The 288,358-nt window shown below is 32.3% G+C and overlaps 4 protein-coding genes, 1 long non-coding RNA gene and 1 pseudogene across 11 annotated transcripts; 2 read left to right on the top strand and 4 right to left on the bottom strand.

Moving 5' to 3' along the window:
* Positions 1 to 38,863: 38,863 nt before the first annotated feature.
* On the bottom strand, positions 38,864 to 39,193 carry LOC134687726 (uncharacterized). The gene has a single exon (XM_063548184.1). It carries the CDS (start codon positions 39,191 to 39,193, stop codon positions 38,864 to 38,866), a length of 330 nt encoding a protein of 109 aa, XP_063404254.1.
* A 1,488-nt stretch (positions 39,194 to 40,681) lies between these two features.
* On the top strand, positions 40,682 to 90,860 carry LOC134686949 (tubby-related protein 3-like). Of its 7 annotated transcripts, none has more exons than XM_063546819.1 (15): positions 40,682 to 40,823; positions 61,265 to 61,315; positions 64,308 to 64,359; positions 65,445 to 65,607; positions 66,657 to 66,785; positions 71,172 to 71,423; positions 75,688 to 75,902; positions 79,245 to 79,265; positions 80,623 to 80,829; positions 81,216 to 81,328; positions 81,780 to 81,879; positions 83,190 to 83,288; positions 83,727 to 83,814; positions 85,005 to 85,088; positions 85,829 to 90,860. In XM_063546819.1, exons 2-15 carry the CDS (start codon positions 61,296 to 61,298, stop codon positions 85,960 to 85,962), a joined length of 1,677 nt encoding a protein of 558 aa, XP_063402889.1. In that variant the 5' UTR covers positions 40,682 to 40,823; positions 61,265 to 61,295; the 3' UTR covers positions 85,963 to 90,860. The 7 variants fall into 7 exon arrangements, with proteins under 7 accessions (XP_063402889.1, XP_063402888.1, XP_063402886.1 ...); XM_063546818.1 differs by lacking the exon at positions 40,682 to 40,823 and adding an exon at positions 51,854 to 51,955; XM_063546816.1 differs by lacking the exon at positions 40,682 to 40,823 and adding an exon at positions 54,952 to 55,320.
* Positions 41,250 to 42,303, bottom strand: LOC134686950 (uncharacterized). The gene has a single exon (XM_063546821.1). It carries the CDS (start codon positions 42,261 to 42,263, stop codon positions 41,391 to 41,393), a length of 873 nt encoding a protein of 290 aa, XP_063402891.1. The 5' UTR covers positions 42,264 to 42,303; the 3' UTR covers positions 41,250 to 41,390.
* A 3,224-nt stretch (positions 90,861 to 94,084) lies between the features above and the next one.
* Positions 94,085 to 177,724, bottom strand: LOC134686951 (nuclear pore complex protein Nup205-like). The gene is made up of 41 exons (XM_063546822.1): positions 177,564 to 177,724; positions 169,117 to 169,259; positions 168,117 to 168,288; positions 167,370 to 167,591; positions 166,114 to 166,199; positions 161,919 to 162,144; positions 160,564 to 160,728; positions 160,074 to 160,186; positions 155,867 to 155,929; positions 154,050 to 154,166; positions 151,467 to 151,583; positions 148,950 to 149,100; positions 148,433 to 148,623; positions 147,661 to 147,843; positions 139,761 to 139,811; positions 138,203 to 138,412; positions 137,205 to 137,387; positions 130,048 to 130,105; positions 128,915 to 129,104; positions 124,798 to 124,918; positions 123,670 to 123,769; positions 122,107 to 122,265; positions 121,126 to 121,359; positions 120,052 to 120,195; positions 118,765 to 118,872; positions 117,800 to 118,047; positions 116,285 to 116,476; positions 114,964 to 115,219; positions 114,629 to 114,718; positions 112,084 to 112,241; positions 110,915 to 111,103; positions 107,273 to 107,388; positions 104,882 to 105,026; positions 103,257 to 103,389; positions 102,185 to 102,433; positions 101,613 to 101,693; positions 100,960 to 101,114; positions 100,534 to 100,648; positions 98,174 to 98,308; positions 97,353 to 97,519; positions 94,085 to 94,256 (listed from the first exon to the last, which is right to left on the bottom strand). The coding sequence occupies exons 1-41, from the start codon at positions 177,592 to 177,594 to the stop codon at positions 94,173 to 94,175; spliced, it is 6,051 nt and encodes a 2,016-aa protein (XP_063402892.1). The 5' UTR covers positions 177,595 to 177,724; the 3' UTR covers positions 94,085 to 94,172.
* LOC134686360 (uncharacterized) lies at positions 141,853 to 146,249 on the top strand (annotated as a pseudogene).
* Positions 176,564 to 177,537, bottom strand: LOC134686952 (uncharacterized). The gene is made up of 2 exons (XR_010101705.1): positions 177,299 to 177,537; positions 176,564 to 177,108 (listed from the first exon to the last, which is right to left on the bottom strand). It is a non-coding gene; the product is annotated as an uncharacterized LOC134686952 (long non-coding RNA).
* Positions 177,725 to 288,358: the final 110,634 nt, after the last annotated feature.

Below are 288,358 nucleotides of genomic sequence, written 5' to 3' on the forward strand. Positions count from 1 at the left end.
AATAGGTAGGTTGATACAATAGAGGCCATTTGGGATGATGGTCGGGAGAAATTTGGACTGCCACCGAAAAAGGAGGCTATATTGGATAGGGACAGAAATTTTGCCTTGCAACAGGCCACCTACAGACCCCTCAAAGAGTTGTTGCAAGGGTTCTTAACGTGAAAGAGCGTGGCATTCTCTTTACACGAGGCATCGGATTTAACGTCCCCCTTCTGACCGGACGTGACTGTAAACTTGATACATCCCGCACAGCCAAACGGACGCCCCACTTCGGCAAGCGTTTTACTGCCGGCCGGGAGAAGACCAAGTGACCATATTTCTATACCCCAGTCACCCTTGGAGATTTATACATAATACACAGAGTATAACCCACCGTTACCTCAAACCTGACAATATAAAACAAATCTTTATTGTTCACCCCCATGAAGTCATTAAGATTAATTATCTCCCCTTTATACATAATACTCAAAGTATAACTTACCATTACCTCAAACATAACAGTATCAAACAAATCTTTTTTTCAACCCCTATGAAGTGTTTTGAATTAATCATCTCCCCTTTATACATTATACACAAAGTATAACCTACCATTTTCTCAAACCTGACAATAAAATACAAATCTCTATTGTTCACAACATATGAAGTAATTTCAATAGATTATCTCCCCTCAATACATTATACACAAAGTATAACCTACCATTACCTCAAACATAACAGTATCAAACAAATCTTTTTTTTCACCCCCTTTGAAGTGTTTTGGATTAATTATCTCCCCTTTATACATTATACACAAAGTATAACCTACCATTACCTCAAACCTGACAATATCAGTATCAAATCTTTATTGTTCATTACATATGAAGATTAATTATCTCCCCTAATACATTATACACAAAATATAACCTACCGTTACCTCAAACATAACAGTATCAAACAAATCTTTTTTTTCACCCCCTATGAAGTGTTTTGGATTAATTATCTCCCCTTTATACATTATACTCAAAGAACAACTTACCATTACCTCAAACATAACAGTATCAAATAAATGTTTTTTTTCACCCCCTTTGAAGTGTTTTGGATTAATTATCTCCCCTTTATACATTATACACAAAGTAACCTACCATTACCTTAAACCTGACAGTAAAATACAAATCATTATTGTTCACTACATATGAAGTCATTTCAATAAATTATCTCTCCTAAATACATTATACACAAAATATAACTTACCATTACCTCAAACATAACAGTATCAAACAAATCTTTTTTTTCACCCCCTATGAAGTGTTTTGGATTTATTATCTCCCCTTTATACATTATACTCAAAGAATAACTTACCATTACCTCAAACATAACAGTATCACATAGATCTTTTTTTTCACCCCCTATGAAGTGATTTGTATTAATTATCTCCCATTTATACATTATACACAAAGTAACCTACCATTACCTTAAACCTGACAGTAAAATACAAATCATTATTGTTCACTACATATGAAGTCATTTCAATAAATTATCTCCCCTAAATACATTATACACAAAATATAACTTACCATTACCTCAAACATAACAGTATCAAACAAATCTTCTTTTTCACAACCTATGAAGTAATTTGGATTAATTATCTCCCCTTTATACATTATACACAAAGTATAACATACCATTTCCTCAAACCTTACAGTAAAATACAAATCATTATTGTTCACTACATATGAAGACATTTCAATAGATTATCTCCTCTTAATACATTATACAAAGTATAACCTACCATTACCTCAAACATAACAGTATCACTATCAAACAAATCCTTTTTTTCACCCCCCTATGAAGTCATTTGAATTGATCCCTTAATACATTATACACAAAGTAAAACTTACCATTACCTCAAACATAACAGTATAAAACCAATTTTTCTTTCACCCCAAATGAAGTCATTTGAATTGATTATCTCCCCTTTATACATAATATTGATTGATTGTTGGTTGCTTAACGTCCAGTGGCAAATATTTCATGCATATTTAGGACAAGAACTAGTTCACAATAAATACAATAGGTAGGTTGATACAATAGAGGGCATTTGGGATGATGGTCGGAGAAATTTGGACTGCCACCGAAAAAGGAGGGTATATTGGATAGGGACAGAAATTTTGCCTTGCAACAGGCCACCTACGGACCCCTCAAAGAGTTTTTGCAAGGGTTCTTAAAGTGCAAAGAGGGTGGCCGGATGTGACTGTAAACTTGATACATCCTGCACAGCCAAACGGACGCCCCACTTCGGCAAGCGTTTTACTGCCGGCCGGGAGAAGACCAAGTGACCATATTTCTATACCCCAGTCACCCTTGGGGATTTATACATAATACACAGAGTATAACCCACCGTTACCTCAAACCTGACAATATAAAACAAATCTTTATTGTTCACCCCCATGAAGTCATTAAGATTAATTATCTCCCCTTTATACATAATACTCAAAGTATAACTTACCATTACCTCAAACATAACAGTATCAAACAAATCTTTTTTTCACCCCCTATGAAGTGTTTTGGATTAATCATCTCCCCTTTATACATTATACACAAAGTATAACCTACCATTTTCTCAAACCTGACAATAAAATACAAATCTCTATTGTTCACAACATATGAAGTCATTTCAATAGATTATCTCCCCTCAATACATTATACACAAAATATAACTTACCATTACCTCAAACATAACAGTATCAAACAAATCTTCTTTTTCACAACCTATGAAGTAATTTGGATTAATTATCTCCCCTTTATACATTATACACAAAGTATAACATACCATTTCCTCAAACCTTACAATAAAATACAAATCATTATTGTGCACTACATATGAAGACATTTCAATAGATTATCTCCTCTTAATACATTATACAAAGTATAACCTACCATTACCTCAAACATAACAGTATCAAACAAATCCTTTTTTTCACCTTCCTATGAAGTCATTTGAATTGATCCCTTAATACATTATACACAAAGTAAAACTTACCATTACCTCAAACATAACAGTATAAAACCAATTTTTCTTTCACCCCAAATGAAGTCATTTGAATTGATTATCTCCCCTTTATACATAATATTGATTGATTGTTGGTTGCTTAACGTCCAGTGGCAAATATTTCATCCATATTCAGGACGAGAACAAGTTCACAATAAATACAATAGGTAGGTTGATACAATAGAGTCCATTTGGGATGATGGTCGGAGAAATTTGGACTGCCACAGAAAAAGGAGGGTATATTGGATAGGGACAGAAATTTTGCCTTGCAACAGGCCACCTACGGACCCCTCAAAGAGTTTTTGCAAGGGTTCTTAACGTGCAAAGAGCCTGGCACCCTCTTTACACGAGGCATCGAATTTAACGTCCCCCTTCTGACCGGACGTGACTGTAAACTTGATACATCCCGCACAGCCAAACGGACGCCCCACTTCGGCAAGCGTTTTACTGGCAGCCAGGGGAAGACCAAGTGACCATATTTCTATACCCCAGTCACCCTTGGGATTTATACATAATACACAGAGTATAAACTACCGTTACCTCAAACCTGACAATATAAAACATATCTTTATTGTTCACCCCCATGAAGTCATTAAGATTAATTATCTCCCCTTTATACATAATACTCAAAGTACAACTTACCATTACCTCAAACATAACAGTATCAAACAAACCTTTTTTTCACCCCCTATGAAGTGTTTTGAATTAATTATCTCCCCTTTATACATTATACACAAAGTATAACCTACCATTTTCTCAAACCTGACAATAAAATACAAATCTCTATTGTTCACAACATATGAAGTCATTTCAATAGATTATCTCCCCTCAATACATTATACACAAAGTATAACCTACCATTACCTCAAACATAACAGTATCAAACAAATCTTTTTTTTCACCCCCTTTGAAGTGTTTTGGATTAATTATCTCCCCTTTATACATTATACACAAAGTATAACCTACCATTACCTCAAACCTGACAATAAACGTATCAAATCTTTATTGTGCACTACATATGAAGTCATTAAGATTAATTATCTCCCCTAAAGCATTATAAACAAAATATAACCTACCGTTACCTCAAACATAACAGTATCAAACAAATCTTTTTTTTCACCCCCTATGAAGTGTTTTGGATTAATTTTCTCCCCTTTATACATTATACTCAAAGAATAACTTATCATTACCTCAAACATAACAGAATTAAATAAATGTTTTTTTTCACCCCCTATGAAGTGTTTTGGATTAATTATCTCCCCTTTATACATTATACACAAAGTAACCTACCATTACCTTAAACCTGACAGTAAAATACAAATCATTATTGTTCACTACATATGAAGTCATTTCAATAAATTATCTCCCCTAAATACATTATACACAAAATATAACTTACCATTACCTCAAACATAACAGTATCAAACAAATCTTTTTTTTCACCCCCTATGAAGTGTTTTGGATTTATTATCTCCCCTTTATACATTATACTCAAAGAATAACTTACCATTACCTCAAACATAACAGTATCACATAAATCTTTTTTTTCACCCCCTATGAAGTGATTTGTATTAATTATCTCCCCTTTATACATTATACACAAAGTAACCTACCATTACCTTAAACCTGACAGTAAAATACAAATCATTATTGTTCACTGCATATGAAGTCATTTCAATAAATTATCTCCCCTAAATACATTATACACAAAATATAACTTACCATTACCTCAAACATAACAGTATCAAACAAATCTTCTTTTTCACAACCTATGAAGTAATTTGGATTAATTATCTCCCCTTTATACATTATACACAAAGTATAACATACCATTTCCTCAAACCTTACAGTAAAATACAAATCATTATTGTTCACTACATATGAAGACATTTCAATAGATTATCTCCCCTCAATACATTATACACAAAATATAACTTACCATTACCTCAAACATAACAGTATCAAACAAATCTTCTTTTTCACCCCCTTTGAAGTGTTTTGGATTAATTATCTCCCCTTTATACATTATACACAAAGTATAACCTACCATTACCTCAAACCTGACAATAACAGTATCAAATCTTTATTGTTCATTACATATGAAGTCATTAAGATTAATTATCTCCCCTAAAGCATTATAAACAAAATATAACCTACCGTTACCTCAAACATAACAGTATCAAACAAGTCTTTTTTTTCACCTCCTATGAAGTGTTTTGGATTAATTATCTCCCCTTTATACATTATACTCAAAGTATAACCTACCATTACCTCAAACATAACAGTATCAAACAAATCTTTTTTTTCACCCCCTTTGAAGTGTTTTGGATTAATTATCTCCCCTTTATACATTATACACAAAGTATAACCTACCATTACCTCAAACCTGACAATAACAGTATCAAATCTTTATTGTTCATTACAAATGAAGTCATTAAGATTAATTATCTCCCCTAATACATTATACACAAATTATAACCTACCGTTACCTCAAACATAACAGTATCAAACAAATCTTTTTTTTCACCCCCTATGAAGTGTTTTTGATTAATTATCTCCCCTTTATACATTATACACAAAGTAACCTACCATTACCTTAAACCTGACAGTAAAATACAAATCATTATTGTTCACTACATATGAAGTCATTTCAATAAATTATCTCCCCTAAATACATTATACACAAAATATAACTTACCATTACTTCAAACATAACAGTATCAAACAAATCTTTTTTTTCACCCCCTATGAAGTGTTTTGGATTTATTATCTCTCCTTTATACATTAGACTCAAAGAATAACTTACCATTACCTCAAACATAACAGTATCACATAAATCTTTTTTTTCACCCCCTATGAAGTGATTTGTATTAATTATCTACCCTTTATACATTATACACAAAGTAACCTACCATTACCTTAAACCTGACAGTAAAATACAAATCATTATTGTTCACTGCATATGAAATCATTTCAATAAATTATCTCCCCTAAATACATTATACACAAAATATAACTTACCATTACCTCAAACATAACAGTATCAAACAAATCTTCTTTTTCACAACCTATGAAGTAATTTGGATTAATTATCTCCCCTTTATACATTATACACAAAGTATAACATACCATTTCCTCAAACCTTACAGTAAAATACAAATCATTATTGTTCACTACATATGAAGACATTTCAATAGATTATCTCCTCTTAATACATTATACAAAGTATAACCTACCATTACCTCAAACATAACAGTATCACTATCAAACAAATCCTTTTTTTCACCCCCCTATGAAGTCATTTGAATTGATCCCTTAATACATTATACACAAAGTAAAACTTACCATTACCTCAAACATAACAGTATAAAACCAATTTTTCTTTCACCCCAAATGAAGTCATTTGAATTGATTATCTCCCCTTTATTGAATGTTGGTTGCTTAACGTCCAGTGGCAAATATTTCATGCATATTTAGGACAAGAACAAGTTCACAATAAATACAATAGGTAGGTTGATACAATAGAGGGCATTTGGGATGATGGTCGGAGAAATTTGGACTGCCACCGAAAAAGGAGGGTATATTGGATAGGGACAGAAATTTTGCCTTGCAACAGGCCACCTACAGACCCCTCAAAGAGTTTTTGCAAGGGTTCTTAAAGTGCAAAGAGCGTGGCACCCTCTTTACACGAGGCATCGGATTTAACATCCCCCTTCTGACCGGACGTGACTGTAAACTTGATACATCCCGCACAGCCAAACGGACGCCCCACTTCGGCAAGCGTTTTACTGCCGGCCGGGAGAAGACCAAGTGACCATATTTCTATACCCCAGTCACCCTTGGAGATTTATACATAATACGCAGAGTATAACCCACCGTTACCTCAAACCTGACAATATAAAACAAATCTTTATTGTTCACCCCCATGAAGTCATTAAGATTAATTATCTCCCCTTTATACATAATACTCAAAGTATAACTTACCATTACCTCAAACATAACAGTATCAAACAAATCTTTTTTTCAACCCCTATGAAGTGTTTTGGATTAATCATCTCCCCTTTATACATTATACACAAAGTATAACCTACCATTTTCTCAAACCTGACAATAAAATACAAATCTCTATTGTTCACAACATATGAAGTCATTTCAATAGATTATCTCCCCTCAATACATTATACACAAAGTATAACCTACCATTACCTCAAACATAACAGTATCAAACAAATCTTTTTTTTCACCCCCTTTGAAGTGTTTTGGATTAATTATCTCCCCTTTATACATTATACACAAAGTATAACCTACCATTACCTCAAACCTGACAATAACAGTATCAAATCTTTATTGTTCATTACATATGAAGTCATTAAGATTAATTATCTCCCCTAATACATTATACACAAAATATAACCTACCGTTACCTCAAACATAACAGTATCAAACAAATCTTTTTTTTCACCTCCTATGAAGTGTTTTGGATTAATTATCTCCCCTTTATACATTATACTCAAAGAATAACTTACCATTACCTCAAACATAACAGTATCAAACAAATCTTTTTTTTCACCCCCTTTGAAGTGTTTTGGATTAATTATCTCCCCTTTATACATTATACACAAAGTATAACCTACCATTACCTCAAACCTGACAATAACAGTATCAAATCTTTATTGTTCATTACAAATGAAGTCATTAAGATTAATTATCTCCCCTAATACATTATTCACAAATTATAACCTACCGTTACCTCAAACATAACAGTATCAAATAAATGTTTTTTTTCACCCCCTTTGCAGTGTTTTGGATTAATTATCTCCCCTTTATACATTATACACAAAGTAACCTACCATTACCTTAAACCTGACAGTAAAATACAAATCATTATTGTTCACTACATATGAAGTCATTTCAATAAATTATCTCTCCTAAATACATTATACACAAAATATAACTTACCATTACCTCAAACATAACAGTATCAAACAAATCTTTTTTTTCACCCCCTATGAAGTGTTTTGGATTTATTATCTCCCCTTTATACATTATACTCAAAGAATAACTTACCATTACCTCAAACATAACAGTATCACATAAATCTTTTTTTTCACCCCCTATGAAGTGATTTGTATTAATTATCTCCAATTTATACATTATACACAAAGTAACCTACCATTACCTTAAACCTGACAGTAAAATACAAATCATTATTGTTCACTACATATGAAGTCATTTCAATAAATTATCTCCCCTAAATACATTATACACAAAATATAACTTACCATTACCTCAAACATAACAGTATCAAACAAATCTTCTTTTTCACAACCTATGAAGTAATTTGGATTAATTATCTCCCCTTTATACATTATACACAAAGTATAACATACCATTTCCTCAAACCTTACAGTAAAATACAAATCATTATTGTTCACTACATATGAAGACATTTCAATAGATTATCTCCTCTTAATACATTATACAAAGTATAACCTACCATTACCTCAAACATAACAGTATCACTATCAAACAAATCCTTTTTTTCACCCCCCTATGAAGTCATTTGAATTGATCCCTTAATACATTATACACAAAGTAAAACTTACCATTACCTCAAACATAACAGTATAAAACCAATTTTTCTTTCACCCCAAATGAAGTCATTTGAATTGATTATCTCCCCTTTATACATAATATTGATTGATTGTTGGTTGCTTAACGTCCAGTGGCAAATATTTCATGCATATTTAGGACAAGAACAAGTTCACAATAAATACAATAGGTAGGTTGATACAATAGAGGCCATTTTGGATGATGGTCGGAGAAATTTGGACTGCCACAGAAAAAGGAGGGTATATTGGATAGGGACAGAAATTTTGCCTTGCAACAGGCCACCTACAGACCCCTCAAAGAGTTTTTGCAAGGGTTCTTAAAGTGCAAAGAGCGTGGCACCCTCTTTACACGAGGCATCGGATTTAACATCCCCCTTCTGACCGGACGTGACTGTAAACTTGATACATCCCACACAGCCAAACGGACACCCCACTTCGGCAAGCGTTTTACTGCCGGCCGGGAGAAGACCAAGTGACCATATTTCTATACCCCAGTCACCCTTGGGATTTATACATAATACACAGAGTATAAACTACCGTTACCTCAAACCTGACAATATAAAACATATCTTTATTGTTCACCCCCATGAAGTCATTAAGATTAATTATCTCCCCTTTATACATAATACTCAAAGTATAACTTACCATTACCTCAAACATAACAGTATCAAACAAACCTTTTTTTCACCCCCTATGAAGTGTTTTGAATTAATTATCTCCCCTTTATACATTATACACAAAGTATAACCTACCATTTTCTCAAACCTGACAATAAAATACAAATCTCTATTGTTCACAACATATGAAGTCATTTCAATAGATTATCTCCCCTCAATACATTATACACAAAGTATAACCTACCATTACCTCAAACATAACAGTATCAAACAAATCTTTTTTTTCACCCCCTTTGAAGTGTTTTGGATTAATTATCTCCCCTTTATACATTATACACAAAGTATAACCTACCATTACCTCAAACCTGACAATAACAGTATCAAATCTTTATTGTTCATTACATATGAAGTCATTAAGATTAATTATCTCCCCTAAAGCATTATAAACAAAATATAACCTACCGTTACCTCAAACATAACAGTATCAAACAAATCTTTTTTTTCACCCCCTATGAAGTGTTTTGGATTAATTTTCTCCCCTTTATACATTATACTCAAAGAATAACTTATCATTACCTCAAACATAACAGTATCAAATAAATGTTTTTTTTCACCCCCTATGAAGTGTTTTGGATTAATTATCTCCCCTTTATACATTATACACAAAGTAACCTACCATTACCTTAAACCTGACAGTAAAATACAAATCATTATTGTTCACTACATATGAAGTCATTTCAATAAATTATCTCCCCTAAATACATTATACACAAAATATAACTTACCATTACCTCAAACATAACAGTATCAAACAAATCTTTTTTTTCACCCCCTATGAAGTGTTTTGGATTTATTATCTCCCCTTTATACATTATACACAAAGTATAACCTACCATTACCTCAAACCTGACAATAACAGTATCAAATCTTTATTGTTCATTACATATGAAGTCATTAAGATTAATTATCTCCCATAAAGCATTATAAACAAAATATAACCTACCGTTACCTCAAACATAACAGTATCAAACAAGTCGTTTTTTTCACCTCCTATGAAGTGTTTTGGATTAATTATCTCCCCTTTATACATTATACTCAAAGTATAACCTACCATTACCTCAAACATAACAGTATCAAACAAATCTTTTTTTTCACCCCCTTTGAAGTGTTTTGGATTAATTATCTCCCCTTTATACATTATACACAAAGTATAACCTACCATTACCTCAAACCTGACAATAACAGTATCAAATCTTTATTGTTCATTACAAATGAAGTCATTAAGATTAATTATCTCCCCTAATACATTATACACAAATTATAACCTACCGTTACCTCAAACATAACAGTATCAAACAAATCTTTTTTTTCACCCCCTATGAAGTGTTTTTGATTAATTATCTCCCCTTTATACATTATACACAAAGTAACCTACCATTACCTTAAACCTGACAGTAAAATACAAATCATTATTGTTCACTACATATGAAGTCATTTCAATAAATTATCTCCCCTAAATACATTATACACAAAATATAACTTACCATTACTTCAAACATAACAGTATCAAACAAATCTTTTTTTTCACCCCCTATGAAGTGTTTTGGATTTATTATCTCTCCTTTATACATTAGACTCAAAGAATAACTTACCATTACCTCAAACATAACAGTATCACATAAATCTTTTTTTTCACCCCCTATGAAGTGATTTGTATTAATTATCTACCCTTTATACATTATACACAAAGTAACCTACCATTACCTTAAACCTGACAGTAAAATACAAATCATTATTGTTCACTGCATATGAAATCATTTCAATAAATTATCTCCCCTAAATACATTATACACAAAATATAACTTACCATTACCTCAAACATAACAGTATCAAACAAATCTTCTTTTTCACAACCTATGAAGTAATTTGGATTAATTATCTCCCCTTTATACATTATACACAAAGTATAACATACCATTTCCTCAAACCTTACAGTAAAATACAAATCATTATTGTTCACTACATATGAAGACATTTCAATAGATTATCTCCTCTTAATACATTATACAAAGTATAACCTACCATTACCTCAAACATAACAGTATCACTATCAAACAAATCCTTTTTTTCACCCCCCTATGAAGTCATTTGAATTGATCCCTTAATACATTATACACAAAGTAAAACTTACCATTACCTCAAACATAACAGTATAAAACCAATTTTTCTTTCACCCCAAATGAAGTCATTTGAATTGATTATCTCCCCTTTATACATAATATTGATTGATTGTTGGTTGCTTAACGTCCAGTGGCAAATATTTCATGCATATTTAGGACAAGAACAAGTTCACAATAAATACAATAGGTAGGTTGATACAATAGAGGGCATTTGGGATGATGGTCGGAGAAATTTGGACTGCCACCGAAAAAGGAGGGTATATTGGATAGGGACAGAAATTTTTGTCTTGCAACAGGCCACCTACAGACCCCTCAAAGAGTTTTTGCAAGGGTTCTTAAAGTGCAAAGAGCGTGGCACCCTCTTTACACGAGGCATCGGATTTAACATCCCCCTTCTGACCGGAAGTGACTGTAAACTTGATACATCCCGCACAGCCAAACGGACGCCCCACTTCGGCAAGCGTTTTACTGCCGGCCGGGAGAAGACCAAGTGACCATATTTCTATACCCCAGTCACCCTTGGAGATTTATACATAATACACAGAGTATAACCCACCGTTACCTCAAACCTGACAATATAAAACAAATCTTTATTGTTCACCCCCATGAAGTCATTAAGATTAATTATCTCCCCTTTATACATAATACTCAAAGTATAACTTACCATTACCTCAAACATAACAGTATCAAACAAATCTTTTTTTCAACCCCTATGAAGTGTTTTGGATTAATCATCTCCCCTTTATACATTATACACAAAGTATAACCTACCATTTTCTCAAACCTGACAATAAAATACAAATCTCTATTGTTCACAACATATGAAGTCATTTCAATAGATTATCTCCCCTCAATACATTATACACAAAGTATAACCTACCATTACCTCAAACATAACAGTATCAAACAAATCTTTTTTTTCACCCCCTTTGAAGTGTTTTGGATTAATTATCTCCCCTTTATACATTATACACAAAGTATAACCTACCATTACCTCAAACCTGACAATAACAGTATCAAATCTTTATTGTTCATTACATATGAAGTCATTAAGATTAATTATCTCCCCTAAAGCATTATAAACAAAATATAACCTACCGTTACCTCAAACATAACAGTATCAAACAAATCTTTTTTTTCACCCCCTATGAAGTGTTTTTGATTAATTTTCTCCCCTTTATACATTATACTCAAAGAATAACTTATCATTACCTCAAACATAACAGTATCAAATAAATGGTTTTTTTCACCCCCTATGAAGTGTTTTGGATTAATTATCTCCCCTTTATACATTATACACAAAGTAACCTACCATTACCTTAAACCTGACAGTAAAATACAAATCATTATTGTTCACTACATATGAAGTCATTTCAATAAATTATCTCCCCTAAATACATTATACACAAAATATAACTTACCATTACCTCAAACATAACAGTATCAAACAAATCTTTTTTTTCACCCCCTATGAAGTGTTTTGGATTTATTATCTCCCCTTTATACATTATACTCAAAGAATAACTTACCATTACCTCAAACATAACAGTATCACATAAATCTTTTTTTTCACCCCCTATGAAGTGATTTGTATTAATTATCTCCCCTTTATACATTATACACAAAGTAACCTACCATTACCTTAAACCTGACAGTAAAATACAAATCATTATTGTTCACTGCATATGAAGTCATTTCAATAAATTATCTCCCCTAAATACATTATACACAAAATATAACTTACCATTACCTCAAACATAACAGTATCAAACAAATCTTCTTTTTCACAACCTATGAAGTAATTTGGATTAATTATCTCCCCTTTATACATTATACACAAAGTATAACATACCATTTCCTCAAACCTTACAGTAAAATACAAATCATTATTGTTCACTACATATGAAGACATTTCAATAGATTATCTCCCCTCAATACATTATACACAAAATATAACTTACCATTACCTCAAACATAACAGTATCAAACAAATCTTCTTTTTCACCCCCTTTGAAGTGTTTTGGATTAATTATCTCCCCTTTATACATTATACACAAAGTATAACCTACCATTACCTCAAACCTGACAATAACAGTATCAAATCTTTATTGTTCATTACATATGAAGTCATTAAGATTTATTATCTCCCCTAAAGCATTATAAACAAAATATAACCTACCGTTACCTCAAACATAACAGTATCAAACAAGTCTTTTTTTTCACCTCCTATGAAGTGTTTTGGATTAATTATCTCCCCTTTATACATTATACTCAAAGTATAACCTACCATTACCTCAAACATAACAGTATCAAACAAATCTTTTTTTTCACCCCCTTTGAAGTGTTTTGGATTAATTATCTCCCCTTTATACATTATACACAAAGTATAACCTACCATTACCTCAAACCTGACAATAACAGTATCAAATCTTTATTGTTCATTACAAATGAAGTCATTAAGATTAAATATCTCCCCTAATACATTATACACAAATTATAACCTACCGTTACCTCAAACATAACAGTATCAAACAAATCTTTTTTTTCACCCCCTATGAAGTGTTTTTGATTAATTATCTCCCCTTTATACATTATACACAAAGTAACCTACCATTACCTTAAACCTGACAGTAAAATACAAATCATTATTGTTCACTACATATGAAGTCATTTCAATAAATTATCTCCCCTAAATACATTATACACAAAATATAACTTACCATTACTTCAAACATAACAGTATCAAACAAATCTTTTTTTTCACCCCCTATGAAGTGTTTTGGATTTATTATCTCTCCTTTATACATTAGACTCAAAGAATAACTTACCATTACCTCAAACATAACAGTATCACATAAATCTTTTTTTTCACCCCCTATGAAGTGATTTGTATTAATTATCTACCCTTTATACATTATACACAAAGTAACCTACCATTACCTTAAACCTGACAGTAAAATACAAATCATTATTGTTCACTGCATATGAAATCATTTCAATAAATTATCTCCCCTAAATACATTATACACAAAATATAACTTACCATTACCTCAAACATAACAGTATCAAACAAATCTTCTTTTTCACAACCTATGAAGTAATTTGGATTAATTATCTCCCCTTTATACATTATACACAAAGTATAACATACCATTTCCTCAAACCTTACAGTAAAATACAAATCATTATTGTTCACTACATATGAAGACATTTCAATAGATTATCTCCTCTTAATACATTATACAAAGTATAACCTACCATTACCTCAAACATAACAGTATCACTATCAAACAAATCCTTTTTTTCACCCCCCTATGAAGTCATTTGAATTGATCCCTTAATACATTATACACAAAGTAAAACTTACCATTACCTCAAACATAACAGTATAAAACCAATTTTTCTTTCACCCCAAATGAAGTCATTTGAATTGATTATCTCCCCTTTATACATAATATTGATTGATTGTTGGTTGCTTAACGTCCAGTGGCAAATATTTCATGCATATTTAGGACAAGAACAAGTTCACAATAAATACAATAGGTAGGTTGATACAATAGAGGCCATTTGGGATGATGGTCGGAGAAATTTGGACTGCCACCGAAAAAGGAGGCTATATTGGATAGGGACAGAAATTTTGCCTTGCAACAGGCCACCTACAGACCCCTCAAAGAGTTGTTGCAAGGGTTCTTAACATGCAAAGAGCGTGGCACTCTCTTTACACGAGGCATCGGATTTAACGTCCCCCTTCTGACCGGACGTGACTGTAAACTTGATACATCCCGCACAGCCAAACGGACGCCCCACTTCGGCAAGCGTTTTACTGCCGGCCGGGAGAAGACCAAGTGACCATATTTCTATACCCCAGTCACCCTTGGGGATTTATACATAATACACAGAGTATAACCCACCGTTACCTCAAACCTGACAATATAAAACAAATCTTTATTGTTCACCCCCATGAAGTCATTAAGATTAATTATCTCCCCTTTATACATAATACTCAAAGTATAACTTAACATTACCTCAAACATAACAGTATCAAACAAATCTTTTTTTCACCCCCTATGAAGTGTTTTGGATTAATCATCTCCCCTTTATACATTATACACAAAGTATAACCTACCATTTTCTCAAACCTGACAATAAAATACAAATCTCTATTGTTCACAACATATGAAGTCATTTCAATAGATTATCTCCCCTCAATACATTATACACAAAGTATAACCTACCATTACCTCAAACATAACAGTATCAAACAAATCTTTTTTTACACCCCCTTTGAAGTGTTTTGGATTAATTATCTCCCCTTTATACATTATACACAAAGTATAACCTACCATTACCTCAAACCTGACAATAACAGTATCAAATCTTTATTGTTCATTACATATGAAGTCATTAAGATTAATTATCTCCCCTAATACATTATACACAAAATATAACCTACCGTTACCTCAAACATAACAGTATCAAACAAATCTTTTTTTTCACCCCCTATGAAGTGTTTTGGATTAATTATCTCCCCTTTATACATTATACACAAAGTAACCTACCATTACCTTAAACCTGACAGTAAAATACAAATCATTATTGTTCACTACATATGAAGTCATTTCAATAGATTTTCTCCCCTAAATACATTATACACAAAATATACTTACCATTACCTCAAACATAACAGTATCAAACAAATCTTTTTTTTCACCCCCTATGAAGTGTTTTGGATTTATTATCTCTCCTTTATACATTATACTCAAAGAATAACTTACCATTACCTCAAACATAACAGTATCACATAAATCTTTTTTTTCACCCCCTATGAAGTGATTTGTATTAATTATCTCCCCTTTATACATTATACACAAAGTAACCTACCATTACATTAAACCTGACAGTAAAATACAAATCATTATTGTTCACTGCATATGAAGTCATTTCAATAAATTATCTCCCCTAAATACATTATACACAAAATATAACTTACCATTACCTCAAACATAACAGTATCAAACAAATCTTCTTTTTCACAACCTATGAAGTAATTTGGATTAATTATCTCCCTTTTATACATTATATAACATACCATTTCCTCAAACCTTACAGTAAAATACAAATCATTATTGTTCACTACATATGAAGACATTTCAATAGATTATCTCCTCTTAATACATTATACAAAGTATAACCTACCATTACCTCAAACATAACAGTATCAAACAAATCCTTTTTTTCACCTTCCTATGAAGTCATTTGAATTGATCCCTTAATACATTATACACAAAGTAAAACTTACCATTACCTCAAACATAACAGTATAAAACCAATTTTTCTTTCACCCCAATTGAAGTCATTTGAATTGATTATCTCCCCTTTATACATAATATTGATTGATTGTTGGTTGCTTAACGTCCAGTGGCAAATATTTCATCCATATTCAGGACGAGAACAAGTTCACAATAAAACCAATAGGTAGGTTGATACAATAGAGGCCATTTGGGATGATGGTCAGAGAAATTTGGACTGCCACAGAAAAAGGAGGGTATATTGGATAGGGACAGAAATTTTGCCTTGCAACAGGCCACCTACAGACCCCTCAAAGAGTTTTTGCAAGGGTTCTTAACGTGCAAAGAGCGTGGCACCCTCTTTACACGAGGCATCGGATTTAACGCCTCCCTTCTGACCGGACGTGACTGTAAACTTGATACATCCCGCACAGCCAAACGGACGCCCCACTTCGGCAAGCGTTTTACTGCCGGCCAGGGGAAGACCAAGTGACCATATTTCTATACCCCAGTCACCCTTGGGATTTATACATAATACACAGAGTATAAACTACCGTTACCTCAAACCTGACAATATAAAACAAATCTTTATTGTTCACCCCCATGAAGTCATTAAGATTAATTATCTCCCCTTTATACATAATACTCAAAGTATAACTTACCATTACCTCAAACATAACAGTATCAAACAAACCTTTTTTTCACCCCCTATGAAGTGTTTTGAATTAATTATCTCCTCTTTATACATTATACACAAAGTATAACCTACCATTTTCTCAAACCTGAAAATAAAATACAAATCTCTATTGTTCACAACATATGAAGTCATTTCAATAGATTATCTCCCCTCAATACATTATACACAAAGTATAACCTACCATTACCTCAAACATAACAGTATCAAACAAATCTTTTTTTTCACCCCCTTTGAAGTGTTTTGGATTAATTATCTCCCCTTTATACATTATACACAAAGTATAACCTACCATTACCTCAAACCTGACAATAACAGTATCAAATCTTTATTGTTCATTACATATGAAGTCATTAAGATTAATTATCTCCCCTAAAGCATTATAAACAAAATATAACCTACCGTTACCTCAAACATAACAGTATCAAACAAATCTTTTTTTTCACCCCCTATGAAGTGTTTTGGATTAATTTTCTCCCCTTTATACATTATACTCAAAGAATAACTTACCATTACCTCAAACATAACAGTAACAAATAAATGGTTTTTTTCACCCCCTTTGAAGTGTTTTGGATTAATTATCTCCCCTTTATACATTATACACAAAGTAACCTACCATTACCTTAAACCTGACAGTAAAATACAAATCATTATTGTTCACTACATATGAAGTCATTTCAATAAATTATCTCCCCTAAATACATTATACACAAAATATAACCTACCGTTACCTCAAACATAACAGTATCAAACAAATCTTTTTTTTCACCCCCTATGAAGTGTTTTGGATTTATTATCTCCCCTTTATACATAATACTCAAAGAATAACCTACCATTACCTCAAACATAACAGTATCAAACAAATCTTTTTTTTCAACCCCTATGAAGTATTTTGGATTAATTATCTCCCCTTTATACATTATACTCAAAGTATAACCTACCATTACCTCAAACCTGACAATAAAATACAAATCTTTATTGTTCACTACATCTGAAGTCATTTCAATAAATTATCTCCCCTTAATACATTATACACAAAATATAACCTACCGTTACCTCAAACATAACAGTATCAAACAAACCTTTTTTTTCACCCCGTATGAAGTTTTTTGGATTACTTATCTCCCCTTTATACATTATACTCAAAGAATAACTTACCATTACCTCAAACATAACAGTATCAAACAAATCTTTTTTTCACCCCCTATGAAGTGTTTTGGATTAATTATCTCCCCTTTATACATTATACTCAAAGTATAACCTACCATTACCTCAAACAAAACAGTATCAAACAAATCTTTTTTAAAACCTATGAAGTGTTTTGGATTAATTATCTCCCCTTCAAACATTATACACAAAGTATAACCTACCATTACCTAAAACCTGACAATAAAATACAAATCTTTATTGTTCACTACAATAAATTATCTCCCCTTAATACATTATACACTAAAATATAACCTACTGTTACCTCAAACATAACAGTATCAAACAAATCTTTTTTCACCCTCTATGAAGTGTTTTGGATTAATTATCTCCCCTTTATACATTATACTCAAAGAATACTTACCATTACCTCAAACATAACAGTATCAAACAAATCTTTTTTTTCACCCCCTATGAAGTGTTTTGGATTAATTATCTCCCCTTTAAACATTATACACAAAGTATAACCTACCATTACCTCAAACCTGACAATAAAATACAAATCTTTATTGTTCACTACATAAGAAGTCATTTCAATAAATTATCTCCCCTTAATACATTATACACAAAATATAACCTACCGTTACCTCAAACATAACAGTATCAAACAAATCTTTTTTTCACCCTCTATGAAGTGTTTTGGATTAATTATCTCCCCTTTATACATTATACACAAAGTATAACCTACTGTTACCTCAAACATAACAATATCAAACAATTTTTTTTTTTACCCCCTATGAAGTGTTTTGGATTAATTATCTCCCCTTTATACATTATACACAAAGTATAACCTACCATTTCCTCAAACCTGACAATAAAATACAAATCTTTATTGTTCACTACATATGAAGTCATTTCGATAGATTATCTCCTCTTAATACATTATACAAAGTATAACCTACCATTACCTCAAACATAACAGTATCAAACAAATCCTTTTTTTCACCCCTATAAAGTCATTTGAATTGATTATCTCCCCTTAATATAGTATACACAAAGTAAAACTTACCATTACCTCAAACAAAACAGTATTAAACCAATTTTTTCTTTCACCCCAAATGAAGTCATATGAATTGATTATCTCCCCTTTATACATAATACACAGAGTATAACCAACCGTTACCTCAAATCTGACAATATAAAACAAATCTTTATTGTTCCCCCTTTATAAAGTCATTAAGATTATTTATCTCCCCTTTAAACATTATACTCAAAGTATAACTTACCATTACCTCCAACATAACAGTATCAAACAAATCTTTTTTTCACCCCCTATGAAGTGTTTTGGATTAATTATCTCCCCTTTATACATTATACACAAAGTATAACCAACCATTTCCTCAAACCTGACAATAAAAAACAAATCTCTATTGTTCACTTCATATGAAGTCATTTCAATAGATTATCTCCCCTCAATTCAATACATTATACACAAAGTATAACCTACCATTACCTCAAACATAATAGTATCAAACAAATCTTTTTTTTCACCCCCTTTGAAGTGTTTTGGATTAATTATCTCCCCTTTATACATTATACACAAAGTATAACCTACCATTACCTCGAACCTGACAATAACAGTATCTTATCTTTATTGTTCACTACATATGAAGTCATAGATTAATTATATCCCCTAATACATTATACACAAAATATAACCTACCGTTACCTTAAACATAACAGTATCAAACAAATCTTTTTTTTCACCCCCTATGAAGTGTTTTGGATTAATTATCTCCCCTTTATACATTATACACAAAGTATAACCTACCGTTACCTCAAACATAACAACATCAAACAAATAATTTGTTCATCCCCTATGAAGTGTTTTGGATGAATTATCTCCCCTTTATACATTATACACAAAGTTTAACCTACCATTACCTCAAACCTGACTATAAAATACAAATCTTTATTGTTCACTACATATGAAGTTATTTCAATAGATTATCTCACCTGAATACATTATACACAAAGTACAGGTATAACCTACTGTTACCTCAAACATAACAGTATCAAACAAATCTTTTTTTTTTCCACCCCCTATGAAGTGTTTTGGATTAATTATCTCCCCTTTATACATTATACACAAAGTATAACCTACCGTTACCTCAAACATAACAACATCAAACAAATAATTTTTTCATCCCCTATGAAGTGTTTTGGATGAATTATCTCCCCTTTATATATTATACACAAAGTATAACCTACTATTTCCTCAAACCTGACAATAAAATACAAATCTTTATTGTTCACTACATATGAAGTCATTTCAATAGATTGTCTCCCCTTAATACATTATACACAAAGTATAGCCTATCATAACCTCAATCATAACAGTATCAAACAAAAATTTTTTTTCACCCCCTATGAAGTGTTTTGGATTAACTATCTCCCTTTTATACATTATACATAAAGTATAACCTACCATTACCTCAAACCTGACAGTAAAATACAAATCATTGTAATGAATTACCATTACCTCAAACATAACAGTATCAAACAAATCTTTTTTTTCACCCCCTATCAAGTGTTTTGGATTAATTATCTCCCCTTTATACAGTATACACAAAGTAAAACCTACCATTACCTCAAACCTGACAATAAAATATAAATCTTTATTGTTCACTACATAAGAAGTCATTTCAATAAATTATCTCCCCTTAATACATTATACACTAAAATATAACCCACCGTTACCTCAAACATAACAGTATCAAACAAATCTTTTTTTCACCCTCTATGAAGTGTTTTGGATTAATTATCTCCCCTTTATACAGTATACACAAAGTATAACCTAATATTTCCTCAAACCTGACAATTAAATACAAATCTTTATTGTTCACTACATATGAAGTCATTTCAATAGATTATCTCCCCTTAATACATTATACACAAAGTATAACCTACCGTTACCTCAAACATAACAGTATCAAACAAATCTTTTTTTCACCCCCTATGAAGTGTTTTGGATTAATTATCTCCCCTTTATACATAATACTCAAAGTATAACCTACCATTACCTCAAACCTGACAGTAAAATACAAATCATTATAATGACTTACCATTACCTCAAACATAACAGTATCAAACAAATCTTTTTTTACACCCTCATGAAGTGTTTTGGATTAATTATCTCCCCTTTATACATTATACTCAAAGAATAACCTACCATTTTCTCAAACCTGACAATTAAATACAAATCTTTATTGTTCACTACATTTGAAGCCATTTCAATAGATTATCTCCCCTTTATACATTATACACAAAGTATAACCTACCATTACCTCAAACATCACAATATCAAACAAATCTTTTTTTTTCATCCCCTATGAAGTGTTTTGGATTAATTATCTCCCCCTTATACATTATACACAAAGTAAAACATACCATTACCTCAAACCTGACAGTAAAATACAAATCATTATTGTTCACTACATATGAAGTCATTTCAATAAATTATCTCCCCTTTATACATTATACACAAAGTATAACCTACCATTTCCTCAAACATGAAAATAAAATACAAATCTTTATTGTTCACTACATATGAAGTCATTTCAATAGATTATCTCCACTTAATACATTAAACACAAAGTATAACCTACTGTTACCTCAAACATAACAGTATCAAACAAATCTTTTTTTTTTCACCTCCTATGAAGTGTTTTGGATTAATCATCTCCCCTTTATACATTATACTCAAAGTATAACCTACCATTACCTCAAACATAACAGTATCAAACAAACCTTTTTTTTCATCCCGTATGAAGTGTTTTGGATTAATTATCTCCCCTTTATACATTATACACAAAGTATAACCTACCATTACCTCAAACCTGACAATTAAATACAAATCTTTTTTGTTCACTTCATATGAAGTCATTTCAATAGATTATCTCCCCTCAATTCAATACATTATACACAAAGTATAACCTACCATTACCTCAAACATAATAGTATCAAACAAATCTTTTTTTTCACCCCCTTTGAAGTGTTTTGGATTAATTATCTCCCCTTTATACATTATACACAAAGTATAACCTACCATTACCTCAAACCTGACAATAACAGTATCTTATCTTTATTGTTCACTTCATATGAAGTCATAAAGATTAATTATATCCCCTAATACATTATACACAAAATATAACCTACCGTTACCTCAAACATAACAACATCAAACAAATAATTTTTTCATCCCCTATGAAGTGTTTTGGATGAATTATCTCCCCTTCATACATTATACACAAAGTTTAACCTACCATTACCTCAAACCTGACTATAAAATACAAATCTTTATTGTTCACTACATATGAAGTTATTTCAATAGATTATCTCACCTGAATACATTATACACAAAGTACCGGTATAACCTACTGTTACATAACAGTATCAAACAAATCTTTATTTTTTCACCCCCTATGAAGCGTTTTGGATTAATTATCTCCCCTTTATACATTATACACAAAGTATAACCTACTGTTACCTCAAACATAACAGTATCAAACAAATCTTTTTTTTTTCACCCCCTATGAAGTGTTTTGGATTAATTATCTCCCCTTTATACATTATACACAAAGTATAACCTACTGTTACCTCAAACATAACAGTATCAAACAAATCTTTTTTTTTCACCTCCTATGCAGTGTTTTGGATTAATCATCTCCCCTTTATACATTATACTCAAAGTATAACCTACCATTACCTCAAACATAACAGTATCAAACAAATCTTTTTTTCACCCCCTATGAAGTGTTTTGGATTTATTATCTCCCCTTTATACATTATACACAAAGTATAACCTACCATTACCTCAAACCTGACAGTTAAATACAACTCATTATTGTTCACTAAATATGTAGTCATTTCAATAGATGATCTCCTTTTAATACATTATACACAAAGTATAACCTGCCGTTACCTCAAACATAACAGTATCAAACCAATTTTTTCTTTCACCCCAAATGAAGTCATTTGAATTGATTATCTCCCCTTTATACATAATACACAGAGTATAACCTACCGTTATCTCAAACCTGATAATATAAAACAAATCTTTATTGTTCACCCCCTATGAAGTGTTTTGGATGAATTATCTCCCCTTTATACATTATACACAAAGTATAACCATCCATTACCTTCAACCTGACAGTAAAATACAAATCTTTATTGTTCACTACATATGAAGTCATTTCAATAGATTATCTCCCCTTAATACATTATACACAAAGTATAACCTACCGTTACCTCAAACATAACAGTATCAAACAAATCTTTTTTTCACCCCCTATGAAGTGTTTTGGATTAATTATCTCCCCTTTATACATTATACTCAAAGTATAACCTACAATTACCTCAAACCTGACAGTTAAATACAAATCATTATAATGACTTACCATTACCTCAAACATAACAGTATCAAACAAATCTTTTTTTCATCCCCTATGAAGTGTTTTGGATTAATTATTTCCCCTTTATTCATTATACACAAAGTATAACCTACCATTACCTCAAACCTGACAATAACAGTATCAAATCTTTATTGTTCACTACATATGAAGTCATTTCAATAAATTATCTCCCCTAATACATTATACACAAAATATAACCTACCGTTACCTCAAACATAACAGTATCAAACAAATTTTTTTTTAACCCCCTATGAAGTGTTTTGGATTAATTATCTCCCCTTTACACATTATACACAAAGTACAACCTACCATTACCTCAAACCTGACAGTAAAATACAAATCATTATAATGACTTACCATTACCTCAAACATAACAGTATCAAACAAATCTGTTTTTTCAACCCCAATCAAGTGTTTTGGATTAATTATCTCCCCTTTATACATTATACACAAAGTATAACCTACCATTACCTCAAACCTGACAATTAAATACAAATCTTTATTGTTCACTACATTTGAAGTCATTTCAATAGAGTATCTCCCCTTTATACATTATACACAAAATATAACCTACCGTTACCTCAAACATAACAGTATCAAACAATTTTTTTTTTTCACCCCCTATGAAGTGTTTTGGATTAATTATCTCCCTTTTATACATTATACACAAAGTATAACCTACCATTACCTCAAACCTGACAATTAAATACAAATCTTTATTGTTCACTACATTTGAAGTCATTTCAATAGAGTATCTCCCCTTTATACATTGTACACAAAGTCTAACCTACCATTACCTCAAACATAACAATATCAAAAAAATCTTTTTTTCATCCCCTATGAAGTGTTTTGGATGAATTATCTCCCTTTTATACATTATACACAAAGTAGTACCTACCATTACCTCAAACCTTACAGTAAAATACAAATCATTATTGTTCACCACATATGAAGTCATTTCAATAAATTATCTCCCCTTTATACATTATACACAAAGTATAACCTACCATTTCCTCAAAATTGAAAATAAAATACAAATCTTTATTGTTCACTACATATGAAGTCATTTCAATAGATTATCTCCCCTTAATACATTATTTACAAAGTATAACCTACTGTTACCTCAAACATAACAGTATCAAACAAATCTTTTTTTTTCACCTCCTATGAAGTGTTTTGGATTAATTATCTCTCCTTTATACATTATACTCAAAGTATAATCTACCATTACCTCAAACATAACAGTATCAAACAAATCTTTTTTTTTCACCCCCTTTGAAGTGTTTTGGATTAATTATCTCCCCTTTATACATTATACACAAAGTATAACCTACCATTACCTCAAACCTGACAATAACAGTATCAAATCTTTATTGTTCACTACATATGAAGTCATTTCAATAGATTATCTCCCCTAATACATTATACATAAAATATAACCTACCGTTACCTCAAACATAACAGTATCAAACAAATTTTATTTTTTCACCTCCTATGAAGTGTTTTGGATTAATTATCTCCCCTTTATACATTATACTCAAAGTATAACCTACCATTACCTCAAACATAACATTATCAAACAATTCTTTTTTTCACCCCCTTTGAAGTGTTTTGGATGAATTATCTCCCCTTTATACATTATACACAAAGTATAACCTACCATTACCTCAAACCTGACAATAACAGTATCAAATCTTTATTATTCGCTACATATGAAGTCATTTCAATAAATTATCTCCCCTAATACATTATACACAAAATATAACCTACCGTTACCTCAAACATAACAGTATCAAACAATTTTTTTTTTTCACCCCCTATGAAGTGTTTTGGATTAATTATCTCCCCTTTATACATTATACACAAAGTATAACCTACCATTACCTCAAACATAACAGTATCAAACAAATCATTTTTTTCACCCCCTATGATTTTGAATTAATGTTACCTGATGCATTGCATTTCTTTGTTTGCATTGAACATGATGTCATAACTTATATAACGTCACAAGTAAAATCTCTAACAACAGAACCAAAATTGAAAACGTAATGTATTTCCGTTTCTTTTTTTTAACAATAATGTAAGGTACAAAAAAAAATAATTCATAGACTTCGTCCCCATTTACAGGCATGCCTCATATTATGATATAAATAGATGATACATGTAACTGTAATATTAATCTAGTATATAACAACAAACCAGTGTATTCTCTGGGACTATTATTATATTAGTATAATAGTCCGAGGAATACTGATTTGTATCACTTCAATATGATAGTTACTACAGTGAGCTTGAATTTCCTGTCATTTATTCATCTTCCAAGCACGAACTTGTATCAGAAAAAAATGTCCGGTGCCACAAATTTTCCAAATCATTTAAGACCTTTTAGATAATGTATGAAATAGTTCCAAAAAGAAAAATGTCTACATTTAATGAATAATACATTTAACCAAATATTTACTTAGAGAAGAATACAACAAGCTAAAAACACGCTTAAATTGGACATCTTACCATGAAAAATGTTTGTTTTCAAGTTGGGGTACCACATTGGTGGAAACAATTTAAAATAAACCGTAGCTACCCATAAATATATGACTCTACATGTAGATATCCAGCAAAATAAATAATTTCCCCATTCCGTGACATCAAGCTTATTTTGAAATATCAATTCTGCTTTAATAAAAATTGAAAGAAATAACCACTTACACCAAATGTTGTCACCTGAAAACATAACAGAGGCGGATTTAGGGGGGGGCAGGGGGGCCCGCCCCCTTTTTGAGAAAAAAATTGGTTGCTTCTATAGGGAATCACTGAAGCGCGAGTTGCTGACCCCGATTATTGCGGAAACTCCGAAAAAAACGATAATTCCGTTTAGACCATTCTACACCGTGATATTGTAAACATCAAGATTTTGTTTAAACTGCTTTCCATATTTTTATGTTTATATGCTTTTAATAATTGTGTTTGTTTATCAACTTGTACAAACAAATGAGTAGAAAATGAGGAATATTGTGATATTCCGATTTTTGAGACTTGTTAATATTTTGAGAAAGTTGAGCACAGGCACTTGTTTCTATCCATACGAAGTTCGACTATCCATCCATCTATTTATATGGATAGTCGACCTTCGTATGGATAGAAACAAGTGCCTGTCATTGCCTGTAAAGTTGAGTCTAAATTTCCCGTACTTTTTCATCTGTAACTTTTTCTTTAGACATACTTTCTGTCATTTTTGGGCAATGACAGCCAAACTTACACTCTTTTCTAAATTCGAATTGAGTTCTAGAATTTACTTTTCCCCACTGAAGGTTGTGCATTTTGCTTAAACTTGTCGATCTTCGTTTCTACAGCATGAGCATGTATCGCCATTACTTCAGATGAAAGGCTAGCGATTTCATTGGTTGATGAAAAGAATATAGTATTTTACCTTTTTTTTTGTGAAAATTGTTACAGAGATGTTTTATTTTACGACTAATGTTAGAAAATGTAAAAGTTTATATTTTAATAATTTTGTATTCTTTGTCGTTTCAACTTGATAAAGAATGGAGCTTTTTGATTGGCTATTTGTTACGAGTTGAGACGAATGTTGTTAGTCTGTTCCCCGGTCGTTATTGAAATTGTTGTTAGCCTGGGATCCGACCCAATCTTGCTGTGCGTCGTACTGACAAGAATAGCCAGGAACCCAGGCTAGAATGTTGTGCACACATTCGGCAATCCTCGGTAGAATCCGCTACTCTCCTTCTGTCCTTAGATGAGGGTACGGAATCCGCAGTGGCGGATCCAGACGGGCGGCCGTAGAGGGCGTACGCTTCCCTTTTGCTTAGCCTTTTTTTTCTTTTTCTTTTTTTGTTACTGATCATAGATCCTTTTACTTACATGACAATGTTAAGAAATGAAAAAGTTTTTAAAGTGATACAGAACATTATAGATCCAAAATGTAGGCGATTATGTTACAATCTCCATTGTGAAAGATATAGACTGTTGCAATTAGATGATATAAAGAAAAAGAAAAGAAAGTAGATAATAACATTTTATGAATCCTAAGTGTCGATTGGTTGTCTACTCTTAAACAGTGATATCTTTAGATAACTATTTTAGATTTGAAAATATTTAATGATTTGATAATACCAGAGACATATATATGTCTCTGATAATACTGACATTAAGCCCAATTTTATCGTCAAGAATATGATGTACAATGTATATAGTGTATAGTGATATACAAAATTTGAAAATAAAAATATGTTTCTATTATTACAACACATTTCAATATCCTCATTAATATTTTCATAATTTTTTTTTATTGTCCATTCATGTAAGTGTTATACCTTTTTGATACAGTTAATGACCAGTTTAATAGTTTTTTATAATTACTTAATAGACTTTTAAAATACACATGTAATAAAAAACAGTTGAAGCAAGTTCAGAATCAAAGAAACCTGATAGTGAAGACCTTTGTACGGAACATAATACGTACCGACAATGAAACCAAAACTTTTTTTAAGACCATTGGTTATCCCGTTTGAATGGTTTTACGCGTCTAGTAATTTTGGGGCCCTTTATAGCTTGTTTATCGGTGTGAGCTAAGGCTCCGTGTTGAAGGCCGTACATTGACCTATAATGGTTTAACTTTATTACTTGAATTGTTATTTGGATGGAGAGTTGTATCATTGGCGCTCATACCACATCTTCCTATATCTAAAACAATGTCAGAGACGGACTTGACTACTGACACATCCACTGAAACTGATGGTGAATTGAGTGGTCATGATTCAGCAGACTCTATAGGAACAAACTATTGAGTTAGAAACAAAAACAATGGTAATTGAATGAAGTAATTCTAACATGGTTGTTGAAGAAGTATCAGCATGCCAAGTTCTGGTATACTTCCACGAAAGAGGGCGCTTTCTGGTGGTGATATACCTACTGTCAATACAAGTGAGGGTTTGTCTGTTCAAATACTGACATCATGCGTGCACAGAAGAGGGCCCTTTCTGGCCAGCAGGTACAAGCTGAGGCCTTGACAAAAAACTAGATAAACTGTTCTCTTCAAATGTGATAACGTTATCATTCCTATTCCGTCCATTGATATGGGCTCTGCCGATGAGAAAAACATAACAGGCGTGATGATGAATGTGAATGTACATGGCGGCTATAAAACTGAAACTAAAGACTTAGTTGGACAAATAAAGGGACACTTGAGTAGAAACCAGGATCAATTTCTTACAAATGGAACTTTAAATGAAATGTCCCAATGTCAAGTGATATGATTTTGAGAGAGATGGTGCGTAAGATATCATGAACTAGGAAAAGCAGTTGAAACTATAGAAGAACAAAATTTGTGTGCAACTTAAAGGTGTCACATGTCTCTGTCTTGTAGCATCAAGTAAAAACCTATTTCTTAAATGTATAAAAATGAGGTATTTTATGTAATTTGTAACTTTTGCATTTGATTATTTTCTTTATTATTTGATAAATTTCAATCGTGAATGTATATTCTGCTTTAAAAATAATTTTTTTAATTTTGTACAGGTTAAATCCGTTTTTAAGCAATATTTTGTACATGGTAAACATGTACGAGGTACTTTTGTACATGTTATAACTTTTGTTTTGGCATCGTACAGATTATAATATGTACAATGTTTTTGTACATGTATTAACCTGTACAAAATTGCAACTTGTACACGACATATATATATGTTTTGATGGTTCATTCGTTTCCGTTAACAGTTTTGACGACTCTGTACACTACAAAATCACACAACCTTTATGTCAGTCCGTCCCTCCTCCCTTTTATGAAAAGTTCTGGATCCGCCACTGATGAACGTATGTTGTACATGTATGTGTTATTGTAAAAGCACTAATTTATATACGATTCGTGTTACAAAATGTAGCTAATTGAACTTATGCTTAAAGGTCAATAGTTTAAATCAGTAGTAAAATCCTCAAATATAGTTTTATTGGTACTGATATTGATTATTTTTTTTACTAACACATAATTGAATAATACTTATTGCTATATATAGATTCTTACATTGATACCAGTGGATTATCGGATTTATCCAATCGAGATATATAGATTCTTACACTCACTGCAACAAGTGTATTACGATATTTCTCCACTCGAGACAGTTAAATTTTATTATTTAAAGCGCGAGGCTTGCCGAGCTCTTTAAATAATAAAATTTAACTGTCGAGTTATAGTGTCGGAATCTGTTTCTCTAATGCTTTTTATCGTTCTTTCTCAACGATTTTCAGAAACTTGTGCTTTTTATATGCGACGTCATCAGGCATTGTCGCCTTTTTTCATGACGTCACAATAGGAAAATTCAGAAGAAAACAAAACATTTAGACGTCATAATCAAATTTCGACTAATCATTTGCCGAGAACAGATTTTTCACTAGTGAGGAGAAATATTTTCTCACACCGGTGAGGAAATGTGAAAATAGTACAAAAATTAGAGAAAGTTAAATTATCAATTTTAAAGTCCGAGCCGCCACTAGTAACTATGTAAGAATCTGTTTCTCTAATGATTAAAAAGACATTTTCTTTTTTTGTTAACCGAAAATCCCCTTCGAGTGCCTTTCACATTGCACGAAGTTGTCAATTTCATTAACACCTGTTATCAAATTTTGATTCATCCAGTTAGCTGAAAAGGTCATGACCCTTAAAATCATCCAATGATCTTTTGAGATCACCAGCAACCACACGTTGATTACATTTTTTTTATACAATGGGTTCGGAAAGGTATAAATTTCCATAGAATTAGAGAAACATATATACAGTAATGAAAACTCATTTGCCTACAGCTTGTCGATACTGTTTACTTATATTTTGGCATTGTAAAAAGTTACATGTGTTTTTCAGACTGCTAAGACTAACTTAATTGGTGCGTTTGGTGTTTATATCAGTGGCGGATCCAGAACTTTTCATAAGAAGGTGGGGCGCTGGCTGACCAAAGGGGAGCTAGCTCCAGTCATGCTTCAGTGATTCCCTACAAAATCAACCAAATTTGTTCCACAAAAAAGGGGGTGGACCCCCAGGGTCCCCTTAGATCCGCCTCTGTATATATATAGCTACTCAAGTCTGAGTTTTTTTTCATATCATTAATTTTTGTTATTATAAGAAATAGACTAACACATCACATATAAACCAAGGTTTACAGGGTCTCATATTCACACAAATGAAGGTTGCAAGCTGACTTGCTCAGGCAGGAACTCAAAATTCTGTTTGTATGCTGAGTGTTTCTCAAGGGCCAAACTAAATTAAATGATATTTTAATAAATATTATTATTTATTCTAACTGTCTTACTGCTTTGAGCCAGTATGATTTTCTGAGTCTATGTTTTGGTTTACACACAGAAACCCCTTATATTGGCCTTGGTTGCAGTTTGTTTTGGAGCAGTTATGTGGTCTTTTTTGCTCATTTATGTGGGCTAGCTATCATATTGTCATGCTGACTTTAATTGAGCTTTGCTATATCAGGATCCCTCAACAGTAACACAAACAAAACATTACACAACCTCCTACTAAAACTACAGAAATAATATTCCCACGATGAGACTACAAGAAATATATAATAAGAGGCTACAAAAAAAACAACAATATGAGACCACAAGAAAATACAATATGAGATAGTAGAATACAAACACCTTTAAAGTTTGTACAAATCATAAAATAACATCGTATGTCCAAGACAATAAATCTGGTGGCGTTGGAGAAAATTTAGTGGTGTTGCTTTGTATTTGCAATACATTTTTCACTTTATGTATCTCCTTTACTGTAAATAACACATGTAATACTAGTAATACTTAGTTTGATCGAAAACCGGCGCTCACCGTATCGACGTGTTATAAGGCATCCTTAGGTATGACTAAAGCTTATTAATGTATTCAATTTCAATAGCTGTATAATATTCTATTTGACATAATTCCTTATTACAATGTTTATCACTATTTCTTATGGAACCTTATCCTCATTTTCAAATTTAGAAAGTAGTCAAGTCAGTAATTACTTCTTATTGTGGATATTATTCGTAGACTAGTCCTTTTAAATTTTGATGTTTTGTGACTTGCGTCTTAAAGTCTGAAAATAAAACCTCGTTACTAAGGGTATTAATAGTACTGTATTTTTTTTTGAAAATGTTTGCGACTTTTGAAATATTTTTGGCTAATATGGTTTGTGTTTCATTTTATACACTGCATATACAGTTTACTGGACGACCCAAAGCTTTGCAGGGGTGTGAAGACATCTGCTGATTGGTGGAGACTGAAATGTATTACCTCCTGAGAAACTCAGCTGCACTCCTAACAATTATTTAAGTGTCCCGAGAATACCTTTAACTGTATTATGTTTGATTGTTGTCTTCTTGTTTTTATATCTCATATTGTTGTCAAATAATCTGGAGACTCTTGTTGATACTTACTATGGTGGCTTAAACTGTTGCTCTCCACGTATTGCAGTTCTTTGGAAATTATGAATCAATTGCACTTTTTTTCATTATATCAGAATGCTCATTTTGGATACATACACTTATAAAAACATGTGATATAAAATAAAGTGATTTAATGTGATATACCAATTATACCACTACCTACTATCAAACGGCTAACAAAGACGTCAATGGACATAATTGAAGAACCCTTTTTTGACTTCAACAATGACAATGATAGTTCAACCAGAATAGCTTTGTCTGGTAGTGTTCATCTAACCTTGACATATTCACATTGTTCATTAGGCAACGGGGCCTCAATAGGTAAGTGATCTAAGAAGTTTAATTTCTGTATCAATAGTCAGCATAAGGGTCGTAAATTCGAATCCTGTACATAGCAGGAGGACTCCATCCAAATCTTAATTGGCTAGTATTGTTAGTTTTCCCACCGAAGGTTACTTAGTGGTTCTCTCACAGTACCCTGGCTTCCTCCACCAATAAAAACTGACCATCACGAAATAGCACAATAGTTCTATAAGTTGTGTTCAACGAAAATCTATCGATCAATAGACAATTTAAGGTTTCATTTGGATGTTTGTTTATTAGATTCTATAGACAAAAGGTCAACTGTACTATACTCAATGGCTGAAATGATTCCTTATAGGCATTGATATATGTTTCTTGGATTCTGTAAACAATTCGGTCAACTATATTTGGTGTATTGAATAATTGTACATTTTGTTCAGTAAAGTTTATCTGACCTTGGCCATATTTAACGTATATCAGTCAATAGATATAGGAAGATGTGGTATGGGTGCCAATCAGACAACTCTCCATCCAAATAAAGGATTTCAAAAAGCCCCCCCCCCCCCCCCCAAATAAGCATTTTTCTTGGTTTTCGCACAATAACTTGAGTATAAGTAAAAAGAAATCTATGAAATTTAAAATAAGGTTGATGACCACTAAAGAAAGGTTGGGATTGATTTTGGGAGTTTTGGTTTCAACAGAGTAGGAATTAGTGCCCAAAAAAGGTCCAAAAATAAATTTTCTTGGTTTTTGCACAATAACTTTAGTATAAGTAAATTGAAATCTATGAAATTTAAACACAAGGTTTATGACCACAAAAGGAAGGTTAGGATTGATTTTGGGAGTTTTGGTCCCAACAGTTTAGGAATTAGGGGCCAAAAGGTTACAAAATGAAACTTTGTTTGATTTCATCAAGAAATTAATCATCAGTAGGGTTCTTTGATATGCCGAATCAAACCGTGTATTTAGATTCTTAATATTTGGTCCTGTTTTCGAATTGGTCTACATTAAGGTCCAAAGGGTTTTAAATTAAACTTAGTTTGATTTTAACAAAAAATGAATTCTTGGGGTTCTTTGATATGCTGAATCTAAACATGTACTTATATTTTTGATTATGGGCCTAGTTTTCAAGTTGGTCCAAATTGGTGTCCAAAATTAAACTTTGTTTGATTTCAACAAAAATTAAATATAAAGGGTTTTTCAATATGCTGAATCTAACCATGTATTTAGATTTTGGATATTGCCGGACCATAATAAGTAAATGTCCAATTTAAAATTTTAAAGTTTTTAAGTTTAAGTTCTTTGACCACATTCATTCTGTATCAGAAACCTATGTTGTTTCAACTATTTAATCGCAATCCTAATTCAGAGCTGTATCAAGCTTAAATGTTGTGTCCATACTTGCACCCGTGAACTGTTCAGGGTTCAGCCTCTGCAATCGTATAAAGCTGCGCCCTGCGGAGCATCTGGTTCTTCAATTATTTTTTTAGGGGATTAATATTCAATAGCATAGTGTTGCTCAATAGCAAAAAATTTTTTTTTTAAGTTCATTAGACCACATTCATTCTGTGTCAGAAACCTATGATGTGTCAATTACTTAATCACAATCCAAATTCAGAGCTGTATCAAGCTTGAAGGTTGTGTCCAAACTTGCCCCAACTGTTCAGGGTTCAATCAACGCAGTCAAATAAAACTGCACCCTGCCGAACATCTGGTTCAGTAATAAAATTACAATCATCATTTGTTTTGGATAATTTGAAGTTCAATGTTGAATTTTATTTATTTTTGAGAACCAAAACAATTTTCCAATTGTTAGCTGGAAAAAAATAATATTGGCCTTTGAAAATTACTCATTATCATGATTCTTACATATTTTCAAAAAGAGCTGAGTTGGCAGTTTTTGTGATGTTCTAAGAAAAAAATTATTTTATGAATGGATATCATGTCTTGACATTATCATAGAATAAAGGTATTTCTTAAATGATATTTTTTTATTGGAACCACTTGTGTCCCTTGGAAATATTAAATTTATGGAAAATTAATATTAAATAAGTGCAACAACAGAGGACAAAACAAAACGATCATCCACCATTTCAGATCTGGCAAGAATAATATCTATGAGAGCGCTTAAACAAGACCCTGACGAATTGACAGACATTTCCGCGATGCGCGAGTGACCAAAAAAAATAATCATTCCTCCATTAAGTACAGTTTATGGCCAGCTAAGCTTAAAAGACTGTATAACCAGCATCATATCAGCTAAATATGTGAAGGCATTTAGAAAAAAAGACTATCACCATTGTTTTCATGAAAATTTTAACATTATAAAGTTTCACATTTTCTTTAACAGAAAATGTATTTGAATTTCAATTACTGTATATTCAGAAATTATTGCGAGGTTTTAATTTTTGCGAAAAATTCCAGAAACTTGTAAACGCATTATTTAAAACTAGCATTTTGAAATATTTTATATGAACTCAACAGGATTTTTCACAAAATCGTAAAAATTACAATTGCAATACAGTCTAAAACGACAAAATCGTAAAAATTACAATCGCAATACATTTCTAAAAAGACAAAAACGAAATAATAAATACATGCAATAATTTCTGAATCTACAGTATCTGGCCCATGCTATGTCAAATTTTCCAGATACACAGCTTTGACAGTAGTCAGAATAAATATTAAGGTCATTTAGTCATTTATTATACATAAATTCTAAGCCAAAGGGTATATGTTTTGCTTCATGTTCAGTGGAAAATATTTCATACATATCCAAGATAAAAACCAAAAGTACGTCCTTCCACCAGAAAGGATCTATTTTGATGTGAAAAATATCAAAATTAGGTTTTAAATGTCCCATGACAGCTTAATGTACTTTGATTCCAAAAATATATGGTTTCTATACAAAAAAATATAAATATATATTAAGAGAGATATTTTTTTTTACTTCAGGTTTGAAAATGTCACTTCCGTATTGTTTGATAGTTAACTTGACACTGATTCCAAAAATATGAAGTTCATCTATATACTTTTACATTAATTCAATACAAAATACAGCTACTTCTGGTTTAGAAAAGGTCACTTTCGGTTGTCTTTTTCAAGGTCAAATGGCTTGCTACCTAATGCAAAAAGTCTCATTGCTTAATCATGTATTGATATGAGGTAAAAACAAAGGTCAAAATATAGAACATGGAATCAGCTTTTGACCTTGCACCCAATTTCAAGGTCATGAAACAAGGGCTTCAAATCAAAAGACCCTTAGGCTAGGTCTCAATGATATATAATGAATGAGTTGTGTAATTTTTTATGTATAAGGGGAGAAAACTCCCATTTAATGTCTTTGTACCCTTTCAACTCAAATTAACGTGTTACGACATGTCCTAAACAACAACAAAATTGCCTGAAAAATAGTGATAAGCCAAAATCATTTTTTTTTTAAATGACCTTGACTTCATTTTATTTTTCTGGACCATAGAACTCAAATAAAAAAAAAAACTAGGCCTATTTCACTTATGGTTTTCCAGTTACAAATACATTTCACATATATCAAATACAAAATGGGAAATAACTCTCATATGGAGTCTTCGTAAAGCTTTGGTCATAATAAAACCTAACATTCTGAAGATATTACAAGCAATTTGGAAAAATAAATTTGTGGCTTTCTCTCACAGTTGCGGAGAAGATCTCATAAAAAGAAAAACAGTGTTTGGGGAGATAGCGTATAGACAGTATGATATCATATACAAAACAAAAAAACTAAGCGACATCTTTTGAGACAAAAATACAACGAAAGAAAAAAATCAGGCGGAAGAAAAAAACAAAATAAAAAAAATTCTGCAGAGCACAACTGAAGGTCTTTCCACCTCAATAATAAGAATGAAATTTAAAAAACAGTGTTGGAAAATGTCACTCCTGGTTTATGTAATTTGTTTCTTTTTCTTTTACTTTTCCATAGGATTAGTCTATAATAGTCTACTTCCGGTTGAAATAGGTCATTTCTGGTTTACCTGATAAATGATGAAATGTCTACAACCAAATACAGAAGGTTTCATTGTTTTATAAGGAAACAGTAATAAATTTTAGCGAAGGTCAAAATCTAGAATGTCAAATTGGCCTGTGACCTTGACCTCAATTTTAAGGTCATAGGTCAGTTATCTGAAATTGAAAGAAACCAGGTCAATCACTTGTATGGTTGTGGAGTAATACTGATTTCAAATACATAATTGGAGAAAACTCCTATAAGAGTTGACCAAAACACTTCGACTTCAATGGGTCGTAAAAAATACTAATTTACCAAACACATCATATCATTACTTGTTAAAAGTTTCTTTTGAATAAAGAAAGATAACAAGCAAAACTAGAATTGCCATTGCAAGCAATAGCGGATGTCACCCTTCCCCCATTGCCACTAAGCGGCAGCCATTTTAAAATAATCAAACTGAATGCAGATCTATTAATTGGGATATATCTTTCTGTAAATTTTTCAGTACATTTAGAGCATTGTCAGAAGTTTCCCATTTCTGCTGTTTCCATGGCAATGGCAGCCATTTGAAATTTCCAAAGTCAAAAGTCTCATCTATACATGCCAGTTAACAATAATATTAAGTTTCATTAAGTTTGAAGCATTTTGAAAATATTTGACATTTCTGCAGTTTCCATGGCAACGGTGGCCATTTTGGAAATTCCAACTTCAAAAGTCTCATGCAGACTTGACAGTCAACAAATATATTAAGTTGCATTAATTTTGGAGCATTTTGAAATTTTTGAAATTTTTGACATTTTGGCTGGTTTCTATGGTAACAGATACCATTCCAAATTTCTAATGGCAGATACCACATTGGTACATGGGAGGGAACATACCATCAAAGTTTCAATGGATTTGACCTACCATTTTAAGAAAGTAAATCATCCAAAACCAGTATATCCCCGGCACCTACATTGTATCAAAATATAATGATTCTATGTTAAAGCAACTCCAAATAATTCATTAAAACCAAAAACTGGAATTTTTCACAATTGTTCCGTTACAATGGTAAAGGCAGCCATTTTTTATGGTCTTGAGACCTACAGCAACCCGAAATTTTGTGGTCGTCATTAACTATCATTAAGATTGGTTCCATTGGCTCCGAGAAAACTGCCGGACAAAATAGGTGGAAGAAAAATAATAATAATACAGAAAAAGAAACAGAGGAAAAGCAATATGTCACCCGACATTTTCGATCGGGTGACATAATTCTAAATTTAGAACATGACCTTGACCTTTGACCTTAACATCAATTTCCACCAAATGGACCAAGGACTTCATATCAAAAGACTTATGGCATTTACGACTTATAATGTATGAATTTATCCAATATATCACATATTTTAAATTTTCTAAGGGAAATAACTCCCATTAGATGTCATCTGATCACATCAGTTGAAAATAATCAAGCCATTCACAAGAGTAGACAAACAATTTGGTGAAAACAGTTTGTTGAAATCATTTACGATTTCAGAGATATAATGATAACAAGAAAAAGGGGACGTGGGGAGATAACGCCTATGCTATAGGAATAAGTGTTTGGTTACACAGGGTGAGTTTTTACAAGTGCAATTAAAATTGGATAAAAACAGGTGGTTTCTGTTTACAGCTGCAGTCTCCGAAGTTGCTCCTTGAAGCATTCCAGAGATGTGGCTTGGAAGGCTTCGAGAGGTAGACTGTTCCAGTGGGTGATGGTGCGTGGTATGTAGCTGTATTTGTAGGCATCTGTGGAGGTACTGATCTGAGTGAATTTTTCTGGATGGTATTGCCTTGTTGAGGTAGATGGTCTCCTCACGTATGATGTTATGTTGACTGCCGCCTTTCCATGTGTTGCTTTGTATAGAACATGCTTAGTCTACTGGATTTCCGTCTAGTTTCTAACGTTTGCCATTCTAGGGTTTTCATGATGTTAACTGTCCCTCGTTCTCGACTGTATGTTGATGTCGCAAATCTGGCAGCTCTTCTTAGGACCATTTCTAGGGAGTCGATGTGATGTTTTCGATACGGATCCCATACTGCAGAGGCGTACTCGAGATGTATATCAAGAAACAAAGTGGTCCTAATACTGTACCCCTGATCGTACTGGTTTGTTCTCACTGGTTTCTCCATCTAGACATACTCTCTGGTGTCGCTGAGTGAGCCATGCAGAAATCAATAGTAGAGTGTTGTATGTTATCCCATAGTGTTCCATTTGCTTTAGAAGTCTTTGGTGGGGAACTGTATCGAACGCTTTCGAAAAATCAAGGTTAAGCATGTCTATTTGTCCTCGAATGTCCGGTTCTCTTGCCACTGTTTCTATGGTGTTAATGAGTTGTGTTTCACATGATCGGTTACGTCTAAATCCGTGTTGGAAGTCGGATAGGATTAGATGTTCTTCAAGATGTTCCATGATGTGCTTGTAGATAATGTGTTCCATGACTTTACAACACATGGTGGTTAACGATACAGGGCGGTAGTTTACTGCTTCACTTCTGTCCCACTTTTTGTAGATGGCTGTGAAACATCATGGTATGGTTCAATAAATGTCATTTTAAAAATACTTGGTATTGACTATACAACTGCTATAAATGTTCCATTTCAGTTGTGATTCGTTATAGAGAGTTTAAGAAATATATACACAGCAAGCTATCAATATTGTTTATTAGCTGCTAGAAAAATACAAATCGATGAATTTTCAGACAGTAAACTGTTATATAAAACAAATTGTGGTTTTGAAGATTAGTTGAAGAATTTGCAATTGATTGGACATCGATAAATATATATATTCATCTTAAGGAGGCTCGCGGGTATAAAATTTTCAGAAAAATAATAAACTTTTATTTTACATTGCAAATTTTATTAATTACCTTTAGTAGTTCTTACTTTATCATATGGTACAAATATCATTCCAAAAAATCAATTCGTGTTGACCCCAGGTGACTTTTAAAATGTCGATATCATTGAAAAAGTTCTAAATTATCTGCCTTTGGTGCAAAAATGCCAATATTTGGCATTAAAATTGAAATTCCTTTTTTAACTCATCGGTGACCTATATTTTTTTATTGATTCCGAATAAGCTGTACATAAACTAAATAATTGTAAAAATTAAGCGATTTCTGTAATTTAATTCTTTTTTTATTTCGAAATTCCCGCTATTTCTCCTATTAGTTCAACAGAAAAAAAGGACATCAACAAAAATGTATGCTTCTTTAAAAGGCAAATTGTGAGCGTAAATGCACGGTGACCCCATTTTTTTATTTCATTTTCTATTAAGAATAAGATAAAGTTCATTTATAGAAAAATATAGCGAAATCCTATATTTTTAAAAATGAAAAAAATCATTTAGACCCGCGAGCCTCCTTAATATCACAAACATACACAGATATACAGTGACCTATAATTGTTAATGTTTGTGTCATTTTGGTCTTTTGTGGATAGTTGTCTCATTGGCAAGCATACCACATCTTCTTTTTTATACTAGCCGATTTAACAGAAAAAAATATGTTTAGATACATTATTTATTCAAATGATCTCACGAATATCCTTGTGGCATCGTCCCCTGATATCAATTTTATAATTTTGTTTGTCTTCATCGGTTATTCAAACCAGCACCAGCACTTAACAGATTTCTTTATTTTAAAAAGCCTTTTAACGGTAAAATATTATCGGTATCGTCTCCGTTTCGACTCCGTTTTTTTTTTGGTGAAATTATCGTCGAATCCCAAGCAGACGAATTCTGCATGGGATTGCATTGCATTGTTTGTCTTTATTTCTTTTTTGTTTTAAAGCACTCATTAAATTAAATATCGACATAAACATGCAAGATATATCCTATTAAAAGTATGAAAGTTTGGCATTACACACGGAACCGAATATATTTTGCTATATCTACATTCTGATATCTGATTTTTGACCAATGAGAATAGTGGAAATTATCTAGTGCAGTTCTATTGAGCATCAAAATATTTTTGTCTGCAAGTCGGATCCCGTAGGAATTCAGCAGCTAAAAAGTGACCAGTTCAAATTCTTTAAAATTTAGTGTAAGTTCAATCAATCACAACTTTCCAAAGAAGAAAATGTCAAACAAAGGATTTGATCCTGTTCCAATGTTTTTTAGAGAGTTTAAATTAAGAAATAATTCGGGCTTGAATATATCGTAATTTTACCATGTACTGTAGGTTGTCCATTTATACAGATATTTTACTTATATGTACATCGTGATTTTAGCACGGGTTGTCCCTTTATGCCTATATTTTACTTTATATATCGTGATTTTACCACGGGTTGTCCCTTTTTCAGTTTATTCAAAATATCGACATACATGTCGGAAAAAAGCTCTACAGAGCTTATGTTGTATTGTTACATGTATATGTATAACCGACTTTAAGTAAATCTTTTATGCTTTATGCTTATGCAACCGGTGTAAAATCACGATATAATTTCAAACCTCCATGAATAATTTCAGTCTTTAGTCTTTAGTATGCGTCATCTTGACACTGATTTTCTCATATGTAATTTGGTCACTTGCGCGTTTGTATACATTAATCACGTTTGTATTTTCTCTTTGTACTTTCACTTTAATTTAGGTAGGCGCTGTTGATACTGATTTATAAAAACAAATGATCAAATCTTTGAGTATCGTCTATAAACTCGGAAACTGCATATTGTATGTCTGCACTGGCTTCGGTGTTAAGTAATTCTTCTAGATCTAGATTAAGTGTTCCGGTTTTGAAATATAATGACTGGCGGAGTTTTTCTCTATCCAAACTGTAATTGTCACAAGATAATAAAAAATGTTCTACAGATTCTATTTCTCCGCAAGTACATTTGTTGTCTTCTACATGTCTGTTAATGAAATGTTGATACCCCTTTAGTTTGGAGTATCCTGATCTGAGACTGTTTAGAATATTGAAGTGTTTTTTTGATGGGAAGTCGAGTTTGATTTTTTTTGATGCATCTGGGTGATGATTAAAAAATCTTCTCCCAACCTCACTAGATTCCCATTGTGTCTTCCATTTTTTAATGACTGATGTTCTCGCTGCTTGTTTGATGTCCTGTTTTGTTGTGATTGAAGACATTTCCTCCCTATTATCTGCCTCTTTTGCCGCTGCTTTTGCCAGACGGTCAGCTTGTTCATTTCCCTCTATATCAGAGTGCCCCGGTGTCCAAATGATGTTGATAATAAAACCTTTTTGTTCCAATTTTTTTTTCCTGTTTTTGATTTCTTGTATGGTTTTGTGATAATTTTCTGATTTCCAATTTAAGGTTATAATGCCTATGGCGGATTGACTGTCAGAGTATAGGTTAAGTTGTTTTACATTGCGGTAATTATAGTTGTCTATTTTTTCCAGCACAAGTTTAATGGCTACTAGTTCTGCTAGTAGTATTGATCCTCTGTTTGATACAGGGTACTGTATTGTTTCCTCCTCTTCATTATTGTATATAATGGCTCCTGCACCACAAGGCCCAGGATTTCCCATGCATGAGCCATCTGTGAATGCCACTGTTGTATTTGGAGGAAGTTCTTCTAATTCTTGTTTTATAAGTCTTTGTCCTTCAATGGCTTGTTCACTGGTTCTTGTTTTGGAACTTCCCAATGTGGTCCAGTACTCCGGTGCCCTTCTTATTGCACACATGCCACGACATTCATATTGCTGTTCAATATTGTTTACTTCAATTGATGTTTCCTTTTTCATATCATCTGCCTGTAGTATCATTTTTCCAATTGGAGAGATGTAAGTTTCCGGATTAGATTCTGTTTTCCAGTTTTCTAGCTTTTTTTTAATTGGGACTGTTGTAAAAGATGAGGTAATTTTTGCCAATTCTCTAATTGCTATTTCTTCTCTTCTCAGTTCTAAAGGTAAGACTCCACCAATTATCTGAAGAACTTCAAGGCTGGAAGTTGAAGGCATATTAAGGCATAAGGCAAGGCCATGTCTTTGAACCTCATCTAACTTGTGTAGGTTTGTTGAATTTCCAATCTGCCAAACACAGCTTGCATATGTGATGGTTGAACAAACAAGACTTTGGTAAATTTCTATTAGTCTTTTTGTTGGAATATTAGCAATACCCTTAATTTCTCTAATTATACCTAATGATCTTTTTGCTGTTTTCAGTACATTATCTATATGAGTATTGAAAGTCAGTTTTTGGTCAAGTGTAACTCCAAGAATTTTAGGATTGTTGTTGTGTTTTAAAGTTCCATTACCAAGCTTAAGTAGAACGGATGTAGTATTTTGTATACTTTTACTGAAAATACAATATTCTGTTTTTTCTACACTCACTTTCATTCTCCATTTGTTGCTCCATTCATTCACCTTGTCAATATCTGTTTGAAGATCTTGTTGTAGAATATTGATGTCCTCACCTGTGTGCCATATGGTTGCATCATCTGCAAATTTACATTTCTGTGCCAGAACGGTCTGAAAAATATCTGCTATAAAGATGTTGAACAAAATAGGGGACAAGACTGAACCTTGTGGTAATCCTGTATGTGTTTTAAATAGTTCTCCTTTTGTGTTGTTGATGTTGATTACTGCTTCACGGTTATTTAAAAAAGAATGAACCCAATTCCAGATTTTTCCTTTGATTCCATATTGATAAAGTTTTACTAATAGTCCTTCTCGCCATATACTGTCATAGGCTTTTTCAAAATCAATGAACAAAGCAAGCGTAATCATTTTCTTGTTGAATCCCCCATATATTGATTGGATGAGTGACAATAAAGCATTGACTGTTGATCTGTATTGTCTAAATCCTTCCTGTTCATTATCAATGATGTTGTTGGTTTCAACATATTCTTCTATTCTGTATAGAACTATTCTTTCCATCAGTTTGGATACTACACTAGTTAAACTAATTGGCCGGTATGCTGAAGGGTTATTGTAACTAAGTTTGTGTGCTTTCTTCAAAAATTTTACATTTGCCATTTTCCAATTTTGTGGAAGTATTCCTTCTTCCCATGATCTGTTCATAATTTCTAATAATTTGTCTAAAAATTCTTTTCCAGCATTAATAAACAGCTCTGGAAAAAATCCATCTGGTCCTGGTGCAGTTTCTTTCTTTAGTCTGAAGATGGATCCTTCCAATTCATCCATGGTAATACTTTGGTTATATTTGTCATCATCCATTTCTTGGTTGTCACTATCTAATGTTATGTTGATGTATTCTTTAGTTGTTTCCTCATAAAACTTGTTGTCAAATTTTCTTGGGTCTAGGTGTTTTCCTCCAAAAAATACTTTTTCCAATTCCTTTGACTTTTCTTTCTCCTCGAAAATTACATTGCCATCATATTTTATGAAAGGAAGTACCTTGTTGTCTGAGGTTTTCTTGGTTAATTTTTTGAAAGCTCCCCATCTTTCCTTTGGTGTTTTTCCTGATCCTATCACGTCACATTCTAATACACCTTATCGTTCTTTCCGGCTGACCCGTCCGCTTGTACTTTTGGCGTCAACAGCAATCACTTTTCCATTGTTGCATCAGATATTTTGTTTTATATAATGTCAAAATTTTACGGGAACCTGTGTGATATCAAGTAATAGCAGACAAATAGTGCTGAGGTGTGTAGGACAAATACAGCAATTCTTTTGGATCAAAGCGCTCTAGGTGGAGGCAAATATTTGCCATTCTCATGAATAAAAGCACTATTAAATTGGCGTTAAAGAAAGGAGCAAACTGAAATAGTGACATGCTTAAACTATTTACCATTACATATTTAGACAGCAGTCAAATCATAGTTTTTTTTGTATACTGGCCAGCAGGACCAGTGGACTGAAAAATCTACTGGTCCTGCAGAAATTACATTCATTTGACAATCACTAATATAGTAATAATCTTTATTTGTCATAAAAGTAACATTATACTTGTGACATAAACGAAAGTAACAACATTGAACAACAATTAAATAACTGAGTTGAACACACACATGCAATGACATCAGGGCTCACGCTACCAGGTGACTTGGGCGAAGAAGTCGCTTTCCCGACCGTCACTTTGCTTTCCCTGACCCCCAAAAGCGAAGACAAGTCACCCTGTTGTTTACGATACTCGCTTTCAGTCGCTTCCGTCATCCGACATTTTCAATTTTTACCAAGTTGATGAAACATCAACTTTTTATTGATAATTAAAGAAATTCAGACATAAACTATTCATTATCTTATGAAAGACGTTGAAGCATTGTTTTTGCAGTGTGTAGCAAGTTATTTAATAAAAATACAACTTCTTATCACTTCGTGCACTTCCGAAAGTTCCGGTGCTTGTTACTTGAAAACGTACATCAACCTAACTTTCGGCTGCAAAATAAGTTTATTCATTTAAACCTGATAACAGTTGCCTCCAGTAAATGTTCAATCCATTTATTGCATTAAAAACGTCATGATCCTTTCCAAATAATTTGTCAAACATTGTTTATTTTTGTTAATTTTCTTGCAACGGTCTGCCATTGACCGATTTCTAAACTACGGATCGGAAACGGACAAGCTATGACCGAAATCCGTATTTTTACAAAAATTACCACGAACGCATGGATCGAACAGCTGACAGAAGAATATTGATCCCAAAGTGAAAACTAACGCATTCCACACGCATTAAAAGACTTTTGGTTACATCTAAATAAACTCATCATTGATTGGTGTATATAATTCCCTATAATTTATATGGATTGTTGTAAACTATTGTAAAGTTGCTTAACTCTTAGACTATTACACTAATATCAATATATTATGACCCAGCTTACCTTTATATATCTTTTGATGAGAAACACTGAATTTCATACACAAGATAGTTTTTAATTGAATTGTTATTGATATATTATAATTTCTTTACCTTTTTTAAAAAAAAATTTTTTTTTTAGTGCTAGATATTTAGTTGGTAGTTTCTCACGAGGACCTTAGTAAAATTAAAACAACTTTTAATTTTGAAATGTTACTTTAATATACTTTAAACAATATCAAAAGAACATTATTTACAAATGACTGTTTATACTACATTTGTTGTACAGTAAAATCCAAACATTGTTGCGCACCGCATGAATGAGCACTTCTCTTTCAAATCTCACCACTTCTCCCTATCAGTTTCAAAAAGAGAAGTCACTTCTCCCTATAATTCTGAAGTAGTGTGAGCCCTGGACATGTATCTATACATACATGTATATACAAATGGAATATACAAGTAAAACTAACTAAAAGTCCCCTGTCCTCAGCTTTTAAGACTTGTTTTATAAAGGAACCTGTTTTTTTCACTTGGAAGGATTTAGTAGGTCACTTCTAGTTTTTCAGTATCTGATAGATTTGAAAACATAAGATTATCTATTGCCATGTCATTAAAAAGTTTTATATGTAAAACATTATTAATTTGACAGTAGAAGAGAAAGTGATTTTTTTTTAAGGTTTTATAAGTTGGACATTTTCTATTGTCTCGAGGTATTTTTATATATCTGCCCTTCTCAATGAGCAAATTATGGTCACTAATTCTAATTTTGGTAAATAAATGTCAAGTCTCAAAATTTGGATATCTTAGATAAAAGTCTTGGTCTTGTTTGACTTTAATATTTCTGTAAAGAAAAGTTTGTTATTTTCGTTCAAACTGTTTACTTTATTTTCCAGTAATTCTGAATAAAAGTTGCTTGTAATATTCTTAATTCACGTCTTTAGTTTGTTTATACTTGTTCCATATTTTGACAGGACATTTTTTTTTGTATATCAATTTTCATTTCTTGTGTTGAATTTTTGATAAAAGTGGACCAAGTATAAATTCTTGTGAATCAACTTTATTTTAGTATTGGGTTTATGTTTTCAGTATTTACATGTTACAGTACTGTAAATTCAGAAATTAATGCGAAGTTTATATTATTGCGTAAAATGCGACTGAGTTGTAAAGGCAATATTTTAAACTTGCATTTTGAAATATTGAGTCACAATAATAAATGCACGCAATAATTTCTGAATTTTCAGAAATCTAGCCCAATAAAGAATTGCTTGTGTTTTTATATATATTTTTTCTACTGGTTGTCTACCAAGTACAGCTTCAACACCTATATGACCTAAAAAATGTAAATTAGCAGATGTTTTTTTAGTACTACCTAGAATATTTGAAAATTAATTACAATGTCGTTTTTTTTAGAACATTATTTTTGTACAGAAGTCCCAACTTTCCAAAATTGGTTTCCATTTCTCTGTCTCTTCAGTGATGTTAGGGATCCCTAGTTAGTCTGTGCGTCTGTACAGAAGTCCCAACTTTCCAAAATTGGGTTCCATTTCTGTATGTCTCTTCAGTGATGTTAGGGATCCCTAGTTAGTCTGTGTGTCTGTACAGAAGTCCCAACTTTCCAAAATTGGGTTCCATTTCTGTATGTCTCTTCAGTGATGTTAGGGATCCCTAGTTAGTCTGTGTGTCTGTACAGAAATCCCAACTTTCCAAAATTGGTTTCCATTTCTCTATGTCTCTTCAGTGATGTTAGGGATCCCTAGTTAGTCTGTGCGTCTGTACAGAAGTCCCAACTTTCCAAAATTGGGTTCCATTTCTCTATGTCTCTTCAGTGAAGTACGGGATCCCTAGTTAGTCTGTGCAACTGTACAGAAGTCCCAACTTTCCAAAATTGGTTTCCATTTCTCTGTCTCTTCAGTGATGTTAGGGATCATTGTCCAAAATATTAAATTTTATAATCTCCCTTTGATCAGATCAAATTTTATGTCTATCATGACACTCAATCGATGAAATATTATTTCAACATACATGTACTCAAAATAATTTTAGCTAAGCTGCCTTCAACAAGACTAAATTACATAACTATCAATTAATGTAATGTAAAATATTGTAGGAACTCCTTCCCCCCTCTAAATAAATGTCATTTGAGCTCTAAAAGATCTAGTTAGCTATTATTACCACTTGGCTTCCAATGTTTTCCTTTGTTTTTGTTCTCCATTGTTGACAATGCTGAATAAACTAAGCCAAATTTGACCAAAACTAGGCAATAATCATCAATAGAGTTTTTAGTTTAAAAAAATGTTTGTAATGACATTGCCAAAACCAAAGTGGCTAAAAATAGAATATACATGTAAAAAGTTTTGTTTTATATCATCTAATAAAACCCAGTATGAATAGAGAAAATTTGACAAGGTCAAATTTTTAGAACAATTAGATCTACCTACCTAGTTTATGAACATGCATAAAAAAAACTTTTGGATGACTTCTTATAGTTGTACTTAAATTACGTAATGTTACATTTTTGGGATACGATTGCTTTCAAGCAATCTGTAGGCTTTTACCGTTGACTCAGAGCTCATTCCCTCACGTCAATCGTTTTATTCTAAACCTTCAGCAACATCTCAGATTCTTATGATTGTCTTGCTTTAAAAGGTAAAAACAAGCAAAAGGATTGAACATAAACAACTTTCCTGTAACGTTCTTCTCATAACCTTCATGCTTGATATTTCCCTTGACTTATATGCGTGTTTTTAACAAGACGGAAAATCATAATTAAGCAGTATTTATATTTGGTGTTTTTTATAAATTTAGAAACACGTCAGAGGGAATTCCCCAGTTTTGATAAATTTGAGAGTTCTCTGAATTCCGATAATTCTATTTCTGTCATATAAAAACTGAAGTGAAGTTTTTCTATATTTTACCGTAATGAAACTGATACTGTACTCTCATAAAGGAAATGGAGACCCATCATATCATTTAACAAACGTTCTTGTGCCAAGTCGCAAGTCGCGGGTTTGTTTATGTTTTAACGGTCGCACTAATTAGCGACAAGAAGAATTTTAGCGACAAGAAGAATAATATTAGCGACAAGAAACTATTTACCGACAAGAAAACATTATTTTTTTTTATTAAAATTACTTTTTCCAAATAAATATTAAAAGAATATGCAAAAGAAAACAATTTCAACAACAGGAAAGTTAATATTGATAGAAAAAAAAATGAAACTTTAATAGATCTAATTCAGTTGCTACATTTATTTACATGATATTTTATTAGGTATAACAGCAAGTATTACGTTTACCCTGACGTATTACAGTATTACTTTTACTTGTGTAATATATTAATCTTAAAATATTTGTGCAACATTGTCCAGAAAATACATACACAAATTGTGAAATACAAAGAACTGAAATCAAACAATAGGAAAACATAATTAAAATGTCAATATTTTCATCATTTTATTTAGTGTATTGCCTCATTTAACGATATTTACCATGTTTATGCATATTGATTGAAGTTAAAGGAAATTGATGACAATCTTGAGTTTTCAACAGGCGTTCACTATTTACATATGATTGTATATGCTGGATCGTGTAATTGCATAGTCTCACATGTGAACAAAGTTGAAGGTGTTAATTGGATGTTATTGTAGCAATAAAACAAGGGACATGCAACTCGTTAATCTCATTTTATGTTCTACATTGTGTATTACCTTTTCTTGTCGCTAAATAGCTTCTTGTCGCTAAAATTATTCTTCTCGTCGCTTCTTGACGCTTCTTGTCGCTAATTAGTGAGACCCTGTATTAATGCGCATGCATATAGTTTTTTTTTTATTTCAAGGGGTATCAGATTCAGTGGTTGCTTGGGATTCCCCGCTTATTAATTCATTTGAAACTCATTGGATTCTTTCTATGTTGGTCTGCTGTTGAGGGTTTAATAATGTTGTTGCATAATTTAAAATCATATGCATCATTTAAATTAAAATCAATGTAGTTTTACCTATAACACCCCTTCAGCTGAAATGGAGTCTTCCATATTATCGTTTCAAGTTGTCTCTCTTCCGCAAGTATTTCCCATCAAAATGAGGTCAAAATCGAAATACTGGTACATTACGACTCGTCAAGAAAAATTAACTCATTAGATGTCGATAAACGTCGTATTATATTAAGAACGATCTCATTTTAAACAGGAGTTTGTACGGAAAGGTGTCATACCCACTGACCCAAAGGAAATTAATATTTAAAGAGTTAGAAATGGGCTTCCTTCTAGAATTAACGGTGAGAAGATACAAAGTGAAATACCTTTTCTGATCTTAGTCTGAGCTCTCAGTGACTGCTGTGGAAAGTAAACTTGGAATTGATAGTACACAAATAAAACACAATAAGTACATTGCTTATACACTTTTATACGGGATTGGCTTTTTTTTTTTTTTTTAAAGTTGAGTGACTATTCAGATTATTACATTAAATGATTTGCATGTGCAGTTGAATTAGTTTTGACTGAAATAATACTATCCAGCTGTACCAGGATTTGCGGTCATAAAACTTTCGAGTCAGATGTTTGTACTCATACTCGAAAATCAACCAATGAAATTTCTTGATTTCTTGTTTCGAGCACGATTTTTGTGCTCCAAGCACTGAGCAAAGTTTTATGCCTTCATAGCCAGGGTTGCCAAAAAATGTGTGAGACTCATGCATGTTCATGCTTTTTTGCAGCAGTATCCTTGAATCTTTTTTTTCCTCCTTGATCTTTTCAATTTTGGCCAAATCTCACGAATTTGTTTAATGAAAAGTTGGCAGAACTGCTATACATGTGTCAATGAAAACTATATGGCAATCGTATCCCTCAGAGCATTCTGCTCTTTGATTTTTTATGCCCCCTCCATAGTTTAGTTTTCATGTATTAGTTTGTGATAAGGTCAGTTTATGGGGAATCAAGTTCCTGATAATTGGTATGCAGTTGTAAAAGCATTTAAATATCTCATTTCTATGGAGATTTGTTAGCCCTCCCCTCAGTCACGGTCAATTGACTTTGAAACTTTTGCTTAGTTTTCATGTATTAGTTTGGATTAGGTTGCAATTGGTTTATGGATAACCACTAGTGGTACAATGTAGGTCAATGATATTTGGTATGCAGTTGAATAAGCATTGGCATATCTCATAACCATGGAGATTATTCTACCCCCCTTCCCCCTCTCCCCCTCAGTTATGGTTTAATGACTAAAATTTTGCTTAGGTTTGTGTTTAGGTCTGTTTAAAGGGAAGTACTTATGATAAGTCAATGGTGTTTGGTATGCAGTTGTATAAGCATTGGCACATTTCATTTCAATGGAGTTTGTTTAGCCCTGTACTTTCAGTCAAGGTTCATTGACTTTGAATATTTGCAAAACTTACATGTTAAAGTGTTGCTATTTTAATTTCAACATTTGCATTTTCTAAACTACAAAAAAGCTAGAGATATCTCAGTTTATTACCTACATGAAAGACTGATTTTTTGGGATCAAATCAGTCTATCAATGAAATTGTTAACCCTTGTTTCACTTTAAATGTTGAAATTCTTTTCTTTTTGATAACTGATCAAACCTAATTCATGCGTAGCTATGGGGTTAAATGTATACATGTAATTCATCTGAAATGTTCATTAGCTTATTTGAACAAAATGGAACCAAACAGGCTAATAGAGGTGAATTATTATTTCACTTTCATTCATGAGTTTGCACAAAAAAATATAATCATATTTTGATTTTTTTTTATATACCTGTATCTTGTCATACCCGTAGCAAGGGGGGTTCGGACCTTGAAAACAAATAAGCACTGTTAAAGTCAATGTTCTGTTCGAATTGTGACTGTTAAAGTCGAGTTTGTGAGTCCAACGAACCCCCCCATGGAAATTTCTGGCTACGTGCCTGCTCGTATACATAGCTTATGCCCCTGCAAGGGCCTCTAGTTAAATTTAATTTAAGAATATTATTTATAAGATTTTTTATCAATATAACTCTTTGCTAATTATAATTAATTGACACTAATATCTATATCAATGTGATAAACTCCATGATACACACACAGCATTGTACAAGGTAAACAATGTTCATCATGTTCATCTAATGTTCGTTTTTGTCTCAAGATGATTTACTTTAATTCTCCAATGGAAATCAATTCTGTATGAGAATATATAGTTTGGTCTCCATTAATGGTAAAACCTTTTAAATATAATTTAATACGCTTGCTTGTTTTGACCTGAAAAGAGTCATTGTTAACATTAAAACAATTTAAAAGTGAAATTAATACCTATATACCTATTGTAAACAATAACTAGTGTATTTATGTACACTAACACCATAGGATTAGAGGAAAAGCAGATTATAATGATCCATCATATAATATTGACTATTTCTACCTGGTATTGATTTGGAGTAATTATTGTCTTTAACACAAGATAAATCAGACATGTATGCCGGAGAACCTCCAAGGTAAATATTTATTGTTGTTTCTTATTTATTAAAAATTAGCAGGCAATTCAATAATGGATTTTTTTTTTCATTTTGAAATGTTTCCATGACAATAAGCCACAATGTTGTATATGGAAGCAGCAGCCATGTTTATTGTCATGTCAATACCGTAGTTTTATTATAGCAGTATATCTTACAAAATACTGTCAATAGTAGATTTTGCCTCTGTATGATAGTCTGGAAATTTAAAATTTTATTTAAGATATTTTTTACCATTCAGCTGATTTTTTTTTTTAAGATAAACTTATGTATCATCCTACTAAATTGTTTTTCCTTCAAAACTTAATGTTAAAGCAAGATCATAGTACAGTATATAAATAACACATAGCTGAGAGGGTTGTATAGCAGACTGTCACCCTGAGAAAACTGTCAACTGTGGTCAACTGTGGTGAAGCCAAGGTTGACCATGCTTTTTTGAGGGGTACGTTCACCCTCTCAGCTATGTTTTATTTAATGTATTATATTGAATTTCCTAGTATTATTGTCTTAGATTTTATCTAAAAGTATTTTCAATGACCTCATGTACATAACAACAGTATGCATACAGGTATTTGAAAAATCAACAGAAGTGAAGCAAGATGTTTTTTATTTTTTTATTTTGACAGTTGAATAGTAAAATCTGAGCCAAACCGTAGAACTTAAGCATTGTCTTTAATAACTTGATGTAAATTCAATTCATTGTCTTTTAAATTATCGATAATTCATTGGTCTGGACAAGAGGTTGACATTAAAAAAAAATGTTTCGGTCTCAGCAAATAGAGTTAATTATCTCCCTCGTATTAGCTAATTAAAATATGGCTTTGTGAAGTATAATATCATTTGATGTATAAACTTATAGTAACCAAGAAAAATTATCTTACTGATACATACATGTACAATGTACCTTGCATCTCCAAAGATAATACATTGTGCTTATTGTTTGTGTATATATAATTCTGATGATATTTTTTTTCACTGTTGAAGTCATATATGCAGTGACTAGTGAAAAATTATGTTTTATCAAATTTTTGAACCAATGCATGAATATATCATAACCTACGTCTTCTGATGTTCTATGCACAATATTATTATTTTTTAAGCATCCATAGTGTATGATTGTCAAACAAAAATTCTTTCTGTCTGTTATGATGTGAAAATATGGCAGCTAATTAATTGTCATGATTTGAAGCCATAGTTTTAAGGATGGTCATCTTAGTAAACAATTAACAAAGAAGCATGGATATTAAGTACATGTACTTGTATATCATGTACAATCAGATAATATATAGTTTATTTAATCCATGTGTATTGTGATCACTGGATTTTTACAAGAAAGGTCACACTGAGTTCACTACATAAGGAAAAAATTGACAAATTGTACTGGAAGCAAGCAATTAAAAAAAAGTAAATTTCTTCTAAATTTAGACACATTATAGAATTTTCTTGAGAAAAAAGTATATATATAGCTGTAGCCCCTTTTGTTGCCAGTACTAATAGATTATGATATATACACTCATTGGTTGCCTTCAGCTGTTGTCTGCTCTATGGTCAGGTTGTTGTCAATTTGACACATTACCCATTTACATTCTGATGAAATAACCTTATTTTGAGTTTGATTTATTACTCTTGGACTGGTGTGAATATTATTACAATCAAATGTTCCTAATGCAATAAATAAGATTTTATATTATTGTGAAATATTTTATCAGTACCAGGATGTTGAACTTGGTGACAACTGCAAATAACACAGTTAAACAAAATTAAAATACCATATAACTGGAAAGGTGAAACACTTTGACTACCCATTCAGTCCTGCAATTGTAGGAAAAAAATTAAAGATAAGATCATCATATGTAGTTATTGTTGAATTTACAATTTCTTGTGGTCATTGTGTCTTTTTGAAATTGTTGTGCTGTTGTTGCCCTGGCTATAACAGACATCACAACAATTGCAAGTTTTAATGTAACATCCATGCATGTTTGTCAAGTTTAAAGTATTTGGAACTATACTCATCCATTTTGAAGAGCAGAGGGGGCATTATCCATATCTAGTATTTTATGCCTTGAGAATTTTTTGAAGCACAGGACCAAAATTTGCAATTAGTTTTGATGGAATTATGGTCTCTTGAAGTTTCATTTCATTGTAATGTAAGTACATTTATTAATGATACAATTTGCAGTTACTACTACATGTATGTACAAAATTGTACGTTTACATTATTTTTATAAGTCACTTAGTGAAGTGTGCAGGTTTTTAAATATATGCTAAAAAGGTAAAGATTTAGTGCTGAAATGCTATGAGAACAGCATTATACATTTATTTTTTATATTTTTTTGGAATTATTTTAAATAATGAAATTTGCATAATTCCTTGTACTCGAAATTTAAAAAAAATCCATGTTTATTCTGAACCTTATTGTGCTGTGCTGCGCACAACACTTTCTATTACAAAGAAGATAGTACATTTTCAATAGAATGTACTGTGCTGCACAACATTATCTATACAAAATACATATATTGTATAGAAAGTGTTGTGAATCGTTCAAAACATTATACTAAATAAATATAGATTTTATAAAAAATTTCAAGCACCAGAAATTATACAAATTGCATTCTGGTAATTAAAGATAATTCCAAGTTCAAATAATAGCTTGTTTTCTTTTAACTTTTCGATTAACATTCAATGTGGATGGGTGTTAAACTCTTGTTACAGTGTAACAGTTACACTGGTATTAATTATTTTTGTCTTCAGTTCAGCAAATGTAAAAATTACATTGTATAAGCTATTTAAATTGACAATTATTTAAACCGTTACCCGTTACATTCAAGCACTGTTAGTATTCATTGCAGTGACAAGTTCATTATTGTCCAGTTTTTGTTTACTTTATAGACTATTGTTATTACACATGGAAATATGTGACAAAGTAATTTAAATGAAACCTTTCATTGTGTCTATATATATATATATATACCTATACACAGGTATATCAGACCCGTTATTATTTCTATGTTATATGAGATATTGAAGGAGTATCTTAATATCTGTATTTATACTAAGAGTGCAGGATAAGGGATGTGAATTGTTCATTGTTATCAGCTGATACTATAACAGAATCAATAAGGACTGGATCTCTAGAAGGTTTTGATAAAGTAAATACCTGGATCAATAGAGTTACCTGTAATAGCATGTTGACAACCATTTAGCGTCACAAACTAAGATGGCCGATTACACTTCCTGATCACTTGTTTTGGGGTTTTGTCTCAGATTTTTTGACAGTTGTAAGATTCTGTTAATAAAATGGAACCCAGCTATAAAATGGGTAAATGGAGTCCCCAGGAACAACACAGGTACATGTTAACTCTACTTTAGTCTTGTGATAGCTTTAATTTGGAATATAAGTGTTAGTTAACCTACATATTGACATTTTGACATTTCAAAATCATTTTTTTTCTCCAAATAATCAGTATTAGTATTTATTGTTGTGTGAATAGAAAAGGTTAGAAGAGTTTCTATTATTCATTATTAATGCAATATAATTTAAAAATTTTATAAGGTTCGTTATCACTGACACAATTTATTGAAGTGTATAATGTATAACAATGGGCTGAAAATGCCAGCCATTCCAAATGTATACATGATCTAATATGATGACACTTATAAAAAATATATATATATATAGGGAATGTACTGGTTTTAATTCAAGTGGGGGAAAGTAAATACATTAAAACGCAAGTCCATACAAATGTTTGTATAGATATGTAAAAAAGTGACCATTTACATGCACCCTTGGAATAGTACATTTTAATCCTCAATTGGTATCTTGTAGAATTGAAGCTGTTGTATTGAGATTAAGATTGATTGTTGTTGTTTGCCCTATGTCCAGTGGCAAATATTTCATACATACAATGTTTTCATGAGGTAAACAAAGAAACAATTTTCATAAATGTATTACAAGGGGTAGAACCTTGAATAGGGTGTCCACTAAGATGAAGGGTGAAACACTTAAATGTAAAACCAGGAGTATAAGAACCTGGAATAGGGTGTCCACTGAGATGAAGGTAAAAAAGATAAATGTAAAACCAGGAGTATAAGAACCTGGAAAAGGGTGTCCACTAAGATGAAGGGTAAAAAAAATAAATGTCAAAGTGCTTGGAAATGAAGATATAAAGATAAGGTAGGGATAGAAATTAAGCATTGCAATAGGCCAGCTATTACGGATCCCAGAAAGAGTCACAAGGAGGAGTCACTCAATCTGCTTCTGCTGAGGAATTATTTCCCTACTTTTGTCAGAATTTGATTTTGAGAAAGAAATCCACTTTGTTTAAAAGCAGACCATTAAGACGACATCTGTGATGTAAACAATCATTTTAATATAAACATTTTCCTAACAGTGGCAGGATACAACGATACAATACATGTAGCATGATTATATTTATTGCCTACATGAAGGTCTATTCATACACTTGTATTTGCACAGTAAAATGGTCTAAGTATCGCAGTTTTATGAAAATTTAATTGCATAGTGGTTCTGATCAATATAAAATAGTTTTAGTAGCAAAGTTCTTAAAAATATTCTTATTGCTACTACCACATATTTAGAATTACAGAGAACTTTTAAGAAAAATTAAGTATTTTGAAAGTTTATTCTACTTAGAGACTTGGTAACTTAAGTTCAAGTTTCACACAGCCTTGGTCAAGGTTTTCAAGTTTTTTGTCGAAGATTATCATGATTCTAATTGATTTGATGAGTCAAGATAGTTCTTACTGATTTATGTGATTATTGTCTTGCAGTATGAATAAAATTTGATTAGGTTATTTTAAGGGGAACACTAGTTGAGGGTTAAGGATTTTTTGTGTGCAGTTGAATTTTATCATTTGCAAGTCTATAATTTCTAAGGAGATTTTTTGGCCTATTAGGGTTCTCAGTCATGGTCCATTGACTTTGAAAACTTTTGGAAATTAAAGATATTTGGTATGCACTTGTATTAGCATTTGGAAGTTTCATTCCAGTTGAGATTATATAGCACTGTCCTCTCATCAGGGCTTTGGTGCTGGTTTGTAAAGTTATTAGTTTGAAACACTTCAGCCTTTTACCACACACAATCTCCTCTCTTCAGTTGGTATTTATGCCTCATTTGTCAAAATCTGAACCTTTTGCTGATAAACGATAATACTTTTATGTAAAAATGATTATCTGTTTGAAGCAGTATTTGTCTGTTTGATATTGATTTTTAACTGCATTAGTTACTGTATTAGTTCTTATAACTCACCTTTTGTAATAGAATGCGTCATATACAACTGGGTAAAGGGTTTTAATGACAAAGACAAATAGTCAGTGCTGTATGGTCTAAAGAAATGTATTGGTATTTTTAACTTATCTTAATTGAAAAGCATATATATTTTAATTATACATTGGGGCCTTTGGCTGTTGTCTGCTCTATGGTTGGGTTGTTGTCTCTTTTACACATTCCCCATTTCCATTCTCAATTTTATTTTATATGCTCCTTAAATAAAAATTCTGGAACATATAGATGGTTCATTAATTTCAGAAATTATTGTGTGCATTTATTATTGCAATTTTGTCATTTTAGATTAAATTGTGATTTTAATTTTTGCAATATTGAGCAAAATCCTGTTTATTTCAAAAAAAAAATTTCAAAAAGTATAAGTTTAAAATTATTGGAAGTATAACCTGTTGCATTTTTGGTAATAATAAAAACATTGCAATAATTTCTCGTAGTCACTTTCAGTGGCAGACCCCAGAACTTTTCCTAAGGGGGGATCCGCTGACTGACCTAAGGGCCCACTCCAGTCATGCTTCAGTGTTTCCTTACATAATCAACCAAATTTTTCCCACAAAAGGGGGGGGGGGCTGGGCCCCCAAGCCCCCCCTCCCCTATGGATCAGCCTATGACTTTGTCTCACCTTCCAACTATCAATGTGTTAGAAACAAAGGGTTTTGGATAAAAGCTAGAGTATCCCTTGACGGATTTAATGAAACATATACAAACGGAAGGGGGGGGAAGACTTTTGGTTTTGGGGTCAATAGGTCACTATAACTGACAATAGACAATTTTTTTAAATGGTTTGGGCATGTAAACTTGCATTATGATTTTGCCAATTTTTTGGCAAAAAATTGAAGATATAGATTGATAGAGTGAAAATTATCAACAAGACTAGATCAATCAAATTGTGAGTCAACTTCTAATAAGATTAATGGCCCATAATGACAATTTTTCCAATCGTTGCCTTTCTGGCAAAAAACTCTAGTAAAAATAAAATGTAGATAAGAACATACAATAATAATCATCAAATTTTTCTGCTGAAATAGTGTGTTGACCAATTGTAAGAGATATTGCCTCTAATTTAAGTTTTATCCATTTTTCAAATTTCCTGTCAATCATCTTTGTCTACACCCTTTTGCAGGACCTACTCATTGTATTTATTGTTATTTTTTCTCATCCTAAAAGTGCATATTGTAAGCCATACAATATTTGTTCACTGGACATTGAGCAATATCCAATTACGACACATTGAAAGGGGGATATGATCCAAAATTGTAAGGTTGAAAATTATGTAAATCTCCCAACTTACAGGGTCATAATTGTTTGATTTTACTTACAAATATTGGCCTCACCAGCAGCGCTTAAAAGGGTTATGGACTAGCTGTTTTTATTTGTCTAAGTTATTCATGGGTCCTACTGATTTGAATGAAAATTTCTGAATTCACACCTCATGATTTTTATTAGTCAAAAGATTTATTCAATTGTACTGTGAGGTCTAACAATAACAATTATTCAATCAATCAACAAAATGTAATATAAAATTAAATCTCTTGCACATACAATCAATTACCTGTTGTAATCCTGACTTTATAGCAACTAAAACATCATGATATCCAGCACTAAGATTCTAGGTTTTTCTAGGAGCTTTAAAGAAATAAAAATATTGCATAAATTCCCATGAATAGAATAACTCTGGATTTCATCCTTTGTGTAAATGTAAATTGATATTGTATTTTCTTTTTTATTTCATAATAAAATGACACAAATTAAAATAACAGTACTAAGAATTGACAGAAATATCAAAGTATGAAAATTGATAATGTTCAGGTAATAAATTTTAGATTTGCGATACTGCGGCTGCACCATTAAAACACACTTTTTGGAATTAATCCAAATTAATTTGCTTAATTACTTGTTTTAACACTAATGTTTGATATGTCCAGAGAGAAGATATTGTTGCATTTTTTCTAAAGAAAATGTAATTACCTAGTTCTAAAAGGAACACTTCTAATAATCTTTTTAGTATCATGTAAGGTCAGTTTACACATATATAATTATCTTTTTTTACTTTGTCATTAGTTTACAATTTCAGTCAAATTTTATTTCATGATAATTAAAAGTTAAACAGAAAATGTTAATTACTTTAGTTCATTAGCACTCATATATAAAAACTAACATGACATATTACCTTTCAACATTGATTTCTTATCATATGACACATATAGACATGTAATTAATGAAATTAAGATAAATCCAATTAACCTATGGGTATAACTATACATGTGTAGACTTGTTGTCCATTTAATGATAAAAGTTAATGACAAATTCATCATGGTATCTATATTTGACAAAAAAGATTTAATCAAGTAAGTGTACATGTATATATAACAGGCTATTATTATGTATAAATATATATATAGTATATTTTAATCAACTTTTCTTAATATATCTTTTTATATGTATTACTGTGCTTATCCACTGACCTTTGGGGTATCACATTAGCCAAGACCAAAACAGTTTACCAAATTGCAGTCAGATTTTTACTCCAACTAACTGATCAACTGGTAAAATATTTTAGCAGATTGCTCAAGTGAAATGTTGTTAGTTTGAAGTGAGTGCTGTAAAATAAAAAGTTATATTTACCATCCAGATCCAGTCAGTTGATACCTTTGTCAATCATTTCTAACACAAATAATATCTTACTATAGTATGAGTCACTGAATAAAATGGTCTAATTTTAACATGGAAACTTCTATCATAAATAAATATTATAAATGAATAGTTCAAAACGTTGTTTTGTAGGTGTATATTCTATAGCTTTGTCTTCTAAGATGAAGTTATTGTGCAATTGTGATTCGAATAACATTTTGTATACAAATTACTGATCTGCTGGCAATAAAGGGAAATAATTTACATTACAAATAAGCAGCAAAATTTTGTTCTGTCTGACAAATATGCCCTTCAATTTCATACTAATTTTGCATTTCATTTTTTTTTTATGAATCTTTTGTAGGCAAAATCATAAGCCTGGTATGTATCATTGATTAAATTTTATGTGTACATTTGAACTCAATATAAATTATTTCCCTTTAATGACAGCAGATCAGTAATTTGCATAGAAAATGTTATTCGAATCACAATTGCACAATAACTTCATCTTAGAAGACAAAGCTATAAAATATACACCTACAAAACAATGTTTTGAACTATTCATTTATAATTTTTATTTATGATAGAAGTTTCCATGTTAAAATTAGACCATTTTATTCAGTGACTCATACTATAGTTAGATATTATTTGTGTTAAAAATGATTGACAAAGGTATCAACTGACTGGATCTGGATGGTAAGTATAACTTTTTTATTTTACAGCACTCACTTCAAACTAACAACATTTCACTTGAGCAATCTGCTAAAATATTTTACCAGTTGATCAGTTAGTTGGAGTAGAAATCTGACTGCAATTTGGTAAACTGTTTTGGTCTTTGCAAATGTGATACCCCAAAGGTCACTGGATAAGCACTGTAATAAATCCAATAACACACTTCTGAGTTTAGGTAAGTAGTAATAGTACAGTCCAAACAAATCCATAGTCTGTTGTCATTAGTATTAAGGTAGGCTTTTTAAAAAAAGGCACTTTGCACTGTCTCAGTTTGCTTTAAGATGTCATTTACAAAGATGCCAATGACTGGAAAATATCTTATTGGGTAATGCCATGGCTCATTTTAATTTAGAATGCAAACATGTTTATGGATTAGGATCTTTTGGCAGCATGAACTATTTGTTTAAAGCTTTATATTTCAGAAATTGTGACATTGTTTCAGTCAACAATAGTTCAAATATATTTGGTGTATGGAATGATTGTCTGTTTCACTGTCTGACTGGGTGGCCTGACCTTGACCTCATTTTAATTGTTCATTGTCCAATGTTCAGTTATGTATTTTTTCACATAGTACATGTATCCTTGTTCATATTGTGCCATAACATTTTTCTTCTTTCTTTTCCAGTCCATCTGCAGATCCTTTTGGAGACAACACCATGAGTGGACCTCCTGGAAGGTAGGATCAGATAAACTTCATTGACAATACTGTGGATTCATTTATATTTGTTGGAAACCAATTTTCTTGGATTTCGTGGGTACAGGTTAACCACAACTTTACATGTTCAACGAATTGTAAATTTTCTGTATGCTTTGTATGCAGAGATATGCGAAACCATGAAATCAAATATCCACAATTATTTAAGTTTTCCTCAAACCACAAAAATTGGTACCAACAAAAATAAATGAATCTTCAATATTTTACAAAATTTATTTCGGGCTAATAAGAACTGGTAACATATATATTAATTCAGTTTATCTCATATATTATATACAAATAAATTTCTGTTAATTGAAACTACTTAGCAAGTTTTGACATTTCTAGCTCACCTGGCCTAAAAGGCCAAGTGAGCTTTTCTCATCACTTTTCTCATCACTTGGCGTCCAGCGTCCTTCGTCTGTCGTCCGTCGTCCTGCGTCGTTAACTTTTACAAAAATCTTCTCCTCTGAAAGTTATGCAGTTTTTGGCTTATAACTCAAAAACCAAAGCATTTAGAGCAAATCTGACATGGGGTAAAATTGTTAACAGGTCAAAATCTATCTGCCCTGAAATTTTTAGATGAATCAGACAACTCATTGTTGGGTTGCTGCCCCTAAATTGGTAATTTTAAGGAAATTTTACTGTTTTTGGTTATTATCTTGAATATTATTATAGATGGAGATTAACTGTAAACAGCAATAATGTTCAGCAAAGTAAGATTTACAAATAAGTCAAAATGACCAAAATGGTCAGTTGACCCCTTTAGGAGTAATGGCCTTTCTAGTAAATTGTTAACCTTTTTTCATAAATCTCCATGATCTTTTACAAAAATCTTCTTCTCTGAAACTACTGGGCCAAATTAATCCAAACTTGGCCACAATCATCATTGATTTATCTAGTTTAAAAATTGTGTTTTTTTACCCGGCCAACCAACCAAGATGGCCGCCACGGCTAAAAATAGAACATGGAGGTTAAATGCAGTTTTTGGTTATTACACAAAAACCAAAGCATTTAGAGCAAATCTGACAATGGGTAAAATTGTTTATCTGGTCAAGATCTATCTGCCCTGTAATTTTAAGATGAATGGGACAACCCGTTGTTGGGTTGCTGCCCCTGAATTGGTAATTTTAAGGAAATTTTGCTGTTTTTGGATACTATCTTGAATATTATTATGGATAGAGATAAACTGTAAACAGCAAAAATGTTCAGCAAAGTAAGATTTACAAATAAGTCAACAGGACAAAAATAATCAGTTGACCCCTTTAGGAGTTATTTTCCTTTATAGTCAATTTTTAACCATTTTTCGTATAACTTAGTTAACTTTTACATAAATCCTCTCCTCTGAAACTACTGGGCCAAATTTTACCAAACATAGCCAGAATCATTATTAGGCTATCTAGTTTAAAAAATGGTGTTTTGTGACTGGGCAAATGAGCCAAGATGGCCGCTACGGGTAAAAATAGAACATAGGGGTAAAATGCAGTTTTTGGCTTATAACTCAAAAACCAAAGCATTTAGAGCAAATCTGACATGGGTTAAAAATGTTTATCAGGTCAAGATCTATCTGCCCTGAAATTTTTAGATGAATCAGACAACTTGTTGTTAGGTTGCTTCCCCTAAATTGGTAATTTTAAGGAAATTTTGCTGTTTTGGGTTATTATCTTGAATATTATTATAGATAGAGATAAACTGTAAAAAGCAACAATATACAGCAATTTAAGACTCAAAAATAAGTCAAAATGACCAAAATGGTCAATTGACCCCCTAAGAAGTTATTGTCCTTTATAGTCAATTTTTAACAATTTTCAAAAAAATGTAAATTTTTACTAACATTTTTCACTGAAACTACACGGACAAGTTCATTATAGATAGAGATAATTGTAAGCAGCAAGAATGTTCAGTAAAGTAAGATGTACAAACACATCACAATCACCGAAACACAATTTTGTCATGAACTGTCTGCTTCCTATGTTTAATTCACATATACCAAGTTGAGCGACACAGGCTCTTTAGGTGTAATACCACCATTGATTTCCCCCTATTAGTCTTTGTTAAATTTGCACTTTTCAAAAAATTGTGCAGAATTTATCTTTGTTTCAAATAAAGAAATACTTGGCATGAGTAAAAGTTTTATCCTGTCCAGTTCTATAGAAAAAGTTTCACATAACATTTCATTGCATATAAGAAAATAACCATCATTGGAAGTTAAACAATCAAATTTCTCCCCTTATTCTATCCGTGTACAAGGTTTAGTCACCATGTAAACTCAAGATTACAAAATTTTCTATAGAAATCACAAATAAAAAATAATGGTGTTTTGAAATACCCAAGACATATGTTTATGACCCAGAAATAGTTTTACTGCAATAAAATGAAGGACTAATTACCTACAACGATCAAATTCAAGGGAATATTTTTTTAGACCTACTTTCGTATGCAACCGGATGTGGCGTACCATGATTTGGTGGTATTACACCTTTAGAGCCTCTAGTTTTTTTACCCGCCATAGCGGAGGGGTCATTTAGTTTTACCCCTGTCCATCTATATTTTTGTCTCAAAAATGGTTCTGTTCTATAACTTTGTTTTGCTTCAGTCAAATTTCATGAAACTTATACACATAGCTGATTGCCACATAACACATCAAGTTTAAACTTTGGTGGCATCACCCGTTATAGAGTTATATTATGCCCTTTTATGAGTGGAAAAGCTGCTGAATTTTTTCATTTCCATCCTCTTACTTAAGTTTGTTTTAACTTAATGTTATAAAACTTATACACAATACTTATGACCACAAACTATGATCATATACAAATTTGGCTAGTGTCAATTTTACTGTTCGTCAGTTTTTTATGTAAACAATACACAAGTGCTCATTTCTAGTTTCTCTCTTCTATTTAATCTACTGTGGATTCATTTATTCACTAAAAATTAGTTTATATTATACAAAACTTATTTATTCTCTTTATTTCAGTGTTGGTGATGATTATAATAATGCAATGAAACAACAAAAGCTTGAAAAAGAGGTAAGAAGAGCGTGTTAAGAAAACTTGACACCTCACTGACCTCAGAACTGTAGGATTTTCCCCTTCCCTTAAGCTTTGAGACCATTCAATATTTTCAGATTTGTTACAAGACAACTGGAAGTAGCCATTATGTATCAATTTATTACTTTAATTTAATACCATCATTGTTGAACTCAATATTTTACACCAGTATTTAAGTTTTCACAATCTGTAGTAAATGTAATGATAGAATTATTAGAAAATTGTATAACTTATTTTTATCAAGAAGCAAGAAAGCATACCAAGCTGTCTTACCAAAATCATATTTTATGTAAAAAAGGAGCTTTAGATACCAAAGGGACATTCAAATTCAAGGTAAAAAAAAGTAACTGACAAGGCTACGGCTGAAAAAGGAAAAGACAAACCACAGTAAACAAAATAAAACATAGAAAACTTAAAACCGAAACATGAACCCTACCAAAAACTTTGGGTGATCTCAGGTGCTTCTGAAGGGGTAGCAGATCCTGCTCCACATGTGGCACCTGTTGAGTAATCGTGTTAGTACAAACAGGTTATAATTAGGTAGATCACATTGCGGGAAAGGGGACAGGATTGTAGTTATGACAATTGGATCATATCCATTGTCATCTGTGAAAAGGATATTCAATAATGGTCAATCAACTTGTGATGGCGTCTGTAAATATTTACTAAGGGATGATTATGTATACGTAGGATATTCATAATCTCAGATATTTCTCTTGTTTTGATTTTATCAATATATATGTGCATTGTTTTTAAAAAAGTAATTATACCCACGCTTTAAAAAAGGGGGGGTATACTGTTTAATCTCTGTCTGTCCTTCCGTCAGTCACAATCTTATAAATATAAGTATACTCAAATGCTATAACAGTGTTTGAATTAAAACTGAAATTGATTATTTTGTAATTTGAACAAAAATGAAATAATCAGAATCAAACTTCTCAGTCAGTCCCAATAAAGAACGAAGGGTAATAGATACATTTTTTTTCAACAATGGTAACAAATGAATATAATCTCTAATTTGCTAATTCTTGCCTTTCAAGTTGACAAACTTTTTACATTTTCAGAGAAAAAGAATTGAAGACCAAAACAAGAAAAAAAGGCAACAGTTAGGACTGTTCCAGCCAAATGAAGATATTGGACGACCTAATTCTGGGGGTCGTAGGAGAGGTCGTGAAGAACATCGCCCTTTAGTGGGTAATTCTAAACCATCCACACCCACAAGTTTTGGTAAGACATAAAAGATAAGGGGTGTGTTGGGGGCCTTCATTGCCAAGAGGTCTAGGTAGTTAATCGACTGTATCACTAGCTGTCAAAAATAAGGTTGTGAGGTCTAACCCTGCATGGTGTGTCTGACTGCTACCTTAACTGACTCGAATTGTCTGTTTAACTGCTTAAGGTTGATGGTTATCCCTATGGACTCTTGGTCTTCTTCAACCAATAAAGAAACTGATTCCCACTATTTAGACAATAGTGCCGAAAGTTGCTTTAAACACTATCACCAATCAATCAATAAACTAATGTGCTATTTTTGACACAAGTTCAGTTAATATTTCACATTTACAAACGTATAATGACTTGGGATAAGGTGCCCAAAAAAAGGGTCAGTCAGGTAACCATAAACAGACCTATATTGGTTTTGGCCTTAGAATGTCCCTCACACTGTTCTATCTTGTTGCATCATTATTTATCAACAGAAAAAAATACTTTGATTTCATTGAAGATCGAGATTGAAACATTTTACATCAGCATTTAAAAAAATCAATGCATGCCACCATCATAGATGAAACAGGCCCGACTAAAAATATGTAAAATTACAACTTTTTTGTTTGATATTATGTGTTTTCCCAAGAAATTGATATAAAGATCTGGGTATATGCAATAAGATTGAAATACACAGTTATAAAATTATGTACTGTGGATTCATTATTATTCGTTTGATACCAATTTTTGTGGCATTCGTGGGTACTGGAGAACCACGAAATTAAATGTTCAGCGAATAACCTGTAAGTTTTCCTTTATCCACGAAAATTTGTACCCTCGAAAACAAATGAATCCACAGTACATTAATGTTGATTTTGGTTTGAGTATTTTTGTCATGCTAGACCAAGCCACAAAGGCAAGATTTAGATGGTGTTGGTCAGTGTCATCAGCCTCAACAATGTAATTAGTTTTAGATTCTTTTATTACTACAATATGTGGATAAAAAAAGCACTGTTAAAAAGTTAAGAAATTTAAGATGTTAATGATTGTTTGATATTAGGTTGTGTATTTTTCAGAATATGTTAATCCAGCTGCATATGAGGATGAATCATTTCCGGAACCACAACGTGACACAGTTACTGTGTTGAATGTTACAACAGACAGTCACAGTGATGGTGATAGTGATATACCAGAAATATCTGCAGGTCAGTCATAATACTTACTTAGACAAATCTCAGGTTCATTGAACACTTTATTCAACCCACCTAGTATCAGTAATGGGTGGTTGCTAAGTACCTTGAGACTGCTGTCTGATATCAACAGTATGAAGTTAATCTACAGTTCTGTTGTAAAGGATATTTCTGAAAAATTAAGTACAATATCTACAGTTTGATTGTACCAGTATATATATACATACGATATTCTGTGGATTCATTATAATCCGTTGTTTTTGTGGATTTCATGGGTACAGGTGAACCACAAAAGTAGATGTTCAATGAATAACAAATTTTTCATAGGTTTGTATGCAGACTTTGTCAAATTACGTAATTAAGTATCAACGAACATGCAAGTTTTCCTTAATCTATGAAAATTGCCACACACAAAAATAAATCCACAGTATATAAGTTCTTCTGAACCAGTTACAACTTTACAAATTTTTTTATCCATCAGGTCACCAGTGATGGTGATACAAAGGCAACAAAATGCAAGAAAAAAGTGTGAAAAAATCAGTTGTAATGACTTGACTTATCAGATAAGCAAGATGCACATGAAAACAACTAGCGTTAATATAAAAGACACAAAGTACCTACCTAAGGCTAAAGAGTACTTGCAGTTACTGAAATCTAGTTAAATTAAGCCATTTAAAACTAACAAATAAATTGTGTTCTATTTGAAGGTATCCAAATTGAACATATTTTGACAGTTTTTTCACCTATGTTTATTTATGATACAGACAAAAGTTTCCATTCTGGGTGTTTATATCGAAAATATTTCTTTATTTACTATATGGCTCCATCAATTTAATTTGAAATCCCTATTGAATCATGGAAAAAGGGGTTTGAACTGACCTCAAAACGATCAAGGAATCTCTAATGAGGAGTACCCAAATTGCATCCATGCTTAAATTCGCATCCTTTAAAGTCAAATTACAAATATTTTGTTTAAGTGGTTTGATTATTTAAATAAACTGATGTTTGTCCATGCTTTATACTATTCAATTTTTAAGAAATGGATGGTTGTAACATATTTAGTATGCTCATTTTTTAACATGACTTTTTATGAACGTCCCCTAACTTTTTTCAAGTGAATGCTTCATCAGTTGATCTTTACTGTGAATGTTTTATTTATATTTGATTATTTTTCCCTATGAAGAAAGATGTGTATAATGTCAACTAATAAAGATACAAACTATTTAGTCTGAAAGAAAATTTATATGAAGATTTCCCATTGGATTTTTTTGAATGGTACTGTGACGTTAGACAGTTAAGAAATAGTTCTTTACATTTTAAATAGGATTTTAGTTAAGCAATGTTGTCTTTACTTAAACTCAATTGGAACATTTCAGCTAATTTCATATAGTGTGTAGGCAAATGTAATATCTTTGGTTAGCTTGCTTGCTAGCTGATCCGTGAAGTCACTATTAGGTTAGGTAAACTACCCTCCTTTAAGAGTAGACTAGTCCCACAGATAACCAATCCATCTGTCTGTTGGACTAGATTACTTTGAAAGGAGGGTAGTATACCTGACCTAATAATGACTTCAAAGTTCATGGTTCAGCTAACAAGCAAACTAACCAAGGATATTACATTTGCCTACACACTCAATGAAATCAACTGTAAAAAAAAGATAGAAGTTGAATATATACATGGTTTCCTATTTTTATTAAGACATTTGTCTCTTGCAGGGTAAGTCTTAATCAACATTTCAGTAAATGCTTTATTCAGTACCTTTTCAGTGTTGATATTTTGTAAAACTATTGTTTTTTTAAGAGTTATTTAGTAGATAGATTTATGGTGTTGTCTGTAAAAAAAAGAGTGGACATTAAGTTTTTCTATTATCTATCTCTAAACGTACTTGAGATTTTGAATCATTCTGAACCTGATTTAAAATACAAGATGGCTGCAACTATAAAACTAAATTTACACAGGGTCCTTATGGAAATAAATATGATTTTTTTTTTCAATGAGTCTGTATTAAGCATAGATAATGAGGTAATGAGTACACTGCCAACAGTCTGAGACACTCATGAATAGTCAATTTTTTTAAACCTGGCATGGCCCCTAAAAGTAGTAGCCTAAACTGACTAATTCCAGAGTATGTTTTTCATTTGGTGTTTTATAGAATGAGATAAGCATAGATCTCTAAAACAAGCTCAAGCTGTTTAGGAGAATTCAGTTATCAAATTAAGTATAAGATTTGATATGATTTTTGGGTGTATTAATTCCACTTTTAAGCACCGCATTCAAGTATAAGATGAACTGAGGACTGATGAAAATCATTTTTTTTTTATTTGCTAAAATTGTTTCCTTGCTTTTTTTTAATATGCAGTGTCAATGTTTCCTGTTTCATTTGTCTGTGTTATGTTGTACAGGAGCTAGAATGTTTCCTGTTTCATTTGTCAGTGTTATGTTGTACAGGAGCTATAATGTTTCCTGTTTCATTTGTCTGTGTTATGTTGTACAGGAGCTAGAATGTTACCTGTTTCATTTGTCTGTGTTATGTTGTACAGGAGCTAGAATGTAACCTGTTTCATTTGTCTGTGTTATGTTGTACAGGAGCTAGAATGTTTCCTGTTTCATTTGTCTGTGTTATGTTGTACAGGAGCTAGAATGTTACTTGTTTCATTTGTCTGTGTTATGTTGTACAGGAGCTAGAATGTTTCCTGTTTCATTTGTCAGTGTTATGTTGTACAGGAGCTAGAATGTTCTCTGTTTCATTTGTCAGTCTTATGTTGTACAGGATCTGGAATGTTACCTGTTTCATTTGTCTGTGTTATGTTGTACAGGAGCTAGAATATTTCCTGTTTCATTTGTCTGTGTTATGTTGTACAGGAGCTAGAATGTTACCTGTTTCATTTGTCTGTGTTATGTTGTATAGGAGCTGGAATGTTCCCTGTTTCATTTGTCTGTCTTATGTTGTACAGGAGCTATAATGTTTCCTGTTTCATTTGTCTGTGTTATGTTGTACAGGAGCTAGAATGTTTCCTGTTTCATTTGTCAGTGTTATGTTGAACAGGAGCTGGAATGTTACCTGTTTCATTTGTTAGTCTTATGTTGTACAGGAGCTAGAATGTTTCCTGTTTCATTTGTCTGTGTTATGTTGTACAGGAGCTAGTATGTTACCTGTTTCATTTTTCTGTGTTATGTTGTACAGGATCTGGAATGTTTCCTGTTTCATTTGTCTGTGTTATGTTGTACAGGAGCTGGAATGTTACCTGTTTCATTTTTCTGTGTTATGTTGTACAGGAGCTGGAATGTTACCTGTTTCATTTTTCTGTGTTAGGTTGTACAGGATCTGGAATGTTACCTGTTTCATTTGTCTGTGTTATGTTGTACAGGATCTGGAATGTTCCCTGTTTCATTTGTCTGTGTTATGTTGTACAGGATCTGGAATATTTCCTGTTTCATTTGTCTGTGTTATGTTGTACAGGATCTGGAATGTTCCCTGTTTCATTTGTCTGTGTTATGTTGTACAGGATCTGGAATGTTCCCTGTTTCATTTGTCAGTCTTATGTTGTACAGGATCCGGAATGTTCCCTGTTTCATTTGTCTGTGTTATGTTGTACAGGAGCTGGAATGTTTCCTGTTTCATTTGTCTGTGTTATGTTGTACAGGATCTGGAATGTTCCCTGTTTCATTTGTCTGTGTTATGTTGTACAGGAGCTGGAATGTTTCCTGTTTCATTTGTCTGTCTTATATTGTACAGGATCTGGAATGTTCTCTGTTTCATTTGTCTGTGTTATGTTGTACAGGAGCTGGAATGTTTCCTGTTTCATTTGTCTGTGTTATGTTGTACAGGAGCTGGAATGTTTCCTGTTTCATTTGTCTGTCTTATGTTGTACAGGAGCTGGAATGTTTACTGCTTCTGTTCTGATTTATACATTTCATAACAAACAATGTAGGAATTTGCTGTTCTCAAATGTTTATTTATTGCACAAAATGTTTGCCGACAAACAGACAAATCATATACACGTATTTTGAAAAAATAGATTTCAATGTGAATCAATTTAATTTAGAATATAGTGTTACAACACTTTTGTAGTATTGAAATGTTGTTTTTTTTGTTCTGCTAGAGGTCTTTTGTGCTTTACAAGTGAAGAGTACATATTTGTGTATGTCAATTTGAATTTTCTCATACTGGTCTTATCAAAGACTAAAATAATTTATTGTTAGTATGTTTTGATCAATATTAATGCATATGTAAATTTATACGGCATTAAAAAATGTTTAAAATAATAATACTTTGTCACCAATAGAGGATACAATCATATGTGCATGCTAATATTTATAAATGTTGTACAATGAAAACCAGTCTTGCGATACATTTGCATGGTAATATTATTGCATGTTTGTCCTCAATATTTGGTGCAGGTGATGATATTCATACTAAAAAAGGAAAGAAAAATAAACATGCTGGTCAATGGACATTACCGCCACCAACATATGATAGTGTTTCTTCACAAAACCCAGATCCTCGTACAAGGAGCCAAAGTAGGAGTCCTATTCCTCAAAACACATTTGAAATACCAAACATTGATCATCAGCAACAAAAAACAATGGAATACTCCTCCTCACCTCAGGATTATAATGGTGATAATGATGTCTCTATTCCTATGTTAGAAGGTATTGGCTAATAGGACGTTCTTTGTTAAAACACTTGTCATAATGCTTCATTATGTATTCATAATTACAGCTAATTTCCTAATGCTTGTAAAGTAAAACTTGGTTGGCTTCCTTGCTTTGTTTGTATAAATGGTTATTCAAGATTTTTAATGAAGATTGACATCTTCATAAATAGATAGATGTAAACCGGTATACACATGTATATGATATTCAAATTCAATTGGATGTCATCCAAATATAATTCTACAAAATATACAAACAAAGCGTGCAAGCTAACCAAAGTGTTGCTCTACATGCAGTAGGAAATTAGCTTTAATGTAGATCCAAAGAAATTATTTTTCTACTCAATTTTCCAAAAAGGTATCATTTTATTTATGCATGTTATATACTAGAAAATATGACCCACATGACAGGTGTTTATATCTAATAATCATAATCATAGTTATATATACTACTAATTTTAGTTATTAGGTTTTAAGCTTCAAAACTAACTCTGCTAGAATTTTTGGTGAAGGTTTAAATGGATGTTGAATCAAAGTCAGTTCTTTTTGTACATTTTGAGCACATGTTATGAAATTGCATGCTTAATGTTAATAGGTTAGAAAATAGTTTGTTTTCTACTCCAGACGCATCTTGTTTTTAGATTCAAAGTGAACAAAATTGGCCAGTAGTCTTAAGATGGTCTGTCTTGTTAGAATTAAATTGCATTTCCAGATAGCTATTGCTGTCAGCAATAGTTTTATCATACCTGAAATATTGTTTTTTTGAAATCTTTTTTGAAATACTTGGTAATTAGACATTGGTTTACAACTGTACCCTTCAGAATAGAATTGATCGACATTGAATTCCAAAATCAAAGATTACTTCCAAACAAGACCATAACTATTTGGAAAATTCTACTAACTCTCTTTCAACTTTTACATCCAAAAACGTAAACATCCAAGAAGTAAATCAAGTTTTGTCTTGCATGACATTGACAAAATTGAAGAAAAAAGCAAGACCTAGTTGTGCTGATCCCATGCATGCAGATTGTATGGCCTCATCCCTCATCAGAGTTCATTGACTAGAAAGTTTTCCATAGTTATTCAGAAAAAGTGAATTTTACGGTTTGTAGTCCTGCTTACCAAACATTTTTTAAATTAGATGATGTAGGCAGTAAGCTTGATTATGATATAGGGAATTTTGACTTGTTTTATTTCTTTACCATAACAAGAAAGAAGACTTGAACGCTTGGATGAAGGCCCTGTATCATGTGTTGATAGCAGTGCTTTTCACTTCTAGCTGATATTCCTGACAAAAGTGTTGATATCTTAAAAGTTCTGAGTTAAATTAGAGACATTTGTTCTGTTTTGAACTTCATGAACTTTGTGAACTCATATTTATACAATTTCATGTGTAATATTGATAAATATTTTTTGTAAGTTTGTTGATATGAATAAAACCCAATCTGACATGCATGCAATTGTGATAACTGAACATTAAATTTAGATAAATCAGACTTTCAGGTAAAATAAGGTAGGGAAAATCTAGAAACTCAAAATATCAAAATGATCTTCAGTTTTGAAATAAAACAAAAAATATTTCAGACATAGATTTATAAGTTTTGCATTTAATTTAATGATTGCAGATTGAGATATATTTACCTTTTGTTTTATAATGAATACACGTTCTTGAATAGAGGGTTGTTATACTCAAGTCTGTACATGTTCTTAGGATTCTTTAAATCTTGGGGTTTACTATATGAGGTATATATACAAACATGGCTACTGCAAATCAGTTAGTAGTGAAAGAGTTGAATGATTTGTCAGGTGACTTACAGTCCGTGACAAACCCTGGATTTTACATGGAGGATCCAGATCCCTTTCATTTAAATCTTGGTAAGACTTTTGTAATGCAGATATAGATAATAAAAAAAAAAAGGTTAGCGAGGCCGGGATAAAGTACCGGTATTTGTTGTATCCACTAACAATGTTAACACTATCAATAATGTATGCTAAATACTAAAAAAAATAAGATATAATAAAAAAAAAAAATATTTTAGTAATTAACTCTTGCATAAGATTTAATTTAGTATTATATTAAAAAGTTTCCAAGAATAGAAACATACATGATTTATGACATGAGAAAAAAACTGCCAGCTTATGTGTCAATCTTCTTATCTTAGTTGGTGTAGCATAGTGGCAGAGATTGAAATATTTATAAATAGAAATAAGTTATTTCTTTTGACAAAATAAATAAAGCATTGTAAAAAGTGGTTTGTGAAGACAACACTAATATACATGATATATTGGATAACTTTTATTAAAACATCTTTTTAATTTTTATTTTACAGCTGACTATCTGTCAGAAATCTTTATTACTGAAAAAGTTATTTTGTAGTGCACATTTTTGTTCTGATGTAATATTATAATAAATGTTCTTTGAAGGTTTGTTTAAATGGTCAATATGTTATCTTCTTTATTCAACTGATATCAAATAAAGTTTAAAAATTTGGAACAATATCAAAAAGTCTGTGTAACTTCAGAAAAACAATCTAATTTACTATAGGTTTTTGCTGTCCTTAATTTCTTCTTTAATTTTGTATTTGATTTTAGAGTCTTAAAAGTGATATATCGACCACCAAAAAAATGGTTGTAGTTAACATAACCAATTACTGGACAATATGGAACCTGGCCATAACTTGATGATGAAATGATCTTACAGATGAAGGACTCCTCTGGGTGCGGGAGTTTCTTTTTGAATTGAAGACCTATTGGTGGACTTCGGCTGTTGTCTGCTCTACGGTCGGGTTAATGTCTCTTTGACACATTCCCCATTTTCATTCTTGATTTCATTAGTTCTTGTAACTTTGTTTAATCTTCAAGTGGGTGACATTGGTAGGTTTGATTAAAGAAATGGAAATGTACTATTCAAAGGCTTTCCTATATGCAAGTTACTGATATTAAAAAAATGGTGGCTTTTTTTTGGTTGATTGAATGATTTGGTAAAACAGTAGTGGTTAATGATATTATTTTTCAAAACATTCAAGTGATGAAAAAAATTATGAAAAAAAAAGATATGTATTCGTTTTTGTCTTGCCAAGATAGAGTTAAAAAACATGACAATAAAGTATGCTGTTTTTTGGTGGCAGGAGCATCAACAATGCATTAGCCTGTGTTTAGGTCAGTTTATGGGGAACTACTTGTGATAGGTCAAGTTATGAAACTGAAAGCATCAAGCGAAACTCTTTATAGTTAATATTTGCTGCCTCTTGGCTAAGCATACATATTAAGCAAATCCTAGTCAGCTCTGAGTCAAATCAATTGTCCTTGTGAACTGACATGTTAAAAATCCTGCTCAGCATGTCAGGCTAGTTGAAAGCAGGGTTCAAATTCATAACACATTTACATCTGATCTTGAATTTGCATTTAATTTTCTAGATATGAAAATGTATAAGAAGAAGAAAAAATATTACCAAGAAAAAAAGGTCCATATGGCATTGCTGTGAATAAGTTGTTTCTGGGGACAATTACTCATCAATAGACCGTTGATATTAAATAAGATTGTTATGATTTGTTCAGGGACTGATCAGCTTAATACATTGATAATATAAAACATCATCATCAGCTTTTACTGTTTGCAGAGCATGCTAAGCAGGACACTCAAACTTCAGATGAAGTCGTTGGTAGTGATTCTCCTATTACGTCCACACATGTAATATCCCTTGTAGTACTACATAGTTTTGCTTCCATTTATATAAAATAATACTGTTTATGTTTTACTAAATTAGCTTAGTAATGGTGTTGGTTATAACCAGTAACAGTAACATTAGGCTAAACAGTATTTATTATTGAAAAATTACAACAATATAATATTACAATGTTACATGAAGTTTAAATATTTGACAGTAACACTGAAAACAAATATCTTCTCAAACCTATTTTTTTGTTATATATGATTTTTGTCTTGCACAAGGCTGATAGTAAAAAATATGTGCAATTAAATGTACTTCAACTTTGTCTTCCTAGATAAATATTTTATAAATATAAATTGGGAAAATCTGATTCATTGCAACTCTTCAGTTAATTTAATGATTATGAAGAAAACACACAATTTTATATAAGATTTTTGTCTGATTGTAAAAAAAATATGGGCAATTGAATGTGTTTCAATTTTGGTAAATTGCATAGTTACATAATGTATGTAAAAGGATTTTTTTCAGCTGTTAAATATATAGTAAGCATACAGAAATTCAAAAAAATCAAAATACTATGTTTTATTGCAGACACAGGAAAAAAGAGCAAAAAGAAAAATAAGAAACCAAACCGACCTCCCCCTCCTCCAACAACACAGAATGAGATGATAGCAGGTGGTAATCAGGGCTCTATGGGGAGCTTAGAGGACGACAATGAGCCTGATGAGATCAGTGTACCAGTGGCACCACTCTCCATGAAACAGTCTCCAAGTACAGCTAAACTGAAAAATATGTACAATAGTGAGGTAAGTGTCCAAAAATAGTCATTTACCTTAATTATATAGGGTATTGGTCTATTGTCAAATGTTGTCTCATTGGCAATCATACCACATCTTCTTTATTATATTCATGTTTCTGAACCATTAGTCAGTTAGTTCTCTTCTTGCATCTCAACAACTCTGAAATTACACAACAGAATTTTATGAAACTAAGTAGATAATTAGAACATACTATGTAGATGTGCATATCAACAGGAAATAATGATTTTTAGCTCACCTGGCCTAAAGGACCAAGTGAGCTTTTCTCATCATTTGGCGTCCTCCATCCGCCGTCCGTCCCCCGTCGTTGTTGACTTTTACAAAAATCTTCTCCTCTGAAACTACTGGGCCAAATTAAACCAAACTTGGCCACAATCATCATTTGGGTATCTAGTTTAAAAAATATAAGGCGTGACCCGCCAAACCAACCATGATGGCCGCCATGGCTAAAAATAGAACATAGAGGTAAAATGCAGTTTTTGGCTTATAGCTCTGAAACCAAAGCATAAAGGGCAAATCTGACATGGGGAAATTGTTAACCAGGTCAACATCTATCTGCCCTGAAATTTTCAGATGAATCGGACAACCCGTTGTTGGGTTCCTGCCCCTGAATTTAGTAATTTTAGGGAAATTTTGCTGGTTTTGGTTATTATCTTGAATATTATTATAGATAGATTTAAACTGTAAACAGCAATAATGTTCAGCAAAGTAAGATTTACAAATAAGTCAACATGACTAAAATGGTCAGTTGACCCCTTTAGGAGTTATTGCACTTTAAGTCAATTTTTAACCATTTTTCAGAAATCAAATATATCTTTTACAAAAATCTTCTCCTCCGCAACTACCGGGCCAAATTAAACCAAACTTGGCAACAATCATCATTTGGGTTTCTAGTTTTTAAAATGTGTGGCGTGACCTGGCCAACCAACCAAGATGGCGGCCATGGCTAAAAATAGAACATAGGGGTAAAATGCAGTTTTTGGCTATAACTCAAAATCCAAAGCATTAATAGCAAATGTGACATGGGGTAAAATTGTTTATCAGGTTAAGATCTATCAGCCCTGAAATTTTCAGATGAATAGGACAACCCGTTGTTGGGTTGCTGCCTCTGAATTGGTAATTTTAGGGAAATTTTGCTATTTTTGGTTATTATCTTGAATATTATTATAGATAGAGATAAACTGTAAACAGCAATAATGTACAGCCAAGTAAGTCAACATGACCAAAATGGTCAATTGACCCCTTAAGGAGTTATTGTCCTTTATAGTCAATTTTTAACAATTTTCATAAAATTTGTAAATTTTTACTTAATTTTCCACTGAAATTACTGGGCTAAGTTTATTATCTATAGAAATAATTGTAAGCAGTAAGAATGTTCAGTAAAGCAAGATGTACAAACACATCACAATCACCAAAACACAATTTTGTCATGAATCCATCTGCGTCCTTTTTTTAATATTCACATACACCAAGGTGAGCGACACAGGGTCTTTAGAGCCTCTAGTTTTTATAGGAGGTACATGCCCCTTTGAACTCTTGGCCTAAATACACTCTTGCAACAGTTTGTTTTGTTAAAACTCCTCTGAAACAACAAAACAATATTTTATGAAACTTGGTATAGATAATGAGAACATATAATGTAGATTTGATGCACAAAAAAAGTATCAATGCGGGGGCATGGGGTAAGTGAGCCTGCTCACAAAGTTTCTATAACTCCTTAATGTGCTCTTTATGTATGTAAGGCTGCCACCAGTGTCATATGCTACATTCCACTGAAAAAGTGAAAATAGAAAATAAAAGATTATAATCTTCGCACGCATGAAAATACTAATATTGATACAACTTAAACTAGGATGACTGAGGGAATCTGAAGTCATGCTATCCTTAGAAGAATTTCCTTGACCGTTGCCTCATTTTTAAAGTATTTCACATATTATATTGACCTTTATCACTCATTTATCAAGTTGTTAATAGGTCACTTTTTTGTCTTAGGTAATTAAATGTCAACTCTGATTTTATAGGTGTGTTGTTGACACCTTGGTTCTATGATTCGTGTGAGGTTTGGGCTATTAGGCCAGTTTCTTGGTTACAATAGATCAACTGGGACTGTCCAATAATCTCTTTTTAAAATATGAATTTAAATAAGATATTACCACACTATCCTAAATTACCAACCACAGCAAAACTTACAAAAAATTGCTTCAATATGTACTGAAGGTATTTTGAAGCCATAAAAATTCAAGCTATTGCTGGTCAAATTTTGTTTTTAGTATTTGAAGATAAGTAACTTACCCGTAGTATTTAATATGTTATAGCATAAAAATCAATACACATAATTAACAGCGCCTGGTGATGTTTTATAGCCTGACCGGTTTCAGTCCATAAAGGACCTTCATCAGAGGCAGAATGGTGGATTAATGTTTGCACCCTATTTATATAGATATGGTAACCGGCGGTTGAGTTGACCAGCGGTTGAGTTAACCGGCGGTTGAGTTGACCGGCGGTTGAGTTTACCGGTGAAAAATTCCAGTGGGATTTTCCATGGTTACAATTATCTATATTTAGCTAATGTTCATTTTACAATAAACTTTTTGACATGTTACGGTAAACATTTTTACACTATACAGTAAACATGTGACCTGATGATATAACCATATTTGGGCTTTAGCATTGGATAAAGGGTGTTTTAATAATTTAAGAAGTACATGGTAATCATTTAGTCTTGATCTTATGATACACCTAAATATCAAGTCTTGGAATAGTATTTCATGGTAGTTATGTGATCTTGATATCTGGCTTATGATACACCTAAATATCAAGATTTGAAATAGTACTTCCTAGAAGTCATGCAGTCTTGACCTCAGGCTTATGTTACACCTGTATATCAAGTCTTGAAATAGTAATTCATGGTAGTCATGCAGTCTTGATCTTTGGCTTATGATACACCTAAATATCAAGTCTAATAATAGTATTTCATGGTAGTCATGCAGTCTTGACGTTTTAGCTTTTGATACACCAAAACATCAACTCAACCGCCGGTTACCATATCTATATAAATAGGGTGCAAACATTAATCCACCATTCTGCCTCTGATGAAGGTCCTTTATGGACCGAAACCGGTCAGGCTATAAAACATCACCAGGCGCTGTTAATTATGTGTATTGGTATATATACTATATTTTTATGCTTTTACATTTTTCTCACTGATACACATAGTTAATATGGCTTCTACTAACGAAAACTCCATTTGGAGTTAATGTGTTTAGAGACTACTTATGTCAGTACACCTTTCCTATATTGCCTTTAATATGTTATAATTTGGTCTTTCAGCAGGCAGATATATCCGAAGGAGTAAGTGAATTATTGTGATGACCTTTACACCCTGTATATTCTAATATTTGCTGCTATTCACTGTTCATTTTTGATATGTTTATTCACAGCTTTTTAGCAATAACTTATTTTTTTTCACATGGGGTATCCCAGTAAATTACAACTGATCGAAAATTACACTGTCACCTTGGATGATTGGTTGTTGTATGTTGTTATTATTACTGCTGGCATTTCTGAAATCATATAGCACTTAAGATTACATAGTACCTGGTTCCAGTCCAATAACAAATATGGCTGCCCGAGACAATCTTTGACTCTGATTGGCAATTTTTTTTAAATCTACTTTGCAGAGTGAATGATTTAAAACTTTATAAATTTATATAAGTTATCTTCTCTTTAGCAGGTGGGTTTGAATCCAGTATAATTACAAACATTACTCAGCTTTTTCAAACCATTCGTATATACCAGTACATAAATTTAGATCCAGGGCATTGCAGTATTGTGACCGTCTGTTATTTCACATCCCATATTTTATTGCAATATTCTATAAAAAAGCACAAAATGTCTCATCATTCACCATAATAGCTATTACTATAGCAGGATATTAAAGTCTTAACAAGAGGGATTGTGGATGATTTTAATATATAATCTTTCAAAGGGTGGGCAGGAATTTGCCCTAAAGTTGGTCTTTGTGAGCAAAAAGTGTTATTTTTTCCTTTTTTGTTCATTTTCCAGACCTGCAAGTCTGAGGGAAGGTAATAGATGCATCCCACTGTAGTTTGCATGTAGAGTGAACCCCAGTGGTGAACACATTAATCACAACAGCTGTTAGGTCAGAGTGAAATAATCTGGGTACACCAGTCTTAAGAGGCTCATTTGCACCATAATTCAAAAATATTCCGATCTTTTTCGATTTTTTACTTTAACTGGACCTTAAACCAGAAGTAGTCATTGCCTAGGTGTATTTTAATAATAAACAGGATCAGTCGTTATATGCCCTCAGGTTTACACTATTTGTCAAAATTTGGGGCCTCATAACTTCTTCTTTCAGATCTCGAAGGTAATCCCACCCCTCCGAAAAAAAGAATATGTCTGATTTCAATTTTCGAAATTCGTATTTGACCTGAAAATGAACATTAAAAGTGAGAAACAAGACAATTAATAGTGTTATGAAGATTGAGGAAACATGCAAACACTTCGAATTAAATGGCATTACATTGACCTCCAAATGTATTGAGTTCCATTGGTGCCAAATAATGGTGTTTTGGGTACGGCTTTAATATAAACGCCCCTGCATTGTAAAGGTTAATAATTGCTCATTTTCTGTTAAAATCCTATACAACACCTACTATATAGTTAATAATGTTTTATATTTAAGGGAAACACAAATGGTGATGATTCTGAATTAGGAGCTACTGGTCGAAGCTTTACACCCGAAGGAATAGAAAAATTAGATGACTATGTATTACAGCCAGCACCTCAGGGTCAAGTCATCAAATGTCGAATAACAAGAGATAAAAAAGGCATAGATCGAGGAGTTTATCCCACATACTACTTACATCTAGAAAGAGAAGATGGCAAAAAAGTGAGTAATATAAGATGGTTTTTGTTTATTTACAAATGCCATTAAAAAGACATAGCTCAATCAAGATAACACATTCGGGTACATGGCATCAAATATTTTGGAAGAAAAAGGGAATGGTGCTGTGTTATGCCAAATTGCTTTAGATAAAACACTACAGGTGTTGAAGGAATTTAAGATTTTTTGCATCATTGTAAAGTAATATGTAATGACACTCTCAGACCATTGATATTTCTCCCTCATTGTAAATGTGTGATGGTAATTCAGTATGTGAAGACATTGTTAATAGACTAGTACACTGTTTTGTTAAAAGTTACAAACATTTGGCTATGATGCTGATGTCATATTTGTGACATGTACTTTTATGTAAAATTATTTTTATTTTTCAGACATTTTTATTAGCTGGTAGGAAAAGGAAGAAAAGCTATCCATCTAACTATTTAATTTCAACAGATCCAACAGATTTATCTCGTGGTGGAGAATCATATGTAGGCAAATTAAGGTAGGGATTAAGATGGTGAACTTTTTATACCCCTTTTCACAGGACTTATTATGGTATACTGTTGTCCTTCCATCTGTCAGTCCATCGTCAACATGTCGGACATTAACTCGAAAATGCTTTAACCAATTTTCATGAAACTTCATTGAATTGTTTATAGCTCAATATTGTTTTTTATAAATTTTTGATTTTACTCTTTTGAGTTATGGGGTTTCATTCCTAAAAAAAAAGGGGGGGGGGGTTTCCAGTTTTTCAGACCATAACTCAAAAATGCTTCCACCAATTTGCAAAAAACTTTGACACTGTTTAATGCATTTTGATCATTATGTTTTACACATCACTATAAAGGTTCATTATGTGGTTACCCTACATAATGTGGTGATTGGATTTCACTTGCCAAAATATAATAATGGATTGGTTATAAATGTTTGTATTGCTTAACTTATAATTGTAGGTCAAATATATTGGGAACACATTTTACGTTATTTGATCATGGATGCAATCCTAAGGATAATTATGAAAATGCAAGGAAAGAACTGATTGGTGTAGTTTATGTAAGTAAAATGTAAAATAACAAAAATTGTGAAATTCAAGGAAAATTCAAAAGGGAAAGTCCCTAATCAAATGGCAAAATCAAATGATAAAACACTTCAAATAAATGGGCAATAATTGTCATATTCCTGACTTGGTACAGGCTTTTTTTTATTTTTATGCCCCACCAACGATAGTAGAGGGGCATTATGTTTTCTGGTCTGTGCCTCCGTTCGTCCGTTCTTTCGTTCGTTCGTTCGTCCGTTCGTTCGTCCCGCTTCAGCTTAAAGTTTTTGGTCATGGTAATTTTTGATGAAGTTGAAGTCCAATCAACTTGAAACTTAGTACACATGTTAACTATGATATGATCTTTCTAATTTTAATGCCAAATTAAAGTATTGACCCCAATTTCACGGTCCAGTGAACATGTAAAATGATAGTGCGAGTGGGGCATCCGTGTACTTTCCATTCTCAATTTTATTCTCAAATGTAGAAAATAGTGGTTGGAACCTGGTTTTATAACGCTTAACCTCTCACTTGTATGACAGTCACAACATATTCAAATATATCTTCAACGATGCAAGAACAAAACAGACATACTGGTAATAGGTTAAATTGACAAAATAGGGATACAGCCATCATCACCGTCTGACAATCTCAATCAGAACAAACACAAATAAATATATAACAATGAAACACAAAGAAGGAAATATAAAATTTAACAACCACATGCATTGATACTTATATTTGTATTTAAAATCAACCAAAATGACTGCATGGCAAGTTTATAAATTCTTTGAAGTTTACTGTTCTGGTCTCAACCAAGAATTTACTTTAAATAGTATTTACATCACTTTGAATATCAATATATATATATAACAAACATATTGATATAAGTTGCTGTACTTTTTTGCTTAAATTCTTTTTGCTGAGGTCAGTTTTTAATAATGGGTTATTTCAATTGTTCATGTCTTCATTGTTTTGTAATAATCAATAAGAAATAACTAAAATAATGAAATAACAGCAATCCCAATCCCTTGTTCTGATTCTATTTGCTCTCAGAGTGTACTTGTGTTGTTTCTGCCCATTGATTGGGGGTTGTCTCTTTGACTCTTTCCCTGTTTCCTTTCTCAATTTTATATATCTGAATGTAAAAAATAGTTTATAGAAAAATTTATTCATCAATAAAAAGTCCATCAAGCTGAATATCTCCATCTCTCAATTGATGAAGATTCTCTTATAAAGTTCCGAACACATTTTGTATGCTTTTTTCATGCTGACAATTTTGTTGTATTGCAAATGTTATAATTAATGTCATTTATTGTTTTAACAGGAAACCAATGTGTTAGGATTTAAGGGTCCAAGAAAGATGACCATTATTATACCTGGTATGAATTTGGACCATGAACGAGTTGACATTAAACCAAGAAATGTAAGTTTTGTACAAACATTTGACCCAAACAGTCAGAATGAGAATTGTACTATCAATTTGTATTAGTTTTGCTTTAACTTTCATCATCTCTTCTGTAGCAATAAGTCTTATTTCATAGTACTGTATGGCTATACAGCTGGTGTTGTATTTAACAGCTAGATTTTGGGTTTTGGTGGATTCTAAATTTTCAAATGACCTTATGTATGTGGAACTAAATGTTAGTCAAAAGTAAGGTAAATCTTCAAATGTGCAAATCAGACCACCATTTGGTATACAAATAAATATTATTCTTTTAAGAATATTTTAAGGAAAACAATGTATTTAAAGTAAAACACTAATTGATATTTGGACAAATAATACTTAAACCTATAAAAGCCAAGATGATATTGTTTATAACTGCTGACAAAATAATGTTAGTTGTTTACCATTCTATTTTAGGATAATGATGGTTTGATAAACAGATGGAAAAGGAAAAACATGGAAAATATACTTGAGCTGCATAATAAAACACCTGTATGGAATGATGGTGAGTAAAGGATTATAATTTAAATGTAAAAGCATAAAAATATAGTATATATACCAATACACATAATTAACAGCGCCTGGTGATGTTTTATAGCCTGACTGGTTTCGGTCCATAAAGGACCTTCATCAGAGTCAGAATGGTGGATTAATGTTTGCACCCTATTTATATAGATATGGTAACCAGCGGTTGAGTTGACCGGCGGTTGAGTTAACGGGCGGTTGGGTTGACCGGCGGTTGAGTTAACCGGTGGTTGAGTTAACCGGCGGTTGAGTTAACCGGCGGTTGAGTTAACCGGTGAAAAATCCCAGTGGGATTTTCCATGGTTACAGTTATCTATATTTAGCTAATGCTCATGTTACAGTAAACTTTTTTGACATGTTACGGAAAACATTTCTACATTATACAGTAAACATGTGACCTGATGATATAACCATATTTGGGCTTTAGCATTGGATAAAGGGTGTTTAACTCAACCGCCGGTCAACCCAACCGCCAGTTAACTCAACCGCCGGTCAACTCAACCGCCGGTTACCATATCTATATAAATAGGGTGCAAACATTAATCCACTATTCTGCCTCTGATGAAGGTCCTTTATGGACCGAAACCTGTCAGGCTATAAAACATCACCAGGCGCTGTTAATTATGTGTATTGGTATATATATTAATATGGCTTCTACTAACTAAAACTCCATTTGGAGTTAATGTGTTTAGAGACTACTTATGTCAGTACACCTTTCCTATATTGCCGATTATAATTTAAATGATCTATCAAATTAGAAAATCCCTTTATGTTTTATTAAATCAAGATTTTCAGCATTGTTCCTATTGCAAATTAAAATGGAAAATGATATTTAAATAATTTGTATTTATTAAATGGGACAATAGAACTGACAAAAGTTTAAATAGTTTGAACAGTAAGAGATGAATCTGTGGAAAAAAAACCCATTTCTTCTCAATAATTCGTAATTCTTTCTTAAACAATAAAAAAAATAGATTGCTGTGAATTTGGCTTAAAAGGGCATCTTCTAAAGTAAATAAAGTATCAGTGAAAATATGTTGGTTAGCAGTAGTTGTTAGATATGAGATGCATTTGAAGTGGTTTGTTTCTGGCTTTTTACTTTTATAATTGAATTGAATTGAATAATTTGAATGTACCTGTATTCAGTAAAACAAATTATGTATATTTCAGAAACACAGTCATATGTATTAAATTTCCATGGAAGAGTAACCCAGGCTTCAGTGAAAAATTTCCAGATAGTTCATGATAATGATGGTAAGTCAGAAAACATATTGGTAAATTAACAGAAAGTCATTTTCATACCTGCCAATGATTTAGTTGATGACTATTATATATTCAAAGTCCAGTTTCCCTGAAAATGCCATGTACAATTTGATGTTTCAGAATCTAATGCATTCTGGGTAATATTTTCAAAAGCGTACACCAAAACATTGTGATTGGTTTAAAACTTTTCTAAACAATAGAAATCCATCCTATGACTTAATATTTTTTCATTTTGGTGTAAGAACAATGGGATTACCGATAGTCCTTTAGATTCTGAAAAGGCGAATTAGTTAAGATCGGTGTAAAAAGGTTGTTTATTCACAATTAAGCCTCGTTTTTAAAAGGGAATGCTTTAATCAGTGCTCAGCTATAATTACAAATTTTTAGCTGATGAATGTAACTGACATTTACAAAGACAAAACTTGTAGACAACAAAACTTTCATCATTTTCCTTATAATGCTGGTAAACACACTTTGACTGAAAAGTAGTTTTTTTGGCATACTGACAACAGCTCAGATATTTATATAGTCAATGGTCTGGTTACCTTTAACTTCTTATGTCTATCAAATATAAATGAAAAGAGATGAAGGATGTATGTTTGCATTGTTGCCAACAAGTCAGCAATCCCATGACACAAACAACAAAAACACACAAATATTGTCCTAACAATATTCTACGTTCTAGATTGACACGAGTATAATGTTGCAATAAACCTTTATTTCTTTTTCAGTTGAATATATAGTGATGCAGTTTGGCCGTGTTGCAGAGGATGTATTTACAATGGATTTTAATTATCCTTTATGTGCATTACAAGCTTTTGGAATAGCAATTAGTAGTTTTGACAGCAAACTTGCCTGTGAATAAATTCAGTATGAATGTATAAAATATCAGCTTTAAACATATTAAAAGTGCTCATCTCCAGAGTTGGATACAGGATATGCATGAGGAAACGTTTCTTTATTTAAAAAATTGAATTATCCGTTTATTGTGTGAAAGATTAAATTATGTGTCTTATTTTTACATACAATTTTATCGTTGGGTTAAACGATTCAGCAACTTATGTTTTATTTTACGTTCTGATAATATTAAGCAGAATGAGTTGGAATCTGTTTAGCAAGAGGCTATTGATAATAGAACTATCTGCATTGCCAGCATTCTAGAAATTGATAATTGGAAGCCATTTAACTTTAGGGAAATTTCGATGTAGTTGTAAAGTAAATTTACAAGTTTACCCCTTCCTGTGTATTTATTAGAGTGACATTAGTTGTAATTATTTTGACATCCTTCATATATGCTGTTAGAAGTGTTAAGAATATATCAGAGAATATTAGAGATTTACTTAAGAATTGAGGTAAACTTGGGTGTTAATTGGATGTTATTGAAGACCCCAAAGTGTTAGATTTTTTATTGATTTAAGTTTTTTTTTCTTTTTACTCTACTTAATATACTAAATAAAATTCAAAATTGGAAAGGATGGAATAGATTGTTAATGGATTGTACCTGCTAACTGTCACTATTTGTGGGGGATTTCCTCTCACTTTGAAATTTTGAAAGTACAATTTTGTTTAAATTTTCAAACAAAACAATTATTTTTTTATTATGCATATAGGATTGTAAAAGTATGAAGAAGCAAATAGACATTTTTAAAGATAAATTTGAAGGCCCCTTTAAAGGTTTTCTAGGACTATGAAAACCATCTTGCACGGGACCCCCCCTTGGCATTTTGAAATGTTGGCAGGTATGATCATATAGCAATGACATCTGTTGATACTCCATTTTTAGTCTCATTAGTTTGTTGTAGTAATGTGTACCCCTATTATGTTTTAAAAAGTTGAGATTTACAGAGATTCCAAATTCATCAATTTCATTAGCATCTATAAATATTAAAAGATTAGGTTTTATTTAGCATGTGAATGAGGTTGTATGAAATTTAATACATTATTATGTTTGTTCTCTCGTCACTTTTTTAAATGTTGGTTATGTGCAATTATTTCATGTAAATTTGTTTTGTGTAAATAGCCTTATTTTCAATTCTTAACTGGACAAAGTTGTGGGGTTTATTGTTAAGGGGGGCAAATAAATTCTAAACGATTGAAATATGGTATATATTTGTGTTTATAAGTGATATAATGCAGTACTTGTATATGAATTATCAGCGTGTGAAGTCTATAATAATTTGCCTTACTTGCAATTACTCTGGTCCAATTTTTATTTTGAATTTTAATTCTGAAAGTAGAGGAGATATACAAAATAAGAGCTGAAAATAAGGTCTCTTTAAGGACTTGATGTTCAATTTTTTTTATTGATGTGCTTTATCTTGTTGATTCTCATGATTAATTATATTATTATATAGTATTTATTTTAAATTATAGATCAAATTATATGTAATTATGTAAACATTGTAGATAATTTTATATTGAAATGTTGTTGCATGTACATAGATGTAAATACAGATGTCACCCCACAATAGTTTTCCAAACATACATATGAAAGTATTTCCCTTATATCAAGCTTCAATGCACTAAATGAAGAAGAAAAGTTATTGCTTTCACTGTTTTTTTTTATAAATTTGAATTTTCGCTTCAGAAATCTGCCACATGCATGAACTAAGATAATTTTATTATTGTATGTTTGAAAATTACATGATTTTAAGGTATTTTGTAACCCAAATAATTCAGTCTTAATAGTTTTGCTGCTCTATGGATGATATATCTCCCAGTCAATGAAATATATTGTTAATTATTTTCTTCTTTTGTTAACAATTGCATTTTTTTTAATACCATTGTTTGAGAACATAGTATTTTACTTTGTTGGTATTTTCATCTGTCCTCTAAAGGGTACATAGTTTGTCTGCATAACTCGTAAATATTTCTTACTGTTAAGATTTTTTTAAAGAACTCTATACAAAATTTGGAATACCTCGTCGAGTTTCGTTCAATTTTGAATATGCTCTACTGCCCATGCACAATCTGTCAGATCAACTACTTAAATAAATGAACTAAGTATTGATTAGAGGAACCTTGTCTCTTGTCCACCAATGTTGGTTAGAAGAGCATTATCTCTTGCTCATTTTCTTCAACTTTTCAGAAGTTTTTGTTACAATAAAGTTGATTTATTTTGCATTATGAGACACTGTTTGTCTTCTCCTCTCACAACTTGAAAGCTTTTGTAGAACACACACTAATGAAAAGCATATTGTCAGGAATTAATTTGGTTTAATAGGAAACAGTTGAACTTTTAGGGTAAAAATTTCATTGCTTTTTTTCTCTCCTCATTACTAGAGTTTCAAGGCTAGAATAATTTTAATTTCCTTAATGTTTGTTTAGATATATCATAGTAATATTGTTGAATCAATTCATTCCTTTATTAGAAATAGGCTAAAGCATCATTTGTGTAAAGACACAATACTTGCAGAGCAAACAACCTAAAACTTGAAAGTCATTAAAATTTATTGCCCATATACTTAGTTGGTGAAATTCTTATGTTTTATCATTTATGTTGACATTCTTTCCTAGTTTGGATTGACTGAAGGATACATTATCCATCACTAATTAATAAATGCTAATAATTTAAGAATCATACTCAGTGTTTGATTTGAGTACATTCTCTTCAACTTGCAAAATTTATATAAAAAAAACAACTGAATATGTACACAAAGTCTATTTCAATTGTTTGTACACAAATTGCAGAAAATTGAAAGTTTCATTCATAATCATTTAAATTCGGTTTTCATATAACATTACTATTAGTGCTTAGTTTTGCCAAATTTCATGCATATTTGATTGCCTATTCAAAATGTGTTATAGCTGTGAATGACACTTGATAATTTTTAAAGCACAATTTTTTATATGTATAATAAATGATTTTTTAATCATTCAAAGGACCAACAGACTATATCGTGCAGTTTAAACCGCTATCAGAAGATAGGGTTGTGAAAATGTTTTGAATCTAGCTAAAAAGTCAAGGTCACAAAATTGAAAGTTGCCCGTCCTTGTTTATAAATAATGTCAATTTGTCAATGCCACATCTTAGATACTAGTACCTCTTATTAGGATTTCTTGATGCATACCACACATGTCCCAATAAACTTTTTCAAGTTTTAAAAATCTGAAGGTTGTAAAGATTGTTAGTGATGCATAATTATGAAATGATATGCCCAAATAATTACATTAGATGTTTGTTTCATTATAATACGTTATTCTGATTGGCTAATTGTGCATCACATGTTATTCCGTAAGCAGTTGCATGAGACAATAACATTTCATTCATGATGACACGAGGTCCCACAATAAAGTGCACAGGTGAATTTAAAAATTTAACTTCATGAAAATCGTGTTTTTATAATCCTAGCTAAAAAATGTAATTATAAGTATTGAATGCTTCTTTTTGTAACTTTATAGGGTTGTAAAAGCGTTGACTGTGCGTACATTTTTAGAATGAAGCGCTTCCGCGCTTCATACAAAATGTACTTCAGTCAACGCTTTTACACCCCAATAAATTTACAAAAAGAAGCATTCAATTCTTAAATAAACTTAAGGTAAAAAATAAACTTTTATCAATAATTCATTAGGCTGGGATATACAATAGCTATACAGGAAATTGCACCTGATACTTTAAGGTTGTTTCAAGTATTTCATTTTCTGTGTTAGAAAAATAAAAGAAATTTGATGCATTGAGTAGCAGAATTAATATCAATTCCAAACATATCTAATTGATTTTCACCTTTGAAGTAACCATGGAAACATGTATTATCAATCATCACGGAGAAAAAAATCAAACTCGACTCAAAAATTGATCATATGATTTGCATTATAGTTTGTATTTAATTTAATTTTGTTTTCTTATCTAGTCTTTAATATCCCACCACTCTAAATATCCGTCCTATTTTGTGAGATTATTAATATCTATATAATTTATATTTCAAATATGGTTGTTATCATCAACTCTTACCTCTAGATCAATCCAAAAATCAAATAATCCTTTCATACCAAAAGAACGTTAAGTGTAGGTTCCTTATGAGAAATCATGTAGGAAAAGTTTTTAAACTTAATTGAAGAGAAATGTAAATTATAAGAAAATGTTTGAAATACACTGTGCAGTATTTTTGTACACAAGAGGCAGAAAACCTTATTTTCTTATATATATCCTCTTTTATAATGTTTAAAAAAAAATACACTTCTGTGGATTCATTATTTTTCGTTGGATACCAATTTTCATGGGTTTCATTGGTACAGGTGAAACACAAATTTAAATGCTATTAAAATTACTATTTTTTTTTAAAGCTCTGTATGCACAGATTGGCAAAGCCATGAAATCAAATATCCATGAAATGCAAATTGTTTGTAATCCACGAAAATTGATACCCACAAAAGTAAATGAATCCACACTATCAAGTAATACCAATTACCATATGTTGACCATTCATCTATAGATGATTTGTTATTTTATTTTATGTTTTATCTTATATTGAAGTAAATGTTTATAATAATAGTAATGGTACTAAGATACATGTACTAATTTTATGTTAAGTTTTACTTTGGTTTTATATCACAAGCAGGAAACTGAAAAAGTTTCTTACCTTATTTTTGTGATTTTACTTTTTTCATAGTTTAGGTATAATTTTGTCAAATATCTCATTTATATAAGATAAAGAAATAGTATAGGGAAAACTGACATTCCATCAAACACCGTCCATGTTATGAAAGTGCTGTCTTGTGAACTGTCACAAGATGATCTGAGGATAATAAAATGTTCACATAATTTGTCTGGTGTTACTTGATAATTATTGCATCTGTTGCTTGAAACATAATGGATCAGACACAAATTAAAAATTACTTGACAATCATACCACATCTTAATTTTATGCCCCACCTACGATAGTAGAGTTGCCTTATGTTTTTTGGTCTGTGTGTTCGTTCGTTTGTTCGTCTGCCCCACTTCAGGTTAAAGTTTTCGGTCAAGGTAGTTTTTGATGTAGTTGAAGTCCAATCAACTTAAAACGTAGTATAAAATTGAGAATGGAAATGGGGAATGTGTCAAAGAGACAACAAACCAACCATATAACAGACAACAGCAGGTCACCAATAGATCTTCAATGCAGCAAGAAATTATACATGTATCCTATGACATGATCTTTCTAATTTAAAAAAAATGTTAAATTAGATTTTTTACCCCAATTTTGCGGTCTACTGAACATAGAAATGATAATGCGAGTGGGGCATCCATGTATTATGGACACATTCTTGTATATTATGTAGTCTTCTTCAGAGTACAATATATTTGCTTTACAAAATTAGGGAGCATGCATGATATACTAAACTGGAAAGAATATGAGAAGTTTGATAAGACAATGATGACCATATGTGTTTTATCTTTGTTGATAAAATTCAGATAATATACCAGTGGCGGATCCAGAGGGGGGGTTCCGGGGGTGCGCACCCCCCCTTTATTTTTGCCGATCAATGCATTTGTATCGGGACATATGTTTTGCACCCCCCCCCCCCCCTTTGCCCTGGGTTAGCACCCCCCCTTTCGAAAATTCCTGCATCCGCCCCTGTATACCACAAGGTATAAAGATTTCAAAACCTATTGGACAATTGAACATTTTGGTCATAGGAAAAAGCATCTTTTCCTTAAAGCAAAAACTTTGTGTCCATCCTACACATATTTCCCTTTTATTTGGATATAGCAAAGGGTTTGAATCCTTAATATCCAACCCACATTGACATGCTGATCAAATATAACCCCTAATAAGTCAGTTACAGGAGACCAAAATGACACAGAAATAAACAACTATAGGTCACTGTACAACTTTCATCAATGAGCAAAGCCCATACCCCATAGTCAGCTATAAAAGACCTCAAAATGACTAATGTAAAACAATTCAAACGAGATATAACTCAAGGTTTAATTTATGTACAAAAATTAACGATAAACAAATAAGTAACACATCAGCAAACAACATGCACATACATATAGAATGTGGTGTGGTTAAACATGTAAACAGGATCCCAACCCTCCCCCCCTGGGACAGTGGTGTAACAATACAACATAAAAATTAACTATAAAAATCAGTTGAAAAAGGCTTAACTCATCAGATGGATACAAATAGAAATACTAGACAGAGCAGATGTGTCCGGTACTTGTATATCCCAACAACAAAAAACACTAAGTACAGATCTGAGAGTACTCGCAGTTACTCACAAATAGTTCAAAGCCACTAACAACTTATATCATGCATCTAATATAGTTGGTGTAAGGTGTACATGTCCAACTGGTAGGTGTCATCTGACCTTAACCTCATTTTCATGTTTCAGTGGTTGTAGTTAAGTTTTTGTGTTTTGGTCTGTTTTTCTTGTACTGGATGCAATAGGTCTACTTTAATTGATGTATGGAATGATTGTAAGATGTACATGTCAAACTGGTAGGTGTCATCTGACCTTGACCTCAGTTTAATGGTTCATTGGTAAAAGTTAAGTTTTTGAGTTTTGGTCTTTTTATGCCCACTCCATAGTCCCTTGTACAGACAGGTATGTCCCAAAGTTGGTTTCTGTTCTCTATCCTTAGTTTACCTCAATCAAATGTTATGCAACTTATATATAATGTGTGTTACCACAAAACACAGATCAAGTTTAAACTTTGGGGTGTCATGTTTATTGCTCTAGAGTTAGTTATACCCATTTACAGATGGAAAAATTGCTGAAATTTTCATTTCTGTTCTCTAAATTAAGATTGCCTCAACCAAATTTTATGAAACTTATACACAATTCTTATTACCAAAAAAATTAGATCAAGTACAAATGTGGGTAGTGTCTCTTTCACCTTTCTTCAGTGATGTCCCTTATTTTATAACTTAACATGATATACAAGCGAGGCATCATCTGTCTCCCATGGACACATTCCACATTTATTTTCAAATACTATATGCAATAGGTCAACTATATTTGGTGTATTGAATATAAAAAAGAAGATGTGGTGTGATTGTCAATGAGACAACTGTCCACAAGAGACCAAAATGACACAGACATTAACAACTATAGGTCACTGTACGGCCTTCAACAATGAGCAAAACCCATACCGTACAGTCAGCTATAAAAGGCCCAGAAATGACAATGTTAAACAACTCAAATTCTAAATTAGTTTTAAAATATAATGATACACTGTTTTAAAGAATTCTTCAACATCTTAGTATATAATGCAATTAAAAGTAATCCCAAGTAATAATGATAATTTTAAAGAATCAAAAACCATTTGAATTTATGTAATGTACATTGAAAGAGCAAATCAATTGTAATTTAATCACATTTTTAAGTAATCCACCCTACTTTGGGAAAATTTAACCATTGAATATAAATTAAAACAATAATTATTTAAAAATTTTCACAAAACCTGTATGGGACTTTTCTTTCATAGGAAGAAATGTAAGGCCTAAACACATTTGAAATCAGTTGTTGCAGTCTATAAGTGTCATATGACATAGAAGTGTTGATAGCTGGACAATAAGGCAGAATGATTACTAAGGGAATCAGCAACAAATTTACAGGCTCCCTAATTACAGCCAGTTTCTCTGAGTGTGTAGGCAAAAGTAATATCTTTGGTTAGCTTAGTTCCTAGCTGAACTGTGAAGTCATTGTTAAGTTAGGTAAACTATCCTCCTTTAATACTAGACTAGTTCGACAGATAAGCAATCTATCTGTCTGTAGAATTAGGCTACTTCGAAAGGAGGGTAGTACACCTTTATACATAACAATGACTTCACGATTCAGCTAGGAATTAAGCTAACCAAAGATATTACCATAACCTACACATTCATTGAAATTGGCTGTAACAAACTCAGAAGTTTACTAACAACCAATAATCAATCGGTTAGCAAGCCAGCTGGTATAAACTCCATTAGCCATTGAGAAATTTGAACTAAAAAGTATTTTGTATAAATTTACTATAACAATACATGCAATGCCTTTTTTCACAAATAATAAAATAAAAATCACATTTTAATTTTAATCAGATTCAGACCAGAAAAATCAGAAAAGACGATAAGTATGAATATTTAACAGCATGAAAGTTCAACGTGATCAAGTATGTAATCGTAATAATCTTCTCAGTCTCCTGATCAGTGCTTCAACAAATCCATAGTGGCTTCGGTTTTTGCAAAAACTCTGAAAAAAAGTTGGAAAAATCAATATTATATGCATATGTAATAACTGTGACTTGATTATAAGTGAAAAACTATTTTTTGTTGATCATTCCAAAAATCTGACCCCTATTCCATCAAATATATCAGAATTTTGTGATCTAGCCATGTCCGGACAAATAAAGGCATGAGTATTGAGAGCACTTACAATGATTTTCAATATTGTATACTTTCTACAGCCATAACTTATACCAATATTTTTAATCCTCAAAAGATTTATGATGTTAATAGATATAGGAAGATGTGGTGTGAGTGCCAATGAGACAACTCTCCATCCAAATAACAATTAAAAAATTAAACCATTATAGGTTAAAGTACGGCCTTCAACACGGAGCCTTGGCTCACACCGAACAACAAGCTATAAAGGGCCCCAAAATTACTAGTGTAAAACCATTCAAACGGGAAAACCAACGGTCTAATCTACATAAACAAAACGAGAAACGAGAAACACGTATATATTACATAAACAAACGACAACTACTGTACATCAGATTCCTGACTTAGGACAGGTGCAAACATTTGCAGCGGGATTAAACGTTTTAATGGGCCCAAACCTTCTCCCTTTTTCTGAAACAATAGCATAACATCACAACATATAAAAACATACGATAAAATATCAATTAGCAGACTTAACTCAATCAAAAAACGTATGATTACACAAAGAACGAATAAATTTGATCTGCGATATCTGAATACAAATGCACAGTTAATTAAATATTAGAGACAAACAGTCATGACCAAAAGGCTATCAAACAAATTCAAACACACTGAGAAATATTTAACCAATCAATGTTCACTTTAGAAAAAAACCGGTTTTTTATAATCTTGAAGTTTATACAAATGTTGTAAGAATAAGTGAAAAATTGAAGATATTACAAATAATCAAAGCTGGTATACAGCCAAGATCCATATAAATAAAAAATGACAAAAAAGCATTATAAACAGTATCAACAGGTCGAATTAACAAGAAAATACGATTTGAGAGTACTCGCAGTTACTGACAGCTAGTTAAAAGCCAAAACCAATTAATAGTAAAAAATCATGCATCAGAGACTAAAATCGACTAAAACACATCACAGGGATTTAGTATTTTAACGTCATTAATAGTCAAAGAAGACATGACTTTTTAATGAAGAAAAGTAACAGCTACTGCAATGTCATTTTAATCTATTATTTACATTTCAAAGATAAATTAGTGGTAATACATCTGAGTTACTGCTGTTAAACCATTTATCATTTCTATATTTTATTGATGAGAAAGATTGGGGCAAGGGCACTCTCAATTTACCATAGTATATTTCCAAAGGCCATTACTATAGAAAAGTTATTGGTCATTGCTGATTTTCAACATGTTTTAACAAGTGTTGGTTCCATTGATTGTAATTCTGTACATCCTTTGATTTTTTAACTTAAAAATGTCGGCTGGTCATGTTTTTGAATTTTTGTCAGATTTTCGAAATTCTCTGGTTTAATCCATTTGAATGCCTTAAAAACTAGAGGCTCTCAAGAGCCTGTGTCGCTCACCTGTTACTGTATTTACTGATGTCGGTCATCTTAGTTGGTAGGTGGGGTCATTAAACACTTTTTTTAAATAGATACCATAGTGATGATTGTGGCCACGTTTAGTTTAATATGGCCCATAGTTTTAGAAAAGAAGATTTTTGTACAAGTTACAAAAATGACGAAAATTTGTTCAAAATTGACTATAAAGGGCAATAACTCCTTAAGGGGTACTCTTACAATTTTTATCATGTTGACTTATTTGTAGATCCTACTTTGCTGAACAAAATTGATGTTTACAGTTTATCCCTATCTATAATAGTATTCAAGATAATAACCAAAAACTGCAAAATTTCCATAAAATTACCAATTTTAGGGCAGCAACCCAATAACGAGTTGTCAGATTCATCTGAAAATTTGGGAGGGGATCGATCTTATTCTGATGGACATTTAAATCTTGAAAGATTTGCCCTAAATGTCTTACTTTTAAAGATATAAATCAAAAACTGCATTTTACCACTATGTTCTAATTTTAGCCATGTCGGCCATTTTGTTTGGTAGGCGGTGTCATCAGACACATTTTTCAAACTATATACCACAATGATAATAATCGCCAAGTTTGGTTTAATTTGGCCATGTAGTTTCAGAGAAGAAGATTTTTGTACAAGTTACAAAAACTGATGAAAATTTGTTAAAAATTGACTATAAAGGGCAATAACTCCAATTTTGGTCATATTGACTTATTTGTAGGTTTTACTTTGCTGAATGTTATTGCTGTTTACAGTTTATCTCTATCTATAATAGTATTCAAGATAATAACCAAAAACTGCAAAATTTCCTTAAAATAACGAATTCAGGGGCAGCAACCTAACAACGGGTTGTCCAATTCATCTGGAAATTCTAGGGCAGATAGATCTTGACCTGATTAACAATTTTACCTAATGTCAGATTTGCTCTAAATGTTTTGGTTTCAAAGATATAAGCCAAAATATACATTTTACCCCTGTGTTCTATTTTTAGCCATGGCGGCCATCTTGGTTGGATGGCCAGGTCACCGGACACATTTTTTAAACTAGATACCCCAAGGATGATTGTGGCCAAGTTTGGTAAAATTTGGCCCAGTAGTTTCAGAGGAGAAGATTTTTGTAAAAGTTTACGGACGATGGACGCCAAGTGATGAGAAAAGCTCACTTGACCTTTCAGGTCAGGTGAGCTAAAAATCCCATTGACCCCCATTTTTCTTTTTATAAATCCTTTCCATGTATGATTATAAGCCATTTGTAAAAGTCTTGCAAAATCTTATTTATTTTTCAATAGGTTTTGAGAGCTTTTTACTTGTCGATAAAACTACGAAAAATCAAGAGAGAACATTTTCCTGCCAAATTTCCATGGCTAATATCTCGAAAAGAGGTTCATTGACCTCAATATTTTTTTTGCTTTTTTGCTTCCCGTATGAAACCCCTATCAATATAAACCAGTGTTATAGAAAGCTATTATATTTTGATACTGAGTAGCGCTTAATTAAAAGAATGTCAACAGATTTACAACTTTGACAGATTACCTGATTGATCTCCTGTATTTTTTTCAGAAGTGACTCACTGACAACATTAGTTACATTACTCTTGAATGCTGCCAATTCTTCTCTAGAAACAATCTTTGACATCTCATCTGGGTCCTGTGTATACTGTTGTTGTTGTTCTAAAATACTTCTTGGTGATCCAGTTAAATCTAATATTCATTAGAAACAGAAATTTGTTTAACATTGATAGTCAAAAATATTCAATCTTTAGAGTAATAACATCTACAATTTGTAAATTGATAAAATTCGTTTAAAGACTTTTTGACCTGGAAAAATGTGCAAACCTCAAAATTTACATTAAAATAGATACAGTAAAGGGTCTACTATGTGAAATGAGAAATAAATACTGTAAAATAAACTTTTTTTCACCGAAAATTTGGAGATAACTTTGTAAACGTTGAAGGAAAACGATAGACCCTAAGGGATAGAAAATTCACAATGGCCCAAATGCCAATGCAAGCTCAAAATTCCAGTACAGCTTCTTCTATGACTTTTTGTACACTAAAAATTAGGCATTTTACAACTTATAGTCATAAAATTCAACTGAACAAAAAATAATGCAATTTCAAAGAGTGAACTTATGTTTAGAGTAATGTTTGTAATTTCAAAAATTATTGGGAGGTTTTTATTGATGTGAATAATACAACTTGGTGAGTATTGCAATAATCTCATAAGGATATCGAATACAAACATGTGTATGCAAATTTTCCCGCGCAATTATTAATCTGTCCATTTAAAAAAAAATTGCAACAGTAAATACATGCAATCTTTGTGAATTTATATTATCTTGACCATAATCTTACCTTGTAAACGTCTCATCTGTTGTTGACGCTGAATATGAACTTGGTAGATAGAGGGCTGCTGGTCAGTTGGAACACAGTGTACTAAGTAATATTCAAGGTGTCTCCATAATATAAATATACAATTCTCTATAATATCTGATAATTGTTAAGAAAAATGTACAGACATTTGAGAAAGAAAAATAAGACTTACCATGACTTTGCAACTGTAAACTGCTCCATAAATTAACCACACGATTCTAATTGTAATAAAGGGGCTTGTGGGTCTAAATAAAAAAAAAATTATAATATAGGATTTTGCTATTTTTTTCTATGATTAAATTTGATCTTATACCTAATAGAAATATTAAATATAAATATGGGGTCACCTGTCATTTAAGCTCACAATGTGCCTCTGTAAGAAGCATACATTTTTGCTAAAGTCATTTTTTTCTGTTGAACTACATTTTGTAATAGCGGAAATATTGGTAATATTGAAATAAAAAAAGAACTAAATTACAGAAATCGTTTAAATTTTACAATTATTTAGTTGATGTACAGCTTGTTTGAAAACAATAATAAAAAAATATAGGTCACCAATGAGTTAAAAAAGATATTTCAATTTAAACATAAAAAAATTACATTTTTGCACCAAAGGGAGATAATTTGGAGCTTTTTCAATGATATAAACATTTTTAAAGTCATCTGTGGCCAAACCGAATCCATTTGTCTGGGTGATTTTTGTACCATATTATAAAGTAATAACCAATAGTGTAATAAATAAAATTTGTAATGAAAAAACAAATGTTTAATTTTTTGCTGAATTTTTTATACTTGTGAGCCTCCTTAAATACAAGTTTTAACATAAAGTAGATATATTTTGTCATATTAAATACGAGGCATTTTTTAAACACCCTGTTTGCATTTTGTAAACCTTCTGTGCTGAAATGAATGCAAGTATAACAAATTTTTGAAGTGACAGATTACAATTTCTATACACTTTAAGGTGGTACAAAACACTTTTACTTAAATTAATTTACTTAAATTAATTTGGCTTATTTAATTTTGACAAAGTATTTAAGTGAGTATATTTTTAACACTTGTGAGCTGAAAATTAGTCCCCAAACACTATACAGGCTAGCCATGTTGGATACAGAAGTTTTCATAAGTGGGAACCCATTAGTTTCATAAAAGGGCTTCAATGATTCCATAAACAATCAACCAAGTTTTTCTTATAAGAAACAAGGAGGGGTGCCCCCTTCCCCTAAATAAGCCTCTGTCACAGATTACACTTACTCAGAGCTGGTATTTGGTTTTTTTCAAACCATTTATAGTTTTCTTTTTTAAGTCTACATTTCATGGCTGGTAGTGTTATATTCTGTGATGTAAGATAAAGTATAGAACTAAAATACTTTGGACAGTTCTCTTCATTAAAATTGAACAACATCTTGATTATTGGCGGTCTTTCTGATACCATTTGCGGTGTTCTTCTTTCTTTTACAGACCATTTGAAACAATTCACCTTTTGAGAAACTAGAGGACTATGGGTTGGTTATCTCATTGTTCATACACCAAAATGAAAATATTGTTACGTCATTATATGTATTGTTGAATTTCAATTGTTTAAATTGTTTTTAACCAATCACAACGTTTTGGTGTACGCTTTTGAACATATTATTAAGAATGCATTAGATTCTGAAACAGAAAACTTGCACAATAACTTCTGTGAGTTAGTCTCATTTAGATATGCAATAGCAGTACATTTGCTTGTTGCTTAGGGTCAACTTATTTTTCATCTCTATTTATGTAACTTTTACCGTTATTTCATATTTTATCAGCGTAAAAAGTAATATACCAACTTTATTCTATGTAATATTAATACCTTTATATATAATATGTGCACTTTCAAATTAAATTATCATAAACAAAGCTACTCACAAGGCAATTCATCTTGAGAATGGCTGTCAGAGAAAAACAATCATCTTTTAATATTTTGTCATTGTTTGTCATTTAAAATACCAGAACAAAATCACTGCACTAAATTGTTCCTCGATATGAAAACATAACTATCTTTAATTTATGAAAGTAATTTTTACAGTAATGCCCCCAAAAATATTTGTTGGACAATAACAATGGTGTGAAAAGAATCTTAATTAAAATTAAAATAAATACATAGTGAAACCTGTGTTATCCCACACACTGGGGGACCAGAAAAAAATATCGAATTTAGCAAGGTGTTAGAGTACTAAGGGTTTTTCTGCAAGGATAGACATACTTTGAAACAATGAAAATGTGTGGGTTAAATCAGTATAGCCTGAGTATTGTTTTTGTCAGATTAGACAGGTTACACTGTATATATAGCCTGAGTATTGTTTTGAGGATACATGATAACTGTTGCATTTCTCTCCACTTATCATTGACAATTTGTGATAATCTTCTCCTGGCTAACTGCTGTCTTTGGTGTGAGGCAATCTTCTCAGTCATAGGTACTCCAGAATACTGAAAGAAAAATATATAAACATGATAAAAGAATATAATACCGGAGATATTATTCATAAACAGACCTGACAAGAAAACTTTTAAAGTCACAGGAGCAAGACACTGTGTTTTTCAATATACTACATGCAACTTAAATCCAAGGATACTGATGTAAATGTATACCAAATCATTAAAACAAAATGATGCCAATGACTCACTATTCTTTTTAAAGACTTGGTGAACTACATACTTTTTCTGACAAGTAACACATGCAAATTAGATACAGTTTTCTACAAAGATTAACATAGGTCTATTTCGGTTTTATAAGTTACCTCTTTCAAGTCATCTGTACTAAGACTGCTGTGCTGTTTGCGTTGATGTTGCTGGTGACTATCATAGACATACATAAAATTACTAGCACACTGACGCAGCTGATAAACAATCACGCCAAGACTTGGAGTAAATGTTAAACTAGATACAGAATAGTCTGAAAAGAAAAAGAAAAAAACATGTAGGTATATAAACCAAAGCTAGAACAAATTAAAACTTTTCTGTTTCTGTAGACAGGTAGTGGATTAGAATCCTTGCCCCTTCAGTATTTTGTGTGTTTACTTTTTGCAACAAGCATGCACACCCTGAAATATTTTTCAATTCACCTAAGTTTTATTGGAGTTGGTTAAAGCTTTTTTGAGTTAATGTCTGACATGGTGATGATGGACTGATGGACAAAAATATACCATAATACGTCACGTAAGCGGGATTATAAAAATTGGAGATTGAATATACAATCCTAAAGTGTCATATCGAGAAAAGGCCATTGTTGGAAGTATCTAGTTTTACGCAAATCTCATACAATATTTCACGCATTCCAAATTCATGACAGAATACTTGACCTCTGAGGAGTCAAATCATGGGTACTTTGGTCTGGTCCCTACAACTTATATGGAATTAACTATTGTGCAATATACTATCTCAGTATTTTCACCTTCACCACTCCTTATATCCCTAGACAAAGCCTCTTCAAGACTTGGACCAAACAGAATTCTGCAGTATTGGGATGATAGACCTAAAAAATAAATAAAGTTTGTATTAAAGCATCATCTAGCTATATAACCACTCAGTCTAAAAAATCCGTTTTATTGTGACCTAACTGTATGCATATCCTTTTTTCACACATGCACTGTACATTATATTGTTGTATTTACTTATTGTCTCTTTTAATACGTCATTAAACATAAGAATAAAATAAATTGCTTTGCTGAGTGCAGCTGGATACAACCACAGAGCTCCAACCATGAACAGTTAGGGCAAAAATGGATACAATATTCGTGCTTGATACAGGTCTGAATTTGGAATGTAATTGAATATTTGAAACATAATAGGTTTCTGACATAGAATAACTATCAAAGAACTTAAAATTGATTATATGATTTTAATTTATATTCAATATTTTGCTATTGTGCAATACTCTATGTTGTTGCGAATTCATCCCCCTTTTGTTTTGCTTTTGTGCAAAAATGTTCTCAATTCTCAGATGTTTATGGTTATGTTGAATACCTGATGCTGAAATGACTGTCCTACAGTATGAAGTGACATTAGCTGATATTTCTAGGTATGTCAGTAGTAACTCCACTCCAATATCTCTCCCTTCCTGGCCATTCTCAAAGTTCTTCCACTGCTTCGTCAATTTTTCAGATAAACAGAATTTTGGGAACAGGGAGATCATCTGACGTTCAATCTGCATCTTATGTGCTCTGAATTCAATTGCCAATGTGTCAAAGTCATTAAATTCAACATCAGGTACACCTGGAAAAAAATAATATGATTTTACTCGCTCTTAACACCAACACAAAAGATTTAATTGTTTGACTAACAGTATTTATAATATTGAATGAACTGAGAAAATATCCCATGAATAATATAACAAGATGAAGCCTGGCGCCTTGTATAAAGAAGATATGACTTGCAGTTGCTGAGAAAATTGTTACAAAGCTGTATAAATGTGCATGCCATTTTTTTAAAAGACATAAGTTTGTGGCAAACAGACAAAGAGAAGTAAACATGAAACTCTGTACTGGTATGTTCATATGATTTGTTGTTCATTAAGTGTTGTTTGTAAAAATACAATATAATGATTCATAAGTGTGTTGTTTTCATCATTTGATTGATTGATTGGTGCTTGCTTTACACCCCATTTGTTTATCATACACATATCCTGCATATGTACCATTTCATTGTGTACTGGGTCACTGAAGATCCTTCCCAGTAATGGAGTCTAAACTTGACTAGGGTAACAGTTATTGTCCTTTGATTTTCAGTTGTCTACAAAAAGAGTCCTTGGTCTGTGTGGACTATGATTAAAATTTATTTTTCATACACCTCCAAATTTATTTCTTTATATTTTCTGCATATAATAGTATGTAGGGGGATGGAATTACATGTAAAATGTATATATCATTGTTGACCAAAATAGTTTCTCAATAAATTTACCTAATCACAAATTAATATCTTTTTGTTGACCAATAGTGATTCACTATTAACTCACTTAATTTTGGGAACGGACATTTCTGTTCATTATCATTTTATCCCCTTCTTTGAAATACTAAACAAATGCATTATTTCTTCCTACCTCTTGACTGGGCTCTAGCTATCACAGCAGTGGTCAAAGACAACTCCTTCAAAGCTTGAAGATCTTGTGGTGGCTGTCTGTCTCTCAAAATGTTTAGGAATATTTCTCCATGGGAAAAAACAAACTGCAACACCTGAAAATAATTAAATTAACATGGAGTCTACTATATATCTATTCCTATAAAAATCAAAAAAGAATAACAAACAAAATTATAATTAAGAGATAACTGTATTGTATTTGAAGCTTTAAGGACATCCATCGCTAGTTTTACTGTTGCAAATTTAGTTTACCTGGCAAAGCTTAGCCGAGACAGGTAAACCGGTATTTGTGACAGTAAAACAAGTTCATAATAAAATTTCAATCATTATTTCAGTGTAAAATCTTCTTTATAAAGAAAATTCCGCAAAAAGATGTTATCTTCTTTGGTCCCTACACTAGATGACGTCATAGGTATGCTTTTGGCGTCAAACATAAACACCAGGCGTTTTCTGTCCTTTTCTGGCTTCTGTGCTGCTTTAAAATGTAATAAAACTTGATAAAAAGAAGATCTTTAGGTGCAACATGTGAGTTTTTTGGCTCATTATTGTATAAATTACATGTCAATACATTCAGCAATTCAAAATGTTGGCTTCCTTAGTTACAGACAAGGAGATAGAGAATTTTACGATAACTGTCATCCAATCATAACCATTGATACAAAATAATTGCATTAGAATTAAAGTTGTCCCACTTAAAAATTTATGATTTGTACTGTGTGAAAACTTGTGAAATTAAGGAACTTACCTTTGACAGTTGAAAAATAAGGTATTCAAATTCTGATACTTAATCAGAAATTTTATTTGACTTGACCAAAATTATTCACCTAAGTAAAACATATCCAAATCATCATTCCATAAACGATTCAGACTATAATGAAGTTTTTAAAGAAGAAATTTGAAAAATTGTGAATTTCCAAATTTCTTTTTATCAATTATCTAATAAATACATTTCTTATATTAATTTTAAGACTATACATGGAAGCTTTGCTTTTTTGACCAAATTACCTTGAGCAAAAACTTTAATCTGAATCAGGACAAATGGACAAGCGAACCAAAGGACCCATAGACCAGAAAACATTATAAACTAATATTTTAGGTGGTAGATGGGGCATAAAAATCTTACTTTTTTCCCCAAGTGGTCACTGAACCATGAAAATGAGGTCAAGGACAATGGACATATAACAGATGTAAACTTTGTAACATAAGGCATCTATATGCAAAGTTTCAAGAACCATGTCTTCCACCGCCACCTGATCACTAAATGTCAAGCCTCTGTAACAAAAGGTGTAGGCTTGACAAAAATTCAATGTGATACTGTATATTGCAATCATAACAAAATATTATATCATAAGCACATCCTGTGGATTCATTTATTTTCATGGGTACTTGCCAATTAGTGGATATCTGATTTCATGCATATACAACACCTATTGAAAATATGTCATTCATTGAACATTTGAATTCATGATTCACTTGTACCAAAGAAACGCATGCAAATTGGTATACAACGAATAATAATGAATCCACAGTAAAATTAAAAGCTTTCGACCCATTACATTATAAATGATCCAATTCCTAGATACATACCTGATTTCCAGCATCTTGATTCTCTATACCACAGGAGGTAAGTATAGCTAGACACAGTTTTAGACAGGCAAATAGTAACAGTCTATATCTGGCCATAGGACTAGGAATAAACTCATCTTGCGTCAGCCCTAATTCATTCTGTAACCTATAATATGACATTATCTATCAAGCAACAGTTTGTATCATGTGCAACATTTATTAAAAGAAGCAAAAGAAAATTACAAAAATGGTAGTCTAAGGATCATAAAGAGCTATTCACTCACATGCTGTAAGGCAACAACTGCTTTCACACTTCATACTTTATTTAGCCCTTTTATTTTTTTTCATCATTGATATAGTCATAATCCTAAATTGCATGTTTACAAAACTTTGATTTTTTTAATACTCAGGCTTTTCTACCTCAGGAATAGATAACCTTAACTGTTTTTTTTAATTTTTATTCAAATGTCACTGATGAGTCTTTTGAAGATAAAATGCATTCCTTTCAATTCAAATCCCTACTTAGCAAAAGATCAAATTTACTTTATCACTATACCTGCTAGTCTCTGGTCTCATATCAAAGTAGTTACATGATGACAGTCTAATTTATGTTATCACCTTAACAGTGCTCTAGCTAGAAATCAAAAGGGGCAGGGTGCCAGTGGCGGGCAGGGCACTTTTTATGATAAGAAAAGGCACTGTTAATTTTTTTGTCTACGTTTCTGTGTGTATCACGAGTTAACGAATCTCTTTTTTTTGGACTTTATATGTTTTTCTTTTAAATAAGGATGCATTTATAGTCTTTATTTCATCGTTTGTGTAGTTATGAATTATAAAGTACATCTTCATCAACATATTATGTTATTATAGTTTAACTTCACTCTACCCATTATCAAAAAATATGGTTTGTTTATCTATATTTTATGTAATTACATATGTGGCCAATTGCAACAAATTGAAGTTTTAATGACCTTGACTGGCTGCACAGCCTTGCTCAGTCAGGTGGCTACTTGATGTGTGTATTACTAATTTAACAATGTTTAGAACATGGATTGCTAAAAGTATAATTATCAGATAGAAATTGCAATATATTTTTTTATATTTTCAAAGACAGTTAATATCCTTAAGGTCACATTATTATGTTATTATATATTCAATTGGTAATTTATTCCTTTTTTTGATAATAGATAATATTTTTAGAGCACAAATTTGTAATAAGCTAAAACAGGGGAAGCAACTCCACAATCAATTTCCACCACATTTGCATTAATTAAAAACTGTGCTAATTATCGCTAACAAGTTCAGATGGAAGGCATTTCTGTAAAGGCATAGTTTTATTTTGATGACTTAAATTCAATTCTAAAGTCATGAAAGTTTTTATTTATACACTCTTTCATTGTGACTTTATAGAGATAAAAAATCCCGACCCAAGCTAAACACACTCGCCGACACATTCATCAAATGTATGACAAAAAGATACATTGTCCTAATTAAATTACCTAGTTACTAACACCTTTGAAGTCTTTATCATTGTAATTGAATGTAATGACATGATTAACCTGGGGGCAATCACACAGGTGTCATATATGTAATTAACATGGAGATCAGAAATCGATTAAACAAAATTTTACCAAAACGGCACAAGAGAATTTTGGAAAAAGACGTCAGGGCAGAAGGGCGCGGATGAAGGCACCCAGGGCGCGGCGCCCTTCTATTTTGGGCTAGCGAGACCACTGCCTTACCTGCTAGTCTCTGGTCTCATATCAAAGTAGTTACATGATGACAGTCTAATTTGCTTAATCACCTTACCTGCTAGTCTCTGGTCTCATATCAAAGTAGTTACATGATGACAGTCTAATTTACTTTATCACCTTACCTGCTAGTCTCTGGTCTCATATCAAAGTAGTTACATGATGACAGTCTAATTTACTTTATCACCTTACCTGCTAGTCTCTGGTCTCATATCAAAGTAGTTACATGATGATAGTCTAATTTACTTTATCACCTTACCTGCTAGTCTCTGGTCTCATATCAAAGTAGTTACATGATGACAGTCTAATTTACTTTATCACCTTACCTGCTAGTCTCTGGTCTCATATCAAAGTAGTTACATGATGACAGTCTAATTTACTTTATCACCTTACCTGCTAGTCTCTGGTCTCATATCAAAGTAGTTACATGATGACAGTCTAATTTACTTTATCACCTTACCTGCTAGTCTCTGGTCTCATATCAAAGTAGTTACATGATGACAGTCTAATTTACTTTATCACCTTACCTGCTAGTCTCTGGTCTCATATCAAAGTAGTTACATGATGACAGTCTAATTTACTTTATCACCTTACCTGCTAGTCTCTGGTCTCATATCAAAGTAGTTACATGATGACAGTCTAATTTACTTTATCACCTTACCTGCTAGTCTCTGGTCTCATATCAAAGTAGTTACATGATGACAGTCTAGACATAATTCCTGCTCTTAGTAAAGCATGAGCCCCAGCAGTAGATTCAGCTATCCTGGTCAGTAGACTCTGAATTAAAAACATGTACCATAAAGTGATGAGTTATATCTAATACTAAATAATGTTGATGCTTACAAAATGGTAAATCAGATGCTCCGCAGGGCGCATCTTTATCCAGCCCCAGCTTGTCTGGCAAAACAGCCGTCGGACGTCAGAGTAATCTCGTACTAGGGTCTGGCATGAAAATTTGATAAATTTAATTCCAAAAGATTGCATTGTTCCAACAGTTGTGTTATTGTTATCGATCTCGGTACAGTCATTTTTGCCGGTAGCAGAGCACAAAATTTGTGTTGTGTATTTTTTTTTCATCGATGTTAGACATTGGATGAATTTCATTGCTACTGTCAAAAAAGGTGTTACTTTCTGTAAAATTTAGAAATATTTTTTCTCTCCGCGAAATGGTCACACTTTCCGCGTTGAACATTGAATAGGACGCGTTGTGTTGCCATGTTCAAACACTGACAAACAAAAATATCTACTGCGCATGCTCCGGCATATATAATTAGTCAAGAAGATTCCACTTTCCAGTACATTCTAAAAATAAGCCTGGAGTTTAAAATTAGCGTTGTTTTCTTTTGGGGCGATAAAAAGATCGAGGGACTTAGAATTTTTTATTTTCTTTCAGAAAAAACGGTCGGTGGGTACACAAATTATTTTTTTTCCCCTCATCAGCTTTAAAAACTTTTGAGTCGGGGGTCTGAAGGACGGTCGGTCAGGTGACCGGAAACAAAACATTTTTTTTTTTAGGCCAAATGGAGTTTGCAATAATTACTACTCATTTAAATACATCATAAAATATTAAGATGTACAAAAAGTGCTTGTTATCAATGAATGGTAAATATTGTTTTAATTTATCAGTTGGTAGTAAAAGTGAATATACATTGTATATTGTATAAAACAATGATTTAAGTTGATTCAACAACTATTCTGGACAAAGAAAGATAACTCCAATTAAAAAAATTCTTGCTATTGCACAATATTGTGCAATTAGATATTTCTTGCTATTGTGCAATACTGTGCAATTGAAAGGACTTGCTATTGCACAATACTGTGCAATTGAAGATTTCTTGCTATTGCGCAATACTGTGCAATGAAATTTCTTGTTATTGCACAATACTGTGCAATTGAATATTTCTTGCTATAGCTGAATACTGTGCAATTGAAAATTTCTTGCTATTGCACAATACTTAACATAATAATTTTGGATCCTGATTTGGACCAACTTGAAAACTGGGCCCATAATCAAAAATCTAAGTACATGTTTAGATTCAGCATATCAAAGAAGCTTAAGAATTCAATTTTTGTTAAAATCAAACTTAGTTTAATTTTGGACCCTTTGGACTTCAATGTAGACCAATTTGAAAACGGGACCAAAAATTAAGAATCTACAAACACATTTAGATTTGGCATATCAAAGAACCCCAATTATTAAATTTTTGATGAAATCAAACGAAGTTTAATTTTGGACCCCTATTCATTTGGACCAACTTGAAAACGGGACCAAAAATTAAGAATCTACATACACAGATAGATTCGGCATATCAAGGAACCCCAATTATTCAATTTTTGATGAAATCAAACAAAAATTACTGTTGGACCCTTTGGGCCCTGTATTCCTTAACTGTTGGGACCAAAGCTCCTAAAATCAATACTCAACCTTCCTTTTTTGGTTATAGACCTTGTGTTAAAATTTCATAGATTTCTATTTACTTATACTAAAGTTATGGTGCGAAAAAGAGAAAAATGCTTATTTCAGCCACTTTTTGGCCCCTAATTCCTAAACTGTTCGGACCTCAACTCCTAATCCTAATCTTCCTTTTGTGGTTATAGACCTTGTGTTTAAATTTCATTGATTTTTATTTACTTATACTAAAGTTATAGTGCGAAAAACTAAGAATAATGCTTATTTGGGCCCCTAATTCCTAAACTGTTGGAACCAAAACTCCCAAAATCAATCCCAACCTTCCTTTTGTGGTCATAAACCTTGTGTTATAATTTCATAGATTTCTATTCACTTTTACTAAAGTTAGAGTGCGAAAACTAAAAGTATTCGGGCAACGACGATGCCGACGATGCCAACGTGATACCAATATAAGACCAAATTTTTTTTTAATGCGGTCGTATAAAAAGTAGGATGTTTGACAAAAGTAATTATTAGGCCTTGAAATTGTTAGAATTTAAAATTCTTCCACCCTTTTAGATCATGTTCATTTTGTTAATGAACGAATAGGTCCCTGTAAACATTTCACTTCAGTGTAAAAATGTCATATGTCCTGTCGCTAGAAAACTCCTTGTTCAGATTCCTAAATAGTTGAGAGGTGAATAAATTTTAAAACAAAGGATGGAATAATATCAGAATGAACATGTTGCAATATAACCTACTTTTCTTTTACATTATAGTTTGGTTAGGTGATAAGTTATCAAAGTATGATATAACATAATATTATTAATTCGTATTATTTAACAAATTTGATTCGTTTAGGCATAGTCACATGTTAAACTATATTTTCGAAGGTAGAGAGAAAACGGCGTATAGCAAAAAGCATATTGACCGGCAAAATGCATATCGCACGGTTATTTTTAGAATATCTAAAAACCGATATACTTTGTGACGTCATGTAATGAATTTCAGGATATTGTTTAACGTTTTGAAACACATGATATCTGTGATCAATAATTTGACGGAAAAAATCTTCAAATACATAAGAAGTCAAAAAAAAAGTAAATTAAATAACAACTATTATGTTGTTATTGTCAAGGAGACAAATTGATGTAATATTTATTAAATTCCAACAAACCTAAATGACGATTTTGATACAAATTTGGTCGGAAATTAATAATATAACAAATATAGCCTTTGTATGAGGTCAATACAGGATATATCGACCCAAAGAAGTATATCGACCTCGGACTTCGTCCTCAGTCAATATACTTCTTTCAGGTCAATATATCCTTGTATCGACCTCATACAAAGGCTGTATATGTATAAAATTGCAGATAATAAAACATGGTTTTCCCAGAAGACACATTTTAAGCAAATAACTTCATTAAATCATATGTCTTGGGCTAAACCTATGGCAATTTCGATGAATCATGGTCACTACATCAAATTCTGTATCAGGCTTAAATGTTGAAACCTTTCTTGCCAATAACCTCTGTTGTTGTGTCAAGATTTGTTTTGCTTTGATCTTGTCATTACTTAATCAGGGTGAACAAATGAAGGAATAAAATACAAACAAATAGCTATATCCCATACCCAACTTTGTCATGGGGATATACACCTACACAAGAGTAGATTATTGAGTTCAATATTTTATAATTGTTTTGCAGAAAATAACAATACTTTTTTTTTTTTTATTTAAAAAAAATGCTCTGCAGGAGTCAGTGGTTATGTTGAACCCTGAACAGTTGGGACAATTGGATAATGCTTGATATCAACTCTCATTAAGATATTGAAATTAAATAACTCAAGTTGATATTAAGCAACATCCAATTCTCACTCATTATTGAACCTATAAATATATGAAAATCTAACCATTTTAGATTCATATATATAAAGAACTTTAAGCTGTGGGTTTGAACCCAAGAGACTCTGGAGCTGGTTATCATCATTTATCAAACTATCCACCAAATGTTGTAAATATCCTTTTGATGTCATAAAATTTAACCACTGCTGGAATTTGTCCATAGATAATATTTTGTCCAAAACAGATAATGCCAGCATCTAGAAAGATAAAATGTCATTCTACAGAATATTAGTTACAGGAAATAAACTCTTATCTAATTTGTTAACCTAAGGGATGACATCAAAAGTTCAATGTAGGATAAAATACTTAATTCACATAGTTTTTTCACTGACCCCCACAAACCCCTCTCAACTTAATTTGGGAAAAAATTATTTACCAATAGGGATCTATTTTAGATATACAAAACTTGCAGAATTTTAACCCCCCCCCCTCCAACTATTTGATTTCAGTTTTTTATCCTACATCGATCTTTTGATGTCGTCCCTAAGTGGATTGTTGTCAGTTTGCTTAGTTTCTTCTCTAACCTATTCTAAAAACATAAGAAGACTTCTTTTGAACAACTGATTTTAAGTTTGTGTATTATTGTGTGTTTGTTTAATTAACATTGGCTAGATATATAGAAGGAGGGTTGAGATCTTATAAGACATGTTTAAGTCAGACATTTTTGTGCCTGTCCAAAGTCAGTAACCTCTAGCCTTTGTTAGTCTTGTGTGTTGTTAAAATTCTGGTTCATTTGCATGTTCTTGAGTTTAGTGTGGAGTCAGTTTTGTTGAACAAATAAACATTTTTGTTTAGGTGCCAGGCTGGTGTGAGATTTTCTCACTGATTGTTGATTCTTCCGTATCTCTATTCTTTTTTCTATCTGACCAGTGGACATATTTGAAAATTATAGTATGTCAGACTAAGAAATTGCTCACCTTGAAAATATATACTCTCATGATATTTATTTTCAATTTTTTTCCCTGTATTATATATTGCCCAAAATACACCTTTTGGAGTTTGTCCCAGGGTAGAAATGAACCACAAATTTAAATGTTCAACGAACTACATATTTTCTATTAGGTTGTATGCAGACTTTGTCACATAAATCACATATCCACGAAAAGGCTTCAGCAATCCTCGAAAAATAAGAACCCATGAAATTAAATGAATCCACAGTATTATGTTTTTGACCTACCCTTCCAACATCATGACCATCACATGCATCTCTACATACAGTATCCATAAAGTGATTGCCATAAGACAAAATGGTGGCTACATTCTCCTTGGTCAGCTGATCATATTCAGAATCTGTGCCAGATAAAAGTCTTTCTCCAATTCCTTCTACTGATTCTCCTATCATAATAAATAAATAAGCCATCAGTGTACTGTACAGTCCTTCAATTCAATTTAAAGGATAGTCTGTACCAACATTTTTACAGGTGAGCAAACAATAAAGGCACTGTCCATGTGACTAAATTGTTTCTCTATTGAATTGAAAACAAAGTGATGATGATAAGATGGACTTAAGACCTGTTGGGGTCTGCTGTTGTCTGTTATATGGTCGGGTTGTTGTCTTTGACACATTCACCATTTCCATTCTCAATTTTATTAATAATCAGGTTTTATTTGGCAATTTGTGAAAGAAGATAGAAGAAAAGGGCTGCTTTTTGCAGAAGTAAACTTCATTGGATAGTTAAAAATTTGTAAGGGTTCCACGGAACCCAGTGTCTCGCCTACTTTTGCTGTAAATTGCAGGCTCAACAAAAATGAGGGAAAAAATCAATAAAAATATTCCGCCTGATACTATTTTATGATTGTAAGAAGCTTCTGTTCAAGTTTGGTAAAAATCTAGGATAGTTAATGAATCTAATAAATGTTTTGAAAACTTTAACTGCAGACTGTATGTAATATTAACTGGAAGAAAATCTAAGTCCATTTAAAAGTAAAATACAGAAAAAATGGAGTTATCTTTTTACAAAATTTACTTCTGGATACAATCTTATGATCATAAATAAGCTTGTGTCCAAGTTTGGTACAAACCCAGGATATTTTAAGAAAGTTAATAAAATTTTAAAAACTTTAACCACAGAGTGAATGTTATATTTACCCACAGAAAAAACTAAGTCAATTTAAAAGTAAAATACAGAAAAAATGGATTTATTTATTTACAAAATTTACTTCTGGATACTATCTAATGACCATAAACAAGCTTCTGTCCAAGTTTGGTACAAACCCAGGATAGTTTAAGAAAGTTATTAAAATTCTAAAAACTTTAACCACAGAGTGAATGTAATGTTTCCCCGCAAAAAAACTAAGTCAATTTATAAGTAAAATATGGAAAAAATGAAATTTTATTTTTACAAAATTTACTTCTGGATACTATCTTATGATCATAAACAAGCTTCTGTCCAAGGTTGGTACAAACCCAGGATAGTTTAAGAAAGTTATTAAAATTTTAAAAACTTGAACCACAGAGTGAATGTAATGTTTCCCCGCAGAAAAAACTAAGTCCATTTATAAGTAAAATACGGAAAAAATGGAATTTTATTTTTACAAAATTATTACTTCTGGATACTGAGTGAATATTTGTGGACGCCGTCGCCGCCGACAACAACGGAATGTAGGATCACTTAGTCTCGCTTTTTCTCACTAAAGTCGAAGGCTCGACAAAAATCAGTGGAAAAAAGTTATATTTCAGGGATGATTCTACTATATAGTTAAGGGACGCTTAGCGGCCCCAAAAAATTGTGTGAAAAAAAATTTCCAATTCAGAAAAAAATTAAAAAAATTGATTTTTCCAAAAATGTTTCCGTCCCCAATTTAGGCAATAACAATTTTCCCCATTTGTCTTCAAAGTGTTTTAAGATCCGAATAAGAATGATGTAAACAGAAGATTGCTAGGATAAGGTAGGTTATCATAATTGTTATTATGTGGTTATCTGAGACGTTTCTCTATACCTTTGTTCTCGTAAAAGCAGACCTTTAAACGAAATATGCTTTTACTATATCAAATACTCCCATAGCATTTACTTCAATTTCACTTTGATCTCGTTAAAGCATATCGATAATAGATGCTTTTTGTCAAAATAGGTTACGTAAAAGCAGACCTCGGCAGGGAGTAAAACTTATAAATTTTGATTTTATTGGGCGCCGATCTCGTAAAAGCAGATGATCGCCCAACAGAACAGGTTCTATAATATGTTTATAAAAAATATAAATCAATATTTCTGCCTGGCTCTCAAATCAAAAGTCTGACTGTCTGAAGACTGCACATTTTAAAAATACATGTTGATAGATCATTCATGATGAAAAAGGATATCCACACATTATGGAAAAGGTGAAACGTGATACAATATCCGTTTTTACAGGAAAATAATATTATTTCATCATAGATTTTATGCGGGAAAAAAATCCCAATTTTGATGGTCAAGGGACCCATTTGAAAACAACTGGAATCATCCCTGTATTTACAAATGAGATGATGGTTGTGATAAAACCTGATAGAACACTTAAAGTTTGGAGGAAGTCATTTGAAATATTAATTTCCAAAATATCTTTCAGCATTTATTGTGAAAAGAACAGTGCATGTTGATCTTTCCAAACTTTATGTGCAGTTTAAGTATGCTGTTAAAATTTGTGACAGATGGTATTTTCCATTACATCGTTCTGGTTTACTTAGGATAATTCCTCGCTAGTCATAGATTTCACCTCTGAAAAAGATTGTGTTGTGAACTATATACCTTTCTGCTGACTTTTAGGTTTCTCTGCAATCTGAAGGTAGTACAGTAGGGCTCCATATAAGTTTGCCCTCACCCTCTGTTGACCCCCACCTAAAAATGAAAATATACAAGACTGATCACTACCAACAACAGCTAGTTTTCATAATTGAATAACTATATCGTCTGGAAAATCAACCCTTTTTATGAATGAAATCCCATATCTCAGAAACATAAAATCTAAAATTTATCAAAATAGAAAAAGGGAGCTCATGTCAATAGATATAAACAATTCACCACAGTTACTAAGTTGCATAATGCAAAAAAAAATAATACAAGATTTATGTTGATTAACTCACCAGAACACATCACATGATCAATTAACCCTTTCAATACAAGCTGAAGAGAGGTTGCAAACAGTGTTCGTGAACCAGAACTTTGAACCCATGGGGTTTTACTTCCTGGGTCCTCTAACATACTGGAGTATTTTGAAGAGCTTTCCCTGTTTCCTTGTGACTGCTCTACAACAAAACATTGTTTCAAATTGGCCATCAACGTTAGAAAGGTACCAGAAACAGGAGCTGTCAATTCAGTCAATGCATCTTCTTCAGCCACCTAAAATATACAATCATATACAAATCAGAATTTTCTTGGCTATTGTGGATTCATTATTACCAAGTTTTTCTACAGTACCCAACTATCAGACAAGCTTTATATATTATTCAGTGTATATGCATAATCATTTGATCAAGCTGAAGGTACATAAATAAGTAAACAACTGCTATAATTGTGGATTGTAGTTTGCTTTTTGCCCAGTAACAAATATTTCATGCATGTTTAGGGTTGAAACAGATTAACAACAAGTGAAACTGCGAGCTACTGCTCACTGATGATACCCCCGCTGCAAGTGGATAATATTAATAGTGTAAAAATATGCAAGTGTTCGGTAAACAGGAAGTTGTCGAGTGATGAATCTGAAAACGCATCACACAGTATAGCTGACTTATATAAATCCTGAAACCAAATTTCAGAAATCCTTGTATTGTAGTTCCTGAGAAAAATGCGACGAAAAATATTCATGGGACGGAAGGACTGACAGACAGAGGTAAAACAGTATACTCCCCCTTTTTTAAAGCGGGGGTATAATTAATATATATATAATAGGTGGGTTCTATTATAGGGGTCATCCAGGATGAAAACTTAAAATTTAAAAGGCCCCTTGAAAATGAGTTTAAATTGGATATGCACAGAAATGTAGCCTTGCAACAGACTATGAGGCACCTGCAGAATCCTAGGGACAATCAATGGTGGCATTCCCAGATTTAGTGTCCACATTATGACTTGACATTGCTGAGAATTTATAAATGCAGTTCAACCAAAGTGACATCTTAGTAAAAGTTTCACTATTGGTCAAGGATACAGAGGAATGACAATATTTCTACATGTTCTACTGGGGATTCATATATTTTCGTGGGTGCCAATTTTCATGGATTGAAGAAATCTTGCATTTCCATGGATATTTTATTTCTTTGTTTTGGCAAAGTCTGCATATGTTCCTTTAGAAAATTTGCAATTCATTGAACATTTAAATTCATGGTTCCACTGCACCCACAAATTCCATGAAAATTGGTAGCCAACAAATATCAATGAATTCACAGTATATGAAGAATAATGGCATACTTTGCTGAGTAATTCTTGTAGAAGCTCAAACAATACAGTTTGTCTAATTTCCCTAGGCATCAGATCTTCTGGACAGGAAGTTAACCAGATTTCTGCAACTTGTCTCCAGGCATCATAGGATTGCTGCTTTACAGACAAACTTTTTCTCACACTATTACGGGAAACAACATTCTTCAAAATTCCTTGAACTTCCTAAAAAAAAAATCAAATTAAAAGTCGATGTGTAAAATCTTTTTATATCAAAGCCAGTTCAAACTGCTGTAAGTTCAGAAATTATTGTGTGCATTTATTATTGCGATTTTGTCATTTTAGGCTAAAATGTGATTTTTATTTTTGAGATATCGAAAAAAATCCTGTTCTATTCCTATTAAAAAAATCAAATTGTGAGTTTAAATTATTGCTATTATAACCCTGTCGCAAATTTGAGCACTTACTTATCTAAAAAGACCTTTGAGTTGAATTAGGTTCAAAATATTGGATATGTCAAAGCCCTAGTTATCAAATTACAGTACTTTAACTATCTAGAGTCAAAATCAATTAATTTTCAAAAAATGGTAACTTAATCATATTTTTAAATCCCCTCAAAGAAATTACCAAGATAATATGATGAATAAAAATATAATTTGGGGAAGAAAACAAAACATTTTAAGTTGGAAATACTGAGTAAAATATTAATGTTGGATCTTGTCAAAGACATTACAGATATACAAATCTTGAGAGGAACTCACAAGAACAGCAGACAGACCAACAAAATGACACCTGGTATTGCAATACAACCTCCCTTCCATCAAACAAATGTTCTCGAAATTATCCTTCTTATGACTGAGGTATATTGCCACTTTTGATTCTTTTAAAAGACGACATTATCAATTTGATTCATCATGACTATAATAATATTGTCATTATCATAAAGGCCTACATTTAGTAGATTAAAAAAGTAACCAACAAGTGAAACTGGGAGCTACTGCTCACTGATGATACCCCCACGCAAGTGGACAATATTAATAGTGTAAAAATATGCAAGTGTTCGGTAAACAGAAAGTTGTCGAGTGATGAATCTGAAAACGCATCACACGGTATAGCTGACTTATATAAATCCTGAAACCAAATTTCAGAAATCCTTGTATTGTAGTTCCTGAGAAAAATGTTACGAAAATTTTCAACTTGGCTATCATGTGTAAAATCATACAAGTGTTCGGTAAACAGGAAGTTGTCAAGTGATCAATCTGAAAACGCATCACACGGTATAGCTAATTTAGATAAACCCTGAAACCAAATTTCAGAAATCCTTGTATAGTAGTTCCTGAGAAAAATGTGACGAAAAATATTCATGGGAAGAACGGACTGACTGACGGAAGGACAGACAGAGGTAAAACAGTATACTCCCCTTTTTTAAAGCGGGGGTATAATAATTGTATCATCCAATTATCTATTTTTTATCAAATTTACAGGGCCACATCAGCACAATATTTTATCTAGTCCTTTACTTCAATTTCGACACAACTGATATTTTACCTCTAGAATTCTAGGTCTGTTGGCCACCATAACATTACTCTGGACATTAGACAATTCATTGAGTAATATACTGTGTAACAATTTAACATTACAGTAGATGGTATCATCTTCGGTCTTTGACTCAGTTTTCTGTATTACTTGTTCTATCATACCAGGATCAAAATACTCAAGTGTTAGTGGCTGAGGATATACTTGAGTAAATTCTACTGAGTCTAAAAGGCTTAAGATCTTCCTTCTTATCTGACGACCTAATAACAGAAACAATTACTACTTTATATTCGATGTGTTTATTTATTATATATCATGAAATAAATGGTATAAATATAACCAAAATTTTTCACAATTTGTTTGTGTGCATATTTACGTGAAAATGGAAAGTATTGGGAATCACATTTCAGAATATATAGGTTAAAAGGCAAACTTTGGTATATCCTATTTTTTTTATATGATTATGCTAGGTGAGAATTATAACTAGAAAACTGACATGTAAAATTAAGAAGATATGGTATGATTGCCATGGGACACTCTCCACAAAAAGATATAGAAGCTTAAAGAAGATCTCACTTGTGTCACAAAAGCTAACGAAGACATCATCTCAGAGTACTGTCAGGGCAGCTATGTGAAAGGGTTAATATCGAAGAAAAATGAGCAAAAAAAGAAAAAGAGAGTAATTGGTGATTACAAATTCAGAATAGAGAAAACTTGTATATATATATAAAAATATGAAAAATGTTTGTCAGTTAAAATGACAACCCGCAGTCTTTGGAGGTCATCTTGATAAATAATTCATTCTATGGTGTCTAGTGTATAATAAACACAAATGCTGATACATTGTAATGAGTCAATGCATTGTTTCTTTAGGACTTTTTGTAATTAGAAAGAAAATTTCAGTGTTGGTTAACATGAATTTGACAGCTTATGCCTCTTTAATGTAAGTTAGGTAAATTAAGGGTAGATTTTCTCACCTTGAAGCTGTTTGGTTGTGTGTGAATGAAATGATGACTGGAAATAGGATGTGTCAGAAAACTTATCAAATCCTGTGTCTACTGTCTCATCAATACCCGGAAGTATACCTAAAAACAAAGTCACATGATCAACTTATCAAATCCTGTGTCTACTGTCTCATCAATACCCGGGAGTATACCTAAAAACAAAGTCACATGATCAACTTATCAAATACTGTGTCTACTGTCTCATCAATACCTGGAAGTATACCTAAAAACAAAGTCACATGATCAACTTATCAAATCCTGTGTCTACTGTCTCATCAATACCCGGAAGTATACCTAAAAACAAAGTCACATGATCAACTTATCAAATCCTGTGTCTACTGTCTCATCAATACCTGGAAGTATACCTAAAAACAAAGTCACATGATCAACTTATCAAATCCTGTGTCTACTGTCTCATCAATACCCGGAAGTATACCTAAAAACAAAGTCACATGATCAACTTATCAAATCCTGTGTCTACTGTCTCATCAATACCCGGGAGTATACCTAAAAACAAAGTCACATGATCAACTTATCAAATCCTGTGTCTACTGTCTCATCAATACCCGGAAGTATACCTAAAAACAAAGTCACATGATCAACTTATCAAATCCTGTGTCTACTGTCTCATCAATACCCGGGAGTATACCTAAAAACAAAGTCACATGATCAACTTATCAAATCCTGTGTCTACTGTCTCATCAATACCCGGAAGTATACCTAAAAACAAAGTCACATGATCAACTTATCAAATCCTGTGTCTACTGTCTCATCAATACCCGGAAGTATACCTAAAAACAAAGTCACATGATCAACTTATCAAATCCTGTGTCTACTGTCTCATCAATACCGGGAAGTATACCTAAAAACAAAGTCACATGATCAACTTATCAAATCCTGTGTCTACTGTCTCATCAATACCCGGAAGTATACCTAAAAACAAAGTCACATATATACCTTGTTCTTAATACCTCCCCTTTTGAGATGTAAACTTTACTCATATATACCTTGTTCTTAATACCCCTCCCCCCTTTTGTGATGTAAACTCCACACATACCTTGTTCTTAATACCTCCCCCTTTTGAGATGTAAACTTTACACATATATACCTTGTTCTTAATACCTCCCCCTTTTGAGATGTAAACTTTACACATATATACCTTGTTCTTAATACCTCCCCCTTTTGAGATGTAAACTTTACTCATATATACCTTGTTCTTAATACCCCTCCCCCCTTTTGAGATGTAAACTTCACACATACCTTGTTCTGGATCATCAATATGATCATCAAGTAAGAGTTTCATCAGCCTCTGTGTGTGTGACCTCTGACGGTTTAAAGTTGTCATACGTAACTCTATAGCTACAGTTCTCAGTAACCAAGACTGGTGGTTTGTCACAAAAGGACCTAAAAGATCAGACAAAAATAAAATGCAGAGAATCCACAAAAGTGGCACGCTTGACAAAAAAAAATTAAAAATGTTTTAAAACATTAACCGGGGGTAACGTCGCATAAGGCAATCCCTACGTTCAGATAGGAATATGAAGATTTGTTCCAAATCATGTGGGAAAGTTTCAACCAATCAAATGTTGATTTTGCTATCAAAATTACCATGCAGTGGAATATTATAAGTTATTGAAATTATTGTCTTTGAAAAAGCAATGTTTCTTCCCAATTTTGTGTTATGAATTTGTCATGCAGATATACCACATCCCTCTTTTCCATAGTATTTCAACCTTGTTGCCTTTAGACAAATTTACAGAAACACGACTATTTTCAAAGCATTTCCAATAATAACTTAATTTGGTAAATGGCAATTAAATATGCTAATATAGATCAATATTTTACAAAATAAATTATAAATAACTATTAAATGGCAGGTGCTGGAGGTGCCTTTACAGAAAGTGCCAGGATGTTCTAAGATATCTTAAGATGGCTGCTGATGTAATAAAATATAACTAACTATTAAATGGCAGGTGCTGGAGGTGCCTTTACAGAAAATCCCAGGATGTTCTAAGATATCTTAAGATGGCTGCTGATGTAATAAATTATAACTAACTATTAAATGGCAGGTGCTGGAGGTGCCTTTACAGGAAGTGCCAGGATGTTCTAAGATGGCTGCTGATGTAATAAATTATAACTAACTATTAAATGGCACATGCTGGAGGTGCCTGTACAGAAAATCCCAGGATGTTCTAAGATATCTTAAGATGGCTGCTGATGTAATAAATTATAACTAACTATTAAATGGCAGGTGCTGGAGGTGCCTGTACAGAAAATCCCAGGATGTTCTAAGATATCTTAAGATGGCTGCCAATGTAATAAATTATAACTAACCATTAAATGGCACATGCTGGAGGTGCCTGTACAGAAAATCCCAGGATGTTCTAAGATATCTTAAGATGGCTGCTGATGTATCTTTGTTTGCAGCTAACATATAAACCAACTTGTAGAAAAGTTCTGACAATTTTGGGGTCTCTATCAATGCTTGTGGTCCTCCAAGTGTTCCTATTCCTTTATCCAAAATTGTCAACAATGAATGAAGACAAGTCTTCTGGGATCCAAGAATACCTTTTTGAGTAAAAAATAAAACAAATCTTGTTACTGGTTATCACAGTATATCCCTGGATACATGTGAATGATGCTCACTGAATTGCACATTTCTTCAGTACTATACATGGTTTAAAATGCTAGTATGCTCAGCTCCTAGCAAGAATGAACTATTGAAAATGTTAACCTATGTAATTGTGTTACAAATCATAATAGGATACTTGATTTATCTCCAAAAGGCGATATGATGACTGACAGTGAGTATGTCCAAGGAAGTATAAGATAGCAGGTGTCTAGAAAACAAAATTGTTACTGATACTTTCTCAATAAGCATCCTGAGAGTATTGCATGGCAATACATAGTCCCCTATCTCAATAAACACATACATATTTGTAAAGGGTTCCGCAGACCATGTGAACAATAAGAGATTTGATAGAGTCAAGAATTTTTTATTTTTATTTTTCATGCATATCCATTTGATAACAAGTGAATTTGTTGTCTGCTGCTCACTCATGATACCCCTGTCTGCTAAAATTATTAGGTAAACAAGAAGTGGTAGAGTGATGAATCCTAAAACGCATCACATGGTTTAGCTGACTCATATAAACCCTGAATTCAAATTTCAAAAATCCCTCTGGTAATGGTTAAAATACATGTCAAGTATAAACTTCGAAATCATAACGTTTCTTTAGCTATAAAGAAACATTCAACATTAAAAATTTACCTACAAGGTTAACAACATTTAGTGTAAAGATGTTTACTACTTACCAGGGTCTTGTAAATTTGTTTTGTTGACAGGTTTGGAAAGTTCGAATCCCAGCAGGTAGTGAGCAAGATTTGGTGCAGGTTGTTCTAGAGAGTAAATTATTGTGTGAAGTAAATACTGTCTTGTAGAATTTCTGACACCAGATAATGACACCTCTTCATCTAAAAAACACAAATCTTACTTTCAATATAAATCAAAGATTTTCAAGTTAAAAATAGTTCATAACTCTAGATTATAAAGTGACTTGATTTTGTTCCATTTCTTTTGAAAACTTTCTTGTAATCCAAAATTTGTCAATATTTTACTTTTGCTTGATAAAGAATTAAGTGTATCTTACGAGTTTTCTTCCAGGTGAAACTGTCCGCCAGAAAAGGTTTTGATTTAGCACCGCTTTAGCCCAGTTACATCATCTTTAATCTTTTATGTTGCATTACTGCAGTTTCCAAACTTGTTATCATTAAAATGTTTTCTTTATAAAGATCTACTTCCACTTTGAACATATACATTTGTACCACCCATGTTTTCAACACTCCCCTCAATTTAAGCTCAAATTTCTTTTCTAAATCATTTTTTCAGGGGCAATTCACAATTGCATAACAACTACCTTCTCAATTAACTGTTTATAGACTTTTCAAATTCATGATAAAGATGACGCACAACTTCTTATAAACTGTTAAGAACCATAGCAGTTTAGGTGTAAATTAACTCATCATAGATACCACAATTAATTTTTTTATTTAGGCCAGACACGCTTTTCGTCTACAAAAGATTCATCAGTAACATCGAATCCAAAAAAGTTAATAAGTAAAATCAGTATTAAAGTACTATTTATAATGCACCATAATTATAACACTGTTTAGACCAATAGGATACTTTTGGAGACTTCATAAAATTGAAAGTATTGCTTGGTTTAGAATTTTTATGAATCTTTCAAATTTCAAATTAAACCTGTAAAGCTATATCAGTCAAACATTCCAATGAAAGGTAATATAAGTAAATATGGTGATTTCCTTATGTTGGATACACAGATCTAGAACAAAATCTGGAATAATTCTGAATTCCTGAAAATTGATAAGCTATGTATCATGAAACTTTAAACTTACCAAACTTTCATCACTAACCATCCGTAAAGAGGTTAGTTTTCATCATACAATTTCTGATCAATTTTCAAGAATTCATAATCATTCCATATTCAAATCATACTACATGAGTAGCTCAATATAGTTTTTGTCTTCCCTGTGTAGAAAGTCTCAGAATTAGAGACATGGAGATAAAAACCTGGTGACAAAGGTGTAATCTTTTTGTTTAAAGCTTAAAATATTTTCAAAGGTATATAATATCTAGAAAATGAATTTAATACAAATTTCTGTCTAACAATAGCTGTCACATTTAACCAAATATCAATTGAGAATTTTCTCACCTAATGGCACAAGAAAAGGCAAAGTTGGTCAAGAAATGTCATCCCCAAACAAAAATGGATGGCATTAATCATATTTTTAAGTTGAGACTGATTCTTAATAAACACAAAGAACATGAATACAAATGAACAAAATCACAAAACAAACCTTTTTCTTTGTTCAGAATGATCATGTTGTCTTGTGATACTTCTGGGTCATCAACTTCTAAACATTCAACAAATCCATGCAATAATTCACTTTTAGTTTTCTGTAATAAAAACAATTTGAAATTAAATGAAATATAAAAATATAGGAATGTAGAAGGGACAAGGACATACTTGCCAGCCTCTGATACCATCTAAAAAGGGAGATCTCCCCCTCAGCTATGACAGCTCCAATTGGAGACTTAAAAGAGGGAAATAACCCCTCAGCTATGACAGCTGAGAGAGAGACTTCAAAGAGGGAGATCCCCCTCAGCTATGACAGCTGAGAGAGAGACTTCAAAGAGGGATATCCCCCTCAGCTATGACAGCTGAGAGAGAGACTTCAAAGAGGGAGATTTCCCCCTCAGCTGACAGCTGATTGAAGTGAGAGACTTCAAAGAGGGAGATTTCCCCCTCAGCTATGACAGCTGAAGTGAGAGACTTCAAAGAGGGAGATTTCCCCCTCAGCTATGACAGGTGAGTGAGATACTTCAAAGAGGGAAATCTGTCCCTCAGCTATGACAGCTGAGTGGGAGATTTTGCGCCAACAACATTTTCTAGTGTACTATATGACCTGTTCATTTATTCATCTACAAAACACTTATAAGTGTTAATGCCTATACTTTATTTATTTAAATATGGTTATATGATATTATACAAGGTGTGTTGACTCTTTCCTTTTACATCATCTTTTTTTGACATATGCATCCCATCAGAACAACTGTTCAATCTGATATCTCTGTTTCAAGTGATCAACCATATTGTCACAGATGGTGCATGAATTGTATACACATTCACATTACATTTAATAATCTTGTACAATACATTTCTTATAAATTTCAATTCAAACAATGAATAGAAGTATAATTTATGTTTACATGATAAAGGTTTGCATCAAATAGTTATAGTCTGACACGCAGAGAAGAAAAAGTGTTCCTGACAATAGATGGCTTCAACTAGTCATTGTGTATCACCATATCAAAACAAATGATATCGTCCATCACTTTATGAACTAATAATATACAACCAATAGAAAAGATCATCAGCTGTGTATAGATTGACGAGATTTAATAATATACAAGTATTAGAATACCTGATCAGCTGTGTATAGATTGACGAGATCAGCTTGTATGCCTGCAGCTCTGCTCACACTGAATAAAATCTTCATAGCTGACATAGCGTGATAAGGCATAACTTGGTTAAAAGTTGTGTATCTGCAAAGTAAGTAATGTATATAATAAACTATGAAAAGTTGAAGGTATCTTGCAAGTAAATAGTATTTATAATATACAGTGTACTATGAAAACTTTAAGGTATTTGGAAAGTAAAAAGTATTTATAATATACAGTGTTCTATGAAAACTTTAAGGTATTTGGAAAGTAAATAGTATTTATAATATACAGTGTACTATGAAAAGTTTAAGGTATTTGAAAAGTTGAAGGTATTTGGAAAGTAAATAGTATTTATAATATACAGTGTACTATGAAAACTTTAAGGTATCTGGAAAGTAAATAGTATTTATAATATACAGTGTACTATGAAAACTTTAAGGTATTTGGAAAGTAAATAGTATTTATAATATACAGTGTACTATGAAAAGTTTAAGGTATTTGGAAAGTAAATAGTATTTATAATATACAGGGTACTATGAAAACTTTAAGGTATTTGGAAAGTAAATAGTATTTATAATATACAGTGTACTATGAAAACTTTAAAGTATTTGGAAAGTAAATAGTATTTATAATATACAGTGTACTATGAAAAGTTTATGTCTAGACAGTAAGTGGTCAATGTGTCAATTTCTGTTTAAAAAAAAATGTAAGATAAGTATTGCCTGATGACACAACTATTGCCTTGTGATTACAGTTTTCTACAAATAATATCTTTAGTGTGAATAGTGATTACTTGTAAAATTTTCAAATACCTTACAAATTTATTTTTGCATTGTAAGTAACCACAAGAAAACTATGTCTGGCTTTCTGTGACAGAAGTAGGCTTGACAAACTAGAGGCTCTAAAGAGCCTGTGTCGCTCACCTTGATATATGTGAATTAAACAAAGGAGGCAGACAGTTCATGACAAAATTGTGTTTAGGTGATTGTGATGTGTTTGTACATCTTACTTTACTGAACATTCCTGCTGCTTACAATTATCTCTATCTGTAATGAACTTGTCCGTGTAGTTGCAGTGGAAAATGTTAGTAAAGATTTACAAATTTTATGAAAATTGTTAAAAATTGATTATAAAGGACAATAACTTCTTAGGGGGTCAATTGACCATTTTGGTCATTTTGACTTATTTTTGAGTTTTAAATTGCTGTACATTATTGCTGTTTGCAGTTTATCTCTATCTATAAAAATATTCAGGATAATAACCCAAAACAGCAAAATTTCCTTAAAATTACCAATTTAGGGGCAGCAACTTAACAACGAGTTGTCCGATTCATCTAAAAATTTCAGGGCAGATAGATCTTGACCAGATAAACAATTTTACCCATTGTCAGATTTGCTCTAAATGCTTTGGTTTTTGAGTAATAACCAAAAACTGCATTTAACCTCCATGCTCTATTTTTAGCCGTGGCAGCCATCTTGGTTGATTGGTCAGGTAAAAAAACACAATTTTTAAACTAGATACATCAATGATGATTGTGGCCTAGTTTGGATTAATTTGGCCCGGTAGTTTCAGAGGAGAAGATTTTTGTAAAAGATCATGGAGATTTACGAAAAAAGGTTAAAAATTGACTATAAAGGGCAATAACTCCTAAAGGGGTCAACTGATCATTTTGGTCAAGTTGACTTATTTGTAAATCTTAATTTGCTGAACATTATTGCTGTTTACAGTTTATCTCCATCTATAATAATATTCAAGATAATAACCAAAAACAGTAAAATTTCCTTAAAATTACCAATTTAGGGGCAGCAACCCAACAATGGGTTGTCTGATTCATCTAAAAATTTCAGGGCAGATAGATCTTGACCAGATAAACAATTTTACCCCATGTCAGATTTGCTCTAAATGCTTTGGTTTTTGAGTTATAAGCCAAAAACTGCATTGTACCCTATGTTCTATTTTTAGCCATGGCGGCCATCTTGGTTAGTTGGCCGGGTAACATAAGGCAAATTTTAAACTAGATACATCAATGATGATTGTGGCCAAGTTTGGTTTAATTTGGCCCAGTAGTTTCAGAGGAGAAGATTTTTGTAAAAGATCATGAAGATTTACGAAAAAATGCTAAAAATTGACTATAAAGGGCAATAACTCCTAAAGGGGTCAACTGACCATTTTGGTCATGTTGACTTATTTGTAAATCTTACTTTGCTGAACATTATTGCTGTTTACAGTTTATCTCCATCTATAATAATATTCAAGATAATAACCAAAAACAGTAAAATTTTCTTAAAATTACCAATTTAGGGGCAGCAACCCAACAATGGGTTGTCTGATTCATCTAAAAATTTCAGGGCAGATAATTCTTGACCAGATAAACAATTTTACCCCACGTAAGATTTGCTCTAAATGCTTTAGTTTTTGAGTTATAAGCCAAAAACTGCATTTTACCTTATGTTCTATTTTTAGCCATGGTGGCCATCTTGGTTGGTTGGCCGGGTAACAAAACACAAATTTTAAACTAGATACATCAATGATGATTCTGGCCAAGTTTGGTTTAATTTGGCCCAGTAGTTTCAGAGGAGAAGATTTTTGTAAACGTTAACGACAGACAACGGACGACAGACGACAGACGCCAAGTTATGAGAAAAGCTCACTTGGCCCTTCGGGCCCGGTGAGCTAAAAAAGAAAACAAAATTTCAGCATTTTCTTTTTATAAACGGATAATAACTTATGAACGGTCAAATTGATGCCACCCAATTTGGAACTTAATCTTTGTTTCATGGTAACTAGAACACACCCGCGAAATCGCGGGCATTCAGAGCGTAGTTTATAGTATGTAAAGTGTTGTTGGAAGAATTATGTAAAATATTGAATGAATGGAGAATTTCAGCAAAAGTATCATAAGTCAAAGGTTATTGGGGACAGGAAAATGTGTTTTTTTTTATCCCTCCTCCTTTATTTCCAAAATTCCCAATTTTGGTTTTCTATCAATTTCAATATTTAGTGTGGAATTTCAGCAAAAGTCATAAGTGATAGGTTATTGGGGACAGGAAAATGTTTTTTTATATCCCTCCTCCTTTATTTCCAAAATTCCCAATTCTTGATCAATTTCAATATGAACATAATACATTGAGTATGTTATGAACATTTAAGTAAGGAGCCTGTAATTCAGTGGTTGTCGTTTGTTTATGTGTTACATATTTGTATTTCGTTCATTTTTTGTACATCAATAAGGCCGCTAGTTTTCTGGTTTGGATTGTGTTACCTTGTCAGTTCAGGGCCTTTTAAAGCTGATTATGCGGTATGGGCTTTGCTCGTTGTTGAAGGTCATACAGTGAACTGTAGTTGTTAATTTCTGTATCATTTTGGTCTCTTGTGGAGAGTTGTCTCAACATGGCTATCATACCACATCTTCTTTTTTTGTAATCAATGAATTTTGTAAAAGATTTAATAACTTGAGAATTTCAGAAAAAGGTATCAAAAGTTCACATGGATAATTTTAGCGCTTATATAAATCTGTATATTATGAACATTCATTACTATATAAATATAGTGTATTTACTATTAATTTTAAGTTTACTAATCGATCCATGGTGGTCATTGATATAGAATACAGACCCTCTCTATTTAATAAACTATGTGACCGCCGTGGATAGTAACTTGAAAATGATAGCAGATAGAATTCTTAAAATACAGTATACAGAAAAACGCAAACCGGAAGTCTAATCAGACTTAAAATTTTGTCCAATGACGGGACAATATCCGGATGCCTTTTTTCTCGTTTTTCTCCCAAAATAACTCAATCTGAATAATCATATGAATGGATGACAAATGCGACTATGCACTGTACCTATAAGACACAGAGGCGTGTTGATTAATTTATTGTGGAAAGAAGAGAAGCGACACCAAAAATGAGGTCTTCTCGTTTAATAGTATAGATAAGCATTGTGTATTAGTTTTTTTAACATTTGGTTGAAGCAAACTTAAAAGAACAGAAATCAATTTTGGTGAAAAACATGACAATCAAACAGGACAGTGAAAGGAAACACTGTATTTTCTTATTACCATCGAATCAGAAACAATTAATGATAAAAGACTTACCTAGCCACATTAATTAGATGGTCAGATTTTCCTGTTCTTGGGTTTATTCCTCTTAAAAGCCTGTCCATTTGAGAAACCATTATCGAAACTCCCATTTCTCTACAAGCATCAAAAAACTCCTCTGCTTTGTCTAAGGTGAATTCAATCAATTGTAGACAACAAAGTGAAGCTTTTTCCATGTACTTCTTTCCTGAAATATAACTGAAAGCTCATTTTAAATTGAATACGGATTGAAATTACAACATATGATAAAACAAACAAGTTTTTTACATAAATGGAGATGATTGCTGTGTCATTTTGGTCTCTTGTGGAGAGTTGTCTCATTGGCAATCATACCACATCTTCTTTTGTATATGAAGGTTATGTGTCATGAGAAAGCAAACCGACAAGCAAAACCAATAGTTCAACAATATTCAGATCTATTTTCAACATAAAAAGATTTAAATTCTCTAAGCTATTATTGCTCACCTGGATTTTGCCATTGACAACAATGAACCCTCTTGAATCCAACATACAAGTATTGAATTCATTAACTCAAATCTAGACACCACAATCACCATTTGTTGACCAGTTTGGATCCAATTAGCTCAGTTGTTTCAGAGAAAAATTTTGCAAAATGTATGCAATTAACAAGTAAACATTTTCATAAACTAGAAATAACTAAATGGTTGAAAAATTAAGCCATTTGATTTAATTGAAGATTTCACATTCAATGGGGATAATTTTTCAGATTGAGAATGGAAATGGGGAATGTGTCAAAGAGACAACATCCCAACTACAGAGCAGACAACAGTCGAAGGCAACCAATTGGTCTTCAATGCAGCGAAAAACTCCCCCCCTCCTTTAGGAGTCCTTCACCTGGCCCCTAAAAAAATATGTTGCTAATTCATGTCTATCTTGTCTTTCTGTTATAGTTTTTATAATCTAGATGGTATCTCTTAATTAAGAAAAAGCTTTTGTAAAATTTAACATAAATGTTGAATTAAAACTGTACAATTGATATTAAAAGTTTCAGACAATTTGTTTACGTCATGTCTTGTTTCCTTGACATTTTTTTTTATACTAAAAATGATCTTCTAACCCCCTTTATACAACAGTCCCTATGTTCTCATTATCAGAGATCTAAATCATACCTGGAGCATTTGTATAGGTCTCTAATACTTTTGCAACATCATCAAGAATTCGTAAAACCTGTAAATGGAACATAGAAATCAACATTAACATGTTAACTTATAATGTTAATCCCAAATTATCCCAAAATATTTATTTTTTATTGGGAATCAGTTTTTAATACCTCATCACAACTTACCCGTCAACTGTTTTTCAAATTGTAGCTCCAAAAGATGATTCTTAAAATTTGTGATTTTTTTTTAGGAAAAACTAAGATTTTACCACTTGTAAGTATTGTTTAAATTTCACAAAAAAGAAAAAGGACCCTCCTTTGCAGAGGGAAAGAAAAAGTCAACATAGCCCTTTTCACAAAAAGTCTTAAGTGTAAAATTATTTTTAAAATAAAAATATTTAGTTGAATTGTTAAGAAATATTTTAGACTTAGGCCACACCAATTTAATATCTTGTTCTACGGATTTTTGGACTCCAAAAATTGGGGCGAGCGAGCGATTTGAAAAGGAGTAAGTTCGGTAAGGGCCATATTTGGCCCCAATTATAAAGTCCATAGTTACAAGATAATAAATGTTTAAAGTTGCCTCAAAGACATGTTAGAAAGTTAAACATGACTGTTTTTGTCAAAGTTTAATTCTAACATGTTGATTTTTACATCCAAAAAAGGTCAAGATAAGGGATTTTGGTGAAATGTGACAAAATCAGCTAGATTTCAACCAAATAAAGGACCAGGAAACATAGAGCGCATGCGTCGACAAGCTTAAGATTGAAACAAGACATGTGAAATGTCTTCAATTTTAAAAGATCTTTGTTGTCGACGTATGCGCTCTATGGTCCCTGTCCAATAATTTATGGAAATTCACCCATTTTCATTGATATTTTCGTGAAAAAACAATATGAGTACATCTTGTGACGTCATAATGAAACGCAGAAACGTAAAATTTTCAACAAAATGGTTTATATCCTAGCTAGTCAATGTATTGGATATAATTTAACGTGATATTGGGCTATAAATCCGAATTTTAAATTTACGCAAAAAAACAGGGCTATTTTAGGACCTTTAAACACATACTCCTTTTAATAAAAAAAATATTTAATTTGAAAATTTTTGAGGCGAAGCTTAAAAAGTAAAGGCGAGCGATTATAATTTTTTTTTGTAAACATAAAATAGTAGGTTTCGACTATATTAAAACTTGATTTATCACTTTTTCCTTGACATTTCTTCAATTTATGAAGTATTTTTTCCCTGTTCAACAAGAAATAATTGAATAATTAAATCTGGTCTGTGTATGTGTGACTGACAATGAGACAATTCTCTATCCAAGTCATAATCAGGTTCAGAACAACCTTTTAATGTTATGAATATCCCTTTTATGAGGGGTCAATATAAGTTATAATATGTTTTTTTTTTGTAAAAACACTTGACCATGTTTACATACAAAAGGACTAATGTTTTCCCAAAGAACTATAATATTTGGTATTAAATGGTCAAAACATGTCCAAGAATTTTGTAATATTCCTGGACTTTAACCATGTTAACACATTTACTTTAACAGTTTAATATTATTCAAAATAAGTGGACCCATCCCTCTTTTAGAAAAATTGTTTAAAATATCATGTATTTCTCCTATTTTTGAGTAAAAAATTCTAAGTTGTCAAAGGTTTTGTATAGTAGCACTATACAAATCCTTTGTATTTCTATTTTCTTTTCTACAACAGTAAACATTGTAAAATGACCCCTTCAAGACCCTTGTCTGAGGAAGGGTTGTTTCCCAACCTGATAATGACAAACATAGGTCAAAGTACGGCCTTTTACACAGAGCTTTGATCCAGATCAACCAGTAAGCTATATTATAAGGGCCCACAATTTAGTATTGTACACAATTCTTACAGGAAAACCAACGATCTAATTTATATTTCCAAACAGGAAAATACTGATGAACCACATCAACAAACGATAACTGCTGAACGACAGGTCCCTGAATCAACCAGGACAGGTGCACAAACCTGCAGCGGGTATGACCGTCACCATACATTATAATTGCAGTTGAAGGCAAATCCTTCAAAAGTTCTTTGTACTTTATTTTAACAACGAATTTTTTTTTATAGGGAATATAAGTTAGGGGGAAAGAAACCAACGATTTGTTCTGTACTGGTATTTCCGCTTAATTATATTTTTTGGAAAACTCCCACTTGGAATAAATTGGTGTAATCAAGGATTTGTATACAAATCCTTGGTGTCATGCTGAAACAAATATTCTCACAGATATTTACAGTGTTGTGGGGTGCTGATAGGTTTAAAATCATTATATAAAGCCAAGACTGTGATTTTAAAAACAAATGTTGAGATCTTTTCATAATATTTACAAAAAAAAAGGTACGGGAAATGGACATGACTTCATTTCCAGATGCGGGAAGGGGAAATATAATAAAAATAAAAAAATTCTGTTTTGAAAAAGATAGGTGCGGGCGGGTCCGTCAAACAAGGAATTAAATTGGTGTGGCCTTACAATAAATTTTACACTTGAGTTTTTTTGTGAAAAGGGCAACAGGTCCTAAATAATCCAATATACAAATTTACAGATTGCACTACAGCATACAATTGAAAACAAGGGTGCTATAAACAGTTTCGTATAAAAAAAAACTAGGGGTTATTAAAATAACCATGGAGGGAAACCCCTGTTTATTTACTCAATTGGTGCAAAAGTATCATGTTTTTTGTGTTTGATTGTAAAATTAGTTAATTAGCTTTCAATTAAAACAGGTTGAATGATTGAAATAATTTAAAAAAATATATTAACTTTACATGTTTTGAGGGGAGACAACACTGTAAACATCCTGTTTTTTTGGCAGTGAAAATTGAAAACTTATTTGCAGCCACTGTAGCTCTTTTCCAGGCAGGAAACCGTACCCTGAAACCAGATTTTTTTTTAAAGGCCAGGTAAAAACCAACAATTTTCATACAGTTTTGATTATGAAAAATGTGCATGGATCATGTCTTCATGGCTGTTGGCTGTGCACATGACCTGGTTTCAAGTTTTTTTCTGTTAAAATTAGACCTTTTTTCCCCCATGTTCATTGGATGGAATGTTTTTAATATATCAAAAGTACACATCATTTTTATTTCATTATAAACTAGAGAACATTCTGATTCCAGTGATATCTAGTTTTATACAAGTATCTTTATTAATCAGTCCACCACTAAGGGTCACTTATGCATGGTCCCTCAAAATGAGACGTCATAGAAAAAAACTGTTGATTGCACCCTTAAAGGGACAAATATATATTATAGTGATGTTTTAGCATAGAAATGTGCATGCGAATGGGGTAAAATAATTCTGAAAAATATTGTACGGCATGTATACTTTAATTTAAAAGCATCAGTTTGGTATATTTAATGCAAATATTACAGATTTGTACATAGCAACCAGAAATAAAAAAACCAGACTCTGTGCAAATATTGAAGTTTTTTGCATCTTTTTGCGACGTCATGATATTTTATTCAATCTCTCATATATTTGGAACCAAAGGTTGCACATGTAAAGTGTAGATTTTTTCTACTTTGACCTTTACTACTGATCAGTGTGACATAAATTTAAATTCATTATATTATATATTTGGTACTTTTTATAGTCATAAAGGTACATGTGCCATTCCTAAGAAAAACACTATTTCCATATTTTTCTCATCTCAGCTTTAACTTAGTTCACATAATACTAGGGACAACATATATTTCAAGTAACTTTATTCATGCTTATTTCATGGTTTTTATTCTATTTATTCAAAAGAAACTCTATTTTATGATTTATTTTCTTTGTAAAACTGATGAAAATGAGATACAGGAAATGTTTGGAATTTGCTGGTTAAACTGTTTGCCACTGGCCAATATGCCAGTACTACGCGACATGAGAAAAGAGCTGTAATCGGTATAGTGTACAGATTCAGAAAAGCTAAGAAATTTTAATATATTGCATATAAAGCTTTGCCTTAAGGGTGCTATAAACAGTTTCATATAAAAAACTAGGGGTTATTCCCCGACTAAAAATAACCATGGAGGGAAACCCCTGTTTATTTACTCAATTGGTGCAAAAGTATCATGTTTTTTGTGTTTGATTGTAAAAATTAGTTAACAAGTGAAGTAGCTCACTGATGATACTCCCGCCGCAAGTGGATAATATTAATAGTGTAAAAATATGCAAGTGTTCAGTTAACAGGAAGTTGTCGAGTGATGAATCTGAAAACGCATCACACGGTATAGCTGACTTATATAAATCCTGAAACAAAATTTCAGAAATCCTTGTATTGTAGTTCCTGAGAAAAATGTGACGAAAATTTTCAACTTGGCTATCAAGTGTAAAATCATACAAGAGTTCGGTAAACAGGAAGTTGTCGAGTGTTCAATCTGAAAACGCATCACACGGTATAGCTGACTTAGATAAACCCTGAAACCTAATTTCAGAAATCCTTGTATTGTAGTTCCTGAGAAAAATGTGACGAAAATTTTCAACTTGGCTATCAAGTGTAAAATCATACAAGTGTTCAGTAAACAGGAAGTTGTCAAGTGATCAATCTGAAAACGCATCACACGGTATAGCTGACTTAGATAAACACTGAAATAAAATTTCAGAAATCCTTGTATTGTAGTTCCTGAGAAAAATGTGACGAAAATTTTCAACTTGGCTATCATGTGTAAAATCATACAAGAGTTCGGTAAACAGGAAGTTGTCGAGTGATCAATCTGAAAACGCATCACACGGTATAGCTGACTTAGATAAACCCTGAAACCAAATTTCAGAAATCCTTGTATTGTAGTTCCTGAGAAAAATGTGACGAAAATTTTCAACTTGGCTATCATGTGTAAAATCATACAGTGTTCGGTTAACAGGAAGTCGATGAATGATGAATCTGAAAACGCATCACACGGTATGGCTGACATATATAAATGTTGATACCAAATTACAGAAAGGGTGGATTTGTAGTTCCTGAGGAAAATGTGACGAAAGTTTCATGGGACGGACTGACAGACAGAGGTAAAACAGTGTACCCCCCTTTTTTTAAAGCAGGGTATAATAAAACAGTATACCCCCCTTTTTTAAAGCAGGGTATAATTAGCTTTCAATTAAAACAGGTTGAATGATTGAAATAATTTTAAAAATTATATTAACTTTACATGTTTTGAGGGGAGACAACACTGTAAACATCCTGTTTTTTTGGCAGTGAAAATTGAAAACTTATTTGCAGCCACAGTAGCTCTTTTTGAAGCAGGAAACCGTACCCTGAAACCAGATTTTTTTGAAAGGCCAGGTAAAAACCTACAATTTTCATAGTTTTGATTATGAAAAATGTGCATGGATCATGTCTTCATGGCTGTGCACATGGCCTGGTTTCAAGTTTTTTCTGTTAAAATTAGACCTTTTTTCCCCCATGTTCCTTGGATGGAATGTTTTTAATATATTAAAAGTACACTTTATTTCTATTTCATTATAAACAAGAGAACATTTTGATTCCAGTGATATCTAGTTTTATACAAGTATCTTTATTAATCAGTCCACCACTAAGGGTCACTTATGCATGGTCCCTCAAAATGTGACGTCATTGAAAAAAACTGTTGATTGCACCCCAATACATATCTATAACACTCATATATTTTATGAGGTATTTTAATAGGATATCTATAATTATTGCATTAAAAACATCGCCATAATTTCTGTATTTACAATATATGGATTTAAGCAGGCTAAAGCTATTTATACAAACCAAGAAAGCAAGGAATCTAATCCTTTAAAATATAACATTACTTTTAGTATCTGGGAAGCAGACCTATCCACAGACACTTACAATCGTGTTTCCAACAGGAAATTGTGGGAAGGACAGCCTGAAGGTACTGCCCCCTGCCCCAATATCTATGATGCCAAGCCCTTTTTGTTAAGAAATATTTGGCATCATGTCCTTACTGACATATATGCATAATAAGTAGAATCATCTTTTAGAAAGACCATTGTTCACTCTGTAGAAAAAAATGCAAAAATATCTGAATTTACAGTACTCTTATTTATGAAAGCCACTGGAAACATTGTATAAATAAGCCATTAAAATGAGGAAATGGTCAGATGAACTTATTTAAATCAGACAACTCCTTCAAAAAAGCTGTACAATATCTAACCTTCTTTAAAAGTCCTGAATGAGTGAGCATGTGTATAATGAGAGTTATCTAACCTTCTTTAAAAGTCCTGAATGATTGAGCATGTGTATAACGAGAGTTATCTAACCTTCTTTAGAAGTCCTGAGTGATTGAGCATGTGTATTATGAGAGTTATCTAACCTTCTTTAAAAGTCCTGAATGATTGAGCATGTGTATAATGAGAGTTATCTAACCTTCTTTAAAAGTCCTGAATGTTCGAGCATGTGTATAATGAGAGTTATCTAACCTTCTTTAAGAGTCCTGAGTGATTGAGCATGTGTATAATGAGTTATATAACCTTCTTTAATAGTCCTGAATGATTGAGCATGTGTATAGTGAGAGTTATCTAACCTTCTTTAAAAGTCCAGAATGATTGAGCATGTGTATAATGAGAGTTATCTAACCTTCTTTAAAAGTCCTGAATGATTGAGCATGTGTATAATGAGAGTTATCTAACCTTCTTTAAGAGTCCTGAGTGATTGATCATGTGTATAATGAGAGTTATCTAACCTTCTTTAAAAGTCCTGAATGATTGAGCATGTGTATAATGAGAGTTATCTAACCTTCTTTAAAAGTCCTGAGTGATTGAGCATGTGTATAATGAGAGTTATCTAACCTTCTTTAAAAGTCCTGAATGATTGAGCATGTGTAAAATGAGAGTTATCTAACCTTCTTTAAGAGTCCTGAGTGATTGAGCATGCATATAATGAGAGTTATCTAACCTTCTTTAGAAGTCCTGAATGATTGAGCATGTGTATAATGAGAGTTATCTAACATTCTTTAAAAGTCCTGAGTGATTGAGCATGTGTATAATGAGAGTTATCTAACCTTCTTTAAAAGTCCTGAATGATTGAGCATGTGTAAAATGAGAGTTATCTAACCTTCTTTAAGATTCCTGAGTGATTGAGCATGCATATAATGAGAGTTATCTAACCTTCTTTAGAAGTCCTGAATGATTGAGCATGTGTATAATGAGAGTTATCTAACCTTCTTTAAAAGTCCTGAGTGATTGAGCATGTGTATAATGAGAGTATGTCCAGGAGACTTGTTAACAGCTACAGTTCCTCCAGTCTGTAACTCGACCATTTCATCTGTAAAGTCTTCAGCTCTTATCTCATGGCATTTCAACAGTTTAACAAATATTTCCAAGGCAGCTGAAGCAACTTTCCACTGAAAAGCAAAATTATTTGAATATTTCTACATGCAATTTGATTGTGCAAAGAATTATCAGTTTTATCTCCTTTCATTGGAAGAGAAGCCACTTTGTGTGCAAAAAAAACCCTAAAAAAATGTAAAGCAAAACAACTGTTTTTATTGCTGTTCTTCATTTCAAAATCATCAAGAGACTTTCAATATGAAGCAATTTTTTACACCTCCAACAAATGAAAGACTGTTCTTATCACTGGTTTTCAGTGGAATTATTTGTTAGTTGAAATTAACATTACAGAGTAATATCAACAAATTACAGACTACAGACGTATAAGAAGCAAAAATATCAGTCTCATTACGTCATAAGGTTTTCAATTGAATTGTAAAAATGAAGGATTTTTGACACAGGAATATTTCAAAATCTCAAACAACAAGTAATAATTAACACCATTGTGAGAATAGCTAATCTTAAAATAAAGTCAGTTGCCGAAAATTTGTAACTACAAATAGACATACTAAGTTCTCAATTGACAGAGAGATTTCTTATACTTATCAGTGTACTATAATAATTTGGTGATGGATGAGACATTGAAGAAAGCAAAATGATATACTGTGGATTCATTTATTTTTGTGGGTTCCAGTTTTCGTGGATTCTTGAAAACTTGCCCTTTTGTGGATATGTGATTTCATGGTTTGTCAAAGCTGACATTCAACCTGATAGAAAATTAGAAATTCACTCATCCTCTGAATTTGTGGTTCACTTGATCCTCACGAAAAACAAGAAAATTGGTATTCAACCAATAATGATTTATTCACAGTACAGATACATGGTTTACCTTTTCAGCTGGATCCTTGTATGCTCTGGTATCAAACTTTAAAAACACATCATCTCTAATGAAACTTAGATATGGATCAAAACCTGGAGATCTTAGCCCTGTGACTGATCCTGCTGGCACAGGAATATCTGACAAAGAGTTTATCAGACCAAGGAAAGCCAGGATCATTGGGTATTCTTCATTTCTAGTCTCTATCTCTTCTAGCTCTATCTGAAATATAAAAATTAATGGAGCATGTTCACTATATAGAAATATAAATATTAATGAAGCATCACTATATAAAATATTAATGGAGCATGTTCACTATATAAAATATTAATGGAGCATGTTCACTATATAGAAATATAATTATTAATTGAGCATGTTCACTATATAGAAATATAATTATTAATTGAGCATGTTCACTATATAGAAATATAATTATTAATGGAGCATGTTCACTATATAGAAATATAATTATTAATGGAGCATGTTCACTATAGAAATATAAATATTAATGGAGCATCACTATATAGAAATATAAATATTAATAGAGCATCACTATATAGAAATATAATTATTAATGGAGCATGTTCACTATATAGAAATATAATTATTAATGGAGTAGTAGTTGTTAAATTCCTGTTCACTGATTAAAAAGATAAATATTAATGGAGTAGTAGCTGTCAAATTCCTGTTCACTGATTAAAAAGATAAATATTAATGGAGTAGTAGCTGTTAAATTCCTGTTTACTGATTAAAAAGATAAATATTAATGGAGTAGTAGCTGTTAAATTCCTGTTCACTGATTAAAAAGATAAATATTAATGGAGGAGTAGCTGTCAAATTGCTGTTCACTGATTAAAAAGATAAATATTAATGGAGTAGTAGCTGTCAAATTCCTGTTCACTGATTAAAAAGATAAATATTAATGGAGTAGTAGTTGTTAAATTTCTGTTCACTGATTAAAAAGATAAATATTAATGGAGTAGTAGCTGTTAAATTCCTGTTCACTGATTAAAAAGATAAATATTAATGGAGTAGTAGCTGTCAAATTCCTGTTCACTGATTAAAAAGATAAATATTAATTGAGTAGTAGCTGTCAAATTCCTGTTCACTGATTAAAAAGATAAATATTAATGTAGCATTATCATTTTCTATGTTCAGTGGACAGTGAAATTGGGATAAAAATCTAAATTTGAATTTAAATTAGAAAGATCATAACATAGGGCACATGTATACTAAGTTTCAAGTTGATTGGACGCAACTTTATCAATAACTACCTTGACCAAAAACTTTAACTTGAAGTGGGACCAAAGAATGGACAGCCTAATGAATAGACGAAAGAACAATGAACAGAAAAACAGAGGAATGGACACATAGACCAGAAAACATAATGGCCCTCTACTATCGTAGGTGGGGCATAAAAATAAACACAGACTGAACCTAAATATTGATTCTGAGATTAAATCTGACACAAAAAAATCAACACTTGGGAAAAGATAGTTGGGAGAGGGGCAGGGGAGGAATGTTTAAAACTATAATTATAAAGTGATCATATTTGAGAGATAAATCTTACTTGAAGTCCACTTGGCTGTTTCCCTGATCCAGAACGAGTTGTTGGTATAATCTATAAAAATAACAAGAATCATTGTCATGCTATAAAGCAATCTCTATGTGTTTTTTTTTTAATTTTTATACTTGATAGGATGAGACACAATATACACAACTATAAACTATGAAATTAATCCTCTCTTAAAAGAATCCTTTATTTTGTCTCAAAACTTAGACTTGGCAGGAATTTATTGTTGGTTCTCATATGTAAAACATATAGTAGAAGAAACTGGTATGAATTTAGACACTTTGAAAACATATTCCTCACAAAAGATAACTAAAAATATATGAGAACAAAAAATTGAAGCATTTTTATGAAAATCTAGTAAACGATAAACTATTGGATAGAAAGGATAACAGAAACTTGAATTCAGAAAATTGATGACAAAATTTACACAATGTATGTTTCTTTCTTATGTATACATGTATATATTTTAAATTGCGCTATAGTTCCGTTACTTTATATCCAGGCGTATAAACGAATGGTCGACAAGTGCAGACATTTTTTTAAATCAATATTTCTGTTATGTTTCAATCTGTCCTTCACTATTGACAACGAGTATATACTTTTTCCCAAATTTACTCTTGAAAAAAATATGTTAATAGATTTTTATTTACTCAAATCTTTTTTTTTTTGGTATTATTTTAGATTTTTATTCATAATATTCTTTACACCAGAAATATTATTTTTAAACAAGTGTATGAGTTTAGTAATGACTAGTATATCACTTTAGGACATGCAAGACAGAGATGTATATTATACACCTAATAGTTAAAAATGGAAAGTTACAAGTTATCGGCCGTGTACACTCCTCAATACCCTCAGAAGTGAACCGATGAATGAACTTGCAAGTCTGACAGTAAATTATTTGAATACCTGGACTAGTCACCTCACAATACCTTTGGGGGTAATACCTTTAGCCATGCTGGTGATCAATTGAGGGAAGATCCAGAATATAAAAGAATGTCATTTTAAACAAATTAGATTTTCAAAAATAATTTTCACGATACACTTATTTATGATGAACTATGACTTTCTAACTAGTTCCAATATAAAAAGTTTAAAAATGACAGACCATGGTTATTTAAAAATTAATAACATTTTCTGTATCAAGTTAGTTAGTCGGATAAAAGATCCGTACGATTGACAAGATATCGGCACGCAGTTACGACTACATCAGGTTACTATAGTTTTGGTCATTAGACATATTCTGGTCTCAAAACGGAGGAGATGACAAAATGGCAGCACTCAGGGTTTTGACACTCTAAATTTAAAATCGATTGTGATCTCTTATCTAGCCGAATAAAACTTTAATATCTATGAATTTGAGCATTTTTATACAGAATGGACATAATATCAAATTTGATTTTTTTTGTTAAGTTTCCCTTTAAGTGACCATAATTCATTAATAGAAAAGGTAAAACCTTAAAAAACCAAGAAAAGAATAATTATGTAAAAACTGTAAACAAATTGAAGATGAAATTCATTTCTTTTAAATTATTAGAAACCATAATAATAGAAAAGTTTATTTTGATTTTTGGTAATTTAAAAATTAAATTATAGTTTATACATATTTGATAAATTCCCATGGTTAAACTTCCCCTGGTTTGTTTTCATTAATGATGAGGTCAGCTTGTTAGCTTGTCAGTTTTGTTTTAATTGAGATTAAGGGATAGGTATTATATCATAGATGGGAAACAGTTTGATGACAGCATGGGTGTTATCAGAGAAACGTCTGTATATAATTTTGATAGGATGGTCAGTTGTCGTTTGAGCATTGCACTGTTAGCAGTCATATTTTTACTTGTGGATAATTTATTCAGACAATTTTACTTTTCGTTCTCTTCAAGTGTACAGTTTATTAATTGTGAATCAATACTGGAAATTATACTTTAGTGGATTAATACGTTTTTCATTGGACTTGTCATCTGGAAACATATTCATATAGGAGTTGCGCTTACAATGGATAATAATTTTTGTACCTGTTTTTAAGTTTGGTTAATAACGACTTTATTGATCAACTTATCCTAGTGATTATTTTGAATTTTTTGCTGTGATGGGTCCGGTCAGTCCCAGACCTACGGGACAACCACAATACGACTCGGTATTGAAAGAAAATTGGACTCTATTAAGACTTCGTCAAGAAGTTACTAGATTAAAACTTAAAGTGCCAAAAAACGCTAAAAGGTTGACCTTAGTGAGAATTCTTAATAGTGTTGAAGACTCTTCGCAAAGTGACAATACTGCAACGGAAACAGTGGATACATCAGACATAGCAGATGAAGCAAATACCATATATGGTGGTGCGCGATCCAATAATGCACCAGTTCAGATTCAAGAGGATCACATGGCTCCAACTACCACTTCATCAAATGAGGGAAGAACTCTTATAAACTTAGTTTCGAGACTATCGTCGACCGTACAGTCTCTTCAGCAAAATGTGTCGGCTTTAAACAGGAAGGTGAACTCTCTTTTAGCGGTAATACTCATCAGGAAGAAGTAGCTGTATCTACTTTCACTTCAACCGAAAGTTGGCATAGTGAAGATATAAACAACTCAGGGAATTCCCATAACTTGCAGTCGGCATATGCGTCTTTAAATAGAACCACTATACCAGCAGCGGCAGCTGGAAGTGAAAACCAGGAAGCGAGAAGTGTGAGAACATCTAGGGGATATTCAGCGGAAACTCTGCCATTCGTGGAGACTATTTCTCCCCAGCTGAGGAAGAACATAATATCAGGTTTGGACATTAACCTTGCATCCCTCCTTATTCCGTATTACATGGGGTCGGGGACTAGTGAAATGTTTGATGGGGATGATAAGAATTACAAAACTGACCCAAGGCTAACTAGATCTCTTTCCATTGGAGAGTTCATCCAGGCGTTTAGTATATATAAAAGTGTAATGTGCTCTGCCTTTCCCCACAGGAGAAGTGAACTCGATACTTATGAGAGGGATATAGTCCATATGGCCGCTCGCTACCCAGGTAAGGGCTTTTATGAATACCACAGGAGATTTTCGTTAGATGCCGCAGCTCATATGTGTTTTAACAACATAGCAGTGGATTGGTCTATTAGAAATAATACTCTATTGTAATATATTTGCTAATACACGTCCGAACAGCTGCAACATTTGCGGTAGCACTTTCCACACTTCTGGTTTTTGTAACCAAACCAGTCATAGTAGCAGAGTAAGGAATGATGAATCTGTAGACTCCTATGGAAGAAACAGATCATTTCATTTAGGTCGGGAAATTTGTAACAATTTCAATGGCATTAAAGGATGTTCAGTTATAAGGTGTCGCAATAAGCATGTTTGTTTGAATTGTCAAGGGGAGCATCCAAAAACAATGTGTATGCAGTCAAAATACGGAAACAATGGGCCTCAGAGGATCGGGTCCAACAACCAAAAGAAATTTTAGATCCCCAAGTCAACTTGGACTTTTCAGTATCTACACCTATTAGAATTAACATGTTATCCAAATATTTGAGTGATCATCCTGACTCTGATTTTAAGCAGTATTTAATTGACAGATTAAGTTCAGGTTTTCATACAGGATTGATGACTATACCGTCTAGCTCGATCATTTGTAAAAATCTGAAATCAGCTTTATCAAACCCATCATGTGTATCTGAATTATTATAATCTGAGGTATCTAAGGGGTATTTGCTGGGACCTTTTGATAGTATTCCATACACAAACTTTTGTATCAATCCTATTGGACTCGCCGAACACAAATACAGTAAAAAAGAAGCGTTTGATTGTTGATTTGTCAGCACCACATGAAAATGCGGATCACCCTAGCCTTAATGAATTAATCAACAAAGAAGAATTCTCTTTACAATACTTTACTATTGATGATGCAATACATTTAATGAAGAAATAGGCTAATTAAAACCGATATAACTGACGCATTTAAAATTATGCCTCTAAAGCAGGACTTGTGGCCTTTTCATGGGATACAGTGGGATAATAAGTTCTATTTTTTCAAAAGGTTATTCTTCGGATGCAGATCTAGTCCAAAAACATTTGACACACTTTCTACAGCTATATGTTGGATTGCACAAAATAAACATGGTATTAAAAATATACTGCATCTGCTAGATGATTTTCTAGTCATTGAACCACAAGCAACTATGACCAGATTGTTAAATATGTTCAAAGAATTGGGTATACCATTGTCAGCTAAGAAAACAGAGGGTCCTTGTGTATATCCTTAGACACAAGTAAAATGGAAGCTTGTCTACCTAGAGAGAAAATTGTTAGAATTAAAGAGATAATTGACAGTTTTAGTAGGCGAAACAAATGCACAAAACGAGAACTATTGAGCCTTTGAACTTTGCTTGCAGAGTTATTGTACCTGGGAGGTCTTTCGTATCACATCTGATTAAGTTGTCCACTAGGGTTAAAAAACTATCACATCATGTGCATATCAAGGCTTGCAGACTCGATCTAGTTATGTGGTCAAAGTTTCTGAATAATTGGAATGGAGTTTCATTTTTTCTGAATGACAACATAGTTAAGGCTGCAGACATGCAACTATTTACAGATGCAACATTAACTTCTTTTGGTGGATTCTACCAAAATCATTGGTTTCAATGCAATTTTCCGGAAGATTTAATATTGACAGAAGAATCCTCTATTGCATTTTTCGAACTTTACCCAATCGTTATGGCTTGCGTACTTTGGGGGCATTATAGGTCTAGAAAACGTATACTTTTCTATTGTGATAATCTAAGCGTTGTCAAAATTATTAGTAAAGGTCGTTCAAAGATTCCAAGTATAATGAAGTTAATGAGGAAGCTAACTTTTCATTTCGCCATGCATAATTATGTGGTTCATGTACGACATATTCCTGGCACACAAAATTCAATAGCAGATTCAATTTCTCGTTATCAGATGAAGAAATTTCGAAAGCTGGCACCAAACGCAGATCAGATACCCACACCTTGCCTAGCTCCAGCTCATTTAATGATGGTCTAACTAAACAAGTTGAAGAACTATGGAAGGCATCCTTATGTATAAGTACTAGAAAGACTTATAATTCTGGATTTCTATGTTTCAAAACATTTATGGCTATGACTAATCAGAATCATATAAATAGTGTGCCTATAATAGATGAAGATTGTTTAATTTATTTTGTAACCTATTGCAAGAATTCTCTTAAGCTAGCCCATGCTACAATTAAATTGTATTTAGCAGGAATTAGGCATAATTATTTAAGAATAGGATATCCTGATCCTTTGTCAAATTGTGCACGCTTAGAGTGTATATTGAGAGGTATTAAAAAGTCTCAGAACAATGTTTAACAAAAGAGATTACCTATTACATCTCAAATTTTGAAACAATTGTGCTGTATGTTACAGAAAGGAGTTTTTTCTCCATTCGTCGACTTAATGTTACAGTGCTCTTTTAATCTAGCTTTTTTTGGATTTCTCCGATGTGGTGAATTTACGTATAGTAGTAGAATTGCCAGGCAGGACCCACTATTAATTCAAAACATTGATTTCGATATAAATTTTCAAAATTTCACAGTACATCTGAATTCCTCCAAATGTGACCCATTTCGAGAAGGTATTAACATTACTATTTTTGAAAATGATATTTTCAACCCAGTTGATTTGATGAGAAGATATATACAAGTAAGAAAAAATTATGGAGCTAGACCAGATTCTTATTTATTTGTTAACGATGATTATAATAAAGCTCCTTTGTCTAGAGATACATTTATAGCGCTGCTTCAAGAGTCCCTGTTCAGATTAGGGTAAAATGATAGTAAATTTTGTGGTCAATCTTTTTTGAATTGGTGCTGCCACATCAGCTGCAGCGACAGGGGTCGAGGACCATATTATTCAGACTTTAGGTAGATGGTCATCCGATTGTTATATACATTATAGTAGAACGGACCCAAAAACTGTTTGCAAAGCACAAAGCAAAATGTGTTGTTCCTAAATTTTTTATACATATTGGGTACTACAATGTATATCAAAACTACATTTTTGTTAAATCTTTTAGTATGGTTTTTTATTTTATTTTTTTATATGTATATGTATCATTTCTTGGGGGCTTTCACTCATGCTACTCATTTCAATTTGGCCTACTTAATTTCAGGGAAATTATTTTCCCCCAATTCATTAATACATTTTATAATTTATTTAGGCTTTGTTTTATTTTAGGGTGATAATTAAGTTATTTTTTGTACCTGTTGGAATATACTGCAGGAATTCTCATTTTTCAAATTTATACTTGTCTGGGCTCTACCAGTCAGGTTCTAATAGTACCTGTTGGGGTCTACCGCAGGAATTCTCACTTTTCAAAATTCATACTTGTCTGGGCTCTACCACTCAGGTTCTAAAAGTACTTGCTGGGATCTACCGCAGGTATTCTCATTTTTCAAATTTATACCTGTCTGGGCTCTACCAGTCAGGTTTCTTAAATTGATTTTTCACCTGTCAGGGCGCTACTGCAGGTTTTTAAATTGCATAATTTAGACATTTACTTTTTAATTAATTAAAAAATTGTTTTAAGTAGGTAGTGTTTTTCATATGGTTATTTTTATATGTTTTATTGTAAGTTTTAACGAGTAGCCCCCTAGAAAGCCAAATGATACATTTATTATTATTTTCATATTATATAGTATAATAGATTTAGAAATGATTGTGAATATGATTTTAGTATACTGTGTATACATGGTGTCTTAGTATATTAGTTTATTAATAAAATTAGAATAGTTAATATAAAGTTTTGGGTATGATATCAAGTATCCAGTACGGCAGGATAAATGTTCCATCTTAGTTGAACATTTCCTTTTCTACTCTAAGCATCTATAGTAGTAAAGATAAATGTGGTATGATGCACGAGACTAGTTATTGTCTATAAGAACACATCTACTGTTCTTGTGGTATGGTATATGAGACTGGTTAGGTTTCAGGCGGAGATTTCTACTTGTTCTATGTGGTATGGTATTTGAGACTTATTTATGTACTTTAGAGACATTTACATTTCTATGTGGTATGGTGTATGAGAATTGGTAGCATTTATTAGGAGACATCTATTGTTTCTTGTGGTATGGTATAGGAGACGTGTTAGTGTGCTTTAGAAGACATCTACTGTTTTATTGGTATGGTATATAAGACTTGTCAGTGTTCAAGGAGACTTCTATTGTTTCTGACAGTTAAAGGTATAAATTGATAAATAAGAATATCCACTTTATAAGTTTTTTAAAATGACATAGATAAAATAACAAATATACTCAACCCAATTTCACACATTCAGGTAAATAAGCTAGGATCCTTTTTAAAACAGTCTATTGAATTGAGGACAGGGGACTCTTAAAATATTTACTTTTATTGTGTACAACAATGATCTTGTTAATATTTTTTATTTTCATTTTGTTTTGTTGTGTCACACACTATAAATATGTATTTTTATGGCAATAAAGATTTGAATTGAATTGAATTTAAAAAAATCCTTAAATACAAATTGTAAAAGGTAGTAAAATGTCAAAAATGTTAAAATTAACCAATTTTTCACATAAAAAAAAATAAAATACTTTGGAAACTTGTGGTATAATTTCAGAAAGATCCACACACTGTTCCACAAGTTATTGTCTGGAAACCAGAAAAATTATTATTTGTGTCCCTTTTTGGCCTCTATTCCTAAACTGTCAAGACCATAACCCCAAAAACCAATCCCAACCTACCTTTTGTGGTTATAATACCTTGTGTTTAAATTTCATAGATTTCTATTTACTGATACTAAAGATATTGTCCAGAAACGAAATGTCTTGGGACAATGTGATAACAATATACTGCAAATTTTGCAATCATATAAAAAACAAAATTAAATCATATATGTATTGTACCTGAGAAACTTCTAATGTTTGCCACAGATTAGCAGCAATATCAGGTGTTTTAGCTATAGCTGATAATGTGAGTAGTATCTGTGCTTTAAGACCAGGTGGTACACTGCAGGTTAAAAGACCGAACAAGCAGACAATCAAGGACCACTGTTGGTTTTCACAAAAGGCTATTCTGCAATTCTCATTCTGTAAATAAATAAATACACAAAAAAATGCAAATAACAAGAGAAGACACTCTTAAATTTCTTATAAACAAATAATAACTAAAGCAACAGATTCATTCTCTTCATGAGGAATGTGTATGTGTAAACAAAACTTTCACATGCACACCGACTTGCCTAATAGTATGTACCACAGACAAAACTGTACACTTCACCAACATCACCTTTCATTCAAAATATATTACATGCATATAAATTATTCACAGACAGACAAACAGACAGGCGCAGACGCCAAGAGCAGCTCGTTACAACTGCAGCCCTGAACAGTTGGGGGCAAAAAATGGACACAATATTCATACTTTATACAGGTCTGAATTGGGATTGTAATTAAATATTTGACAAATAATAGGTTTCTGACACAAAATAACAGTTTATTTGGGCCCTGTTTTGGCACCTTATTCCTAAACTGTTGGGACCACACACATCAGTTCAATTTATCATAGTTTTTCATGAAGTCTGTATATAAGCACATATCAGTTAAGTTAATCATAGTTTTTCATGAAGACTGTATTCATTAAGAATAACATCAGTTGTGTCATTATCACTGTATTTACCTTCTCAGCAATAACATTGGCAAGTCTCAAGACAGAAACAAGTCCCTCCAATTCCTTTAATGTTATGCCTCTGATATGGGGAGCTCTTTGTGACACCTCTGAGGAGGTTGGTGTCTCTCGTCTCAAGCTGGAGTAGTATTGGTTCAGAGAGACAAAGATATGGTTCCAGGATACAGAACTTGAGGGACCACCTGTCAATCGTAGAAATCCATTACAGTTTAAAGTTTGAAAGCATGCACAGCCAAATTATAGACCCTGCTTTTTATTTTTAATTTTTTACCATTATAACATGAACATGCATCCAATGTTTTTAATTTGTAATGAAATAAATGTTTTGATGTTTAATGCGATACATAATACTATATTTAACCATATGGCATGTGGAAGATTATTTATTTTAGGTGTTTTACCATCATGGCGTGCAGAAAGTTTTTTGTTTTTTCTAGAATCATGTGTGAAATGAAATTAAACTATTGAAATGATATTTATGTTTATCCCATTACATCTATCTGAATACCTGATGCTAGACCATTTGCTTTCAGTAGTTCAAAACAATGGAGTGCTGATTGAGTGTTGCTGGCTAGCCCCGTCAACATGTTGATATAAGGTACATACAATGAAGGTGGCAGTAGGTCTCCAGCTAGACGTACAAATTTATTTAGAGACACCTGAAAAATGAAACATAATAAATAAAAAAAGCTTTTTTCCCAGAAATAAGAACTTATATAAAAACAAGAAAAACTTACCACAATACAGATCTTACAGTTGCCAGTTTGGACAGTGCATATTTTTTTTAGCCACATAAAGATAAATATAGCCCCACAAAAAGTACAAAATAATAATATGTAAAAGTAACTAGAGGCTCTCAAGAGCCTGTGTCACTCACCTTGGTTTATGTGCATATTAAACAATGAACACAGATAAATTCATAACAAAATTGTGTTTTGATTATGGTGATGTGTTTGTAGATCTTACTTCACTGAACATTCTTGTTGTTACAATTATGAACTTGTCCCAGTGGAAAATATTTTCTAAAAGTCTACAAAAATTTATGAAAAATGTAATAAATTAACTATAAAGGGCAATTACTCCTAAAGGGGTCGTGTTGACTTATTTGTAGATCTTACTTTGCTGAACATTATTGCTGTTTACTGTTTATCTCAATCTATAATATTAAACAAGATAATAACCCAAAACAGCAAAATTTCCTTAAAATTACCAATTCAGAGGCCGCAGCCCAACAACAGGTGTTAGATTCATCTGAAATTTTTAGGGCAGATAGATCTTGACCTGATAAAAAAATTTAAGGAAGTACACCACTAATTCATGGTCCCATTGCTTTCTATGTTAAATTCCTCCGTTTCAAGCAGGCACACCTCTTTTATTTTAAGTTCAAATAAAGTGGCAATCATTGCATTTCAAAGCAACACCTTCTGGTATCCTGTACTGAAAAAATCAACATACCTTTAATTGCATATAAGAAAGAACTGGTTCCCGGAGCTATGGATGTACCAAAACAGGTACTTCCGATCTGACAAAAAGGCAAAATGTACCCTCCTTTTTAAATTTCATGCCATTTTTTTATTATTCAAATTTATCAGTCAAAAATTGTTCTACAATGATCACCAGTTATGCAGCTTTCATTTGATACCAAAATTAATAAAATATTCTACACATTTTGAAAGATATGTCCATGCGTAGGAACTATTTTGTGTTAAATATGTACTACTTTCTGGTATGTGCTTTCTGGCCGGGCCTGAATTAGTGGTGTTACACCTTAACCCTGTCAGATTTGCTCTAAATGCTTTGGTTTTTGAGTTATAAGCCAAAAACTGCATTTTACCCCTATGTTCTATTTTTAGCCATGGCGGCCATCTTGGTTGGTTGACCAGGTCACCGGACACAATTTTTAAACTAGATACCCCAATGATGATTGTGGCCAAGTTTTGTTTAATTTGGCCCAGTAGTTTCAGAGGAGAAGATTTTTGTAAAAGATTACTAAGATTTACGAAAAATTGTTAAAAATTGACTATAAAGGGCAATAACTCCTAAAGGGGTCAACTGACCATTTCGGTCCTGTTCACTTATTTGTAAATCTTATTATGCTGAACATTATTGCTGTTTACAGTTTATCTCTATCTATAATATTATTCAAGATAATAACCAAAAACAGCAGAATTTCCTTATAATTACCAATTCAGGGGCAGCAAACCAACAAGAGGTTGTTCGATTCATCTGAAATTTTCAGGGCAGATAGATCTTGACCTGATAAACAATTTTACTCCGATGTCAGATTTGCTCTAAATGCTTTGGTTTTTGAGTTATAAGCCAAATACTGCCTTTTACCCCTATGTTCTATTTTTAGCCATGGTGGCCATCTTGGTTGGTTGACCAGGTCACCGGACACAATTTTAAACTAGATACCCCAGTGATGATTGTGGCCAAGTTTTGTTTAATTTGGCCCAGTAGTTTCAGAGGAGAAGATTTTTGTAAAAGCTAACGAGGGACGACGGACGCCAAGTGATGAGAAAAGCTCACTTGGCTCTTTGGGCCAGGTGAGCTAAAAATTCAAGTTTATGAAGGCAAATACATATTATAAACAGCTAAAACATGAGTGCATGATACACATGTCACTTTTTCAGAGAATAAAGTTTAACACTTCTCAATGTTTTATGATGGAGACAATATTGAGAATGCAAACAGGAATGTGTCATAGAGACAACAATCAAACCAGAAAGCAAAAAACAGCCCAAAGCCACCAAAGGGTCTTCAACACAGAAAGAAAATCACACACCTGGAAGCAGACTTCAGCTGGCCCCTAAACAAAAATGTGTACTAGTTTCAGTGTTCTCCACAGGGCCTTTTAGCATCATGGTAATGTGTTGCTATATTGCTAGAATGTGATGCTATCTGAAATTATTTTCTTATAGATAGTAGTGTTATGGATGTGATATTATTTCAAAATTTCCTGTTCACCAGGATGATATAAGATATTTCTAAGGAGAATAATGCTAGTTTATATAACTATAATTACCTGTTTTTGAGGAGATCTGTAATGGTAAACAGATTCATGCATATTACTTTCTTGGGGGAACCAGTATTCAACTGATAAGTTCATTCCAAGAGGATCTTTACCATATATATCTCCTATCTGTAAATAAACTAGAGGCTCTCAAGATCCTGTGTCGCTCACCTTGGTCTATGTGCATATTTTAATATGTTTAAAAACAAAGGACACAGATAAATTCATAACAAAATTGTGTTTTGATGATGGTGATGTGTTTGTAGATCTTACTTTACTGAAAATTCTTCATGCTACAACTATCTCTATATATAATGAACTTGGCCCAATAATTTCGGTGGAAAATATTTTCCAAAAATCTACAAAAATTTATGAAAAATGTAATAAATTAACTATAAAGGGCAATTACTCCTAAAGGGGTCGTGTTGACTTATTTGTAGATCTTACTTTGCTGAACATTATTGCTGTTTACTGTTTATCTCTATCTATAATATTATTCAAGATAATAACCAAAAACAGCAAAATTTCTTTAAAATTACCAATTCAGGGGCAGCAACCCAACAACGGTTGTTTCGATTCATCTGAAATTATCAGTGTAGATAGATCTTGACATGATAAACAAATTAACCCCATGTCAGATTTGCTCTAAATGCTTTGTTTTTTGAGTTATAAGCCAAAAACTGCATTTTACCCCTATGTTCTATTTTTAGCCATGGCAGCCATCTTGGTTAGTTGACCGGGTCACTGGACACAGTTTTTAAACTAGATACCCCAATGATGATTGAGGCCAAGTTTGGTTTAATTTGGCCCAGTAGTTTCAGAGGAGAAGATTTTTGTAAAAGGTGAGGTGAGCTAAAAATAATACTGACCAATAAAGCATACACATGGTTGATTTGTACTGACCAATAAAGCATACACATGGTTGATTTGTACTGACCAATAAAGCATACACATGGCTGATATGTACTGACCAATAAAGCATACACATGGTTGATTTGACCTTTTGACACAATTTATAACGCATTTTTGTTATTCAATAATTGCTTCCTTTGAGTTATATCTTGTCTAACTATTTTTAAATGTACCAACTTTGAAAAGTGTTTAATATTACGATAAACTTTCACTTCTGTTCTTGTACAATGTACATTAAATCTATTTTGTTAAATATATTTCAATACTCCTAACTACAAAATTATTATTTAAAGTACTGTTAAATTCAGAAATTGATGCAAGGTTTTTATTAATGCCAAAAATGCGACTGAGTTGTAAACGCAATAATTTAACTTGCATTTTCAAATATTTCATATGAATTAAACAGGATTTGACTCAAAATCGTAAAAATTAAAATCGCATTTAAGTCCATGAATACAAAATCGCAATAATAATTGCACAAAATAATTTCTAAATTTACAGTCACATGTGTATGTTATTTTAATCAATGCCATTTTGTCCGAGGTTAATGTTACTTTTTTAACATTGTTTTACATGTTGTATTTATATTGTGTCATAGATCAAATTAATTAGTTCAGTGTATGTTGTCTTGTTTTTGTTAATATCTCTTTTGAATAGAAAGACATTTCAATTGATATTTCATATATATAGTGTTTCTTTCTATGTTGTAATGTTATACCACTGATTCCAGTGAAGGTTGGCACCTGCTAAAACATTTAAAACTGCTGCATTTGTATGCACCAGACTGTCCTTAGTCAGGAACCTGTTGTTCAGTGGTTGTTGTTTGTTTATGTGGTTTATGAATGTTTCTTGGTTTTTATATAGATAAGACCATTTGGTCTTCTGTTTGAATAGTTTTACATTAGTCATTTTTGGGCCCTTTAATGCTGGCTGCTTTGGTGAGATCCCAGGCTCTATGTTATAAACCTTACTCTAACCTATAATGGTTTTCTTTTACAAATTGTGGCTTGAATAGAGAGTTGTCTCTTTGGCACCCATACTACATCTTCTTATATTTATATACGAGTATTCTAGATATATTAAAGTCATATGAAACGAGTGAGTGGTGAAAAAAAATGTTTGTCCAATTCTTGAACCAATGCATGTACATACATCATAAACTTAGTCCTCTGTGCACGATTTTACATTATTTTCGCAAATATATCATATAATCGTCATTTTTTTTCTCTCTGTTTGTTATGATTTAACAAATATGGCTGCTCATTAAATGCCGTGTTTTGAAGCTGAGTTTTACAGATTGTCACCTTATAGTAAACAAATCACAAAAAGCATGGGTATTGAGCACGCGTTCAACATGTATAATCCGATATTTGTTTATTTCAATGACAAATCCATGCGTATTGTGGTCACAAGATTTTTACGAGGAGGTTTACGCTCGGGTCACTATGCATACGTAAAATATGTCGGCGAATTGCTTCCTGGAAGCAAGCAATTCAAAAAAAGGTAAACTTCTTCTAAATGTGGACAAATTAAAGAATTTTTCTCAGAAAAAAGTATATGTACATAAGTTGTATAATGAAAACTATCCATTTAGTTATAAAAAACATATGCATAGGTTTCTTATGACTTTAAGTTGTGAATGTTACTATAAATCTGACATTTAAATCGTATTTCATGTTTTACCAAAAGTAGAAGATACTCAAATCCATGGCTTGCTGATACAACATCTGATTCTTCCACTAAATTCTGTGATGCCGACAACCTTGCTACCTCATCACTTCTATTTCTTAATTCCTTTACCTTAAATCAAATAATTGTCAATATGTGGATATTTGTTATCTTTCAATCAATAAGTACCATTAGATAAAATCTTGTCTTATTGGAAAAAACATTCGAATTTCTTAAGAAACAATGAAAAACTTAGAAGAAGAGTACTCTGCAGTACTCTGGTGTGTAGTTTTTTCATTGACAAACAATCTCCACATCTTCTTAATTCTACATTGATTGCAGGGTTTGTCACAGTTTGTGACTCCTACTGTGGGGATGCAGTAGAACCCTGTTTTTGGTATATTTTCAGTTATGGGGTTTTTGCTTGTGAAAGAGCTGTCGAATTCAGGAGATTAACTTGCTACTTCATCACTTCTATTTCTTAATTACTTTAACTTTAATCAAATATTTGTCAACATTTGCTTATTATATCATTCAATTAATAGTATATTTTCAAAATGTGTCCTTACTTTACAGTGGTTTGATGTCATACAGATTACAGACACGGTTTCATAAATCTTCAACTTTAATACCAATTTATAAAAGTCAATATTTTTTTCTTCAGATATCACTATTTATATCCCATTCTATAAACAATTTCAGGTCCTTTGAGCTCATTTCCAACTTTTTTGGGGTCCTTAGTGCTCCTTTGTGCACAAAGAAGGTCCTTTGTAGTGTTTTTAGAGACACAGGTATTTGTCGGTTATAAAAGCTCAGAGAGCTTATGTTTATTTGTTATGTAACATGCCAACTATAAATAAAGCTTTGAATTGAATTAAACAGGAAAATATAAACTTAATAAACAGCTGCGCCATGAGCGCATGATACGCCCGACGTCTTATCTGGAAGTTATAGGCAATAATCATATATAGTTTCTGCGAAAGTTTTAAGCAATAACTATATATACATGTAGTTTTTGAGACACGTCGGGAAACCCCCCACCCTGGTTTTTTTTTTACAAAAAAATAAATATCACTAAAATAAAATTTTGAATCAAAACCAAAAAGTATACAGATCTTTAGATTAATATAACAAAAAAGTGTTAAGTTTTAAGCAATAATCATAAATTATTTTTGAGATACGGCACAACATGTAAAAAAACCCTCCCCCTTTTACAAAATACTCAATCACTCAAAAATGAAATTTTGAATCATCATCAAAAAGTATACAGATCTTAAGATTAATATAACAAAGACATGTGTAAAGTTTTAAGCAATAATCATAAATGGATTTTGAGATATGGCGCGACATGTAAAAAAAACCCTCCCCCTTTTTAACAAAATACTCAATTACTCAAAAATGAAATTTTTAATCATCACCAAAAAGTATACAGATATCAAGATTAATATAACTAAAAAGTGTTTAAAGTTTTAAGCCATAATCAAGAATCGTTTTTGAGATACATTGCGACATATGAAAAAAAAAACACCCCTGTTTTAGTTACAAAGTGCCGTAAATCAAAAAGTTTAAATCTAATTTTCACCAAAAAGTATACAGATCATTTGACCATCATAAGAAACAACTATAACAAGTTTCATGAAATTTGGATAAGTTGTTCTCAAGTTACGGTGCGACATGTTTACACTGGACAGACGGACAGACAGATGGACAGACAGACAGACGGACACAGGACATGTGTATACCATTATACTTCCCGTTAAAATTTTGACGGGCGTATAAAAACATGTACTTCATAATCTCAAAAAGCAATTTCTAAAAAGATATTTGTTTACCTTGAGTGGCATAAAGAAAATAAAGTCTGTAATTAGTCCATGGATTTTCCTTAAATAAAATTCCTGAAAAGAAACAGAACTGAACATAAGTTTAATGATTATAACTAAACAAAGAGTGCACATGCAGAAAAGTCCTACCTGCTTCACTAGTCAATGATTTTATGTTAAAAGTCTTAAAGATAAAGGTTTTACTACAAGTAATCCTATAAATTTCACATTTTTCAGATCCATGACCATGAGGTCAAGGTCAGATAAATCCAGTCAGATAGACATAAAATTGAGAATGGAAATGGGGAATGTGTCAAAGAGACAACAACCCGACCAAATAAAAAAACAACAGCAGAAGGTCACCAACAGGTCTTCAATGTAGCGAGAAATTCCCGCACCCGAAGGCGTCCTTCAGCTGGCCCCTAAACAAATATATACTAGTTCAGTGATAATGAACGTCACAATTATTTCATACACCAGATATAGCTGACCTTTGCCAACATGTACCATACCTGTCAACTGATCCATATTCTGCAAGTCACAACTCCAATTTCACCCTATACCTGTTTTAAATACATGACAGGTCGTCAAATTACCTGTGAATTCGTAAATGACCGCTTTAATCAGGATTCTTGCCTGACAGACTGATTGCCAATTAAAATTCTTAATTCTTCCTAGACAGCGGACGTTAAAATTTGTAATTCTTCCTAGACATCAAGTTCAAATAGCTGTGATGACTGTCAAATTATGAGACCCATTAAAGTGCATGGCTTCACATGACAGCTTTGGTGTCAAACACATTATTAAATAACACTAATTACTGTAGCTTTAGGTCATAAATACTTTTGTCTATTTCAAAATTGTTTAACAATAAATTTGAGTTACTTCCCATTTTTTGTCACCTTTCACAATATATACTTTTATTTCATGGTTTATTTTTGTGCAAAGATAAAATATTAAAATAACATTGAATGCAAGTACAAATCATAATATTGAATTCTTTTCTTTTTCTATCATCTTTATATGTTCATAATAACATAAAATGTATATTCACCAAGTTTTATAGAGTATAAAATCGATGTATCAATACTTCAATGTTTGTTTTAATGAGCAATCTTTCAAGAACCATAACTCCTGAACAGTAAAAGTCAAAATCGTCATTATTGAACTTGACCTCTATTTTGTCATCAATAACAACATATATTAAAATTTGAAAAGCTTTGGTTGAATGGTTCATGAGAAAATGCACGGACACGACTGGAAACACCATTTTTCAATCTTTCAAGAACCATAACTCCTGAACGGTAAAAGTCAAAATCGTCATTATTGAACTTGACCTCCATTTTGTCACCAGTAACAACATATTAAAATTTGGGAAGCTTATGTAGAACAGTTCATGCGTAAATGCACGGACACGACTGGAAACACCATTTTTCAATCTTTCAAGAACCATAACTCCTGAACGGTAAAAGTCAAAATCGTCATTATTGAACTTGACCTCCATTTTGTCACCAGTAACAACATATAAAAATTTGGGAAGCTTTGATTGAACTGTTCATGCGTAAATGCACGGACACGACTGGATACGTCATTTTTCAATCTTTCAAGAACCATAACTCCTGAACGGTAAAAGTCAAAATGGCCATTATTGAACTTGACCTTCATTTAGTTGTCAGTAACAACACATTACAATTTTAAAAGCTTTGGTTGAACGGTTCTTGTGTTAATGCACGGACAACATTTGATTGCCGCCCGCCCGACCGCCCGCCCTGCCGCCCGCCTGCCGAGCATCCCCAATTTAATAACCGACATTTTTGTCACAAAAATCCGGTTAAAAATCTAAAATTGTGTTTTTGGTCATTAAATGAACCTCTTTGTTATTCATATTTGATAAATTTTTAACATGCTATTAAAAATGGTTTGGTTACTTTACTTTACTTTTACTTCAGTAAAAAATAAACTAGTGTTACAGTATTGAAAAGTCATCATTAGCCTAAGCAGAGACATATAGTACAATTATATACCTTTTATCTTAGTTAAAGATATTGTACATACATGTATATTCATCATTTTATAATGATCTTTATATTTATATTTGATTATAACTGTTATATATTTAAGTAATACTTTTCTTTTGTTAATTTTTGTGATTTTTGTCAACTTTGAATTGACAGGCAGGAGATTAATTAAGGTTTGTTTGTATTGCAATTACCAATTGAGTATAGCTGTAGGGAAATATACATGATAAAAGATAAATCAGACATGAAAATTTATCTAATTAGCACAAACTAAATTAAAAGTTGGACAAATATGTTGTTAAAATTTTTTTTAAATGTATTTGGACTGGACATGTAAAATGCAATGATTTTTAGTACTTACATATTGTATACAATTTGATTAAACATTTTTATTAAAATTTAACATAGTTTTAACTGGTAACTTTATTTCATCCGGATCCATATTTAAACTTCCATAAACTGCACCTTGGAATACATATAAATTATGAAAGAGGTCAGAAGACAAACAAAAAACTCTGGATTATGATATTTATTTATTTATTAGATTTAAATCAAAATAATTCAGAGATCATTGGTGATAATGTACATATGTAGTGAAATTTGGTATTTATAATATTTAAATAGATGAAGTTTAATTTGAAGTTATCATTTTATAATTGAACCAAATAAATTACTTTCTCAAAAATGCTATAGTTATATTGAACGTTTATTCATTCATTGTCATTCACATCATTCAAAATGTTATGTTTTTAAATTCATTGTAATCAGATGTAATCATGATTACTTTGCCAATGTAATCATTAATTTAAGGTCAAGTTACAGTAAATGGGCTATGTCACAGATTTCTTTAAAATTTCGCATATAAGTCTGGCTCGATGAACTTCAACTGAAAATCGAAAAAAAAATGCATTTATCTCAATTATCATTTGAAATATTACTGATTGAATTCTTACAAAATGGGTTAACATTTGTATAGAAAGCACATAAAATCGTCGAAGACCCTTCTAAAATTTGTCTTAAAATCCCCAAATGTCTAATTCTACTCCATAGATTTTTCTTAAAAAACTATATGTTGTTGGTACATAAATTTCCGTTATGATGATGCAAAATAAAGATAGGGTCACAGACTTCGTTTTTACGGTATACATCATTCAAAGTTGCATTCTTTGTGAAAAAATCCAACAAAACGTCGAAATAATCGAAACGTTATCGCGTTGCAGGCCGTAAAACGTTGATTTTTGACGTTTTTCACTACCAACAAGGTAACAAATTGATTATTAGACAAAAAACGAAGTCGGTGACCCTATGATTATTTTATATCATTACAACAGAAATGTATGTGTCAACAATATATAGTTTTTTAAGAAAATTCTATGGAGTAGAATTAGAGATTTGGCGATTTTAAGACAAATTTTAGAAGGTTTTTCGCCGATTTTATGTGCTTTCTATACAAATATTCACCCATATTAAAAGAAATCAATCGGCAATTTTCCGATAATAAAAGAGATAAATGTACTATTTTTTCGATTTTCAGTTGTAGTTCAACGAGCCAAGGTTGTATGCAAATTTTTAGCAAAATCTGCGACATAGCCCATTTACTGTTCCTTGACCTTAATCAGATACTTTCAGAAATGATGTAATCATTAATTTAATTTAATCGTACAAATGACAAAGTAATTGTAATTTAATCAATTACAATGAAAGTAATCAGACCCATCTCTGGTTTTCAAAGATATGAGGACAGTTGTGTACTTTTTTCATGATGTCATCAGACATGGTGTCCTTTTTTCATGACGTCAATATAAGAAAATTCAGAAAAACAAGAAAATGTAACGTCACAATTAAATTTCAACCAATCATTTGCAGAGAATATATTTTTCACTAGTGAGGAGAAATATTTTTATCACACCGATTAGGAAATGTGAAAATAGCACAAAAATTAGAGAACAGCTGTTTCAACAGCTGCGGAAATTTCTATCTCTATAACATCTTTAGATATGTAATTTCTGTCACTGCTCATTCAAGCACTTTGATGTAAAAAAAATTACTCTAAAATGGAAAGGAAATTGTACTCGCTTGGATTAAATTTGTGGTCTGTATTTTTCATTCAAAGTATGTGTAAAATACAAAATATCTGTAGTAAACCCCTCAAAGGGATGGTTTGTGACTATTTGTAAGGAACATCTATTCTTAATATTTACCTCATGATGAAAATTTTCAATAGCCACCACAGCATTATCAAGAAAGTGGAAAACATTATTGTCTGTTGCCATTGAAATGACTATTTCATCTTCTTCACAATATTCATTTACACCTTTAAAAAAACATTAAAATGCAATGAACAGCAAAAAATAAAATAAAGGCTCTAAAGAGCCTGTGTCTCTCACCGTTTATCTGCATATTAAACAAAGGACACAGAAGAATTCAGAACAAATTTGTGTTTTGATGATGGTGATGTGTTTGAAGATCTACTTTACTGAACAATATCGCTGCTTAAAATTATCTATATCCATATTGAACTTGGCCCAGTAGTTACAGAGGAAAATATTTTCGGGCCAGGTGAGCTAAAAATGTTATGTATATATGCCTAAATTTTACCTTACACTTGTTGCAATTATAAAAGATAAAAGTTTTTAAAAGAAGATCTGGAATTGTAAAGACAGATGTATTATTTCCTAACATGTTTTATACCTGCTGGTGTTTGGTACTGTGATAACTGTCTCAATGTCAATCCCCAGGACAGTTGAGCCACACCCTGAAGACCAGGAATGGACCATGTCCTGTCATTGGTTAACTCTTTGTGGACATCAGCTATATATGTTCCATCAGTAATAAGAGGTAATCTTCGTATGTAATCTGGAAGTACACATCATTATCCCTGCTATAAGAACATGTAATTGTAAGCAAGCACAACAAAACATATAACATCAAACAACAGATAAGTACTTTTGATGTAACAAGATGGCTGTCAATAAAACAATTCAACAGTAAGTATTTGGATTATGGAAGTTGATGAGCAATCACACAGTATAGCATGCTCATGTAAAGCTGGATACAAAATTTTAGAAAGTTTCCAATAATATAATGGCACAGTTTCCTTGAAAGTGATGGTAAAATTATTTGGCATTTAATTTTTTTTTTCAATATGTTCTAGTGTAATTTGTATCCCCGTTCCAAATCCTAAATTGAATGAAAATAAGTATGGGTTTTGCTCATTGTAATAGGCTGAGAGGAGACCTATATGTATTAGAGTCATATGAAACCTCAAATTATAATTAAAAAACATGCATATATTTTTTTTATAACTAAATGGATAGTTTTCATGATACAACTTATGACACGTACATTACATTTTCTTTTTTTCTGAGGAAAATTCTTTAATTTGTCCACATTTAGAAGAAGTTTACTTATTTCTAATAGCTTGCATATTTTCCGTATGCATAGTGACCCTCCTCGCAAAAATCTGGTAATCACATGTTTTTAATTGCATTATGCAGATTCTCATGGTTTACAGGTTGTCATTTAGAATTAATCAATTGAATAAATAATTGTGAAATATTTGACAGAAAAATACACAGAATGCATTTAAGGAAATAGTTGTCAAAAGAGAACAAACACTATTACCAATAATTAAATAAAACATACAAATTTAAATAAACAATTTCTCCAAGCTTGCTGAATATTCCTTTTGATTCTGTGAGGAGAATGCTATAAATTCATGGTTCATATTCATATCGCATTAATATATTCCGGTCATGATATGCCTTTAATACTTACTACTAGAAGACATGGCCTAAACAAAGCAATGTTTTAATCTGTGCATGTTCTTTTTCTCATCTTACAAAGGTTATGGTCATTTGGTAATACAGTAATACATATCAATTAACTGGACCAGACATTTACTGGACTTTGCCCAATGTCCGGGGACTCCCGCGACTTTGGCAACAACTTCTGTTACACAAAATAAAACTTTTATAGCCATGTTTGACCAAACCATAAGATAATTCAGAAACTTTATGTTATCTTAAAATGCGCTAGGTGTTTACCTGAATTATTGTCATCTTCTAGAACACTGACATCAAAACAATACAACAAGGTTATGATTAGGCAGAGAGTTACTAGATCCAATGTCCCGTCAGCAATACAACTTCCATTCTGCTTTAGGAAGGCTATTAAACGTAAGGTGTCTTCTTTCTCTAAAGGACGTTGTGAGGCCAAGCAAAATAAACAATCTGCCAGAATAAGTTTGATCTCGCTGTAAATATCTTGTAGCTGTAATAAAACAAATAAAGAATCAAAACACAAAATATCAGTTTTCATTTACTTTAAATATGTTGTCATCCATGCTAATTTCTTTAATTGCACAGAAGGCTAACAATTTCCTCTTTTGCCATTCTAAGCTCAAACAAGAAAGAACACAACAGACATGTGAACTTCCAGCAATAGTCAAAATCTGTAAACTTTTAAGCCCTCTTCCATCCCTCCTGTTAATATTTCAAATCTCAGTTATTGTTTTTTTGTGTCACTGATAAAGGTAACTTTTACCTGTAAATCTAATTTCTAGTAGAATCTTAAGGCCTCACTTGACAGCCTGTGTGTAAAATATACTATCAATTAATTATTTTGACCTTAGACTGACTGCTGATATGTAAGAAAGGCTTTGTAAATTTGAAAACATTTGAAAGCTGTTATCCTAATGCGAGCAGGTCAAAGGTTTGGTTGAATTGCTTGCTTTGTTGGTACATGTATATATAAATGTTTGCTCAAGCATTGCAATTAAGATTGACATCTGTTATCAATGGATAGGTGGGGTTTCAGCTTGTATACAATTACATGTACATATACTTATAAATGTTATTGGAAGTTCAGTAATGTATACAAGTTGAAGCCCTGTCTATCTATTGTTTGCAGATATCAATCTTAATTACAATGTTTGAGCAAACATTTAAACAAACAAAGCAAGCCAGCCAACCAAACCTTTAACTTGCTAGCATTAGGATAACAACTTTTAAGAAATGTTGGCTTACAATGTACTTCCCTTGCTTTATCATGTTTTCAGATTTCCTGCTTCACCTACTGTGGATTCATTCTTATTTATTGGATACCAATTTTTCAAGGGTTTTGTGGATAAAGGTGAACCACAAATTCAAATATTCAACGAATAACATATCTTCAATAGGAAAATGAGATTGGTAGAACCACGAAATCAAATATCCACATATATGAAAGTTTTCAGCAATCCACAAGAATAAATGAATCCATAGTAATGTAAATAGATAAAAGAGTATAAATGAAATACTAATTGAACAAAGGATTATATAAGGATGGCATTTCAATGATTTATCATTATAAACATGTTTAGGACAGATAAGAGAATATTTTGAAAATTATTTTAAGGACCTGTACTTCTTTTCAATGTCTTAAATTAAAATTTATAAGATATGTATTGACCTATAGAAATGGTATTAATGACTATTAAAGACCCTCATTCCAAACTCAAGACTATGAAACTTATCAATTACAATTAATGTGAAAAGGAAGTAGAAAAATCATTAATTTATTTTTATAATGTTCTGAACAAGTAAAATTTCACATGTTTGTGCAACAAAAGTTGTTATTGCGAAACCTATCATAGTTTTCCATAGATTCACCTGCAAGTTACCTGTCCATTTAAACTTTTGTAAGTTCTATTGTCCCATCTAACAAATACAACAGGTATTGTTCTCTGTATAGTTTATTTGATGGGACCTTTAAATTTCTTGCAAGAGAAATCTATCACTCACTGATTAATTTACCTGAACAAAAAATTGAACTGCCAATGATGGAAATACATGTAAAAATAAACAATTATAAAACTGCATGTGATGTTGTATTTATTCAATCAATAACCCACTTTCAATTCGTTTGATATAAACACTGATTTAAAAATTAAAAGTTGATTACTGATCAAATTTCAACATTTTACCTATTAAAATTTGCTATTTTTTAGTCTGTTCACAAATAAAAACTTAAAATGATAATGTTTAAATAAAGGTCTTCCTGAATGTATTCTTTATAACTGAAGAACCATGAAAAACATGCAGATTCTTTGCAACATAAATGCATGCAGTACTTAAAAAAAAATCAGAAATAAACTTTTTATAATTAAATCAGTGCTTATATTGAACAGATTGAATATATATTATTGATATTGAATAATACTGTATCACATGCAGTTTATGTGAGTTTATACATGTATTTCAATCAACAAAGAAGATATTTTTTTGGTCAGGCAAATTAATCAATGAGTGAAAGTTTCTCCTAGAAGAAATTTAAATGTCCAAGTGAATAAACTACACAGAGAACAATATATATTGTATTGATTCAATGGGACAGGTAAACTTGCAAAAGTTTAAATACCTTGGTAAAGAGCAGACGACTCTGTGGAAAACTTTCATTTGGTTCGCTATAATTTTGTTTGATAATGTCGACTCTGACAAGATTAATAATGTAGTGTATGAAGTGTCATAATCAGTAAATTCATAGGATATTACTGTTTCCATGTATCAAATATCCATGATTTGTAACAGGCACATTAACTAGTTGTTTTATTTTTAAATCTGTACACCACCCACATTTTTTTTTTTTTAATTCAGAGGACTCACTACAGAAAAGAACAAGAATGTGTGCCCAGTACACGGATGCCCCATTCACACTATCTTTTTCTATGTTTAGTGGACTGTGAAAATGGGAAAAAATCTATCTTATTTGGCATTGAAAATTTAAAGATCATATCATAGAGAACATGTGTACTAAGTTACAAGTTGATTGGACTTCAACTTCATCAGAAACTACCTCGATCAAAATTTTTAACCTGAAGTGGGACAGATGAACGGACAGACCAGAAAACATAATGCCCATAAATGGGATATAATATTTTATCTGTTTAAGGATAAAGGACCAAAATTCCAATATATTTTATTATGGAAATTTTAAACTTTTTCATAAATATCCCACAAGTAATGATGGCTTTTGTGTCCAATTTACTTTATAATTTTCATTTCAAATGGGCATTTCTCCTCTCAAATAGTTGATTGCCTGTGATTTTTATAACTTTGTCCTAGTTTGGTTAAATTTGGTCCAGTTGTTTCAGAGAAGATTTTTGTAAAAGTTACCTGACGACAACAGATGCAAAGTGATGAGAAAGGTGATGACCTAAATGAGCTTAAAATAATAACAGAAAAGTCATTTACTCTTTATAAGCTGTAGAGTGGGGTGCTAATTTTCGCCACATCTTTTCATGTTTTCTACAGTTTATGTTCAGGTCTAAATGTTTTTGAAGTATAATGATATTTCTATATGAAGATAACTTCAAACGCAAAATATTCTTAAGCTTGAAAAAGTGTTTGTTTGAAAATATAAATCTAAAAAATTAGATTAAAGGGTGTTTGAAATTTCCTGATTTTTTGTCAAATGGGGACACATATTCGCTGTTTTTACATATCTATTTAAAACCAAAAAAACGCAGCTTTAAACAACATTGATCAAATCAATTTCATTATAGATGAATAGCAGACATCAAAGGTGTTAAAAGAACTGAAATTTAGGGCATTCAGACAAAGAATTACTAAGAATTACTTCTTTGAATTCGTGTATTTTCTTCATGAAATTGGCCGAAAATCGTTGTCCATTTTTCGGTCCTTTTCAGTAGGTGCCGCAATTTTGTCTCAGTTTTAAAAAATAATCATATTTGTTATATAATATCATTTACTGGTATATGTCTTTCATTTCAGCCATCCCTTGAAGTTTTTACACCTCAAAATCATAAAACGGCGAAATTGTGTCCCCGGCGAATATGGGCACCCCACTCTATAATATGTAACAAACTGAGATCAGATTTGCTTCTTTTTTTTTCATCACTTTTCCACTTAACCCATTACAAATATAAATATAAGAAGAATGTGTCAGAATAGACAAATGGCCCAGCTCTATAACGGTTTTAATGACTCTCTGCCTTAATTCAAACTCTGTCTACAGGTGTGTTAAGTACTAGCATTGTGTATAATTTTCATAAAATTTGGATGAGAAAATTTTATTCTAGCATACTGAAACAATAATGGGACAAATGGAAGGATGGTCATAAGTGTAGCACTTAATGCTCTTTCGCACAGTAGTGAGGAATAAAAACAGGGTTAACTGCATGAGATGAATTGACTCACATGAAGCTACAGGAGTATTCCTCAGATCTCTGGATTCTCTTACCTGTTTTTTATGCTTGGGAGGCCCCACAGCTCGAGCTGATTGTAATTTGATAAGCTGTTTATTCCAATCCATCTCTGTTAATAAATCTAAAACAAAAGTATATTTACTATGATGATACAATTTAATATTTGGTTAAAGTACTTAGGCAAAGAAGATGGTGTTATATGTAATAAGTAAATCATAGTCACTGTAATCACAAACTAATACTTGTTATCTGAGCAAAGTTTTCAAAGTCAATAGACCGTGAATAAGGGGGGGATCCAAATAATCTCCATGGAAATGAGATATGCAAATTGCTTATACAAATGAATACCAAATATCATTGACCCACCAATAGTGGTTCCCAATAAACTGACCTAATCACAAACTAATACATGTAAAATAAGCAAAAGTTTCAAAGTCAATAGGCCATGGCTGAGAGGGCAGGGCCAAATAATCTCCACAGAAATGAGATGTGCCAATGCTAATACAACTGCATACCAAATACGATAGACTTACCAGTTGTGGCTAACCATAAACTAAACCTAATCACAAACCACAAACACCATCACCATAGTAGCAGCTGGAAACAGCATACATATGTCTTGCTTTTTGACTCTGTCAAGGCGAGACAAAAAATGCAATAAATTGTCTATCTTGATCAAGTGTTCTCCTGTCAGGTGTGTCAATCTATCTGTACAAGTGATAAGCAATCTTAAACCAATATCCCTAAGGGTTTTAAAACTGTAATCAGTAGGACCCTTTGGATTAAATTTAAAAAAAGCCTATAACACTATATAAAAGAGTTATGCAATTACATGCAATTGAATGTAGTTGCTAACAAAATTGATGGTGGCTAGAGAAACGAAAACAAATTGTGACAATGCCAGGGACCAATGGCGGAAGATAATTTAACAATGACGTGGATCATTTGACAAATGGCAGAAGATATTCTAAGGATGATGGTGCACAATCATCAACAGGTAATGGAGATCCATGAATTATAAGCTAGTAAACTGCAACGAACCACCCTACATTCTAACTAAAGTGACCATGTTTATAGTAAGTTCAAACCCTAGGATAAATTTTTTAATTTCATAAGAAATTTTCAGATTTGATAAAATTTAGCTGAGTTGTTTCAGAGAAGTTTTTAAGTTGTTTTTTTAAGTTTACAATATAAGATAACAATAGACCGAAGTGATAGCCAAAGCTCACAGTAGAAAATAAGTGTATTCTTATGACATTCAGAACCATCCTTTTTATTTTCACCTTCATACCTAAAATCTTATTAACAAGTTTATCTTTGACAATCAACTGGTCTGTGTATTGTGTGATCTTATTTGTGAGGTCAGATGAAAGCTCCATTGTCCATGTACGGCCCTCTCTGCACTGTAATAAGGTCCTTAAAGAATTAACTATACTTTTCTGACCATCAAAGTACAGCAACACAGCTATTAAGCCTCTTGTTAATTCAGGAAATTCTGATTGTTTACGGTCACCTAAAATCATAAAAAGAAAAAGTTAGATTGTAAATTAAGTTTTAATTCTCCATTTCCTGATTTTCAGTTTCTACCTGAGTATCTCTACTGGGGTGCATACCAGTTATATAGTGTGCAGTGCTACACCAATTATTGTGGCTTTTTCGTATTAAAGGCTTTTTACTTTAGAAATAATAGTGAATAATAGAAATAATAGATATATACTTGATCGCTATCATTTTGCCCTTTAAAGAGTGGCTATTCCCAGTCAAAAAAGCGCCTTTTAGACCCCTGTTAACTTAAGCAACTATGATTTTTTTCTGGATTGTAAGTAATCCATACTTTTTCATGACGAATTCGTATTGAGTAATTTTACTAAAAAATCTGTGTAAAATACGGACAATCCGTACAAGTAAACACCTCTGCAATATGCAAGCCTTGTTTTTGTTTTTGATGTTATTAATAGAAAGGACCCAGTTTATCAAAATAGTTTTCAAGTTTTCTCACCAAGTTTGACGAGGGGACATAACTGTACAGTGAACTTACCTGCCATTAACAGTTCTACAGCTGCTATTTCACTCATGTCAAAAAGGTCACTTATAATCAGAGCTTCCTCTATAAATTCTCTGGGGAAAGTCTGCTTTATCTGTTCACCCTTTACTGGAAGGCCATCAATGTGGGACTTTTTAACTGCATCTCTGTACAATGTACTCTTTGGCTAAAATATTGGATGTGCAAAATATAGTATTCATAAAATAATGGAGTTTCCAACTAAATTTACAATAAAAGAACAGAGTTCCAATACCCTTCATAAAAGGGACTAAATTGATTTTGTGTAGTCATTGATCATTGATATGGAGATAATGTCTGTGTCATTTGGTCTCTTTTGGAGAGTTGTCTCATTGGCTATCATACAACATCTTCTGTTAATATATATCATATAAATCTAAATAGACAATCATAACAATACATGTAATGCAGTGTACTAAATCCCTCTGAAGGAACATTAACCTATTGTTGTTAATTTCTGTGTCATTTGGTCTCTTGTGGATAGTTGTCTCATTGGCAATCATACCACATCTCCTTATTTTTATTTTGTGCCAATGTGTTGATGTCAATAAAACTTACAATTGGTTGAAAATTAGAATTGACAATGGACTACCACATAACTTTCAAATGAATAGGTCAAATGAATAGTTGTGCTCTTACAATGTATACACTTAAGCCTCTGCATGTCTGTGCACCGTTCATAGTCACACACTTGTTGCTCAGTGGTTGTCGTTTGCTGTAGTGTTCATAGGCTCTTCTCAGTTTTTTTATATACTCAGATCAATGATGATTAGACTGTTGGTTTTTCCTGTTTGAATTGTTTTTCACTAGTCATTTTGTTGCCTTTTACCCCTTGCTGTTAGAGTGAGCCAAGACTTTGTGTTGGGGTTCATACTTTGAACTAAAATTGTTAACTTTTCATACATTTTAAAAGACTTTGATGGAGAGATGTCTCTTAGGAACTCAAACCACAATCTCTTAATATTTATATACATACTGGATTTTTAAGGAGAGAAATAAAATCAGGTTTGTGTCTCTTCAATGCAACTTCAAGGTCGTGCACTGCATCCACCTGCTTCCTTCGAACTGCTGCATCAACTGTTCTCTCCAGTTCTTTATATGGTCCCCATAGTTGGGCCTCTGCAAGAATATATTGCTTTTAAATTATAATCAATAAGATAAAGAGAACTGTTTTTCAATGGAAAGGAGCCTATATAAATGTGTAATGTGTTTTTTTTAATTATATTTATATTATATCAAGTCCATAAAAAAAATGTTTTCACTGGCCTGTACAGTATCATTTTTTCTAACTTGTTCATTCCAACAAGTGTTCATTCAGACAAGTGGCAAGAACCATCTTATATGCCCCATCCAACCTCTTAACTCACTTGCCCTAATTAAAAGTCACAAATCTTGCATATTGACATTGTTTACAGTGGCATTTTGGGCTTTTATTATACCAAAGGATTCTGATGACATTTTTCACCTACTTTTGGTCATTTTGAAGTTGGTGCCCTTTTTCAAAAAAAATATTGTCAAAATCACATTACTGAGTATTCTTATACTCATCATGCTCAAGGCATCAACAAACTAGTTTTAACTGCATTTACTTCATGAATTTCTTACCAGCAGGAAGGCAACAAATTGAAAGTGAAATGAATTGAAAGACTCAAAATGATAAATTTCTCAGACATTTCTTCTGGTTTTGAACTGGAAGTTTTGCCACAATACTAAAGCAAGTAAATCTGGACTCATTTCCGGGATTAGTTTTGTTTAACAAATGGACAAGAAATCATCAGCTTTTATTTTTTTTTACCTTTGATAGTATGAATATTAATGATATTACATTGCAGTTGCACTTTGTTTTATTTAGCCTGAAATCATATTAGGGTAAAGTAAAGTAGTCATTATCTTTATTTAAAGTCGGGTTGCATATATGGACCATAATTTGCTATTGGGCTCCGTTTCCTATAACTATAGAAAAGGGATAAAATGTGAATTACTGTAAGAAAAGTTGTAACTACATCTAAAGATGCAATTATTTTTATCAACATACAAGTGTATGCTACTCTTCCCTAGAAAAAAAATTAAAATATACGAATTTCAAAGATTCTACAACCGTATTTTTGTGTCGTTTCTCGCATTACTTTTTGCTTCCGAAGAGCATAACGCTGACTGATTTATAGATAATCGTCACCGGCAAATTCGTAACTTTTGCTTTCAAATAACAAAGAACATCGACCAATAAGAATAGTGAGAAGAAAATGCCGAGAACTATAAGTATTTATGTAGCAGATGTAAGAACAGTGGCGTGATTTTTGTGTCCGATTTCGTAACGCAATTTTTAGATGATGTAATCTGCTTTGTTGTAATAGAATTCTTAAAAACAATATGCAAATATGAACTCTCGCGAGATGTTCAAACAGGTAAATCCGAGATGATTTACATTCTTGTTTTGATCTTCGTAATAATTAAGTAAGAAAATTACGTTATCGTTATGCGTTACATTTCACACGAAACAGAAGTCCAGTTATTTATTAAAATTGTTATTGTCCTTAAGTTCTAATCATTTCCAGTCATACGTGAAACATGTGACTAACATGTGATAACGCCATTACGGCCGGATGTACGAAATACTAGGTCTAAACATTGATTTTGTTTCCAACGGGATGTTAGCAAACATAATCTGTAGACTTGTTTCATCTTGTTTAAAAGAGGAAAATACAATTGTCAAAGAGATTGCGCCGATGGTCTGTTATTTTTTCTATGTGCATAATGTTACATACCATCCTGTGTGAAAATAAATGCCCAATGACTTGACAAAATCGATTTCATATTTGACAGACGTTAGAACACACTTTGTTTCCCGATAATGACGTGAAGAGTCATTGGAAAAATCAATCGAAAATACGTCTCTTATCATTGTACCAATGCTCGTTGGATAGATTTAACTTCAGCAGTAAATATTACTGGATATTTTAGGTGAATAAATATAATTTAATAAAAAATACATGTTAATATACTGTTACACTTGGAATGTACAAAGTTGGAATCTTTGTCACAGTTTTTAATTAATATTTTTTATTCATGTTCTGCAAACACTTATCAGAAACGCAATAAACTTGTCAAAGGAGAAGTAAACTTTTACCATGCATGACTTGAAAGGAAGAACTTTATTGATTTTAGCCCACTAAAGTTAAAGTTAAAAAAATTTAATCTTTACTGGATTTAAAGAATGTTACATTGCCAATGATTTGGAATAAATTGTATATAACTGGAATATCAAAACCAAATATAAATACATTTTTTTGGCTTAAACATCAAGATACAACAATTCTGGTATCCTGTATCAATGAAGAAAATATGGAAAATTCTGAATAAATTGTACTAATTGTTTTCAAAACAAGCACATATTTAGGAGTTTTAGAATACTGTTACATTTAAGATGGATTTTAAGAAAAAGTATACTGTTCAGATTATTTTAAGCAGATTTTGCAATAAAATAAAACTAAAAAAATGCTTTCTGTTTCTTATGGTTTCCTGTCAGGTTTAAAAAAAACTTTAATATAACATTGAAAATAGATTTTAAATATTAACATGAAGCAAGTAACACTAGTAATGGTGTTTATTTATGCCTTTTGAATTATATTGTGCAAAATAAAGAAAATAAAGATTGGTTTCCTGTTTGGTTTCATGTCACGTAAACGGTGAATCAAAATGTATTAATTTTTTCTCAAAAAACTCAATTGTTCCATTCATACTATTCTAACACCAAAACAACCCACAAAATAAAAGTTAAAATTTTAGAACTTATAAAAAAGGATACAAAAAGAAACCAAAGGCCGAATACCAAATTATGGTCCATATACACAAAAACAATGAATTTATATGATTTAAGTGTCTAATCTGTGGAAGAAAATTTCATGCATGCACATTAAGTAGTAAACAAAGCATGTGTATTAGTAGAGAAAAACTACCTGCTCATATATTGGTGAGTTTTGGATGTGTCTATGGGCCACTCGATATCTCTCGGCCGGAAGTCAGAATAAAATTCTTGGAACGTCTCGAAAGTTTTCAGTCATTTGTACAGGTCTTAACAGGTTGTTATCTACGTCTTTGATATGGTCCCTTGATGACCCATGTCGACGCAATTATATTTGTTTTAAAACGACCATTGTACACTGTTTGTATCTGGGTCAATTATAACGTGGTACTGTATGTTGTCTCCATAACATGTGAATTTATTATGTTTGAAGATTTAACCACGGGATACTGAGTGTGTATTTCATCATAGACTTACGGGAGAGAAGAATCTGATTAACATATTGATATTTGATCGAAAAACAGAAAGATGATCTTCTTATCAAAAGTATTCAATTCTATCGGAATCAAAGAAATATATGCAAAATATATACTGTATTTATGTTTCTGAGGAAACTAACAATCATGATTAAAATCAGAATATTTTCAGAGTTGCAATTAAGAAATAAGTATTTTATATTACAAGATATTCTGCTTTGGTATTTTTAAGTATTCATTTGTAAAGGAAACATAAAGATTAAATCTAAATAAATTCTTCAACCTACAAAAAAATGTTTGTAAACAATTAATCATTATATTTCGACGTTAATTATTTCATACCATTTTACAGTATTTAGGTTTTATGAGTAATTATTATTTATTTTTTTGTATTGTAATATATCCATAAAACGGAAAATAAGATAAAAGTAAATATTTGAATTTTAAACAGTCGTGAATAAAAATACTTGTGTGTTTTCAATTCATAAAGCATGGTTTTAAATCCTTGCAACTCACAACTTTACAACAATCACAACAAAATTTAATTACAACCATAATGTTGATTATTTTATATCGTTTTAGTATAACATAGTATAAAATTCACTCGTGATAGCTTATTTTCGTTTTTGTTATCTAAATTCAGGACACGGCAGAAAGAGCTTCATATGTGACTTTCAAAACGGTCATCATTTCTAACAGTATTCTGACCTCGAGCTGTTTCTCTTTTGTTTCTTTTTTGAGTCACTGTCCTATTATTAACTTTGACCTTTTCAAAAAGCTAATTTAAAGGATTGTCTACCCAATGAATAGATTCCTTAACTTTGTAATGTATTTAGCCTTTTAACTTTTTTCATACGATCGTCACTGATGCTTTTTTTGTATCTACTGATCTCGTGTCAGGCGTACATCATTTTAATTCTGGTATCTTTTTACATCTTTTTATATAATTTGGTTAAAACTTATTTTGAAAGTGTGTACAGGTATTCATAAACTTCTGAATTAAGAAGGCAAAACTAAGTTTCCCAGTAGAATGTTTGAATTGATTTAAGTAAAATCAGGAAATCCTTAAAATTTTAGATTTTTTATATATGAGACCAAAATAAGTCTTTCATAAGAGGTCCCAATCAATTGCGTGCCACAGGTTTCATAACATACAGCATCTTCCATGAGTAAAGACAGCTTCAAATACGAGTTGAGAATATAAAGGCATTCATTTAGGAAACAAAATATAAAGATATGATAGATAAAATAAATGCATCCAGAAATCCACATTACAAATGTACAAAGCAAACTGAGTAGGTTTGTGCAATTTGCGTAAGTCATCCGGTTAGTAGTAATTATGATTTGCCAAAGGATTATCATCGGAAAAATTATGTACATTCCCAAGTAATAAATGAAATAGTCGAGCTTTAAAATAACTATTCAAATAGAAGCTGTAAATATATACTTTCAACTGGCTTCTTATATTCACAGTCAATTATTTCAATTCAAACGCAAACACAAATTCAGCAACAATCTTTTGATGACCCGGCAGTCAGCGGTCTTAGGTTCATGTATTGCTTTTCTTTTTTTAAAGAAAGCAACTTGTTTCTACATCAATTAAATCTAGTTTTAATCTAATTTCAAATCAGAATTGACAATTGTCTTAGCTGAAAAGTAATTAAATAATGAAGACAGTTGTTATTGAATTTAATTCTTTATAATATTAGTTCTGAGCTTGTGATCAATATATATTCAGACAGTCACCACTGTACCTCGGTATATTGTGACTTTAAAAGAGTAACGTAGATATTTTATAGTTTAGATTTCTGTTTCCTATTTTATTAGAATAATTGTTTCACATAGCATTTTTTAAAGGCAAATTCAGTGTAAATTCATTCTTTAAATGTGCATTTACATTTAATTTCTAATTTTATCATGTTTTGTTTGTTTAACACAGACTGTAGTTTTATTCCTTTAGTGCAGGGCTCACGCTACCAGGCGACTTGGGCGAAGAAGTCCCTTTCCCGACCGTCACTTCGCTTTCATCGACCCCAAAAAGCGAAGACAAGTCGCCCTGTTGTTTAGGATACTCGCTTTCAGTCGCTTCCGTCATCGGACATTTTCAATTTTTACCAAGTTGTTGAAACATCAACTTTTTATTGATAATTAAAGAAATTCAGACTTAAACAATTTATAATCTTAAGAAAAGATGTTGAAGCATTGTTTTTGCAAAGTGTAGCAAGTTATTTGATAAAAATACAACTTTTTATCACTTCGTGCACTTCCGTAAGTTCCGGTGCTTGTTACTCGAAAATGTACATCAACCTAACTTTCGGCTGCAAAATAAGTTTGTTACTTCATTTAAACGTGATAAAAGTTGCCTCCAGTAAATGTTCAATCCATTTATTGCATTAAAAACTTCATTATCCTTTCCAAATAACTTGTCAAACATCGTTTATTTTTGTAAATTTTCTTGCATTGTCCGCCATTGTTGACCGATTTCTACACTACGGATTGGAAACGGACCAGCTATGACCGAAATCCGTATTTTTACAAAAATAACTACGGATGCACGGATGGAACAGCTGACAGAAGAATATTGATCCCAAAAGAAAAATTACGAATTCCACACGCATTATTACACTTTTGGTTACATCTAAATAAACTCATCATTGATTGGTGTATAGAAATCCCAATAATTTATATGGACTGTTGTAAACTATTGTAAAGTTGCTTAACTCTTAGACTATTACACTAATCAGCTAATATCAATATATTATGGCCCAGCTTACCTTTATATATCTTTTGATGAGAAACACTGAATTTCACACACAAGATAGTTTTTAATTAAATTGCAATTGATATATTATAATTTCTTCACCTTTAAAAAAAAAATTAAAACAATTTAGTGCTAGATATTTAGTTGGTAGTTTCTCACAAGGACCTTAGTAAATTTCAAACAACTTTTAATTTGAAATGTGACTTTAATTGTATACTCAGTCAGATATGAATTGAACAATATAAAAAGAACATTATTTACAAATGACTGTTTATACTAAAGTAAAATCCAAACATTGTAGCGCACCGCACGTATGAGCACTTCTCTTTCAAATCTCACCACTTCTCCCTATCAGTTTCAAAAAGAGAAGTCACTTCTCCCTATAATTCTGAAGTAGTGTGAGCCCTGCTTTAGTGCAATATTTATATATATATATATTTTAAATGTAGTTTTAACTAATAAATTATAAGTTGCCATTCTCTTCACTGCAATCACAAAATCTGAAAATCACTGATAATTTCTGTGTATATTTCACACTTCAATCCTGACATTTTATTATAATAAAACTTAATGCGGATGTGTTTAGCCTACACAGGCCAATTTGGCAACTCATCAATGTTTCTCGTTTCTCGTTTTGTTTATATTGATTAGACCGTTGGTTTTCCCGTTTGAATGGTTTTACACTAGTAATTTTGGGGCCCTTTATAGCTTGTTGTTCGGTGTGAGCCAAGGCTCCGTGTTGAAGGCCGTACTTAAACCTATAATGGTTTAATTTTTAAATTGTTATTTGGATGGAGAGTTGTCTCATTGGCACTCACACCACATCTTCCTATATCTATTGCAGGGTCGATAAGACACTGCCTTAAAAATTAAATTATGCACTTATACATGTACATGTAATTACACCTTATCCCTGTCCCGGCTGACCCGAGAATCTGTCCTGCTTATACTATTGATGTCATATAACAATCACTTTTCTATTGTGGTGTCAGATATTTTGTATAATGACGTCAAAATTTTACAGGAATCTGTGATATCAGTAATGGCAGACAAATAGTGATTAGGTGTATAGTAATACAACGTGAAGACTAGATTATTTATACTAAATAGTTCTTGTTACAAATGACTGGAAACTTTGTTGTAAATAATGCCATATCCATAAACTTTATTCCGTAAGGAACAATTTTATACTTTATTAACCAACTTACTACAATATGTATAGAAATGCCTATGCTTTATAAAAGGAAAATTTCGACATCTGGTCATTATGAACGGAGAAATTGCTACAGCCAGTCATTACGAAATCTGTCATGCATTACGAAATCTCAGTCATGCATTACGAAATCACAGTCATGCATTATGAACAGATGAAACGGGACATCGATTAAATCAAAATGTCGTTTATTTTTTAAACTTAATATCATAAAAACAAGTTTAAATGATGTTCATTGACATTGTTTTGTAACGACTTGAAACGGAAATATTTCACAGCCTTTTTCGAGACCGACTTTCGATTATTATCACTGTTTCATTTCCGTTGTTCAATCCTCAGAATGCAGACTTTAGAATAGTTAAACTGTCTGATTATTCTTCCCAGCTACTTTTTATTTGCTAGATGAAATGAATTTTAATAGCATAAAATTAAGTACTTGGATGAGAAATCAGAAATTACATCTGACAGTCACAATGTTGACCAAAATTCCATCATGTCCATGCGAAATTGAATGCAAAAAGACAAGTTGAAGTTCAGCTATGAAATATCTGTATCTTCTTTACGGTAAGTTTCTTACTCTTTGTTTAATCGAAGAATTAAAACCATTTAATAAAAATGTTATGAAACGGGTTTTTCTGTATTGGTCCTGTTGTAGTTTGTGGATATCTGTATAATTTTGGATCCGAGACTCGAAAACTGTTCTTGAATGAAGTTGCCTTTATAGTTGGTTAATAAAAGTATCAATATATGGACTTTTGATATTGGCCCTGTAACATGCCCTTGATATTAATAATGGCCTCGGACAGTTGTAATGGCCCTCGGCGTTGCCTCAGGGCCATTACAACCATCCTTGGCCATTATTAACACCTCGGGCATGTTACAGGGCCAATATGAAAAAGTCCATACATTAATACTATAGTAATATTTGTTCCACTGGATTATTATAAATCATCCTTCATATTTCTTCTTTCTATGGGACTCTGTGGCTTATAATTTATGAATGATGAGGAACTTATATTGCATGACACTTTGACAGGTGTTGTGTAAACCATGGATCGTAGCAGTGTGATTCAAACCCTCAAACGCGGGATCTAAAAGCAGCGCTCTATCCAATAACAATATGATCCAAAGAAGATGTTAACCTTTTCCCGTACTTAATAGTAATAATCACCTGAATTTACCGCCATGCCCCCAGATGCCATAGTGTCTGTAATCTGGTATCGTAATGAAATCCCGAAGCTTTACTTCAAACAGACGGTAGTGAGTATTTTGTGTCAAGAACCCAGATGAATACACATCTTTTCGGCACACTACAATATCGACCTGTATAAACTCGACCCTTTGATAGAAATGGTTCTAATCGTGTATTTAATTTAAAAAAAAAGCAGAGACATTTAATATATATGTATATGTCTCTGAAAAATCATGTATTATCATATTATGATTTTTGTGAGAAAGAAAATTTAATATATATGTATATGTCTCTGAAAAATCATGTATTATCATATTATGATTTTTGTGAGAAAGAAAATAGGCCAAAGAAAGTAATGATTATTGTGAGAAAGAAAGAAGGCCAAAGAAAATAATGATAAAAGATTGTAGACTGTATCTCTCGTTTGTGGAAGCCCGAGGGAGTGCCCGGAGAAAACCATCGACTTTTGAAAGGAACACTGAAAATCCTAGTAAATTAAGATTGGAGTCAAGTTCACTCACACGGGCGGGTTTATAACTTACAACCTCAGTGTTGACTGGATAGAACTACTTAGACCAATAATGGGAATTGGCCACCGAGACCCCCAAACTATATAGTTATTTCATATCAGTTGAGAATAAAAAGGGGTCACATTGCATTCATTAATCTTCAGTAATAAATTCCATCGGTCATTAACAGAACAAAAAGGGACCAGAAAACCAGTCGTTAACGAAGTTTTACATGATAAAGACCGGTAGGGTGTGGTTTCTGTCTGATAATGACCGTTGGGGCCTGTTTTTAATATTATGTTGAAGTTGTTGAATTGTTTATCATATTTTTTCGTTAATTATAAAATTAAAGAGAACTTGATTAATATTTATATACTGAAAAGTTGCACTAAAATGAATGGCAGTATTACTACGACTGGTCTTCACTCTTTGCCATAGAAATCGTACAACTACTCGAGTTCGCATTTGGCGTTTTGAATTTATGAGAATTTTCCAAAACATGGTTTCTCAATGAAATAAACATAATAGTTCTTGAAAAACTGGTCATTATCGTGATACATGGACTGCCCGTATGACAGTGGTATTGACTGCGACAGCGATAATGACCTCGACTTCGGCTCAGTCATTATCACCATCTTAGTCAATACCACTGTCCTGTGGGCAGTCCATATATATCACGATAATGACCAGTTTTTCAAGAACTATTATATAATTAGAGAACGGAAGGAAAATAAAGCATTTTTTTATTTGTAAAGGGTCAAGACTCTAGTACAGTTAAAGTGACACCATCATATTACATACTTGATCTGTATTTATTTTTTGTGATAATAAACATTGTTATAAGTGGCATAACATTTGACAGAGGCTAAAACTAAAGTTTCTGCCAGAAACATCTGATTTCCAATTGTTTGGTAGTTAATGATCTTGTTTGAACACATGAGAACCATTTCAGCTCTGACGATTCAGATTCATTTGTTGATCATCATGCATCTTTTGTACTGGTGGATGGACTGAAAGACAAGGGTAAAACTTATTGCCTGTTTGCCAAGTGGCGGCAGAAAAATGGGATAACACAAAACGGAAGTGGCGGATCCAGAAGGGGGGGCTCCAGTCATGCTTCAGTGATTCCCTATATAATCAACCATTTTTTTCCCACAAAAAGGGGGGGGGGGTCGAAACGGCTAATTCAGCATTTTTTTCCAATTAGAAAGAGCCGGTAGTTCAGTGGTTGTCGTTGGCTAATGTCTTTCCTATTTGTTTTTCGTAAATTATTTTGTTGTTATAGTTATGTCGTTAGATTTCACAATTAAATTATTTTATAACTCTAGAACTTGTCTGCGTTTGGTGGTAATAGGCAACTTGAGTTTCGTAACATTTGGTTGAGGTACCAAACTTGAATTAGAGAATTGTAATCCATGATCATCCATGTCCGGAAGTAATTTCGGATGGACATAATACAGATGAACAAGGGTTAACCTAAATGCCCTCTTTTCGACACATAAAAACTTTCGTGGAATCCAGTGTCTCGCCTACTTTGGTGGTTCTGACCATGTTTGGTAATAATCCAGGATGATTTATGAATCTAATAATTATTAAACAAGAGTACATGCTGAAATGTCTCGCCTTCTTTGCTTACCATTAATAATATGTTGATAGTCCTAAATAAAAAGCTTTACTACAACTATTACATAAACTTAAAACGATTCAAGAAAATGAGGTCAAGGTCATTTAAACCAAAAAACCAATTACATGCATATGTGTACATCTTACGGTCATTCAATACACTAGTTATAGTTTCTAAGAAATACACTTAACCAAGAAAACTTAACATTGAACAATGAACCATGAAAATGATGTCAAGGTCAGATGAGGGTGACATCCCATTAGTCAGACGGCCCACTATTCCAACAGCCCATTACTCCTACAGCCCACTATTTCGACAGCCCATTACTCCGCCAGCCCACTATTCCGACAATCCATTACTCCGACAGCCCATTATTCCGGCAAAGCATCTGTCTTATGTTTATGGGTAAATTTTCTCTAAAAAGATCAACTCCGTTCTCTTTGATATTTGTGGTTGTCCGTTTTGATTCCAAATATTCTTTCCATGCAGGATATTTGTCTTAGTATATTAGTTGATACACATGCTTATTGCAACTGCTCAGTGCTTTCCCTTGTTCCTCTTTTGTTTTACGTGTCTGTGTATTTTATTTGTCTTTATATTTCATTGTTTGTGTGTCCACTGTCAGTCTGTGCTGTTCTAGTTCGTTGTTTGTTGGTGTCTTGATCTACATTCTTTCACTAGATCTTCGGTTTTCCCTTTCGCATACCAGGGGAGTGAGGTTTCGCCACTATAAACTACATAGATGAATATATTAGAGTTGGGTAACACTACCCGCCCTCTTTGGTCGGAACACTTTGTACCCCTTGTGTCACTAATCTGAGTTTTATTTAAATTGATATTTTCGCAGAATTAAGGGACTAATGTTACTTGTAGCGTCAAAATGAGAAAAACAAAGAGACAAACACATACCCAGATCCTAAAAAATAAAAGGATAAATAGGACGAAATATGTGCTCTAACGAAAAACAAAAATGACGGACATGGACATTTCGGCAACTTCTATTTAAATATTCATGAGGAAAAGTGATATCGGGCCAGTGACTGTATATGACATAGACATATACAGTTAACGCACTTTAACTGCTCAAATAGAACGAGTGCAGTATAAAAGCCAATAACAACTAGCAAAAGATATAAGACAATGTGTGACATTCTTGTACCGCTTGTGTCTTTGTCAAATTATCTTATTATAAAAACTTAGTACATTATGTGTTTTGAGGCAAACTTGACACTCACTTTTAATTTAAAGATTCTTTTCAAGAAGAAAATATTTAGATATCATTGATTTTGAGAAAAGTAGTTCATATGTTAATTAAGGATCGGTGCTCACCCATTACATTAGGAATTTAAAATGCCAAATACTCAAAAAATCGTATTGTACAGCTCATAAAGTTGAGGATGAGCGTCATTTTTCAATCGAATGAACATCATAATAATTTGAGGGAAGAACTCTATTAGCATATTGCTAGCATTTGTCAGAACTTTAAAAAGTTAGATAATTTTTTTTGACTTTTATGGGAAAAACTGATGATTTTATTGTTAGTTCTTTTCACTTATGTATAATACACGTCTTGATACTGACTGTGTTTTTGATATCAATCAATGAGTAAGGGTTTTTTTTTTTTATTTTGTTTTGGCTCCATTTGTGACTAAGGCTTATGATGAAATAAAGATAATTATATCATATTAGTATTGAAATGTCTTAATGTTGACCCAATCATTATACCACCGCTTCGAAAAGGGGGGATACTGTTTTACCTCTGTCTGTCCGTCTGTACATCCGTTAGTCGGTCCGTCAGTTCATCCGTCCGTTCCATGAATATGTTCGTTCCATCTTTTCATGAACAACTTACAAGGATTTCTGACTGAATTTGGTTTCAGGGTTTATTGAAGTCGTCTACATAGTGTGATGCGTTTTCAGATTCAGTACTCAACAACGTCCAGTGTTATGACGTTACGCACGGTATTGCGTCAATACCGTGTAATCAAACAGTCCACAATAATAAGCAGCTTGTCCATAAAATCGTAACAGTTTTGAAGAATGTGTTCACATATTGACAAAACGTCAAAAATATGCGTGTCAGACGTAACAGACTATACGCATAATCACTTTAGCAGGGGTGTTTGTGTTCTTCAAAATAGTGATCCTGATGGTGACCTTCTGCTGTTGTTTTTTATTTGGTCGGGTTGTTGTCTCTTTGACACATTCCCCATTTCCATTCTCAATTTTATCAATAGTGTTATATCCAGAAATTTCGAATGAATGATATTATATGCTTCATATATAAAGCCATAGCCAGAAATTAGTGGTTTTGCTAATTAATATTCATAATATGTAAATGAGATTTGTACCACGTGATAGTAGTTTGAACTGGACTGGCTTGATAGGATAGGCTGTAACTACTCGGCCATTCTCGCTATGCAGTACAATAACTTCGTGCAACCAGAAAGGCCGAGTAGTTCCGATTGCAGTTGAGCCAAGTAACCAATAGCCAATCAAAAAGCTCAATTCTTTTCAAGTTGAAACGACAAAGAATACAAAATTATTAAAATATAAACTTTTACATTTTTTTACATTAATCGCAAAATAAAACATCTCTATAACAATTTCCACAAAAAATAAGGTAAAAGACCTTATTCTTTTAATCAACCAATGAAATCACTAGCTGTTCATCTGAAGTAATGGCGGTACATGATGTCTCTATGATTTCCCCTGGTCTGACAAAAACAAAAATCCACAAGTTTAAGCAAAATGCATAACCTTCAGTGGAGAAAAGTTAATTCTAGAACTCAATTCGATTTAGAAAAGAGTATACATATGTAAGTTTGGCTGTCATTGTCCAAAACTGACAGAAAGTATGTCTAAAGTGGGGTCTATGACTCTATCCCGAAAAAGTTACAGATGAAAAAGTACGGGAACTCTCAAAATAACAGGTCTCAAAAATTTAAATTAAAATATCACAATATTCCTCATTTTCTACCCATTTGTTGGTACACTGCTAATTTACTTGAACCAACAAATTGGTAGAAAATGAGGAATATTGTTATATTTAAATTTTTGAGACTTGTTATTAAGGTTTCTAACATGACGTGCTTCTTTCGCTTTGTAAACAACACTATGATAAAATTCTCAATATATCTATACTTAGCGCAGACTCCGTGGTGTACATAATAATGGCTGTTACAATATACTTCCCATGTAAACCCACATGTATTGAAACCTATTTGCAATCCCTTTGCCGATTTTATTGTTTTAAAAATTGCATTTAAAAAAAGACAAACTCACTTTTATTCTTATTCGGTTGCATAATAAGTAAGTAATGCACAAGATCTCGGAGAAACCAACAAAATAAAAATAAAATAAAATTCTGCGAAAGTCTATTAATGTTGTTGGCGCATTTAAGTCATTTCAAAACATGACGTCATACAAATGAAAACGCTATAGTTCAAAGTTTTCTGTTACGTGAACCATTGAAATGTTGTTTACTATTGTATTAAAATTGATTATCAAGGTAGGTTTTGTTTGATTTTCTATTCTATTGCGTTATTCGCATATTTACTGATTTCAGCAAGTCAACATGGCGGCTCCTTAGTTACGAAATGTCGACTTTGGATTTGACGGTAGCTTACGAGAAAAACATGTTAATCAATATGACAATTGTTGGTTTTGAGAATAAAACAAATTTTTATTTTAAGGGTTGTTCATGAAATAATCCATGCAAGCTACGGATTTATTAGAATGTTTGAGCTCTATATAACAGGGAGTAAAAAAGAACAGCAACACATACAGCTTTACCTACCCTCGCTTCAGCTTTTTAATGATCGTATTTGTCCTATTAGAATCGAAATATTTCATGGAAGCCATAGATTATTGGAAATTTACACATGGCCTGGGGCGTGATATTCGTTAATTTTATCCCTCGTTTACGCTCAGGATAAAATTCGAATATCACGGCCCAGGCCATGTGTAAATTTCCAATAATCTATGGCTTCCATGAATTATTTCTTAATTATGTACCCTTATGTTGCTTCAATGCTAAACATGGAAATTTAATAGAATCCACAGCCTTTATCTTTGTTCTATAATATTTGGCAATTTGATGACCGATTGATATAGGATTATTGCATGCAGTGCTAGCATTGATTTCCTTAAAACAAGTTTATTAATGTAGTTATTGGTTAGAGCAAATAAAATATGGACCAAATCAAGTGGGGTGCTCATTTTCGCCACATCTTTTCATGTTTTCTACAGTTTCTGTTCAGGTCTTAATGTTTTTGAAGTATACTGATATTTCTATATGACGATAACTTCAAATGCAAAATATTCTTAAGCTTGAAATCGTGTTTTTTGAATAATCATCTGAAAAGTTACCATTTAAAGGGTGTTTGGAATTTCCTGATTTTTTGTCAATGGGGGACACATTTTCGCCAATTAAAATCAAATAACCGCAGGTTTTAACAACATTGATCAAATCAATTTCATTATAGATGAATAGCAGACATTTAAAAGATGTTAAGAACTGAAATTTAGGGTCATTCAGTCAAAGAATTACTGAGAAATACTTCTTTGAATTCGTGTTTTTTCTTCAGGAAATTGGCCGAAAATCGTTGTCTGTTTTTCAGTCCTTTCCAGAAAGTGCTGCAATTTTGTCTCAGTTTTGAAAAATAATCATATTTGTTATATAATATTATTTACCGGTATATGTCTTCCATTTCAGCCATCTTTTGAAGTTTTTACACCTCAAAGTCATAAAACGGCGAAATTGTGTCCCCGGCTAATATGGGCCCCCCACTTAACACCTTTCATAGGGTACACTCGATTTTAGTGACTCAGCACGAGGGATTTAGGAATTTTCAGGTTGTTTAGAACTTTTTGCAAAAAATAAACACTAGCACATCAAAGAAAAGCAAGTGAGTAATCTATGTTTCAAATTTTATAACAAAAATCTCTGTATTAAAGCCTAATAAAGGCTGTGGATTTTCTATAAAAATCTTGATTTATTTTCCACATAGTACTCTTTTTCTATTCAATGCAATGCAACAGTAAATACATGTAATAATGCTTTGCATCAAGTTTTCCCCTAGTATATGTTCAAAGTGGCCTGTCTCTATTATTCATAATATCTGTAGTTTTGATACAATTGATGTTTGAAAAATTCGTACAAAAATAGCTACAGAAGGGTACATAAACCTTAAAGCATTTGCAATGACTAGATAAACATAAAATATGGAAAGTAGTTTTAACAAAATCTTGATGTTTACTATACACCCTATTATCTCTATTTGTCCGCCATTACTGGATATCACACAGCTTCCCGTAAAATTTTGACTTCACAATACAATTTATCTGACACCACAATGGAAAAGTGATTGTTATACATTGTACATGTATGCGTCAAATGTTCAAGCTGCCGGGTTAGCCGTGATTAGAGATAAGGTGTATTTCATCCTGGCTGACCCGGCTGCTTGAACTATTGAACTATTGACACAATGAATTTTCCATTGTGGCATTGTAAAGATTCGTTTTTTATTGTCAGGTAGGGTTTAGTTTATGTATAATGTATAAAAGGGAGATAATCAATCTAAATGACTTCATAGGGGTTGAACAATAAAGATTTGTTTTATATTGTCAGATTTGAGGTAATGGTAGGTTATACTTTGTGTATTATGTATTGAGGGGAGATAATCAATCCAAATGACTTTATAGGGGGTGAACAATGAAGATTTGTTATATACTGTCAAGTTTGAGGTTATTGTAGGTTATACTTTGATTATATTGTATAAGGGGGGATAATGAATTCAAATGACTTCATATGTAGTGAACAATAAAGATTTGTATTTTATTGTTAGGTTTGAGGTAATGGTAGCTTATACTTTGTGTATAATGTATAAAGGGAAGATAATCAATCCAAATGACTTCAAAGAGGGTGAACAATAAAGATTTGTTTTATACTGTCAGGTTTGTAGTAATGTTAGTTTATACTTTGTGTATATAGTATAAGGGGGGATAATCAAGCCAAATTACTTCATAGGGTGTGAAAAAAAGGATTTGTATTATTTTGTCCGGTTTGAGGTATGGAAGGTTATACTTTTTGTATAATGTATAAGGGGGAGATAATTAATCCAAATGACTTCATAGGGGGTGAACAATAAAGATTTGAAATATACTGTCAGGTTTGTGGTAATGGTAGGGTTTACTTCGTGTATAATGTATAAAGGATAGATAATCAATCCAAATGACTTCATAGGGGGTGAACAATAAAGATTTGTTTTATTCTGTCAGGTTTGAGGTAAAGGTAGTTTATACTTTGTGTATTATTTGACTTCATATGTTATGAACAATTAAGATTTGTATTATACTGTTAGGTTTGAGGTAATGGTATGTTATACTTCGTGTATAATGTATAAAGGGGAAATAAACAATCCAAATGACTTCATATGTTGGGAACAATAAAGATTTGTTTTATATTATCAAGTTTTTAGTTTAAACATATTTATTTATAGTGGATTGGGAAACAAGTTTTGCAACTTATATTAATCCCTTTCCACTTTGCGGGTGCGAGTGCTGCCTTGTAGCGGCATTAGCCTTTTTTTTTTCGAAATCTACAAGGGTGTCTTTAACGTGCAAGGGATATGGCTCTCTCTTAACACGGGTCAGCCATTTATCGTCCCCTTCTGACGGACTATCATCGTTTCCTTAAGACCATACTCGCAAATGGTGTCTAGGGAGAGCCGAAAATCGAGTTTTGAGGTAATGGTAGCTTATACTTTGTGTATAATGTATATAGGGGAGATAATCAATCCAAATGACTTCATTGGGGGTGATCAATTAAGATTCGTTTTATATTGTTAGGTTGGAGGTAATGGTAGGTTTTATTTTGTGTATAATGTATAAAGGGGAGGTAATCAATTCAAATGACTTCATAACGGGTGAACAATAAAGATTTGTGTTATTTTGTCAGGTTTGAGGTAACAGGAGGTTATTCTTTGTGTATAATGTATTAAAGGGGAGATAATCAATCAAAATGACTTCATAGGGGGTGAACAATAAAGATTGGTTTTATACTGTTATGTTTGAGGTAACAGTAGGTTATACTTTGTGTATAATGTATAAAGGGTAGAGAATCAATCCAAATGACTTCATAATGGGTGAACAATAAAGATTTGTTTTATATTGTCATGTTTGAGATAACGGTAGGTTTTACTTTGTGTATAATGTATAAAGGGGAGATAATCAATCCAAATGACTTCATCAGGGGTGAACAATAAAGGTTTGTTTTATATTGTCAGGTTTGAGGTTACAGTAGGTTATTCTTTGTGTATAATGTATTTAGGGGAGATAATCAAAATGACTTTATAGGGGTTGAAAAAAAAGATTTGTTTTATACTTTTATATTTGAGATAGCGGTAGGTTATACTTTGCATATAATTTTTAAGGGGAGATAATTAATCCAAATGACTATAGGGGGTGAATAAAGATTTGTTTTATCTTGTCAGGTTTGAGGTATTGGTAGGTTTTACTTTGTGTATGATGTATAAAAGGGAGATAATTACTCCAAATGACTTCATAGTGGGTGGACAATAAAGATTTGTTTTACATTGTTATCAGGTTTGAGGTAATGGTAGGTAAATGTATAAAGGGGAGATAATTAATCCAAAACACTTTATAGGGGGTAAAAAAGGGTTAATTTGATACTGTTATATTTGAGGTAATGGTAGGTTATACTTTGTGTATAATGTATTAAGGGGAGATAATCTATTGAAAAGACTTCATAATTAGTGAACAATAAAGATTTGTATTTTATTGTCAGGTTTGAGAAAATGGTAGGTTAAACTTTGTGTATAATGTATAAAGGGGAGATAATTAATCCAAAACACTTCATAGGGGGTGAAAAAAAAGATTTGTTTGATACTGTTATGTTTGAGGTAATGGTAGGTTATACTTTGAGTATAATGTATAAAGGGGAGATAATTAATACAAATCACTTCATAGGGGGTGAAAAAAAAGATTTGTTTGATACTGTTATGTTTGAGGTAGTGGTAGGTTATACTTTGTGTATAATGTATTGAGGGGAGATAATCTATTGAAATGACTTCATATGTTGTGAACAATAGAGATTTGTATTTTATTGTCAGGTTTGAGAAAATGGTAGGTTATACTTTGTGTATAAAGAATAAAGGGGAGATAATTAATCCAAAACACTTCATAGGGGATGAAAAAAAGATTTGTTTGATACTGTTATCTTTGAGGTAATGGTAAGTTATACTTTGAGTATTATGTATAAAGGGGAGATAATTAATCTTGATGACTTCATGGGGGTGAACAATAAAGATTTGGTTTATTGTCGGGTTTGAGGTAACGGTAGGTTATACTCTGTGTATCATGTATAAATCCCCAAGGGTGACTGGGGTATAGAAATATGGTCACTTGGTATTCTCCCGGCCGGCAGTAAAACGCTTGCCGAAGTGGGGCGTCCGTTTGGCTGTGCGGGATGTTTCAAGTTTACAGTCACGTCCGGTCAGAAGGGGGACGTTAAATCCGATGCCTCGTGTAAAGAGAGTGCCACGCTCTTTGCACGTTAAGAACCCTTGCAACAACTCTTTGATGGGGTCCGTAGGTGGCCTGTTGCAAGGCAAAATTTCTGTCCCTATCCAATATACCCTCCTTTTTCGGTGGCAGTCCAAATTTCTCCGACCATCATCCCAAATGGCCTCTATTGTATCAACCTACCTATTGTATTTATTGTGAACTTGTTCTCGTCCTGAATATGCATGAAATATTTGCCACTGGACGTTAAGCAACCAACAATCAATCAATATTATGTATAAAGGGGAGATAATCAATTCAAATGACTTCATTTGGGGTGAAAGAAAAATTGGTTTTATACTGTTATGTTTGAGGTAATGGTAAGTTTTACTTTGTGTATAATGTATTAAGGGATCAATTCAAATGACTTCATAGGGGGTGAAAAAAAGGATTTGTTTGATACTGTTATGTTTGAGGTAATGGTAGGTTATACTTTGTATAATGTATTGAGAGGAGATAATCTATTGAAATGTCTTCATATGTAGTGAACAATAATGATTTGTATTTTACTGTAAGGTTTGAGGAAATGGTATGTTATACTTTGTGTATAATGTATAAAGGGGAGATAATTAATCCAAACTACTTCATAGGTTGTGAAAAAGAAGATTTGTTTGATACTGTTATGTTTGAGGTAATGGTAAGTTATATTTTGTGTATAATGTATTTAGGGGAGATAATTTATTGAAATGACTTCATATGCAGTGAACAATAATGATTTGTATTTTACTGTCAGGTTTAAGGTAATGGTAGGTTACTTTGTGTATAATGTATAAAGGGGAGATAATTAATACAAATCACTTCATAGGGGGTGAAAAAAAAGATTTATGTGATACTGTTATGTTTGAGGTAATGGTAAGTTATTCTTTGAGTATAATGTATAAAGGGGAGATAATAAATCCAAAACACTTCATAGGGGGTGAAAAAAAAGATTTGTTTGATACTGTTATGTTTGAGGTATCGGTAAGTTATATTTTGTGTATAATGTATTTAGGGGAGATAATTTATTGAAATGACTTCATATGTAGTGAACAATAATGATTTGTATTTTACTGTCAGGTTTAAGGTAATGGTAGGTTACTTTGTGTTTAATGTATAAAGGGGAGATAATTAATCCAAAACACTTCAAAGGGGGTGAAAAAAAGATTTGTTTGATACTGTTATGTTTGAGGTAACGGTAGTTTATATTTTGTGTAAAATGTATTAAGGGAGATAATTAATCTTAATGACTTCATATGTAATGAACAATAAAGATTTGATACTGTTATTGTCAGGTTTGAGGTAATGGTAGGTTATACTTTGTGTATAATGTATAAAGGGGAGATAATTAATCCAAAACACTTCAAAGGGGGTGAAAAAAAAGATTTGTTTGATACTGTTATGTTTGAGGTAGTGGTAGGTTATACTTTGTGTATAATGTATTGAGGGGAGATAATCTATTGAAATGACTTCATATGTTGTGAAAAATAGAGATTTGTATTTTATTGTCAGGTTTGAGAAAATGGTAGCTTATACTTTGTGTATAAAGAATAAAGGGAAGATAATTAATCCAGAACACTTCATAGGAGATGAAAAAAAGATTTGTTTGATACTGTTATCTTTGAGGTAATGGTAAGTTATACTTTGAGTATTATGTATAAAGGGGAGATAATTAATCTTAATGACTTCATGGGGGTGAACAATAAAGATTTGGTTTATTGTCGGGTTTGAGGTAACGGTAGGTTATACTCTGTGTATTATGTATAAATCCCCAAGGGTGACTGGGGTATAGAAATATGGTCACTTGGTATTCTCCCGGCCGGCAGTAAAACGCTTGCCGAAGTGGGGCGTCCGTTTGGCTGTGCGGGATGTATCAAGTTTACAGTCACGTCCGGTCAGAAGGGGGACGTTAAATCCGATGCCTCGTGTAAAGAGAGTGCCACGCTCTTTGCACGTTAAGAACCCTTGCAACTACTCTTTGAGGGGTCCGTAGGTGGCCTGTTGCAAGGCAAAATTTCTGTCCCTATCCAATATACCCTCCTTTTTCGGTGGCAGTCCAAATTTCTCCGACCATCATCCCAAATGGCCTCTATTGTATCAACCTACCTATTGTATTTATTGTGAACTTGTTCTCGTCCTGAATATGCATGAACTATTTGCCACTGGACGTTAAGCAACCAACAATCAATCAATATTATGTATAAAGGGGAGATAATCAATTCAAATGACTTCATTTGGGGTGAAAGAAAAATTGGTTTTATACTGTTATGTTTGAGGTAATGGTAAGTTTTACTTTGTGTATAATGTATTAAGGGATCAATTCAAATGACTTCATAGGGGGTGAAAAAAAGGATTTGTTTGATACTGTTATGTTTGAGGTAATGGTAGGTTATACTTTGTATAATGTATTAAGAGAAGATAATCTATTGAAATGTCTTCATATGTAGTGAACAATAATGATTTGTATTTTACTGTAAGGTTTGACGAAATGGTATGTTATACTTTGTGTATAATGTATAAAGGGGAGATAATTAATCAAAATTACTTCATAGGTTGTGAAAAAAAAGATTTGTTTGATACTGTTATGTTTGAGGTAATGGTAAGTTATATTTTGTGTATAATGTATTTAGGGGAGATAATTTATTGAAATGACTTCATATGCAGTGAACAATAATGATTTGTATTTTACTGTCAGGTTTAAGGTAATGGTAGGTTACTTAGTGTATAATGTATAAAGGGGATATAATTAATACAAATCACTTCATAGGGGGTGAAAAAAAAGATTTATGTGATACTGTTATGTTTGAGGTAATGGTAAGTTATTCTTTGAGTATAATGTATAAAGGGGAGATAATCAACCCAAAACACTTCATAGGGGGTGAAAAAAAAGATTTGTTTGATACTGTTATGTTTGAGGTAATGGTAAGTTATATTTTGTGTATAATGTATTTAGGGGAGATAATTTATTGAAATGACTTCATATGTAGTGAACAATAATGATTTGTATTTTACTGTCAGGTTTAAGGTAATGGTAGGTTACTTTGTGTATAATGTATAAAGGGGAGATAATTAATCCAAAACACTTCAAAGGGGGTGAAAAAAAAGATTTGTTTGATACTGTTATGTTTGAGGTAACGGTAGTTTATATTTTGTGTATAATGTATTAGGGGAGATAATTAATCTTAATGACTTCATATGTAATGAACAATAAAGATTTGATACTGTTATTGTCAGGTTTGAGGTAATGGTAGGTTATACTTTGTGTATAATGTATAAAGGGGAGATAATTAATCCAAAACACTTCAAAGGGGGTGAAAAAAAAGATTTGTTTGATACTGTTATGTTTGAGGTAGTGGTAGGTTATACTTTGTGTATAATGTATTGAGGGGAGATAATCTATTGAAATGACTTCATATGTTGTGAAAAATAGAGATTTGTATTTTATTGTCAGGTTTGAGAAAATGGTAGCTTATACTTTGTGTATAAAGAATAAAGGGAAGATAATTAATCCAGAACACTTCATAGGAGATGAAAAAAAGATTTGTTTGATACTGTTATCTTTGAGGTAATGGTAAGTTATACTTTGAGTATTATGTATAAAGGGGAGATAATTAATCTTAATGACTTCATGGGGGTGAACAATAAAGATTTGGTTTATTGTCGGGTTTGAGGTAACGGTAGGTTATACTCTGTGTATTATGTATAAATCCCCAAGGGTGACTGGGGTATAGAAATATGGTCACTTGGTATTCTCCCGGCCGGCAGTAAAACGCTTGCCGAAGTGGGGCGTCCGTTTGGCTGTGCGGGATGTATCAAGTTTACAGTCACGTCCGGTCAGAAGGGGGACGTTAAATCCGATGCCTCGTGTAAAGAGAATGCCACGCTCTTTGCACGTTAAGAACCCTTGCAACTACTCTTTGAGGGGTCCGTAGGTGGCCTGTTGCAAGGCAAAATTTCTGTCCCTATCCAATATACCCTCCTTTTTCGGTGGCAGTCCAAATTTCTCCGACCATCATCCCAAATGGCCTCTATTGTATCAACCTACCTATTGTATTTATTGTGAACTTGTTCTCGTCCTGAATATGCATGAAATATTTGCCACTGGACGTTAAGCAACCAACAATCAATCAATATTATGTATAAAGGGGAGATAATCAATTCAAATGACTTCATTTGGGGTGAAAGAAAAATTGGTTTTATACTGTTATGTTTGAGGTAATGGTAAGTTTTACTTTGTGTATAATGTATTAAGGGATCAATTCAAATGACTTCATAGGGGGTGAAAAAAAGGATTTGTTTGATACTGTTATGTTTGAAGTAATGGTAGGTTATACTTTGTATAATGTATTAAGAGAAGATAATCTATTGAAATGTCTTCATATGTAGTGAACAATAATGATTTGTATTTTACTGTAAGGTTTGAGGAAATGGTATGTTATACTTTGTGTATAATGTATAAAGGGGAGATAATTAATCAAAATTACTTCATAGGTTGTGAAAAAAAAGATTTGTTTGATACTGTTATGTTTGAGGTAATGGTAAGTTATATTTTGTGTATAATGTATTTAGGGGAGATAATTTATTGAAATGACTTCATATGCAGTGAACAATAATGATTTGTATTTTACTGTCAGGTTTAAGGTAATGGTAGGTTACTTAGTGTATAATGTATAAAGGGGAGATAATTAATACAAATCACTTCATAGGGGGTGAAAAAAAAGATTTATGTGATACTGTTATGTTTGAGGTAATGGTAGGTTATACTTTGTGTATAATGTATAAAGGGGAGATAATTAATCCAAAACACTTCAAAGGGGGTGAAAAAAAAGATTTGTTTGATACTGTTATGTTTGAGGTAGTGGTAGGTTATACTTTGTGTATAATGTATTGAGGGGAGATAATCTATTGAAATGACTTCATATGTTGTGAAAAATAGAGATTTGTATTTTATTGTCAGGTTTGAGAAAATGGTAGCTTATACTTTGTGTATAAAGAATAAAGGGAAGATGATTAATCCAGAACACTTCATAGGAGATGAAAAAAAGATTTGTTTGATACTGTTATCTTTGAGGTAATGGTAAGTTATACTTTGAGTATTATGTATAAAGGGGAGATAATTAATCTTAATGACTTCATGGGGGTGAACAATAAAGATTTGGTTTATTGTCGGGTTTGAGGTAACGGTAGGTTATACTCTGTGTATTATGTATAAATCCCCAAGGGTGACTGGGGTATAGAAATATGGTCACTTGGTATTCTCCCGGCCGGCAGTAAAACGCTTGCCGAAGTGGGGCGTCCGTTTGGCTGTGCGGGATGTATCAAGTTTACAGTCACGTCCGGTCAGAAGGGGGACGTTAAATCCGATGCCTCGTGTAAAGAGAGTGCCACGCTCTTTGCACGTTAAGAACCCTTGCAACAACTCTTTGAGGGGTCCGTAGGTGGCCTGTTGCAAGGCAAAATTTCTGTCCCTATCCAATATACCCTCCTTTTTCGGTGGCAGTCCAAATTTCTCCGACCATCATCCCAAATGGCCTCTATTGTATCAACCTACCTATTGTATTTATTGTGAACTTGTTCTCGTCCTGAATATGCATGAACTATTTGCCACTGGACGTTAAGCAACCAACAATCAATCAATATTATGTATAAAGGGGAGATAATCAATTCAAATGACTTCATTTGGGGTGAAAGAAAAATTGGTTTTATACTGTTATGTTTGAGGTAATGGTAAGTTTTACTTTGTGTATAATGTATTAAGGGATCAATTCAAATGACTTCATAGGGGGTGAAAAAAAGGATTTGTTTGATACTGTTATGTTTGAGGTAATGGTAGGTTATACTTTGTATAATGTATTAAGAGGAGATAATCTATTGAAATGTCTTCATATGTAGTGAACAATAATGATTTGTATTTTACTGTAAGGTTTGAGGAAATGGTATGTTATACTTTGTGTATAATGTATAAAGGGGAGATAATTAATCAAAATTACTTCATAGGTTGTGAAAAAAAAGATTTGTTTGATACTGTTATGTTTGAGGTAATGGTAAGTTATATTTTGTGTATAATGTATTTAGGGGAGATAATTTATTGAAATGACTTCATATGCAGTGAACAATAATGATTTGTATTTTACTGTCAGGTTTAAGGTAATGGTAGGTTACTTTGTGTATAATGTATAAAGGGGAGATAATTAATACAAATCACTTCATAGGGGGTGAAAAAAAAGATTTATGTGATACTGTTATGTTTGAGGTAATGGTAAGTTATTCTTTGAGTATAATGTATAAAGGGGAGATAATAAATCCAAAACACTTCATAGGGGGTGAAAAAAAAGATTTGTTTGATACTGTTATGTTTGAGGTAATGGTAAGTTATATTTTGTGTATAATGTATTTAGGGGAGATAATTTATTGAAATGACTTCATATGTAGTGAACAATAATGATTTGTATTTTACTGTCAGGTTTAAGGTAATGGTAGGTTACTTTGTGTATAATGTATAAAGGGGAGATAATTAATCCAAAACACTTCAAAGGGGGTGAAAAAAAAGATTTGTTTGATACTGTTATGTTTGAGGTAACGGTAGTTTATATTTTGTGTATAATGTATTAGGGGAGATAATTAATCTTAATGACTTCATATGTAATGAACAAAAAAGATTTGATACTGTTATTGTCAGGTTTGAGGTAATGGTAGGTTATACTTTGTGTATAATGTATAAAGGGGAGATAATTAATCCAAAACACTTCAAAGGGGGTGAAAAAAAAAGATTTGTTTGATACTGTTATGTTTGAGGTAGTGGTAGGTTATACTTTGTGTATAATGTATTGAGGGGAGATAATCTTTTGAAATGACTTCATATGTTGTGAACAATAGAGATTTGTATTTTATTGTCAGGTTTGAGAATATGGTAGGTTATACTTTGTGTATAATGTATAAAGGGGAGATAATTAATCCAAAACACTTCATAGGGGATGAAAAAAAGATTTGTTTGATACTGTTATCTTTGAGGTAATGGTAAGTTATACTTTGAGTATTATGTATAAAGGGGAGATAATTAATCTTAATGACTTCATGGGGGTGAACAATAAAGATTTGGTTTATTGTCGGGTTTGAGGTAACGGTAGGTTATACTCTGTGTATTATGTATAAATCCCCAAGGGTGACTGGGGTATAGAAATATGGTCACTTGGTATTCTCCCGGCCGGCAGTAAAACGCTTGCCGAAGTGGGGCGTCCGTTTGGCTGTGCGGGATGTATCAAGTTTACAGTCACGTCCGGTCAGAAGGGGGACGTTAAATCCGATGCCTCGTGTAAAGAGAGTGCCACGCTCTTTGCACGTTAAGAACCCTTGCAACAACTCTTTGAGGGGTCTGTAGGTGGCCTGTTGCAAGGCAAAATTTCTGTCCCTATCCAATATACCCTCCTTTTTCGGTGGCAGTCCAAATTTCTCCGACCATCATCCCAAATGGCCTCTATTGTATCAACCTACCTATTGTATTTATTGTGAACTTGTTCTCGTCCTGAATATGCATGAACTATTTGCCACTGGACGTTAAGCAACCAACAATCAATCAATATTATGTATAAAGGGGAGATAATCAATTCAAATGACTTCATTTGGGGTGAAAGAAAAATTGGTTTTATACTGTTATGTTTGAGGTAATGGTAAGTTTTACTTTGTGTATAATGTATTAAGGGATCAATTCAAATGACTTCATAGGGGGTGAAAAAAAGGATTTGTTTGATACTGTTATGTTTGAGGTAATGGTAGGTTATACTTTGTATAATGTATTAAGAGAAGATAATCTATTGAAATGTCTTCATATGTAGTGAACAATAATGATTTGTATTTTACTGTAAGGTTTGAGGAAATGGTATGTTATACTTTGTGTATAATGTATAAAGGGGAGATAATTAATCAAAATTACTTCATAGGTTGTGAAAAAAAAGATTTGTTTGATACTGTTATGTTTGAGGTAATGGTAAGTTATATTTTGTGTATAATGTATTTAGGGGAGATAATTTATTGAAATGACTTCATATGCAGTGAACAATAATGATTTGTATTTTACTGTCAGGTTTAAGGTAATGGTAGGTTACTTTGTGTATAATGTATAAAGCGGAGATAATTAATACAAATCACTTCATAGGGGGTGAAAAAAAAGATTTATGTGATACTGTTATGTTTGAGGTAATGGTAAGTTATTCTTCGAGTATAATGTATAAAGGGGAGATAATAAATCCAAAACACTTCATAGGGGGTGAAAAAAAAGATTTGTTTGATACTGTTATGTTTGAGGTAATGGTAAGTTATATTTTGTGTATAATGTATTTAGGGGAGATAATTTATTGAAATGACTTCATATGTAGTGAACAATAATGATTTGTATTTTACTGTCAGGTTTAAGGTAATGGTAGGTTACTTTGTGTATAATGTATAAAGGGGAGATAATTAATCCAAAACACTTCAAAGGGGGTGAAAAAAAAGATTTGTTTGATACTGTTATGTTTGAGGTAACGGTAGTTTATATTTTGTGTATAATGTATTAGGGGAGATAATTAATCTTAATGACTTCATATGTAATGAACAATAAAGATTTGATACTGTTATTGTCAGGTTTGAGGTAATGGTAGGTTATACTTTGTGTATAATGTATAAAGGGGAGATAATTAATCCAAAACACTTCAAAGGGGGTGAAAAAAAAGATTTGTTTGATACTGTTATGTTTGAGGTAGTGGTAGGTTATACTTTGTGTATAATGTATTGAGGGGAGATAATCTATTGAAATGACTTCATATGTTGTGAAAAATAGAGATTTGTATTTTATTGTCAGGTTTGAGAAAATGGTAGGTTATACTTTGTGTATAAAGAATAAAGGGAAGATAATTAATCCAGAACACTTCATAGGGGATGAAAAAAAGATTTGTTTGATACTGTTATCTTTGAGGTAATGGTAAGTTATACTTTGAGTATTATGTATAAAGGGGAGATAATTAATCTTAATGACTTCATGGGGGTGAACAATAAAGATTTGGTTTATTGTCGGGTTTGAGGTAACGGTAGGTTATACTCTGTGTATTATGTATAAATCCCCAAGGGTGACTGGGGTATAGAAATATGGTCACTTGGTATTCTCCCGGCCGGCAGTAAAACGCTTGCCGAAGTGGGGCGTCCGTTTGGCTGTGCGGGATGTATCAAGTTTACAGTCACGTCCGGTCAGAAGGGGGACGTTAAATCCGATGCCTCGTGTAAAGAGAGTGCCACGCTCTTTGCACGTTAAGAACCCTTGCAACAACTCTTTGAGGGGTCTGTAGGTGGCCTGTTGCAAGGCAAAATTTCTGTCCCTATCCAATATACCCTCCTTTTTCGGTGGCAGTCCAAATTTCTCCGACCATCATCCCAAATGGCCTCTATTGTATCAACCTACCTATTGTATTTATTGTGAACTTGTTCTCGTCCTGAATATGCATGAACTATTTGCCACTGGACGTTAAGCAACCAACAATCAATCAATATTATGTATAAAGGGGAGATAATCAATTCAAATGACTTCATTTGGGGTGAAAGAAAAATTGGTTTTATACTGTTATGTTTGAGGTAATGGTAAGTTTTACTTTGTGTATAATGTATTAAGGGATCAATTCAAATGACTTCATAGGGGGTGAAAAAAAGGATTTGTTTGATACTGTTATGTTTGAGGTAATGGTAGGTTATACTTTGTATAATGTATTAAGAGAAGATAATCTATTGAAATGTCTTCATATGTAGTGAACAATAATGATTTGTATTTTACTGTAAGGTTTGAGGAAATGGTATGTTATACTTTGTGTATAATGTATAAAGGGGAGATAATTAATCAAAATTACTTCATAGGTTGTGAAAAAAAAGATTTGTTTGATACTGTTATGTTTGAGGTAATGGTAAGTTATATTTTGTGTATAATGTATTTAGGGGAGATAATTTATTGAAATGACTTCATATGCAGTGAACAATAATGATTTGTATTTTACTGTCAGGTTTAAGGTAATGGTAGGTTACTTTGTGTATAATGTATAAAGCGGAGATAATTAATACAAATCACTTCATAGGGGGTGAAAAAAAAGATTTATGTGATACTGTTATGTTTGAGGTAATGGTAAGTTATTCTTCGAGTATAATGTATAAAGGGGAGATAATAAATCCAAAACACTTCATAGGGGGTGAAAAAAAAGATTTGTTTGATACTGTTATGTTTGAGGTAATGGTAAGTTATATTTTGTGTATAATGTATTTAGGGGAGATAATTTATTGAAATGACTTCATATGTAGTGAACAATAATGATTTGTATTTTACTGTCAGGTTTAAGGTAATGGTAGGTTACTTTGTGTATAATGTATAAAGGGGAGATAATTAATCCAAAACACTTCAAAGGGGGTGAAAAAAAAGATTTGTTTGATACTGTTATGTTTGAGGTAACGGTAGTTTATATTTTGTGTATAATGTATTAGGGGAGATAATTAATCTTAATGACTTCATATGTAATGAACAATAAAGATTTGATACTGTTATTGTCAGGTTTGAGGTAATGGTAGGTTATACTTTGTGTATAATGTATAAAGGGGAGATAATTAATCCAAAACACTTCAAAGGGGGTGAAAAAAAAGATTTGTTTGATACTGTTATGTTTGAGGTAGTGGTAGGTTATACTTTGTGTATAATGTATTGAGGGGAGATAATCTATTGAAATGACTTCATATGTTGTGAAAAATAGAGATTTGTATTTTATTGTCAGGTTTGAGAAAATGGTAGGTTATACTTTGTGTATAAAGAATAAAGGGAAGATAATTAATCCAGAACACTTCATAGGGGATGAAAAAAAGATTTGTTTGATACTGTTATCTTTGAGGTAATGGTAAGTTATACTTTGAGTATTATGTATAAAGGGGAGATAATTAATCTTAATGACTTCATGGGGGTGAACAATAAAGATTTGGTTTATTGTCGGGTTTGAGGTAACGGTAGGTTATACTCTGTGTATTATGTATAAATCCCCAAGGGTGACTGGGGTATAGAAATATGGTCACTTGGTATTCTCCCGGCCGGCAGTAAAACGCTTGCCGAAGTGGGGCGTCCGTTTGGCTGTGCGGGATGTATCAAGTTTACAGTCACGTCCGGTCAGAAGGGGGATGTTAAATCCGATGCCTCGTGTAAAGAGAGTGCCACGCTCTTTGCACGTTAAGAACCCTTGCAACAACTCTTTGAGGGGTCCGTAGGTGGCCTGTTGCAAGGCAAAATTTCTGTCCCTATCCAATATACCCTCCTTTTTCGGTGGCAGTCCAAATTTCTCCGACCATCATCCCAAATGGCCTCTATTGTATCAACCTACCTATTGTATTTATTGTGAACTTGTTCTCGTCCTGAATATGCATGAAATATTTGCCACTGGACGTTAAGCAACCAACAATCAATCAATATTATGTATAAAGGGGAGATAATCAATTCAAATGACTTCATTTGGGGTGAAAGAAAAATTGGTTTTATACTGTTATGTTTGAGGTAATGGTAAGTTTTACTTTGTGTATAATGTATTAAGGGATCAATTCAAATGACTTCATAGGGGGTGAAAAAAAGGATTTGTTTGATACTGTTATGTTTGAGGTAATGGTAGGTTATACTTTGTATAATGTATTAAGAGGAGATAATCTATTGAAATGTCTTCATATGTAGTGAACAATAATGATTTGTATTTTACTGTAAGGTTTGAGGAAATGGTATGTTATACTTTGTGTATAATGTATAAAGGGGAGATAATTAATCAAAATTACTTCATAGGTTGTGAAAAAAAAGATTTGTTTGATACTGTTATGTTTGAGGTAATGGTAAGTTATATTTTGTGTATAATGTATTTAGGGGAGATAATTTATTGAAATGACTTCATATGCAGTGAACAATAATAATTTGTATTTTACTGTCAGGTTTAAGGTAATGGTAGGTTACTTTGTGTATAATGTATAAAGGGGAGATAATTAATACAAATCACTTCATAGGGGGTGAAAAAAAAGATTTATGTGATACTGTTATGTTTGAGGTAATGGTAAGTTATTCTTCGAGTATAATGTATAAAGGGGAGATAATAAATCCAAAACACTTCATAGGGGGTGAAAAAAAAGATTTGTTTGATACTGTTATGTTTGAGGTAATGGTAAGTTATATTTTGTGTATAATGTATTTAGGGGAGATAATTTATTGAAATGACTTCATATGTAGTGAACAATAATGATTTGTATTTTACTGTCAGGTTTAAGGTAATGGTAGGTTACTTTGTGTATAATGTATAAAGGGGAGATAATTAATCCAAAACACTTCAAAGGGGGTGAAAAAAAAGATTTGTTTGATACTGTTATGTTTGAGGTAACGGTAGTTTATATTTTGTGTATAATGTATTAGGGGAGATAATTAATCTTAATGACTTCATATGTAATGAACAATAAAGATTTGATACTGTTATTGTCAGGTTTGAGGTAATGGTAGGTTATACTTTGTGTATAATGTATAAAGGGGAGATAATTAATCCAAAACACTTCAAAGGGGTGAAAAAAAAGATTTGTTTGATACTGTTATGTTTGAGGTAGTGGTAGGTTATACTTTGTGTATAATGTATTGAGGGGAGATAATCTATTGAAATGACTTCATATGTTGTGAACAATAGAGATTTGTATTTTATTGTCAGGTTTGAGAAAATGGTAGGTTATACTTTGTGTATAAAGAATAAAGGGGAGATAATTAATCCAAAACACTTCATAGGGGATGAAAAAAAGATTTGTTTGATACTGTTATCTTTGAGGTAATGGTAAGTTATACTTTGAGTATTATGTATAAAGGGGAGATAATTAATCTTAATGACTTCATGGGGGTGAACAATAAAGATTTGGTTTATTGTCGGGTTTGAGGTAACAGTAGGTTATACTCTGTGTATTATGTATAAATCCCCAAGGGTGACTGGGGTATAGAAATATGGTCACTTGGTATTCTCCCGGCCGGCAGTAAAACGCTTGCCGAAGTGGGGCGTCCGTTTGGCTGTGCGGGATGTATCAAGTTTACAGTCACGTCCGGTCAGAAGGGGGACGTTAAATCCGATGCCTCGTGTAAAGAGAGTGCCACGCTCTTTGCACGTTAAGAACCCTTGCAACAACTCTTTGAGGGGTCCGTAGGTGGCCTGTTGCAAGGCAAAATTTCTGTCCCTATCCAATATACCCTCCTTTTTCGGTGGCAGTCCAAATTTCTCCGACCATCATCCCAAATGGCCTCTATTGTATCAACCTACCTATTGTATTTATTGTGAACTTGTTCTCGTCCTGAATATGCATGAAATATTTGCCACTGGACGTTAAGCAACCAACAATCAATCAATATTATGTATAAAGGGGAGATAATCAATTCAAATGACTTCATTTGGGGTGAAAGAAAAATTGGTTTTATACTGTTATGTTTGAGGTAATGGTAAGTTTTACTTTGTGTATAATGTATTAAGGGATCAATTCAAATGACTTCATAGGGGGTGAAAAAAAGGATTTGTTTGATACTGTTATGTTTGAGGTAATGGTAGGTTATACTTTGTATAATGTATTAAGAGGAGATAATCTATTGAAATGTCTTCATATGTAGTGAACAATAATGATTTGTATTTTACTGTAAGGTTTGAGGAAATGGTATGTTATACTTTGTGTATAATGTATAAAGGGGAGATAATTAATCAAAATTACTTCATAGGTTGTGAAAAAAAAGATTTGTTTGATACTGTTATGTTTGAGGTAATGGTAAGTTATATTTTGTGTATAATGTATTTAGGGGAGATAATTTATTGAAATGACTTCATATGCAGTGAACAATAATGATTTGTATTTTACTGTCAGGTTTAAGGTAATGGTAGGTTACTTTGTGTATAATGTATAAAGGGGAGATAATTAATACAAATCACTTCATAGGGGGTGAAAAAAAAGATTTATGTGATACTGTTATGTTTGAGGTAATGGTAAGTTATTCTTTGAGTATAATGTATAAAGGGGAGATAATAAATCCAAAACACTTCATAGGGGGTGAAAAAAAAGATTTGTTTGATACTGTTATGTTTGAGGTAATGGTAAGTTATATTTTGTGTATAATGTATTTAGGGGAGATAATTTATTGAAATGACTTCATATGTAGTGAACAATAATGATTTGTATTTTACTGTCAGGTTTAAGGTAATGGTAGGTTACTTTGTGTATAATGTATAAAGGGGAGATAATTAATCCAAAACACTTCAAAGGGGGTGAAAAAAAAGATTTGTTTGATACTGTTATGTTTGAGGTAACGGTAGTTTATATTTTGTGTATAATGTATTAGGGGAGATAATTAATCTTAATGACTTCATATGTAATGAACAATAAAGATTTGATACTGTTATTGTCAGGTTTGAGGTAATGGTAGGTTATACTTTGTGTATAATGAATAAAGGGGAGATAATTAATCCAAAACACTTCAAAGGGGGTGAAAAAAAAGATTTGTTTGATACTGTTATGTTTGAGGTAGTGGTAGGTTATACTTTGTGTATAATGTATTGAGGGGAGATAATCTATTGAAATGACTTCATATGTTGTGAAAAATAGAGATTTGTATTTTATTGTCAGGTTTGAGAAAATGGTAGGTTATACTTTGTGTATAAAGAATAAAGGGAAGATAATTAATCCAGAACACTTCATAGGGGATGAAAAAAAGATTTGTTTGATACTGTTATCTTTGAGGTAATGGTAAGTTATACTTTGAGTATTATGTATAAAGGGGAGATAATTAATCTTAATGACTTCATGGGGGTGAACAATAAAGATTTGGTTTATTGTCGGGTTTGAGGTAACGGTAGGTTATACTCTGTGTATTATGTATAAATCCCCAAGGGTGACTGGGGTATAGAAATATGGTCACTTGGTATTCTCCCAGCCGGCAGTAAAACGCTTGCCGAAGTGGGGCGTCCGTTTGGCTGTGCGGGATGTATCAAGTTTACAGTCACGTCCGGTCAGAAGGGGGACGTTAAATCCGATGCCTCGTGTAAAGAGAGTGCCACGCTCTTTGCACGTTAAGAACCCTTGCAACAACTCTTTGAGGGGTCCGTAGGTGGCCTGTTGCAAGGCAAAATTTCTGTCCCTATCCAATATACCCTCCTTTTTCGGTGGCAGTCCAAATTTCTCCGACCATCATCCCAAATGGCCTCTATTGTATCAACCTACCTATTGTATTTATTGTGAACTTGTTCTCGTCCTGAATATGCATGAAATATTTGCCACTGGACGTTAAGCAACCAACAATCAATCAATATTATGTATAAAGGGGAGATAATCAATTCAAATGACTTCATTTGGGGTGAAAGAAAAAATGGTTTTATACTGTTATGTTTGAGGTAATGGTAAGTTTTACTTTGTGTATAATGTATTAAGGGATCAATTCAAATGACTTCATAGGGGGTGAAAAAAAGGATTTGTTTGATACTGTTATGTTTGAGGTAATGGTAGGTTATACTTTGTATAATGTATTAAGAGGAGATAATCTATTGAAATGTCTTCATATGTAGTGAACAATAATGATTTGTATTTTACTGTAAGGTTTGAGGAAATGGTATGTTATACTTTGTGTATAATGTATAAAGGGGAGATAATTAATCAAAATTACTTCATAGGTTGTGAAAAAAAAGATTTGTTTGATACTGTTATGTTTGAGGTAATGGTAAGTTATATTTTGTGTATAATGTATTTAGGGGAGATAATTTATTGAAATGACTTCATATGCAGTGAACAATAATGATTTGTATTTTACTGTCAGGTTTAAGGTAATGGTAGGTTACTTTGTGTATAATGTATAAAGGGGAGATAATTAATACAAATCACTTCATAGGGGGTGAAAAAAAAGATTTATGTGATACTGTTATGTTTGAGGTAATGGTAAGTTATTCTTTGAGTATAATGTATAAAGGGGAGATAATAAATCCAAAACACTTCATAGGGGGTGAAAAAAAAGATTTGTTTGATACTGTTATGTTTGAGGTAATGGTAAGTTATATTTTGTGTATAATGTATTTAGGGGAGATAATTTATTGAAATGACTTCATATGTAGTGAACAATAATGATTTGTATTTTACTGTCAGGTTTAAGGTAATGGTAGGTTACTTTGTGTATAATGTATAAAGGGGAGATAATTAATCCAAAACACTTCAAAGGGGGTGAAAAAAAAGATTTGTTTGATACTGTTATGTTTGAGGTAACGGTAGTTTATATTTTGTGTATAATGTATTAGGGGAGATAATTAATCTTAATGACTTCATATGTAATGAACAATAAAGATTTGATACTGTTATTGTCAGGTTTGAGGTAATGGTAGGTTATACTTTGTGTATAATGTATAAAGGGGAGATAATTAATCCAAAACACTTCAAAGAGGGTGAAAAAAAAGATTTGTTTGATACTGTTATGTTTGAGGTAGTGGTAGGTTATACTTTGTGTATAATGTATTGAGGGGCGATAATCTATTGAAATGACTTCATATGTTGTGAAAAATAGAGATTTGTATTTTATTGTCAGGTTTGAGAAAATGGTAGGTTATACTTTGTGTATAAAGAATAAAGGGGAGATAATTAATCCAGAACACTTCATAGGGGATGAAAAAAAGATTTGTTTGATACTGTTATCTTTGAGGTAATGGTAAGTTATACTTTGAGTATTATGTATAAAGGGGAGATAATTAATCTTAATGACTTCATGGGGGTGAACAATAAAGATTTGGTTTATTGTCGGGTTTGAGGTAACGGTAGGTTATACTCTGTGTATTATGTATAAATCCCCAAGGGTGACTGGGGTATAGAAATATGGTCACTTGGTATTCTCCCGGCCGGCAGTAAAACGCTTGCCGAAGTGGGGCGTCCGTTTGGCTGTGCGGGATGTATCAAGTTTACAGTCACGTCCGGTCAGAAGGGGGACGTTAAATCCGATGCCTCGTGTAAAGAGAGTGCCACGCTCTTTGCACGTTAAGAACCCTTGCAACAACTCTTTGAGGGGTCCGTAGGTGGCCTGTTGCAAGGCAAAATTTCTGTCCCTATCCAATATACCCTCCTTTTTCGGTGGCAGTCCAAATTTCTCCGACCATCATCCCAAATGGCCTCTATTGTATCAACCTACCTATTGTATTTATTGTGAACTTGTTCTCGTCCTGAATATGCATGAAATATTTGCCACTGGACGTTAAGCAACCAACACTCAATCAATATTATGTATAAAGGGGAGATAATCAATTCAAATGACTTCATTTGGGGTGAAAGAAAAATTGGTTTTATACTGTTATGTTTGAGGTAATGGTAAGTTTTACTTTGTGTATAATGTATTAAGGGATCAATTCAAATGACTTCATAGGGGGTGAAAAAAAGGATTTGTTTGATACTGTTATGTTTGAGGTAATGGTAGGTTATACTTTGTATAATGTATTAAGAGGAGATAATCTATTGAAATGTCTTCATATGTAGTGAACAATAATGATTTGTATTTTACTGTAAGGTTTGAGGAAATGGTATGTTATACTTTGTGTATAATGTATAAAGGGGAGATAATTAATCAAAATTACTTCATAGGTTGTGAAAAAAAAGATTTGTTTGATACTGTTATGTTTGAGGTAATGGTAAGTTATATTTTGTGTATAATGTATTTAGGGGAGATAATTTATTGAAATGACTTCATATGCAGTGAACAATAATGATTTGTATTTTACTGTCAGGTTTAAGGTAATGGTAGGTTACTTTGTGTATAATGTATAAAGGGGAGATAATTAATACAAATCACTTCATAGGGGGTGAAAAAAAAGATTTATGTGATACTGTTATGTTTGAGGTAATGGTAAGTTATTCTTTGAGTATAATGTATAAAGGGGAGATAATAAATCCAAAACACTTCATAGGGGGTGAAAAAAAAGATTTGTTTGATACTGTTATGTTTGAGGTAATGGTAAGTTATATTTTGTGTATAATGTATTTAGGGGAGATAATTTATTGAAATGACTTCATATGTAGTGAACAATAATGATTTGTATTTTACTGTCAGGTTTAAGGTAATGGTAGGTTACTTTGTGTATAATGTATAAAGGGGAGATAATTAATCCAAAACACTTCAAAGGGGGTGAAAAAAAAGATTTGTTTGATACTGTTATGTTTGAGGTAACGGTAGTTTATATTTTGTGTATAATGTATTAGGGGAGATAATTAATCTTAATGACTTCATATGTAATGAACAATAAAGATTTGATACTGTTATTGTCAGGTTTGAGGTAATGGTAGGTTATACTTTGTGTATAATGTATAAAGGGGAGATAATTAATCCAAAACACTTCAAAGGGGGTGAAAAAAAAGATTTGTTTGATACTGTTATGTTTGAGGTAGTGGTAGGTTATACTTTGTGTATAATGTATTGAGGGGAGATAATCTATTGAAATGACTTCATATGTTGTGAAAAATAGAGATTTGTATTTTATTGTCAGGTTTGAGAAAATGGTAGGTTATACTTTGTGTATAAAGAATAGAGGGGAGATAATTAATCCAGAACACTTCATAGGGGATGAAAAAAAGATTTGTTTGATACTGTTATCTTTGAGGTAATGGTAAGTTATACTTTGAGTATTATGTATAAAGGGGAGATAATTAATCTTAATGACTTCATGGGGGTGAACAATAAAGATTTGGTTTATTGTCGGGTTTGAGGTAACGGTAGGTTATACTCTGTGTATTATGTATAAATCCCCAAAGGTGACTGGGGTATAGAAATATGGTCACTTGGTATTCTCCCGGCCGGCAGTAAAACGCTTGCCGAAGTGGGGCGTCCGTTTGGCTGTGCGGGATGTATCAAGTTTACAGTCACGTCCGGTCAGAAGGGGGACGTTAAATCCGATGCCTCGTGTAAAGAGAGTGCCACGCTCTTTGCACGTTAAGAACCCTTGCAACAACTCTTTGAGGGGTCCGTAGGTGGCCTGTTGCAAGGCAAAATTTTTGTCCCTATCCAATATACCCTCCTTTTTCGGTGGCAGTCCAAATTTCTCCGACCATCATCCCAAATGGCCTCTATTGTATCAACTTACCTATTGTATTTATTGAGAACTTGTTCTCGTCCTGAATATGCATGAACTATTTGCCACTGGACGTTAAGCAACCAACAATCAATCAATATTATGTATAAAGGGGAGATAATCAATTCAAATGACTTCATTTGGGGTGAAAGAAAAATTGGTTTTATACTGTTATGTTTGAGGTAATGGTAAGTTTTACTTTGTGTATAATGTATTAAGGGATCAATTCAAATGACTTCATAGGGGGTGAAAAAAAGGATTTGTTTGATACTGTTATGTTTGAGGTAATGGTAGGTTATACTTTGTATAATGTATTAAGAGGAGATAATCTATTGAAATGTCTTCATATGTAGTGAACAATAATGATTTGTATTTTACTGTAAGGTTTGAGGAAATGGTATGTTATACTTTGTGTATAATGTATAAAGGGGAGATAATTAATCAAAATTACTTCATAGGTTGTGAAAAAAAAGATTTGTTTGATACTGTTATGTTTGAGGTAATGGTAAGTTATATTTTGTGTATAATGTATTTAGGGGAGATAATTTATTGAAATGACTTCATATGCAGTGAACAATAATGATTTGTATTTTACTGTCAGGTTTAAGGTAATGGTAGGTTACTTTGTGTATGATGTATAAAGGGGAGATAATTAATACAAATCACTTCATAGGGGGTGAAAAAAAAGATTTATGTGATACTGTTATGTTTGAGGTAATGGTAAGTTATTCTTTGAGTATAATGTATAAAGGGGAGATAATAAATCCAAAACACTTCATAGGGGGTGAAAAAAAAGATTTGTTTGATACTGTTATGTTTGAGGTAATGGTAAGTTATATTTTGTGTATAATGTATTTAGGGGAGATAATTTATTGAAATGACTTCATATGTAGTGAACAATAATGATTTGTATTTTACTGTCAGGTTTAAGGTAATGGTAGGTTACTTTGTGTATAATGTATAAAGGGGAGATAATTAATCCAAAACACTTCAAAGGGGGTGAAAAAAAAGATTTGTTTGATACTGTTATATTTGAGGTAACGGTAGTTTATATTTTGTGTATAATGTATTAGGGGAGATAATTAATCTTAATGACTTCATATGTAATGAACAATAAAGATTTGATACTGTTATTGTCAGGTTTGAGGTAATGGTAGGTTATACTTTGTGTATAATGTATAAAGGGGAGATAATTAATCCAAAACACTTCAAAGGGGGTGAAAAAAAAAGATTTGTTTGATACTGTTATGTTTGAGGTAGTGGTAGGTTATACTTTGTGTATAATGTATTGAGGGGAGATAATCTATTGAAATGACTTCATATGTTGTGAACAATAGAGATTTGTATTTTATTGTCAGGTTTGAGAATATGGTAGGTTATACGTTGTGTATAATGTATGAAGGGGAGATAATTAATCCAAAACACTTCATAGGGGATGAAAAAAAGATTTGTTTGATACTGTTATCTTTGAGGTAATGGTAAGTTATACTTTGAGTATTATGTATAAAGGGGAGATAATTAATCTTAATGACTTCATGGGGGTGAACAATAAAGATTTGGTTTATTGTCGGGTTTGAGGTAACGGTAGGTTATACTCTGTGTATTATGTATAAATCCCCAAGGGTGACTGGGGTATAGAAATATGGTCACTTGGTATTCTCCCGGCCTGCAGTTAAACGCTTGACGAAGTGGGGCGTCCGTTGGCTGTGCAGGATGTATCAAGTTTACAGTCACGTCCGGTCAGAAGGGGGACGTTAAATCCGATGCCTCGTGTAAAGAGAGTGCCACGCTCTTTGCACGTTAAGAACCCTTGCAACAACTCTTTGAGGGGTCCGTAGGTGGCCTGTTGCAAGGCAAAATTTCTGTCCCTATCCAATATACCCTCCTTTTTCGGTGGCAGTCCAAATTTCTCCGACCATCATCCCAAATGGCCTCTATTGTATCAACCTACCTATTGTATTTATTGTGAACTTGTTCTCGTCCTGAATATGCATGAAATATTTGCCACTGGACGTTAAGCAACCAACAATCAATCAATATTATGTATAAAGGGGAGATAATCAATTCAAATGACTTCATTTGGGGTGAAAGAAAAAATGGTTTTATACTGTTATGTTTGAGGTAATGGTAAGTTTTACTTTGTGTATAATGTATTAAGGGATCAATTCAAATGACTTCATAGGGGGTGAAAAAAAGGATTTGTTTGATACTGTTATGTTTGAGGTAATGGTAGGTTATACTTTGTATAATGTATTAAGAGGAGATAATCTATTGAAATGTCTTCATATGTAGTGAACAATAATGATTTGTATTTTACTGTAAGGTTTGAGGAAATGGTATGTTATACTTTGTGTATAATGTATAAAGGGGAGATAATTAATAAAAATTACTTCATAGGTTGTGAAAAAAAAGATTTGTTTGATACTGTTATGTTTGAGGTAATGGTAAGTTATATTTTGTGTATAATGTATTTAGGGGAGATAATTTATTGAAATGACTTCATATGCAGTGAACAATAATGATTTGTATTTTACTGTCAGGTTTAAGGTAATGGTAGGTTACTTTGTGTATAATGTATAAAGGGGAGATAATTAATACAAATCACTTCATAGGGGGTGAAAAAAAAGATTTATGTGATACTGTTATGTTTGAGGTAATGGTAAGTTATTCTTTGAGTATAATGTATAAAGGGGAGATAATAAATCCAAAACACTTCATAGGGGGTGAAAAAAAAGATTTGTTTGATACTGTTATGTTTGAGGTAATGGTAAGTTATATTTTGTGTATAATGTATTTAGGGGAGATAATTTATTGAAATGACTTCATATGTAGTGAACAATAATGATTTGTATTTTACTGTCAGGTTTAAGGTAATGGTAGGTTACTTTGTGTATAATGTATAAAGGGGAGATAATTAATCCAAAACACTTCAAAGGGGGTGAAAAAAAAGATTTGTTTGATACTGTTATGTTTGAGGTAACGGTAGTTTATATTTTGTGTATAATGTATTAGGGGAGATAATTAATCTTAATGACTTCATATGTAATGAACAATAAAGATTTGATACTGTTATTGTCAGGTTTGAGGTAATGGTAGGTTATACTTTGTGTATAATGTATAAAGGGGAGATAATTAATCCAAAACACTTCAAAGAGGGTGAAAAAAAAGATTTGTTTGATACTGTTATGTTTGAGGTAATGGTAGGTTATACTTTGTATAATGTATTAAGAGGAGATAATCTATTGAAATGTCTTCATATGTAGTGAACAATAATGATTTGTATTTTACTGTAAGGTTTGAGGAAATGGTATGTTATACTTTGTGTATAATGTATAAAGGGGAGATAATTAATCAAAATTACTTCATAGGTTGTGAAAAAAAAGATTTGTTTGATACTGTTATGTTTGAGGTAATGGTAAGTTATATTTTGTGTATAATGTATTTAGGGGAGATAATTTATTGAAATGACTTCATATGCAGTGAACAATAATGATTTGTATTTTACTGTCAGGTTTAAGGTAATGGTAGGTTACTTTGTGTATAATGTATAAAGGGGAGATAATTAATACAAATCACTTCATAGGGGGTGAAAAAAAAGATTTATGTGATACTGTTATGTTTGAGGTAATGGTAAGTTATTCTTTGAGTATAATGTATAAAGGGGAGATAATAAATCCAAAACACTTCATAGGGGGTGAAAAAAAAGATTTGTTTGATACTGTTATGTTTGAGGTAATGGTAAGTTATATTTTGTGTATAATGTATTTAGGGGAGATAATTTATTGAAATGACTTCATATGTAGTGAACAATAATGATTTGTATTTTACTGTCAGGTTTAAGGTAATGGTAGGTTACTTTGTGTATAATGTATAAAGGGGAGATAATTAATCCAAAACACTTCAAAGGGGGTGAAAAAAAAGATTTGTTTGATACTGTTATGTTTGAGGTAACGGTAGTTTATATTTTGTGTATAATGTATTAGGGGAGATAATTAATCTTAATGACTTCATATGTAATGAACAATAAAGATTTGATACTGTTATTGTCAGGTTTGAGGTAATGGTAGGTTATACTTTGTGTATAATGAATAAAGGGGAGATAATTAATCCAAAACACTTCAAAGGGGGTGAAAAAAAAGATTTGTTTGATACTGTTATGTTTGAGGTAGTGGTAGGTTATACTTTGTGTATAATGTATTGAGGGGAGATAATCTATTGAAATGACTTCATATGTTGTGAAAAATAGAGATTTGTATTTTATTGTCAGGTTTGAGAAAATGGTAGGTTATACTTTGTGTATAAAGAATAAAGGGAAGATAATTAATCCAGAACACTTCATAGGGGATGAAAAAAAGATTTGTTTGATACTGTTATCTTTGAGGTAATGGTAAGTTATACTTTGAGTATTATGTATAAAGGGGAGATAATTAATCTTAATGACTTCATGGGGGTGAACAATAAAGATTTGGTTTATTGTCGGGTTTGAGGTAACGGTAGGTTATACTCTGTGTATTATGTATAAATCCCCAAGGGTGACTGGGGTATAGAAATATGGTCACTTGGTATTCTCCCAGCCGGCAGTAAAACGCTTGCCGAAGTGGGGCGTCCGTTTGGCTGTGCGGGATGTATCAAGTTTACAGTCACGTCCGGTCAGAAGGGGGACGTTAAATCCGATGCCTCGTGTAAAGAGAGTGCCACGCTCTTTGCACGTTAAGAACCCTTGCAACAACTCTTTGAGGGGTCCGTAGGTGGCCTGTTGCAAGGCAAAATTTCTGTCCCTATCCAATATACCCTCCTTTTTCGGTGGCAGTCCAAATTTCTCCGACCATCATCCCAAATGGCCTCTATTGTATCAACCTACCTATTGTATTTATTGTGAACTTGTTCTCGTCCTGAATATGCATGAAATATTTGCCACTGGACGTTAAGCAACCAACAATCAATCAATATTATGTATAAAGGGGAGATAATCAATTCAAATGACTTCATTTGGGGTGAAAGAAAAAATGGTTTTATACTGTTATGTTTGAGGTAATGGTAAGTTTTACTTTGTGTATAATGTATTAAGGGATCAATTCAAATGACTTCATAGGGGGTGAAAAAAAGGATTTGTTTGATACTGTTATGTTTGAGGTAATGGTAGGTTATACTTTGTATAATGTATTAAGAGGAGATAATCTATTGAAATGTCTTCATATGTAGTGAACAATAATGATTTGTATTTTACTGTAAGGTTTGAGGAAATGGTATGTTATACTTTGTGTATAATGTATAAAGGGGAGATAATTAATCAAAATTACTTCATAGGTTGTGAAAAAAAAGATTTGTTTGATACTGTTATGTTTGAGGTAATGGTAAGTTATATTTTGTGTATAATGTATTTAGGGGAGATAATTTATTGAAATGACTTCATATGCAGTGAACAATAATGATTTGTATTTTACTGTCAGGTTTAAGGTAATGGTAGGTTACTTTGTGTATAATGTATAAAGGGGAGATAATTAATACAAATCACTTCATAGGGGGTGAAAAAAAAGATTTATGTGATACTGTTATGTTTGAGGTAATGGTAAGTTATTCTTTGAGTATAATGTATAAAGGGGAGATAATAAATCCAAAACACTTCATAGGGGGTGAAAAAAAAGATTTGTTTGATACTGTTATGTTTGAGGTAATGGTAAGTTATATTTTGTGTATAATGTATTTAGGGGAGATAATTTATTGAAATGACTTCATATGTAGTGAACAATAATGATTTGTATTTTACTGTCAGGTTTAAGGTAATGGTAGGTTACTTTGTGTATAATGTATAAAGGGGAGATAATTAATCCAAAACACTTCAAAGGGGGTGAAAAAAAAGATTTGTTTGATACTGTTATGTTTGAGGTAACGGTAGTTTATATTTTGTGTATAATGTATTAGGGGAGATAATTAATCTTAATGACTTCATATGTAATGAACAATAAAGATTTGATACTGTTATTGTCAGGTTTGAGGTAATGGTAGGTTATACTTTGTGTATAATGTATAAAGGGGAGATAATTAATCCAAAACACTTCAAAGAGGGTGAAAAAAAAGATTTGTTTGATACTGTTATGTTTGAGGTAGTGGTAGGTTATACTTTGTGTATAATGTATTGAGGGGCGATAATCTATTGAAATGACTTCATATGTTGTGAAAAATAGAGATTTGTATTTTATTGTCAGGTTTGAGAAAATGGTAGGTTATACTTTGTGTATAAAGAATAAAGGGGAGATAATTAATCCAGAACACTTCATAGGGGATGAAAAAAAGATTTGTTTGATACTGTTATCTTTGAGGTAATGGTAAGTTATACTTTGAGTATTATGTATAAAGGGGAGATAATTAATCTTAATGACTTCATGGGGGTGAACAATAAAGATTTGGTTTATTGTCGGGTTTGAGGTAACGGTAGGTTATACTCTGTGTATTATGTATAAATCCCCAAGGGTGACTGGGGTATAGAAATATGGTCACTTGGTATTCTCCCGGCCGGCAGTAAAACGCTTGCCGAAGTGGGGCGTCCGTTTGGCTGTGCGGGATGTATCAAGTTTACAGTCACGTCCGGTCAGAAGGGGGACGTTAAATCCGATGCCTCGTGTAAAGAGAGTGCCACGCTCTTTGCACGTTAAGAACCCTTGCAACAACTCTTTGAGGGGTCCGTAGGTGGCCTGTTGCAAGGCAAAATTTCTGTCCCTATCCAATATACCCTCCTTTTTCGGTGGCAGTCCAAATTTCTCCGACCATCATCCCAAATGGCCTCTATTGTATCAACCTACCTATTGTATTTATTGTGAACTTGTTCTCGTCCTGAATATGCATGAAATATTTGCCACTGGACGTTAAGCAACCAACACTCAATCAATATTATGTATAAAGGGGAGATAATCAATTCAAATGACTTCATTTGGGGTGAAAGAAAAATTGGTTTTATACTGTTATGTTTGAGGTAATGGTAAGTTTTACTTTGTGTATAATGTATTAAGGGATCAATTCAAATGACTTCATAGGGGGTGAAAAAAAGGATTTGTTTGATACTGTTATGTTTGAGGTAATGGTAGGTTATACTTTGTATAATGTATTAAGAGGAGATAATCTATTGAAATGTCTTCATATGTAGTGAACAATAATGATTTGTATTTTACTGTAAGGTTTGAGGAAATGGTATGTTATACTTTGTGTATAATGTATAAAGGGGAGATAATTAATCAAAATTACTTCATAGGTTGTGAAAAAAAAAGATTTGTTTGATACTGTTATGTTTGAGGTAATGGTAAGTTATATTTTGTGTATAATGTATTTAGGGGAGATAATTTATTGAAATGACTTCATATGCAGTGAACAATAATGATTTGTATTTTACTGTCAGGTTTAAGGTAATGGTAGGTTACTTTGTGTATAATGTATAAAGGGGAGATAATTAATACAAATCACTTCATAGGGGGTGAAAAAAAAGATTTATGTGATACTGTTATGTTTGAGGTAATGGTAAGTTATTCTTTGAGTATAATGTATAAAGGGGAGATAATAAATCCAAAACACTTCATAGGGGGTGAAAAAAAAGATTTGTTTGATACTGTTATGTTTGAGGTAATGGTAAGTTATATTTTGTGTATAATGTATTTAGGGGAGATAATTTATTGAAATGACTTCATATGTAGTGAACAATAATGATTTGTATTTTACTGTCAGGTTTAAGGTAATGGTAGGTTACTTTGTGTATAATGTATAAAGGGGAGATAATTAATCCAAAACACTTCAAAGGGGGTGAAAAAAAAGATTTGTTTGATACTGTTATGTTTGAGGTAACGGTAGTTTATATTTTGTGTATAATGTATTAGGGGAGATAATTAATCTTAATGACTTCATATGTAATGAACAATAAAGATTTGATACTGTTATTGTCAGGTTTGAGGTAATGGTAGGTTATACTTTGTGTATAATGTATAAAGGGGAGATAATTAATCCAAAACACTTCAAAGGGGGTGAAAAAAAAGATTTGTTTGATACTGTTATGTTTGAGGTAGTGGTAGGTTATACTTTGTGTATAATGTATTGAGGGGAGATAATCTATTGAAATGACTTCATATGTTGTGAAAAATAGAGATTTGTATTTTATTGTCAGGTTTGAGAAAATGGTAGGTTATACTTTGTGTATAAAGAATAGAGGGGAGATAATTAATCCAGAACACTTCATAGGGGATGAAAAAAAGATTTGTTTGATACTGTTATCTTTGAGGTAATGGTAAGTTATACTTTGAGTATTATGTATAAAGGGGAGATAATTAATCTTAATGACTTCATGGGGGTGAACAATAAAGATTTGGTTTATTGTCGGGTTTGAGGTAACGGTAGGTTATACTCTGTGTATTATGTATAAATCCCCAAAGGTGACTGGGGTATAGAAATATGGTCACTTGGTATTCTCCCGGCCGGCAGTAAAACGCTTGCCGAAGTGGGGCGTCCGTTTGGCTGTGCGGGATGTATCAAGTTTACAGTCACGTCCGGTCAGAAGGGGGACGTTAAATCCGATGCCTCGTGTAAAGAGAGTGCCACGCTCTTTGCACGTTAAGAAGCCTTGCAACAACTCTTTGAGGGGTCCGTAGGTGGCCTGTTGCAAGGCAAAATTTTTGTCCCTATCCAATATACCCTCCTTTTTCGGTGGCAGTCCAAATTTCTCCGACCATCATCCCAAATGGCCTCTATTGTATCAACTTACCTATTGTATTTATTGAGAACTTGTTCTCGTCCTGAATATGCATGAACTATTTGCCACTGGACGTTAAGCAACCAACAATCAATCAATATTATGTATAAAGGGGAGATAATCAATTCAAATGACTTCATTTGGGGTGAAAGAAAAATTGGTTTTATACTGTTATGTTTGAGGTAATGGTAAGTTTTACTTTGTGTATAATGTATTAAGGGATCAATTCAAATGACTTCATAGGGGGTGAAAAAAAGGATTTGTTTGATACTGTTATGTTTGAGGTAATGGTAGGTTATACTTTGTATAATGTATTAAGAGGAGATAATCTATTGAAATGTCTTCATATGTAGTGAACAATAATGATTTGTATTTTACTGTAAGGTTTGAGGAAATGGTATGTTATACTTTGTGTATAATGTATAAAGGGGAGATAATTAATCAAAATTACTTCATAGGTTGTGAAAAAAAAGATTTGTTTGATACTGTTATGTTTGAGGTAATGGTAAGTTATATTTTGTGTATAATGTATTTAGGGGAGATAATTTATTGAAATGACTTCATATGCAGTGAACAATAATGATTTGTATTTTACTGTCAGGTTTAAGGTAATGGTAGGTTACTTTGTGTATGATGTATAAAGGGGAGATAATTAATACAAATCACTTCATAGGGGGTGAAAAAAAAGATTTATGTGATACTGTTATGTTTGAGGTAATGGTAAGTTATTCTTTGAGTATAATGTATAAAGGGGAGATAATAAATCCAAAACACTTCATAGGGGGTGAAAAAAAAGATTTGTTTGATACTGTTATGTTTGAGGTAATGGTAAGTTATATTTTGTGTATAATGTATTTAGGGGAGATAATTTATTGAAATGACTTCATATGTAGTGAACAATAATGATTTGTATTTTACTGTCAGGTTTAAGGTAATGGTAGGTTACTTTGTGTATAATGTATAAAGGGGAGATAATTAATCCAAAACACTTCAAAGGGGGTGAAAAAAAAGATTTGTTTGATACTGTTATGTTTGAGGTAATGGTAAGTTATATTTTGTGTATAATGTATTTAGGGGAGATAATTTATTGAAATGACTTCATATGTAGTGAACAATAATGATTTGTATTTTACTGTCAGGTTTAAGGTAATGGTAGGTTACTTTGTGTATAATGTATAAAGGGGAGATAATTAATCCAAAACACTTCAAAGGGGGTGAAAAAAAAGATTTGTTTGATACTGTTATATTTGAGGTAACGGTAGTTTATATTTTGTGTATAATGTATTAGGGGAGATAATTAATCTTAATGACTTCATATGTAATGAACAATAAAGATTTGATACTGTTATTGTCAGGTTTGAGGTAATGGTAGGTTATACTTTGTGTATAATGTATAAAGGGGAGATAATTAATCCAAAACACTTCAAAGGGGGTGAAAAAAAAAGATTTGTTTGATACTGTTATGTTTGAGGTAGTGGTAGGTTATACTTTGTGTATAATGTATTGAGGGGAGATAATCTATTGAAATGACTTCATATGTTGTGAACAATAGAGATTTGTATTTTATTGTCAGGTTTGAGAATATGGTAGGTTATACGTTGTGTATAATGTATGAAGGGGAGATAATTAATCCAAAACACTTCATAGGGGATGAAAAAAAGATTTGTTTGATACTGTTATCTTTGAGGTAATGGTAAGTTATACTTTGAGTATTATGTATAAAGGGGAGATAATTAATCTTAATGACTTCATGGGGGTGAACAATAAAGATTTGGTTTATTGTCGGGTTTGAGGTAACGGTAGGTTATACTCTGTGTATTATGTATAAATCCCCAAGGGTGACTGGGGTATAGAAATATGGTCACTTGGTATTCTCCCGGCCTGCAGTTAAACGCTTGACGAAGTGGGGCGTCCGTTGGCTGTGCAGGATGTATCAAGTTTACAGTCACGTCCGGTCAGAAGGGGGACGTTAAATCCGATGCCTCGTGTAAAGAGAGTGCCACGCTCTTTGCACGTTAAGAACCCTTGCAACAACTCTTTGAGGGGTCCGTAGGTGGCCTGTTGCAAGGCAAAATTTCTGTCCCTATCCAATATACCCTCCTTTTTCGGTGGCAGTCCAAATTTCTCCGACCATCATCCCAAATGGCCTCTATTGTATCAACCTACCTATTGTATTTATTGTGAACTTGTTCTCGTCCTGAATATGCATGAAATATTTGCCACTGGACGTTAAGCAACCAACAATCAATCAATATTATGTATAAAGGGGAGATAATCAATTCAAATGACTTCATTTGGGGTGAAAGAAAAATTGGTTTTATACTGTTATGTTTGAGGTAATGGTAAGTTTTACTTTGTGTATAATGTATTAAGGGATCAATTCAAATGACTTCATAGGGGGTGAAAAAAAGGATTTGTTTGATACTGTTATGTTTGAGGTAATGGTAGGTTATACTTTGTATAATGTATTAAGAGGAGATAATCTATTGAAATGTCTTCATATGTAGTGAACAATAATGATTTGTATTTTACTGTAAGGTTTGAGGAAATGGTATGTTATACTTTGTGTATAATGTATAAAGGGGAGATAATTAATCAAAATTACTTCATAGGTTGTGAAAAAAAAGATTTGTTTGATACTGTTATGTTTGAGGTAATGGTAAGTTATATTTTGTGTATAATGTATTTAGGGGAGATAATTTATTGAAATGACTTCATATGCAGTGAACAATAATGATTTGTATTTTACTGTCAGGTTTAAGGTAATGGTAGGTTACTTTGTGTATAATGTATAAAGGGGAGATAATTAATACAAATCACTTCATAGGGGGTGAAAAAAAAGATTTATGTGATACTGTTATGTTTGAGGTAATGGTAAGTTATTCTTTGAGTATAATGTATAAAGGGGAGATAATAAATCCAAAACACTTCATAGGGGGTGAAAAAAAAGATTTGTTTGATACTGTTATGTTTGAGGTAATGGTAAGTTATATTTTGTGTATAATGTATTTAGGGGAGATAATTTATTGAAATGACTTCATATGTAGTGAACAATAATGATTTGTATTTTACTGTCAGGTTTAAGGTAATGGTAGGTTACTTTGTGTATAATGTATAAAGGGGAGATAATTAATCCAAAACACTTCAAAGGGGGTGAAAAAAAAGATTTGTTTGATACTGTTATGTTTGAGGTAACGGTAGTTTATATTTTGTGTATAATGTATTAGGGGAGATAATTAATCTTAATGACTTCATATGTAATGAACAATAAAGATTTGATACTGTTATTGTCAGGTTTGAGGTAATGGTAGGTTATACTTTGTGTATAATGAATAAAGGGGAGATAATTAATCCAAAACACTTCAAAGGGGGTGAAAAAAAAGATTTGTTTGATACTGTTATGTTTGAGGTAGTGGTAGGTTATACTTTGTGTATAATGTATTGAGGGGAGATAATCTATTGAAATGACTTCATATGTTGTGAAAAATAGAGATTTGTATTTTATTGTCAGGTTTGAGAAAATGGTAGGTTATACTTTGTGTATAAAGAATAAAGGGAAGATAATTAATCCAGAACACTTCATAGGGGATGAAAAAAAGATTTGTTTGATACTGTTATCTTTGAGGTAATGGTAAGTTATACTTTGAGTATTATGTATAAAGGGGAGATAATTAATCTTAATGACTTCATGGGGGTGAACAATAAAGATTTGGTTTATTGTCGGGTTTGAGGTAACGGTAGGTTATACTCTGTGTATTATGTATAAATCCCCAAGGGTGACTGGGGTATAGAAATATGGTCACTTGGTATTCTCCCAGCCGGCAGTAAAACGCTTGCCGAAGTGGAGCGTCCGTTTGGCTGTGCGGGATGTATCAAGTTTACAGTCACGTCCGGTCAGAAGGGGGACGTTAAATCCGATGCCTCGTGTAAAGAGAGTGCCACGCTCTTTGCACGTTAAGAACCCTTGCAACAACTCTTTGAGGGGTCCGTAGGTGGCCTGTTGCAAGGCAAAATTTCTGTCCCTATCCAATATACCCTCCTTTTTCGGTGGCAGTCCAAATTTCTCCGACCATCATCCCAAATGGCCTCTATTGTATCAACCTACCTATTGTATTTATTGTGAACTTGTTCTCGTCCTGAATATGCATGAAATATTTGCCACTGGACGTTAAGCAACCAACAATCAATCAATATTATGTATAAAGTGGAGATAATCAATTCAAATGACTTCATTTGGGGTGAAAGAAAAATTGGTTTTATACTGTTATGTTTGAGGTAATGGTAAGTTTTACTTTGTGTATAATGTATTAAGGGATCAATTCAAATGACTTCATAGGGGGTGAAAAAAAGGATTTGTTTGATACTGTTATGTTTGAGGTAATGGTAGGTTATACTTTGTATAATGTATTAAGAGGAGATAATCTATTGAAATGTCTTCATATGTAGTGAACAATAATGATTTGTATTTTACTGTAAGGTTTGAGGAAGTGGTATGTTATACTTTGTGTATAATGTATAAAGGGGAGATAATTAATCAAAATTACTTCATAGGTTGTGAAAAAAAAGATTTGTTTGATACTGTTATGTTTGAGGTAATGGTAAGTTATATTTTGTGTATAATGTATTTAGGGGAGATAATTTATTGAAATGACTTCATATGCAGTGAACAATAATGATTTGTATTTTACTGTCAGGTTTAAGGTAATGGTAGGTTACTTTGTGTATAATGTATAAAGGGGAGATAATTAATACAAATCACTTCATAGGGGGTGAAAAAAAAGATTTATGTGATACTGTTATGTTTGAGGTAATGGTAAGTTATTCTTTGAGTATAATGTATAAAGGGGAGATAATAAATCCAAAACACTTCATAGGGGATGAAAAAAAAGATTTGTTTGATACTGTTATGTTTGAGGTAATGGTAAGTTATATTTTGTGTATAATGTATTTAGGGGAGATAATTTATTGAAATGACTTCATATGTAGTGAACAATAATGATTTGTATTTTACTGTCAGGTTTAAGGTAATGGTAGGTTACTTTGTGTATAATGTATAAAGGGGAGATAATTAATCCAAAACACTTCAAAGGGGGTGAAAAAAAAGATTTGTTTGATACTGTTATGTTTGAGGTAACGGTAGTTTATATTTTGTGTATAATGTATTAGGGGAGATAATTAATCTTAATGACTTCATATGTAATGAACAATAAAGATTTGATACTGTTATTGTCAGGTTTGAGGTAATGGTAGGTTATACTTTGTGTATAATGAATAAAGGGGAGATAATTAATCCAAAACACTTCAAAGGGGGTGAAAAAAAAGATTTGTTTGATACTGTTATGTTTGAGGTAGTGGTAGGTTATACTTTGTGTATAATGTATTGAGGGGAGATAATCTATTGAAATGACTTCATATGTTGTGAAAAATAGAGATTTGTATTTTATTGTCAGGTTTGAGAAAATGGTAGGTTATACTTTGTGTATAAAGAATAAAGGGAAGATAATTAATCCAGAACACTTCATAGGGGATGAAAAAAAGATTTGTTTGATACTGTTATCTTTGAGGTAATGGTAAGTTATACTTTGAGTATTATGTATAAAGGGGAGATAATTAATCTTAATGACTTCATGGGGGTGAACAATAAAGATTTGGTTTATTGTCGGGTTTGAGGTAACGGTAGGTTATACTCTGTGTATTATGTATAAATCCCCAAGGGTGACTGGGGTATAGAAATATGGTCACTTGGTATTCTCCCAGCCGGCAGTAAAACGCTTGCCGAAGTGGGGCGTCCGTTTGGCTGTGCGGGATGTATCAAGTTTACAGTCACGTCCGGTCAGAAGGGGGACGTTAAATCCGATGCCTCGTGTAAAGAGAGTGCCACGCTCTTTGCACGTTAAGAACCCTTGCAACAACTCTTTGAGGGGTCCGTAGGTGGCCTGTTGCAAGGCAAAACTTCTGTCCCTATCCAATATACCCTCCTTTTTCGGTGGCAGTCCAAATTTCTCCGACCATCATCCCAAATGGCCTCTATTGTATCAACCTACCTATTGTATTTATTGTGAACTTGTTCTCGTCCTGAATATGCATGAAATATTTGCCACTGGACGTTAAGCAACCAACAATCAATCAATATTATGTATAAAGGGGAGATAATCAATTCAAATGACTTCATTTGGGGTGAAAGAAAAAATGGTTTTATACTGTTATGTTTGAGGTAATGGTTAGTTTTACTTTGTGTATAATGTATTAAGGGATCAATTCAAATGACTTCATAGGGGGTGAAAAAAAGGATTTGTTTGATACTGTTATGTTTGAGGTAATGGTAGGTTATACTTTGTATAATGTATTAAGAGGAGATAATCTATTGAAATGTCTTCATATGTAGTGAACAATAATGATTTGTATTTTACTGTAAGGTTTGAGGAAATGGTATGTTATACTTTGTGTATAATGTATAAAGGGGAGATAATTAATCAAAATTACTTCATAGGTTGTGAAAAAAAAGATTTGTTTGATACTGTTATGTTTGAGGTAATGGTAAGTTATATTTTGTGTATAATGTATTTAGGGGAGATAATTTATTGAAATGACTTCATATGCAGTGAACAATAATGATTTGTATTTTACTGTCAGGTTTAAGGTAATGGTAGGTTACTTTGTGTATAATGTATAAAGGGGAGATAATTAATACAAATCACTTCATAGGGGGTGAAAAAAAAGATTTATGTGATACTGTTATGTTTGAGGTAATGGTAAGTTATTCTTTGAGTATAATGTATAAAGGGGAGATAATAAATCCAAAACACTTCATAGGGGGTGAAAAAAAAGATTTGTTTGATACTGTTATGTTTGAGGTAATGGTAAGTTATATTTTGTGTATAATGTATTTAGGGGAGATAATTTATTGAAATGACTTCATATGTAGTGAACAATAATGATTTGTATTTTACTGTCAGGTTTAAGGTAATGGTAGGTTACTTTGTGTATAATGTATAAAGGGGAGATAATTAATCCAAAACACTTCAAAGGGGGTGAAAAAAAAGATTTGTTTGATACTGTTATGTTTGAGGTAACGGTAGTTTATATTTTGTGTATAATGTATTAGGGGAGATAATTAATCTTAATGACTTCATATGTAATGAACAATAAAGATTTGATACTGTTATTGTCAGGTTTGAGGTAATGGTAGGTTATACTTTGTGTATAATGTATAAAGGGGAGATAATTAATCCAAAACACTTCAAAGGGGGTGAAAAAAAAGATTTGTTTGATACTGTTATGTTTGAGGTAGTGGTAGGTTATACTTTGTGTATAATGTATTGAGGGGCGATAATCTATTGAAATGACTTCATATGTTGTGAAAAATAGAGATTTGTATTTTATTGTCAGGTTTGAGAAAATGGTAGGTTATACTTTGTGTATAAAGAATAAAGGGGAGATAATTAATCCAGAACACTTCATAGGGATGAAAAAAAGATTTGTTTGATACTGTTATCTTTGAGGTAATGGTAAGTTATACTTTGAGTATTATGTATAAAGGGGAGATAATTAATCTTAATGACTTCATGGGGGTGAACAATAAAGATTTGGTTTATTGTCGGGTTTGAGGTAACGGTAGGTTATACTCTGTGTATTATGTATAAATCCCCAAGGGTGACTGGGGTATAGAAATATGGTCACTTGGTATTCTCCCGGCCGGCAGTAAAACGCTTGCCGAAGTGGGGCGTCCGTTTGGCTGTGCGGGATGTATCAAGTTTACAGTCACGTCCGGTCAGAAGGGGGACGTTAAATCCGATGCCTCGTGTAAAGAGAGTGCCACGCTCTTTGCACGTTAAGAACCCTTGCAACAACTCTTTGAGGGGTCCGTAGGTGGCCTGTTGCAAGGCAAAATTTCTGTCCCTATCCAATATACCCTCCTTTTTCGGTGGCAGTCCAAATTTCTCCGACCATCATCCCAAATGGCCTCTATTGTATCAACCTACCTATTGTATTTATTGTGAACTTGTTCTCGTCCTGAATATGCATGAAATATTTGCCACTGGACGTTAAGCAACCAACAATCAATCAATATTATGTATAAAGGGGAGATAATCAATTCAAATGACTTCATTTGGGGTGAAAGAAAAATTGGTTTTATACTGTTATGTTTGAGGTAATGGTAAGTTTTACTTTGTGTATAATGTATTAAGGGATCAATTCAAATGACTTCATAGGGGGTGAAAAAAAGGATTTGTTTGATACTGTTATGTTTGAGGTAATGGTAGGTTATACTTTGTATAATGTATTAAGAGGAGATAATCTATTGAAATGTCTTCATATGTAGTGAACAATAATGATTTGTATTTTACTGTAAGGTTTGAGGAAATGGTATGTTATACTTTGTGTATAATGTATAAAGGGGAGATAATTAATCAAAATTACTTCATAGGTTGTGAAAAAAAAGATTTGTTTGATACTGTTATGTTTGAGGTAATGGTAAGTTATATTTTGTGTATAATGTATTTAGGGGAGATAATTTATTGAAATGACTTCATATGCAGTGAACAATAATGATTTGTATTTTACTGTCAGGTTTAAGGTAATGGTAGGTTACTTTGTGTATAATGTATAAAGGGGAGATAATTAATACAAATCACTTCATAGGGGGTGAAAAAAAAGATTTATGTGATACTGTTATGTTTGAGGTAATGGTAAGTTATTCTTTGAGTATAATGTATAAAGGGGAGATAATAAATCCAAAACACTTCATAGGGGGTGAAAAAAAAGATTTGTTTGATACTGTTATGTTTGAGGTAATGGTAAGTTATATTTTGTGTATAATGTATTTAGGGGAGATAATTTATTGAAATGACTTCATATGTAGTGAACAATAATGATTTGTATTTTACTGTCAGGTTTAAGGTAATGGTAGGTTACTTTGTGTATAATGTATAAAGGGGAGATAATTAATCCAAAACACTTCAAAGGGGGTGAAAAAAAAGATTTGTTTGATACTGTTATGTTTGAGGTAACGGTAGTTTATATTTTGTGTATAATGTATTAGGGGAGATAATTAATCTTAATGACTTCATATGTAATGAACAATAAAGATTTGATACTGTTATTGTCAGGTTTGAGGTAATGGTAGGTTATACTTTGTGTATAATGAATAAAGGGGAGATAATTAATCCAAAACACTTCAAAGGGGGTGAAAAAAAAGATTTGTTTGATACTGTTATGTTTGAGGTAGTGGTAGGTTATACTTTGTGTATAATGTATTGAGGGGAGATAATCTATTGAAATGACTTCATATGTTGTGAAAAATAGAGATTTGTATTTTATTGTCAGGTTTGAGAAAATGGTAGGTTATACTTTGTGTATAAAGAATAAAGGGAAGATAATTAATCCAGAACACTTCATAGGGGATGAAAAAAAGATTTGTTTGATACTGTTATCTTTGAGGTAATGGTAAGTTATACTTTGAGTATTATGTATAAAGGGGAGATAATTAATCTTAATGACTTCATGGGGGTGAACAATAAAGATTTGGTTTATTGTCGGGTTTGAGGTAACGGTAGGTTATACTCTGTGTATTATGTATAAATCCCCAAGGGTGACTGGGGTATAGAAATATGGTCACTTGGTATTCTCCCAGCCGGCAGTAAAACGCTTGCCGAAGTGGGGCGTCCGTTTGGCTGTGCGGGATGTATCAAGTTTACAGTCACGTCCGGTCAGAAGGGGGACGTTAAATCCGATGCCTCGTGTAAAGAGAGTGCCACGCTCTTTGCACGTTAAGAACCCTTGCAACAACTCTTTGAGGGGTCCGTAGGTGGCCTGTTGCAAGGCAAAACTTCTGTCCCTATCCAATATACCCTCCTTTTTCGGTGGCAGTCCAAATTTCTCCGACCATCATCCCAAATGGCCTCTATTGTATCAACCTACCTATTGTATTTATTGTGAACTTGTTCTCGTCCTGAATATGCATGAAATATTTGCCACTGGATGTTAAGCAACCAACAATCAATCAATATTATGTATAAAGGGGAGATAATCAATTCAAATGACTTCATTTGGGGTGAAAGAAAAAATGGTTTTATACTGTTATGTTTGAGGTAATGGTAAGTTTTACTTTGTGTATAATGTATTAAGGGATCAATTCAAATGACTTCATAGGGGGTGAAAAAAAGGATTTGTTTGATACTGTTATGTTTGAGGTAATGGTAGGTTATACTTTGTATAATGTATTAAGAGGAGATAATCTATTGAAATGTCTTCATATGTAGTGAACAATAATGATTTGTATTTTACTGTAAGGTTTGAGGAAATGGTATGTTATACTTTGTGTATAATGTATAAAGGGGAGATAATTAATCAAAATTACTTCATAGGTTGTGAAAAAAAAGATTTGTTTGATACTGTTATGTTTGAGGTAATGGTAAGTTATATTTTGTGTATAATGTATTTAGGGGAGATAATTTATTGAAATGACTTCATATGCAGTGAACAATAATGATTTGTATTTTACTGTCAGGTTTAAGGTAATGGTAGGTTACTTTGTGTATAATGTATAAAGGGGAGATAATTAATACAAATCACTTCATAGGGGGTGAAAAAAAAGATTTATGTGATACTGTTATGTTTGAGGTAATGGTAAGTTATTCTTTGAGTATAATGTATAAAGGGGAGATAATAAATCCAAAACACTTCATAGGGGGTGAAAAAAAAGATTTGTTTGATACTGTTATGTTTGAGGTAATGGTAAGTTATATTTTGTGTATAATGTATTTAGGGGAGATAATTTATTGAAATGACTTCATATGTAGTGAACAATAATGATTTGTATTTTACTGTCAGGTTTAAGGTAATGGTAGGTTACTTTGTGTATAATGTATAAAGGGGAGATAATTAATCCAAAACACTTCAAAGGGGGTGAAAAAAAAGATTTGTTTGATACTGTTATGTTTGAGGTAACGGTAGTTTATATTTTGTGTATAATGTATTAGGGGAGATAATTAATCTTAATGACTTCATATGTAATGAACAATAAAGATTTGATACTGTTATTGTCAGGTTTGAGGTAATGGTAGGTTATACTTTGTGTATAATGTATAAAGGGGAGATAATTAATCCAAAACACTTCAAAGGGGGTGAAAAAAAAGATTTGTTTGATACTGTTATGTTTGAGGTAGTGGTAGGTTATACTTTGTGTATAATGTATTGAGGGGCGATAATCTATTGAAATGACTTCATATGTTGTGAAAAATAGAGATTTGTATTTTATTGTCAGGTTTGAGAAAATGGTAGGTTATACTTTGTGTATAAAGAATAAAGGGGAGATAATTAATCCAGAACACTTCATAGGGGATGAAAAAAAGATTTGTTTGATACTGTTATCTTTGAGGTAATGGTAAGTTATACTTTGAGTATTATGTATAAAGGGGAGATAATTAATCTTAATGACTTCATGGGGGTGAACAATAAAGATTTGGTTTATTGTCGGGTTTGAGGTAACGGTAGGTTATACTCTGTGTATTATGTATAAATCCCCAAGGGTGACTGGGGTATAGAAATATGGTCACTTGGTATTCTCCCGGCCGGCAGTAAAACGCTTGCCGAAGTGGGGCGTCCGTTTGGCTGTGCAGGATGTATCAAGTTTACAGTCACGTCCGGTCAGAAGGGGGACGTTAAATCCGATGCCTCGTGTAAAGAGAGTGCCACGCTCTTTGCACGTTAAGAACCCTTGCAACAACTCTTTGAGGGGTCCGTAGGTGGCCTGTTGCAAGGCAAAATTTCTGTCCCTATCCAATATACCCTCCTTTTTCGGTGGCAGTCCAAATTTCTCCGACCATCATCCCAAATGGCCTCTATTGTATCAACCTACCTATTGTATTTATTGTGAACTTGTTCTCGTCCTGAATATGCATGAAATATTTGCCACTGGACGTTAAGCAACCAACAATCAATCAATATTATGTATAAAGGGGAGATAATCAATTCAAATGACTTCATTTGGGGTGAAAGAAAAATTGGTTTTATACTGTTATGTTTGAGGTAATGGTAAGTTTTACTTTGTGTATAATGTATTAAGGGATCAATTCAAATGACTTCATAGGGGGTGAAAAAAAGGATTTGTTTGATACTGTTATGTTTGAGGTAATGGTAGGTTATACTTTGTATAATGTATTAAGAGGAGATAATCTATTGAAATGTCTTCATATGTAGTGAACAATAATGATTTGTATTTTACTGTAAGGTTTGAGGAAATGGTATGTTATACTTTGTGTATAATGTATAAAGGGGAGATAATTAATCAAAATTACTTCATAGGTTGTGAAAAAAAAGATTTGTTTGATACTGTTATGTTTGAGGTAATGGTAAGTTATATTTTGTGTATAATGTATTTAGGGGAGATAATTTATTGAAATGACTTCATATGCAGTGAACAATAATGATTTGTATTTTACTGTCAGGTTTAAGGTAATGGTAGGTTACTTTGTGTATAATGTATAAAGGGGAGATAATTAATACAAATCACTTCATAGGGGGTGAAAAAAAAGATTTATGTGATACTGTTATGTTTGAGGTAATGGTAAGTTATTCTTTGAGTATAATGTATAAAGGGGAGATAATAAATCCAAAACACTTCATAGGGGGTGAAAAAAAAGATTTGTTTGATACTGTTATGTTTGAGGTAATGGTAAGTTATATTTTGTGTATAATGTATTTAGGGGAGATAATTTATTGAAATGACTTCATATGTAGTGAACAATAATGATTTGTATTTTACTGTCAGGTTTAAGGTAATGGTAGGTTACTTTGTGTATAATGTATAAAAAGGAGATAATTAATCCAAAACACTTCAAAGGGGGTGAAAAAAAAGATTTGTTTGATACTGTTATGTTTGAGGTAACGGTAGTTTATATTTTGTGTATAATGTATTAGGGGAGATAATTAATCTTAATGACTTCATATGTAATGAACAATAAAGATTTGATACTGTTATTGTCAGGTTTGAGGTAATGGTAGGTTATACTTTGTGTATAATGTATAAAGGGGAGATAATTAATCCAAAACACTTCAAAGGGGGTGAAAAAAAAGATTTGTTTGATACTGTTATGTTTGAGGTAGTGGTAGGTTATACTTTGTGTATAATGTATTGAGGGGAGATAATCTATTGAAATGACTTCATATGTTGTGAAAAATAGAGATTTGTATTTTATTGTCAGGTTTGAGAAAATGGTAGGTTATACTTTGTGTATAAAGAATAAAGGGGAGATAATTAATCCAGAACACTTCATAGGGGATGAAAAAAAGATTTGTTTGATACTGTTATCTTTGAGGTAATGGTAAGTTATACTTTGAGTATTATGTATAAAGGGGAGATAATTAATCTTAATGACTTCATGGGGGTGAACAATAAAGATTTGGTTTATTGTTGGGTTTGAGGTAACGGTAGGTTATACTCTGTGTATTATGTATAAATCCCCAAGGGTGACTGGGGTATAGAAATATGGTCACTTGGTATTCTCCCGGCCGGCAGTAAAACGCTTGCCGAAGTGGGGCGTCCGTTTGGCTGTGCGGGATGTATCAAGTTTACAGTCGCGTCCGGTCAGAAGGGGGACGTTAAATCCGATGCCTCGTGTAAAGAGAGTGCCACGCTCTTTGCACGTTAAGAACCCTTGCAACAACTCTTTGAGGGGTCCGTAGGTGGCCTGTTGCAAGGCAAAATTTTTGTCCCTATCCAATATACCCTCCTTTTTCGGTGGCAGTCCAAATTTCTCCGACCATCATCCCAAATGGCCTCTATTGTATCAACCTACCTATTGTATTTATTGTGAACTTGTTCTCGTCCTGAATATGCATGAACTATTTGCCACTGGACGTTAAGCAACCAACAATCAATCAATATTATGTATAAAGGGGAGATAATCAATTCAAATGACTTCATTTGGGGTGAAAGAAAAATTGGTTTTATACTGTTATGTTTGAGGTAATGGTAAGTTTTACTTTGTGTATAATGTATTAAGGGATCAATTCAAATGACTTCATAGGGGGTGAAAAAAAGGATTTGTTTGATACTGTTATGTTTGAGGTAATGGTAGGTTATACTTTGTATAATGTATTAAGAGAAGATAATCTATTGAAATGTCTTCATATGTAGTGAACAATAATGATTTGTATTTTACTGTAAGGTTTGACGAAATGGTATGTTATACTTTGTGTATAATGTATAAAGGGGAGATAATTAATCAAAATTACTTCATAGGTTGTGAAAAAAAAGATTTGTTTGATACTGTTATGTTTGAGGTAATGGTAAGTTATATTTTGTGTATAATGTATTTAGGGGAGATAATTTATTGAAATGACTTCATATGCAGTGAACAATAATGATTTGTATTTTACTGTCAGGTTTAAGGTAATGGTAGGTTACTTAGTGTATAATGTATAAAGGGGAGATAATTAATACAAATCACTTCATAGGGGGTGAAAAAAAAGATTTATGTGATACTGTTATGTTTGAGGTAATGGTAAGTTATTCTTTGAGTATAATGTATAAAGGGGAGATAATCAACCCAAAACACTTCATAGGGGGTGAAAAAAAAGATTTGTTTGATACTGTTATGTTTGAGGTAATGGTAAGTTATATTTTGTGTATAATGTATTTAGGGGAGATAATTTATTGAAATGACTTCATATGTAGTGAACAATAATGATTTGTATTTTACTGTCAGGTTTAAGGTAATGGTAGGTTACTTTGTGTATAATGTATAAAGGGGAGATAATTAATCCAAAACACTTCAAAGGGGGTGAAAAAAAAGATTTGTTTGATACTGTTATGTTTGAGGTAACGGTAGTTTATATTTTGTGTATAATGTATTAGGGGAGATAATTAATCTTAATGACTTCATATGTAATGAACAATAAAGATTTGATACTGTTATTGTCAGGTTTGAGGTCATGGTAGGTTATACTTTGTGTATAATGTATAAAGGGGAGATAATTAATCCAAAACACTTCAAAGGGGGTGAAAAAAAAGATTTGTTTGATACTGTTATGTTTGAGGTAGTGGTAGGTTATACTTTGTGTATAATGTATTGAGGGGAGATAATCTATTGAAATGACTTCATATGTTGTGAAAAATAGAGATTTGTATTTTATTGTCAGGTTTGAGAAAATGGTAGCTTATACTTTGTGTATAAAGAATAAAGGGAAGATAATTAATCCAGAACACTTCATAGGAGATGAAAAAAAGATTTGTTTGATACTGTTATCTTTGAGGTAATGGTAAGTTATACTTTGAGTATTATGTATAAAGGGGAGATAATTAATCTTAATGACTTCATGGGGGTGAACAATAAAGATTTGGTTTATTGTCGGGTTTGAGGTAACGGTAGGTTATACTCTGTGTATTATGTATAAATCCCCAAGGGTGACTGGGGTATAGAAATATGGTCACTTGGTATTCTCCCGGCCGGCAGTAAAACGCTTGCCGAAGTGGGGCGTCCGTTTGGCTGTGCGGGATGTATCAAGTTTACAGTCACGTCCGGTCAGAAGGGGGACGTTAAATCCGATGCCTCGTGTAAAGAGAGTGCCACGCTCTTTGCACGTTAAGAACCCTTGCAACTACTCTTTGAGGGGTCCGTAGGTGGCCTGTTGCAAGGCAAAATTTCTGTCCCTATCCAATATACCCTCCTTTTTCGGTGGCAGTCCAAATTTCTCCGACCATCATCCCAAATGGCCTCTATTGTATCAACCTACCTATTGTATTTATTGTGAACTTGTTCTCGTCCTGAATATGCATGAACTATTTGCCACTGGACGTTAAGCAACCAACAATCAATCAATATTATGTATAAAGGGGAGATAATCAATTCAAATGACTTCATTTGGGGTGAAAGAAAAATTGGTTTTATACTGTTATGTTTGAGGTAATGGTAAGTTTTACTTTGTGTATAATGTATTAAGGGATCAATTCAAATGACTTCATAGGGGGTGAAAAAAAGGATTTGTTTGATACTGTTATGTTTGAGGTAATGGTAGGTTATACTTTGTATAATGTATTAAGAGAAGATAATCTATTGAAATGTCTTCATATGTAGTGAACAATAATGATTTGTATTTTACTGTAAGGTTTGACGAAATGGTATGTTATACTTTGTGTATAATGTATAAAGGGGAGATAATTAATCAAAATTACTTCATAGGTTGTGAAAAAAAAGATTTGTTTGATGCTGTTATGTTTGAGGTAATGGTAAGTTATATTTTGTGTATAATGTATTTAGGGGAGATAATTTATTGAAATGACTTCATATGCAGTGAACAATAATGATTTGTATTTTACTGTCAGGTTTAAGGTAATGGTAGGTTACTTAGTGTATAATGTATAAAGGGGAGATAATTAATACAAATCACTTCATAGGGGGTGAAAAAAAAGATTTATGTGATACTGTTATGTTTGAGGTAATGGTAAGTTATTCTTTGAGTATAATGTATAAAGGGGAGATAATCAACCCAAAACACTTCATAGGGGGTGAAAAAAAAGATTTGTTTGATACTGTTATGTTTGAGGTAATGGTAAGTTATATTTTGTGTATAATGTATTTAGGGGAGATAATTTATTGAAATGACTTCATATGTAGTGAACAATAATGATTTGTATTTTACTGTCAGGTTTAAGGTAATGGTAGGTTACTTTGTGTATAATGTATAAAGGGGAGATAATTAATCCAAAACACTTCAAAGGGGGTGAAAAAAAAGATTTGTTTGATACTGTTATGTTTGAGGTAACGGTAGTTTATATTTTGTGTATAATGTATTAGGGGAGATAATTAATCTTAATGACTTCATATGTAATGAACAATAAAGATTTGATACTGTTATTGTCAGGTTTGAGGTAATGGTAGGTTATACTTTGTGTATAATGTATAAAGGGGAGATAATTAATCCAAAACACTTCAAAGGGGGTGAAAAAAAAGATTTGTTTGATACTGTTATGTTTGAGGTAGTGGTAGGTTATACTTTGTGTATAATGTATTGAGGGGAGATAATCTATTGAAATGACTTCATATGTTGTGAAAAATAGAGATTTGTATTTTATTGTCAGGTTTGAGAAAATGGTAGCTTATACTTTGTGTATAAAGAATAAAGGGAAGATAATTAATCCAGAACACTTCATAGGAGATGAAAAAAAGATTTGTTTGATACTGTTATCTTTGAGGTAATGGTAAGTTATACTTTGAGTATTATGTATAAAGGGGAGATAATTAATCTTAATGACTTCATGGGGGTGAACAATAAAGATTTGGTTTATTGTCGGGTTTGAGGTAACGGTAGGTTATACTCTGTGTATTATGTATAAATCCCCAAGGGTGACTGGGGTATAGAAATATGGTCACTTGGTATTCTCCCGGCCGGCAGTAAAACGCTTGCCGAAGTGGGGCGTCCGTTTGGCTTTGCGGGATGTATCAAGTTTACAGTCACGTCCGGTCAGAAGGGGGACGTTAAATCCGATGCCTCGTGTAAAGAGAATGCCACGCTCTTTGCACGTTAAGAACCCTTGCAACTACTCTTTGAGGGGTCCGTAGGTGGCCTGTTGCAAGGCAAAATTTCTGTCCCTATCCAATATACCCTCCTTTTTCGGTGGCAGTCCAAATTTCTCCGACCATCATCCCAAATGGCCTCTATTGTATCAACCTACCTATTGTATTTATTGTGAACTTGTTCTCGTCCTGAATATGCATGAAATATTTACCACTGGACGTTAAGCAACCAACAATCAATCAATATTATGTATAAAGGGGAGATAATCAATTCAAATGACTTCATTTGGGGTGAAAGAAAAATTGGTTTTATACTGTTATGTTTGAGGTAATGGTAAGTTTTACTTTGTGTATAATGTATTAAGGGATCAATTCAAATGACTTCATAGGGGGTGAAAAAAAGGATTTGTTTGATACTGTTATGTTTGAAGTAATGGTAGGTTATACTTTGTATAATGTATTAAGAGAAGATAATCTATTGAAATGTCTTCATATGTAGTGAACAATAATGATTTGTATTTTACTGTAAGGTTTGAGGAAATGGTATGTTATACTTTGTGTATAATGTATAAAGGGGAGATAATTAATCAAAATTACTTCATAGGTTGTGAAAAAAAAGATTTGTTTGATACTGTTATGTTTGAGGTAATGGTAAGTTATATTTTGTGTATAATGTATTTAGGGGAGATAATTTATTGAAATGACTTCATATGCAGTGATCAATAATGATTTGTATTTTACTGTCAGGTTTAAGGTAATGGTAGGTTACTTAGTGTATAATGTATAAAGGGGAGATAATTAATACAAATCACTTCATAGGGGGTGAAAAAAAAGATTTATGTGATACTGTTATGTTTGAGGTAATGGTAAGTTATTCTTTGAGTATAATGTATAAAGGGGAGATAATCAACCCAAAACACTTCATAGGGGGTGAAAAAAAAGATTTGTTTGATACTGTTATGTTTGAGGTAATGGTAAGTTATATTTTGTGTATAATGTATTTAGGGGAGATAATTTATTGAAATGACTTCATATGTAGTGAACAATAATGATTTGTATTTTACTGTCAGGTTTAAGGTAATGGTAGGTTACTTTGTGTATATTGTATAAAAGGGGAGATAATTAATCCAAAACACTTCAAAGGGGGTGAAAAAAAAGATTTGTTTGATACTGTTATGTTTGAGGTAACGGTAGTTTATATTTTGTGTATAATGTATTAGGGGAGATAATTAATCTTAATGACTTCATATGTAATGAACAATAAAGATTTGATACTGTTATTGTCAGGTTTGAGGTAATGGTAGGTTATACTTTGTGTATAATGTATAAAGGGGAGATAATTAATCCAAAACACTTCAAAGGGGGTGAAAAAAAAGATTTGTTTGATACTGTTATGTTTGAGGTAGTGGTAGGTTATACTTTGTGTATAATGTATTGAGGGGAGATAATCTATTGAAATGACTTCATATGTTGTGAAAAATAGAGATTTGTATTTTATTGTCAGGTTTGAGAAAATGGTAGCTTATACTTTGTGTATAAAGAATAAAGGGAAGATAATTAATCCAGAACACTTCATAGGAGATGAAAAAAAGATTTGTTTGATACTGTTATCTTTGAGGTAATGGTAAGTTATACTTTGAGTATTATGTATAAAGGGGAGATAATTAATCTTAATGACTTCATGGGGGTGAACAATAAAGATTTGGTTTATTGTCGGGTTTGAGGTAACGGTAGGTTATACTCTGTGTATTATGTATAAATCCCCAAGGGTGACTGGGGTATAGAAATATGGTCACTTGGTATTCTCCCGGCCGGCAGTAAAACGCTTGCCGAAGTGGGGCGTCCGTTTGGCTGTGCGGGATGTATCAAGTTTACAGTCACGTCCGGTCAGAAGGGGGACGTTAAATCCGATGCCTCGTGTAAAGAGAGTGCCACGCTCTTTGCACGTTAAGAACCCTTGCAACTACTCTTTGAGGGGTCCGTAGGTGGCCTGTTGCAAGGCAAAATTTCTGTCCCTATCCAATATACCCTCCTTTTTCGGTGGCAGTCCAAATTTCTCCGACCATCATCCCAAATGGCCTCTATTGTATCAACCTACCTATTGTATTTATTGTGAACTTGTTCTCGTCCTGAATATGCATGAAATATTTGCCACTGGACGTTAAGCAACCAACAATCAATCAATATTATGTATAAAGGGGAGATAATCAATTCAAATGACTTCATTTGGGGTGAAAGAAAAATTGGTTTTATACTGTTGTGTTTGAGGTAATGGTAAGTTTTACTTTGTGTATAATGTATTAAGGGATCAATTCAAATGACTTCATACGGGGTGAAAAAAAGGATTTGTTTGATACTGTTATGTTTGAGGTAATGGTAGGTTATACTTTGTATAATGTATTAAGAGAAGATAATCTATTGAAATGTCTTCATATGTAGTGAACAATAATGATTTGTATTTTACTGTAAGGTTTGAGGAAATGGTATGTTATACTTTGTGTATAATGTATAAAGGGGAGATAATTAATCAAAATTACTTCATAGGTTGTGAAAAAAAAGATTTGTTTGATACTGTTATGTTTGAGGTAACGGTAGTTTATATTTTGTGTATAATGTATTAGGGGAGATAATTAATCTTAATGACTTCATATGTAATGAACAATAAAGATTTGATACTGTTATTGTCAGGTTTGAGGTAATGGTAGGTTATACTTTGTGTATAATGTATAAAGGGGAGATAATTAATCCAAAACACTTCAAAGGGGGTGAAAAAAAAGATTTGTTTGATACTGTTATGTTTGAGGTAGTGGTAGGTTATACTTTGTGTATAATGTTTTGAGGGGAGATAATCTATTGAAATGACTTCATATGTTGTGAAAAATAGAGATTTGTATTTTATTGTCAGGTTTGAGAAAATGGTAGCTTATACTTTGTGTATAAAGAATAAAGGGAAGATAATTAATCCAGAACACTTCATAGGAGATGAAAAAAAGATTTGTTTGATACTGTTATCTTTGAGGTAATGGTAAGTTATACTTTGAGTATTATGTATAAAGGGGAGATAATTAATCTTAATGACTTCATGGGGGTGAACAATAAAGATTTGGTTTATTGTCGGGTTTGAGGTAACGGTAGGTTATACTCTGTGTATTATGTATAAATCCCCAAGGGTGACTGGGGTATAGAAATATGGTCACTTGGTATTCTCCAGGCCGGCAGTAAAACGCTTGCCGAAGTGGGGCGTCCGTTTGGCTGTGCGGGATGTATCAAGTTTACAGTCACGTCCGGTCAGAAGGGGGACGTTAAATCCGATGCCTCGTGTAAAGAGAATGCCACGCTCTTTGCACGTTAAGAACCCTTGCAACTACTCTTTGAGGGGTCCGTAGGTGGCCTGTTGCAAGGCAAAATTTCTGTCCCTATCCATTATACCCTCCTTTTTCGGTGGCAGTCCAAATTTCTCCGACCATCATCCCAAATGGCCTCTATTGTATCAACCTACCTATTGTATTTATTGTGAACTTGTTCTCGTCCTGAATATGCATGAAATATTTGCCACTGGACGTTAAGCAACCAACAATCAATCAATATTATGTATAAAGGGGAGATAATCAATTCAAATGACTTCATTTGGGGTGAAAGAAAAATTGGTTTTATACTGTTATGTTTGAGGTAATGGTAAGTTTTACTTTGTGTATAATGTATTAAGGGATCAATTCAAATGACTTCATAGGGGGTGAAAAAAAGGATTTGTTTGATACTGTTATGTTTGAAGTAATGGTAGGTTATACTTTGTATAATGTATTAAGAGAAGATAATCTATTGAAATGTCTTCATATGTAGTGAACAATAATGATTTGTATTTTACTGTAAGGTTTGAGGAAATGGTATGTTATACTTTGTGTATAATGTATAAAGGGGAGATAATTAATCAAAATTACTTCATAGGTTGTGAAAAAAAAGATTTGTTTGATACTGTTATGTTTGAGGTAATGGTAAGTTATATTTTGTGTATAATGTATTTAGGGGAGATAATTTATTGAAATGACTTCATATGCAGTGAACAATAATGATTTGTATTTTACTGTCAGGTTTAAGGTAATGGTAGGTTACTTAGTGTATAATGTATAAAGGGGAGATAATTAATACAAATCACTTCATAGGGGGTGAAAAAAAAGATTTATGTGATACTGTTATGTTTGAGGTAATGGTAAGTTATTCTTTGAGTATAATGTATAAAGGGGAGATAATCAACCCAAAACACTTCATAGGGGGTGAAAAAAAAGATTTGTTTGATACTGTTATGTTTGAGGTAATGGTAAGTTATATTTTGTGTATAATGTATTTAGGGGAGATAATTTATTGAAATGACTTCATATGTAGTGAACAATAATGATTTGTATTTTACTGTCAGGTTTAAGGTAATGGTAGGTTACTTTGTGTATAATGTATAAAGGGGAGATAATTAATCCAAAACACTTCAAAGGGGGTGAAAAAAAAGATTTGTTTGATACTGTTATGTTTGAGGTAACGGTAGTTTATATTTTGTGTATAATGTATTAGGGGAGATAATTAATCTTAATGACTTCATATGTAATGAACAATAAAGATTTGATACTGTTATTGTCAGGTTTGAGGTAATGGTAGGTTATACTTTGTGTATAATGTATAAAGGGGAGATAATTAATCCAAAACACTTCAAAGGGGGTGAAAAAAAAGATTTGTTTGATACTGTTATGTTTGAGGTAGTGGTAGGTTATACTTTGTGTATAATGTATTGAGGGGAGATAATCTATTGAAATGACTTCATATGTTGTGAAAAATAGAGATTTGTATTTTATTGTCAGGTTTGAGAAAATGGTAGCTTATACTTTGTGTATAAAGAATAAAGGGAAGATAATTAATCCAGAACACTTCATAGGAGATGAAAAAAAGATTTGTTTGATACTGTTATCTTTGAGGTAATGGTAAGTTATACTTTGAGTATTATGTATAAAGGGGAGATAATTAATCTTAATGACTTCATGGGGGTGAACAATAAAGATTTGGTTTATTGTCGGGTTTGAGGTAACGGTAGGTTATACTCTGTGTATTATGTATAAATCCCCAAGGGTGACTGGGGTATAGAAATATGGTCACTTGGTATTCTCCCGGCCGGCAGTAAAACGCTTGCCGAAGTGGGGCGTCCGTTTGGCTGTGCGGGATGTATCAAGTTTACAGTCACGTCCGGTCAGAAGGGGGACGTTAAATCCGATGCCTCGTGTAAAGAGAGTGCCACGCTCTTTGCACGTTAAGAACCCTTGCAACTACTCTTTGAGGGGTCCGTAGGTGGCCTGTTGCAAGGCAAAATTTCTGTCCCTATCCAATATACCCTCCTTTTTCGGTGGCAGTCCAAATTTCTCCGACCATCATCCCAAATGGCCTCTATTGTATCAACCTACCTATTGTATTTATTGTGAACTTGTTCTCGTCCTGAATATGCATGAAATATTTGCCACTGGACGTTAAGCAACCAACAATCAATCAATATTATGTATAAAGGGGAGATAATCAATTCAAATGACTTCATTTGGGGTGAAAGAAAAATTGGTTTTATACTGTTATGTTTGAGGTAATGGTAAGTTTTACTTTGTGTATAATGTATTAAGGGATCAATTCAAATGACTTCATAGGGGGTGAAAAAAAGGATTTGTTTGATACTGTTATGTTTGAGGTAATGGTAGGTTATACTTTGTATAATGTATTAAGAGAAGATAATCTATTGAAATGTCTTCATATGTAGTGAACAATAATGATTTGTATTTTACTGTAAGGTTTGAGGAAATGGTATGTTATACTTTGTGTATAATGTATAAAGGGGAGATAATTAATCAAAATTACTTCATAGGTTGTGAAAAAAAAGATTTGTTTGATACTGTTATGTTTGAGGTAATGGTAAGTTATATTTTGTGTATAATGTATTTAGGGGAGATAATTTATTGAAATGACTTCATATGCAGTGAACAATAATGATTTGTATTTTACTGTCAGGTTTAAGGTAATGGTAGGTTACTTTGTGTATAATGTATAAAGGGGAGATAATTAATACAAATCACTTCATAGGGGGTGAAAAAAAAGATTTATGTGATACTGTTATGTTTGAGGTAATGGTAAGTTATTCTTTGAGTATAATGTATAAAGGGGAGATAATAAATCCAAAACACTTCATAGGGGGTGAAAAAAAAGATTTGTTTGATACTGTTATGTTTGAGGTAATGGTAAGTTATATTTTGTGTATAATGTATTTAGGGGAGATAATTTATTGAAATGACTTCATATGTAGTGAACAATAATGATTTGTATTTTACTGTCAGGTTTAAGGTAATGGTAGGTTACTTTGTGTATAATGTATAAAGGGGAGATAATTAATCCAAAACACTTCAAAGGGGGTGAAAAAAAAGATTTGTTTGATACTGTTATGTTTGAGGTAACGGTAGTTTATATTTTGTGTATAATGTATTAGGGGAGATAATTAATCTTAATGACTTCATATGTAATGAACAATAAAGATTTGATACTGTTATTGTCAGGTTTGAGGTAATGGTAGGTTATACTTTGTGTATAATGTATAAAGGGGAGATAATTAATCCAAAACACTTCAAAGGGGGTGAAAAAAAAGATTTGTTTGATACTGTTATGTTTGAGGTAGTGGTAGGTTATACTTTGTGTATAATGTATTGAGGGGAGATAATCTATTGAAATGACTTCATATGTTGTGAAAAATAGAGATTTGTATTTTATTGTCAGGTTTGAGAAAATGGTAGCTTATACTTTGTGTATAAAGAATAAAGGGAAGATAATTAATCCAGAACACTTCATAGGAGATGAAAAAAAGATTTGTTTGATACTGTTATCTTTGAGGTAATGGTAAGTTATACTTTGAGTATTATGTATAAAGGGGAGATAATTAATCTTAATGACTTCATGGGGGTGAACAATAAAGATTTGGTTTATTGTCGGGTTTGAGGTAACGGTAGGTTATACTCTGTGTATTATGTATAAATCCCCAAGGGTGACTGGGGTATAGAAATATGGTCACTTGGTATTCTCCCGGCCGGCAGTAAAACGCTTGCCGAAGTGGGGCGTCCGTTTGGCTGTGCGGGATGTATCAAGTTTACAGTCACGTCCGGTCAGAAGGGGGACGTTAAATCCGATGCCTCGTGTAAAGAGAGTGCCACGCTCTTTGCACGTTAAGAACCCTTGCAACTACTCTTTGAGGGGTCCGTAGGTGGCCTGTTGCAAGGCAAAATTTCTGTCCCTATCCAATATACCCTCCTTTTTCGGTGGCAGTCCAAATTTCTCCGACCATCATCCCAAATGGCCTCTATTGTATCAACCTACCTATTGTATTTATTGTGAACTTGTTCTCGTCCTGAATATGCATGAAATATTTGCCACTGGACGTTAAGCAACCAACAATCAATCAATATTATGTATAAAGGGGAGATAATCAATTCAAATGACTTCATTTGGGGTGAAAGAAAAATTGGTTTTATACTGTTATGTTTGAGGTAATGGTAAGTTTTACTTTGTGTATAATGTATTAAGGGATCAATTCAAATGACTTCATAGGGGGTGAAAAAAAGGATTTGTTTGATACTGTTATGTTTGAGGTAATGGTAGGTTATACTTTGTATAATGTATTAAGAGAAGATAATCTATTGAAATGTCTTCATATGTAGTGAACAATAATGATTTGTATTTTACTGTAAGGTTTGAGGAAATGGTATGTTATACTTTGTGTATAATGTATAAAGGGGAGATAATTAATCAAAATTACTTCATAGGTTGTGAAAAAAAAGATTTGTTTGATACTGTTATGTTTGAGGTAATGGTAAGTTATATTTTGTGTATAATGTATTTAGGGGAGATAATTTATTGAAATGACTTCATATGCAGTGAACAATAATGATTTGTATTTTACTGTCAGGTTTAAGGTAATGGTAGGTTACTTTGTGTATAATGTATAAAGGGGAGATAATTAATACAAATCACTTCATAGGGGGTGAAAAAAAAGATTTATGTGATACTGTTATGTTTGAGGTAATGGTAAGTTATTCTTTGAGTATAATGTATAAAGGGGAGATAATAAATCCAAAACACTTCATAGGGGGTGAAAAAAAAGATTTGTTTGATACTGTTATGTTTGAGGTAATGGTAAGTTATATTTTGTGTATAATGTATTTAGGGGAGATAATTTATTGAAATGACTTCATATGTAGTGAACAATAATGATTTGTATTTTACTGTCAGGTTTAAGGTAATGGTAGGTTACTTTGTGTATAATGTATAAAGGGGAGATAATTAATCCAAAACACTTCAAAGGGGGTGAAAAAAAAGATTTGTTTGATACTGTTATGTTTGAGGTAACGGTAGTTTATATTTTGTGTATAATGTATTAGGGGAGATAATTAATCTTAATGACTTCATATGTAATGAACAATAAAGATTTGATACTGTTATTGTCAGGTTTGAGGTAATGGTAGGTTATACTTTGTGTATAATGTATAAAGGGGAGATAATTAATCCAAAACACTTCAAAGGGGGTGAAAAAAAAGATTTGTTTGATACTGTTATGTTTGAGGTAGTGGTAGGTTATACTTTGTGTATAATGTATTGAGGGGAGATAATCTATTGAAATGACTTCATATGTTGTGAAAAATAGAGATTTGTATTTTATTGTCAGGTTTGAGAAAATGGTAGGTTATACTTTGTGTATAAAGAATAAAGGGAAGATAATTAATCCAGAACACTTCATAGGGGATGAAAAAAAGATTTGTTTGATACTGTTATCTTTGAGGTAATGGTAAGTTATACTTTGAGTATTATGTATAAAGGGGAGATAATTAATCTTAATGACTTCATGGGGGTGAACAATAAAGATTTGGTTTATTGTCGGGTTTGAGGTAACGGTAGGTTATACTCTGTGTATTATGTATAAATCCCCAAGGGTGACTGGGGTATAGAAATATGGTCACTTGGTATTCTCCCGGCCGGCAGTAAAACGCTTGCCGAAGTGGGGCGTCCGTTTGGCTGTGCGGGATGTATCAAGTTTACAGTCACGTCCGGTCAGAAGGGGGACGTTAAATCCGATGCCTCGTGTAAAGAGAGTGCCACGCTCTTTGCACGTTAAGAACCCTTGCAACAACTCTTTGAGGGGTCCGTAGGTGGCCTGTTGCAAGGCAAAATTTCTGTCCCTATCCAATATACCCTCCTTTTTCGGTGGCAGTCCAAATTTCTCCGACCATCATCCCAAATGGCCTCTATTGTATCAACCTACCTATTGTATTTATTGTGAACTTGTTCTCGTCCTGAATATGCATGAACTATTTGCCACTGGACGTTAAGCAACCAACAATCAATCAATATTATGTATAAAGGGGAGATAATCAATTCAAATGACTTCATTTGGGGTGAAAGAAAAAATGGTTTTATACTGTTATGTTTGAGGTAATGGTAAGTTTTACTTTGTGTATAATGTATTAAGGGATCAATTCAAATGACTTCATAGGGGGTGAAAAAAAGGATTTGTTTGATACTGTTATGTTTGAGGTAATGGTAGGTTATACTTTGTATAATGTATTAAGAGGAGATAATCTATTGAAATGTCTTCATATGTAGTGAACAATAATGATTTGTATTTTACTGTAAGGTTTGAGGAAATGGTATGTTATACTTTGTGTATAATGTATAAAGGGGAGATAATTAATCAAAATTACTTCATAGGTTGTGAAAAAAAAGATTTGTTTGATACTGTTATGTTTGAGGTAATGGTAAGTTATATTTTGTGTATAATGTATTTAGGGGAGATAATTTATTGAAATGACTTCATATGCAGTGAACAATAATGATTTGTATTTTACTGTCAGGTTTAAGGTAATGGTAGGTTACTTTGTGTATAATGTATAAAGGGGAGATAATTAATACAAATCACTTCATAGGGGGTGAAAAAAAAGATTTATGTGATACTGTTATGTTTGAGGTAATGGTAAGTTATTCTTTGAGTATAATGTATAAAGGGGAGATAATAAATCCAAAACACTTCATAGGGGGTGAAAAAAAAGATTTGTTTGATACTGTTATGTTTGAGGTAATGGTAAGTTATATTTTGTGTATAATGTATTTAGGGGAGATAATTTATTGAAATGACTTCATATGTAGTGAACAATAATGATTTGTATTTTACTGTCAGGTTTAAGGTAATGGTAGGTTACTTTGTGTATAATGTATAAAGGGGAGATAATTAATCCAAAACACTTCAAAGGGGGTGAAAAAAAAGATTTGTTTGATACTGTTATGTTTGAGGTAACGGTAGTTTATATTTTGTGTATAATGTATTAGGGGAGATAATTAATCTTAATGACTTCATATGTAATGAACAAAAAAGATTTGATACTGTTATTGTCAGGTTTGAGGTAATGGTAGGTTATACTTTGTGTATAATGTATAAAGGGGAGATAATTAATCCAAAACACTTCAAAGGGGGTGAAAAAAAAAGATTTGTTTGATACTGTTATGTTTGAGGTAGTGGTAGGTTATACTTTGTGTATAATGTATTGAGGGGAGATAATCTTTTGAAATGACTTCATATGTTGTGAAAAATAGAGATTTGTATTTTATTGTCAGGTTTGAGAATATGGTAGGTTATACTTTGTGTATAATGTATAAAGGGGAGATAATTAATCCAAAATACTTCATAGGGGATGAAAAAAAGATTTGTTTGATACTGTTATCTTTGAGGTAATGGTAAGTTATACTTTGAGTATTATGTATAAAGGGGAGATAATTAATCTTAATGACTTCATGGGGGTGAACAATAAAGATATGGTTTATTGTCGGGTTTGAGGTAACGGTAGGTTATACTCTGTGTATTATGTATAAATCCCCAAGGGTGACTGGGGTATAGAAATATGGTCACTTGGTATTCTCCCGGCCGGCAGTAAAACCCTTGCCGAAGTGGGGCGTCCGTTTGGCTGTGCGGGATGTATCAAGTTTACAGTCACGTCCGGTCAGAAGGGGGACGTTAAATCCGATGCCTCGTGTAAAGAGAGTGCCACGCTCTTTGCACGTTAAGAACCCTTGCAACAACTCTTTGAGGGGTCCGTAGGTGGCCTGTTGCAAGGCAAAATTTCTGTCCCTATCCAATATACCCTCCTTTTTCGGTGGCAGTCCAAATTTCTCCGACCATCATCCCAAATGGCCTCTATTGTATCAACCTACCTATTGTATTTATTGTGAACTTGTTCTCGTCCTGAATATGCATGAACTATTTGCCACTGGACGTTAAGCAACCAACAATCAATCAATATTATGTATAAAGGGGAGATAATCAATTCAAATGACTTCATTTGGGGTGAAAGAAAAATTGGTTTTATACTGTTATGTTTGAGGTAATGGTAAGTTTTACTTTGTGTATAATGTATTAAGGGATCAATTCAAATGACTTCATAGGGGGTGAAAAAAAGGATTTGTTTGATACTGTTATGTTTGAGGTAATGGTAGGTTATACTTTGTATAATGTATTAAGAGGAGATAATCTATTGAAATGTCTTCATATGTAGTGAACAATAATGATTTGTATTTTACTGTAAGGTTTGAGGAAATGGTATGTTATACTTTGTGTATAATGTATAAAGGGGAGATAATTAATCAAAATTACTTCATAGGTTGTGAAAAAAAAGATTTGTTTGATACTGTTATGTTTGAGGTAATGGTAAGTTATATTTTGTGTATAATGTATTTAGGGGAGATAATTTATTGAAATGACTTCATATGCAGTGAACAATAATGATTTGTATTTTACTGTCAGGTTTAAGGTAATGGTAGGTTACTTTGTGTATAATGTATAAAGGGGAGATAATTAATACAAATCACTTCATAGGGGGTGAAAAAAAAGATTTATGTGATACTGTTATGTTTGAGGTAATGGTAAGTTATTCTTTGAGTATAATGTATAAAGGGGAGATAATAAATCCAAAACACTTCATAGGGGGTGAAAAAAAAGATTTGTTTGATACTGTTATGTTTGAGGTAATGGTAAGTTATATTTTGTGTATAATGTATTTAGGGGAGATAATTTATTGAAATGACTTCATATGTAGTGAACAATAATGATTTGTATTTTACTGTCAGGTTTAAGGTAATGGTAGGTTACTTTGTGTATAATGTATAAAGGGGAGATAATTAATCCAAAACACTTCAAAGGGGGTGAAAAAAAAGATTTGTTTGATACTGTTATGTTTGAGGTAACGGTAGTTTATATTTTGTGTATAATGTATTAGGGGAGATAATTAATCTTAATGACTTCATATGTAATGAACAAAAAAGATTTGATACTGTTATTGTCAGGTTTGAGGTAATGGTAGGTTATACTTTGTGTATAATGTATAAAGGGGAGATAATTAATCCAAAACACTTCAAAGGGGGTGAAAAAAAAAGATTTGTTTGATACTGTTATGTTTGAGGTAGTGGTAGGTTATACTTTGTGTATAATGTATTGAGGGGAGATAATCTTTTGAAATGACTTCATATGTTGTGAAAAATAGAGATTTGTATTTTATTGTCAGGTTTGAGAATATGGTAGGTTATACTTTGTGTATAATGTATAAAGGGGAGATAATTAATCCAAAATACTTCATAGGGGATGAAAAAAAGATTTGTTTGATACTGTTATCTTTGAGGTAATGGTAAGTTATACTTTGAGTATTATGTATAAAGGGGAGATAATTAATCTTAATGACTTCATGGGGGTGAACAATAAAGATATGGTTTATTGTCGGGTTTGAGGTAACGGTAGGTTATACTCTGTGTATTATGTATAAATCCCCAAGGGTGACTGGGGTATAGAAATATGGTCACTTGGTATTCTCCCGGCCGGCAGTAAAACCCTTGCCGAAGTGGGGCGTCCGTTTGGCTGTGCGGGATGTATCAAGTTTACAGTCACGTCCGGTCAGAAGGGGGACGTTAAATCCGATGCCTCGTGTAAAGAGAGTGCCACGCTCTTTGCACGTTAAGAACCCTTGCAACAACTCTTTGAGGGGTCCGTAGGTGGCCTGTTGCAAGGCAAAATTTCTGTCCCTATCCAATATACCCTCCTTTTTCGGTGGCAGTCCAAATTTCTCCGACCATCATCCCAAATGGCCTCTATTGTATCAACCTACCTATTGTATTTATTGTGAACTTGTTCTCGTCCTGAATATGCATGAAATATTTGCCACTGGACGTTAAGCAACCAACAATCAATCAATATTATGTATAAAGGGGAAATAATCAATTCAAATGACTTCATTTGGGGTGAAAGAAAAATTGGTTTTATACTGTTGTGTTTGAGGTAATGGTAAGTTTTACTTTGTGTATAATGTATTAAGGGATCAATTCAAATGACTTCATAGGGGGTGAAAAAAAGGATTTGTTTGATACTGTTATGTTTGAGGTAATGGTAGGTTATACTTTGTATAATGTATTAAGAGAAGATAATCTATTGAAATGTCTTCATATGTAGTGAACAATAATGATTTGTATTTTACTGTAAGGTTTGAGGAAATGGTATGTTATACTTTGTGTATAATGTATAAAGGGGAGATAATTAATACAAATCACTTCATAGGGGGTGAAAAAAAAGATTTATGTGATACTGTTATGTTTGAGGTAATGGTAAGTTATTCTTTGAGTATAATGTATAAAGGGGAGATAATCAACCCAAAACACTTCATAGGGGGTGAAAAAAAAGATTTGTTTGATACTGTTATGTTTGAGGTAATGGTAAGTTATATTTTGTGTATAATGTATTTAGGGGAGATAATTTATTGAAATGACTTCATATGTAGTGAACAATAATGATTTGTATTTTACTGTCAGGTTTAAGGTAATGGTAGGTTACTTTGTGTATAATGTATAAAGGGGAGATAATTAATCCAAAACACTTCAAAGGGGGTGAAAAAAAAGATTTGTTTGATACTGTTATGTTTGAGGTAACGGTAGTTTATATTTTGTGTATAATGTATTAGGGGAGATAATTAATCTTAATGACTTCATATGTAATGAACAATAAAGATTTGATACTGTTATTGTCAGGTTTGAGGTAATGGTAGGTTATACTTTGTGTATAATGTATAAAGGGGAGATAATTAATCCAAAACACTTCAAAGGGGGTGAAAAAAAAGATTTGTTTGATACTGTTATGTTTGAGGTAGTGGTAGGTTATACTTTGTGTATAATGTATTGAGGGGAGATAATCTATTGAAATGACTTCATATGTTGTGAAAAATAGAGATTTGTATTTTATTGTCAGGTTTGAGAAAATGGTAGCTTATACTTTGTGTATAAAGAATAAAGGGAAGATAATTAATCCAGAACACTTCATAGGAGATGAAAAAAAGATTTGTTTGATACTGTTATCTTTGAGGTAATGGTAAGTTATACTTTGAGTATTATGTATAAAGGGGAGATAATTAATCTTAATGACTTCATGGGGGTGAACAATAAAGATTTGGTTTATTGTCGGGTTTGAGGTAACGGTAGGTTATACTCTGTGTATTATGTATAAATCCCCAAGGGTGACTGGGGTATAGAAATATGGTCACTTGGTATTCTCCCGGCCGGCAGTAAAACGCTTGCCGAAGTGGGGCGTCCGTTTGGCTGTGCGGGATGTATCAAGTTTACAGTCACGTCCGGTCAGAAGGGGGACGTTAAATCCGATGCCTCGTGTAAAGAGAGTGCCACGCTCTTTGCACGTTAAGAACCCTTGCAACTACTCTTTGAGGGGTCCGTAGGTGGCCTGTTGCAAGGCAAAATTTCTGTCCCTATCCAATATACCCTCCTTTTTCGGTGGCAGTCCAAATTTCTCCGACCATCATCCCAAATGGCCTCTATTGTATCAACCTACCTATTGTATTTATTGTGAACTTGTTCTCGTCCTGAATATGCATGAAATATTTGCCACTGGACGTTAAGCAACCAACAATCAATCAATATTATGTATAAAGGGGAGATAATCAATTCAAATGACTTCATTTGGGGTGAAAGAAAAATTGGTTTTATACTGTTATGTTTGAGGTAATGGTAAGTTTTACTTTGTGTATAATGTATTAAGGGATCAATTCAAATGACTTCATAGGGGGTGAAAAAAAGGATTTGTTTGATACTGTTATGTTTGAGGTAATGGTAGGTTATACTTTGTATAATGTATTAAGAGAAGATAATCTATTGAAATGTCTTCATATGTAGTGAACAATAATGATTTGTATTTTACTGTAAGGTTTGAGGAAATGGTATGTTATACTTTGTGTATAATGTATAAAGGGGAGATAATTAATCAAAATTACTTCATAGGTTGTGAAAAAAAAGATTTGTTTGATACTGTTATGTTTGAGGTAATGGTAAGTTATATTTTGTGTATAATGTATTTAGGGGAGATAATTTATTGAAATGACTTCATATGCAGTGAACAATAATGATTTGTATTTTACTGTCAGGTTTAAGGTAATGGTAGGTTACTTTGTGTATAATGTATAAAGGGGAGATAATTAATACAAATCACTTCATAGGGGGTGAAAAAAAAGATTTATGTGATACTGTTATGTTTGAGGTAATGGTAAGTTATTCTTTGAGTATAATGTATAAAGGGGAGATAATCAACCCAAAACACTTCATAGGGGGTGAAAAAAAAGATTTGTTTGATACTGTTATGTTTGAGGTAATGGTAAGTTATATTTTGTGTATAATGTATTTAGGGGAGATAATTTATTGAAATGACTTCATATGTAGTGAACAATAATGATTTGTATTTTACTGTCAGGTTTAAGGTAATGGTAGGTTACTTTGTGTATAATGTATAAAGGGGAGATAATTAATCCAAAACACTTCAAAGGGGGTGAAAAAAAAGATTTGTTTGATACTGTTATGTTTGAGGTAACGGTAGTTTATATTTTGTGTATAATGTATTAGGGGAGATAATTAATCTTAATGACTTCATATGTAATGAACAATAAAGATTTGATACTGTTATTGTCAGGTTTGAGGTAATGGTAGGTTATACTTTGTGTATAATGTATAAAGGGGAGATAATTAATCCAAAACACTTCAAAGGGGGTGAAAAAAAAGATTTGTTTGATACTGTTATGTTTGAGGTAGTGGTAGGTTATACTTTGTGTATAATGTATTGAGGGGAGATAATCTATTGAAATGACTTCATATGTTGTGAAAAATAGAGATTTGTATTTTATTGTCAGGTTTGAGAAAATGGTAGCTTATACTTTGTGTATAAAGAATAAAGGGAAGATAATTAATCCAGAACACTTCATAGGAGATGAAAAAAAGATTTGTTTGATACTGTTATCTTTGAGGTAATGGTAAGTTATACTTTGAGTATTATGTATAAAGGGGAGATAATTAATCTTAATGACTTCATGGGGGTGAACAATAAAGATTTGGTTTATTGTCGGGTTTGAGGTAACGGTAGGTTATACTCTGTGTATTATGTATAAATCCCCAAGGGTGACTGGGGTATAGAAATATGGTCACTTGGTATTCTCCCGGCCGGCAGTAAAACGCTTGCCGAAGTGGGGCGTCCGTTTGGCTGTGCGGGATGTATCAAGTTTACAGTCACGTCCGGTCAGAAGGGGGACGTTAAATCCGATGCCTCGTGTAAAGAGAGTGCCACGCTCTTTGCACGTTAAGAACCCTTGCAACTACTCTTTGAGGGGTCCGTAGGTGGCCTGTTGCAAGGCAAAATTTCTGTCCCTATCCAATATACCCTCCTTTTTCGGTGGCAGTCCAAATTTCTCCGACCATCATCCCAAATGGCCTCTATTGTATCAACCTACCTATTGTATTTATTGTGAACTTGTTCTCGTCCTGAATATGCATGAAATATTTGCCACTGGACGTTAAGCAACCAACAATCAATCAATATTATGTATAAAGGGGAGATAATCAATTCAAATGACTTCATTTGGGGTGAAAGAAAAATTGGTTTTATACTGTTATGTTTGAGGTAATGGTAAGTTTTACTTTGTGTATAATGTATTAAGGGATCAATTCAAATGACTTCATAGGGGGTGAAAAAAAGGATTTGTTTGATACTGTTATGTTTGAGGTAATGGTAGGTTATACTTTGTATAATGTATTAAGAGAAGATAATCTATTGAAATGTCTTCATATGTAGTGAACAATAATGATTTGTATTTTACTGTAAGGTTTGAGGAAATGGTATGTTATACTTTGTGTATAATGTATAAAGGGGAGATAATTAATCAAAATTACTTCATAGGTTGTGAAAAAAAAGATTTGTTTGATACTGTTATGTTTGAGGTAATGGTAAGTTATATTTTGTGTATAATGTATTTAGGGGAGATAATTTATTGAAATGACTTCATATGCAGTGAACAATAATGATTTGTATTTTACTGTCAGGTTTAAGGTAATGGTAGGTTACTTTGTGTATAATGTATAAAGGGGAGATAATTAATACAAATCACTTCATAGGGGGTGAAAAAAAAGATTTATGTGATACTGTTATGTTTGAGGTAATGGTAAGTTATTCTTTGAGTATAATGTATAAAGGGGAGATAATCAACCCAAAACACTTCATAGGGGGTGAAAAAAAAGATTTGTTTGATACTGTTATGTTTGAGGTAATGGTAAGTTATATTTTGTGTATAATGTATTTAGGGGAGATAATTTATTGAAATGACTTCATATGTAGTGAACAATAATGATTTGTATTTTACTGTCAGGTTTAAGGTAATGGTAGGTTACTTTGTGTATAATGTATAAAGGGGAGATAATTAATCCAAAACACTTCAAAGGGGGTGAAAAAAAAGATTTGTTTGATACTGTTATGTTTGAGGTAACGGTAGTTTATATTTTGTGTATAATGTATTAGGGGAGATAATTAATCTTAATGACTTCATATGTAATGAACAATAAAGATTTGATACTGTTATTGTCAGGTTTGAGGTAATGGTAGGTTATACTTTGTGTATAATGTATAAAGGGGAGATAATTAATCCAAAACACTTCAAAGGGGGTGAAAAAAAAGATTTGTTTGATACTGTTATGTTTGAGGTAGTGGTAGGTTATACTTTGTGTATATTGTATTGAGGGGAGATAATCTATTGAAATGACTTCATATGTTGTGAAAAATAGAGATTTGTATTTTATTGTCAGGTTTGAGAAAATGGTAGCTTATACTTTGTGTATAAAGAATAAAGGGAAGATAATTAATCCAGAACACTTCATAGGAGATGAAAAAAAGATTTGTTTGATACTGTTATCTTTGAGGTAATGGTAAGTTATACTTTGAGTATTATGTATAAAGGGGAGATAATTAATCTTAATGACTTCATGGGGGTGAACAATAAAGATTTGGTTTATTGTCGGGTTTGAGGTAACGGTAGGTTATACTCTGTGTATTATGTATAAATCCCCAAGGGTGACTGGGGTATAGAAATATGGTCACTTGGTATTCTCCCGGCCGGCAGTAAAACGCTTGCCGAAGTGGGGCGTCCGTTTGGCTGTGCGGGATGTATCAAGTTTACAGTCACGTCCGGTCAGAAGGGGGACGTTAAATCCGATGCCTCGTGTAAAGAGAGTGCCACGCTCTTTGCACGTTAAGAACCCTTGCAACTACTCTTTGAGGGGTCCGTAGGTGGCCTGTTGCAAGGCAAAATTTCTGTCCCTATCCAATATACCCTCCTTTTTCGGTGGCAGTCCAAATTTCTCCGACCATCATCCCAAATGGCCTCTATTGTATCAACCTACCTATTGTATTTATTGTGAACTTGTTCTCGTCCTGAATATGCATGAAATATTTGCCACTGGACGTTAAGCAACCAACAATCAATCAATATTATGTATAAAGGGGAGATAATCAATTCAAATGACTTCATTTGGGGTGAAAGAAAAATTGGTTTTATACTGTTATGTTTGAGGTAATGGTAAGTTTTACTTTGTGTATAATGTATTAAGGGATCAATTCAAATGACTTCATAGGGGGTGAAAAAAAGGATTTGTTTGATACTGTTATGTTTGAGGTAATGGTAGGTTATACTTTGTATAATGTATTAAGAGAAGATAATCTATTGAAATGTCTTCATATGTAGTGAACAATAATGATTTGTATTTTACTGTAAGGTTTGAGGAAATGGTATGTTATACTTTGTGTATAATGTATAAAGGGGAGATAATTAATCAAAATTACTTCATAGGTTGTGAAAAAAAAGATTTGTTTGATACTGTTATGTTTGAGGTAATGGTAAGTTATATTTTGTGTATAATGTATTTAGGGGAGATAATTTATTGAAATGACTTCATATGCAGTGAACAATAATGATTTGTATTTTACTGTCAGGTTTAAGGTAATGGTAGGTTACTTTGTGTATAATGTATAAAGGGGAGATAATTAATACAAATCACTTCATAGGGGGTGAAAAAAAAGATTTATGTGATACTGTTATGTTTGAGGTAATGGTAAGTTATTCTTTGAGTATAATGTATAAAGGGGAGATAATCAATCCAAAACACTTCATAGGGGGTGAAAAAAAAGATTTGTTTGATACTGTTATGTTTGAGGTAATGGTAAGTTATATTTTGTGTATAATGTATTTAGGGGAGATAATTTATTGAAATGACTTCATATGTAGTGAACAATAATGATTTGTATTTTACTGTCAGGTTTAAGGTAATGGTAGGTTACTTTGTGTATAATGTATAAAGGGGAGATAATTAATCCAAAACACTTCAAAGGGGGTGAAAAAAAAGATTTGTTTGATACTGTTATGTTTGAGGTAACGGTAGTTTATATTTTGTGTATAATGTATTAGGGGAGATAATTAATCTTAATGACTTCATATGTAATGAACAATAAAGATTTGATACTGTTATTGTCAGGTTTGAGGTAATGGTAGGTTATACTTTGTGTATAATGTATAAAGGGGAGATAATTAATCCAAAACACTTCAAAGGGGGTGAAAAAAAAGATTTGTTTGATACTGTTATGTTTGAGGTAGTGGTAGGTTATACTTTGTGTATAATGTATTGAGGGGAGATAATCTATTGAAATGACTTCATATGTTGTGAAAAATAGAGATTTGTATTTTATTGTCAGGTTTGAGAAAATGGTAGGTTATACTTTGTGTATAAAGAATAAAGGGAAGATAATTAATCCAGAACACTTCATAGGGGATGAAAAAAAGATTTGTTTGATACTGTTATCTTTGAGGTAATGGTAAGTTATACTTTGAGTATTATGTATAAAGGGGAGATAATTAATCTTAATGACTTCATGGGGGTGAACAATAAAGATTTGGTTTATTGTCGGGTTTGAGGTAACGGTAGGTTATACTCTGTGTATTATGTATAAATCCCCAAGGGCAGGGTTTCCGCTGGCGTCGCCATTTTCGCAATTTGCGAAAAATAATAATTGTGGCGATTAAAATTCGTCCTTGGCGAAAGAATTGGCGAAAGAAATATATAAAACGATTTATTTTCAGCCATCTTGTTTATTTACTTTTTTCGGGTTTCTCTGACTTTACCAATCAGACATCACTCGGAATTCACCTTGAACTCGTTAAGATTTTGACAGAAAATCAATAATCAGCTGATTGCACTCATAGCTATCGACATCAAAGGACTAATTAATAAAGGTGTTGATTGTTATAATATGACAAAATGATATGATTAAATGGCTTCTGTCACGTGTCACAAAAGGGAACTATTAACCACTTTGCGACGCACGTGTTTGAAGCAAATTTTTTATGCTGCCTCTCCTTCTTTTAATGATAGTCCAGAAAAGAAAATCGTTGTTATGACGGGAAATGTTCAAAAGCAAAAAAGATCTCTGATTTAAAACTTTATCATTTAACTTTCATATAGATCATTGATTTGAGTGGGTACTCCAAAGTCGTTTCAGTGACACACGTATTTCAAGCATATAGTTTTACTTATTTACGATGGTCTAGAAAAGAAAACTGTCGTTATGAAGAAATATATTCAAAAGGTTGACATGAGAGGCATGAGAGTAACCCTTCAATGTAATGACTACACCTTACATGAGGGATCAATTTCAAGTGATAAGATGCTTCGTTCTGTTGTAAAACCATTTCTTATTTAGGGGGGGGGGCTGAAAAAAAAGGAAAATTTTAAAAGAAAAATATATTGTGTTACTTGGCGAAAAAAAAAATAAAGTGGCGAAAAATATATTGTTTTGGCGAAAGAGGTGGCGAAAAAAATAATTGACCCAGGGGAAACCCTGCCCAAGGGTGACTGGGGTATAGAAATATGGTCACTTGGTATTCTCCAGGCCGGCAGTAAAACGCTTGCCGAAGTGGGGCGTCTGTTTGGCTGTGAGGGATGTATCAAGTTTACAGTCACGTCCGGTCAGAAGGGGGACGTTAAATCCGATGCCTCGTGTAAAGAGAGTGCCACGCTCTTTGCACGTTAAGAACCCTTGCAACAACTCTTTGAGGGGTCCGTAGGTGGCCTGTTGCAAGGCAAAATTTCTGTCCCTATCCAATATACCCTCCTTTTTCGGTGGCAGTCCAAATTTCTCCGACCATCATCCCAAATGGCCTCTATTGTATCAACCTACCTATTGTATTTATTGTGAACTTGTTCTCGTCCTGAATATGCATGAACTATTTGCCACTGGACGTTAAGCAACCAACAATCAATCAATATTATGTATAAAGGGGAGATAATCAATTCAAATGACTTCATTTGGGGTGAAAGAAAAATTGGTTTTATACTGTTATGTTTGAGGTAATGGTAAGTTTTACTTTGTGTATAATGTATTAAGGGATCAATTCAAATGACTTCATAGGGGGTGAAAAAAAGGATTTGTTTGATACTGTTATGTTTGAGGTAATGGTAGGTTATACTTTGTATAATGTATTAAGAGGAGATAATCTATTGAAATGTCTTCATATGTAGTGAACAATAATGATTTGTATTTTACTGTAAGGTTTGAGGAAATGGTATGTTATACTTTGTGTATAATGTATAAAGGGGAGATAATTAATCAAAATTACTTCATAGGTTGTGAAAAAAAAGATTTGTTTGATACTGTTATGTTTGAGGTAATGGTAAGTTATATTTTGTGTATAATGTATTTAGGGGAGATAATTTATTGAAATGACTTCATATGCAGTGAACAATAATGATTTGTATTTTACTGTCAGGTTTAAGGTAATGGTAGGTTACTTTGTGTATAATGTATAAAGGGGAGATAATTAATACAAATCACTTCATAGGGGGTGAAAAAAAAGATTTATGTGATACTGTTATGTTTGAGGTAATGGTAAGTTATTCTTTGAGTATAATGTATAAAGGGGAGATAATAAATCCAAAACACTTCATAGGGGGTGAAAAAAAAGATTTGTTTGATACTGTTATGTTTGAGGTAATGGTAAGTTATATTTTGTGTATAATGTATTTAGGGGAGATAATTTATTGAAATGACTTCATATGTAGTGAACAATAATGATTTGTATTTTACTGTCAGGTTTAAGGTAATGGTAGGTTACTTTGTGTATAATGTATAAAGGGGAGATAATTAATCCAAAACACTTCAAAGGGGGTGAAAAAAAAGATTTGTTTGATACTGTTATGTTTGAGGTAACGGTAGTTTATATTTTGTGTATAATGTATTAGGGGAGATAATTAATCTTAATGACTTCATATGTAATGAACAATAATGATTTGTATTTTACTGTCAGGTTTAAGGTAATGGTAGGTTACTTTGTGTATAAAGAATAAAGGGGAGATAATTAATCCAAAACACTTCATAGGGGATGAAAAAAAGATTTGTTTGATACTGTTATCTTTGAGGTAATGGTAAGTTATACTTTGAGTATTATGTATAAAGGGGAGATAATTAATCTTAATGACTTCATGGGGGTGAACAATAAAGATTTGGTTTATTGTCGGGTTTGAGGTAACGGTAGGTTATACTCTGTGTATTATGTATAAATCCCCAAGGGTGACTGGGGTATAGAAATATGGTCACTTGGTATTCTCCCAGCCGGCAGTAAAACGCTTGCCGAAGTGGGGCGTCCGTTTGGCTGTGCGGGATGTATCAAGTTTACAGTCACGTCCGGTCAGAAGGGGGACGTTAAATCCGATGCCTCGTGTAAAGAGAGTGCCACGCTCTTTGCACGTTAAGAACCCTTGCAACAACTCTTTGAGGGGTCCGTAGGTGGCCTGTTGCAAGGCAAAATTTCTGTCCCTATCCAATATACCCTCCTTTTTCGGTGGCAGTCCAAATTTCTCCGACCATCATCCCAAATGGCCTCTATTGTATCAACCTACCTATTGTATTTATTGTGAACTTGTTCTCGTCCTGAATATGCATGAACTATTTGCCACTGGACGTTAAGCAACCAACAATCAATCAATATTATGTATAAAGGGGAGATAATCAATTCAAATGACTTCATTTGGGGTGAAAGAAAAATTGGTTTTATACTGTTATGTTTGAGGTAATGGTAAGTTTTACTTTGTGTATAATGTATTAAGGGATCAATTCAAATGACTTCATAGGGGGTGAAAAAAAGGATTTGTTTGATACTGTTATGTTTGAGGTAATGGTAGGTTATACTTTGTATAATGTATTAAGAGGAGATAATCTATTGAAATGTCTTCATATGTAGTGAACAATAATGATTTGTATTTTACTGTAAGGTTTGAGGAAATGGTATGTTATACTTTGTGTATAATGTATAAAGGGGAGATAATTAATCAAAATTACTTCATAGGTTGTGAAAAAAAAGATTTGTTTGATACTGTTATGTTTGAGGTAATGGTAAGTTATATTTTGTGTATAATGTATTTAGGGGAGATAATTTATTGAAATGACTTCATATGCAGTGAACAATAATGATTTGTATTTTACTGTCAGGTTTAAGGTAATGGTAGGTTACTTTGTGTATAATGTATAAAGGGGAGATAATTAATACAAATCACTTCATAGGGGGTGAAAAAAAAGATTTATGTGATACTGTTATGTTTGAGGTAATGGTAAGTTATTCTTTGAGTATAATGTATAAAGGGGAGATAATAAATCCAAAACACTTCATAGGGGGTGAAAAAAAAGATTTGTTTGATACTGTTATGTTTGAGGTAATGGTAAGTTATATTTTGTGTATAATGTATTTAGGGGAGATAATTTATTGAAATGACTTCATATGTAGTGAACAATAATGATTTGTATTTTACTGTCAGGTTTAAGGTAATGGTAGGTTACTTTGTGTATAATGTATAAAGGGGAGATAATTAATCCAAAACACTTCAAAGGGGGTGAAAAAAAAGATTTGTTTGATACTGTTATGTTTGAGGTAACGGTAGTTTATATTTTGTGTATAATGTATTAGGGGAGATAATTAATCTTAATGACTTCATATGTAATGAACAATAATGATTTGTATTTTACTGTCAGGTTTAAGGTAATGGTAGGTTACTTTGTGTATAAAGAATAAAGGGGAGATAATTAATCCAAAACACTTCATAGGGGATGAAAAAAAGATTTGTTTGATACTGTTATCTTTGAGGTAATGGTAAGTTATACTTTGAGTATTATGTATAAAGGGGAGATAATTAATCTTAATGACTTCATGGGGGTGAACAATAAAGATTTGGTTTATTGTCGGGTTTGAGGTAACGGTAGGTTATACTCTGTGTATTATGTATAAATCCCCAAGGGTGACTGGGGTATAGAAATATGGTCACTTGGTATTCTCCCAGCCGGCAGTAAAACGCTTGCCGAAGTGGGGCGTCCGTTTGGCTGTGCGGGATGTATCAAGTTTACAGTCACGTCCGGTCAGAAGGGGGACGTTAAATCCGATGCCTCGTGTAAAGAGAGTGCCACGCTCTTTGCACGTTAAGAACCCTTGCAACAACTCTTTGAGGGGTCCGTAGGTGGCCTGTTGCAAGGCAAAATTTCTGTCCCTATCCAATATACCCTCCTTTTTCGGTGGCAGTCCAAATTTCTCCGACCATCATCCCAAATGGCCTCTATTGTATCAACCTACCTATTGTATTTATTGTGAACTTGTTCTCGTCCTGAATATGCATGAAATATTTGCCACTGGACGTTAAGCAACCAACAATCAATCAATATTATGTATAAAGGGGAGATAATCAATTCAAATGACTTCATTTGGGGTGAAAGAAAAATTGGTTATATACTGTTATGTTTGAGGTAATGGTAAGTTTTACTTTGTGTATAATGAATTAAGGGATCAATTCAAATGACTTCATAGGGGGTGAAAAAAAGGATTTGTTTGATACTGTTATGTTTGAGGTAATGGTAGGTCATACTTTGTATAATGTATTAAGAGGAGATAATCTATTGAAATGTCTTCATATGTAGTGAACAATAATGATTTGTATTTTACTGTAAGGTTTGAGGAAATGGTATGTTATACTTTGTGTATAATGTATAAAGGGGAGATAATTAATCCAAATTACTTCATAGGTTGTGAAAAAGAAGATTTGTTTGATACTGTTATGTTTGAGGTAATGGTAAGTTATATTTTGTGTATAATGTATTTAGGGGAGATAATTTATTATAATGACTTCATATGCAGTGAACAATAATGATTTGTATTTTACTGTCAGGTTTAAGGTAATGGTAGGTTACTTTGTGTATAATGTATAAAGGGGAGATAATTAATACAAATCACTTCATAGGGGGTGAAAAAAAAGATTTATGTGATACTGTTATGTTTGAGGTAATGGTAAGTTATTCTTTGAGTATAATGTATAAAGGGGAGATAATAAATCCGAAACACTTCATAGGGGGTGAAAAAAAAGATTTGTTTGATACTGTTATGTTTGAGGTAATGGTAAGTTATATTTTGTGTATAATGTATTTAGGGGAGATAATTTATTGAAATGACTTCATATGTAGTGAACAATAATGATTTGTATTTTACTGTCAGGTTTGAGGTAATGGTAGGTTATACTGTGTGTATAATGTATAAAGGGGAGATAATTAATCCAAAACACTTCAAAGGGGGTGAAAAAAAAGATTTGTTTGATACTGTTATGTTTGAGGTAACGGTAGTTTATATTTTGTGTATAATGTATTAGGGGAGATAATTAATCTTAATGACTTCATGGGGGTGAACAATAAAGATTTGTTTTATATTGTCAGGTTTGAGTTAATGGTAGGGTTTACTTTGTGAATAATGTATAGAGGGGAGAAAATCAATCCAAATGACTTCAAAGGGGGTGAACAATAAAGAATCGTTTTATATTGTCAGGTTGAAGGTAACGGTAGGTTTTACTTTGTGTATAATGTATAAAGGGGAGATAATCAATCCAAATGACTTCATAAGGGGTGAACAATAAAGATTTGTTTTATATTGTCATGTTTGAGGTAATGGTAAGTTTTACTTTGTGTATAACGTATAAAGGGGAGATAATCAATCCAAATGACTTCTTCGGGGTGAACAATAAAGATTTGTTTGATATTGTCGGGTTTGAGGTAAAGGTAGGTTATACTTTGTGTATTATGTGTGAAGGGTAGATAATCAATCCAAATGACTTCATAGGAGGTGAACAATAAAGATTTGTATTATACTGTTAGTTTTTAGGTAATGGTAGGTTATTCTTTGTGTATCGTGTATTTAGGGGAGATAATCAATATGACTTTATAGGGGTTGAAAAAAAAGATTTGTTTTATACTGTTATATTTGAGAGAGCGGTAGGTTATACTTTGCATATAATGTTTTAAGGGGAGATAATTAATCCAGATGACTATAGGGGATGAACAATAAAGATTTGTTTTATATTGTCAGGTTTGAGGTAATGGTAGGTTTTACTTTGTGTATGATGTATAAAAGGGAGATAATTACTCCAAATGACTTCATAGTGGGTGAACAATAAAGATTTGTTTTACATTGTTGTCAGGTTTGTAGTAATGGTAGGTTTTACTTTGTTTAAAATGTTTAAAGGGGAGATAATCAATCCAAATGACTTCATAGGGGTTGAACAATAAAGATTTGTTTTATATTGTCAGGTTTGAGGTAATGGTAGGTTTTACTTTGTGTATGATGTATAAAAGGGAGATAATTACTCCAAATGACTTCATAGTGGGTGAACAATAAAGATTTGTTTTACATTGTTGTCAGGTTTGTAGTAATGGTAGGTTTTACTTTGTTTAAAATGTTTAAAGGGGAGATAATCAATCCAAATGACTTCATAGGGGTTGAACAATAAAGATTCGTTTTATATTGTCAGGTTTGTGGTAATGGTAGGTTTTACTTTGTTTAAAGGGGAGATAATCAATCCAAATGACTTCATAGGGGGTAAACAATAAAGATTCGTTTTATATTGTCATGTTTGAGGTAACGGTAGGTTTTACTTTGTGTATAATGTTTAAAGGGGAGATAATCAATCCAAATGACTTCATAAGGGGTGAACAATAAAGATTCATTTTATATTGTCACGTTTGAGGTAACGGTAGGTTTAACTTTGTGTATAATGTATAAAGGGGAGATAATCAATCCAAATGACTTCATAGGGGGTGAACAATAAAGAATCGTTTTATATTGTCAGGTTTGAGGTAACGGTAGGTTTTACTTTGTGTATAATGTATAAAGTGGAGATAATCAATCCAAATGACTTCATAGGGGCTGAACAATAAAGATTGATTTTATACTGTTATGTTTGCTGTGATGGTAGGTAATACTTTGTATATAATGTATAAAGGGGAGATAATCAATCCAAATGACTTCATATAGGGTGAACAATGAAGTATAAAAAAGAAAATGTGGTATTATTGCCAATGAGACAACTATCCACAAAAGACCAAAATGACCCAGACATTAACAACTATAGGTCACTGTTCAGCCTTCAACAAAGGGCCTTCAACACTGAGCTAAGATTTGTTTTATATTGTCATGTTTTAGGTAATGGTAAGTTTTACTTTGTGTATAATGTAAAAAGGGTTGATAATCAATCCAAATGACTTCATAGGGGGTGAAAAAAAAGATTGGTTTAATACTGTTATGTTTGAGGTAACAGTAGGTTAAACTTTGTGTATTATGTATTTAGGGGGTATAATCAATCTGAATGACTTCGTATTTTGTGAACAAGAAAGATTGGTATTATACTGTCAGGTTTGAGGTAATGGTAGGTTATACTTTGTTTATAATGCATAAAGGGGAGATAATTAATCCAAATGAGTTCATAGGGGGTGAACAATAAAGATTTGTTTTATATTGTCAGGTTTGAGTTAATGGTAGGGTTTACTTTGCGAATAATGTATAGAGGGGAGATAATCAATCCAAATGACTTCATAGGGGGTGAACAATAAAGAATCGTTTTATATTGTCAGGTTGAAGGTATTGGTAGGTTTTACTTTGTGTATAATGTATAAAGGGGAGATAATCAATCCAAATGACTTCATAAGGGGTGAACAATACAGATTTGTTTTATATTGTCATGTTTGAGGTAATGGTAAGTTTTACTTTGTGTATAACCTATAAAGGGGAGATAATCAATCCATATGACTTCTTCGGGGTGAACAATAAAGATTTGTTTGATATTGTCAGGTTTGAGGTAACGGTAGGTTATACTTTGTGTATTATGTGTGAAGGGTAGATAATCAATCCAAATGACTTCATAGGAGGTGAACAATAAAGATTTGTATTATACTGTTAGTTTTTAGGTAATGGTAGGTTATTCTTTGTGTATCATGTTTTTAGGGGAGATAATCAATATGACTTTATAGGGGTTGAAAAAAAAGATTTGTTTTATACTGTTATATTTGAGAGAGTGGTAGGTTATACTTTGCATATAATGTTTTAAGGGGAGATAATCAATCCAAATGACTTCATAGGGGGTGAACAATAAAGATTCGTTTTATATTGTCATGTTTGAGGTAACGGTAGGTTTTACTTTGTGTATAATGTTTAAAGGGGAGATAATCAATCCAAATGACTTCATAAGGGGTGAACAATAAAGATTCGTTTTATTTTGTCACGATTGAGGTAACGGTAGGTCTAACTTTGTGTATAATGTATAAAGGGGAGATAATCAATCCAAATGACTTCATAGGGGGTGAACAATAAAGAATCGTTTTATATTGTCAGGTTTGAGGTAACGGTAGGTTTTACTTTGTGTATAATGTATAAAGGGGAGATAATCAATCCAAATGACTTCATAGGGGCTGAACAATAAAGATTGATTTTATACTGTTATGTTTGCTGTGATGGTAGGTAATACTTTGTATATAATGTATAAAGGGGAGATAATCAATCCAAATGACTTCATATAGGGTGAACAATGAAGTATAAAAAAGAAAATGTGGTATGATTGCCAATGAGACAACTATCCACAAAAGACCAAAATGACACAGACATTAACAACTATAGGTCACTGTTCGGCCTTCAACAAAGGGCCTTCAACACTGAGCTAAGATTTGTTTTATATTGTCAGGTTTGAGGTAATGATAAGTTTTACTTTGTGTATAATGTAAAAAGGGTTGATAATCAATCCAAATGACTTCATAGGGGGTGAAAAAAAAGATTGGTTTAATACTGTTATGTTTGAGGTAACAGTAGGTTAAACTTTGTGTATTATGTATTTAGGGGGTATAATCAATCTGAATGACTTCATATTTTGTGAACAACAAAGATTGGTATTATACTGTCAGGTTTGAGGTAATGGTAGGTTATACTTTGTTTATAATGCATAAAGGGGAGATAATTAATCCAAATGAGTTCATAGGGGGTGAACAATAAAGATTTGTTTTATATTGTCAGGTTTGAGTTAATGGTAGGGTTTACTTTGTGAATAATGTATAGAGGGGAGATAATCAATCCAAATGACTTCATAGGGGGTGAACAATAAAGAATCGTTTTATATTGTCAGGTTGAAGGTAACGGTAGGTTTTACTTTGTGTATAATGTATAAAGGGGAGATAATCAATCCAAATGACTTCATAAGGGGTGAACAATAAAGATTTGTTTTATATTGTCATGTTTGAGGTAATGGTAAGTTTTACTTTGTGTATAACCTATAAAGGGGAGATAATCAATCCATATGACTTCTTCGGGGTGAACAATAAAGATTTGTTTGATATTGTCAGGTTTGAGGTAACGGTAGGTTATACTTTGTGTATTATGTGTGAAGGGTAGATAATCAATCCAAATGACTTCATAGGAGGTGAACAATAAAGATTTGTATTATACTGTTAGTTTTTAGGTAATGGTAGGTTATTCTTTGTGTATCATATTTTTAGGGGAGATAATCAATATGACTTTATAGGGGTTGAAAAAAAAGATTTGTTTTTTTACTGTTTTATTTGAGAGAGCGGTAGGTTATACTTTGCATATAATGTTTTAAGGGGAGATAATTAATCCAAATGACTATAGGGGGTGAGCAATAAAGATTTGTTTTATATTGTCAGGTTTGAGGTAATGGTAGGTTTTACTTAGTTTATAGGGCAGGTAATCAATCCAAATGACTTCATAGGGGGTAAACAATAAAGATTCGTTTTACATTGTTGTCAGGTTTGTGGTAATGGTAGGTTTTACTTAGTTTATAGGGCAGGTAATCAATCCAAATGACTTCATAGGGGGTTAACAATAAAGATTCGTTTTATATTGTCATGTTTGAGGTAACGGTAGGTTTTACTTTGTGTATAATGTTTAAAGGGGAGATAATCAATCCAAATGACTTCATAAGGGGTGAACAATAAAGATTCGTTTTATATTGTCACGTTTGAGGTAACGGTAGGTTTAACTTTGTGTATAATGTATAAAGGGGAGATAATCAATCCAAATGACTTCATAGGGGGTGAACAGTAAAGAATCGTTTTATATTGTCAGGTTTGAGGTAACGGTAGGTTTTACTTTGTGTATAATGTATAAAGTGGAGATAATCAATCCAAATGACTTCATAGGGGCTGAACAATAAAGATTGATTTTATACTGTTATGTTTGCTGTGATGGTAGGTAATACTTTGTATATAATGTATAAAGGGGAGATAATCAATCCAAATGACTTTATATAGGGTGAACAATGAAGTATAAAAAAGAAAATGTGGTATTATTGCCAATGAGACAACTATCCACAAAAGACCAAAATGACCCAGACATTAACAACTATAGGTCACTGTTCGGCCTTCAACAAAGGGCCTTCAACACTGAGCTAAGATTTGTTTTATATTGTCAGGTTTGAGGTAATGATAAGTTTTACTTTGTGTATAATGTAAAAAGGGTTGATAATCAATCCAAATGACTTCATAGGGGGTGAAAAAAAAGATTGGTTTAATACTGTTATGTTTGCGGTAACAGTAGGTTAAACTTTGTGTATTATGTATTTAGGGGGTATAATCAATCCGAATGACTTCATATTTTGTGAACAAGAAAGATTGGTATTATACTGTCAGGTTTGAGGTAATGGTAGGTTATACTTTGTTTATAATGCATAAAGGGGAGATAATTAATCCAAATGAGTTCATAGGGGGTGAACAATAAAGATTTGTTTTATATTGTCAGGTTTGAGTTAATGGTAGGGTTTACTTTGTGAATAATGTATAGAGGGGAGATAATCAATCCAAATGACTTCATAGGGGGTGAACAATAAAGAATCGTTTTATATTGTCAGGTTGAAGGTAACGGTAGGTTTTACTTTGTGTATAATGTATAAAGGGGAGATAATCAATCCAAATGACTTCATAAGGGGTGAACAATAAAGATTTGTTTTATATTGTCAAGTTTGAGGTAATGGTAAGTTTTACTTTGTGTATAACCTATAAAGTGGAGATAATCAATCCAAATGACTTCTTCGGGGTGAACAATAAAGATTTGTTTGATATTGTCAGGTTTGAGGTAACGGTAGGTTATACTTTGTGTATTATGTGTGAAGGGTAGATAATCAATCCAAATGACTTCATAGGAGGTGAACAATAAAGATTTGTATTATACTGTTAGTTTTTAGGTAATGGTAGGTTATTCTTTGTGTATCATGTTTTTAGGGGAGAAAATCAATATGACTTTATAGGGGTTGAAAAAACAGATTTGTTTTATACTGTTATATTTGAGAGAGCGGTAGGTTATACTTTGCATATAATGTTTTAAGGGGAGATAATTAATCCAAATGACTATAGGGGGTGAACAATAAAGATTTGTTTTATATTGTCAGGTTTGAGGTAATGGTAGGTTTTACTTTGTGTATGATGTATAAAAGGGAGATAATTAATCCAAATGAGTTCATAGGGGGTGAACAATAAAGATTTGTTTTACATTGTTGTCAGGTTTGTGGTAATGGTAGGTTTTACTTAGTTTAAAGGGGAGGTAATCAATCCAAATGACTATATAAGTGGTGAACAATAAAGATTCGTTTTATATTGTCAGGTTTGAGGTAACGGTAGGTTTTACTTTGTGTATAATGTTTAAAGGGAGATAATCAATCCAAATGACTTCATAAGGGGTGAACAATAAAGATTCGTTTTATATTGTCACGTTTGAGGTAACGGTAGGTTTAACTTTGTGTATAATGTATAAAGGGGAGATAATCAATCCAAATGACTTCATAGGGGGTGAACAATAAAGAATCGTTTTATATTGTCAGGTTTGAGGTAACGGTAGGTTTTACTTTGTGTATAATGTATAAAGGGGAGATAATCAATCCAAATGACTTCATAGGGGGTGAACAATAAAGAATCGTTTTATATTGTCAGGTTGAAGGTAACGGTAGGTTTTACTCTGTGTATAATGTATAAAGGGGGGATAATCAATCCAAATGACTTCATAAGGGGTGAACAATAAAGATTTGTTTTATATTGTCATGTTTGAGGTAATGGTAAGTTTTACTTTGTGTATAACCTATAAAGGGGAGATAATCAATCCATATGACTTCTTCGGGGTGAACAATAAAGATTTGTTTGATATTGTCAGGTTTGAGGTAACGGTAGGTTATACTTTGTGTATTATGTGTGAAAGGTAGATAATCAATCCAAATGACTTCATAGGAGGTGAACAATAAAGATTTGTATTATACTGTTAGTTTTTAGGTAATGGTAGGTTATTCTTTGTGTATCATGTTTTTAGGGGAGATAATCAATATGACTTTATAGGGGTTGAAAAAAAAGATTTGTTTTATACTGTTATATTTGAGAGAGCGGTAGGTTATACTTTGCATACAATGTTTTAAGGGGAGATAATTAATCCAAATGACTATAGGGGGTGAACAATAAAGATTTGTTTTATATTGTCAGGTTTGAGGTAATGGTAGGTTTTACTTTGTGTATGATGTATAAAAGGGAGATAATTACTCCAAATGACTTCATAGTGGGTGAACAATAAAGATTTGTTTTACATTGTTGTCAGGTTTGTGGTAATGGTAGGTTTTACTTAGTTTAAAGGGGAGGTAATCAATCCAAATGACTATATAAGTGGTGAACAATAAAGATTCGTTTTATATTGTCAGGTTTGAGGTAACGGTAGGTTTTACTTTGTGTATAATGTTTATAGGGGAGATAATCAATCCAAATGACTTCATAAGGGGTGAACAATAAAGATTCGTTTTATTTTGTCACCATTGAGGTAACGGTAGGTTTAACTTTGTGTATAATGTATAAAGGGGAGATAATCAATCCAAATGACTTCATAGGGGGTGAACAATAAAGAATCGTTTTATATTGTCAGGTTTGAGGTAACGGTAGGTTTTACTTTGTGTATAATGTTTAAAGGGAGATAATCAATCCAAATGACTTCATAGGAGGTGAACAATAAAGATTTGTATTATACTGTTAGTTTTTAGGTAATGGTAGGTTATTCTTTGTGTATCATGTTTTTAGGGGAGATAATCAATATGACTTTATAGGGGTTGAAAAAAAAGATTTGTTTTATACTGTTATATTTGAGAGAGCGGTAGGTTATACTTTGCATATAATGTTTTAAGGGGAGATAATTAATCCAAATGACTATAGGGGGTGAACAATAAAGATTTGTTTTATATTGTCAGGTTTGAGGTAATGGTAGGTTTTACTTTGTGTATGATGTATAAAAGGGAGATAATTACTCCAAATGACTTCATAGTGGGTGAACAATAAAGATTTGTTTTACATTGTTGTCAGGTTTGTGGTAATGGTAGGTTTTACTTAGTTTAAAGGGGAGGTAATCAATCCAAATGACTATATAAGTGGTGAACAATAAAGATTCGTTTTATATTGTCAGGTTTGAGGTAACGGTAGGTTTTACTTTGTGTATAATGTTTAAAGGGGAGATAATCAATCCAAATGACTTCATAAGGGGTGAACAATAAAGATTCGTTTTATTTTGTCACCATTGAGGTAACGGTAGGTTTAACTTTGTGTATAATGTATAAAGGGGAGATAATCAATCCAAATGACTTCATAGGGGTTGAACAATAAAGAATCGTTTTATATTGTCAGGTTTGAGGTAACGGTAGGTTTTACTTTGTGTATAATGTATAAAGTGGAGATAATCAATCCAAATGACTTCATAGGGGCTGAACAATAAAGATTGATTTTATACTGTTATGTTTGCTGTGATGGTAGGTAATACTTTGTATATAATGTATAAAGGGGAGATAATCAATCCAAATGACTTCATATAGGGTGAACAATGAAGTATAAAAAAGAAAATGTGGTATTATTGCAAATGAGACAACTATCCACAAAAGACCAAAATGACCCAGACATTAACAACTATAGGTCACTGTTCGGCCTTCAACAAAGGGCCTTCAACACTGAGCTAAGATTTGTTTTATATTGTCAGGTTTGAGGTAATGATAAGTTTTACTTTGTGTATAATGTAAAAAGGGTTGATAATCAATCCAAATGACTTCATAGGGGGTGAAAAAAAAGATTGGTTTAATACTGTTATGTTTGCGGTAACAGTAGGTTAAACTTTGTGTATTATGTATTTAGGGGGTATAATCAATCCGAATGACTTCATATTTTGTGAACAAGAAAGATTGGTATTATACTGTCAGGTTTGAGGTAATGGTAGGTTATACTTTGTTTATAATGCATAAAGGGGAGATAATTAATCCAAATGAGTTCATAGGGGGTGAACAATAAAGATTTGTTTTATATTGTCAGGTTTGAGTTAATGGTAGGGTTTACTTTGTGAATAATGTATAGAGGGGAGATAATCAATCCAAATGACTTCATAGGGGGTGAACAATAAAGAATCGTTTTATATTGTCAGGTTGAAGGTAACGGTAGGTTTTACTTTGTGTATAATGTATAAAGGGGAGATAATCAATCCAAATGACTTCATAAGGGGTGAACAATAAAGATTTGTTTTATATTGTCAAGTTTGAGGTAATGGTAAGTTTTACTTTGTGTATAACCTATAAAGTGGAGATAATCAATCCAAATGACTTCTTCGGGGTGAACAATAAAGATTTGTTTGATATTGTCAGGTTTGAGGTAACGGTAGGTTATACTTTGTGTATTATGTGTGAAGGGTAGATAATCAATCCAAATGACTTCATAGGAGGTGAACAATAAAGTTCTGTATTATACTGTTAGTTTTTAGGTAATGGTAGGTTATTCTTTGTGTATCATGTTTTTAGGGGAGATAATCAATATGACTTTATAGGGGTTGAAAAAAAAGATTTGTTTTATACTGTTATATTTGAGAGAGCGGTAGGTTATACTTTGCATATAATGTTTTAAGGGGAGATAATTAATCCAAATGACTATAGGGGGTGAACAATAAAGATTTGGTAATGGTAGGTTTTACTTTGTGTATGATGTATAAAAGGGAGATAATTACTCCAAATGACTTCATAGTGGGTGAACAATAAAGATTTGTTTTACATTGTTGTCAGGTTTGTGGTAATGGTAGGTTTTACTTAGTTTAAAGGGGAGGTAATCAATCCAAATGACTTCATAGGGGGTAAACAATAAAGATTCGTTTTATATTGTCATGTTTGAGGTAACGGTAGGTTTTACTTTGTGTATAATGTTTAAAGGGGAGATAATCAATCCAAATGACTTCATAAGGGGTGAACAATAAAGATTCGTTTTATATTGTCACGTTTGAGGTAACGGTAGGTTTAACTTTGTGTATAATGTATAAAGGGGAGATAATCAATCCAAATGACTTCATAGGGGGTGAACAATAAAGAATCGTTTTATATTGTCAGGTTTGAGGTAACGGTAGGTTTTACTTTGTGTATAATGTATAAAGTGGAGATAATCAATCCAAATGACTTCATAGGGGCTGAACAATAAAGATTGATTTTATACTGTTATGTTTGCTGTGATGGTAGGTAATACTTTGTATATAATGTATAAAGGGGAGATAATCAATCCAAATGACTTCATATAGGGTGAACAATGAAGTATAAAAAAGAAAATGTGGTATTATTGCCAATGAGACAACTATCCACAAAAGACCAAAATGACCCAGACATTAACAACTATAGGTCACTGTTCGGCCTTCAACAAAGGGCCTTCAACACTGAGCTAAGATTTGTTTTATATTGTCAGGTTTGAGGTAATGATAAGTTTTACTTCGTGTATAATGTAAAAAGGGTTGATAATCAATCCAAATGACTTCATAGGGGGTGAAAAAAAAGATTGGTTTAATACTGTTATGTTTGCGGTAACAGTAGGTTAAACTTTGTGTATTATGTATTTAGGGGGTATAATCAATCCGAATGACTTCATATTTTGTGAACAAGAAAGATTGGTATTATACTGTCAGGTTTGAGGTAATGGTAGGTTATACTTTGTTTATAATGCATAAAGGGGAGATAATTAATCCAAATGAGTTCATAGGGGGTGAACAATAAAGATTTGTTTTATATTGTCAGGTTTGAGTTAATGGTAGGGTTTACTTTGTGAATAATGTATAGAGGGGAGATAATCAATCCAAATGACTTCATAGGGGGTGAACAATAAAGAATCGTTTTATATTGTCAGGTTGAAGGTAACGGTAGGTTTTACTTTGTGTATAATGTATAAAGGGGAGATAATCAATCCAAATGACTTCATAAGGGGTGAACAATAAAGATTTGTTTTATATTGTCAAGTTTGAGGTAATGGTAAGTTTTACTTTGTGTATAACCTATAAAGTGGAGATAATCAATCCAAATGACTTCTTCGGGGTGAACAATAAAGATTTGTTTTATATTGTCAGGTTTGAGGTAATGGTAGGTTTTACTTTGTGTATGATGTATAAAAGGGAGATAATTACTCCAAATGACTTCATAGTGGGTGAACAATAAAGATTTGTTTTACATTGTTGTCAGGTTTGTGGTAATGGTAGGTTTTACTTAGTTTAAAGGGGAGGTAATCAATCCAAATGACTTCATAGGGGGTAAACAATAAAGATTCGTTTTATATTGTCATGTTTGAGGTAACGGTAGGTTTTACTTTGTGTATAATGTTTAAAGGGGAGATAATCAATCCAAATGACTTCATAAGGGGTGAACAATAAAGATTCGTTTTATATTGTCACGTTTGAGGTAACGGTAGGTTTAACTTTGTGTATAATGTATAAAGGGGAGATAATCAATCCAAATGACTTCATAGGGGGTGAACAATAAAGAATCGTTTTATATTGTCAGGTTTGAGGTAACGGTAGGTTTTACTTTGTGTATAATGTATAAAGTGGAGATAATCAATCCAAATGACTTCATAGGGGCTGAACAATAAAGATTGATTTTATACTGTTATGTTTGCTGTGATGGTAGGTAATACTTTGTATATAATGTATAAAGGGGAGATAATCAATCCAAATGACTTCATATAGGGTGAACAATGAAGTATAAAAAAGAAAATGTGGTATGATTGCCAATGAGACAACTATCCACAAAAGACCAAAATGACCCAGACATTAACAACTATAGGTCACTGTTCGGCCTTCAACAAAGGGCCTTCAACACTGAGCTAAGATTTGTTTTATATTGTCAGGTTTGAGGTAATGATAAGTTTTACTTTGTGTATAATGTAAAAAGGGTTGATAATCAATCCAAATGACTTCATAGGGGGTGAAAAAAAAGATTGGTTTAATACTGTTATGTTTGAGGTAAAAGTAGGTTAAACTTTGTGTATTATGTATTTAGGGGGTATAATCAATCTGAATGACTTCATATTTTGTGAACAACAAAGATTGGTATTATACTGTCAGGTTTGAGGTAATGGTAGGTTATACTTTGTTCATAATGCATAAAGGGGAGATAATTAATCCAAATGAGTTCATAGGGGGTGAACAATAAAGATTTGTTTTATATTGTCAGGTTTGAGTTAATGGTAGGGTTTACTTTGTGAATAATGTATAGAGGGGAGATAATCAATCCAAATGACTTCATAGGGGGTGAACAATAAAGAATCGTTTTATATTGTCAGGTTGAAGGTAACGGTAGGTTTTACTTTGTGTATAATGTATAAAGGGGAGATAATCAATCCAAATGACTTCATAAGGGGTGAACAATAAAGATTTGTTTTATATTGTCATGTTTGAGGTAATGGTAAGTTTTACTTTGTGTATAACCTATAAAGGGGAGATAATCAATCCATATGACTTCTTCGGGGTGAACAATAAAGATTTGTTTGATATTGTCAGGTTTGAGGTAACGGTAGGTTATACTTTGTGTATTATGTGTGAAGGGTAGATAATCAATCCAAATGACTTCATAGGAGGTGAACAATAAAGATTTGTATTATACTGTTAGTTTTTAGGTAATGGTAGGTTATTCTTTGTGTATCATGTTTTTAGGGGAGATAATCAATATGACTTTATAGGGGTTGAAAAAAAAGATTTGTTTTATACTGTTATATTTGAGAGAGCGGTAGGTTATACTTTGCATATAATGTTTTAAGGGGAGATAATTAATCCAAATGACTATAGGGGGTGAACAATAAAGATTTGTTTTATATTGTCAGGTTTGAGGTAATGGTAGGTTTTACTTTGTGTATGATGTATAAAAGGGAGATAATTACTCCAAATGACTTCATAGTGGGTGAACAATAAAGATTTGTTTTACATTGTTGTCAGGTTTGTGGTAATGGTAGGTTTTACTTAGTTTAAAGGGGAGGTAATCAATCCAAATGACTTCATAGGGGGTAAACAATAAAGATTCGTTTTATATTGTCATGTTTGAGGTAACGGTAGGTTTTACTTTGTGTATAATGTTTAAAGGGGAGATAATCAATCCAAATGACTTCATAAGGGGTGAACAATAAAGATTCGTTTTATATTGTCACCATTGAGGTAACGGTAGGTTTAACTTTGTGTATAATGTATAAAGGGGAGATAATCAATCCAAATGACTTCATAGGGGGTGAACAATAAAGAATCGTTTTATATTGTCAGGTTTGAGGTAACGGTAGGTTTTACTTTGTGTATAATGTATAAAGGGGAGATAATCAATCCAAATGACTTCATAGGGGCTGAACAATAAAGATTGATTTTATACTGTTATGTTTGCTGTGATGGTAGGTAATACTTTGTATATAATGTATAAAGGGGAGATAATCAATCCAAATGACTTCATATAGGGTGAACAATGAAGTATAAAAAAGAAAATGTGGTATGATTGCCAATGAGACAACTATCCACAAAAGACCAAAATGACCCAGACATTAACAACTATAGGTCACTGTTCGGCCTTCAACAAAGGGCCTTCAACACTGAGCTAAGATTTGTTTTATATTGTCAGGTTTGAGGTAATGATAAGTTTTACTTTGTGTATAATGTAAAAAGGGTTGATAATCAATCCAAATGACTTCATAGGGGGTGAAAAAAAAGATTGGTTTAATACTGTTATGTTTGCGGTAACAGTAGGTTAAACTTTGTGTATTATGTATTTAGGGGGTATAATCAATCCGAATGACTTCATATTTTGTGAACAAGAAAGATTGGTATTATACTGTCAGGTTTGAGGTAATGGTAGGTTATACTTTGTTTATAATGCATAAAGGGGAGATAATTAATCCAAATGAGTTCATAGGGGGTGAACAATAAAGATTTGTTTTATATTGTCAGGTTTGAGTTAATGGTAGGGTTTACTTTGTGAATAATGTATAGAGGGGAGATAATCAATCCAAATGACTTCATAGGGGGTGAACAATAAAGAATCGTTTTATATTGTCAGGTTGAAGGTAACGGTAGGTTTTACTTTGTGTATAATGTATAAAGGGGAGATAATCAATCCAAATGACTTCATAAGGGGTGAACAATAAAGATTTGTTTTATATTGTCAAGTTTGAGGTAATGGTAAGTTTTACTTTGTGTATAACCTATAAAGTGGAGATAATCAATCCAAATGACATCTTCGGGGTGAACAATAAAGATTTGTTTGATATTGTCAGGTTTGAGGTAACGGTAGGTTATACTTTGTGTATTATGTGTGAAGGGTAGATAATCAATCCAAATGACTTCATAGGAGGTGAACAATAAAGTTCTGTATTATACTGTTAGTTTTTAGGTAATGGTAGGTTATTCTTTGTGTATCATGTTTTTAGGGGAGATAATCAATATGACTTTATAGGGGTTGAAAAAAAAGATTTGTTTTATACTGTTATATTTGAGAGAGCGGTAGGTTATACTTTGCATATAATGTTTTAAGGGGAGATAATTAATCCAAATGACTATAGGGGGTGAACAATAAAGATTTGTTTTATATTGTCAGGTTTGAGGTAATGGTAGGTTTTACTTTGTGTATGATGTATAAAAGGGAGATAATTACTCCAAATGACTTCATAGTGGGTGAACAATAAAGATTTGTTTTACATTGTTGTCAGGTTTGTGGTAATGGTAGGTTTTACTTAGTTTAAAGGGGAGGTAATCAATCCAAATGACTTCATAGGGGGTGAACAATAAAGATTCGTTTTATATTGTCATGTTTGAGGTAACGGTAGGTTTTACTTTGTGTATAATGTTTAAAGGGGAGATAATCAATCCAAATGACTTCATAAGGGGTGAACAATAAAGATTCGTTTTATATTGTCACGTTTGAGGTAACGGTAGGTTTAACTTTGTGTATAATGTATAAAGGGGAGATAATCAATCCAAATGACTTCATAGGGGGTGAACAATAAAGAATCGTTTTATATTGTCAGGTTTGAGGTAACGGTAGGTTTTACTTTGTGTATAATGTATAAAGTGGAGATAATCAATCCAAATGACTTCATAGGGGCTGAACAATAAAGATTGATTTTATACTGTTATGTTTGCTGTGATGGTAGGTAATACTTTGTATATAATGTATAAAGGGGAGATAATCAATCCAAATGACTTCATATAGGGTGAACAATGAAGTATAAAAAAGAAAATGTGGTATTATTGCCAATGAGACAACTATCCACAAAAGACCAAAATGACCCAGACATTAACAACTATAGGTCACTGTTCGGCCTTCAACAAAGGGCCTTCAACACTGAGCTAAGATTTGTTTTATATTGTCAGGTTTGAGGTAATGATAAGTTTTACTTTGTGTATAATGTAAAAAGGGTTGATAATCAATCCAAATGACTTCATAGGGGGTGAAAAAAAGATTGGTTTAATACTGTTATGTTTGCGGTAACAGTAGGTTAAACTTTGTGTATTATGTATTTAGGGGGTATAATCAATCCGAATGACTTCATATTTTGTGAACAAGAAAGATTGGTATTATACTGTCAGGTTTGAGGTAATGGTAGGTTATACTTTGTTTATAATGCATAAAGGGGAGATAATTAATCCAAATGAGTTCATAGGGGGTGAACAATAAAGATTTGTTTTATATTGTCAGGTTTGAGTTAATGGTAGGGTTTACTTTGTGAATAATGTATAGAGGGGAGATAATCAATCCAAATGACTTCATAGGGGGTGAACAATAAAGAATCGTTTTATATTGTCAGGTTGAAGGTAACAGTAGGTTTTACTTTGTGTATAATGTATAAAGGGGAGATAATCAATCCAAATGACTTCATAAGGGTTGAACAATAAAGATTTGTTTTATATTGTCAAGTTTGAGGTAATGGTAAGTTTTACTTTGTGTATAACCTATAAAGTGGAGATAATCAATCCAAATGACATCTTCAGGGTGAACAATAAAGATTTGTTTGATATTGTCAGGTTTGAGGTAACGGTAGGTTATACTTTGTGTATTATGTGTGAAGGGTAGATAATCAATCCAAATGACTTCATAGGAGGTGAACAATAAAGTTCTGTATTATACTGTTAGTTTTTAGGTAATGGTAGGTTATTCTTTGTGTATCATGTTTTTAGGGGAGATAATCAATATGACTTTATAGGGGTTGAAAAAAAAGATTTGTTTTATACTGTTATATTTGAGAGAGCGGTAGGTTATACTTTGCATATAAAGTTTTAAGGGGAGATAATTAATCCAAATGACTATAGGGGGTGAACAATAAAGATTTGTTTTATATTGTCAGGTTTGAGGTAATGGTAGGTTTTACTTTGTGTATGATGTATAAAAGGGAGATAATTACTCCAAATGACTTCATAGTGGGTGAACAATAAAGATTTGTTTTACATTGTTGTCAGGTTTGTGGTAATGGTAGGTTTTACTTAGTTTAAAGGGGAGGTAATCAATCCAAATGACTTCATAGGGGGTAAACAATAAAGATTCGTTTTATATTGTCATGTTTGAGGTAACGGTAGGTTTTACTTTGTGTATAATGTTTAAAGGGGAGATAATCAATCCAAATGACTTCATAAGGGGTGAACAATAAAGATTCGTTTTATATTGTCACGTTTGAGGTAACGGTAGGTTTAACTTTGTGTATAATGTATAAAGGGGAGATAATCAATCCAAATGACTTCATAGGGGGTGAACAATAAAGAATCGTTTTATATTGTCAGGTTTGAGGTAACGGTAGGTTTTACTTTGTGTATAATGTATAAAGTGGAGATAATCAATCCAAATGACTTCATAGGGGCTGAACAATAAAGATTGATTTTATACTGTTATGTTTGCTGTGATGGTAGGTAATACTTTGTATATAATGTATAAAGGGGAGATAATCAATCCAAATGACTTCATATAGGGTGAACAATGAAGTATAAAAAAGAAAATGTGGTATTATTGCCAATGAGACAACTATCCACAAAAGACCAAAATGACCCAGACATTAACAACTATAGGTCACTGTTCGGCCTTCAACAAAGGGCCTTCAACACTGAGCTAAGATTTGTTTTATATTGTCAGGTTTGAGGTAATGATAAGTTTTACTTTGTGTATAATGTAAAAAGGGTTGATAATCAATCCAAATGACTTCATAGGGGGTGAAAAAAAAGATTGGTTTAATACTGTTATGTTTGCGGTAACAGTAGGTTAAACTTTGTGTATTATGTATTTAGGGGGTATAATCAATCCGAATGACTTCATATTTTGTGAACAAGAAAGATTGGTATTATACTGTCAGGTTTGAGGTAATGGTAGGTTATACTTTGTTTATAATGCATAAAGGGGAGATAATTAATCCAAATGAGTTCATAGGGGGTGAACAATAAAGATTTGTTTTATATTGTCAGGTTTGAGTTAATGGTAGGGTTTACTTTGTGAATAATGTATAGAGGGGAGATAATCAATCCAAATGACTTCATAGGGGGTGAACAATAAAGAATCGTTTTATATTGTCAGGTTGAAGGTAACGGTAGGTTTTACTTTGTGTATAATGTATAAAGGGGAGATAATCAATCCAAATGACTTCATAAGGGGTGAACAATAAAGATTTGTTTTATATTGTCATGTTTGAGGTAATGGTAAGTTTTACTTTGTGTATAACCTATAAAGGGGAGATAATCAATCCATATGACTTCTTCGGGGTGAACAATAAAGATTTGTTTGATATTGTCAGGTTTGAGGTAACGGTAGGTTATACTTTGTGTATTATGTGTGAAGGGTAGATAATCAATCCAAATGACTTCATAGGAGGTGAACAATAAAGATTTGTATTATACTGTTAGTTTTTAGGTAATGGTAGGTTATTCTTTGTGTATCATGTTTTTAGGGGAGATAATCAATATGACTTTATAGGGGTTGAAAAAAAAGATTTGTTTTATACTGTTATATTTGAGAGAGCGGTAGGTTATACTTTGCATATAATGTTTTAAGGGGAGATAATTAATCCAAATGACTATAGGGGGTGAACAATAAAGATTTGTTTTATATTGTCAGGTTTGAGGTAATGGTAGGTTTTACTTTGTGTATGATGTATAAAAGGGAGATAATTACTCCAAATGACTTCATAGTGGGTGAACAATAAAGATTTGTTTTACATTGTTGTCAGGTTTGTGGTAATGGTAGGTTTTACTTTGTTTAAAGGGGAGATAATCAATCCAAATGACTTCATAGGGGGTGAACAATAAAGATTCGTTTTATATTGTCATGTTTGAGGTAACGGTAGGTTTTACTTTGTGTATAATGTTTAAAGGGGAGATAATCAATCCAAATGACTTCATAAGGGGTGAACAATAAAGATTCGTTTTATATTGTCACGTTTGAGGTAACGGTAGGTTTAACTTTGTGTATAATGTATAAAGGGGAGATAATCAATCCAAATGACTTCATAGGGGGTGAACAATAAAGAATCGTTTTATATTGTCAGGTTTGAGGTAACGGTAGGTTTTACTTTGTGTATAATGTATAAAGTGGAGATAATCAATCCAAATGACTTCATAGGGGCTGAACAATAAAGATTGATTTTATACTGTTATGTTTGCTGTGATGGTAGGTAATACTTTGTATATAATGTATAAAGGGGAGATAATCAATCCAAATGACTTCATATAGGGTGAACAATGAAGTATAAAAAAGAAAATGTGGTATTATTGCCAATGAGACAACTATCCACAAAAGACCAAAATGACCCAGACATTAACAACTATAGGTCACTGTTCGGCCTTCAACAAAGGGCCTTCAACACTGAGCTAAGATTTGTTTTATATTGTCAGGTTTGAGGTAATGATAAGTTTTACTTTGTGTATAATGTAAAAAGGGTTGATAATCAATCCAAATGACTTCATAGGGGGTGAAAAAAAAGATTGGTTTAATACTGTTATGTTTGCGGTAACAGTAGGTTAAACTTTGTGTATTATGTATTTAGGGGGTATAATCAATCCGAATGACTTCATATTTTGTGAACAAGAAAGATTGGTATTATACTGTCAGGTTTGAGGTAATGGTAGGTTATACTTTGTTTATAATGCATAAAGGGGAGATAATTAATCCAAATGAGTTCATAGGGGGTGAACAATAAAGATTTGTTTTATATTGTCAGGTTTGAGTTAATGGTAGGGTTTACTTTGTGAATAATGTATAGAGGGGAGATAATCAATCCAAATGACTTCATAGGGGGTGAACAATAAAGAATCGTTTTATATTGTCAGGTTGAAGGTAACGGTAGGTTTTACTTTGTGTATAATGTATAAAGGGGAGATAATCAATCCAAATGACTTCATAAGGGGTGAACAATAAAGATTTGTTTTATATTGTCATGTTTGAGGTAATGGTAAGTTTTACTTTGTGTATAACCTATAAAGGGGAGATAATCAATCCATATGACTTCTTCGGGGTGAACAATAAAGATTTGTTTGATATTGTCAGGTTTGAGGTAACGGTAGGTTATACTTTGTGTATTATGTGTGAAGGGTAGATAATCAATCCAAATGACTTCATAGGAGGTGAACAATAAAGATTTGTATTATACTGTTAGTTTTTAGGTAATGGTAGGTTATTCTTTGTGTATCATGTTTTTAGGGGAGATAATCAATATGACTTTATAGGGGTTGAAAAAAAAGATTTGTTTTATACTGTTATATTTGAGAGAGCGGTAGGTTATACTTTGCATATAATGTTTTAAGGGGAGATAATTAATCCAAATGACTATAGGGGGTGAACAATAAAGATTTGTTTTATATTGTCAGGTTTGAGGTAATGGTAGGTTTTACTTTGTGTATGATGTATAAAAGGGAGATAATTACTCCAAATGACTTCATAGTGGGTGAACAATAAAGATTTGTTTTACATTGTTGTCAGGTTTGTGGTAATGGTAGGTTTTACTTAGTTTAAAGGGGAGATAATCAATCCAAATGACTTCATAGGGGGTGAACAATAAAGATTCGTTTTATATTGTCATGTTTGAGGTAACGGTAGGTTTTACTTTGTGTATAATGTTTAAAGGGGAGATAATCAATCCAAATGACTTCATAAGGGGTGAACAATAAAGATTCGTTTTATTTTGTCACCATTGAGGTAACGGTAGGTTTAACTTTGTGTATAATGTATAAAGGGGAGATAATCAATCCAAATGACTTCATAGGGGGTGAACAATAAAGAATCGTTTTATATTGTCAGGTTTGAGGTAACGGTAGGTTTTACTTTGTGTATAATGTATAAAGGGGAGATAATCAATCCAAATGACTTCATAGGGGCTGAACAATAAAGATTGATTTTATACTGTTATGTTTGCTGTGATGGTAGGTAATACTTTGTATATAATGTATAAAGGGGAGATAATCAATCCAAATGACTTCATATAGGGTGAACAATGAAGTATAAAAAAGAAAATGTGGTATGATTGCCAATGAGACAACTATCCACAAAAGACCAAAATGACCCAGACATTAACAACTATAGGTCACTGTTCGGCCTTCAACAAAGGGCCTTCAACACTGAGCTAAGATTTGTTTTATATTGTCAGGTTTGAGGTAATGATAAGTTTTACTTTGTGTATAATGTAAAAAGGGTTGATAATCAATCCAAATGACTTCATAGGGGGTGAAAAAAAAGATTGGTTTAATACTGTTATGTTTGCGGTAACAGTAGGTTAAACTTTGTGTATTATGTATTTAGGGGGTATAATCAATCCGAATGACTTCATATTTTGTGAACAAGAAAGATTGGTATTATACTGTCAGGTTTGAGGTAATGGTAGGTTATACTTTGTTTATAATGCATAAAGGGGAGATAATTAATCCAAATGAGTTCATAGGGGGTGAACAATAAAGATTTGTTTTATATTGTCAGGTTTGAGTTAATGGTAGGGTTTACTTTGTGAATAATGTATAGAGGGGAGATAATCAATCCAAATGACTTCATAGGGGGTGAACAATAAAGAATCGTTTTATATTGTCAGGTTGAAGGTAACGGTAGGTTTTACTTTGTGTATAATGTATAAAGGGGAGATAATCAATCCAAATGACTTCATAAGGGGTGAACAATAAAGATTTGTTTTATATTGTCATGTTTGAGGTAATGGTAAGTTTTACTTTGTGTATAACCTATAAAGGGGAGATAATCAATCCATATGACTTCTTCGGGGTGAACAATAAAGATTTGTTTGATATTGTCAGGTTTGAGGTAACGGTAGGTTATACTTTGTGTATTATGTGTGAAGGGTAGATAATCAATCCAAATGACTTCATAGGAGGTGAACAATAAAGATTTGTATTATACTGTTAGTTTTTAGGTAATGGTAGGTTATTCTTTGTGTATCATGTTTTTAGGGGAGATAATCAATATGACTTTATAGGGGTTGAAAAAAAAGATTTGTTTTATACTGTTATATTTGAGAGAGCGGTAGGTTATACTTTGCATATAATGTTTTAAGGGGAGATAATTAATCCAAATGACTATAGGGGGTGAACAATAAAGATTTGTTTTATATTGTCAGGTTTGAGGTAATGGTAGGTTTTACTTTGTGTATGATGTATAAAAGGGAGATAATTACTCCAAATGACTTCATAGTGGGTGAACAATAAAGATTTGTTTTACATTGTTGTCAGGTTTGTGGTAATGGTAGGTTTTACTTAGTTTAAAGGGGAGATAATCAATCCAAATGACTTCATAGGGGGTGAACAATAAAGATTCGTTTTATATTGTCATGTTTGAGGTAACGGTAGGTTTTACTTTGTGTATAATGTTTAAAGGGGAGATAATCAATCCAAATGACTTCATAAGGGGTGAACAATAAAGATTCGTTTTATTTTGTCACCATTGAGGTAACGGTAGGTTTAACTTTGTGTATAATGTATAAAGGGGAGATAATCAATCCAAATGACTTCATAGGGGGTGAACAATAAAGAATCGTTTTATATTGTCAGGTTTGAGGTAACGGTAGGTTTTACTTTGTGTATAATGTATAAAGGGGAGATAATCAATCCAAATGACTTCATAGGGGCTGAACAATAAAGATTGATTTTATACTGTTATGTTTGCTGTGATGGTAGGTAATACTTTGTATATAATGTATAAAGGGGAGATAATCAATCCAAATGACTTCATATAGGGTGAACAATGAAGTATAAAAAAGAAAATGTGGTATGATTGCCAATGAGACAACTATCCACAAAAGACCAAAATGACCCAGACATTAACAACTATAGGTCACTGTTCGGCCTTCAACAAAGGGCCTTCAACACTGAGCTAAGATTTGTTTTATATTGTCAGGTTTGAGGTAATGATAAGTTTTACTTTGTGTATAATGTAAAAAGGGTTGATAATCAATCCAAATGACTTCATAGGGGGTGAAAAAAAAGATTGGTTTAATACTGTTATGTTTGCGGTAACAGTAGGTTAAACTTTGTGTATTATGTATTTAGGGGGTATAATCAATCCGAATGACTTCATATTTTGTGAACAAGAAAGATTGGTATTATACTGTCAGGTTTGAGGTAATGGTAGGTTATACTTTGTTTATAATGCATAAAGGGGAGATAATTAATCCAAATGAGTTCATAGGGGGTGAACAATAAAGATTTGTTTTATATTGTCAGGTTTGAGTTAATGGTAGAGTTTACTTTGTGAATAATGTATAGAGGGGAGATAATCAATCTAAATGACTTCATAGGGGGTGAACAATAAAGAATCGTTTTATATTGTCAGGTTGAAGGTAACGGTAGGTTTTACTTTGTGTATAATGTATAAAGGGGAGATAATCAATCCAAATGACTTCATAAGGGGTGAACAATAAAGATTTGTTTTATATTGTCAAGTTTGAGGTAATGGTAAGTTTTACTTTGTGTATAACCTATAAAGTGGAGATAATCAATCCAAATGACTTCTTCGGGGTGAACAATAAAGATTTGTTTGATATTGTCAGGTTTGAGGTAACGGTAGGTTATACTTTGTGTATTATGTGTGAAGGGTAGATAATCAATCCAAATGACTTCATAGGAGGTGAACAATAAAGATTTGTATTATACTGTTAGTTTTTAGGTAATGGTAGGTTATTCTTTGTGTATCATGTTTTTAGGGGAGATAATCAATATGACTTTATAGGGGTTGAAAAAAAAGATTTGTTTTATACTGTTATATTTGAGAGAGCGGTAGGTTATACTTTGCATATAATGTTTTAAGGGGAGATAATTAATCCAAATGACTATAGGGGGTGAACAATAAAGATTTGTTTTATATTGTCAGGTTTGAGGTAATGGTAGGTTTTACTTTGTGTATGATGTATAAAGGGGAGATAATTACTCCAAATGACTTCATAGTGGGTGAACAATAAAGATTTGTTTTACATTGTTGTCAGGTTTGTGGTAATGGTAGGTTTTACTTAAGTTTAAAGGGGAGGTAATCAATCCAAATGACTTCATAGGGGGTAAACAATAAAGATTCGTTTTATATTGTCATGTTTGAGGTAACGGTAGGTTTAACTTTGTGTATAATGTATAAAGGGGAGATAATCAATCCAAATGACTTCATAGGGGGTGAACAATAAAGAATCGTTTTATATTGTCAGGTTTGAGGTAACGGTAGGTTTTACTTTGTGTATAATGTATAAAGTGGAGATAATCAATCCAAATGACTTCATAGGGGCTGAACAATAAAGATTGATTTTATACTGTTATGTTTGCTGTGATGGTAGGTAATACTTTGTATATAATGTATAAAGGGGAGATAATCAATCCAAATGACTTCATATAGGGTGAACAATGAAGTATAAAAAAGAAAATGTGGTATGATTGCCAATGAGACAACTATCCACAAAAGACCAAAATGACCCAGACATTAACAACTATAGGTCACTGTTCGGCCTTCAACAAAGGGCCTTCAACACTGAGCTAAGATTTGTTTTATATTGTCAGGTTTGAGGTAATGATAAGTTTTACTTTGTGTATAATGTAAAAAGGGTTGATAATCAATCCAAATGACTTCATAGGGGGTGAAAAAAAAGATTGGTTTAATACTGTTATGTTTGAGGTAAAAGTAGGTTAAACTTTGTGTATTATGTATTTAGGGGGTATAATCAATCTGAATGACTTCATATTTTGTGAACAACAAAGATTGGTATTATACTGTCAGGTTTGAGGTAATGGTAGGTTATACTTTGTTCATAATGCATAAAGGGGAGATAATTAATCCAAATGAGTTCATAGGGGGTGAACAATAAAGATTTGTTTTATATTGTCAGGTTTGAGTTAATGGTAGGGTTTACTTTGTGAATAATGTATAGAGGGGAGATAATCAATCCAAATGACTTCATAGGGGGTGAACAATAAAGAATCGTTTTATATTGTCAGGTTGAAGGTAACGGTAGGTTTTACTTTGTGTATAATGTATAAAGGGGAGATAATCAATCCAAATGACTTCATAAGGGGTGAACAATAAAGATTTGTTTTATATTGTCATGTTTGAGGTAATGGTAAGTTTTACTTTGTGTATAACCTATAAAGGGGAGATAATCAATCCATATGACTTCTTCGGGGTGAACAATAAAGATTTGTTTGATATTGTCAGGTTTGAGGTAACGGTAGGTTATACTTTGTGTATTATGTGTGAAGGGTAGATAATCAATCCAAATGACTTCATAGGAGGTGAACAATAAAGATTTGTATTATACTGTTAGTTTTTAGGTAATGGTAGGTTATTCTTTGTGTATCATGTTTTTAGGGGAGATAATCAATATGACTTTATAGGGGTTGAAAAAAAAGATTTGTTTTATACTGTTATATTTGAGAGAGCGGTAGGTTATACTTTGCATATAATGTTTTAAGGGGAGATAATTAATCCAAATGACTATAGGGGGTGAACAATAAAGATTTGTTTTATATTGTCAGGTTTGAGGTAATGGTAGGTTTTACTTTGTGTATGATGTATAAAAGGGAGATAATTACTCCAAGTGACTTCATAGTGGGTGAACAATAAAGATTTGTTTTACATTGTTGTCAGGTTTGTGGTAATGGTAGGTTTTACTTAGTTTAAAGGGGAGGTAATCAATCCAAATGACTTCATAGGGGGTAAACAATAAAGATTCGTTTTATATTGTCATGTTTGAGGTAACGGTAGGTTTTACTTTGTGTATAATGTTTAAAGGGGAGATAATCAATCCAAATGACTTCATAAGGGGTGAACAATAAAGATTCGTTTTATATTGTCACGTTTGAGGTAACGGTAGGTTTAACTTTGTGTATAATGTATAAAGGGGAGATAATCAATCCAAATGACTTCATAGGGGGTGAACAATAAAGAATCGTTTTATATTGTCAGGTTTGAGGTAACGGTAGGTTTTACTTTGTGTATAATGTATAAAGTGGAGATAATCAATCCAAATGACTTCATAGGGGCTGAACAATAAAGATTGATTTTATACTGTTATGTTTGCTGTGATGGTAGGTAATACTTTGTATATAATGTATAAAGGGGAGATAATCAATCCAAATGACTTCATATAGGGTGAACAATGAAGTATAAAAAAGAAAATGTGGTATTATTGCCAATGAGACAACTATCCACAAAAGACCAAAATGACCCAGACATTAACAACTATAGGTCACTGTTCGGCCTTCAACAAAGGGCCTTCAACACTGAGCTAAGATTTGTTTTATATTGTCAGGTTTGAGGTAATGATAAGTTTTACTTTGTGTATAATGTAAAAAGGGTTGATAATCAATCCAAATGACTTCATAGGGGGTGAAAAAAAAGATTGGTTTAATACTGTTATGTTTGCGGTAACAGTAGGTTAAACTTTGTGTATTATGTATTTAGGGGGTATAATCAATCCGAATGACTTCATATTTTGTGAACAAGAAAGATTGGTATTATACTGTCAGGTTTGAGGTAATGGTAGGTTATACTTTGTTCATAATGCATAAAGGGGAGATAATTAATCCAAATGAGTTCATAGGGGGTGAACAATAAAGATTTGTTTTATATTGTCAGGTTTGAGTTAATGGTAGGGTTTACTTTGTTCATAATGTATAGAGGGGAGATAATCAATCCAAATGACTTCATAGGGGGTGAACAATAAAGAATCGTTTTATATTGTCAGGTTGAAGGTAACGGTAGGTTTTACTTTGTGTATAATGTATAAAGGGGAGATAATCAATCCAAATGACTTCATAAGGAGTGAACAATAAAGATTTGTTTTATATTGTCAAGTTTGAGGTAATGGTAAGTTTTACTTTGTGTATAACCTATAAAGTGGAGATAATCAATCCAAATGACTTCTTCGGGGTGAACTATAAAGATTTGTTTGATATTGTCAGGTTTGAGGTAACGGTAGGTTATACTTTGTGTATTATGTGTGAAGGGTAGATAATCAATCCAAATGACTTCATAGGAGGTGAACAATAAAGTTCTGTATTATACTGTTAGTTTTTAGGTAATGGTAGGTTATTCTTTGTGTATCATGTTTTTAGGGAAGAAAATCAATATGACTTTATAGGGGTTGAAAAAAAAGATTTGTTTTATACTGTTATATTTGAGAGAGCGGTAGGTTATACTTTGCATATAATGTTTTAAGGGGAGATAATTAATCCAAATGACTATAGGGGGTGAACAATAAAGATTTGTTTTATATTGTCAGGTTTGAGGTAATGGTAGGTTTTACTTTGTGTATGATGTATAAAAGGGAGATAATTACTCCAAATGACTTCATAGTGGGTGAACAATAAAGATTTGTTTTACATTGTTGTCAGGTTTGTGGTAATGGTAGGTTTTACTTTGTTTAAAGGGGAGATAATCAATCCAAATGACTTCATAGGGGGTGAACAATAAAGATTCGTTTTATATTGTCATGTTTGAGGTAACGGTAGGTTTTACTTTGTGTATAATGTTTAAAGGGGAGATAATCAATCCAAATGACTTCATAGGGGGTGAACAATAAAGAATCGTTTTATATTGTCAGGTTTGAGGTAACGGTAGGTTTTACTTTGTGTATAATGTATAAAGGGGAGATAATCAATCCAAATGACTTCATAAGGAGTGAACAATAAAGATTTGTTTTATATTGTCAAGTTTGAGGTAATGGTAAGTTTTACTTTGTGTATAACCTATAAAGTGGAGATAATCAATCCAAATGACTTCTTCGGGGTGAACTATAAAGATTTGTTTGATATTGTCAGGTTTGAGGTAACGGTAGGTTATACTTTGTGTATTATGTGTGAAGGGTAGATAATCAATCCAAATGACTTCATAGGAGGTGAACAATAAAGTTCTGTATTATACTGTTAGTTTTTAGGTAATGGTAGGTTATTCTTTGTGTATCATGTTTTTAGGGAAGAAAATCAATATGACTTTATAGGGGTTGAAAAAAAAGATTTGTTTTATACTGTTATATTTGAGAGAGCGGTAGGTTATACTTTGCATATAATGTTTTAAGGGGAGATAATTAATCCAAATGACTATAGGGGGTGAACAATAAAGATTTGTTTTATATTGTCAGGTTTGAGGTAATGGTAGGTTTTACTTTGTGTATGATGTATAAAAGGGAGATAATTACTCCAAATGACTTCATAGTGGGTGAACAATAAAGATTTGTTTTACATTGTTGTCAGGTTTGTGGTAATGGTAGGTTTTACTTTGTTTAAAGGGGAGATAATCAATCCAAATGACTTCATAGGGGGTGAACAATAAAGATTCGTTTTATATTGTCATGTTTGAGGTAACGGTAGGTTTTACTTTGTGTATAATGTTTAAAGGGGAGATAATCAATCCAAATGACTTCATAAGGGGTGAACAATAAAGATTCGTTTTATTTTGTCACCATTGAGGTAACGGTAGGTTTAACTTTGTGTATAATGTATAAAGGGGAGATAATCAATCCAAATGACTTCATAGGGGGTGAACAATAAAGAATCGTTTTATATTGTCAGGTTTGAGGTAACGGTAGGTTTTACTTTGTGTATAATGTATAAAGGGGAGATAATCAATCCAAATGACTTCATAGGGGCTGAACAATAAAGATTGATTTTATACTGTTATGTTTGCTGTGATGGTAGGTAATACTTTGTATATAATGTATAAAGGGGAGATAATCAATCCAAATGACTTCATATAGGGTGAACAATGAAGTATAAAAAAGAAAATGTGGTATGATTGCCAATGAGACAACTATCCACAAAAGACCAAAATGACCCAGACATTAACAACTATAGGTCACTGTTCGGCCTTCAACAAAGGGCCTTCAACACTGAGCTAAGATTTGTTTTATATTGTCAGGTTTGAGGTAATGATAAGTTTTACTTTGTGTATAATGTAAAAAGGGTTGATAATCAATCCAAATGACTTCATAGGGGGTGAAAAAAAAGATTGGTTTAATACTGTTATGTTTGAGGTAACAGTAGGTTAAACTTTGTGTATTATGTATTTAGGGGGTATAATCAATCTGAATGACTTCATATTTTGTGAACAACAAAGATTGGTATTATACTGTCAGGTTTGAGGTAATGGTAGGTTATACTTTGTTCATAATGCATAAAGGGGAGATAATTAATCCAAATGAGTTCATAAGGG

The sequence above is a fragment of the Mytilus trossulus genome, chromosome 10, assembly GCF_036588685.1.
Source record: "Mytilus trossulus isolate FHL-02 chromosome 10, PNRI_Mtr1.1.1.hap1, whole genome shotgun sequence".
In the NCBI taxonomy this organism is placed as follows: Eukaryota; Metazoa; Mollusca; class Bivalvia; order Mytilida; family Mytilidae; genus Mytilus; species Mytilus trossulus.

What these genes read in the sequence shown, in the direction of transcription:
- LOC134687726 (XM_063548184.1), bottom strand. Translation starts at nt 39,193, where the DNA reads ATGGAACATCTTGAAGAACATCTAATCCTATCCGACTTCCAACACGGA.
- LOC134686950 (XM_063546821.1), bottom strand. Translation starts at nt 42,263, where the DNA reads ATGGGAAATCCTGGGCCTTGTGGTGCAGGAGCCATTATATACAATAAT.
- LOC134686949 (XM_063546816.1), top strand. Translation starts at nt 55,271, where the DNA reads ATGGAACCCAGCTATAAAATGGGTAAATGGAGTCCCCAGGAACAACAC. An exon ending in ATCCACACCCACAAGTTTTG is followed by an intron (nt 65,608 to 66,656) that starts GTAAGACATAAA and finishes TGTATTTTTCAG; the next exon opens with AATATGTTAATCCAGCTGCA. An exon ending in GATAGTTCATGATAATGATG is followed by an intron (nt 85,089 to 85,828) that starts GTAAGTCAGAAA and finishes TTTCTTTTTCAG; the next exon opens with TTGAATATATAGTGATGCAG.
- LOC134686951 (XM_063546822.1), bottom strand. Translation starts at nt 177,594, where the DNA reads ATGGCATCTGGGGGCATGGCGGTAAATTCAG. An exon ending in AGCAAATGGTCTAGCATCAG is followed by an intron (nt 148,624 to 148,949) that starts GTATTCAGATAG and finishes TACGATTGACAG; the next exon opens with GTGGTCCCTCAAGTTCTGTA. An exon ending in ACAGACCTAGAATTCTAGAG is followed by an intron (nt 116,477 to 117,799) that starts GTAAAATATCAG and finishes TTTTTTTTTTAG; the next exon opens with GAAGTTCAAGGAATTTTGAA.